The sequence below is a fragment of the Salmo salar genome, chromosome 19, assembly GCF_965601325.2.
Source record: "Salmo salar chromosome 19, fSalSal1, whole genome shotgun sequence".
NCBI lineage: Eukaryota > Metazoa > Chordata > Actinopteri > Salmoniformes > Salmonidae > Salmo > Salmo salar.
In genome coordinates this window covers 28,132,830-28,365,194 of record NC_138309.1, presented here as the reverse complement: position 1 = coordinate 28,365,194, position 232,365 = coordinate 28,132,830, and the positions used below count along the sequence as shown (strand labels likewise).

At 42.5% G+C, this 232,365-nt stretch overlaps 2 protein-coding genes across 22 annotated transcripts; both read right to left on the bottom strand.

Annotated features, from left to right (window-relative positions):
- Nucleotides 1-12,900: 12,900 nt before the first annotated feature.
- Nucleotides 12,901-18,135, bottom strand: LOC106578642 (uracil nucleotide/cysteinyl leukotriene receptor). Its single transcript, XM_014157674.3, has 2 exons — nucleotides 17,738-18,135; nucleotides 12,901-16,463 (listed from the first exon to the last, which is right to left on the bottom strand). Exon 2 carries the CDS (start codon nucleotides 16,439-16,441, stop codon nucleotides 15,482-15,484), a length of 960 nt encoding a protein of 319 aa, XP_014013149.1. The 5' UTR covers nucleotides 16,442-16,463; nucleotides 17,738-18,135; the 3' UTR covers nucleotides 12,901-15,481.
- A 121-nt stretch (nucleotides 18,136-18,256) lies between these two features.
- Nucleotides 18,257-223,011, bottom strand: LOC106578639 (sickle tail protein homolog). 21 transcript variants are annotated; one of them, XM_014157659.3, is made up of 22 exons: nucleotides 221,926-223,011; nucleotides 122,544-122,851; nucleotides 74,498-74,578; nucleotides 73,176-73,368; nucleotides 65,020-65,218; nucleotides 61,807-61,900; nucleotides 43,848-44,650; nucleotides 41,455-41,559; nucleotides 40,776-40,834; nucleotides 36,532-36,692; nucleotides 35,899-36,074; nucleotides 32,742-32,878; nucleotides 32,283-32,430; nucleotides 30,683-31,184; nucleotides 30,267-30,474; nucleotides 29,832-30,097; nucleotides 29,296-29,457; nucleotides 27,165-27,293; nucleotides 25,312-25,395; nucleotides 21,888-23,621; nucleotides 21,184-21,324; nucleotides 18,257-19,584 (listed from the first exon to the last, which is right to left on the bottom strand). In XM_014157659.3, the coding sequence occupies exons 1-22, from the start codon at nucleotides 222,263-222,265 to the stop codon at nucleotides 19,390-19,392; spliced, it is 6,225 nt and encodes a 2,074-aa protein (XP_014013134.3). In that variant the 5' UTR covers nucleotides 222,266-223,011; the 3' UTR covers nucleotides 18,257-19,389. The 21 variants fall into 21 exon arrangements, with proteins under 21 accessions (XP_014013134.3, XP_014013123.3, XP_014013124.3 ...); XM_014157648.3 differs by having other exon boundaries at nucleotides 18,257-19,926; nucleotides 221,926-223,010; XM_014157649.3 differs by having other exon boundaries at nucleotides 18,257-19,926; nucleotides 25,312-25,392; nucleotides 221,926-223,010.
- Between the last annotated feature and the right edge of the window lie 9,354 nt (nucleotides 223,012-232,365).

Genomic DNA, 232,365 nt, shown 5'->3' with positions numbered 1-232,365 from the left:
AGTGATTAAACCTCGTTTTTCAACCACTCCACAAATTTCTTGTTAACAAACTATAGTTTTGGCAAGTCGGTTAGGACATCTACTTTGTGCATGACACAAGTCATTTTTCCAACAATTGTTTACAGACAGATTATTTCACTTATAATTCACTGTATCACAATTCCAGTGGGTCAGAAGTTTACATAAACTAAGTTGACTGTGCCTTTAAACAGCTTGGAAAATTCCAGAAAATGGTGGCTTTAGAAGCTTCTGATAGGCTAATTGACGTCATTTGAGTCAATTGGAGGTGTAACTGTGGATGTATTTCAAGGCGTACCTTCAAACTCAGTGCCTCGTTGCTTGACATCATGGGAAAATCAAAAGAAATCAGTCAAGACCTCAAACGAAATTGTAGACCTCCACAAGTCTAGTTCATCCCTGGAAGAAATTTCAAAACGCCTGAAGGTACCACGTTCATCTGTACAAACAATAGTACACAAGTACAAACACCATGGGACCAAGCAGCCATCATACCGCTCAGGAAGGAGACGTGTTCTGTCTCCTAGAGATGAACGTACTTTGGTGTCGAAAAGTGCAAATCAATCCCAGAATAACAGCAAAGGACCTTGTGAAGATGCTGGAGGAAACAGGTACAAAAGTACCTATATCCACAGTAAAACGAGTGCTATATCGACATAACCTGAAAGGCCGCTCAGCAAGGAAAAAGCCACTGCTCCAAAACCGCCATAAAAAATGCCAGACTATGGTTTGCAACTGCAAATGGGGAGAAAGATCGTACGTTTTTGAGAAATGTCCTCTGGTCTGATGAAACAAAAATAGAACTGTTTGGCCATAATGACCATCGTTATGTTTGGAGAAAAAAGGGGGATGCTTGCAAGCTGAAGAACACCATCCCAACCGTGAAGCATGGGGGTGGCAGCATCATGTTGTGGGGGTGCTTTGCTGCAGGAGGGACTGGTGCACTTCACAAAATAGATGGCATCATGAGGGAGGAAAATTCTGAGGATATATTGAAGCAACATCTCAAGACATCAGTCAGGAAGTTGAAGCTTGGTCACTAATGGGTCTTCCAAATGGACAATGACTCCAAGCATACTTCCAAAGTTGTGGAAAAATGGCTTAAGGACAACAAAGTCAAGGTATTAGAGTGGCCATCACAAAGCCCTGACCTCAATCCTATAGAAAATGTGTGGGCAGAACTGAAAAGCGTGTGAGAGCAAGGAGGCCTACAAACCTGACTCAGTTTCACCAGCTCTGTCAAGAGGAATGAGACAAAATTCACCCAGCTTATTGTCGGAAGTTTGTGGAAGGCTACCCAAAACGTTTGACCCAAGTTAAACAATTTAAAGGCAATGCTACCAAATACTAATTGAGTATGTAAACTTCTGACCCACTAGGAATGTGAGGAAAGAAATAAAAGCTGAAATAAATCATTCTCTCTACTATTATTCTGACATTTCACGTTCTTAAAATAAAGTGGTGATCCTAACTGACCTAAGACAGGGAATTATTACTAGGATTAAATGTCAGGAATTGGGAAAACTGAGTTTAAATGTATTTGGCTAAGGTGTATGTAACCTTCTGACTTCAACTGTACATATTAATGTTAGCTCTCTGTGTACATACAAGGGCCAGCCGTGCTGCCCTTTTCCGAGCCAATTGTAATTTTCCTATGTCCCTCTTTGTGAAACTGTACCGACTGACTCTCTGTACACACTTTGTTTCAATAAAGTATTTTGTTAGCCAGTAGTCCAGGTGCGACAAATCTAGGGCCTGTAGGACCTGCCTTGTTGATAGTGCTGTGAAGAATGCAGAGCAGTGCTTTATTATGGACAGACTTCTCCCCATCCTAGCAACTGTTGTATCAATTTTTTTTGACCATGACAGTTTTCAATACAGGGTTACTCCAAGCAATTTAGTCTCCTCAACTTGCTCAATTACCACTGAATTCATTACAAGATTTAGTTGAGGTTTAGGATTTAGTGAATAATTTGTCCCAAATACAATGCTTTTAGTTTTTGACATATTTAGGACTAACTTATTCCTTGCCACCCATTCTGAAACTAACTACAGCTCTTTGTTAAGTGTTGCAGTCATTTCAGTCGCTGTTGATTCATTCGCATACATAGGCTTTACTCAAAGCCAGTGGCATGTCGTTAGTAAATATTGAAAAAAGTAAGGGGCCTAGACAGCTGACCTGGGGAATTACTGATTTTACCTGGATTTTGTTGGAGAGGCTTCCATTAAAGAACACCCTCTGTAACTCTTTATCCATAATATAGCAGGGGGTGTGAAGCCATAACACATACATTTTTCCAGCAACAGACTATGATCGATAATGTCAAAAGCCGCACTGAAGTCGAACAAACCAGTCCCCACAATCTTTTTATCATCAATTTCTCTCAGCCATTTGTGTAAGTGCTGTGCGTGTTGAATGACCTTCCCTATAAGCGTGCTGAAAGGCTGTTGTCAATTAGTTTACTGTAAAATAACATTGTATCTGGTCAAACACAATTTTTTCCAAAAGTTTCCAAAGGGTTGGTAACAGTCTGATTGGTTGGCTATTTGAGCCAGTAATGGGGCTTTACTATCCTTAGGTAGGGGAATACCTTTTGCTTCCCTCCAGGCCTGAGGGCACACATTTTCTAGTAGGCTTAAATTGAAGATATGGCAAATAGGAGTGGCAATATCGTCCGCTATTATCCTCAGTAATTTTCCATCCAAGTTGTCAGACCCTGGTGGCTTGTCATTGTTGATAGACAACAATACTTTTTTCAACTCTTCCACACTTACTTCATGGAATTCAAAGTTACAATGCTTGTCTTTCATAATTTGGTCAGATATACTTGGATGTGTAGTGCCAGCATCTGTTGCTGGCATGTTAAGCCTAAGTTTTCTAATCTTGCCAATGAAAAAATCATTAAAGTAGTTGCCAATATCAGTGGGTTTTGTGAGGAATGAGCCATCTAATTCAATGAATGATAGAGCGGAATTTGCATTTTTGCCAAAACTTTCATTTAAGATGCTCCTAAGCTTTTTACTATCATTCTTCATCTATCTTTGTTTTATAGTGTAGTTTCTTCCTCTTTTTATTCAGTTTAGTCACATGATTTCTCAATTTGCAATACATTTGCCAATCGGTTGTACATTTCTATTTGCCATTTCTTTTGCATCCTCCCCCTTAACCATACAGTTTTTCAATTACTCATCAATCCACGGGGATTTAACAATTTTTATCAGTCATTTTCTTAATGGGTGCATGCTTATTAGTAACTGGGATAAGCAATTTCATAAATGTGTCAAGTGCAGCGTCTGGCTGCTCTTCAAAACACACCAACAAATATTCTTCACATCAACAACATAGGAATCGCTACAAAACGTATTATATGACCTCTTATACACTATATTAGGCCCAGCCTTTGGAACTTTGGTTTTCCTAGATATGGTTACTATATTGTGATAACTACATCCGATGTATTTGGATACTGCTTTCAAACAAATTAGTAAAATGTGATCAATACATGTTGATGATTTCAGCCCTGTGCTGTTTGTAACTACCCTGGCAGGTTCATTGATAACCTGAACCAGTTACAGTTTGAGTGAGCAGCCTGATGAAAGCCAGTCAATATTTAAATCATCCAGAAAATATACCTCTCTATTGATATCACATACATTATTAAGCATTTCACACGTTATCCAGATACTGACTGTTAGCACTTGGTGGTCTATAGCAGCTTCTGTTAACACCACAACATGATCAAAACCATTTGTAGCAAAGTGAAAAACAGCTAATAATTATGTGGAAAAAACCATTGGTGCCACTTTCCGTGGAGCTTCGGTTTCTGTGTCCTATCCCAGCTAGCACATAACGTTCTGAGAACCACATGTTTCTTAGCTTGGTGAGAGTGTGGTTGTCCTATGGTTATTTTGCATACAACCTTCCCACAGTGTTGTGGGAATGGTGCTGGATACACAGCTAGCACATAACATTCTGAGAACCATATGTTTCTTAGGTGGGAATTTTAGGCTACAGGTTTCCTCATGGTTCCATTTAAAGTAATGTTCTCAAATTATTCTGAGAAAGTAAAGAAACAACGTCCTTCTGTAGGGAACATTTTCCGCAGGTTTCCTCACTGTTCTATCTAAATAATTTTCTCAGAAAATTAAGAAAACCTTCTGTAAAAACTGCAAGAAAACATTATTAACGTTCATATAACATCCTAAGTATGTTATTTAAAAACATATACATTCCGTTCTCAGCATCAACAAAACTCTCTTTATCCTATATCTTGTTAAGTCTTAATCTTAATGGGTGCTTGTTTCCTTTGAAATGGGGTCTGTTTGAATTAATTAAAATGTGACTGACTGGCTCAAATCGGTCTTATGTAGTAACGTTTGAAATTATGTTTTTTACATTTGGTAAAAGTAGAGACTCAGGGCTACAAAATGGTATATCATACACTACATTTGAGGAACAATGGGAAAGTAATTCTGCTTTGAAAGTTGATAAACTTGTAAACTCACTTTTGAGAAAATTGCCTTTGAATGTTTTGGCACTATTATTGTCTACACCCATTCAGCATCTTTCACACCCTCTTAAGCTTTAGCCCCACCCATCTCTTTAAGGATTGATCCGAGTGTTCTGTACTAACAACAGCAGTCAAGCACCCAAGCTAACTTGTTAGCTGCTTCCAGACACAAATGAGAGAACAACTCACAGAACATTACTCGCCCTAGCAGAGCTGGTTAGGCTGTTATGTTATCCAGAGCGTTTTTGACTGCAACTGTGCTGTCCGTTCGCAAATTCAATACATCATTCATGGACGGACACGTCTCCTGTCGGATGCCATGGCGGCCCTTAGTTTGAAGATGTAATCCGGAGACAGGTGTTTTCTCCATCTCCTTAGCTATCATACTCAAATTCCAGAAAGTGGAGAGGAACACTTATGCAGTTTTACTATACAATACATTTTTAAAAAAGCAGCGTTAGACAGGATTACCTAGACATACTGACCAGCTCAAATAGACAGACGCGTGCTATACTCATCTCTCGGCATGTCCAGCCCATTCATTATCTCAGCCAATCATGGCTAGCAGGAAGGTTGCTGACTTCTTCTGTGACTAAACCAACTAGGCTCGTAATTTAACAATTTGATTTGTATTTTCAGATGACATACAAGTTTGTTATTAAGGCGCAGAAAACTTCACATGTTCGAGAAGTCATTTCACATTTCCACAAACTTCAAAGTGTTTCCTTTCAAATGGTATCAAGAATATGCATATCCTTGCTTCAGGTCCTGAGCTACAGGCAGTTAGATTTGGGTATGTCATTTTAGGGGAAAATGGAAAAAATGGTCCAATCTTTAAGAGGTTCAAGGAATTTCCCATACACATTACCCACCCACACCCACACACACTAAAGGCATACTGCAGAAAGAGAGTGGCACAGTGCTCTCATGTGTCCTCACCATATGGCCTTTCTGGCGGGCAGTCTTTTGGCGAATCCTCACTGACCTCTCCTCAGTTTTTTGGCTTGCTCAAACCTGTTAACAGATGACTGACTCATCAATCACAAAGATTTATTTATTATAATACAGCATGCAGATATAACAACTTCACTTGAAACCCATCCACCCACGCACCAGGGTTTCTATTAGCCAGTAATTGTCAGATTTTGTCCCAAAAAATAAATGAAAAGCCGATAAATAAAATGTGTAGTTGGCCAAATTGTCCGGGGCTGCCCTGCTGCTTATGAGAAGTAGAAAGCGAGAGAGGAGCCTTGGCCTAGGCTACTGTTGATTGCGAACATGGAGGCCTTTCACATTTAAGTAAAACGAAAGTGTCTGCCTGCCAGCCTCTGTACCTGTTCCGCTGGGGCCTGCTGCTGTGTCAAGTGAGCCACTCCCTCTCTCCTTTCCCGGGAAAAAAAATGCTCCTGGGGAAAGAAAAGTGTTCTGATTGTATAACATTTGAAAATCTAATTGCTGGGAAAACACAGCTATCCTGTTAGATACATGGAGAGAGGATGTTCTCAGCTTTCTGTAGTTTTTATTGTTCAACCCCCATTTTGAGCTCAATAGCAACTATTTTACAAACAAGATATTTAATATGGCTTTGAATGCAGACTGTAGGCCTAATAAAAAAAGAGACATATATTAAATGTACTATTAGACTAATACATGGCTACTATGAGTGCGTATTATCTTTAGAGTTAGTGATCTAGCTAATGTGTTTTGAGTTTTCACTTCCTCATGTGGTTAATTAGCCCCAAATAAATGTGCCTATGATATTAGTGCACATAAAGAGGTAGGCAAGTTCATCTCCATTGAACAACAAAAATCGGAAAATTCAGGAGCCCTAGTTTAACCGTAAAATATAACAACAATAGCATAATTATCTACCCAAAATGCATGACTGTGACGACCCTCCCACTCTGTCTGCTGTATTCTCTCTCTTTGCTCTTGTTTCCTTATTAGGATGCCGGTGGGCAAAGTTGGGAGGGTCGTCAGCGACATGGGAAACACCTGGGCCAGGGTTTTGCATCTGATAGCAAAGATGTATAAAACCTTGCAGAGAGCATATTGGAACGAAGACTTAAAAATAACTGATGTTAGCACAAGATGGAGGGAATGTTGGAGCACAACTAATGAAATTACAGTTAAAGAAAATTTACGCTTAATCCAGTATAAACTAATATATAGAATGTATTATACAAGAGACAAAATTCACAAATTCTACAGCACAACGGCATGTCTTAAGTGTAAAACTAGCAATGACTCATTAATCCATGCTTTCTAGGAATGCTATAAAGTCCAAAAGTTATGGGTGGACCTAGAAAGTTGTCTGTCAGAAGTATTACAATGTAAACATACTTTGAATCTGTCTGTCTGTATATTTGAAGACATGGCATATGGGGGTGTAGCGATATACCCAATGGGCTGGATGATTCTCTTCTCATCTTGAAAAGATGTATAATAACAACTTGGAAATCAATCAAATCGGCCATCATTAACACAATGGAAAAATCAAATGATTTATGATTTAAATATTGAGATAGCATGGGCGACCAAGAAAAATAAATTGGTACAAAGTGGCAATCAATAATGCAGGCACTAGGGATGGTGGTGTGAGCATGCGGGTCTGGGCAGGGGAGATGTAGTGTTTGTTGGTTTGTATTTGGTGTGGGGAAAAATAATATGCATTCCTTTGGGGTGGGGGGGGGGGGGGTATGTACCTTACTCAAGGTGATTTGGCCTTTTTTTAAACACTGAACCTCCTGTAATAACAATGGAATATCAGTTTGACACCCGCCTGGTATTTAGTGAGTTTGATGTCAGCTGCCAGGCATTCTGTGTTGATGACACTCTTCACCTCTCTGGTGTTCTGAGGGTCCAGGTGGAGGGTGGGCCACAGTCTGGAGAACAACATTCATATCACACAATCACTACATAGGCCACAATACATGGAAATGACATAGGCACTACATATGCCCAAAACACAAACTGTAGATACATATTACTATCAGGTTTGAGGTAAGACCCAAGTGCAGACTGTATTGAAGTATCAATGTTTATTGTAACAACAGGAGCAGTCAAATGACAGGTGAAGGCAGGCAGGGGTTGATAATCCATAGTGGGGCTAAAGTACATGACGGCAGGCAGGCCCAGGATCAGGTCAGGCAGAGGTTGGTAATCCATAGTGGGGCTAAAGTACATGACGGCAGGCAGGCCCAGGATCAGGTCAGGCAGAGGTTGGTAATCCAGAGTAATTTCTCCCATGGGTAAAAAAATTCAAAAGGTGTGATGATATTAATTAACAGTAATTTTGATCCAGATATGCAAATTGTCCAAATAGATCATCAAGGTAGATGGATTATTTTAAATATGTTGTTGGACAATAAACAGATATGGCTTATTAACCTATACGGTACATATAATAATGATGATCCAAGCTTCTTTGAAAATATACACTTGTCACGACTTCCGCCAAAGTCGGTTCCTCTCCTTGTTCGGGTGGCGTTCGGCGTCACCGGTTTTCTAGCCATCGCCGATCCACCTTTCCATTTATCTTGTCTTGTTTTCCTACACACCTTGTTTCAATTCCCTCAGCATTAGACGTGTATATAACCCTCTGTTTGCCCCTTGTCTGTGTGTGGAATTGTTTGTTGTTTTGTGTATGTACATGCTAGACTGGTTTGCGCCGGGTTATGTCAACCCATATTGTGTTTCGTGTTCTTAGCGCCGTGTGTTTTTGTTCGCCAAAATAAAAGGCTCCTTTGGCTACCCAACTTCTGCTCTCCTGCGCCTGACTCCCTTACAGCCTGTTACGCATACCTAAATAACACTACCATTCAAAAGTTTGGGGTCACATAGAAATGTCTTTGGGTCTAATGTTGTAAGTGACTATTGTAGCTGGAAACGGCTGATTGTTTTAATGGAATATCTACATAGGCCCATTATCAGCAACCATCACTCCTGTGTTCCAATGGCAAGTTGTGTTAGCTAATCCAAGTTCATCATTTTAAAAGGCTAATTGATCATTAGAAAACCCTTTTGAAATTATGTTAGCTAAGCTGAAAACTGTTGTCCTGATTAAAGAAGCAATAAAACTGACCTTTAGACTAGTTGAGTATCTGGAGCATCAGCATTTGTGGGTTCGATTACAGGCTCAAAATGGCTAGAAAAAATACTTTCTTCTGAAACTCATCAGTCTATTCTTGTTCTGAGAAATGAAGGCTATTCCATGCGAGAAATTGCCAAGAAACTGAAGTTATCGTACAACGCTGTGTACTACTCCCTTCACAGAACAGCGCAAACTGGCTCTAACCAGAATAGAAAGAGGAGTTGGAGGCCCCGGTGCACAACTGAGCAAGAGGACAAGTACATTAGTGTCTAGTTTGAGAAACAGACACCTCACAAGTCCTCAACTGGCAGCTTCATTAAATAGTACCCGCAAAACACCAGTCTCAACGTCAAGAGTAAAGAGGCGACTCTGGGATGCTGGTCTACATACATAAACACAGACAGACAGACGCACAAACGCACACACTCGGGCAGACACACAAACAAACACACTCTACCAATTACTTTCCAACAAGCTTGCAGCAATTTATCCACAAGGGCTATGGTGTGGGTTAGCGTTCTCTGACATCATAGTCTCTATGATTCTGTACCAGGTGTGTGTGTGGCGTGGCCTAAACAATATCTCTCATCTACTAAAGACAGTACACATGTTCATATACCCAAAACATACTGTACATATAGATTCACAACCAACTGAGACACCAAGGCTCAAGTAAATACACGTGTGATGATCCAACCCATGCTTACCTCTGCTGACTTTGGCAAACTGGCCCTCAACATCGCACAAGCTGTGGGCAAACTCCGGAGCTCTGAAGGGCTACTGCAGTTGCATCATGCTGCCCATAGAGGGCTCAATGCCCAATACTCCACCCCCCCAGTAGTCAAACTGAGTCCCTACAGTTTGAGACAGGCAAAATACAGACAACTGCGTCAGCTTTTTGAGTAACTTACATTCAAGGAATTTAGATGATTGTTAAAGTGTTACTTGGTTGATACTATGACAAGTTTTAAGTAAACTGTTCAGCAATTAGTTTTATTTCTGTCAATTCAGGATTTTTTATAACTTGAATTGCAATATTAGTTTCCCAATTTAACTGCATTGAAATACTGGATAAGGGAATTGCATCACTCATTCCTATGTGGCTCTGCAGGTGTGGAATGATAGGTTGGTCTTAAGGACAATAAACACCATAATTAACGATGGCTGTGTGCATTAGATCACCTGCTGCATGTCGATGAACGGTGGTGAATCAACATGCAGAATTCTCTGGAAATGAACCAAAAATGACACCCGCTGCTTTTTATTTTTACCCTTTTTCATGGTATCCAATTGGCAGTTACAGTCGCTAAAATAGAACTTAGTCCTATTTGTGATGCTTGACGCACTGCAAGTCCCACCTCTCCCATCTCCACATTTGTTTTTAGGAGCATATACCCATGTGGGTGATTGAAAGAGTTGGTAGTGGTAATGCACCTTGAAGTTGGTTGCCAACTGCCATATAAATGCCAAAGAAGAAGAAGACACCTGAAGGAGGAGAGATTACTAGAAACAAAGTCGGTTTAGCCTTTTATCTGTGGATTAATTGTTGGAGTAGAGGAGCCTGTGCAATTCAGGTAAAATAACAACCCAATGTTTGTGTCCCAGGACAAAGTAGCTACCAACAGCAAGCTAGCTAGCTAAATTGCCATAAATATTTAATGCTTTTCGACCTGTCCCCAAATTAATATAGTTGATTCAGAGTTATTTTTTATATTTCAACCTGTGTGTCCTGACTGCGTCTGGTGTGGCTGGAGGAGATCAACATGTGTGCAATGGCGCACGCGAGCGGTCTGGTCAGCATGTAACAGTGCAACAGCTATCAAAAGTATTCAAGAAAAACGTAGAAAGAAAAACACAATCCAAGTACAAAAGAGCATAGAAGGCATGCAGGTAAAAAGTACTGTATATGAAAATGTTTTATATGTGTATACACAGTACTGTAAGTACAGTACTTATTTAAACATATGCGGGGAAGTAGGATAAAGTAGAATAAGTGGACATTTAGAGATTGTTATGGCTTCATAAAGATAAGCCGTAACAGACTTGAGATTTAAAGGTTAATGTCAAGCCCTGCATGTTTTTTTTCAAATGCCTCATGGAATGTAGGCCTATATTGAACACCATACACTGGCAACTAATGTAGGTTAAATGACAACAGCTATTTCCATGTTAAAATGGTATGGGATAGGCCTCTGAAGTGGCGCAGCGGTCTAAGGCACTGCATCGCAGTGCTAGAGGCATCACTACAGATCAGGGTTTGATCCCAGGCTGTGTCGCAGCAGGCCATGACCGGGAGACCCATAAGGCGGCACACAATTGGCCCAGCGTCGTCCGGGTAAGGGGAGGGTTTGGCCGGCTGGGATGTCCTGTAAGGTGTTTCCTCAGACACATTGGTGTGGCTGGCTTCAGGGTTAAGCGGTCAGTGCGGCTTGGTGGGTCATGTTTTTTGGAGGACGCATGGCTCTCGACCTTCGCCTCTCCTGAGTCCGTACAGGAGTTGCAGCATTGGGACTGTAACTACCAATTGGGGGAAAAGTACACCCCACATGTTTTTATGGGATGCATTTTCTCCATTGTTTTTGATGGTAGGTGACTCTGGTAGGCCTACATTATGATCAAATAGCCACAGTAACCTACATGGCCACTTTTAAAACTAACTTAAAGCGGTCACAACCTCAGTGTTCACAGTAAACGCGTGCTAAAAGTTGCAAAGAATTTTCACAATGTCCAAGTTTGCATTTAGCAGACGTGAAATGTTCTCAGTGCCATATGTTTTTTGAAGGAACATTGTTTGTGGGTTTGATTGATTGACTGATATGTGTTGGTTGATTCCCTCTTTTGACCTGCAGGAGTATAAACACAGTGAAAACAAGGTAAGTGAACTGCCTCCTCTCTCTCTCCCTCTCTTCTCTCCCTCCCTCACCTGTGGTTCTGAACCACAGCAGCCGTGACTCCAGAATGTTCTTCCAGTGACCAATGTGCTGCTGTTCCAGATCCAGAGGTGGTCCCGGCAGGGCTGGTTGTGGACAAAGAAGAGCTGGTTGACGAGGCCAAACACCAGGGAAACCTGTGCTTCAGTGTGTGGGGGAAAATGAAGGAGATTGCGACCTATAGTGAGTATCAATTTATAATCTTACTCTGCAAAATGCAGGGTTAACAGATTTAATCATACAACAGAACTGTAGCTTATTCTGTTTGCAGTCTTGCTTACTCCTATGGTCGTTTTCATACGTGACAATGGCGATCGGAGTTGGCAAGACCACACAAACAGATCTGAGACCAGTGGGGTATACTACAGAACGGGTTTGAGGCAATAGAGGAGATAACATTGGTAATCTCTGAGTTCAACTCAGGATACCTGGTCATATGAAAGTGGCTCACCTTTTAGCGAGGGTAATTTTCTATGGAAATGAAACCTTCAGAACTAACCTGCTCCGGGGCAGGCTACCTTCTATTTGTTTTCCATGTTGATTCAACGTCATCACGTAGATCTTTTTGGGTTGAAATGACGTGGAAACAATGTTGATTCAGCCAGTTGTTGCCCAGTGGGAAGTGTCCAAACTATGTTTTTCAAGCTATTGCATTTTGAAATTTGCCCAAGGCAAACCAACCATAGACATATCATCCATACTGTAGATGGCAGTTCCCATTCAAGTCAGGACTGGCAGCCATTGCTAGTGTACCCATGAGTTTAACAGTCAAATTGACAGGTTTACAATTACCCCTCTATGGGTAATATGTCTATGGCCACCACAACGCAAATGTTCCGCATATAGAAGGAGCGATAGGAGTGGGGAAAAAGGTGCTTGTGAATTAATAAGTACACCAAAGACGGTATTAACGATAAGTAATAAAATAAAGATGGCACTTCTTAAAGTTTTTCACACAATAGCCTGCTGATTTTGCAAGATAACTTTCATTTTGATTTTGGCACTGACTTGACCATGGATTGATGTTTTAGCATTGTCTCAATTAATAATTCAGCGTTCGACTAGCCTTGTGCGACATGCATGCGCAGTTACAAGCCTGCTAGAGCTCGAGGCAGGTCGGAAGAACAATATCCGCCGTTGTAGTATGGATGAAGCCTGAGATGGAATGTGAAGCTAATTGAAGCTGGCTAGCTTTATAAAAGCCTGAGTAGATCTAGCTTGCTTCGTAGTATACCACTCAGGCTAGAATTACTCTATTACAATCAAAGGTTCTAACTCAGCATACCCTCTGATATTTTCCCTCAGCTCCTGCGGTTCTGGACTCCAACACTGCCCACCCATTATATTTGGAGTCTGATGTGCCTGGGATTTACTTCTTCAAATACGAGCTGGGCTCAGAGGGCTATGACTCTGGGACACACAACTGGGATGTGGATGTTGGAGGCCAGGAATACTGGAGGCTGGGTTTGACCGACGGAGCAATGGAAGGGCCAGGGGACCAGCCAGACTGCTGTCTTGCACATGCTTTAATGTTGTCAATGCTCAGTTCATGTTAGCAATCAACAAAAAAGATACACAAACTAGCCTTACTAGAGAAAGGGGAAGTAATCATGCCTTTCTAGTTTCTTTATTCAGCTCTGATGATGGGGATACATTTCTTGCATTCTTCTTTGGAGATAATTTTGACCTCCTTTGCATATGGAATACAGTACCGAATGAACGTATGAAGTTAAGACAATAGACAATATTACATTTGACAAAACTATAAACAGACATTTGATTTGAACAACATAGCTCCTGCTAAGTGGCCTAGGCTCTGCTGTTTAAATGACCTTGAGAGAAGTGGCTTGATATGTTTAATCAGGAATTGGGTTTGATATGACCTGATAAATACATTTTTCTTTGTCAATCTTCTTTTTAGTCCTCTCCTGCTCTGTGTTGTTTGAGGGCATTCATTTAAACTAAAAGGAAAGAAGTGCTCACAGGTTGAAGACATTAAGGATACTTTTTGTTTGGAGGAAATATAGATTGTTTTCTGGCATCTTTTTATGGGATACTTATTATACCCACTTTAACTATTTGGGAGAAAGTAATGCCATGAGTTTTTCATTCATTTTGTTGTTACATTTCACTTTTTCCACATTTTGTTATTACAGCCGTATTCTAAAATTGATTCAATACATTTTTACCTCGTCAATCTACACACAAATCTCCATCATGACAAAGTGAAAACAGGTTTTTAGACATTTTGCAAATGTATTAAAAACAAAAACTGTAAGACAAAAGTATTCAGACTCTATGCTATGAGACTCAGGTGAGGTCAGGTGCATCCAGCTTCCATTGACCATCCTTGAGATGTTTGTACAACTTGAATGAAGTCAACCTGTGCTAAATTCAATTTATTGAACATGATTTGGAAAGGCACACACACACACACACCTGTAAATATAAGGTCCCACAGTTGACAGTGCATGTCAAAGCAAAATCTAAGCCATGAGGTCAAAGGAATTGTCCGTAGAGCTCTGAGACAGAATTGTGTCGAGGCGCAGATCTGGGGAAGGGTACCAAAAAAAGTCTGCAGCATTGAAGGTCCCCAAGAACACAGTGGCCTCCATCATACTTAAATGGAAGAAGTTTGGAACCTACCAAGTCTCTACCTAGAGCTGGCCGTCCGGCCAAACTGAGCACTCGGGGAGAAGGGCCTTGGTCAGGGGAGGTGACCAAGAACCCGATGGTTACTATGACAGAGCTTCAGCCATCTCTGCAGCACTCCACCAATCAGGCCTTCATGGTAGAGTGGCCAGACGGAAGCCACTCCTCAGTAAAAAGCACATGACTACCCGCTTGGAGTTTGCCAAAAGGCACCTAAATACTGTCAGACCGTGAGAAACAAGATTCTCTGGTCTGATGAAACCAAGATTGAACACTTTGGTATGAATGCCATGCGTCACGTCTGGAGGAAACCTGGAACCATCCCTACGGTGAAGCATGGTGGTGGCAGCATCACGCTGTGGGGATGTTTTTCAGCAGCAGGGACTAGGAGACTAGTCAGAATCGAGGGAAAGTTGAACAAAGCAAAGTATAGAGAGATCCTTGATGAAAACCTGCTCCAGAGCGCTCAGGACCTCAGACTGGGGCGAAGGTTCACCTTCCAACAGGACAACGACCCTAAGCACACAGCCAAGACAATGCAGGAGTGGGTTTGTGAGAAGTCTCTGAATGTCCTTGAGTGGCCCAGCCAGAGCCCAGACTTGAACCCAATCGAACATCTCTGGAGAGACCTAAAATATATGTACAGCGATGCTCCCCATCCAACCTGACAGAGCTTGAGAGGATCTGCAGACAAGAATGCTAGAATCTCCCCAAATACATGTGCCAAGCTTAAAGCGTCATACCCAAGAAAAATCGAAGCTGTAATCGCTATAATGTGCTTCAACAATGTACTGATTAAAGGGTCTGAATACTTATGTACATTTTATTTTTCAGCTTTTTATAAATTTGGAAAAATGTCTAAAAACCTGTTTTTGCTTTGTCATTATAGGGTATTGTGTGTCGACCGATGAGGGGGGAAAAACTATTTATTCAATTTTTGAATAAGGTAGTAACGTAACAAAATGTGGAAAAAGTCAAGGGGTCTGAATACTTTCCGAATGCACTGTATGCACAGCATTTACAAGAATACCTTGCATACAATAACAGATGGTAAAACAACCTAGAAAGAAACTTTATTTTCATACAGGGCCATAGGCCTGCCAACCATTCTTATGTACTAAAAGCCTGTATTGCTCAACACCACAATGCTATCATACCGTAGGATTCAACACTGAACATTATCACTGTAATATTAAATAGTCATTGAATCACTTCAAGCATACAATTTTTCCAAGTCTCAGAGCAGGAGTGCTGACCTAGGATCTTAATGAATAAGATTATGGACAGGGTGGACCTGACACTAGATCTCCCTTGTCTATACAGTACAGCTGAAGCAGTATACTTTGATAAGTCCTTGCCAGAAAGAAATACATAATAGGATCCAGCACTCCACTCACACAGGTTAGTGCGGAAGTGACTCGATTGGCTAGTGCCAGAGCCTTAATGGACGCAGTTCCTATGTCGCTATGAGTGTGTCTCTCAATGTAGATGGAACGGTTCACGTGATAGGGCACAAAAGCAACCAGGAAGTTCACCATGACGAGTATGATCATCCTGATAGCCTTGTCTCCAACTGGTCTCTCCTGTTGCTTGACGCCCTTCAGTTTCAATAGGATTAGAACATAGGAAACCACTATGGTGACCAGAGGAATAGTAAACGCCACCATGGTTGACACCAATGCTTTGGGAGAAGTATTTTCCAAGTACAGCTGGTTACACATGACCACGGTCGTGTTGTCAACCTGAATGGTCATCGTTTGGTCTTTGGAGAATAGCAAGGGAGTCATAGACACCGTCACTGTGACCCACAGGCTTACCACGACTGCTCTGGCGTATGCGGTCTTCCTCATTGCCCGCGACTTAAGCGGCAGGACCAGGGCCAAGAGGCGGTCCAGGCCGATGCAGGTCATGAAGTAGAGACTGCAGTACATGTTGAGGTAGAATAGAAACCCCACCAGGCGACAGGGGACCTCTCCAAAGGGCCAGTGGCTGTCGGATAAGTGGTAGACCACCCGCATGGGCAGGATCAGCACGTAGGAGACATCTGCTATGGCCAGGTGCCTCAGGAAGAGTTTGGAGGGTGAGGTGACGGCCTGACGACAGAACACCCACAATGCCAAGGTGTTGCCAGGCACGGCGACCACGAATACCAGGATGTAAAAGCTAGCAAAAATGATGTTCTCGCGGTGGGAGGCTTTGGTGTGTAAGCCATGTATCTCCTCCTCAGTGTAGTTCATAATCGTGCAGTGGACTCTTAACCTATAGGACATAACAAAGACACAAAGTCAAGACACTGTAGTCTACAGAGATGTGAGATCTCTGCAGTTGCTACTAGTGAGTTGTGAAGGACTCTGTTGTTACACATCACTGTGGTTTCATTTGTGGGGTCTACATCGTTTCAGCACACATACCTACTGTCTAGAGGATTTTAACAGAATAACCCAAGGCTGTTTCTCAAATGGCACCCTATTGCCTATGTAGTGTACTACTTCTGACCAGAATGGAATAGGGTGCCATTTGGGAACCACCCCATGTGATTTCTATAGCATCAACAAGATGGAACAAGTATTTCAGTAATGGGCGCAATAAGTCCTCAATAAAAGATTGGAATAGTTTAGAAAAATGTATGTTACTTATAGTTGAGTAGCATAAGATTAATTCATCAATCAATGTACATGCAAAAACATAGATATTGAAACAAAACAATTCTAAACCTGCAAGAGAGAACGCTGGGAAATATGATAGTGATGGGCGTGGTTTTGGTTCAACTCTGGTTATTTACGCCAACACTGGGGCTCTTTTACACCATTGAGTGGTAGTTCAAACATTTTACATTTAAGTCATTTAGCAGACGCTCTTATCCAGAGCGACTTACAGTAGAGTGCATACATTTTATTACATTTTTTAAATACTGGTCCCCCGTGGGAATCGAACCAACAACCCTGGCGTTGCAAGCGCCATGCTCTACCAACTGAGCTACAGTGGGACTAAACCTTTACAGTGTTAATTTAATTCCTGAATCAACACTAGAATGTTACATTGGAAAATATACTGTGTTATCTTTCACTTTTCCCAGTTCATTTAAATCAATTTAACGAGGCAATCTGCAGTTCAAACAATAACAAAGTGTCAACCCTGTCACTGATTTGGTAAACAGCTGAGGGCTGGTGAAATGTAACCACTCTCATATTCCTAGACAGAAGCTATGGATGTAAGGACTGACCATCCATGAGATCAAAATGATTGTTAAAACTATGTTTTGAGGCCATACAGTGTTGGTTTACAATTACATTGTTTACACAACGTATATAGTGGGTTCTTGATTGGTTAAGACAGTTGAACTAAGCTCATGAGGCATTTATAAGTTACATTCTTCAAGTATCAATGGGTACACCATTAATTTAAAAGTCCAAAAAATGTATGCGTCAACTGCAGACTGCCCCTTTAAACTTGAAATTCAAATCAAATAAGAAATGATCATATATGAGTAACTGTAAAGAATAGTAAATAACCACTTCTAATGCATAACTTACCAGTAGGCCCTTTTCCTTCAAGGGGTAATGCTGGATATCTCTTTTCAGTGGATTACAGACACATTAAAGTGGTGGTGGTTGTTGCAGACTGGGATGAGAGTCGTTCTGTTGTCTCTACTCTTAGAGATGTAATTCTCATAAGTTAACTTCCTCTTACACAGTTCTCACACCCTCAAAGCACTGGTCACTTTCCAGACTGACCACATTGCAGACGTGGCAATTGCATCAACCAATGGTTACGTGCCACTTCATTGACTGCGTAGTCAAGCATCCGATTGCTATATCATATGATGTGGTTAACTGATACGACAAACACCTTTGCAGGGGTTTTGAGATCTGGCTTGCATCTGCAACTTAGTCAGCCTGGAATGCAGCCATTATGTGGCCTGGACACTCACTGACACCTCCTTGTCAAGTAAATCTAATGAATCAGTTAATACAGAGATCAATTCTGCTTGGTACGTGGTTGAAGCTGTGTACAGAATTGACAGCAGAACAGGAACTAAACGTGACTAGAACTTAAATGCATTACAAGCATGCAGACCTTTATTGTTTTTATTCCAACACAATTCTTTACCACATCGCTTTTTATGTAGTATGGTTTAAAGCTTTACAAAAATGAGAGCAAACCAAATATTTACAAAATCTATCTGTGCAAACTTATTTCTTCTTTTAACATGATCACTCTCCTAAAGTATCTTAAAGGCATGCATACAAATACACTTTGGTATGTTAACAAAGCTACTGAAGTTCTTATTAAAAGCATTTATGTACACTTGCTAGACCATTTTGTGAATTTCTTTTGTTTTTAGTACTGTATACATTTAGACATCAATAAACATTAAGTTAAGAAACATAGACCTCCAGTCAAGCTATTGAAGGTAAAGACTTCAGCCATCACACCTTGAGTGTATGTGTAGAGTTTCCACTTGGTATGTCATGATTACAGTAACACAGTCAGGAAATGACATAACTTTGGCAAGTAGGCACAATAACTACAGAAATAACTGTCATACCTCATAAATCTCCTAAAAATACATTGGCAGTGCATGGATAACTATATGAGAAAATATTCTTAGCAAAATAGAAGTCAAGTCAACGCAATTCCACTTTAAACGTCTGTATACTTACAGTATACATTCATAAAAGGCATTTACAAGGGCTATGCTGAATGAGAACACAAGAAATAATGTAAGATGAAGATATACTATGGTTATCCAGTCTCTGGTTTTCAAAAATAAAACACATTTTTTTACACGGTAATAGTGATTGTACATCAACTGTTTTTTCTTAGATAGTCAGAAAAATCGTCTTTTTTTAAAATCTTTAAAATCATTTCCTCAGTACTCTAATACACCTTTTTAAAATCCAGGATTCAAGTTCAAAGCATCAGCCAAGGGAAAATGCAACTTAAAACGAAGTCAAAGCATCAGTGTGAGAATGCCAGTGAAAAATCTAATTGAAATATGAATGGTTGGGGAAGTGCATCCATTACCCTTTTTACAACAAAATACAAACCAAAACTGAATATATCTAGCTCCAGAGAGAGAGAGAGACAGAGACAGAGACAGAGACAGAGAGAGAGAGAGAGAGAGAGAGAGAGAGAGAGAGAGAGAGAGAGAGAGAGAAGTAACCCAAACGGGGCTACTGTACTAAGTGGAGTCCTTGGCTGCTGTGGCGGTTGGGATGCAGGATTTGCTGCTGCTGCCATTCTGGGGCCTGTAGCTGGTGAAGCTGGGGGTGTGTATGGTACGGATGCTCTTCACACCCGGGCCCAACGGGGTGGGCGACAGAGGGGAGGGGGAGGAGGAGGAGAAGGAAGAGGAGGGTGCTCGGCCGTTTTGAGTCTGCGAGGAAAACGAGAGAGCTTTACCTGTGTGAGAGGGCTTGGGGAGTTTGAGGGAGGAACCGTTAGAGAGGGAGGGGATGTGGGAGGAGGTGGGGAGGGCTGAGCCAGGGTGGCGGGGGGCGTAAGGGGACGGGATGGAGGACTTGGTGGTGTGGGGGAAGGAAGAGGAGGAGTTGGAAGAGGGGAAAAGGTTAATAGGGTTAGTAGCATCTGAGTTTGGAGCAGACTGGGAGGAGCTACCTTTAGCAGAGCTAGGATAAAAAGCAGGAATTTTAGAGGCAGGTATAGTAGGGGAAGTAGTTTTATGACCCTCCCCTGCTCTTTTAGCGCTTCCGTTAGCCTGCAAACAGAGATGCCAGAACAAAGACTGGTTGTCAAAATGGGAACTGGTTATTAAAGTAACAAATGTAAAAAAAAAAGGCAAGACAACATTGACTTAACTAAAGTTATAGACAAGAAACAATCACAAAAACAAACATTGCTACTAAGAGAACTAAAAGACACACAAAAAGGCTCAAACTAGCTACAGTATCTATCTTTACTGGGTTACTTGCGGTAACTGAGAAACACACTGTTAATTAAAAAGGAGAAAAGAAAAGATTGAAAGGATGGAAAGAGGGATGAATGAAGTTTGAGATGGGGGAGGGGGCACTGCTTGGTGATGCCTGTGTGTTAAGAGTGATTGTCAAGCTTTCTGAGAGGTGGAGACAAAAACTGAGGGAAAAACCAGACATACATCTTGGTTGGGGAGGAAAAAGGAGTATGTTAGATAAAAGAGGGGATATTTTTGAGGGTAAGAAAGATAAAAGTGCATATCTGGAGAAGTAAGGGTGAATATTCCACAGACTGGTACTGCAAGTGCAAGGGGGAGAGATGGGTGGTAGAAGATCATCCTTCAGAGAAGGGCCGGAGGCAGCCTGGTGGAACCAGTCTGATCGCTGCATTCACCATTCTGTTTAAGTGGAATATAATGGTGAACGCAGCGATCAGGCTAGTTCCAGCAGGCTGGAAGGGAGGGGTATTAAAGTGTGGTTTAGTAGCTGAGCATTGTGAAAATAAAAGAGTGTATCAGGTAGACTGTTTGGGTTTAATAGATGTGCATTGTGGGTAGGAGGGAGTGTGGCTAATCAGAAATATTGGTTTAGTAAAGCATCCTGAGGTTGGTTGGCAACACTGTTTAGGAACTCAGCTGTGATGGAAACTGGGGATGTGATGGAGAACTCAGTCGATGACAGGATGCATCTGGACTATTTTTCTTTCTCTTTTCTTTTTCTCTTTTTTTCTTTTTTCTCGTAACCAACACAGCAAAAGCCGCCATGAGCAGTGTGGACCATGCAGAAGCATACGGTGATGTTATAAGGGTAACAGTCAAGAGTCAAACATGCCTTTCAGTCAGAGCAGATTGAGAGAACATAAACAGAAGCCAAAATGGCCACCTCAATCCCATTTAAACAAAACACTTGAACTCTCACAGCTTTGGTTGTTTTTATATTTTTTTCCCTTAACACAGGTCTCTTGTTGTCTATACCCTGTTCACTATAAAAGTTTGTTCCCTCTAGTCCCTATGGTCTCTGGTAAGGCCCTATAGTAAAACTACCTGTCGGAACTGCCTCTGAGCGCTGTCCTGTAGCTTTTGCTGTTTTCCTGCTTTGTCAGTGGTAGTCCCTGGCGACTGCCTGGACTTCGCAGACATGGGCACTGGCATCCGACTAGTAGGGGAAGCGACACTGGTTGCGTTCTGCAAGAGGATCCAAATGAAACAAAACAAGAAAATAAAAGAAAGAAAAAAACAGAACACCATATTGGAGGTATGACAAACTGATAGAAGCAAGGCAATGACAGGTCACAAACCTGTTTGTTTAAGATTACCACTAACCGTTGAAAACTTAACACCAGTAAGAGCACATGCACCGCCTGTACCGTAGTAGCCTATACCAAAACGTACAACCCTACAGTTAATGCAGTCCAAGGACAACAGATTCAAGAAACCAAAAGTGTAATCAACATTGAGTGTCATTGTCTGAGTAAAAGTCTGCCACTCGCTGAAACCCCGGTTAGAGTTTGAGCAGCCAATCGAAGTAGAGATATGAGAGACAGGACGGGACCCACTGAAAATGCCACTCCCAAATAATTTTGGACCATGGAGGGAGAAAGCAACAGAGAAGGGCTCTGTCATTTCCAAAACACCTGGGAAGTGATTAATGAGTGTTTGGTTTGTAAACCACGTGGTTAGGATGGAGTGAAGGGAGGAGTAAAAAGGGGACCCAAAGCCTCCAGACGGACAAGAGCTTAGAAAGAGACCTGTTGGCTGGGGGTGATGGTGGCGGTGGGGAGGGCGGCTGGCCTGGGGAGGAGCTGAGGTTTGGTCTTCTTCCTCAGAGAGGAGGGCTTATTGGGCTGGGGGACCTTGGGGAGTGAACTCTTAGAAGGGAGTGATAAGGACCTCTTCAGGCCTCCACTCTCCCCATTCGAGACACACCCAGCCTGGGGCTCCACGCTGGCTGCACTCCTCACTGGTTCCTCCTGGTGGGGCCTTGCGGGGCCCATCTCACTGATGGTGGTCTCTAGCTGCTTGATGGTCTGCTCCAGGCTGTCCAGGGTCTTGTAGGTGCTCTTCCGGATCTCGTCCGTCCTGCCTTGGGAATCTGAATGCTCCCGCTTTACTACAGCTGGAGCCTGGGCCTTGGGTGACATGTCTGGTGGAAGAACAGATTGTTTGGAGCGGCTTTGGATCTCAAACCTCTTGGCCTCCTTGTGCTGTCGGACTGTGCCGTCTGACTCCTCCTCGTCCTCGTACACCACCACCTGCAGCGTCTTCTTACCTGTCTTGGTGCCTGTGCGGATGGCTTGCGACAGAGCGGCCAGCTGCTTCTTGGGAAACTTGAACTTGAACTTCTTCTTCCCGTCTGTCTTGCCTTCGCTGGACGATTCGGTGAGCTCCGCAGACGAGGAGGAAGAGTGCGACAAGCTACTACTGGAAGAGCAAAGAGCGCCGCTGGGGGCCTTGACGGCCATGGGACCAGCCGCCCTCTCTCCCCCCTCGGGCCTGACCTTTACCTGCAGTCCGCCGCTGCTCCCCCATGTCTCTTCCAACTCCTCGTCCTCCTCGTCTATGCGCTCCGCGGCCAGCATGCTCTCCAGCTCCTCCTCACACTCAAACACCGTGGACAGGCGCTTGTAGGCCGAGCGGATGTCCATGGGCTCGTCAAAGATGATGATGACCGGCTTCTTGTTGTTGAAGCTGTCGTCCTGCGACCCCACCGAGCTGCCGCCGTCGCTGCCCGGGGTGGTGTGGGTCATGTCCCGGTTCCCAGGTCCCCCCCCCACAGTCACAGTCTGGATGCCCCGTTTGGCATTGACCAGCTCCTGGTATTCCCCACAGGACAGGGCCTGGACCTTGGTGTTGGTGATCATGAAGGCGATGTTGTCTGGGGGCGGAGGGCCTTCCTCTCCAGGGAGGTCAGGGCTCAGGAAGGCCTCCTCTTCCATTTCCTCATACTTGGGTCTGGGCTGATCTCTGGGTTGATTGGTGGCCTCACTAAGGGCCTTCTCTGTGGGAGACACCACTGCCTTAGGAGCCTCTGTTATGGTGATTGGTGGAGAGACTTTAGGCAATGCAGCGGGCAACACAACACTCTTACTAAGTGAAATGCTGGACTCCTGGACGACTGAAGACTCAAGTCTCTTGACTGTGCTTATCTGAGGCTTATCTACAGTGTTGGCCGTTGGGCGTTTCAGAACCCCTTCTACCATTCCTGGGCTGGTCTTCAACGATTCTGAGCTCACCACCTGTTTCTGAGACAGAGGGCTGGGGCAATTCAAGAACAGAGGCTTGGGAGATATAGGTGGCCCTAACTGCTGGGGTTTCGGTTGCGGCTGCTGTGGCTGCTGGCTTGGAGAATTGTCATTAGCATTCACATTTAACACCTGTGAGGGGGACAGTGTTGGGTTGTCTCTGCATTCAGGAGCCTCCTCCACTGGGGCCAGGGGTGGTGGCTGCTCTTTGGAGATCTGCCCAGTTACGTAGTATATGACCTGCAAATAGCAAAGGAAGGATGAGAGAGTACATGTTAAAAACTACAACACATGACAAGCCTATCAATAAGAGAAAATATATCATGACATGTAAGGCACACGTTTGGCCTTCATACGGCCCATATAACATGCCTTCGTAAGGCCCACATAACCATGCAACATGCCTTCGTAAGGCCCACATAACCATACAACATGCCTTCGTAAGGCCCACATAACCATACAACATGCCTTCGTAAGGCCCACATAACCATACAACATGCCTTCGTAAGGCCCACATAACCATACAACATGACTTCATACGGCTCATATAACCATACAACATGCCTTCATACGGCTCATATAACCATACAACATGACTTCGTAAGACCCATGTAACCATACAACATGACTTCGTAAGACCCATATAACCATACAACATGACTTCGTATGGCCCATATAACCATACAACATGCCTTCATACGGCCCATATGTTGTATGGTTATATGGGCCGTATGAAGGCATGTTGTATGGTTATGACTTCATACGGCTCATATAACCATACAACATGCCTTCATAAGGCCCACATAACCATACAACATGCCTTCATAAGGCCCACATAACCATACAACATGACTTCATACGGCTCATATAACCATACAACATGCCTTCATAAGGCCCATATAACCATACAACATGCCTTCATAAGGCCCATATAACCATACAACATGACTTCGTAAGGCCCATATAACCATACAACATGCCTTCATACGGCTCATATAACCATACAACATGACTTCATAAGACCCATATAACCATACAACATGACTTCATAAGACCCATATAACCATACAACATGACTTCGTAAGACCCATATAACCATACAACATGCCTTTATACGGCCCATATGTTGTATGGTTATATGGGCCGTATGAAGGCATGTTGTATGGTTATGACTTCATACGGCTCATATAACCATACAACATGCCTTCATAAGGCCCACATAACCATACAACATGACTTCGTAAGGCCCATATAACCATACAACATGCCTTCATACGGCTCATATAACCATACAACATGACTTCGTAAGGCCCATATAACCATACAACATGCCTTCATACGGCTCATATAACCATACAACATGACTTCATAAGACCCATATAACCATACAACATGACTTCATAAGACCCATATAACCATACAACATGACTTCGTAAGACCCATATAACCATACAACATGCCTTTATACGGCCCATATGTTGTATGGTTATATGGGCCGTATGAAGGCATGTTGTATGGTTATGACTTCATACGGCTCATATAACCATACAACATGCCTTCATAAGGCCCACATAACCATACAACATGACTTCGTAAGGCCCATATAACCATACAACATGCCTTCATACGGCTCATATAACCATACAACATGACTTCATAAGACCCATATAACCATAGAACATGACTTCATAAGACCCATATAACCATACAACATGACTTCATACGGCTCATATAACCATACAACATGACTTCATAAGGTCCATATAACCATACAAAATTACTTCGTAAGGCCCATATAACCATACAACATGACATTTGTAAACATTTCAAGGCACGTTTGGAACTTTGGATGTCAAGATTAATGTTAGCATCGTAAATGCCCTGAGATTTTGACTATGAAGTTTTAGCGGTGAAAATATGGTACTCGTACCCCAGGGCTCTGACGAAGAGGGGTGGTGTTTCCGTTTTCATCCGTGTTGGGATCTTTGTCCTCACGGGTGTTCTCAGAGCTCTGCTAGGACAGTTTGTGAAGGGACAGCATTATTGTGCAATTGCACTCTATGGGTGAACTCTAACATGGATTCTCTCTACTATGCAACAAAGCATTGGACAACAACCCTCCTATAAGGCATATTTTGATTGAGTTTCAAGATACGTGCTTATAACATATTAGATACCTTATAGGATCATACATGCAGACACAAGTGAATAGTTATGGTATGTTATGGCTATTATGTAAAACCTTTAAAGGGACAATCTGGGATTCAAACAACAAAGCAGTCTATATATCATTGATTTAAAAGTTTAAAAAAAGATCTACCAATCCCAAATTGCCCCTTTTACTAAAGAATTAGTTACCAAACTAATACTCTAATCTGAGGTATAGACTGACACCCATTTTATCAACAGACTAGCTAACATACTACGTTCAGTGTTGCGTCACGTTTTTATATATTCTCAACATTGTTGTTGGTTTAAAAGAATGTTTAATCAATCATTCCCATTTGGTGAGTGGAATGCAATGTTGTATGACTGAAAATGTGTATGTAGGAATAACATGACCAATGCATTGCTGGTGTGTGAGCTGAACATTGTGTTTACCAGGAAAAGATCATATCTGACCCACAGAATAACTGGATCTCTCATACAGTCCATGTACAATATCTTGTGACATGATTTCTGAGCGAGTTAGAGAGGAGCATGAGATAAAGAGTGCATTCAAAATGGCACCCTATTCCCTTTGTAGTGCACTACATGCACTCTTAGAAAAAAGGGTTCTAAAGGAGTTCTCCAGGTGTCCCAGGTAGAACCCTTTTTGGTTCCAGGTAGAACTCCTTTGGGTTCCATGTAGAACCCTTTGGGAAAAGGGTTCTACAGTGCATGGAAACAAATAGGGTTCTACCTGGAACAAAAAATGGTTATTTAAATGGTTCTCCTAGGGGGATAGCCGAAGAACCCATTTAGGTTCTAGAAAGCACCTTATTTTCTAATAGTGTACTTTTCAACAGGGCCAATATGGCTCTGGTCAAAAGTAGTTCACTATATATGGAATAGGGTGCCATATGGGACGAATGCACTGTAGTTCCCTGTTCTCCTGTGGACAACAACCATATTAGGCATCCGTTTGGGTATTAAAATTAATTAGAAGATAGAGTTAAAGTTATATAGAGATTCAGAGATATAGTAAGGTATCATTCCCAAGAAATAAGTCAGGTAAAGAAATTGGTCCCAGTGACCTAAAGTAAACCAGGTCTGCAAAAACAAGTCTGTGACCTAGGTAACAAGTAATAAAACCTCATTCAAAGTACTTTCCTTTGGCAAAGTCTATAAGCAAATTATTATTTGAATAAAGGGCAGTTATTCCCAAGAAACAGACAAGACCATTCGATTAGGTCTGGATGCAAGATAAAGGATTAGTTTATTGATTGGATCAAGCAAGACAAACATAACGCAATCAAAAATCAGTAGCAACAAGACACCATTCATTTGTTGGATACACACAATACACTTTTCCAGACATTTTCTGCAGACTTAGCCAGAGAAAAACAAGTCCAAGCCATGAGTTCCATTGAAATCAAAAAGGGAAAAAGAGAATAAGGCAGAATCAGAAGGGATTTTGGGTAGTGGAGTTGTTACAGTACAGATCTCTTGATGGAGGCAGAAGCAGGGAGGTGTGAAAGGCACAGAGGTAGTTAAGGTACAGCCATCGATCGTTAGCTGGCATCACACAGTGGGCAGAAGCAGACAGTTAGGTGGACGGCTAAACAGCACCACGTCCTTTACCTTTTTCTCTTTGAGGGGCAATAAGGCCTCGGGTCTTAGCTCTCTGATCTGGGGCTCAACTCGAGTAGGGTGTGTCTCTACCACACTACTTTTCACCCCTACATCCTTAACTGTGCACTTCTGGAACACCTGGGGAGTGAAGATATGTTAGGGGATTAGGGTTTAGGGCCCTGAGGGCTAGAACCTAACTATTCCTGCCATTTGTGAGGTGATAGTCTATTAGAAACACCTACAGTCATGGCCAAAAGTTTTGAGAATGACACAAATATTAATTTTCACAAAGTTTGCTGCTTCAGTGTCTTTAGATATTTTTGTCAGATGTTACTATGGAATATTGAAGTATAATTACAAGCATTTCATAAGTGTCAAAGGCTTTTATTGACAATTACATGAAGTTGATGCAAAGAGTCAATATTTGCAGTGTTGACACTTCTTTTTCAAGACCTCTGAAATCTGCCCTGGCATGCTGTCAATTAACTTCTGGGCCACATCCTGACTGATGGCAGCCCATTCTTGCATAATCAATGCTTGGAGATTGTCAGAATTTGTGGGTTTTTGTTTGTCCACCCGCCTCTTGAGGATTGACCACAAGTTCTCAATGGGATTAAGGTCTGGGGAGTTTCCTGGCCATGGACCCAAAATATCGATGTTTTGTTCCCCAAGCCACTTAGTTATCAATTTGCCTTATGGCAAGGTGCTCCATCATGCTGGAAAAGGCATTGTTTGTCACCAAACTGTTCCTGGATGGTTGGGAGAAGTTGCACTCGGAGGATGTGTTGGTACCATTCTTTATTCATGCCTGTGTTCTTAGGCAAAATTGTGAGTGAGCCCTTGGCTGAGAAGCAATCCCACACATGAATGGTCTCAGGATGCTTTACTGTTGGCATGACACAGGACTGATGGTAGCTCTCACCTTGTCTTCTCCGGACAAGCTTTTTTCCAGATGCCCCAAACAATCGGAAAGGGGATTCATCAGAGAAAATGACTTTACCCCAGTCCTCAGCAGTCCAATCTCTGTACCTTTTGCAGAATATCAGTCTGTCCCTGATGTTTTTCCTGCAGAGAAGTGGCTTCTTTGCTGCCCTTCTTGACACCAGGCCATCCTCCAAAAGTCTTCACCTCACTGTGCGTGCAGATGCCCTCACACCTGTCTGCTGCCATTCCTGAGCAAGCTCTGTACTGGTGGTGCCCCGATCCCGCAGCTGAATCAACTTTAGGAGACGGTCCTGGCGCTTGCTGGACTTTCTTGGGCGCCCTGAAGCCTTCTTCACAACAATTGAACCGCTCTCCTTGAAGTTCTTTATGATCCGATAAATGGTTGATTTAGGTGCAATCTTACTGGCAGCAATGTCCTTGCCTGTGAAGCCCTTTTTGTCCAAAGCAATGATGATGGCACGTGTTTCCTTGCAGGTAACCATGGTTGACAGAGGAAGAACAATGATTCCAAGCACCACCCTCCTTTTGAAGCTTCCAGTCTGCTATTTGAACTCAATCAGCATGACAGAGTGATCTCCGAGAGAATCACTGACATGATGTCAGCTGGTCCTTTTGTGGCAGGGCTGAAATGCAGTGTAAATGTTTTTGGGGGATTCAGTTAATTTGCATGGCAAAGAGGGACTTTGCAATTAATTGCAATTCATCTGATCACTCTTCATAACATTCTGGAGTACATGCAAATTGCCATCTTACAAACTGAGGCAGCAGACTTTGTGAAAATGTATATTTGTGTCATTCTCAAAACTTTTGGCCACGACTGTAGAGTACCCAGCAGTTAAGTGGAGAAAATGCTTCTCCTAAAGTCACTGAGCCTGGTGCTGGTTTGATACTGCTCGTATACTATTAACCTAGTGCTGTGGTGGCCGAATGGTTAAACTTTCTAGGGGTAAGACCATGGCTAATTCTGATTTTGTAAAGGACTGCGTCCATCCTCTGCCAAGTGAAGGTAACCCAAGCACCAGGAAAGGAAGGGATAGAGGACCCACTCCCACAGTGAAGGAGAGATACAACAGTCATTAGTGTGGATGTGGATGAATTTCCCAGTGGTCCTATTTGATCAATATAGTATCGTATAGTATGAAGTACGTGTGTGTGGGAGTAAATGTACAGCAGCTGTTGGATGTATGGGTCTTACCTGGAGCTCTGCCATGATTTTGTCCCCCTCGTCGTCCTCCTCCTCCTCCTGGTGGGTGGCTGAGACAGCAACGGGGGCAGGGGTGGAGGGTGTGGTCTCTGGGGGGATCTTGGTGGGTTTGCGCTGGGCAGCTGGGACTGGGACCTCAGCCTCCTCTTCCTCCTGGTTTAGATGGGAATGGGGAAGCGGGTTAATAGCTATATTTAATATGACTCAAATACTAGCATCACTGTTATTTACCACAAGAGTCAGATCAACAGATCAACATTGCCCATTCCAAGGTATATAAATGATATTGCTTTCAAATTGCTTGATAAAACTGTCCTTAAACTGTCCCCTCTCCCCATGTCGCTTATAGGTCAGGTCTGGACCACACAAGTAGAAGCCATGTCTGTGGTTTACCACTCGCTCTGGTCCAGAACGTTACTTGCGGCTTGCTGATGCTGAAGGCTGTGTTAGCAAACCCCACGTGATGCCCTGGACCAGTGCTAGTTGACTGCAGACTTGCCTGCAGCCAGACTACATGGCAGACTGACCTGTCCCGAGGCAGACTCATTCCTGCTGGTGTAGACCACCTCTCCAGACCGAGTGGTGGTCATTCCAGAGCTGGAGGTGGGGAAGGTCTTTCTGGGCGGAGGAGGGGGAGGTGACTTGCTGGCCTCCAAGCTGACTTTTCCCACTTTGTCTGAAGGGGTGGTGGGCTTGGTGGTGGGCTTCTCTACTACCGGCTTGGGGAGTTTCTCAGGACCAGCAGGCTTGGCTATGGCTGGTTTGTCTGAGCTGGGCTCAGGCGGAGTCTCTTCTGTAATAGACAAACACATATCAACAATAAGGCCTACATGAAATTTACAAAGGGTCCTTTTCCTGAAGAACAATTATGTGCTTGCATAAAAAAAGATGTCCAAATGTATTTTTATAGTAGTGGAATATGTTGAGTGTGTCAGGTAGCTTCATAAAATACCCCTCCCTACCTGTGGTTGGCGCCACAGTCTTGGGGGAATCCACTTGGTCCTCCAGGGCAGCAGGGATCACTGTAGAGGCCTCCCCCTCGCTCGGCACCTCCAGACAGGGGATGCCCTTCATCATGTTGGCCTGGGCCTCATCCAGGATCCTCTCAAACTCCCTCCCATCATAGTGGCCCATGTTCTGCCTCCGCTCCTCCCACTCCTTCTCTGCTGCCTGTGGAGGGCAAGAGAGAGGAGGGAAGATTGAGAGAGAGAGAGAGAGAGAGAGAGAGAGAGGAGGGAGAGGGAGAGGGAGAGGGAGAGAGCAGTGGAGGGAAGAGAAACAGTTAGTGCTTTCAATAACCCTTAGGGGAAATCTGATATGAGATGTCATAGATCATAGATTGAAGACTGAAGCACACTATAACTTCCATAGGGCTTACCTTTATAGACATGGCCCTGTTTTTGCTCTTGCTGCTCTTGGTGTGAATCTCCTCGATGAAGAAGTTCCCTGTCCCATTGCTGCTGTTATTGACCGGAGCCTGGGTGAGCAGCTCTTGGTTGGCAGCAGCATTGGCAGCAGGGGTCTTCTTTTGCTGGGCAGGGCTTCCCCCCTGGCTGGAGGGGTTGGAGTTGGAGGACGAGGCGGTGCCTGTGGAGCCCTTGGCTGAGCTTGGGGAGTCCCGGCCCTGGCTGTGGGTGGGGGTTGTGGGGGGACTGGGCTGGACCAGCAGGGCTGCAGACTGCTGGGACTGCTGAATATGGACCGGAGCACTCTGGACGTGGTGGATGACCATGGGGCAGGAGGGCATGACCACCTCGGACCTGATGGAGGAGAGCTGGGGTTTGGGCAGAGCCGAGGGGGAGGCTGAAGGCTCCGCTGGGGGGTCGGGGTCCACCATGGTGGTGGTGGCTGGGCTGCTCTCTATTGGGGTTGTAGCACATCTGTAGGGCAGAGAGGGCAGGATAGACTTAATATTAAGGTTACACAATTCAGGTTACTTTCCCAAAATCCTGGTAGCAGAATTCTGGATTATGTGTTCACTCCTGGAATATTCAAACCAGGATTTTTTTTACATTTCCAAGTAGATTTTCCCCACAGAATTTGGAGAAAGTTTGGGAAGGTATACTGACCACAAACACTAGTTAATCCAAACTGCAACAATTGGTATCCCACTAAGGTAAAACATACCTATGATGACATATTCCATGCTGCCATGAACGAATGCTTCAAATCTCCTAACGTCATAACACAGAACAGTGCATACAGAACTTCAGAGTTTGATAGAACTACTTTACCACCCTGGCTTGTCTAGCCTGAATATACTATAAACCTCAGTGTATTTGGCCCAAATCCAACACCAAAGTGGGTGTAATCATCTCTGACCTGCGGGGAGAGAAGCGCACTAAGGGGACGAGGTAATGTAGATGAGTTTGGCCGCGTGGTGCAGTGTGGTGCTCCCTGGGTAAAACTGATGACGTTTATATTTATATTGAAATGGGATGCTGCAGGGAGTCGCGTTGCGCCCAAATTAATTACACTAATCAGTTCAGAGCTTAATCAAGATGGACGCCACCTCCGTCCATTCCGCATGACCCATCGGATGGGATCGGAGCCAACCCCAGGCCAGCGTAATCAACGGCTAGCGTCTCATACACTATTATCATATGCCCCACTGTCTGACTTCTCTGGAAGCTTCTGTTTTCAATCAACTCTCTCTTAACCGCTCCCCATCACTCCACGGCGTCGGGCCACCAAGTTTTTATTTATTTTCACTTTAATTACTTCGATCTGACCTTTATTTTATTGTTCTGTTTTCATCCAATGTCTGGCTACATTCCGATTCTCTACCCTTCTTTTTTGAAGTGTACACTCCTCCTCGTGGATTTAAAAAGAATGGACTGGTGTGAGGAAAGCTTGCACCAGTACAATGCTTTTAAATGCACGAGCAAGGTATGAACGAGTGCACACTTCAGGTGAAGGGTGGAGGATCGGAAGGCCCCCCCTGCCTCCCTCCCTCTGTCCCGCCCTGGTTCCTGTACCTCCTCAGGCTGCTGAGAGTCTCCGTGAGGCTCTTGACTCTCTTCAGCATGCTGTCCAGTTTGTGGGGCTCCTCCTTGAGGAACTTAACTGCCTCCACCTCCACCCTCAGGACCGAACGCATCCTGGTCTGCAGCGGCGGGAACTCCCCTGAGAAAACATGTAAAAAAATATATATACTAGAAAAATATAGAGATTTTTTTAAATTCCACCCCTTCATTGGAGGACAACTTTATTAATGTGCTGCTTTGGCAGAAAGCAGCACATTATTCAACAAAGGAAAATGCACCTTTTCTAGTTGTAGTATTGTGTTATTCAGTTAGAAATGATATTATCTTACTTATTACTTTACCTGTAACTGAAAACCATAGCACTTGGAAACCTATGGAATCCATGACAATGCACATCATCTAAGATATTGTGTCTTTTTAAAGTAGACTACACTGTACGGGCAGTCTTACCTCTGAGTCCTGCCAGAGATTCTCCCACTCTCCTGAGGCTAACAGCCCCCTCTTCCACATGCTTCAGTGTCACAGCTCTGTGAACCCCCGCCGAGCTGGTCTCCCTCTTCAGAGTGTCCACATAATGTTCCAGTTCCCTACACACACACACCACACACACACACACACACACACGAGAACATTCTAAACACCACTCCTAATTGGTATATCACTCCTCACCTCTCCACTATACTAGCTGATGTGTGGTGAGGTCTGTGGCACAACTGGTTGCCGTGCATCACCCAAGTGGTTGCCGCCCATTGGTGGTGGATGAGGTGAGTTTCCCTCTTACTATGTAAGCGCTTTGAGCATCTGGAAAAGCCCAATCAATCGTTACCCTAATTTCATCTCCACAGCTACCAAATGAGATAAGATGGCACCAACAAATCCCTGACATACTGGTGATGCTAACATATCACTATAATAGACTTGAGATTGCATGCTTGATGGGTCACCTGAAACACTGACTACACACCAACACTAGAGGGCAGACAATACTCATTTAACCTTATTGGCACACAGCGAGCTCTAGTTTGAGCTGAATGACAACTGAAAAGTGAGAGGGCAAACTGATCAAATCCAACAATGTTCATATTCTAAAAACCATCTGGGCCGTAGGGACGTCGGCCCTTTAACCTTAATGACCAAAGCGGATTTTCTCAGTCAGACCACACTGCACGTCCTCTATGTGAGTCCGCTCCGACTGGATTGGGTTACTTCCCAAAACCTCAACTGTGTACACATGGAATCTGGGCTTATTTGTGCAACAACTTTACTACCCTATTGTTTTGAGAACACTGTACTCTGTATTCTGAGCAGTCAACTCCAAGAGGAAATGTGTTGGGTAGATGATAGCATTGTGTGGTGCTCTGAACTGCATGAGAACAAAACATTTAGATTCTTTGTGACCGGATTCCCTTGAGAAGAGTACGTTTTTTTTGTACAGCTGCTGTCAAAAGAGAGAGTTCCACTTATGTGAAGAGCCTCTTCATGATGACTATGGAAAAATTCAACTGAAGAGCCGGCGGGGGGGGGGGGGGGGGGGGGAAGCTACTCTTTCTTCTTAAAAGAACTATACAGGACTTTAGAAAGTAATGTCTATAATGTGAGTCGATGAAATGTTGCAGCATTAAAATACACTTCTAAAGATGGCTTGACAAACATGCAAGATATCCCAGGGATCATCTATTTGAGGAAGCTTAATGGGCACTCAACTCTCTCTCATCTTTCTCTATTGCTCAAGGGTAGTAGAATCACCGGCTGAGTGCTGACAGCTGGTTCAGATCTAGACTCCTTGGCAGGCTAATGATGACTGGTGAACGGAACTGACTGGAAATAAATAGGAATGACTAGGGACAGACTGGGACCAGAAATCCCCCCCCACAATGGGCCCCCCAAACAGGACATTTCCCCCCTTGAGGCCTCCATTATTAGGCAAATAATGATCATTCTGTAAAAAATCCCCACTTGAGACCGGCCCAGCGGGCTAAAGATGGACCAGCACATCTGGCTTTTGCATGAGCCACCCTATGGCCAGTCGGTTTCGAGCCAAGGAATGGGAATGCAGGAAAAGCACGCGTTCAGAACTACGGAAAACCCTATAGGTCTACTGACATTTGTGAAAAGTAACGCAAAACACAACACCTCCACTGTCCTTCCTTTGAAATCCTCCATGTTAGCAGCATCCTCATGTTACAGCCCCTTAGATTTAAAGGGCCTTGTCACAGCAGTGCTAACAATGATAAACAGTCCTATTTGAACCTTGGTCGTTTGTCGCCTCATTTCTTCCCAAAGTATTTTTTTTAGGAGTCCCAGACTCACTCTCCCAGGTCATGTTAAATTGGGTTTTCTCTCCGGAGAAGAAGGCTGCGTCTTTTCTCACCACAGTCCCCCCTCAGCCAAACAGAGCTCATTAGCTAGCCTTATTTAAAACACTACTGCAGGCCTTTGCTGAGTAAGACCTGGCAAAGCACCAAGGAAAACACTGAGCTGAATCCAGCGCTCAACGCCCTACGCATGTCTGATTCCCCAGAAGACCAATGTTCAGGCAACGCTCCTATCGTGATGTAGATCAGGGAATATGTTTACCACTGTCTACCCAGGCAGCACTCTGACCTTGCCTGTTAAACAACGGAATTAAAAGGATTAAATGAATGTTCCCAATTGGCAAGCTGCGATGAGTGAATTAAATTAAGAGAATGCTGTGAATAATTGCCTGCCCAGGCTGCCTGGTCTTATTGTTCAGTGACTGCTGGGCTCCAATGAGAGACAGACATGGCCTGCCTGTTCAAACCTGTGGGCAATTTGGAGGGTGTGTACTTGCAGTTGCCAATAACACCTGGGTTGTATTCACTACACTGTAAAACCCGTAACTTGTTTTTATGGTATCTTACCGGCAGCCAGTTACCTGTAAGTTGCTGTAAAAAAAGTACAGTATGTTACCGTAAATTTCAAATAAACTTTGCTTTAACAATACATTACTGTAAAGAAGAGTCCAAATCCTAAGTGAGGTTGACTCCTAAGTAATCAGCATCATACTGTCCCTTACATCAATAACACCTTATTCCGGCTCTAAAAATAAAGTAACTTTTTGTATATTTACCATATTTTCACTGCAACCAGTAGCCGGGACATTTTTTACAGTGTAATGAAGAACCCTCTGACTGGAACAGTGTAATGAAGAACCAGACAAATGGGTATACAAAGGGTTATTCAAATAACCGATATAAAAAGGTTCTCCACAGCCAAAGAAAGGGTTCTCCTACAGCAGTGTGTCTCAACTCTGGTCCTGGTGACCCAAAGGGGTGCACATTTTTGTTTTTGCCTTAGCAGTACACACCTGATTCAAATCATCAAAGCTTGATGATGAGTTGATACTTTGAATCAGCTGTGTAGTGCTATGGCAAAAACACAAATTCAAACCCCTTTGGGTTCTACAGGGACAACATTAAACTTTTTTATACTAACAAGCACTTTTTTGTTTTAGAGCATATTATCTGCACTACTTAATATAACCCAGTAAACAATTCTAAAGCTGTCGTGTGGTAGTCAGGAAATGGGGTTCTAGAGGCTGGGAATGGTTGATGTGTTTGTTGTTGACCCGCCTCTTCCCCCTTACCCTAGCTGGTTGAATACCCTCTCCTCCAAGCCCAGGTACTTGTGTCTGTCCTCCTCCACCAGGGCTCTCTGTCTCTGGACTGGGTCTTCCAGACGTTTCATTGCCTCCACCAGCTTTACACTGATCTCCTGCTCAGCCCGCTTCAGCTGCACACATAGAGCCTCCTGGTTCTGGAGCTAGGTAACACACACACACACACACACACACACACACACACACACACACACACACACACACACACACACACACACACACACACACACACACACACACACACACACACACACACACACCACACACACGACACATCTCAAGGAGCGAACACCATTCTTTGATTGAATCTGATGGCATAATTCCCTTCCATTGATTAATGAGAAAGAAAGAGTTCTGTTTCTTAACCAATCCAAATAGAGGGGTGGATTGACAGCTGATTGACAGCTGATATCAAATTCACAGCCAATAAAAGTAGATAGGGGCTCCAGAGTGAAGTTTACCCTAGGTACAGATCTAGGATTAGCTTCCCCTATTCCAATCCTAACCTTAACCTTTAGTGGGAAAAATGCAAAATGTACCCAAGATCAGCGTCAAGTAGAAACTTAATCCCACTCCTAGATAGAGCATCACGGCTGTTACCTGCAGCTGTCTCATCTGATGGAGCTGCAGCCGAAGGTCCGAGACATTCTTCTTGAACTGGAACAGGTTGGCCTGAAAGGGGGCAGAGCCTGGTAGTGCAGGGGTGGAGCCACTCTCAGAGGGGAGTGCGGCACTTTTGGGTGCTAGGATAGGGGAACCTCCTGAATGACATCAAATCAAATAGCCACATTTAAAACCCCTACGAGCAAGTCAGTTGAATAACGGTGATAACAAAACTGCAAAGAAAATAGAGTTGGATAGACGGCTCACTTTCCATAAAGATGAGCCCTCTATCCAGATTTATGAAAACTGATTTAGAACAATGGAATCAAAACAATGTGAAAATGCATCCAAACCCATATCATTGAATTATTCATAATGTAGGCTATGCTGTATGCATCCACAAGTACAGTGAGGGGGAAAAAGTATTTGATCCCCTGCTGATTTTTTACATTTGCCCACTGACAAAGAAATGATCAGTCTATAATTTTAATGGTAGGTTTATTTGAACAGTGAGAGACAGAATAACAACAAAAATATCGAGAAAAACGCATGTCAAAAATGTTATAAATTGATTTGCATTTTAATGGACGGAAATAAGTATTTGACCCCTCTGCAAAACATGACTTAGTACTTGGTGGCAAAACCGTTGTTGGCAATCACAGAGGTCAGACATTTCTTGTAGTTGGCCACCAGGTTTGCACACATCTCAGGAGGGATTTTGTCCTACTCCTCTTTGCAGATCTTCTCCAAGTCATTAAGGTTTCGAGACTGACTTTTGGCAACTCGAACCTTCAGCTCCCTCCACAGATTTTCTATGGGATTAAGGTCTGGAGACTGGCTAGGCCACTCCAGGACATTAATGTGCTTCTTCTTGAGCCACTCCTTTGTTTCCTTGGCCGTGTGTTTTGGGTCATTGTCATGCTGGAATACCCATCCACAAACCATTTTCAATGCCCTGGCTGAGGGAAGGAGGTTCTCACCCAAGATTTGACGGTACATGGCCCCGTCCATCGTCCCTTTCATGCGGTGAAGTTGTCCTGTCCCCTTAGCAGAAAAACACCACCAAAGCATAATGTTTCCACCTCCATGTTTGATGGTGGGGATGGTGTTCTTGGGGTCATAGGCAGCATTCCTCCTCCTCCAAACACGGCGAGTTGAGTTGATGCCAAAGAGCTCCATTTTGGTCTCATCTGACCACAACACTTTCACCCAGTTCATTGGCAAACTTCAGACGGGCATGTATATGTGCTTTCTTGAGCAGGGGGACCTTGTGGGCGCTGCAGGATTTCAGTCCTTCACAGCATAGTGTGTTACCAATTGTTTTCTTGCTGACTATGGTCCCAGCTGCCTTGAGATCATTGACAAGATCCTCCCGTGTAGTTCTGGGCTGATTCCTCACCGTTCCCATGATCATTGCAACTCCATGAAGTGAGATCTTGCATGGAGCCCCAGGCCGAGGGAGATTGACAGTTCTTTTGTGTTTCTTCCATTTGCGAATAATCACACCAACTGTTGTCACCTTCTCACCAAGCTGCTTGGCGATGGTCTTGTAGCCCATTCCAGCCTTGTGTAGGTCTACAATCTTGTCCCTGACATCCTTGGAGAGCTCTTTGGTCTTGGCCATGGTGGAGAGTTTGGAATCTGATTGATTGCTTCTGTGGGCAGGTGTCTTTTATACAGGTAACAAGCTGAGATTAGGAGCACTCCCTTTAAGAGTGTGCTCCTAATCTCAGCTCGTTACCTGTATAAAAGACACCTGGGAGCCAGAAATCTTTCTGATTGAGAGGGGGTCAAATACTTATTTCCCTCATTAAAATGCAAATCAATTTATAACATTTTTGACATGCGTTTTTCTCGATATTTTTGTTGTTATTCTGTCTTTCACTGTTCAAATAAACCTACCATTCAAATTATAGACTGATCATTTCTTTGTCAGTGGGCAAACGTACAAAATCAGCAGGGGATCAAATACTTTTTTCCCTCACTGTACATAAATCTCTTTCACAATGTGACGGAAACTTGAGCAACACTGCAGACTTTGGAGGAAATAGGCAATACATTACTCCCTCATTAACTGAAAAGGAAATACCACACAGTCAAAAGTGCACAGGCACGTTAAAATGTAATTCCTCTCCTCCTCTGCGATTGAATGGAGGGAGTAACGGAGTAATGTTTACTCTCCTCCTTTTCACCTTCTGCCTTATGTTTGTCTACGTCCCAAATACCATCCTACTCTCTATGTAGTGCAATACTTTTGACCAGGGCCCATAGGGAAGCAGGTAATACATAGGCGCCCAGGTCAAAGGTAGTGCACTATATAGGGAATAGGGTGTCATTTGAAACGTAACCTCTGTGAGTCATTGGCCTGGCTAGCCCTCGCCTCACACATCTCCGAACACATTCCCCATGCTCACATTGGGTACTGATTTAATATTTCTAATGTTTAGTAATAAGGGCATGTGCTTCCTGTGGCGTCTGCCAACAGAAGCACACGGCCGACCACCAAACTCACCATGTCTACATCCCAAATGGCACCCTATTCCCTATGTAGTCCATTACTTTTGACCTTTTGACTTTAGGGCTCTGGTCAAAAACAGTCCATTGTATTAGGAATAGAGAGGCATTTGGTACGCAGACCATTTCAATCACTGTCAGTAATGGGAGACAGGAGACGGGTTTGCCCGCCGTTGAAAACAACCACCAGTCATGTCCTCTGGCCTCAAGAGGCTGTCAGACTGACAAGATAATTACTCTTTACATGCTATGCCCTCTGCAGCCTGCATTGACGGTAACTCAAGTTGAATAAAATGACGCTGTTCCTCACATTCAGAGTGTAGTAGTACAACCTTTTAATACTGACAGAGGTCAAAGTGTGTCTCTCGGGCGCTTGTTTTGGGAGTGGCACTTTAAGTTCCAATGCTGTGTTGTAAGCCACTAAAGTCCCTTAGCGGAAGTGAAAAGGTCCCTGTCCAGTGTCAGAACAATGAAAAGAGTGGAATGTTGCGAGTGAATGAAAGAGAGAGAGAGAGAAATAGAGAAAGCGCACTCTAAGCTCCCTCCAAACAGAGTAGATCTACATCCCAAATGGCACCCTATTCCCTATATAGTGCAGTACTTCTGACATGGCCCATCAAAAGTAGTGCACTATAAAGGGAATAGGGTGCCATTTACACACATAGTACAGCCCTGCTGTGGGGCTAAAGAACACACTGCTATTGTCACTGTGTAATCCCCCTCCAACATTCACCACAGTCCTCTCATAGTGGATGACACTATCACAGACCTGAAGTGCAGGTTCGGAAGAAAACAGTTCCTGTGTTTTACTGTCTGCGTACCAAGTGGCCCATAGGGCTCTGGTTAAAAGCAGTGCACTTTTTAGGGAATAGGGTGCCATTTAGGATACATGCACTGTTTGGCGACTGAGAGGGTGTTTTTGTGATGAGATTATGAAGTAACAACAAGAGACTCTGAGGAATCAAGAGAAATATGTAAATTCTTCATGTATTTGATACGGGGGAACGATAAACGAAGGGAAATCCTGTGAGACATGAACAGTCTTTTTGGTGTTGTAGAGATTGAAATTCACTCACACACACACACAACGTGACACAGCAGATTATATCAGCGTGGTGTAAGAAGAAGAAGAAGAAGTGTATCGCTAAGATGTAAGGAACTGCTTCAGCAGCAGACAGATAAATACTGCTCTGTTTTCGTTCCGCCGCCCTCGAGATTGCATTTCTTTTATCGAACCCACATCTGCACAGACTGTTAGCCAGACGAGATTGAATCATCTTGGCGGGGATCGAGAAATAATACATCGCTCTTGTTTTTCAGCAGCACATATTAGGTTTGCTGTTTTTGTATGAGAAGAGAGGATTTGAAGGGAATATGAGTTGGCGAAGAGTAAAGAAGCTGGTCTGTGACTGACTCACTGACAGTTTTAGTGGAGCGGTAGGGGAGAGCATATGGCAGACTGTTGAGTGACATTAACATGAGAGACTTGTCTGTCAATGCATCATGGGGAAAATGTGGATATGCAACAGAAAACTGTATTGTGAAATAGATAATGGTTGCATCCCAAATGCCAACCTATTCCCTATATAGTGCACCATTTTTTACCAGGCCCCATAGGAAAGCCCATAGGGCTCAAGTGAAAAAGTAGGGCACTATATAGGGAATAGGGCACTATATAGGGACAGTTCATGATGTGATACATGCAGAAGGGTAATAGTGGTCCTGACCTGCACTGTGTGCACTCTGAACCGGAGACGCTTGTCTTGATGTCTTCATGGGTCGTTCGCTACACACACACACACACACACACACACACACACACACACACACACACACAGAGAGAGATAAGGAGAGAAAGAGACCTATGAATTATGTTGAATCACGATATAAGAGATTAAATAAAAACCTGGGGCACTGTCCTTGAGTTAGGGTTGATACATATTAGTAAAAGCCGTATAGACGTATAGACAGCCATACAGTATGGTTGGGCAGACTGACATAGAGGAACATGTTAACATGATGGCTGTTAGGAGCAGTCTGTTCCCATAGTAAGTCATCCCATGTTCATTCCAGTCATCGTGCATTCATTGAGATGGTTAATTGTAAACTCAAGCAAACACAGTTAGCACAAGATCTCCACAGAGTAGGCTGAAATGCAAAGGTCAACTGCAGCCAAATCAACCTATAGAGGCAGCCATTTTGGAGAATAAATGGAGATAATAACAGACCCCTTGTGCACCCTATTTCCCCCTGACAATGTTCTGTTAACCTAGGCTGGCTCAGATGGCTAAAATTGAGAGCTAGTTTATCTGCTATTATCTTTTTCCACTTTGGCTGGGGCAGCCTGGGCTTATCTCAGAGAACTCAATATCCCAAGCCGCCTCACTTCTTCATCTTCTTGCTTACCTGAGAGCCTCGTTGGTGCCACTAGTGTTTGGGGACTTTAAAAGTGCATGCTGAACAAGACCAGTCAAGCTGGCAATCTGTTGCTCCATAGCCTTCATTCGCTCTCTGCAGGAAACATCAGAAAATCAAGCTTTTAAAAATGGGGCATACTAGGAGGTGGCATTTTTTACATTTAAGTTAAAAAGTATTTTTTAAGTTAGGAGTTACTTCCTAAATACTACCTGCATTGTTTCCATGCCAGATGTGGTTGCTTAGAAATCAAATTAGCGATATAAAATTAAAAACACAAGGAGTAAGTCATGTACTGGATATTGAGAATAAAAGTTAAATTTTATGAATACTTTTATAAATACTTAATTGATTTGTCAAATAGGGGCTTCTGCTATATAAACAACAGTTAAATGCTTTTAAAGCAATATCTGGCCAAAAGTGTTTCAAGCTGTCAAAATACTGTGCTAAGGTAGTGAAGGCTCCATTCAGGCAAAAATAAACTTTATATCACAGCTTATACGGTGTAATAAATACAACCGCTTTAGAATGCCTGTTTTGCCCTCCCGGAGTCTGCCTGGAATAGTCTAGAAAAACAAGAGTGGGCCAGTCTGAATTTATGAATACAAGACATGGCTGTCTAGTAGATTTAGCCCAGCGGTTGAGATGAGTTGGACCTTAGTGGGCACATTGTGGATAAAACAATAGACTGTGTCACTGGTGGCGGGCGCCTGGACGAGAACGAGAAGACAAACTCATCAATTCTCATATTACTCTGGCAGGACCGGCAATGTGAAGAAAACCAAGCACAGGGTTGAATAGGGATCCTTATGCTTTGTGATTGCTTGTTGACCAGTGAGGCTCAGACATAGAGGAGCACTGTCTTTTCACATGTCATCACATATCTAATGGCACGGGAGGGGAGGGGAGGGGAGAGTGCTGGATGGGGCTAGATGAGGACAAGAGAAATGACTGTGATCCTGATAGTGCTGTATATTGCGTCCAGGCAAAGTACTGTAGAGAAACAGACACTTAGCTATGTCTCCCCCGGGGCACTGAAATGCAAAGCCAAAGAGAAAAGTTTCTTGTGCCTATATAGCCATTATAGAGCACTGTGCTTATACGGAATAGTCTTTGTGCATGTAAGTACAACTCATGCTTGAAGGCCACTCTGTAGTTATAGAGTATAAAGTAAGGGAAAAAACGACCCTGTTTGTTATACATGAAGTACCTTTCCACAGAAATTCCTTTACTCCTTTTTCCCAGACCCATTTAAGATGGGAACGTCCCAAATGTATGTTACATTTGAGTCATTTAGCAGACAGTCTTATCCAGAGTGACTTACGGGAGCAATTGGGGTTAAGTGCCTTGATCAAGGGAACATTGACTGATTCTTCACCTAGTCGGCTTGGGTATTCAAACCAGTGACCTTTTGGATACTGGCCCAACGCTCCTAACCACCAGGCTACCTGCCTATGCGGGCCCTGGTCAAAAGTAGTGCACTTTAAAGGGAATAGGGGGCCATTTGGGACACAGCCATGGTGTTTGTGCCATGCAGGTGGTCCTAGTGATCTGTTCCCCCTGATTCGGCTTTCAGGAAGCCCAGGTCTTATTCAACCTGGACAATATTTGCTTTGGTTTTCCTGAGCAGTACACACATAGCCCCCTCACCCCCATAGCCATCCGGTCTAATGCATTCCAATGAAACCACAAATGATTGTATGGCTGGAGTATGTCCCTCACGCCCTCTCCTGTGTTTGTGTGTTCTGTCCTTCAGTGAAACAGAACAAGCCAAGTTGAAATAGCCGCAGAGATAACTGCTGGAGTGCAGGGCTAACAGACGATGAACACAGGCATGCAGACAGAGAGTTATTGATATACAGTCTGGATACGGGGCTTGAAGCGCTATTCCATTACTGCATTGGCCTGGTTTACAGAGTCAACTATGTAGCACTGAGTAAACCAGCCCTCTTTAACTCTTCACTCCAAGGTTTTAGGACTAGGACTAGGAATAAGCTATTCATATCAACAGAGCTGGTCACACACACGGCCCTAATTGATCTAGATGAAAGACAATAACTATATTCATAACCATAATACAGTGTTATAGCCCACTGTGCTAAATGTGATGACCTTGACAGGACGTGCTAAATGTGATGACCTTGACAGGGCAGACCAGACACACAGTGTGTGTGTGTATCTGTGAGACAGGGCAGACAACTGAGATGTCTCTGCCCTGCAGTGGTGATGATGAGACACAGTCTGAGCTAAGATTAAAACAGAGCAGCCCACGGTTACTGTTAGGGTGGTAGAAGGATGCAGTGTTAGTTCATCTATGTCCCCATGCAGTATCATACCCTTTCACTGAGCCCCCGCCCCACCTCAGGTCCCCCGGGTTGGCTTACCGTGTCTGGGGGTCGTTGGCTGGCGGGATAGGGCCGTGACCACCCTGGAGGTCTGGGACAACTGGAGACGCCATGCTGCTTCTGCTTTTCACCACTTCCTCCTTCCTGAAGGACTGGCGAACGGGCGAGGAGCGCTCTTGGGGAATGCCGCTGGGAGGGGGTGGCGCCCCGTGGATGTCAATCATCCTCACCTCTGCCATCCTGTGGGGTGAGGGGGGTGGGGTCTTGGAGCCCAGCGTAGGCAGCTGGCTGTCTCCGTACTTCCTGGACTTCTGGCGGTAGAGTGACGGTTGTTCCATGGCCTCGGTGGGGCTGGGCCCGCTGTAGGAGCCTGTGGAGCGGATAGAGACACGGTGGTATCCAGCCAGGCTGCCATGGTCCACAATGTCCCCAGCAGGAGGGTGCCCTCCATGGGCAAGGCCGTGGCCCATCCTCCCCTCGTTGAGGAGCAAGTATGGGTCGGCATACAGCCCCTCTCCACCCCTCAATAGGCTGGGACTCATAGCACTCAGGTCCTCGTCGGGCTTGACGTCCCGCCTCTCCAGGATGGCGCTGGGGCAGGGGGACTCGGATCGTGCGGGAGGGGTGGCGTTGGAGATGCGCTCCCGTGGCATGGTGGCAGTGCCGGGCATGGACCCCGGGCGCGGGCCGAAGGGGATCCGGGAGGGCGAGGGGGGCAGGGAGTGGGCCGTGGGTGGGGACAGGGAGCCCTGCATGGGGTGGTGTGGAGGGGGGCCCATGGAGAGCTGTCGCATTGGGGGGTGCTGGCCATCTCTGCTGCCATACATCACCTCTCTGTGCATCTGGAGGAAGAGTGGAACCAAAAACACCAAATCACGTTATTACTACGTTACACTTACGTTAGTTGACCATGTTTACCAAACGTTGTCGAGTGTCAGAGCCCTCAGGTAGTCGGCCATGACACCTCCGTCTGAGCGTCTAGAGCTCTGGTCTGTTGTATACCCTGCATCTCTGGAGAGAGGTCACCAAACACACCATGCTTGCATCCCAAATGGCACCCTATTCCTTATGCCCTTCACTAGGGCTCCAGTAAAGGTAGTGGAATAAATAGGAATATGGTGGGTTTGGGATGCAGACCATTATGCTCTAAGCCAGCCAGGATGGTTAGTTTTCATGTCTAGAGAAAAAGAATGTCGCATCAGCACATTCTCAGAGTGAGAAAACATCTTAAATCCTGCTAAGGCCACAGGGATACTTTCCCCCCCATCAATATTTTACTAAGATTTCACAGACACCCCACATTGCCTATACCCTTTGGCTTATAAAATATGATTTGACATGATAACAAGTTTTTTTGGATAAGTGTTTTGGATAAAATTCCCCTCACAAGCAGGATATTCACATTAACTTTAAAGCTAGGTGATTACCTTGATGGTTACGTACGTGTGTATATAGTGTGGCTCAGTTGGTAGAGCACGGTGTTTGCAACGCCAGGGTTGTGGGTTCGATTCCCACGGGGGACCAGTACGGGGAAAAAAAATTATGAAATGTATGCATTCACTACTGTAAGTCGCTCTGGATAAGAACGTCTGCTAAATGACTAAAATGTAAATGTAAATGGTTTCTTTAAGGCTCATACTAGCTTGTGAGCTCAATTGCCACTGGTTTCTGATAACAGTGTGCCTTTTAAAACAACCAGCATGTGAAAACACAGAGAGAATGATTTCAACTATGTGCCTACAGGCAGGAAAGAAGTCTCTGGTAAATTAGCAACAGGTTCCGTCGTCTGACACAAAACAGCAAAACAAGCAGCTGGGACTGCATTGAACCACACATAAAGGACCCCAGAGTACCTGTGGACAAACTATGATATCACTTCATTCAGCTACAGCTGGGTTAAAGGAGAGGCATGACTGGAGCCGATTTAGGGAGTTAAAAGTCAAAACGTGGAGGGCAGAGAGTATGCGGAGATCTTTACACAGAGGAATGCATGGTTAACTCACTGCCAGGTTGTGAGAGTGAGTTTATTTCTTCCCTATGCACTACTTCTACTGTGGTTCAGTGGTTTTTGTGGTCAGCCACCTGCTTTGGTGGAAGTAAAATGTATGGTCTAACCTCAATGTAATTATCTAATCTGTTGCGACCCTGCTATTTGTATACAAGCGTGAAAGTGTTCACAACTACCTGTTTAGTGTGTCAATACCAGCAATCCCAATATTATGCTCTCAGAAGTCATGTTTTGTACACATGGCCGAAATGGTGGCTATTGGAGCTGTTTTGTATCCAGTGCTTTCTTCAACTTGGCTACTACTGTGATCTCACTCGCCGTGTTTTGTTGTTCGTAATCGAATAATCCACTTTCACCCCCCTGTTATCTTTAATTCATTATGAATCCCACTATTTAAATGATTTCATATGGTGACTGTTTGATTCCCCACCTATGACCATAAAGAGTCAGACAGTTCAAATTTGCTCCTGCCAAGGTGGTAGTCATTGTATAAGAGAAAGAGATATTGCCCATAAACCGACATCATAACAATGAAAATCCTTATTATCTCATCCAAGGACTGCAGTGGAGACCAATACAAATACAATAAGTCTCACTACTTCTCCATCAGAACTCCTGATTCATGTGGGTGTGTATCTAGCCTGGTGCTGGACTCTAATAGCCTCATATGAAACTGGATTGAGCTGACTTTATGAGACCCTCCTAGACATACTGTCCTTCTAATGAGAACCTTAAGGAGGCAGTGGAAAGAGAGAGGTCTCGGAGCCAAAAGTCCACATGAGCCAAACTCAAACCAAATGTTCCCCATTTTGCCGCTAGTTCTCCTCACATCTTCAGATGTGTTTGTTTATTTATTAAAAAGGCAATGTTTTATATGTCTGCGGACAAACCTGGACCTCCTGCCTTGTAAAGTCACGCTATTGAAAATGCAATGTGGTCTTTCAAGAGGATGAAAGGAATGCATAGTTTCAGGTATAACATCTGTTTATGATTGACAAGCCATCACAAACAGCATAGAACAGCTGTGCTCAACTTCATACAACTACGTACCTGTTGCTTTTCCTTTGTTAGGACATATATGCAGTACTATGTCCACCTTGTAATAATCCTATCAAACCAAAACAGTTTTAACATTGCGCATTTCCATAAGAGATGTGTGAAAATATTTGACTTCGAAAGTTTTTGAACTCCGTCGCTCGTGCTTTCCATTTCTCTCTATTACATGTTGTGCCACCGCCTTTGAAAAGAAGATTCCCGGCCAGAATTACCTTTAACATATTTATAGAAAGTGTGTTTTCACTAATCAACCAATGAGTTTGTTGGCTGTGGCTCCAGCCCAGTCGGAGTCTTTGTTCAATGATACAGGCTTTTCACCTCTCTCACACACATCAGCTGTCACCCACTCCACTGCTGTTCACATTTAGAAAGAACCATTCACTAAACACTTAAATCGTTTCTGAAACACAAAAACATGATGGTATTTTATACAATATATATTACATTGACAATCTTTAGAATCCCCCTTTGAGATTTAGATCGTTTTTTTCCACAAGCACTGCTTTTGAGGGCCTAGTTTCATCATAATACAATGGCCTGAATGTGTAACCCCTACAGGAATCCAGCCAGAGTTTGGACTTTTTTTGTCACACACAACCTGCTTTCGGAATGACTGCCAGCGTTGAGAAAAGGAAGATATGAGACTACCTTAAACATCTAAAGTGGAACAACCATTTCAGTCACGAGTGCAATAAGTCCAAGTCACAGCAATAGTTTAGAAAAATGTCTATTATTTATATTTGAGAAACATAACATTATTTAATCAATGAATGTACATGCAAAAACATAGATATTGAAACAAACAATTAACCTGTTGGGGCTAGGGGGCAGTATTTGCACGGACGGATAAAAAAACGTACCCGATTTAAACTGGTTACTACTCTTGCCCAGAAATGAGAATATGCATATAATTAGTAGATTTGGATAGAAAACACTCTAAAGTTTCTAAAACTGTTTGAATGGTGTCTGTGAGTATAACAGAACTCATATGGCAGGCCAAAACCTGAGAAGATTCCATACAGGAAGTGCCCTGTCTGACAATTTGTTCTCCTTCTGTGGCATCTCTATCAAAAATACAGCATCTCTGCTGTAACGTGACCTTTTCTAAGGCTTCCATTGGCTCTCAGAAGGCGCCAGAAAGTGGAATGACGTCTCTCCAGTCTCTGGGCGAAAAACAGCAGGAGATTTTGTGAGTGGTCAGGCTGAGAACAGTGACACTGGAGATGCGCGTTCATGTGAATTCTCCATGTTTTTCTTTCCCTCTTTGAATGAATACAATGTCGCCCGGTTGGAATATTATCGCTATTTTCCGAAAAAAAATTGCATAAAAATTTATTTTAAACAGCGTTTGACATGCTTCGAAGTACAGTAATGGAATATTTTGAATTTTTTTGTCACGAAATGCGCTCGTGCGTCACCCTTCGGATACTGACCTGAACGCACAAACAAAACTGAGCTATTTCAATATAACTATGCATTATTTCGAACCAAAACAACATTTGTTGTTGAAGTAGAAGTCCTGGGAGTGCATTCTGACGAAGAACAGCAAAGGTAATCCAATTTTTCTTATAGTAAATCTGAGTTTGGTGAGGGCCAAACTTGGTGGGTGTCAAATTAGCTAGCCGTGATGGCCGGGCTATCTACTCAGAATATTGCAAAATGTGCTTTCACCGAAAAGCTATTTTAAAATCTGACACCGCGATTGCATAAAGGAGTTCTGTATCTATAATTCTTAAAATAATTGTTATGTTTTTTGTGAACGTTAATCGTGAGTAATTTAGTAAATTCACCGGAAGTTTGCGGTGGGTATGCTAGTTCTGAACATCACATGCTAATGTAAAAAGCTGTTTTTTGATATAAATATGAACTTGATTGAACAAAACATGCATGTATTGTATAACATAATGTTCTTGGAGTGTCATCTGATGAAGATCATCAAAGGTTAGTGCTGCATTTAGCTGTGGTTTTGGTTTTTGTGACATATATGGTTGCTTTGAAAATGGCTGTGTGATTATTTTTGGGAGGATACTCTCCTGACATAATCTAATGTTTTGCTTTCGCTGTAAAGCCTTTTTGAAATTAGACAATGTGGTTAGATTAACGAGAGTCTTGTCTTTAAAATGGTGTAAAATAGTCATATGTTTGAGAAATTGAAGTTATAGCATTTTTGAGGTATTTGTATTTCGCGCCACGCGATTCCACTGGCTGTTCCACTGGCTGTTGCAAACGTCCCACCTTGCCCAGGGAGGTTAAAAAACATTTTTTACCTGCAATAGAGCATGCTGGGAAATATGATAATGATGGGTGCGGTTTTGGTTCAACTCTGGTTATTAACACCAACACTGGGGTTCTTTTACATATATTACTGCAACCACCAACCACAGGAGGACTCAGGAGCCCGCTCTCAAGGAGTGTAGACAGCTCTGCTAATCATCAGATGGGGGAGGATAGGATGTAGGGGGCCCACGTGGGTAAATGGTGGGCCCTGCCTTGGGTAACTGATTAATAAAACATTTTAAATACACGTCATAATAAATAAATGTGACTGGTCAATTGTGTGAGTCAGGGCCCAACCACAGTAGCCCGCTCTCAATGTTCAAAAATAATTCAGCCACAGAGGATCAATAGTTTTTAAAAAAGACCTGTGGATGAAGTTTTATCATAAGCACATGCAGGTATCAGGTATCTGCAAAATAACACCAACATAAAGGGTCTTAAAATGGTGTTGGGCCACCACGAGCTGCCAGAACAGCTGCAATGCGCCTTGGCATAGATCCTACAAGTGGAACTAAACCATTCCAGGAAAATGCACACCACACTATAACATACATGTATCCCTCGTTTACTCAAGTGTTTCCTTTATTTTGGCAGTTACTGGTATGCCTACAGTCAGGAAGGCCGCAGTTTGGGCAGTATGCGTTCCAAATGTGCAGCTTGTTATGTTGTGGCCATAGACAGATAACCCATAGAAGGGTTTTGTAACCTCTTAGCCTGGCAATTTGACTGTTAAACTCATGGGTACACTAGCAATGGCTGCCAGTCCTGACTTGAATGGGAACTGCCATCTATGGATTATATTTCTATGGTTGGTTGCGGCTGCCGGTTTGCCTTTAGCAGATTTCAAAATACAAATCGCAGGGAAGACGTAGTTTGGAAAGCAAATGCCTACTGCTGAGAAGAGAAGACTAGTCTGTCTGTAGAACCGATATAAAACATTTTTCTCAACGACTGCCACTTTTTTTGCGAACAGCAGCACTGTTTTTCAAAGTACCTCATCTTGAGATATTGACATACTGTCTCGTAGTGGCAAGCATATCGGCCATCAACGTGAGTAGCCTATGGTTTCATCTTCATCATTAGGTGAGTCAGTGTGCCACTGAAAATTGTATTTAGTAGCCTACTGTAGCCTATGATATACTGCATATGTCCTCCTAATATTGTATATTGTACAATCTGTGTGTCGCTTCATTGGCCTGAGCTATTGTTTGTTTGAATTCAAGACCATATTGATCTCAGTTTGTCAGTCAGAGTAGGCACTAATTTCAGTCTTTTGTGTGGTATTACAAAAGATTCAGATGTCTTCGATCATGTAAATGATGTAGAATTGAATGAAATTCGTTTTTTAAAAAAGGCTGATTTCTGGACCTGTAAAATAAAACTAAGCCCCAGGGCCTATGACTTATTAATCCGGCCCTGTTTACAGTGTTAATTTAACTCTTGAATCAACACAAGAAATGTTACACTGAAAAATCAACACTAGTTAAAACTGGGCAATTTGCTGTGTGTTATGAAATGGGACACATCTGCAGGTTTCCATACATTTCAAGAACCTTTTAGAATTCTGAAGAACTGTAGATGCCACGTCAAGAACCCCACACTTAACTCAAAAGGTTCTTTATCGGGCGAGAGTTCTCCAAGGAACCTTAAGAGCTGAGGAAGAACCATTTAAGAAGCTTTATTTTTTCAATGTAGATAGATGACCCTACGCAGTGTTTTGCTGCTTTCTGACTCTGAACATTACAAACAACACAGAGGATCCTTTGGCCTTGAATAAAACAGTGATGCATAAATAGGCTACTTGACTGTCAGGCATGTGTGGCTTATGTGTAGTGGAAATTATGTGTTTTATTCCAGTCACCTCTGTTACAACTCCCTGATGTAAATGAAGCCTGACTGGATGCAAGCTTACTGATTAACTGTTGCACACACACACTGGGGAAACTGTCATCATATGCGCATGGCTACCGCTAACTTATTAAACCCCAGTGATATATTTTATTTTGATCTCTTTTAGTCGTCATTTGGACTAATCTTCCAAGAGTCCTTAAACATTAAAATACAATTTATAATACGTACACATTCTCACATAACACAATGTTACAAACAGACATAATACACATTGACCTGATAAATACTCAGTCTAAAAAGATATATTGATTCTTTATCTACCATAGTCCAGCACAACTTTCCTATGTATTATATTTAAATGATTTTAAAGTATTGTTTAGATTTATATATTGAAAGGTTTATGGTTTGCTCAGTTAAATTATTCAAATTCTTTATTGCTCTAAATCGAAATGTTCTTTTGCCTATTTCTCTTTTCTGTCTGGATAACGCATAGATGGTGGACAATCTATTCCTAGTATTCACTGAATGTCTGTCTCTTACCAACTGAATACCATTGTGAAGAGAGTTTGGCTGTTTTAAATGGTGTATATAATAAGCATTTTTTTTTTAATGATCTTGTTGATTGATGACCTACCAAGAGCATTGCGCATGACTACAACAGAAGAACCATATCTCCACCTTAAAACAATCCTTGCTGCTTTGTTCTGTGCAATCTGCAGCCTCCTAATTTCACTTGCTGATGCATTTCCCCAGACCACAGAACAGTAATTCACCTGACTATCAATTAATGCTTTAGTTATTTGCTTAAGAATCTTTCCTGGTAAATATTTAGCTATCCTTCTGATCAATCATGCGGTTTTAATATTTATTTTTACATAGATGAGTTATTTGAGACGACCATGATAAGCAGTTGTCTAGCTGCACTCCTAATAGTTTGGTTTCTGACACTTCCTCAATTTGTACTCCTCCCATACTTCATTGTATCCCATGCTGTGTTGGCCTTTTCCTAGTGGAAATGACCAACATACCTTCGGTTTTCTTGGTGTTGAAAACAAGTTTGTTCCCGGCAAACCCATTCCCTGATATTCTCCAAATCTCCTTGTAAAGCTTGCTGTACCTGTTGAACCGATTGTCTTGCTGTATAAATTGTAGTATCATCTGCAAATATAGTAGCTTGAGCTTCATATAAGGTATAAGGAAGGTCATGGTATATAAAGAAGTGGTCCAAGGCAGCTGCCCTGCGATATTACACAGTTTAAAGCATTAGGGGAAGAAAATGAACCATTGATATACAGTTGAAGTCGGAAGTTTACATACACCTTAGCCAAATACATTTAAACGCAGTTTTTCACAATTCCTGACATTTAATCGCAGTACAAATTCCCTGTCTTAGGTCAGTTAGGATCACCACTTTATTTGAAGAATGTGAAATGTCAGAATAATAGTAGATAATGATTTATTTCAGCTTTTATTTCTTTCATCACATTCCCAGTGGGTCAGAAGTTTACATATTCAATTAGTATTTGGTAGCATTGCCTTTAAATTGTTTAACTTGGGTCAAAAGTTTTGGGTAGCCTTCCACAAACTTCCCACAATAAGTTGGGTGAATTTTGGCTCATTCCTCCTGACAGAGCTGGTGTAACTGAGTCAGGTGTGTAGGCCTCCATGCTCGATTCAGTTCTGCCCACAAATTTTCCATAGGATTGAGGTCAGGGCTTTGTGATGGCCACTCCAATACCTTGACTTTGTTGTCCTTAAGCCATTTTGCCACAACTTTGGAAGTATGCTTGGGGTCATTGTCCATTTGGAAGACCCATTTGAGACCAAGCTTTAACTTTGTGACTGATGTCTTGAGATGTTGCTTCAATATATCCACATAATTTTCCTTCCTCATAATTCCATCTATTTTGTGAAGTGCACCAGTCCCTCCTGCAGCAAAGCACCCCACAACATGATGCTGCCACCCCTCTCCTTCACAGTTGGGATGGTGTTCTTTGGCTTGCAAGCCTCCCCCTTTCTCCTCCAAACATAACGATGGTCATTATGACCATTTTTGTTTCATCAGACCAGAGGACATTTCTCCAAAAAGTACACTCTAGTCTGGCTTTTTTAATGGCGGTTTTGGAGCAGTGGCTTCTTCCTTGCTGAGCGGCCTTTCAGGTTATGTCGATATAGGACTCGTTTTACTGTGGATATATACTTTCGTACCTGTTTCCTCCAACATTTTCACAAGGTCCTTTGCTGTTGTTCTGGGATTGATTTGCACTTTTCCAACCAAAGTACGTTCATCTCTAGGAGAAAGAACGTGTCTCCATCCTGAGCGGTATGACGGCTGCGTGGTCCCATGGTGTTTATACTTGCGTACTGTTGTTTGTACAGATGAACGTGGTACCTTCAGGCGTTTGGAAATTGCTCCCAAGGATGAACCAGACTTGGAGTTCTACAAAACAATTTCTGAGGTCTTGGCTGATTTCTTTTGATTTTCCCATGATGTCAAGCAAAGAGGCACTGAGTTTGAAGGTAGGCCTTGAAATACATCCACAGGAACACCTCCAATGGACTCAAATTATGTCAATTAGCCTATCAGAAGCTTCTAAAGCCATGACATCATTTTCTGGAATTTTCCAAGCTATTTAAAGGCACAGTCAACGTTCTCTATGTAAACTTCTGACACACTGGAATTGTGATACAGTGAATTAAAAGTGAAATAATCTGTCTGTAAACAATTGTTGGAAAATTTACTTGTGTCATGCACAAAGTAGATGTCCTAACCGACTTGCCAAAACCATAGTTTGTTAACAATACATTTGTGGAGTGGTTGAAAAACTAGTTTTAAATGACTCCAACCTAAGTGTATGTAAACTTCCAACTTGAACTGTAGGTGAACTGCTTCATGTCAGTTAGATATGACTTTACCCAATTCAATGCTACCTCCTTAAAACCATAATGCATTCATTTTGTCCAAATTATTTCACGATCCACTAAATCAAATGCTGCACTAAAATCTAAAAATAATACACCCACAAACCTGACATTATCCATAGCATTGAGCCACTGGTCAGTCATGTCAACCAATGCAGTGGTAGTGGAATGGTGTTTTCAATAAGCATACTGATTTCTGTAATCAGGTCATTCTTTTCCATGTACTCCCATATTTGTCTCCTCGCAATACCCTCCAATATCTTACTGAGTGAAGGGAGTAGACTAATTGGTCGACTTTCGGCAGGAGTAATGGGTTCTTTGCTGTCTTTCGGAATCGGACACAGTTTAGCATGGTTCAATACATTTGCAAACATCCCCTTTTCCAGTGACCAATTAAATATGTATTTCAGTGGAGCTGCAATCTGAGGAGCAGCATAGCGAAATAAAAAATAGTCCATAAGATCATAACATATAGATTTACCATCGGGTAATGACTTCAATAGGTTTAACACCTCCTCTACTGACACCATTTGTAGACTAAAAGAGTAGGTCTTGTTGCTCATAATATGATCATCAATCCATTGGACAATAGCTTGTTTTGAAGAATGTGTGTTTACATTATTGCTCAGTAAATACATTTTCTTTGTAAAAAAAAAAAGAATACAAAAAAAATAATTTAAATTAAAGAAATAATTAAAATAAAATAAAAATCGGCAATATCAGCTGGTTTTGTGATTTTTCTCCCGTTAACCTCCACACTAGATGGGCATGATGAGATAGATGCACCAAGTAAGCCATTAACTGTATTCCATACCTTTTTACAATCATTTTTACAATCAATAAAAGCGTTGTTGTAAAATAACGTTTTTTTCTTACGATTCAATTTAACTGCATAATTACGTTATGTGGCTCAGTTGGTAGAGCATGGTGTTTGCAACACCAGGGTTGTGGGTTTGATTCCCACGGTGGACCAGTACGGAAAAAAATGTATGAAATGTATGCATTCACTACTGTAAGTCGCTCTGGATAAGAGCGTCTGCTAAATGACTAAAATGTAATGTAAAATGTTCTATAATTCTGTTAATCAATTTCTAGTTCAGATTCGGCTGCTAAGACTTGTGCCAGATTTCTTTGAGGAAAAGCCTCACCCAGTTCAACATCAATCCATGGAGACAGACAAGCCCCAACTGTACTCTTTCTTACTGGGGCATGATGGTCCATTTCCTCAGTGAGCAAATCAATAAAACATTCTGTAGCGTGGTTTAAATCATCCTCTAGATAAATCAGCTCCCAGGGTACAGCAGCCAAAACCTTTTGAAATAGCTCATGATTAAATGTTTTAAAATGTCTCTTGACCACAATCCTTGGGGGTTTCTTTGGAACCTTGGTGTTCATGGTTATGGTCACAATATTATGGTCTGTCCAGCCCACTGGCATTGATCTGGCTTTTAAGCATTGCAAAGGTATATTACAGGAGATCAGATCAATGCACGTGTCTGAACGGTGACCCAACTTTGTTGATGATCAAATAGTATCATTAACCATTTGTTCAAACCACAGTTCTCAGCATATCATTAATTTAGTTCTATTCGAATGATTATGATCCTTCCAATTTATATTAAAATAAAGATAAATACATCTCTGTTGCATCTGTGGCCTGGTCAAACCCAGTGCATAAGTCATCCAGATAGGACACCTTAGAGCTAGGAGGTCTGTACACACATCCTACCATTATAGGTGCCTGGCGAGGCAGATGTACTTGAGCCCATAGTGCCTCTATTTGACATACCTTTTAAGAGGAGGGATGACCTTAATGTATGTGATTCTGAATGTACAGTGCTACACCCCCACCATTCCTATTCCTGTCTCTTCTCAGTAGACTATATCCATGGATGTTCATTTGCCCATCATTTACAGATGCATCTAAATGCGTTTTGGTCAAAGCCAAAATATGAATATTATTTATGTTGACCAAGTTAAAAACCTCATGTATTTTGTTAGGAAGGCTACATACATTAACCTGAGCTATATGCAGCCCTTTCCTTGTCAAGAGGAGATCAATAGAGCATGTATTCGTTGTAGTTGAAGTTGTCATGATACACTACAATACACAAACTCTGATTTGAACGTTGAATTAAAATAGCCAGGGAGTTACTCTAGAGTCCCGATACAGTTGCCCGTTGATGTAAAGTTTATCGATCACCATGGAGACTCGTTGATTCAGGCAACGCTTTTCCTTCATGATGGGATAAAAAAAAAATATCCTTTCATTGATCTTGGTGGGGAAATGATCATTCATTCCTAAATCAGTGTTTCTGAGTTCTCTGCCCCTGCTGTTCGTCATTTCCTTTCGCTTAAATTTGTAAAAACATGCAATAATAGCCCGTGGCCTATTCCCAGAGGCCTTACCTATTCTATGGACTCTGGAGAAAGTGACATTACGCACGACATCAATGGGCAGTTTCAGTTGAGTTGACATAAAGTCTCGGACAGTGTCCTCACAGCCTCTGCTGTTGTCATTCTCCGGTATCCCTGAAAATATTAGATTGTCCCGCATTGATCGACACTGTACATCAAGCAAGGTTTCTTTACATTGTTTGTTCTCCCTTTGAACCACCTCCACCTTGCTATGAATAGAGTCTACAGTACCTGTCAGCTCTGTGTTCTCTTTCCTTAGATCATCAATCTGACGTTAGCTGAATTCTAGACTGGCACATAATGCATTGATGTCCTCTTGTAGTATATCCAAGATATCAAGTTTGGCAAGCCGTTCATTGATGGATTTTAACAAGTCAACATCCAAAAACCTCTCTCCACACGCGCCCTGCCCTCTTGCTTGGGGATGGTTTGGTGCCATCGTTGATACCGCTCGGCCAACTTGGATTTGGTTCGTTTTGTTGATTAGGTTTGTTGTTCTTAACAATGCTTGAATCCTCCGAAACCAGCGACATGTTTCTTTGAGTTAGTAAGTATCTCATGTCAATGAATCGTTCAAGCTCTTCAATGGATTCTGAATCATCCAGCGTGTTAGCCGGCAGAGTAGAAAAACAAAAAAAACAACAACGTTAACTAGTCAGTATCTCCAACTCGATCTCATGGCAGTTTGTTTGTTGCAATGAGACTCGAAACCCTATATTTAACCCCCAAAACATTGGGAAACAATCTCTTAGAGGAGAACAAAACAAAATGGAGACCAATAGCAGAAATGATTTCTCACTGACTTTACTATGGATAGGCATAATCAATGCAGTGTGTGTATCTGATCATTTATTTAGAGAAGACGGGACACTGCTTATCCCTACTGAGGCGTGCAGCAGTGCTCTTCCACTCCAATCAAAACATTTTGTTCGAACAGGTGCACCACTCATTTGGTTATTGTTCTGTATTTGCCCTTTTCCTAGTATGCCAGGTTTTGGTTTCACAGCGAAGAGAAGCTGCTAACGCGAGGAGGCATAAGAAAGGCTCTTTTGTCTCGCAAATGTTCTAGAAAAACATCTGCACTCTCAGCTTCACATCTGTCAGGAATAAAGCCACTGTTTACCTTGCCTGTGTGTGTGCTTCAGTATTAAAATGTATGACTTTGCACAGTCTGCATTTAAAAGGGCAACCTGCCATAAGATAATGGCTCAATGGCATAGAAACAACAGTTAATTCATACAAGCGTACAGTCATTATACAGTAATGGTACAAAATTGCCATGGATCAATGTTGAATGAATTTGATTACTTTGTCAAATTCAGGCAGAAAGTATTTGCACACCAGCCACTACAAATATCCACTTTATTTTTCAGAACACTACAGTGCATTCAGAAAGTATTCAGACCCCTTGACTTTGTGTTACATTACAGCCTTATTCTAAAATTGATTAAATTGTTCCCCCCCCCCCCCCACCTCGTCAATCTACACACAATACCGCATAATGACAAAGCAAAAACTGGTTGTTAGAAATGTATGCAAATAAAAAACAGAAATATCACATTTACATAAGTATTCAGACACTTTACTCAGTACTTTTGTTGAAGCACCTTTGGCATCGATTACAGCCTTGAGTCTTCTTGGGTATGACGCTACAAGCTTGGCACACCTGTATTTGGGGAGTCTCTCCCATTCTTCTCTGCAGATTCTTTCAAGCTCTGTCAGGTTGGATGGGGAGCGTCGCTGCGCAGCTATTTTCAGGTCTCTCCAGAAATGTTCGATCGGGTTCAAGTCCGGTCTCTGGATGAGCCACTCAAGGACATTCAGAGACTTGTCCTGAAGCCACTCCTGTGCTGTCTTGGCTGTGGGCTTAGGGTCGTTGTCCTGTTGGCAGGTGAACCTTCGCCCCAGTCTGAGGTCCCGAGCGCTCTGGAGCAGGTTTCATCAAGGATCTCTCTGAACTTTGCTCTGTTCATCTATCCCTCGATCCTGACTAGTCTCCTAGTCCCTGTCGCTGAAAAACATCCCCACAGCATGATGCTGCCACCACCATGCTTCACCATAGGGATGGTGCCAGGTTTCCTCCAGATATGACGCTTTGCATTCAGTCCAAAGAGTTCAATCTTGGTTTCATCAGGCCAGAGAATCTTGTTTCTCATGGTTAGAGTCCTTTAGGTGCCTTTTGGCAAACTCCAAGCAGGCTGTCATGTGCCTTTTACTGTCATGTGCCACTTTTTAGGAGTGGCTTCCATCTGGCTACTCTACCATAAAGGCCTGATGGGTGGAGTGCTGCAGAGATGGTTATCCTTCTGGAAGGTTCTCCCATCTCCGCAAAGGAACTCTGGAGCTCTGTCAGTGACCATCAGGTTTTTGGTCAACTCCCTGACCAAGGCCCTTCTCCCTGGATGCTCAGATTGGCCGGGCGGCCAGCTCTAGGAAAACTTCTTCCATTTAAGATTGATGGTGGCCACTGTGTTCTTGGGGACCTTCAACGCTCCAGACAGTTTTTGGTACCCTTCCCCAGATATGTGCCTTGACACAATCCTGTCTCAGAGTTCTATGGACAATTCCTTCAACCTCGTGGCTTGGTTTTTGCTCTGACATGCACGTCAACTGTGGGACCTTATATAGACAGGTGTGTATCTTTCCAAATCATGTCCAATCAATTTAATTTACCACAGGTGGACTCCAATCAAGTTGTAGAAATATCTCAAGGATGATCAATGGAAACAGGATGCACCTGAGCTCAATTTTGAGTCTTATAGCAAAGGGTCTGAATACTTATGTAAATAAGGTATGTTTTAAAAAAAAATACATTTGCAAAAATGGAAGAAAAAAAACAGTTTTTGCTTTGTTATTATGCGTGTGTAGATTGATGAGGAAAAACATTCATTTAATACATTTTAGAATAAGGCTGTAAGGTAACAAAATGTGGAAAAAGTCAAGGGGTCTGAATACTTTCCGAATGCCCTGTATGCACTATTATAGCTGTATCACTTCATGAGCATGTATTTAAAGGGGTGATCTGGGATTGGTACATCCATTTTGGGACTTTTAAATCAAAATCAAATCAAATTCTATTGGTCACATACACATGGCTAGCAGATGCTATTGCAAGTGTAGCGAAATGCTTGTGCTTCTAGTTCCGACAGTGCAGCAATATCTAACAATTCCACAACAACTACCTAATACACACAAATCTAAGTAAAGGAATAAGAATATATACATATAAATATATGGATGATCAAATTTAAATGAAATAACAACTTATTGCAAATGTCAAATTTCTGTTACATTTACTTGAAATACGTATTTGAATGACTGAGTATTTTTTTCTTTGAATTACACTGGGCTGAACTACACTCCAATGTATTTTGTATTTTCAAAATACTGTAAGTTGTATACATTTTGTGGCCCTGCTTTTCCCCTGCATTGGTATCAAAAGTATTTTTTTTTGGTAACCGTTACTGAGAATGTTGTTGCTGTTCGGGCCAGCTACCTGCAAATGTATTTTTGTATATTAATTGAATACATTACAAAATACAGCCTAGAGTAATTCAAATGATAGAACACTTGGAAGTAATTAAAATATGTATTTCAAATACAAGTCTTTTGTAGTTTATTTTGATACATTGATCTTTATGGCATTTTGTATTTGTATTTTATAATTGTATTTTGTCATTTTTGCCCATCCCTGGATGAGACCATATGAGTTAGGCTATGGACTTTGGTCTGTTAAAGGGACAATCTGGGATTCAAACATCATCAAAGCGGTCACCGCCTTTTAAAGAGACAGGCGGCTTCAACTCAATCGCACACCAGTGCCTAGGCCAGAACAAATAAACTCAAACCTGTGCGGGTGTGTGTGTGCAACCTGTGCGTGAGTGAGTGTGTGCAACCTGTGCGTGAGTGAGTGTTTGTGTGTGGAAGACAATGCCCATAGGTCTCCTGGAGTAGTCCAGTAGTCTAGAGAGACAGAATGAGTGTGTGAATTGCTCCTGAGGGTTAAACAATGACAGAACTGATAAGACAGCTCATGAGAACTGGGTTGCGTATTCATGCAGTGTGTGTGTGTGTGTATGTGTATGTGGGTGGGTGAGTGTGTTCCCTTTTTACACCACTGCTTCCTGTTAAACAATCAACAGTAGAGCAATCAATGGTTCTTTCTTAAATGTTCTGCCGTGCATGCAGTAGTTGTTATAGAAATGGTGTGTTCGATTCATTTCAGTAAAATACTATACTATACCACACAGTGTATGCTTATACAGTAGGAAATAGAGGCAGACTGAAGCACAGTTTCATAAATAATAGAGAGAATCAATCAAAAGTAGTCCCTAGACTTAAGACTCAATGATACTTTACTCGGCAACTAAAGCAAAACACTACAGAATCTGACAGCACACTCCACTTCCCATAAAGCAAAGCTGCCGTCTCTCTACAAAGACACAATACATGATGCTGGGCTCATTGAAAGGGTTGTTGTGATTGTAATAACGGCAATAATACTCCTGTTTTGCATCCCAAAATGGCACTCTATTCCCTATATAGTGCCCATCTTTTAACCAGGACCCAATAGGGCTCTGGGCAAAAGTACACATGGAGACTCCTCTTGGCTAGATAGATAAAGCATCCAAGAGGACTAGGGAGGATAGGGTTCAGATGATCAGAAAGGATTTGGGGTTAGAACACATGAGGAATGAGGTCTTTGCGCGTTAGTTCCGTTACATCAGCAGGAAACCAACATGAGGAGAGCAGGCAACAGCCTTGTGGGAGAATAGCAGGAGATTTGAAGAAGAATGGGCAAGGAAAAGCCCCATGAATGTAGTTAAATTATTTCCGAAGAACTGCGCTAAAGCACACACAAGGCTCCCTCGATCCCCCCCCCCCAAAATTAGGCACGGAGAACAGAAGACCCCCATGAACAGAAGACCCCCATAAACAGATTAAGGAAGACGGGGAGGTTGGGGGGGGGTCATTCCTCTACGTAGATGCTGAGAGGGAGGGATAATAAGTAGGAGAGAAGTGGGTAGAGGAGGATAGGAGAGGAAGAGGTAGGGCCCCCATAGACGGTGTTATTTATACGTTAGACTGACTAGAATGGCCTATTCCGTACTGGAGCGGTTTCCGTGGGAATGGCTGGCATGTTGCACATAATTATACCCGTCGTAAATACTGTACTTTTATTTTTACAAAAGCACCACAGTAGGGATGGACTTAGAATTAGACCCTCTATATTCCTTTGCTCAGACAGGAATTAAAGATGCACTATGCAGAAATTGCTCCTCCATTTCCTGGTTTCTAAAATTATAATAGTTCGCCTAATTTCAGTTTATGTGACAAAAGAAGCAAGTATAGTGTAGAGAATCATTGTATCATCTAAACCGCTGTGAAATATATTTTCCATAAACAAAAACATTGTATTTGAAGCCGTTTAAAGCTGGTGAACAAAACCGAAAGTAAAGTACTCACCCTGGCATCGCCGTTGGTGGGTCTTGGGCCGTGACTGAAGGCTTGTGCGGGGTCCTTGTGGTACACCTTCAGGCAGGAGTGATCCGTGATATTCCTGTAGAGAGAAACATCCGAAGTTTGACGAGGTGCCCAGATTATATCACTATCGGACAGCGGTCTGTCTCTAGCTGCGAGACTCCTATACCGAGACATTGGTGTGTACTCTGACAAGGCTATGTCATACACAGTCCGTGGTCTGGTGTACTGACCGTACACTGGCTGAGACATCACGGTGCTGTGTCAAAGTGTCCAATTAGTCCAAATTTTCTAGTAGTGTTATGGTAAATAGTTTTCCTCTAATAAATAAAGCTCCTAAGTAAAGCTCTCTCTGTCTAGATGTGTTCTGAGTCAGCTAGTACTCCTGCGCTCTACCGTACCAGTCTGCGAGGAACGAACATGTGATAACTTTTACAGCCCTGATAAAAAAGATGACGGCTAGTCATAAAGTAAACATCCCACCACCGCAAGAACATTACAGATAGAGAACACTTGTTTTTCCATTTGAGCCTACAAAATTGAGTATAATTGCCCAGTGTGCCGAAAGCTTGTACTCTACAGAAATTAAAATATACTAAAATACAATATAGTCACTAAACAGCTTCTGTTTGCACTGTCAAATCATTCCCTGGGCAATCTGTATACAGTGCATTCGGAAAGTATTCAGACCCCTTGACTTTTTCCACATTTTGTTACTTTACAGCCATATTCTAATATGGATTCAATAGTTATTCTTCCCCCTCGTCAATCTACACACAATACCCCATGATGAAAAAGCGCACCCTTTACTCAGTACTTTGTTGAAGCACATTTGGCAGCGATTAGAGCCTTGAGTCTTCTTGGGTATGATGCTACAAGCTTGGCACACCTGTATTTAGGGAGTTTCTCCCATTCTTCTCTGCAGATCCTCTCAAGCTCTATCAGGTTGGATGGGGAGCGTCGCTGCACAGCTGTTTTCAGGTCTCTCCAGAGATGTTCGATTGGGTTCAAGTTCGGGCTCTGGCTGGGCCACTCAAGGACATGCAGATACTTGTCCCGAAGCCATTCTTGCATTGTCTCGGCTGTGTGCATAGGGTTTTTGTCCTGTTGGAAGTTGAACCTCTGCCCCAGTCTGAGGTCCTGAGCGCTCTGGAGCAAGTTTTCATCAAGCATATCTCTGAACTTTGCTCCGTTCATCTTTCCCTCGATCCTGACTAATCTCCCAGTCCCTGCCGCTGAAAAACATCCCCACAGCATGATGCTGCCACCACCATGCTTCATCTTAGGGATAGTGCCAGGTTTCCTACAGACGTGATGCATGACATTCAGGCCAAAGAGTTCAATCTTGGTTTCATCAGGCCAGAGAATCTTGTTTCTCATGGTCAGAGTCCTTTAGGTGCCTTTTGTCAAACTCCAAGCGGACTGTCATGTGCCTTTTACTGAGGAGTGGCTTCTGTCTGGCCACTCTACCATAAAGGCCTGATGGGTGGAGTGCTGCATAGATGGAAGTCCTTCTGGAAGGTTCTCCCATCTCCACAGAGGAACTCTGGAGCTCTGTCAGCGTGACCTTCGGGTTCTTGGTCACCTACCTTGGTCACCTCCCAAGGCCCTTCTCCCCCGAATGCTCAGTTTGGTTTGGCGGCCAGTCTTGGTGGTTCCAAACTTCTTCCATTTCAGAATGATGTAGGTCTCTGTGTTCTTGGGGACCTTCAATGCTGAAGACATTTTTGGTACCCTTCCCCAGATCTGTGCCTCGACCCAATCCTGTCTCGGAAAATTCCTTCGACCTCATGGCTTGGTTTTTGCTCTGACATGCACTGTCAACTGTGGGACCTTATATAGAAAAATGTGCGTCTTTCCAAATCATGTCCAATCAATTGAATTTACCACAGGTGGACTCCAATCAGGTTGTAGAAACATCTCAAGGATGCTCAATGGAAACAGGGTGCACCCAAGCTCAATTTCGAGTCTCGTAACGAAGGGTCTGAATACTTTTATAAATAAGGTACTTTTCGTTTTCTTTTTCGTTTTCATTCACAAAAGTTTCTAAAAACCTGTTTTCGCTTCATTATTATGGGGTATTGTGTGTAGATGAAAAATGTAATTGAATACATTTTAGAATAAGGTTGTAACGTAACAAAATGTGGAAAAAGTCAAGGGGTCTGAATACTTTCCAAATGCCCTGTGTATATATGGTTGGACTTTATGAAGTGTTGTCTCCCATAAACACACCCATAATACCAGGAAGTGGGTGATTGGTGACGTGTGTGTGTGGGGATGACTGTGAGGGCAAGAAACCCTGGTCAGTGTTGTCTTACAGAATCTCACTGGTGTTTGTTTTCCTCTCTGTGTTAAAAGAAAGGCAGGCTAATGCTAATGCTACATGTGCCTATGCAAAGAGACACTTAACATGCGTCCCAAATGGCACCCTATTCCCTACATAGTGTATTACTTTTTACCAGAGTTCCTTTGTGCCCTGGTCAAAAGTAGTGCATCAAATAGGGAATATGGTGCCATTTGGGATGCATAATAAGTGTCTCTCTGCACAGACTGTGGCCACCTTTGATACAGCTCTCTCACTCACTTTAAATCTGTGGCTCTGGAAGAAACAAGACTGTTTATGGGTTCCTGTCCAATCCTTCTGTCCTGCCAACTGAGCAGGAAGGACACGTGTAAAAACACATGAAGTCGCCCACAATAGAACTTTCCACTTTCCATCACGTGGGACAAAATTTGAGAAAGTAGAGGCTCTAAAACTATGCTCACGACCCAAAATGGCACCCTAATGTCTATGTAGTGCACTACGTTTGACCCGGGCCCATAGGCAAACCCAAAGTAGTGCACTAGATAAGGATTAGGGTGTCATTTGGGACTGTGTTGTTTGGGTTTGTTTAGGTGTTGGTGGAACTAAAGCGTCCACTACAGTAGGGCTCCACATCCTGAGGCCTTTTATCCACACAGCTATTGGGTTGACTGGGACGTGGAGAGGGTCACTTCCTGTGTTGCGTAAGTTGAGCTCATTAGACAGGAAGAGCCTAAGGAGGAGAGAGAGGAAGGCTGCTGGGTAACCCTGAGGACCTTACAGGGGTGAGACTGAGACATAGGGAAGAAAGAGCAGGTAATTTGGTGTTATCTAACCCAGTTTGGGAAAATAGAGACATAACACACACACACACACACACACAAACACACATTTACCTGACGTCAGTAAGCTCGTAGTACATGTTCCTCATGTCATCTTTGACATAGACGGCCACACTGGGAGACTCCAACATCTTCATGGTGAGCTGCTGGGGGAAGGCACTCACAAACAGAGCCCTGATGGTGTCGCCACTGGTGATCTCATTGGGCATCCGGATCTGCTTGGTCTCCTCTCCGTACTGCAGGTACAGCACGCCTGGGAAGTAGAGAGGAAGGAGAGAGAGTTACCAAAGAGTTAATGATTGGTTGATGATGATCTGGTGGCTGTTAACCATGTACAGGAACATGACATCAGTCTTACGGGCCACGATTCTAAGTAGTGCACTATATTGTGAATAGGGTGCCATTTGGGATGCATACTTTGTGTACTGTGGGGCCACATGAGTTGTACGCAGTCGGACATACAGCACAAACACTATATCTTCAGTGTATTTCCACTGACTTAAAGACCAGATGGTTCCGGTAGTATAATAAAGATCCTATAGGCTCCATTAAAGAGAGAGAGGATCCAGGAAATAAAGTGCTGAGCCCCTCTAGGGTACATACATCTCCGGCTCTATAGTTAATAGTAGGGGTTCCTTGAACTAACTCGCTCTTTCCCTGGTGTACTGTTATGTTAGCAGTTAGCCACTAGCTTTTCATTATGATGAAAGACCTTGCAGATGATCCTAATGCCACGTGTGTTATTTGATGACTGGTCATGCGACGCAAATGGAACACTATTCCCTTGATAGTGCACTACTTTTGACCAGGGCCTACGGGGAATAGGGTGCCATTTGGGACACACACTGGGCTTCATATTCTATTTCACATGCAGCATTTGTAACATTCCCTAAAAACCAAACTTTATTAGCTCCGGAGACTTTAGACAGCTCCATTCTAAGATAGAGTCGGATTGCAGGACTGTATGTAGTTGCTGATTGTCTGGTTTCACTCTTAAATCAGAACCAAATGGCGTGGCTGCACAGCAAATGGACAGAGAAGAATAGACTTTGTATGTTTGACGAATAGCACACTAGGAACTAAATTTGAGCTAGATTGCTACAGCAGGAAAATAATCCTTCAGCAACAGGAAATGTACATTATTATGTGGATTATAATTAATTGACATTTCTGTAGTGGTTGATACATATTCTGGGAAAATCAAGTCTGGAATTTCAAAGTGAAAATTACAAACTTCAGAAGCCTTTTGAAACCTCAAATACACTACAAGTTTGACATTTTCTGCATTGCAGGAAAGTTCTCTTGCAACAGGGTGATGAAATTAAGACCGTATTCCCAATATAGTGCACTACTCTTGAGCAGAGCCCTATGGACTCCGATGAAAAGTAGCTCACTACATAAGGAATGAGGTGCCATTTGGGATGCAGCCTTAGTTTCTAGAGCTTGCAAGGCTTTACCACAGTCAGATCCTATTCAACACTCTACTCTAACGCTTCTCCAAATGGACCCAAATCACCTTAAATTACATTCACTTCAAATGCAGAATAAAGAGAGTTCTTTAAAATTGCCATGCTCCCTCGCTTCTACAATATAAAACGCAGTACAGCAACAAATATCTAAAAGTTCTTCCAAAACAACTACTACTATACTGTAGTATAAGCACAATGTTGCACTTCTACATATAAAGCTATATGTAACATCGAGAGAATACAGAAACTCACTTGAATAGAGTAATTCCTAATGTAGATGTCAGCGACCATAGCTCCAATGTTATGTTAAGGAGTCCTCTGACTGAAGGCACTACTCCTACTGGCACAGGGCTCTTAAGGAAGACCAGATGTCTCTGGGGACACGACTGTGGGTATGTGTGTGTGGGAGGCTACGGGGTGAAGTTTGCCCTAGGTTCAGATCTAGGATCAGCTTACCCTCGCTCAATTCTAGCCTTAACCATTAGTGGGGAAAATGCCTAACTTGCCTAAGATCAGTGTTTAGGGGCAACTTTCACCCTACTCCGTATGGGACGGCCACCAGAGGAATGCTGGGTAATGTGCCCTTCATCACCCCATAACCCTTGCTGCTAGCATAACGCTTTCTCGTGCGGTGTCCGCAAATGTCTGCATTTCAACCTAAGCAAGAGGCCTCTTTTGGCACAGAACAGCGTGCAAAATGACTTCTATTAATTTTCACGCTGGTCAAAGTGGTGTGGTACCCGAATGTAAACAACACATTCAGAGGCACTCAAAATGAATGAAATGACAAATACTCAACCTAAAGTCACTTCAAACTAAGACGTGTCCTTTGCTTACGTTTTCAAAGAACATTTTAAGAAGCAAAATCCTGAGAGGCTGACTTTGTGATTATGATTGTGATTAGCACTCTCTCGGTTTAGGCCTCCCTGTGGCTCAGTTGGTAGAGCATGGTGTTTGCAATGGTGTTTGCAACGCCAGGGTTGTGGGTTCGATTCCCACGGGGGTCAATATATGAAATGAATTGAAATCTATGCATTCACTACTGTAAGTCACTCTGGATAAGAGCGTCTGCTAAAATGACTAAAATGTTTTTAAAAAAAACAGAAGAAAAAAAAAGAAGGTCAGCAAAGTTAAATGACTGGCTCTTAGAAGAACCACCGTGACATTACTAGAGCTATGCTACAGCCTATTAATGCAACTATTTCCACCCAACTGAAGGCGTTTTTCATACTGATGCAAATTAAGTGCCCTCTGTCTTGATAGCAAAACACCAGTTCTAATCCTGTCAATACCCATACGAAAAAGAAAAATACATTTCATTTTAACGTCACATAAAATTATTTTCTAAAATTCATGTAATGCCTTAAAATGTATTCCAGAGATGCATGTACATACATTTGCATCTTTTCTCAAGTGCATGCAATGCCTGACCAATATTCCAGAAATGCATAGCTATGACATCTACAGGGGGGGGTCAAAGTGAACCTTATTCATTATTTTTACATTTTATTTTACTTTACAGGCCATTTTGAGCCTGTAATTGAACCCACAAATGCTGATGCTCCAGATACTGAACTAGTATAAAGAAGGCCAGTTTTATTGCTTCTTTAATAAACATAACCGTTTTCAGCTGTGCTAACATAAATGCAAAAGGGTTTTCTATAATGATCAATTAGCCTTTTAAAATGATAAACTTGGATTAGCTAACACAACGTGCCATTGGAACACAGGAATGATGGTTGCTGATAATGGGCCTCTGGACGCTTATGTAGATATTCCATAAAAAAATCAGCCGTTTCTAGCTACAATAGTCATTTACAACATTAACAATGTATTTCTGATCAATTTGATGTTATTTTAATAGACAAAAAAAATGTGCTGCTCTTTCAAAAACAAGGGAATTTCTAAGTAACCCCAAACTTTTGAACGGTAGTGTATACTGAACAAAACGCAACATGCAACAATTTCAAACTGAGTTACAGTTCATATAAGGAAATAAGGAAATCAGTCAATTGAAATAAATACATTAGGCCCTAATCTATGGATTTCACATGACTGGACAGGGGTGCAACCACGGGTGGGCTTAGGAGGGCTTATTTTTCACCACAAAAGTGCTTTAAAAAACAGATAGAAATACTCCTTGAGCATCACGTTTTGTTGAAAAATTGATGGTTCAGGAAAGAATCTGTCTTTTTAATGCTGGTAACCCATTGTATAAAAGCAATAATATACTCGAGTCCATGTGTTTTGACATTTTTACCATGGTCTACGCCACTCGGTTTCGCCACTCGTGCTTTTAATATGCCCAATGATTGCTCAACAATTCAAGTGCATAGGCAAAGGTAGACAGGCTTCAGCGTGTCACACTTTATTCATCGTTAGAACCTTCATAGGGCGCATCATTCAATCTCAGAGCTGTTTCCTAAAACCATCGTTATTAACGTTGCACTAGAACATTTGTGTAATCTAACGCCTGCCTCAGACCACTTGTAGAACAGCTAAGTGTGCCCACTTTATACACAGAACATAGAATCACACGGTTTATCCGTCTCTCTGTGACCACCAATAACTTCCGAACAAAGTTGAATTCAAATACAATGTTGCCAACGCCTTTGTAATTGATTTTTTAAAAAGCGACGTATAGGCCTATTTCAATCATATTTAAATATATTTCATGTTCAATCGAGTTGTATTTTGTTGTATTAGGCTGCTGTCTGTAATTTGTCTATATATTTCATGATGTCTAGTCTATCCAGGCTGTATCACTACCGGCCGTGATTGGGAGTCCCATCAATTTGCCCAGCATCGTCCGGGTTTGGCCGGTGTAGGCCGTCATTGTAAATAAGAATTTGTTCTTAACCGACTTGCCTAGTTAAATAAAAAAAATTAAAAAGTGCTCAATGATGTGAAAAAATCAGTGATTTTGTGCATTTTTATTAGGTAAGCATTAGAACAGTTATTCCAAAACCTGGGGTACACGCAATGCCGTCGGGGGTATGCCAAAGAAAAATGCGATTCACATTAAAAAAAAAAGACTAATCATTTTTGTTCACATTTTAAAACAGTGCATTTATATTTTCCAACGGGGCTATACATTTGGGGAGAGTTTTTTTCCCCTCGCCTGAGTAGCCTCGTTTCACTGGCAAAAATGTTATTAAACCATCTAGTTTTGGACTCTACAGTGAAAATGGTTAACTTTGTTAAAGCAAGGCCCCTGAACTCTTGTGTATTTTCTGCACTATGCAATGATATGAGCAGAGACCATGTAACGCTTTTACAACATACAGAAGTGCGCTGGTTATCAAGGGGCAAAGTATTGACATGTTTTTTGAACTGAGAGACCAGCTTAAAGTTCTTCACTGACCATCATTTTCACTTGTCTGACCGCTTGCATGATGACGGTGTTTCTCACACGACTGGCCTATCTGGGTGATGTTTTTTCTTACCTGAATGATCTGAATCTAGGATTACAGGGACACTCCGCATTATATTCAATGTGCGGGACAAAATTGAGGCTATGATTAAGAAGTTGGAGCGCTTCTCTGTCTGCATTAACAAGGACAACACACAGGTCTTTCCATCATTGTATGATTTTTTGTGTGCAAATGAACTCAAGCTTACGGACAATGTCAAATGTGATAGTGCGCAATTACGCAGGTACTTTCCCAAAACGGACGACACAAACAACTGGATTCGTTATCCCTTTCATGCCTTGCATCCAGTCCACTTACCGATATCTGAACAAGAGAGCCTCATCGAAATTGCAACAAGCGGTACTGTGAAAATTTTATTTAATCACTGCCAGATTTCTGGATTGGGCTGCGCTCATAGTATCCTGCCTTGGCAAATCGCGCTGTTAAGACACTGATGCCCTTTGCAACCACACACCAATGTGAGAGTGGATTCTCAGCCCTCACAAGCATGAAAGCTAAATACAAGCACAGACTGCGTGTGGAAAATGATTTAACCTGTTATGGATAAGGGGCAGTATTTTCACGGCCAGATAAAAAAACGTACCCGATTTAATCTGATTATTACTCCTGCCCAGAAACTAGAATATGCATATAATTATTAGCTTTGGATAGAAAACACTCCAAAGTTTCTAAAACTGTTTGAATGGTGTCTGTGAGTATAACAGAACTCATTTGGCAGGCCAAAACCTGAGAAGATTCCAAACAGGAAGCGCCCTCTCTGACCATTTATTGGCCTTCTTGATCATCTCTATCCAAAACAGGGGATCTCTGCTGTAACGTGACACTTCCTACGGCTCCCATAGGCTCTCAGAAGGCGGCAAAAAGCTGAATGGTGGCTTTGCAGGCCCTGGCTGAAAAACATTAGCGCATTTAGATAGTGGTCGATCAGAGAACAGAGACTGGAGGCGCGTGCACAAGGCGACACCATGTTTTTATTCTTTCGTCTTTGAACGAAAACAACGACTCCCGGTCGGAATATTATCGCTTTTTTACGAGAAAAATAGCATAAAAATGTATTTTAAACAGCGGTTGACATGCTTCGAAGTACGGTAATGGAATATTTAGAAATTTTTTGTCACGAAACGCGTCGGGCGCGTAACCCTTCGTCACCCTTGGATAGTGTCTTGAACGCACAAACAAAACGCCGCTATTTGGATATAACTATGGATTATTTTGAACCAAACCAACATTTGTTATTGAAGTAGAAGTCCCGGGAGTGCATTCTGACGAAGAACAACAAAGGTAATCCAATTTTACTCATAGTAAATCTGAGTTTGGTGAGGGTCAAACTTGGTGGGTGTCAAAATAGCTAGCCTGTGATGGCGAGCTATCTACTCAGAATATTGCAAAATGTGCTTTCACCGAAAAGCTATTTTAAAATCGGACACCTCGATTGCATAAAGGAGTTCTGTATCTATAATTCTTAAAATAATTATGTTTTTTGTGAACGTTTATCGTGAGTAATTTAGTAAATTCACCGGAAGTGTTCGGTGGGAATGCTAGTTCTGAACGTCACATGCTAATGTAAAAAGCTGTTTTTTGATATAAATATGAACTTGATTGAACAAAACATGCATGTATTGTATAACATAATGTCCTAGGCGTGTCATCTGATGAAGATCATCAAAGGTTAGTGCTGCATTTAGCTGTGGTTTTGTTTTTTGTGACATTATATGCTAGCTTGAAAAATGGGTGTCTGATTATTTCTGGCTGGGTACTCTGCTGACATAATCTAATGTTTTGCTTTCGCTGTAAAGCCTTTTTGAAATCGGACAGTGTGGTTAGATAAAGGAGAGTCTTGTCTTTAAAATGGTGTAAAATAGTCATATGTTTGAAAAATTGAAGTTTTTGGATTTTTGAGGAATTTGTAATTCGCGCCACGCCTATCATTGGATATTGGAGCAGGTGTTCCGCTAGCGGAATGTCTAGATGTAAGAGGTTTTAAGCCTGAGATTCTCTCCAATACAACCCAACATTGCAGAGTTATGTGCATCCTTTCAAGCACACCCTTCTCATTAACCTGTGGGGAGTTATTCACAATTTTTGATTAACAAATAAGATTTTATATGTTAGATGGTTAAATAAAGAGCATAATTATTGATTTTTATTATATTATTATTTGTGCCCTGGTCCTATAAGAGCTCTTTGTCACTTCCCACGAGCCGAGTTGTGACAAAAATTGTTATGTTTAATAAATGTATCAACATGAGAGTGCGCTGACCCTGGTGCTAGAGGGGGTACGCAGCTGGAGGTTGAATGTTTGAAGGGGTACAGGACTATAAAACGTTTGGGAACCACTGCATTAGAAGAATAAGCCGCCTCAATATTTTCAGTGGTAAATCTCTCGAGGAGCTGATCCGACGTCAGTATTGTTAATTATTTCCCATTTTAAGGAAATATTTTAATGGAGAAAGCTGATCCGAGAGCAGCGCATCCTTTCTTTCGATCTCATCAGTATTGACACATGCTCCAACGACGCGCTTATCTGAGCGGTGTTTTGGGAAACGTATGTTACATCTTCGGCCTTTGTAAGAAATATGCATCGTTAAAAACACCTGTAAGCCTAAGTTCCATCGCTATCAGGAAACCGGGCCCTGATCTGTTGCATCAGCCTCATTGCTTTTTAACGTTTTTTTTTGTTATGTACTGGTTCTATGAATTTGGGATCCATCTTCCCACAACAAGAGTCTGTTTGGAATAGGCTATTTCTTTCTCGCACTAATGACAAGCTGACCAACAGAATAGGTAAACTTTCGTACCATGGGGGATAGTAGAATGACATAGGCTAGTGATCTTGCTGTTCGTTACTCGTCTTGTCTTCTGAGGAAAAGTAAAAAAAATTCTTCAAAGTGCACATTGGAATTCGGTAAGAAGGACGCACGCTGTTGCATCCTCGGGTTGCATGTTCCGGTAAGATGAATAACCATAATCTAAATGTGAATTCTGTCATTCTGAGCACCGTGGGTGGACACCCTAACCAGGTTAAGCACCCTATACATGTGGGTCCATTACATTTCTCAAATGTCTGGTAAATTAAAATGCTGCCGGTCAAATGTTCAGAAACCCTGGTAAGTGTGTGTGTGTGTTTTCTTTCTAAAGAGATCCAGGCTTGGTTATGCAAGCTGTGCCTATCTGTGTGTGTGTGTGTGTGTGTGTGTGTGTGTGTGTGTGTGTGTGTGTGTGTGTGGTGTGTGTGTGTGTGTGTGTGTGTGTGTGTGTGTGTGTGTGTGTGTGTGTGTGTGAAGCAGTTCATGTTGTGGTCCCCTACCTAGCGAGCGGTCCCTGGTCTGGTTGGTGGAGCGCACTACGGGCAGGCTGGCGCGGGAGCGGCTGCCTCTGGTGAAGGTGGTGGGGGCATCAGCCTCTGACATGGTGTCCAGAGACTCCAGGGAGGCCAGGGAGAGGTGCTCAGCCTGGTCCCCTACACTGGAGCTGCTAAGGCCGTGTTTAGGGCTTCTGCTCTAGAGGGGAGAAGAGGAGAAAGAGGTTCAACAAGAGGGGATCACGATACACAGGAGAAGGGCTAAAAAAATTCCGGTAACTTTCCCAAAATGCATTCTGGGAAGGTTACTGGAATTTTGAAACCCTACAAAAGAAGCTTACACAAACTGAAACACAATTTCCCAGTGCCATTATGTGACATTCTAGTCATGCATTCCAGTCTATTTGGGTGTCAATTGTTTGTATCAGTGCAGACACACAGACCGACACTGCCTGTTATAGGTTGTCACACAAGCACACACACACACCATGATTTTCCATGTCACAGTTGCTAAAAATGGAAGAGGGGGCAGTAATTTGGTCATGCTGGGTATCCCCCTCAGTCCATTGACTAATGTGGAGCAGGCAGTGATTTTGGCAGGAGTATACAGATAAGGTGAGGTGAGGCAAACATGACACACCCCACTATATTTCACACAAGCACACACACACTATGATTTTCCATGTCGCAGTTGCAAAAAAAACTAAATGGTCCCTAGGCCTTATCACGAAATAGTAATACGTTTCTCTTTTGACAAGCGTCACACAACTTGAGAAGTGAAGAGTTAAACACACACACAAACACCCATGCTTTTCTCGCTTGTGGTGCAGGTAGTTACAGCCTTCCGGTCAGAGAGATTTTTCAAGCTTTGCACAACAACCAAGGGAAAAGGTGTAGCGAGGCTGATTAAAGCCACTAATGAGTTCACCAGGCAGGCAGTCCTGTGGGCCTGGCAGAGTGTTAAAGGCTGTGGAGCTCATTGAGAAGCCTGGTAGTATTGTAAGGTTATCTGTGCCAGGGTGACAGTTTGACTAACATTGAGAGGTCAGCACACAGAGAGCCCTTTATCAAGCTAACCGTTCCTTCGGACACACCCAGGTGCACACACAATGACAATTTTGACATAAATAGCTTCTCCTTTTCCGTTTATTGAGAAGTCATTGAAAATAGACACCCTTTTTTTTCAATCATTGAATTGGAATTTCAGTTTACTTCCTGAATTGACTGCCTTCAATTCAAATTGATCCCAACCCTGACAGACAGGTTAGCTGGGATGCAGACAGTCACACGCCCAATCATGATGCAGATAAGATAAAAATCAGACTAACTGTGTGGAGAAATTGGATTTTCAGCAAGTACCTCTGAATGTCAAGCTCAGAATGGAGAGAAGACAACATGCCCTGTAAGGACTGATGGAAGAGAGAGAGAGAGAGAAGACGTGGGGAAAGGGAGAGGTGTGACAGATGTCAAGAAACATGTCAAGAAAACAAGACAGCAATTTCAATAGAACTGTGTGAGATAAAAATAAAATAAAATGTTGAGATTATACTGTACTGTACCGTATCTGCTTTCCAATAGATCCAACAAACTATAGTCTACTAATCCTTTGCTATAAATAGCTGTATGATTGTTTTTATAGTCATCGCCCTCCACACCATCGCCCTCATTATTATCCAGACTAGCTCTGTGCCGAGTCATCTCGCATGACATTGTTGAGTGGATGAGACATGTCACCTTCAGTGTCATCACGACAGGAGTGACCCGTCACCTGACATTGTAGCAGCATCCTCTGGGCATAGCTGGGTCTGCATCCCAAATGGCAGCCTATTCCCATACGGCCCTGGTCAAAAGTAGTGCACTATATATGGGAATAGGCAGCCATTTGGGACGCAGGCCTGATGACCCGAGCACTACAACTCTATTGTGTAGAGAGTGGAAAGGTAAGGTCTTTTGTATGCATGGCCCATGATGGGACAGTCACATGGAGGGCCAAGTTCAGTTGATGTGTCATCCGAAACCAAGGAGCCTGTTCGGTAATTTGAACTGAATTGGAATTATTTATGAGTGAAAAGTAATTATTCATGAGTGTAACCAATTATGTTGAGGTAGATACAGTACCAGGCTACTCTGAAAACCTGGCAGTGTTAAATACATAGTCACATGTGGTAGAATACATACTGAGCAAGATGGAGACGCTCGAGACAATCGAGGTTCTTCAGTGTGATTGTATTATGTGGACAAAATGTCAAATAGACCTACCACCTCCCTGCGGATGGTGGTAATAAAGTTTACACATCAACACCAAAAATGAGGTGGTGTCTATTGGATGAGCTTAGCAAGTTATGCTCCTTCTCTCTCTTTCACACATGCGCACACGCATGCACACATACAGACACACACACACCCTCCCTCCCTTTCTCTCTCTCTTTCTCTCTGACAGGCACTCCATTTGGCACCCCTCTATCACATAAAAGCCACTTCCTATCCCCTGAAACCACCTAAATTACACATATCACCCTGTGTGGTTTAGTTAGCTATGACAGTCAATGGTAACTATAGAGCACCTATTATTTCAGCACTGAGTAGGCTATCATATCATTCTATGTAGGTCACTTACAACAGACGTGATGAGTTAACATGTGGCACTGAGAAGTGAACATGTTTGATACAGTTACAGTAAAAGTGATACAAAATAGAAAAAAAACAGCTTGAAGGACTTCAGTACACAAGATGATAATGATTATGACCGTTGAGAACAAATTAATCAAATGCATTCCGTCTGAATGTTACTACTTTATCAAGGTAATTCGATATCGTTCCTAAACGTTAAACTATTTACTATTCCATGAGAACATGTTCTGTTTAAAGTCTTTACAGTATAATAAAAGATCCAGCATGCCTTTCAGTTGCAGTTTCGCCATTGTTCACGTTTAATTTCCAAAATGGTTTCTTTCCAGGGGTGGTGTCCATTCAGAAAGGGGGGGAGGTATCTAGTAAATTGTACAACTAAATGCATTCAACTGAAATGTGTCTTTTGCATTTAACACAACCCCTCTGAATCAGAGAGGTGCGGGGGGCTGCCATTATCGACATCCACGGCGCCCGGGGAACAGTGGGTTAACTGCCTTGCTCAGAGGCAGGATGACAGATTTTTACCTTGTCAGCAAGGGGATTCAATCCAGCAACCTTTTGGTTACTGGCCCAATGCTGGCCCACTAGGCTACTTGCCGCCCCATTGGGTGTTTGATGTCTGTTTTGTTATACTCATTGAATACGTCCCTTAAAATTCCTTTATTATTCTATCTCCGTCAAATGTATGAACGGTTTAGCTGCTATGAGTTTTTATTTAGCAAAAGTAATATTTTGTAGAGTAGCATTTTACTTTGTGTGCTTAACTTTCTGTCCCTCTCCTCGCTCCGACCTGGGCTTGAACCAGGGACCCTCTGAACACATCAACAACTGCCTCCCACGAAGGATTGTTAACCATCGCTCCACAAAAGCTGCAGCCCTTGAAAGGGAAACAACTTCTTCAAGATCTCAGAGCGAGTGATGTCACCGATTGAAGCCCTACTTGCGCGCACCGCTAACTAGCTAGCCATTTCACACTGGTTACGTGTGTGTGTGTGTGTGTCTACTGTCTTTCGTGCCTTGAAAGATTTTCAGGAGTGTCAAATCAGGTTACTTTTGCATACAATTTAGGTACATTTTCTGGATTCACAAATGAGCAGATATTCTTCAAAAACGGATAACATTGTTATCCAACTGAATGTATTCACCTGAAATGTGTCTTCAGCATTTAACCCAACCCCTCTGAATCAGAGAGGCAGGGGGCTGCCATAATCAACATCCACGTCTTCAGCGCACAGTGGGTTAACTGCCTTGCTCAGAACAACAGAGTTTTACCTCGTCAGCTCGGGGATTCGATCCAGCAACCCTCCAGTTGCTGGCCCAACGCTCTAACCACTAGGCTACCTGCCGCCCCATTGTCTAAACAACATGATGGTTGTGGCGTCTTGGTTTCAGACAGATGATCAGAGGTATACTACAGTGCTGAGACATGGTGATTAAATTGAATTATGATATTTAAAAATAATCACTGCTTCTATCAAAAGATAGTGGCAGACATAGAACACTTTATGGAAAATATAGCCATGCCTGCCAGGGGGCTGGGCTTATTTCTGCAAAACAGAAGCAACTTCACAAGTAATGTTTTCTAGTCTTTGTTTAAGAGCGCTTCAAGCTTCAGGTTGTGTAGCACAGAAATAGACAAACTTAAATTGATCTAATGTCAAGGAATTGTTCTCAATTCCTCATTTTAAGAGTTGAATAAGAAGCAAAGACTATTTACTCCGTCTAGTCAGCAACTAGGTCTTTCTCTCGCCAAACATTAAGGAGTGTGGACTTCTGCCAGGAAGCAAAAGCTCATCATGGTTTAGCCCCCACACTGGTGATGTCAGCAAGCCTTTTCACTTAAGATGCTAATTGTGTTGGCTCTCTCTCTCTGTGTGTGTGTGTGTGTGTGTGTGAGTGTGAGTGTGAGAGTGAGTGTGAGAGAGAGAGAGAAGCTACACGGAGTTCCAAATTGAGCAGCAGCTGCTGAAAAAATGAACTCCTACAAATATTGAAATGTACATGTTTTTTAGAGTGAAGTACATCGGAAAAAAGCAAAATAAAACGGCAAGACCGAATAGGAGACAAAACAAGCAACAAACAAAGACGATAGGCTTTTGAAAAAGTAACTATTTTTCATTATCTTAGCTAGCTGAATTGTTTACCAGTTGCTAAGCCGTTGCTAGGGACTCTCCTGGAAGAAGCTAGCTTGCTAACAAAGAACAACAACGAATATCTAGTTAACAGAAGAAAATAAAGACAAAATAAGGACAGAAGAAAAAGGACATCAAAGTGAAACAGTCCTCTAAAGACACAATAGACAATAATACAAGAAACAACGCTTCTATTGCAACATTGTAGCCAACATCACCAGCGTTGCTATGGAAATTGTTTACCCACCAGACATCCAAACAGAGAAAGCAAAGAAAAGTTTCAAAGGTTTGTTGATGGGACAGAACCATGAATGCCTGTTTGCAGATCTTACCAGTTGCAAAACAAGAGCAAATTTTATTTTTAATACCAAACGAGGGCACATATGGAAAAGGGTTATTTCCCTTTCTCAAAAAAGAGGCATCAGCCAAGGATGTCAGATAAGCCTTTTTTTTTAAAGCTGACCAGAGCAACACGTATCAAACAGTAAACTTATATAATAATGGAACTGTATTGATACAAGGCAATGATTCAAACCTCCAGGCTTTGAGAATAGGTTTGCTACCCTAAAAGCAGAAGCTGAAATCATCTCAGAAACTGAGGAAAAAGTCAAGGAGGGAGATGGAGAAAAGCAGGCCAACGGTCTCTGTGACCCAGCAAGAAGTCTCAGTCTGCTCCAAACCAGGTCAGCCAACCAGCCACCCTGTCTGCTCCAGCCCAGGTCAACCTACCAGCCTCTCAGTCTGCTCCAGCCCAGGTCAGAATACCAGCCTCCCAGTCTGCTCCAGCCCAGAATACCAGTCTCCCAGTCTGCTCCAGCCCAGACAATCACCCACAACTGCAATCCTTATTGATTGAAATGGGAAGTTCTTAGTCCAGGAAAGATTATTCCCTAGACACCAGGTGTATAAGTTCTGGTGTCCTACAACTGACAGTGCAATGCAGCTACTCAGTCAGACCAGGATTGACACCCCCGACAACATCATCATCCACACTGGCACAAACCACCTTCATGCCAAAGGTGAATATGTATCTGGGGCAGTGAGAAGAGAGGCACAACGGGCACAGGCTATGTTCCCAACAACCAATATAGTTGTGTCCACTCTCCTACCAAGAAAAGACTTCCCAGGACAGTTGATGGACAATATAAATCAACAGATCACTGTGGACTGTGCCTCACTGCTCAACGTCAGAACGGCTCACCACCCCACTCTGACATGTCAACACTTATACCATAATGTACATCATGATCAGGACAGTATCAGAACCTTTGCCAAGGACCTAAAAGATGGAACACTTGGCAGGGACCCACACACCCATCACCCCAGCAACAGAGGTCCCCCGCCCCACATTCTGAAACAACAGTACCTACACCATCCCCAGGAGAAAAGAGCCAGACACGGCTTATTACAGCACAGCTCTACTAGACCAGGCCCATCACAGCACAGATTTACCAGCCCAGACCCGCCTCAGGACAGCACGACTAGACCCATCCCATCACAACACAGCTCTACTAGACCAGGCCCATCACAACACAGCTCTACTAGACCAGGCCCATCACAACACAGCTCTACCAGACCAGGCCCATCACAACACAGCTCTACCAGACCAGGCCCATCACAACACAGCTCTACCAGACCAGGCCCATCACAACACAGCTCTACTAGACCAGGCCCATCACAACACAGCTCTACTAGACCAGGCCCATCACAACACAGCCCTACTAGACCAGGCCCATCACAACACAGCCATACTAGACCAGGCCCATCACAACACAGCCCTACTAGACCAGGCCCATCACAACACAGCTCTACTAGATCCAGCCCATCACAACACAGCTCTACTAGACCAGGCCCATCACAACACAGATCTACTAGACCAGGCCCATCACAACACAGCTCTACTAGACCAGGCCCATCACAACACAGCTCTACTAGACCCGGCCCATCACAACACAGCTCTACTAGACCAGGCCCATCACAACACAGCTCTACTAGACCAGGCTCATCACAACACAGCTCTACTAGACCAGGCCCATCACAACACAGCTCTACTAGACCAGGCCCATCACAACACAGCTCTACTAGACCAGGCCCATCACAACACAGCCCTACTAGATCCAGCCCATCACAACACAGCTCTACTAGACCAGGCCCATCACAACACAGATCTACTAGACCAGGCCCATCACAACACAGCTCTACTAGATCCAGCCCATCACAACACATCTCTAATGGACCAGGCCCATCACAACACAGCTCTGACCACTACTCCAGGGTCGGACAGAACACTGTCCTTCAGAGTAGTACACCACATGATGCAGTCCATACCATGTATCACTCAGATCATCAGCCTACATATGCTGAGGTAACCTCTGGCAAAAGACACCTAGAACAATCAGAGATTGGAGAGGTACTGCAACTAATATGCAGACTACTGAGCTAGACAGACCCTTTAATTCACACGCACACACAGGGTTGCAGATTGCATTGTACTTATTTTTTGTGCAATCTTATTCCATTCTTATGAATTTGTTTACAACTATTCTTAATTTTATTGGCACCAGGATTATAATAATAATAATTATATAAATGGTGTGTGTTTGCGCGCGTGTGCATGCATGCATGTATATTATTATTATTTTGTTTTTTTTCAATGTACTTTACTCAAACCAGTGAATATCACTTATTATAAATGAGATCCTTAACTATCAGCTCTTGGATTATCCAGGGCCTATACTCTTCACATTTTGGTTATAAAACAACAAATCCAGAATTAATTAAAAACATCAAGGGACAGGACATCATAATCCTACTGGAAACATGGTGTCGTGGAGACATAGATACTCAGTGTCCCTCAGGCTATAGAGGAAGTTTACTACCATCAATCTGTCACGTCCTGAACAGTAATAGGGGTAATTTGTTATTCTAGTTTGGTCAGGACGTGGCAGAGGGTATTTGTTTTATGTGGTTCGGGGTGGTGGTTTGTTTAGTAGGGTATTTGATTTATGTATTCCGGAGGTTTTTGGGCACTGTTATAGGTTAGTGTATTTCTATGTTCTGTCTAGTCTTTTGTATTTCTATGTTTTGTTAATTGGGGTTGGACTCTCAATTGGAGGCAGGTGGTTTCTAGTTGCCTCTGATTGAGAGTCCTATATATATAGGTGTGTGTCTGTTGAGTACTTTGTGGGAGATTGTTCTGTGTATAGCCTTGTGCCTTACCAGCCTGTGAATAGTCGTTGTGTTTTCTTTGTGTACGTGTTTATTTTGGTTCTCCTTCTTGTCCGAATATAATAAAGAAGATGAGTACACATAACCCCGCTGCGTATTGGTCCGACAATGACTTCTCTTTATCCTCAGACGACGAAGAGTGTGACACAATCAAACATAAAAATGTTAAACGGGGCGAGACTCAGGTGGAATCAAGCAGGACTTAGCACTGAATGAAATGAAAAAAGGTACCAGTCACATTTGGCGAAAACTTAACAAAAGGTACAATCTATTGTGACTAGAGGTCGACCGATCATGATTTTTCAACACCGATACCGATTATTGGCGGGCCCAAAAAACCCGATACCGATCAATCGGCCGATTTTTTAAAACTTATTTGTAATAAATGACAATTACAACAATACTGAATGAACACTTATTTTAACTTAATATAATACATCAATAAAATCAATTTAGCCTCAAATAAATAATGAAACATGTTCAATTTGGTTTAAATAATGCAAAAACAAAGTGTTGGAGAAGAAAGTAAAAGTGCTATATGTGCCATGTAAGAAATATAAAATGTAAGTTCCTTGCTCAGAACATGAGAACATATGAAAGCTGGTGGTTCCTTTTAACATGAGTCTTCAATATTCCCAGGTAAGAAGTTTTAGGTTGTAGTTATTAAAGGAATTATAAGACTATTTCTCTCTATACGATTTGTATTTCATATACCTTTGACTATTGGATGTTCTTATAGGCACTTTAGTATTGCCAGTGTAGCAGTATAGCTTCCGTCCCTCTCCTCGCTCCTACCTGGGCTCGAACCATGAACACATCGACAACAGCCACCCTCGAAGCAGCGTTACCCATGCAGAGCAAGGGGAACAACTACTCCAAGTCTCAGAGCGAGTAACGTTTGAAACGCTATTAGTGCGCACCCCGCTAACTAGCTAGCCATTTCACATGGGTTACACCAGCCTAATCTCGGGAGTTGATAGGTTTGAAGTCATAAACAACGCAATGCTTGAAGCATTGCGAAGAGCTGCTGGCAAAACGCACGAAAGTGCTGTTTGAATGAATGCTTACGAGCCTGCTGGTGCCTACCATCACTCAGTCAGACTGCTCTATCAAATCATAGACTTAATTATAACATAATAACACACAGAAATACGAGCCTTAGGTCATTAATATGGTCAAATCCGGAAACTATCACGTTTATTCTTTCAGTGAAATACGGAACCGTTCTCCGTATTTTATCTAACGGGTGGCATTCATAAGTCTAAATATTTCTGTTACATTGCACAACCTTCAATGTTATGTCATAATTACGTAAAATTCTGGTAAATTAGTTTGCAATGAGCCAGGCGGCCCAAACTGTTGCATATACCCTGACTCTGCGTGCAATGAACGCAAGAGAAGTGACACAATTTCACCTGGTTAATATAGCCTGCTAACCTGGATTTCTTTTAGCTAAATATGCAGGTTTAAAAATATATACTTCTGTGTATTGATTTTAAGAAAGGCATTGATGTTTATGGTTAGGTACATTCGTGCAACAATTGTGCTTTTTCGCAAATGCACTTTTGTTAAATCATCCTTTGTTTGGCGAAGTCGGCTGTCTTTGTTAGGAAGAAATAGTGTTCACACAGTTCACAACGAGCCAGGCGGCCCAAACTGCTGCATATACCCTGACTCTGTTGCAAGAGAAGTGACACATTTTCCCTAGTTAAAAGAAATTCATGATAGAAGGCAATATTAACTAAATATGCAGGTTTAAAAATATATACTTGTGTGTTGATTTTAAGAACGCCATTGATGTTTATAGTTAGGTACACGTTGGAGCAATGTGTACCTAAGCGATTATATGCAACGCAGGACAGGCTAGATAAACTAGTAATATCATCAACCATGTGTAGTTAACTAGTGATTATGCTTGATTGATTGTTTTTTATAAGTTCAATGCTAGCTAGCAACTTACCTTGGCTTCTTACTGCATTCGCGTAACAGGCAGGCTCCTCGTGGAGTGCAATGTAAAGCAGGTGGTTAGAGCATTGGACTAGTTAACCGTAAGGTTGCAAGATTGAATCCCCGGGCTGACAAGGTAAAAATCTGTCGTTCTGCCCCTGAACAAGGCAGTTAACCCACCGTTCCTAGGCCGTCATTGAAAATAAGAATGTGTTCTTAAACTGACTTGCCTAGTTAAATAAAGGTGTAAAAAATATTTAAAAAATTATAACAAAAAAATTATAATAATAAAAAATAAAATATATATATTTTTTTAAATAAATAAATAAATAAAAATCCGCCAAATCGGTCGATTTCCGATTGTTCTGAAAACTTGAAATTGGCCCTAATTAAATCGGCCATTCCGATTAATCGGTCGACCTCTAATTGTGACAATGATGTATACATATGTGCAGCTTATGCTCCTCCTTCAGATTCATCATATTATGATGATCAGTTTTTTGACAATCTCCATACAGAAATCATTACATTTCAGGCAGAGGGTAAAGTGCTTCTTTGTGGAGATTTCAATGCAAGAACAGGTTCTGAGCCTGACTACACTGATGCGGGAGGTAACCACCACATATTTGGACACCCCCTCCTTGTACAGCAGTCCTATTATAAATAATAGAAACAGTCCTGACCAAATACTGAACAAAAATGGGAAGAAGTTAGTGCATCTCTGTCGAGCCTTAGGCCTGTACATGCTTAATGGTAGAATCAGAGGGGACTCTTTAGGTCAGTTTACTTACTGCTCAGCTCTTGGGACAAGTGTAGTCGATTATGCCATCACTGACATTGACCCCTCCTCCATTAGTGCATTCACTGTCAGACCACAGTCACCATTGTCAGATCACAGTCAGATCAACGTGTTTCTGAAGAAATGAACCGGCAATACTCATTCAAAAAAACAGCCCAATAAACTCTACAACAAACCAATCATATAGATGGGCTCCAAACAGTGCAGAGAGATTCATTGAAACATTGACCTCAAATGAAATTATGAACTCTATACAATACCAAAACAATAAAGATGGTGTCAATTCGGCTACTCAAAACATCAACTGCATATTCAAAAAGCAGCATCGAAAGCAAATTTGAGAAAACCAAAGAAATGCAATATCAGATACAAAAAACGAAATGTTTCTGACAAATGGTTTGATAATGAATGTAAAACAATTAGAAAACATCTAAGACAAATGTGAAACGAAAAACATAAGCAGCAAAACAACCCAGAGATATGATAGGAATACTTTGAAACTCTGAAACAGTATAAACAAACACTGAAACGCAAGAAATTGAATTATACCAACAAGACACTTGATGAAATTGAAAACGCAATTGACCAAAATCAGCTCTATGACATGTGGAACAATTTAAGCCACAAGAGTTAGCCATACAAGATGTAGGAATTTGGAAAACCTATTTTGATAATCTATACAAAAACATCCCACAAAAAGACTTACAACAGAACCAATTAAAGAAAAATTTAACATCCTTGAATCAGTCATTAAAAACAACCAAAATCCATTAGATTACACAATAACCCAACAAGAACTAAATGAAAAGCCCAAATCTATTAAATCAAAGAAGGCTTGTGGTCTATACATCAGAAATGAAATGCTGTGCTTAAATTGCTCAACATGGTTTTAACTTCTGGCTGCTTCCCTGATGTCTGGAACCAGGGGCTCATCTCCCCTATCCACAAAAGTGGAGACAAATCAGACCCCAATAATTACAGGGGAATTCACGTAAACAGTAACTTGGGAAAGGTTTTCTGTAGCATTTTGAATTCAAGAATTCAAACCTTTCTTCAAGAAAAAAATGTAATAAGTAAATGTCAAATTAGCTTTCTCCCTAACCATCGCACTACTGACCATATATACACCTTACACACACTAATTAATAAACACGTCCACCAAAAAAAAGAGGGTAAAATCTTTGCTTGCTTTATTGACTTTAAAAAAAGCATTTGATTCAATTTGGTACGAAGGGCTATTCTACAAAATTCTCCAAAGTGGGCTTGGTGGTAAGGTGTATGACTTAATAAAATGTATGTACACAGAAAACAAGTGTGCAATAAAAATCAAAAACCAAAGAACAGAATTATTTTCACAACGTCGAGGTGTGAGACAAGTCTGCAGTTTGAGTCCAAATCTTTTCAACATTTATGTCAATGAATTAGCAGACATGTTGGACCATTCTCCAGCCCCAGGACTCACACTATTTGACACAGAGGTGAAATATCTGCTATATGCTGATGACTTGGTACTTCGATCACCAACCAAAGAAGGTCTTCAACAGAACATTAATACTCTAGAGCAATATTGCCATAATTGGGCCCTGGCAGTAAATTTCCAAAAATGAAAATCATGATTTTCAAAAAAACAAAAACAATGTCAGAAACACAAATATAAATTCACCCTGAACAACACCATAATTGAACACACTAAAAATTACACCTACCTTGGTCTGACCATATCTGCATCGGGAAACTTTAATATGGCAGTGAATGCACTCAAAGAAAAAGCCCGCAGAGCATTCATTGTATGCAATAAAAATGAAATTATTCAAAATCAACATCCCAGTTAGAATTTGGACCAAAATATTTGACAGTATAATCCTACCAATAGCTCTTTACAGAAGTGAGGTTTGGGGGCCACTCAATAAACTGGACTTTAAAATGTGGGACAAACATCCAATTGAAGCCCTACATGCAGAATTCTGTCAGAAAATCCTACAAGTCCAGAGAAATACACCAACTAATGCTTGTAGGGCAGAATTGGGATGCTTTCCAGTTATAATGAAAATACAGAAAAGATCATAACATTTTTGGCTACATCTAAATTCAAGTCCGCAATTTAAAGCACTTCAAACCCAAGAGCTGAGCCCAGAAACGAGCCCTCTCAGTCAGCTGGTATTGGACCTCACCAACCAAGCTGACGCCAGCACTGCTTCAAAAGAAAGAATTCAAATAAACAAAATCATGAACCAATCAAAGGACTCATATTTACAACATTGGAAAAACGAAACAAAATCCCAAAGCCGACTAAATTGCTATCTGACCCTAAACAGAGAATATGAATTGGCTGATTATCTCTACTCTGTCAGAGATACGAAGCAGCGACAGATCCTTACCAAGTACAGGCTGAGTGACCATCAATTGGCAATAGAAACCGGCAGACATAAGAAGACATGGCTACCCAAAGAGGAGCGTGTATGTGGTCACTGCACGACAGGGGAGGTAGAGACAGAGATGCACTTTCTTCTTTACTGTGATAAATATTCCTCACAAAGAGATTCATTATTCACAGAAATGACTAAATTTATTCCAAATTCAAACTTATTAAACCCAGAGGAAAAACTAAAAATACTCATGGGCGAAGGAGCAATGGCTCCTCTTGCAGCCAAATATGTATTTGCCTGCCATAGCCTGAGGGACACTGAATAATAAGAAGTAACTTACTTATTATTACTATTATTGTTATTACTATTATTATTGTTGTTTATCATTCTAAATAGTAGTGGTATGGGTGGTATTGGTAATGATAGCAGTTTAATGATGGTGGTAGTAGTAGTGGTAATGATGACAGCAGTTGTAGTACTGATGTAAATGGTGAAGATGACCGTTATTTAGTTATAAGTTAGTTATAGTTTCATTTTCCATATTTAGATTTTTATATTTATTACATTACATTCTACTATTGACTGTTACTATTTTATGGTTATTATTTTTGTATTTAATTTTGTATTATTATTTACTGCCATTTTATATTATTTGTTATTGTTTATAATTTTATTACAATACAATTCGCAATAATGACACAATGTTTTTCATGCCAATAAATCAGCTTGAATTTGAGAGAGCGAGAACCATCCCTCAGCCCCATGTAATTAACTGGCCTGATCTGTATGAGTATCACACATCTGGAGTCCCTTAACCATGTACACTCTGTCTATGTACTGTACTTCTACATGCTGCTAACCCTGTACATCATGGGAAGACAGCAAGACACACTGACGAACCACCCTCTCTAACCCTAACCCGAGCTGTACATCTGTGTGTTAACAGACTGGCTCCTCAGATTGGACAGGGTTATCTGTATGTCTACATGGCCCAGCAACAAAAGGATAGACGTTCAGCTGGATATGGTAAGCCACTTTATGGTCCAAAATTGGGGTCCTGAGTTTTTGCTGAATACCTGACGAGGAAAAATGCAAGATCTGTTACTTTATGGTTCACAACCAAACAGACATGGCATTGGTTTACTACTCTAAAGACCGTGGTTTGAATTCCCAGATCATCTCAGAGATGGCTTCATTTCTGCTCACTGCATTCAGTATCCTCGTGTCCGTCTGTGGGTCTCCAACTCCTCACGGTCTTTTGTATCATCCAGGCTGTGTCCCAAATGGCACCCTATTCCCTAGGTAGTGCCTACAGGGCTCTGGTCAAAAGTAGTGCACTGTGTTGGTAATAGGGTGCCATTGGAACACAACCCCAGTGTTAATGACATTATACACTAGTATCCCCTTGTCATCCATTCCCATTCATTACGGCTGTGTCCCCCTCCCTAACCCCTCTCCTACTACATTCCACCTCTAATCCCCCTCCCTCCAAATCATCACATGACCTTCTACAGACAGACTGCCTGCCTGCCTGGGGCTGGACAGACCGGGCTAATTGGTTCGTTAAAAGGGGTCGACTTTACAGTATCAACAATCAAAGCCAATCACGCGTTCCATGGAGAAGGGCTATAATCTGTGGACTCGAGGCGGTTTGCACTGTGGTTGCACATTACGGCATATCAAATTCATATTTATTCTGTCGGCAATAAATATGTTTTTATTAGGTAATAACTGTAGTCAAAACAGACATATCAGACTTACACTGCGACAGACATATTACGGTATATCAAATTCCTATGCCCTGTCATCAATACATGTATTATTGTTATGTGATTGCTGTATATAAAAGTACCATGTATGTAAAATGTATGTGTATGCAGCAGCAAAGCAAAATGTAAAATATATACAAAAAATAGAAAGTGGATAGGTTAATGAAAAAGGATAGGTTAATGAGAACACATGACAACAGGTCCATTGACCCCAGAACCTACGTTCAATCGGTTTCAGCAACTTTGAAATGTGCACAACTGATTTGGCCCAGCCATTCGATTAAATTCACTCAGGCAGACCTCAATCAGACTCGGACACAGACCTCTGTGTGCCCTGCACTGAGAGAGCCAAAACAAAACATATTACATTTTAGTCATTTTATATTAGCCTGAGCACACAAACATAGAGGGTTCGCCGACAACAAACTCAGACTACTGTACTTTCACTAGCCAAACGTACTCTTACGAGCGATGCAAATGGAAGGTTGGAGACTTACAGAACGTTGACGTCCTGAAAGTCCACATATTACAACGCGCTTTGTGGCAATCAATATAGTGTCGCTCAGAGGTTACTGTTCATCCGACCAACTTACTACAAATACTGAATCAATATGCTCTCAATTTCAACCTGTACATAAGAGGCATACATGCCCAATCATCATAGTCACAATCCTGATCATAAGCAGAATTAAATAGATTTTAAATATTTCCCTCCTAGTTTGAAGACATTTAATAGAATAGAAGATATTTACAGTGAATTACCAGCACGGCGATTATCTCCCTCCTGCAGAGCTTCCCATATCCTAGTCTAGTGGAAACTCCCCTGGTCTGCTGAACACACACATCCTGCTGTTATTCCAGCCCCACTGTTCTGTTCTGTTCTCCCCTAGACTGGATAGAAGGATGGTGGTGACTTCCAGTCCAGCCTGCCCAGGATAAACTCACATCAAAGTTCTATCACCACCACAGTGTCAGGGGAGAGCAGTCAAGGGATGTGGGTGTGTGTGTAGAACCAGGGCATCCACATACGCATGTGGACGCACACACACACACACTCATCAAAATCACACTTTTTTTTAACTTATTTTTTATCTCTAAGTCATGCATTGAAAAAAAAGAGAGAAAATTGTGCACCGAGACAAGATTTATCTGGGAGCAGTAAATCGATTTACAAGTTTGACAGTGTGTTTTAGATAAAATGAATAGCTCTGAAATTTCCCAAATCCCCTTTGGTATTTACAGCCTCCCATCTCATGAGGGCTGGAAGAAGCCAGAAAGATGACACCGGTCCCCAGAACAGATAAGACCTCAGCCTGCTAGGCAAATCCTCACTGGTAATACTGGTAAAACTTAATCAGTGTCTCTGAGAAACAGACTAGCCATAGGGCAGTTCGGGAAAATGCCAGATGGACCAGTCCATCTTTAGCCAAGAGCGACAGTTTAATATATAATTTTTTTGTTGCACAGAATAATCATTTTTTGAATAATAATGGGGGCCTCTAGGGGAAAAAAAATGGCCTGGCATATTAGAAATGCCCTGGCCGATTTCTGGTCCCAGTCAACCCCTGGTCTCTCCCATCGCAGAATGGGTCAGAGACCCTAACGACCACTCAAACGGTCTCTCTCTTCACCATAGTTGTACAACTAAATTGCTAGTATGTCTCTAAATAACAAGTAAAGTGGTATTCCCTTAAGGAAAAAATAATAATAATTCACGTGAAAAATCCCATGAAGTTTCACGTGAAACCATATGGTTTTGGAACACTTTCACATGTGATTATATTTCACATGAAGTTTAACATGTGGATATTTTTCATGAGATTTCACAGGCGATGCCCTACAATTAAAAATGTGTCCTTAAGATGTCATCAACTTACATATCTGATTACATTGTGTAGGCTTATTTATACAGTAATTATTCTTCAACATGTCCTCACGTGGGATTTGAACTCACAACCTCTTGGTTCACAGCATTCCAAACTTCCTGCTATGCCACCATGTCTGTGGCAATAATTGACTTCACCTGTGTACCTACACTTTGGACTTCAAAGTAAATCTTAAAAAATACACTCAAGAAAAAAAATATTGTATTGTATTCATCATGGTGATTCAGGAGTAACATTAAAACTGAATAATACGCCCCACCAACATTAAACTACACAGAAAACCCTAAAATTGCTGAAAATGTAATTAATGATGAGAGAATAGTCAGATTATTTGCTAACTTAAATAGCAGTGCAGATGGCACTATTTTTCTAAGTGCAGAGATGTGTTGTAGGTAATGAATCTGTAGGGGACTTTGGTATTCTACAGACTTTGTGGCCCAAGGTTGTGAGAGATCAAGTCCCAGGTTAGGGCATATTGAAAAGTCAGCACTAAGTGATCATGTGAAATGTAAATCAGATTGATTAAAGATGTTTACAATATTTTAGCTGAACAGCGTACCACTTAACTTTAAAAAAAACATACCATTTCATTACTTCCCGTAAAAATAAAAAAAACACAGGAAATGTGCAATTTCACATGTGAAAACATAAGAGACATGTGAGGTCAGTTGTTCACAGGTTACATTTTGAGTTCACATGTGAGGAGCATTTTCACATGTGAAAATCTAATTCTCACATGTGGAATTGCATTTTCACGTATGAAAAACATTCACGTGAAAATAGAATGTGCAATTTTACATGTGAAAAACTGTTGTCAAGTGTAGTTTCATGCTATCACATGTTGCTTTTACATGAGATCACATGTGAAACACGTGTGATCACGTGAAATTCATGTGCTTTTTCCGTAAGAGTTATGTTGCACGGCATTTAAGTTACAGGTGATTACATCAGAAGATAAATGTTGGAAAAGCAAGAAAAAGGTTGGAAATAATATGAGATTGTTAGCCATGGAATACCTTGCACGCTTGCAGGATCATTTTACTGGTTCTGTTTTGCACTAGTGCCTGTAACTGTCATGCAATTTTGGGATTGAGCAAGCCAGAGTTTAACAGGTCTGGGCTAACCAGGTCTTAACAGATAATTTACCCATTACTGTACTTTCCACACACACACACACACACACACACACACACACACACACACACACACACCACAAAGTATTTGCTGACAGAGCTCTGGCATCACGTCCTGTCTAGACTTGTTCTTTAATGTCATAACATTAGTACTCTGAGTATGATTTATCCCTTCTGACGCTTCCGGCTTTCCCGTAATAACAGCTCTGCTGAGTTTCATTCTAAGGGGATCCATACCCGCACACACACACACACACAGAGAACACACTCTCTTCCAGAGAGTTTGTCCTGGCCCGTATAACCATCAGGTCTAATTTGAGCCTCTCTCTCTGTGTGTGTGTGTGTGTGTGTGTGTGTGTGTGTGTGTGTATCTGGTGACAGTCAGGGAATTCAACTAAGGTATATAAACAACAACATATCAGCCATAGCAAGTACGATTTTTTTGTTACTAAGAATGTGATTGTTGTGAAGGCGTGTAGTTAAATGTATTTTGAACAATAAAAAAAAGTGTTCTGTATTTTATTTTGATCCATTGGTAACATTTTGTAATTGTAACAAGATAGTTTCTTTCCCCATCTTTGTCTGAATACATTAAAGACAGCATAGCAAAGAAACGGGAGAAGGTAAAAAGAAATGTGAGATAAGATATTACTTAAGTAACATGTGGTAAGAAAAGTCTTCTTAGCATCACATCTCCCACATTCTCTCATAATTAAGCTAACGTCTGAGTGTAAGTCACAATGGATGCTCCCGCAAATGGCACCCTACTCCCGATGTGGTGCACTACATTCGACCAGGGCCCAAAGGTCAAAAGTAGTCCACCCATAAAGGGAATAGGGTGCCATTTGGGACAGAGGCAAGGTGTAGTTTCTTCAGAGTGAGGAAGAGTCGCAGGGCCCTGATCTCCATTATGAAAGTGTTATACAGTGAGGCAAAAAAGTATTTGATCCCCTGCTAATTTTGTACGTTTGCCCACCGACAAAGAAATGATCAGTCTATAATTTTAATGGTAGGTTTATTTGAACAGTGAGAGACAGAACAACAACAAAACAATCCAGAAAAACACATGTCAAAAATGTTATAAAATGATTTGCATTTGAATCAGGGAAATAAGTATTTGACCCCTCTGCAAAACATGACTTAGTACTTGGTGGCAAAACCCTTGTTGGCAATCAGAGGTCAGACGTTTCTTGTAGTTGGCCACCAGGTTTGCACACATCTCAGGAGGGATTTTGTCCCACTCCTCTTTGCAGATCTTCTCCAAGTCATTAAGGTTTCGAGGCTGACGTTTGGCAACTCGAACCTTCAGCTCCCTCCACAGATTTTCTATGGGATTAAGGTCTGGAGACTGGCTAGGCCACTCCAGGACCTTAATGTGCTTCTTCTTGAGCCACTCCTTTGTTGCCTTGGCCGTGTGTTTTGGGTCATTGTCATGCTGGAATACCCATTCACGACCCATTTTCAATGCCCTGGCTGAGGGAAGGAGGTTCTCACCCAAGACTTGACGGTACATGGCCCCGTCCATCGTCCCTTTGATGCAGTGAAGTTGTCCTGTCCCCTTAGCAGAAAAACACCCCCAAAGCATAATGTTTCCACCTCCATGTTTGATGGTGGGGATGGTGTTCTTGGGGTCATAGGCAGCATTCGTCCTCCTCCAAACACGGCGAGTTGAGTTGATGCCAAAGAGCTCCATTTTGGTCTCATCTGACCACAACACTTTCACCCAGTTGTCCTCAATCATTCAAATGTTCATTGGCAAACTTCAGACGGGCATGTATATGTGCTTTCTTGAGCAGGGGGACCTTGCGGGTGCTGCAGGACTTCAGTCCTTCACGGCATAGTGTGTTACCAATTGTTTTCTTGCTGACTATGGTCCCAGCTGCCTTGAGATCATTGACAAGATCCTCCCGTGTAGTTACGGCTGATTCCCCACCGATTCCTCACCGTTCTCATGATCATTGCAACTCCACGAGGTGAGATCTTGCATGGAGCCCCAGGCCGAGGGAGATTGACAGTTCTTTTGTGTTTCTTCCATTTGCGAATGATCACACCAACTGTTGTCACCTTCTCACCAAGCTGCTTGGCGATGGTCTTGTAGCCCATTCCAGCCTTGTGTAGGTCTACAATCTTGTCCCTGACATCCTTGGAGAGCTCTTTGGTCTTGGCCATGGTGGAGAGTTTGAAATCTGATTGATTGCTTCTGTGGACAGGTGTCTTTTATACAGGTAACAAGCTGAGATTAGGAGCACTCCCTTTAAGAGTGTGCTCCTAATCTCAGCTCGTTACCTGTATAAAAGACACCTGGGAGCCAGAAATCTTTCTGATTGAAAGGGGGTCAAATACTTATTTCCCTCATTAAAATGAAAATCAATTTATGTAATTTTTGACATGCGTTTTTCTGGATTTTTCTGTTGTTATTCTGTCTCTCACTGTTCAAATAAACCTACCATTAAAATGATAGACTGATCATTTTTTTGTCAGTGGGCAAATGTAAAAAATCAGCAGGGGATCAAATACTTTTTCCCCCTCACTGTACGTGTCTAATGAATGCTTACTGGGGACCACTCACACCCCTTTACTCTACCCACACCAAATGATCCTCTACCTCCCAAAGGAGAGGGAGGGGTGAGCGGGCGACATAGCGGCACAAACAAACACACACATTCGCACAAACACACTCTTAGTCACACACTGAACTTTTCATTAGATTTGACATGACTAAAGCAAATGTTCATCTCTTTCATGTGCGTTTTCACCTCCTCTAATCCCAGCATGCACATACACTCGTGCACTCACACATACACTCACATCAACACACACACGTACATCAACACGAAAGGTTCAGACAATCTTATCAGACCTGGATTTGTTTGATTGACCCATGCAAATAGGGAAAATATTGCTCCTTTCAACTCTACAGTTGCCCATCATCATCATGCGTTCCTATCACTCTCCTCCATCTGTTCCTGTCTTCTTTGACCTTTACGTGTATGCCCTCACACACCATTGAGCCTAGCATTGTTTTTTCTTTGACCTCCTGGATGTGCTTTATCAGTTATATCAGATACTACGCCGCACTACACAACTCCAGCACACACACACACACCACACACACACACACACACACACACACACACACAACCTGCTGGAGAGAGAACCTGTTTGTATGTGGCTGCTATGAAAGTGAACTGTGTTTGTGTGATCAGGGGTGTATTCTTTCCGACGATTCTGTTGAAAAATGTTTCTTAAACGGAAACAAACGGAATGAAATGGGGCCAAACATACCTGAACTTGTCTAATAGAAACTCTTGTTTGCCACTGTTGGACTAATGATTACACCCTAGATCAGCTAAATGCAGGCAAAAGTGTACAAAGCCGTATTGAATGTGTCAATGTCTGTCACATTGATTACTCAAATTTCTCTCAACCTGTGCACCTACGTTGTAAACTTTGATTCATAAGCTAGGTTGTAGCAACCTCGTGATGGGTATAGGGAAAATGTGAGAATTACAAGGTATACTAAACCTATCGATTTTACATTGAGCTGGGTGAATGGAATATGAATGACAGTCATCCAATATGTTGTAATAGAAATAAGGCCATGCTCAGCAAAAAAAGAAAATGCTAATCTTAAACGGTACCGACTGCCACTTGTTTTCACGTCATCTCAAGGGAGGGGTTCGGTATGACATACACTCAATTCTAGATGTGCTGGGTGGTACTAGAGGTCGACCGATTATGATTTCTCAACACCGATACCGATACCGATTATTGGCGGACCAATCGATTATATGCAACGCAGGACACGTTAGATAACTACACATGGTTGATGATATTACTAGTTTAACTAGTGATTATGTTAAGATTGATAGTTTTTTATAAGATAAGTTTAATGCTAGCTAGCAACTTACCTTGGCTTCTTGCTGCCCTCGCGTAACAGGTAGTCAGCCTGCCACGCAGGCTCCTCGTGGAGTGCAATGTAAGGTAGGTGGTTAGAGCGTTGGACTAGTAACCGGAAGGTTGCAAAAACGAATCCCCGAGGTGACAAGGTAAAAATCTGTTGTTCTGCCCCTGAACAAGGCAGTTAACCCCCGTTCCTAGGCCGTCATTGAAAATAAGAATGTGCTTTTAATCTGACTTGCCTAGTTAATGAAAGGCAAATCGGTGTCGAAAAATACTGATTACCGATTGTTATAAAAACTTGAAATCGGCAATAATTAATCAGCCATTCCGATTAATCGGTCGACCTCTAGGTGGTACCATCTCAAGGTTTACTATAAAAGTAGGTGACAGTGTGCCTTATTTGGCAATGGTCTTGGTAAGTGGAGTGTGCCAATATATTTTGCATGCTTCCTTGACTAGACTACTGCTTCTACACAAAATTCAAAAAGGCAGTAAGGCACATTTCCGCATATGACCAAATTCAAAGTTTTTGCTTACAGTTTCAAACACATCTGTGCTTTTATGAAGAAAAAAAACATGTAGGCTATGGGGATTATACATTTATGTTCGTAGCTACATCCATTGTAACAAGAAAAAGATGACAATGGTGGGCATGTCAAAAAAATACTTCCTCAACAGTTACAAACAGAAATACCTTATTTACATAAGTATTCAGACCCTTTGCTCAGGTGCATCCTGTTTCCATTGATCAGCCTTGAGCTGTTTCTAAAACTTGAAAGGAGTCCACCTCTGGTAAATTCAATTGATTAGACATGATTTGGAAAGGCACACACATGCACTGTCCCACAGTTGACAGTGCATGTTAGAGCAAAAACCAAGCCATGAGGTCGAAGGAATTGTCTGTAGAGCTCCAAGACAGAATTTTGTCGAGGCACAGATCTGGGGAAGGGTACCAAAAAAATGTCTGCAGCATTGAAGGTCCCCAAGAACACAGTGGCCTCCATCATGCTTAAATGGAAGAAGTTTGGGACCACCAAGACTCTTTCTAGAGCTTGCCGCCCAGCCAAACTGAGCAATCAGGAGAGAAGGGCTTTTGTGAGGGAGGTGACCAAGAACCTGATGGTCACTCTGACAGAGCTCCAGAGTTCCTCTGCGAAGATGGGAGAACCTTCCAGAAGAACAACCATCTCTGCAGCACTCTATCAAAATCAGGCCTTTATGGTAGAGTGGCCAGACAGAAGCCACTCCTCAGTAAAAGGCACATGACAGCCTGCTTGGAGTTTGCCAAAAGGCACCTTAAGGACTCTCGAACATCTCTGGAGAGACCTGAAAATATCTGTGCAGCAACGCTTCCCATCCAACCTGACAGAGCTTGAGAGGATCTGCAGAGAAGAATGGGAGAAACTCCCCAAATACAGGTGTGCCAAGCTTGTAGCGTCATACCCAAGAAGACTAAAGGCTGTAATCGCTGCCAAAGGGTCTGAATACTTATTTAAATGTGATATTTCAGTTTTTTATATTTAATAAATGTGCAAAAACATCTAAAATCTATTTTAAAATAAGGCTGTAACGTAACAAAATGACTCTGAATACTTTCCGAAGGCACTGTATATACACTTCCTAGTGTTAAAAAAACTGAAGTGTTATTGCATAACACAAAAAGTGTTAATTCCCTAACACTGACAAAGTATAACAGTGTCAGTACTAAGCAGTGTTAATTTAACACTGAAAAGTGTGGACCCATACATTGAACACTGTCAGTGTTGATTCAACACTGAATCATTTCTGTGTACTTTCAAGTGCACACAGAGTAAGACCTTATGCAGGAATTAGTAGAAGCACAGCCATCCTGTCCCTCTGTAGCTTTTAAGACGTAACAAATCATGTCACATCAAAACACTGTCTAATCAAATATATACAGTATATCACCAATGATATCATCCATAAAGCAGTTTAAAACTAACTTCCTTTAAAATACTTTCTCCAAGCTTCCAGGTGTAGCCCCTTTCTTATTCAATGAGAAACGCTTGCTGAAGCGGGCAAGGGGGATTTGGATCAACGGATTTGGATCAACGGGACCAGATGCTCGGAGTAAGAGCTCAGAGTTTGTCAGTGGTGAAATCATCCTGCGTGCTTTGAAGATAGTCAGCCACGTACCTTTGGGCCAAAGTGGAGTCCAGATGTTGGGCTTGATGCATGCGAAGGCATGCCGGGAGAGGATGGAGGTGGTGATTGGTGAACACCCCTCTACTGCTCACTGTATGGATAGAGGTCAGGTACTGTAGTTGAGAACTGGGAAACTCATCAGCTATACACTGACAACACTGTTCCAAGTGTCACCCTATTCCGTATACCTGGTCAAAAGTGGTGCACTTTATAGGGAATAGGGTGCCAGGTGAGACACAGTCCAGGACTAGGACAGCCTCTGGGGTTCTATCAGGATAGGTTAACGGGCAGATACTGTTGATTTGGTTGTTGACCCTCTTATTTACAGGCTGAATTGATCAACATTTGCAACCTGGACTATTTACATTGACAACCCCTTTGTTTTTACACTGCTGCTACTCACTGTTTATCATCTATGCATAGTCATTTTACCCCTACCTACTGTACATGTACAAACTACCTCGATTAACCTGTACCCCCGCACATTGACTCGGTACCGGTACCCCCAGTATATAGTCTCGTTATTATTTTTTTTGTGTTACTTTTTATTTAAAATAATTTAACTTTAGTTTATTTAGTAAATATTTTCTTAACTCTATTTCTTGAACTGCATTGTTGGTTAAGGGCTTGTAAGTATTTACAAATTAAGGGCTTGTAAGTACCTGTTGTATTTGGCGCATGTGACAATTAAAATTGGATTTGATTTGAAGATGAGTTGGGTTGAACCTTTGTAACTCTTGGCAACAAGACAGATTGGCAGCTTAGATGGAATATTACTATTGTAACATAATATTATTAATCATCACTACAGTAAATAGCATTCACATTTAGGTCAATTAAAATATGTCATTATAAACCGTAACCTGTCTCCCCACAGACGCATTGTTGAGTGACAATTTTTATATAACAATAACAAATTCTTATTTACAATGACGGCCTACCCCGGCCAAACACTCCCCTAACCCGGACAATGCTGGGCCAATTGTGCACGACTCCAGATCACGGCCGGTTGTGATACAGCTGGGGATCGAACCCGGTCTGTAGTAACGCCTCTAGCACTATGATGCAGTGCCTTAGAACGCTGCTCCAATCGGTCGGAAATAACAATGCAATTATTTCCTATCCAAACCCATTTGTTAATTTCTGGCTGTGAATATCGATTGCCCTCTTACACATTCCACATAGAGAAATGCTGCAGGAACCTGACCGGAGGTAAAAACACTGAAAAATATTCCTCTGGGGAAGGTTTTGCAGGTTGCGCCTGGCCTGTCAAATAGCCTAATTGTACCCACTGGAATGTATGTGTTTAATATTAAACATGTTTTTTCTCCCATTTCATTGTCATCTCTTTCGCCTAGAAATCTGTTCCTTTTATTCTCTGTCCCTAATGCACTAGACGACCAATTTTGATAGGCTTTAGCCATACCCTCACCCTACTCCTCCTCTGTTCTTCTGGTGATGAGGAGGTTAACCCAAGCCCTGTGTGCCAGGTGCTCTCATTTGTTGACTTCTGTAACCGAAAAAGCCTTGGTTTCATGCATCTTAACATCAGAAGCCTCCTTCCTAAGTATGTTTTACTCACTGCTTTAGCACACCCCGCCAACCCTGATGTCCTTGCCGTGTCTGAATCCTGGCTTAGGAAGACCACCAAAAATTCTGAGATTTCCATCCCCAACTACAACATTTTCCATCAAGATAGAACTGCCAAAGGGGGAGGAGTTGCAATCTACTGCAGAGATAGCCTGCAAAGTTCCGTCATACTTTCCAGGTCTATGCCCAAACAGTTCGAGCTTCGAATTTGAAAAATGAATCGCTCCAGAAATAAGTCTCTCACTGTTGCTGCCTGTTATAGACCCCCCTCAGCTCCAAGCTGTGCCCTGGACACCATATGTGAATTGATTGCCCCCCATTTATCTTCAGATTTCGTTCTGTTAGGTGACCTAAACTGAGATATGCTTAACACCCTGGCAGTCCTACAATCAAAGCTAGATGCCCCCATTCTCACACAAATTATCAAGGAACCTACCAGGTACAACCCCAAATCCGTAAACATGGGCACCCTCATAGATATTATCCTGACCAACTTGCCCTCCAAATACACCTCTGCTGTTTTCAATCAGGATCTCAGCGATCACTGCCTCATTGCCTGCATCCGCTATGGGTCCGCGGTCAAACGACCACCCCTCATCACTGTCAAACGCTCCCTAAAACACTTCTGCGAGCAGGCCTTTCTAATCGACCTGGGCCGGGTATCCTGGAAGGATATTGACCTCATCCTGTCTGTCGAGGATGCCTGGTCATTCTTTAAAAGTAATTTCCTCACCATCTTAAATAAGCATGCCCCTTTCAAAAAATATAGAAATAAGAACAGATATAGCCCTAGGTTCACTCCAGAATTGTCTGCCCTCGACCAGCACAAAACACCCTGTGGCAGACTGCACTAGAATCGAATAGTCCCCGAAGGACTATTCAGGAACCAATACACGCAGTCAGTCAGGAAAGCAAAGGCAAGCTTTTTCAAACAGAAATTTGCATCCTGTAGCTCTAACTCCAAAAAGTTTTGGGACAGTAAAGTCCATGGAGAACAAGAGCACCTCCTCCCAGCAGCCAACTGCACTGAGGCTAGGTAACACTGTCATCACCGATAAATTTCAATAAGCATTTCTCTACGGCTGGCCATGCTTTCCTCCTGGCTACCCCAACTCCGGCCAACAGCTCCGTACCCCCCGCAGCTACTTTCCCAAGCATCCCCAGCTTCTCCTTCTCCCAAATCCAGATAGCAGATGTTCTGAAAGAGCTGCAAAACCTGGACCCGTACAAATCAGCTGGGCTAGACAATCTGGACCCTCTCTTTCTAAATTTATCAGCCGCCATTGTTGCAACCCCTATTACCAGTCTGTTCAAACTCTCATATCGTCTGAGATCCCTAAAGATTTGAAAGCTGCCGCGGTCATCCCCCTCTTCAAAGGGGGTGACACTCTAGACCCAAACTGTTACAGACCTATATCCATCCTGCCCTGCCTTTTTAAAGTCTTCGAAAGCCAAGTTAACCTGTTAGGGCTAGGGGGCAGTATTTGCACGGCTGGATAAAAAAAATGTACCCGATTTAATCTGGTTACTAATCCTACCCAGTAACTAGAATATGCATATACTTATTATATATGGATAGAAAACACTCTAAAGTTTCTAAAACTGTTTGAATGGTGTCTGTGAGTATAACAGAACTCATTTGGCAGGCAAAACCCTGAGACATTTTCTGACAGGAAGTGGATACCTGATGTGTTGTATTACCTTTAAACCTATGCCATTGAAAAACACAGGGGCTGAGGAATATTTTGGCACTTCCTATTGCTTCCACTAGATGTCACCAGCCTTTACAAAGTGTTTTGAGTCTTCTGGAGGGAGATCTGACCGAACAAGAGCCATGGAACGATGATGGCCCATTAGACACCTGGCCCGCGAGTTCATGTTGGGTACCCTCGTTCCAATACGTTATAAAAGAGTATGCATTCGTCCACCTTGAATATTATTCATGTTCTGGTTAAAAAAGGCCCTAATGATTTATGCTATACAACGTTTGACATGTTTGAACGAACGTAAATATATTTTTTCCCCTCGTTCATGAAGTGAAGTCCGGCGGGCTTAGATCATGTGCTAACAAGACGGAGATTTTTGGACATAAATGATGAGCTTTTTTGAACAAAACTACATTCGTTATGGACCTGTGATACCTGGAAGTGACATCTGATGAAGAGAATCAAAGGTAATGGATTATTTACATAGTATTTTCGATTTTAGATCTCCCCAACATGACGACTAGTCTGTATCGCAACGCGTATTTTTCTGGGCGCAGTGCTCAGATTATTGCAAAGTGTAATTTCCCAGTAAGGTTATTTTTAAATCTGGCAAGTTGATTGCGTTCAAGAGATGTAAATCTATAATTCTTTAAATGACAATATAATATTTTACCAATGTTTTCTAATTTTAATTATTTAATTTGTGATGCTGACTTGACTGCCGGTTATTGGAGGGAAACGATTTCCTCAACATCAATGCCATAGTAAAACGCTGTTTTTGGATATAAATATGAACTTGATAGAACTAAAAATGCATGCATTGTCTAACATAATGTCCTAGGAGTGTCATCTGATGGAGATTGTAAAAGGTTAGTGCATCATTTTAGCTGGTTTTATGGTTTTGGTGACCCTGTCTTTGAATTGACAAAACATTACACACAACTCTTGTAAATGTACTGTCCTAACATACTCTAAATTTATGCTTTCGCCGTAAAACCTTTTTGAAATCGTAAAACGTGGTTAGATTAAGGAGATGTTTATCTTTCAAAGGGTGTAAAATAGTTGTATGTTTGAAAAATTTGAATTTTGACATTTATTTGGATTCAAATTTGCCGCTCTTGAAATGCACCTGCTGTTGATGGAGCGCACCACGGGGGGGACGCCTGCGTCCCACCTAGCCCATAGAGGTTAATAAACAGATCACTGACCATTTTGAATCCTGCTGTACCTTCTCCGCTGTGCCATCCGGTTTCCGAGCTAGTCACGGGTGCACCTCAGCCACGCTCAAGGTACTAAACGATATCATAACCGCCATCGATAAAAGACAGTACTGTGCAGCCGTCTTCATCGACTCTGTCAATCACCGTATTCTTAACGGCAGACTCAACAGCCTTGGTTTCTCAAATGACTGCCTCGCCTGGTTCACCAACTAGTTCTCAGATAGAGTTTAGTGTGTCAAATCGGAGGGCCTGTTGTCCGGACCTCTGGCAGTCTCTATGGGGCTACCACAAGGTTCAATTCAAGTGCCGACTCTTTTCTCTGTAAATATCAACGATGTCGCTCTTGCTGTGGGTGATTCCCTGATCCATCTCTACGCAGACGACACCATTATGTATACATCTGGCCCTTCTTTGGACACTGTGTTAACAAACCTCCAAACGGGCTTCAATGCCATACAACACTCCTTCCGTGGCCTCCAACTGCTCTTAAAACGCTAGTAAAACTCAGTGCATGCTTTTCAACCGTTCGCTGCCCGCACCCGCCTGACTAGCATCATTACTCTGGACGGTTCTAACTTAGAATATGTGGACAACTACAAATACCTAGGTGTCTGGCTAGACTGTAAACTCTCCTTCCAGACTCATATTAAACATCTCCAATCCAAAACTAAATCTAGAATCGGCTTCCTATTTCGTAACAAAGCCTCCTTCACTCACGCCGCCAAACATACCTTTGTAAAACTGACTATCCTACTGATCGTAGACTTCGGCGATGTAATTTACAAAATAGCCTCCAACACTCTACTCAGCAAACTGGATGCAGTCTATCACAGTGCCATCTGTTTTGTCATCAAAGCCCCATATACCACCCACCACTGCAACCTGTATGCTCTCATCGGCTGGCCCGGTCATCTATAAGTCTTTGCTAGGTAAAGCTCCGCCTTATCTCAGCTCACTGGTCACGATAACACCCACCCGTAGCACACACTCCAGCAGGTATTTCTCACTGGTCATCCCCAAAGCCAACACCTCCTTTGGCCACCTTTCCTTCCAGTTCTCTGCTGCCAATGACTGGAACGAATTACAAAAATGGCTGAAGCTGGAGACTTATATTTCCCTCACTAACTTTAAACATCAGCTATCTGAGCAGCTAACCGATCGCTGCAGCTGTACATAGCTCATCTGTAAATAGCCCATCCAATCTACCTACCTCATCCCCATATTGTTTTTATTTACTTTTCTGCTCTTTTGCACACCAGTATTTCTACTTGCACATCATCATCTGCACATCTATCACTCCAGTGTTAATTGCTAAATTGTAATTTCTTTGCTACTATGGCCTATTTATTGCCTTACCTCCTCACGCCATTTGCACACACTGTATATAGACTTTATTTTTTTTCTATTGTGTTATAGACTGTACGCTTGTTTATTCCATGTGTAACTGTGTTGTTGTTTGTGTCACACTGCTTTGCCAGGTTGCAGTTGTACATGGAACTTGTTCTCAACTAGCCTACCTGGTTAAATAAAGGTGAAATCAATTTTTTTATAAAAAAATGTCAGTTATGGTGAATCAGCGATTCTGACAGGTTTTTGTTCTGATTCACCTCCCTATCTAATAACAACAATGATCTGTTGACTTCCAGTGTGACTCAGACTTGTGTTCTAAGTAAACTACGCCTCTGCAAACAATGCTGTTGTGTATCATACCGGAGAATCCTGCTACATCAGAAGATTAGCTGGCCAGATTAGCTGAACTAGTCTGATTTCCATGTGTGCATTGTGAGACTTGTGTGTGTAAAGACTGTTGTCTGTCTTGGGGTGTTATCAGGTCTGGTTCTGTCAAAAAGGCTTATTCCACAGCCCTCATCCTGTCTCCCCGTCACCCCCCTTTCCCTCAGGATTAAACCCCAGGCACGGCGCCAATCTATGGGTCACTTGTCCCCTCAGCATCCCATCAACCCCAAACCTCCAGCCCCCACTTTAACACCCTCCACCTCCGGATGGCAGGTCTGCACGTGTCTGTCGTTAACTCCTCAAGCCCTGCGGCTGTCGTTTGTTTCAGTCCGAGGAGTCATTCTGATCTGAAAGCGGCACTTGTGGAGGAGTGGCTGGAGAGGACCTGAGCAGAGACCAATAAATAGCCTCAGCTCCTGCCTCCTGTTCTGACAGCCGTTGAGACTGCTGAGAGGGGCTGATTAAAAACAGATGTCTGGACGGACACCTGCTACACTGAGGTGATTGTGTGAATGGAGACACACAGGAATTAGAGCCGTGACATGTCTCTTTATGGAGGGTTTGGAGGGATAAGAATGTATTGCCTTGTCTCATTCAAAGCTTTGGGGAGAAAGTCAAAATATATATCCAATATGATTGGTTTTAACCAGTCCGTTGACATTTCAGTGTCACAACGAATTTAGCATTACAGCATAGTAGACTTGCAATCGTGTAAGACTTCTGTAAGGGACCTAGATTCCAAACTATTACATCATGTCTGTTGACCGTACATTCACGTTATTAAATATGTTAACACAGCAATAAAACATCTGAAGAACATAGTACACATTCCAACTCTGAAAAACACTGAGTGAATAAAATCACATTTCAACTTTTTCCTGCATGTTGTTCGTGTTAGAGTTGAAGTAAAAAATGCAGAGGAAGCATTTCTTTCGCTTTCAGTGGATGATCGCAAATTCCAGCCAGAGAGAGAGCTGCTTCTCACTGTTATCTAGGTGACCTTGGAGTTAAGGAATAACAGTGTAGCTGGGCCAGAAGCCTGGGGAGAGAGGTATGCAAGGGATCGGCCAAATGTTGCAAACATTGAAGTCTTTCACACAAGTCTCTGAGGGAAGGGAGAAGATATACTCACTGGTATGAGTCACTCAATGAGTTTTATGGATTGTGATTCTGAATGTGACAGGTGGTAACCCACGGAGCTTCCAAAGAAAATATACAGACCCTGGCCTGTGTGGTCTAGTGGTTAGTGCCTTAGACCATGCCACACAAGTCTGCATGGGTTTGAATCCAACCTATGCCCTTTATCAAATACTTTTGTATTATATTTTGGTAAAAATTTGTCATGAACTACTCCAGTAAGCCTACCTGTTGATTACCAAGAGGCTGTCCACAGTGTTTATTTTGCCACCAAAACAATCCAGAAGGAATAGAGAGAGCTACTATCACGTGTCCACCACGCAACTGTTCAAGTCATTTTGTGTCCACCTGTAATGTGACCCCCCGCATCTGCGTCTAAGTCATTTCGTGTCCACCTTGCGACTGTGTCGGAACCATTCAGTGTATCACGTAACGTAGAGTGGCCTGGCTGCGCACACAGCTCCAGACAGCTGTCCTAACATGGCGGCTGTAATCTCTCACACTGAGGACCAGGCCAGCCGTGGCCAGCCATGTCACAGGTCAGCTCCCTCATTGGGAGAAGGGTGTGTGTGTGTGTTTGTCTGCATGAGTGTGTTTGCATGAGAGTGTGTGGGAAGGGAGAGGAGTGGTTAAGCGTGCTCGTCCAACACCCAGAGGAGAGGATGGGGCCGTGGGCAGGCATCTCATCTCCCCTGGATCTAGGTCTTTAAAGTCCGGATGAGTAGAGGAGGAAATTAAACCCCTCAGGTTTTGTTAGGAATCAGAGAGCGAGAGAGAAATTGAGTGCGAGTCATTCGGTACAGGGTTATCCACTTCCACTGTGCACAGAGAGGTATCTTCCTGACCGCTGTTTAACCTTGAAAAAAGCCCTCCTGTGAAATCTCAACCCAAAGTGAGATTACAAAGTATGTGCTTGGCGCTTCGCTATCCCGCACCGTAGCCACGGTTGTTGCTCTTCTTGTCCGGACAACGATGTGACAACAGTAGCGTGGGAGAGAATGGCCTTAGTGGCTTTTCACTCTGCTAGTGATTTTTCTAGTCTGCACTGCTTTTCACAACAACAGTAATGTCGGACTAAGGTAGAGTTATGACGTGATAGTTAATGAATGAGAGGGTTTGTGGTAGGGATGCACGATATAAATCGGTAAGCATATCTGAATTGGACGATATTAGCTAAAAATGCCAACATCGGCCCGATGTCTAGTTTAACGCCGATGTGCAAAACCGATGTCAAAGCTGACGTGCATACCTATATAACGTAGGTATATGACGTAATGACGCCACGAAAAAGACAGTGCAGCACGTGCAACACAGAATTCCTAACCTAGCCCACAATGTCTGCTATGTGGATCTATTTTGAAGTTTCAAAGGAAGATAACAAAAAGGCTATAAGCAACGTTTGTGCTGCTATTACTTCCTGAGGAGGGGAGAAAGTGAAATCTTTCAATCCCACAAACCTAATTACTAATTTGAAAGTGCATCGCCCCCAGACGATCAACGACTACTTAGAACAAAAGCAGTAAAAAAACGAAGTGCACACTTCCAAAAACTAAACAAGTTCAAGTCGAGCAGTCATTTGAAAGAGTAAGAACATTTCAGCGAGACAACTCAAAAGGTGAAATCCATTAACGCCAAGATAATGGATTCATTGCCCTTGACAACCAACCGTTCTCCGTCGTGGATGATGTTGGCTTTCGCCGACTGGTCGAGCACCTCGAGCCCCGGTACACACTACCAAGTAGGAGCAATTTTTCAGATGTTGCCCTACCGGAGTTACACAGTATTGTTGAAACGCACATCCATGAGCTACTTGCTATGGGCGTCACTGCTATTAGCTTCACGACTGACATTTAGGACCAGCAATGTTAGCCCCGTGAGCATGCGGAGTCTGACAGCACAGTGGGTCGACGTGGATTTCGTGCTGAGGAAAGCCGTATTGCGTGCTCAAGAATGTGCTGGTTCTCATACCGCTGCTGCCATTTCAATGGCATTTGAGAAAATGTTTGAAACATGAACACACTCCTAGGTCCATTCGAACAATGGACTTGAGAACTAAGCTCATCAACTGCATCTGCAGAAGATGTGATACCTTCTGTCATGGCATTGAAATGCCTGCTCAACAAAACTGTCGACACAGACCATGGGATTAAAACTTGCAAAAGTACTGTACTAGAGGCTGTGAACAAGCGATTCGGTGACATTCTCTCTGAGCCTCTTTACTGTGTCGCCACCATGCTCAATGCTACTTCGATGCAGACAAGGTTTACGTGAAATGTTACAGACGCAGCTGGACAAGATGGAAACGGACACAGTGATCAGTGCGCACCGTGGAAGAGGACCCACGACAGAAGAGGCCACGGACAGAGCTGGAAGTTCACTGCTTGACATGTATGATGAAATCCTGGTTGAGAATGAAACAACTGAACATATGAATAACGAAACAGCAAGTAAGTGAAAGAAATAGATTATGTTTTAATGGTAATGGAGACATATGTAAATGCCATCAAAACAACTTTGTGGTCAGTATGTGTGTGTGTTTCAACTATTTAACTGTACTAGAATGCTTAAAAGGCCACTAAAATTTTAAATGTTGGTTATCGGTACCAGGTTTTTTGGCAAGGAATTAGATATTAGACAAAAATGGCCTCTTTTAGCGCTAATTAATATGTAGGAGTGGTAGCTCATTAGAATATTTTGGGGCGTGGTTTATGGACAGCTCTTTTTGTGCAACCATGAGGGAGCGTGTCATTCCAGTTTATGTAACCTGTTGTGTTATGCTATTAAATAGTATATATGACTATGGCTAGTGATGGTGATTTGTGAAAGATTAATGTATGGCCTTGTGTTAATTGAGAATAGTTGATTAAGTCAGTAGTTCTTAACTTTCTCCTAAGTGACCCCTGACTGTTCCAGAGGTAACACACCTGATGTAATTAGTTAAACACAATAATAAAGACCTATGGAATTGTATATCATACTACAATACCAAACCCTGTATGGTTCTACCAAGAACCATAAAAAGGGTTCTACATTGCCCCCAAAAAGGTTGTAACCATTTCTTGGTGATATATAGAACCTTTATGGTTCTTTATATAAACATTCAGGTTCCATTTAGAACCTTATAAGCATGGTTCTTAGTAGAAACTTTTAAAAAAAGGGTTCAGCTATGGTTGCAAGCCAAATTACCCTTATTTGGCACTATATGGATCCATTTGATTTTAGAGTGTACTAGTAAGTAGAAACAAACACAACACACATATTTGTTGACTTGTCAAAGTTGTACTGAATCAGTTTGACAGATGCGCAACAGCAAGATTGTAGGGCCACAAGTGCATGAATAATTATTCCAATGGTGTAACAGCCACATTTAACAAGAGTGCACCAAGCTACTCAGCCTGGTCTCATAGACCAGACGTAACACAGTTAATGTAAATCTGGGAAACTTCATATAATGTGTTACATTTGGTATGGTTACATCAGACATATGGTTACTTAAGGCAAAAACAAAAGTAGGGTGGTTAGTCCTGATGGATGTGTGGGCGTATAACGCGAATGTCTAGCAACCCAAAGGTTGTGAGTTTGAATCTCATCACAGACAACTTTTGAATTTTTTATAATTAGCAACTTCAACTACTTACCACTTTTGATCTAAACTCAGCAAAAAAAGAAACATCCCTTTTTCAGGACCCTGTCTTTCAAAGATAATTCGTAAAATTCCAAATAACTTCACAGATCTTCATTGTAAAAGGGTTTGAACACCGTTTACCATGCTTATTCAATGAACCATAAAGAATCAATGAACATGCACCTGTGGAACGGTGCATGTTACAGGCACTAACAGCTTACAAATGGTAGGCAATTAAGGTCACAGTTATGAAAACTTAGGACACTAAAGAGGCCTGACTCTGAAAAACACCAAAAGAAAGATTCCCAGGGTCCCTGCTCATCTGCGTGAATGTACCTTAGGCATGCTGCAAGGAGGCATGAGGACTGCAGATGTGGCCAGAATAAATTGCAATGTCCGTACTGTGAGACGCCTAAGACAGCGCTACAGGGAGACAGGACGGACAGCTGATCCTGGATCTCAATCCCATTGAGCACGTCTGGGACCTGTTGGATCGGAGGGGGAAGGCTAGGGCCATTCCCCCCAGAAATGTCCAGGAACTTGCAGGTGCCTTGGTGGAAGAGTGGGGTAACATCTCACAGCAAGAACTGGCTAATCTGGTGCAGTCCATGAAGAGGAGATGCACTGCAGTACTTAATGCAGCTGGTGGCCACACCAGATACTGACTGTTACTTTGGATTTTGACCCCCCCCCCCGATCAGGGACACATTATTCCCTTTCTGTTAGTCACATGTCTGTGGAACTTGTTCAGTTTATGTCTCAGTTGTTGAATCTTATGTTCATACAAATATTTACACATGTTAAGTTTGCTGAAAATAAAACACAGTTGACAGTGAGAGGATGTCTTTTTTTGCTGAGTTTACTTTGCAACTACTTAGCATGTTAGCTACCCTTCCCCTAACCCTAGCTAACCCTAACCTTAAGGTTCAAACTCACAACCTGTGGGTTGCTAGACGTTCGCGTTATACGCCTACACATCCACACCGAACAACCACCCTACTTTTGATTTTGCCTTAAGTAACCGTACCAAATGTATCATAACATACTAATATCGCTTTTCCAGATATATATATATGTACTATGTTACGTCTAGTCTATGAGACCAGGCTGGGCACCTACTACCATACCCCGTTCAAAAGCACTTAAATATGTTGCCTTGCACATTCACCCGCTGAGGCAAGGCTTAAAAATCATTCTTTAACCGGTCTCCTCCCCTTAATCTACACTGATTTAAGTGGATTTAACTGATGACATCAATAAGGGATCATAGTTTTCACCTGTTCGGTCTGTCATGGAAAGAGTAGGAGTTCCTAATGTTTTGTACACAGTGTTTAGCAATTCAATATCAGCCCGCATGATGACGATCTCACGTCTCTTGCGGTCATAAAGGTATTGAGAATCTCCAGCGCACCACAATATTAATACCGTAGCCTGCATTTGCATGAATATGATTAATACAAAACCAAACTAGAACGTCAGAAAATTGCTTGTTCCAGCTTTATTATAAAACTCAAGTGCCAACTTTTTCCAACATCCGATTCCGCCCCCGTGTGAGCACCTGATAACCCACCATTCCTTGTCTTGGTTCAAGTATGCACCACGGTTCAGATAAAATAACATTAGAATGTTACAAACTATTGCTAAATGAGCGCATTCATAGATTCTACCGTAGTCGCATAACATGCACGTTTCAAAAGGTACAGTGCACGGCCGCATGTTTGAATTGATCTAAGAATGCGAAAAAACGCGCACAAAACATATGAAAGAGAATAAATAGCCTACCTTTGTTCAAACTGCGAAGACGAACGTTTATTGGTGCCTTTGTCAGAATGTGATTATTTGCATTTCCATTAAGAATTCAGATAGGTGAGAAAGAGCCATGATTTCGGACAATCCTCTTCCATGCAACTTCAGTGAGTTCTTACGTTATTGCATTTACATACGAGCTCCACTCTCTGGACTCCAACAGGCACCTACATGAAAACTGAGCCTCTCAAGCTGTAACATCATGAGTCTTCAAAATAATTTTAACTCCACCCATTTCAAAGCTGAATTTACCTGTATGACTGCAATATCTGAAAATGTGTTTCCTTTCCTATTTTAAGTTAATATATATGCAATGTAGGGTTTAATGTAAAAGTTGTAGTGCATTTGAGGTATAAAAAGGTTTCTGAAATTTCCACTTTGACATTTCAGACTTGATTTTCTCTTATGAAAAATGCCCATTAATTATAATTCACATTTCCTGTTGCTGCAGGATTATCTTTCTGTTGTAGCAAACTGGCTCAAATTAAGATCTTACATCTGTAGATAGGCAACTAGCCTCATGTTGCTGAAATATATATTAGGCTTCGCTCTCTCTCTCTCACTCACCCCCTCACTCACTCAATGACACACACACACCTCTCCCAGTATTGTAACATTAACCCTAAAATAAAAACAAAGGCAAACTACTTCTAAAAATAAGCGACTAAAACTAAGTGCTCAGATGCATATGATTTCCAGTGGATCAACATTGCTGCTCAGGGGTTGAGTAGAGCTGAAGATGGGACTAAAAACAAACAAAATATAACTATTGTAAACTATACTGTGTCCGTAAATGTATGTAGTATGGACAGTGCATTCGGAAAGTATTCAGACCCCTTGACTTTTTCCAGCCTTATTCTAAAATTGATTCAATAGTTTTTCCCCCCCCCCCCCCTCTTCAATTTACACACAATACCCCATAATGACAAAGCAAAAACAGGTTGTTAGAAATGTTTGCAAATGTATTAAAAATAAAAAACAGAAATATCACATTTACATAAGTATTCATAGACTTTACTCAGTACTTTGTTGAAGCACCTTTGGCAGTGATTACAGCAGCGAGTCTTCTTGGGTATGATGCTACCAAGCTTGGCACACCTGCATTTGGGGAGTTTCTCCCATTCTTCTCTGCAGATCTTCTCAAGTTCTCTCAGGTTGGATGGGAAGCGTTGCTGCAATGCTATTTTCAGGTCTCTCCAGAGATGTTCAATTGGGTTCAAGTCCGGGGTCTGGCAAGGCCACTCAAGGACATTCAGAGACTTGTTCCGAAGCCACTCCTGCGTTGTCTTAGCTGTTTAACATTTTAGTCATTTAGCAGACGCTCTTATCCAGAGCAACTTACAGTAGTGAATGCATACATCACATTTCTTATTTATTTTATTATTTTTTTGTACTGGCCCCCCGTGGGAATCGAACCCACAACCCTGGCGTTGCACACACCATGCTGGCATTGCAAACACCATGCTTTACCAACTGAGCCACAGGGAAGCTGTGTGCTTAGGGTTGTTGTCCTGTTGGAAGGTGAACCTTCACCCCAGTCTGAGATCCTGAGCGCTCTGGAGCAGGTTTTCATCAAGGATCTCTCTGTACTTTGCTCCGTTCATCTTTCCCTCGATCCTGACTCGTCTCCCAGTCCCAGCCGCTGAAAAACATCCCCACAACAAGATGCTGCCACCACCATACTTCACCGTAGGGATGGCGCAAGGTTTCCTCCAGACGTGACGCTTGGAATTTAGGCCAAAGAGTTCAATCTTGGTTTCATCAGACCAGAGAATCTTGTTTCTCATGGTCTGAGAGTCTTTTGGTGCCTTTTGGCAAACTCCAAGCAGGCTGTCATGTGCCTTTTACTGAGGAGTGGCTTCTGTCTGGCCACTCGACCATAAAGGCCTGATTGGTGGAGTGCTGCAGAGATGGTTGTCCTTCTGGAAATTTCTCCCATCTCCGCAGAGGAACTCTGGAGCTCTGTCAGAGTGACCATCGGTTTCTTGGGCACCTCCCTCACCAAGGCCCTTTTCTCCTGGTTGCTCTGTTTGGCTGGACGGCCAGCTCTAGGAAGAGTCTTGGTGGTTCCAAACTTCTTCCATTTAAGAATGATGGAGGCCACTGTGTTCTTGGGGACCTTCAATGCTGCAGAAATCTTTTAGTACCCGTCCCAAGATCTGTGTCTTGACAAAATCCTGTCTCGGAGCTCTACGAACAATTCCTTCAACCTCATGGCTTGTTTGTTTTGCTCTGACATGCACTGTCAACTGTGGGACCTTATATAGACACGTGTTTGCCTTTCCAAATCATGTCCAATCAATTGAATTTACCACAGGTGGACTCCAATGAAGTTGTAGAAACATCTCAAGGACGATCAATGGAAACAGGATGCACCTGAGCTCAATTTCGAGTCTCATAGCAAAGGGCCGAATACCTATGTAAATAAGGTATTTCTGTTTTTAATATTTTATACATTTTCTAACATTTCTTAAAACCTGTTTTCCCTTTGTCATTATGGGGTATTGTGTGTAGATTGATGAGGAAAAACATGTATTTAATACATTTTAGAATAAGGCTGTAACGTAACAAAATATGGAAAAAGTCAATGGGTCTGAATATTTCCCGAATGCACTGTTTAAGCTGGAAGTAGAAGCCTAAGAGTTGTTGTCCATTAGTTTACTCCAATTAGGGAAGGGATGGTAGCGTTAGGGGAAAATAATAAAGGAAAATATATTTAAAAATATACAGTATATATATTATATATACAGTACCAGTCAAAAGTTTGGACAAACTTACTCATTCAAGTGTTTTTCTTAATATGTATTATTTTTTACATTGTAGAATTATAGTGAAGAAAAACTATGAAATAACACATAAGGAATCATGTAGTAACCAAAAAAGTGTTAAACAAATCAAAATATATTTTCTATTTGAATTTATTCAAAGTAGCCACCCTTTGCCTTGATGACAGCTTTGCACACTCTTGGCATTCTCTCAAACAGCTTTATGAGGTAGTCACCTGGAATGCATTTCAATTAACCTGTTTAGGATAGGGGGCAGTATTGACACGGCTGGATGAAAAACATACCCGATTTAATCTGGTTACCACTCCTACCCAGTAACTAGAATATGCATATACTTATTACATATGGATAGAAAACACCCTAAATTTTCTAAAACTGTTTGAATGGTGTCTGTGAGTATAACAGAACTCAAATGGCAGGTCAAAACCTGAGAGATTCCTTTACAGGAAGTGGCCTGTCTGACCATTTCTTGAACTTGTTTTCCATCTCTATCATTTACTAAGGATCTCTGCTCTAACGTGACACTTCCCACGTCGTCCATGGGCGCTCAGAGCCCGGGAAAAAACAGAATGTCATCATTCCAGCCCCAGGCTGAAACACATTATCGCCTTTCTCAAGTGGCCGATCAAGGGACACTGGCTTATGCGCGTGACCCCGACCGCCCCCGCCTTTGGGATTTTTTCCTCTGTTTGCCGAAAAGGAGATTCCCTGTCGGAATATTATTGCTTTTCTACGAGAAAAATGTCGTAAAAATTGATTTTAAACAGCGGTTGACATGCTTCGAAGTACGGTAATGGAATACTTAGAATTTTATTGTCACGAATTGCGCCATGCGCGCGACACTTCTTTACTATTTCGGATAGTGTCTGGAACGCACGAACAAAACGCCGCTATTCGGATATAACGATGGATTATTTTGGACCAAACCAACATTTGTTATTGAAGTAGCAGTCCTGGGTGTGTATTCTGACGAAGACAACAAAAGGTAATCAAACTTTTAGAATAGTAAATATGATTATGGTGAGTGCTAAACTTGCCGGGTGTCTAAATAGCGAGCCCGTGATGCCTGGGCTATGTACTTAGAATATTGCAAAATGTGCTTTCACCAAAAAGCTATTTTAAAATCGGACATATCGAGTGCATAGAGGAGGTCTGTATCTATAATTCTTAAAATAATTGTTGTGCTTTTTGTGAACGTTTATCGTGAGTAATTTAGTAAAATGTTAGCGAATTCCCCGGAAGTTTGCGGGGGGTATGCTAGTTCTGAACGTCACATGCTAATGTAAAAAGCTGGTTTTTGATATAAATATGAACTTGATTGAACAAAACATGCATGTATTGTATAACATAATGTCCTAGGGTTGTCATCTGATGAAGATCATCAAAGGTGAGTGCTGCATTTAGCTGTCTTTTGGGTTTTGGTGACATTATATGCTGGCTTGAAAAATGGGTGTCTGATTATTTCTGGCTTGGTACTCTGCTGACATAATCTAATGTTTTGCTTTCGTTGTAAAGCCTTTTTGAAATCGGACAGTGTGGTTAGATTAACGAGAGTCTTGTCTTTAAATGGCTGTAAAATAGTCATATGTTTGAGAAATTGAAGTAATAGGATTTTTAAGGTTTTGAAAATCGCGCCACAGGATAGCAGTGGCTGTTACGTAGGTGGGACGAATTCGTCCCGCCTAGCCTAGAGAGGTTAACTAGTATGGGCTATGTGGGACGGTAGCGTCCCACCTGCGGGACACAGCCAGTGAAATAGCAGGGCGGCAAATTCAAAACAGCAAAAATCTCATAATTCAAATTTCTCAAGCATACAACTATTTAACACCATTTTAAAGATACACTTCTTCTTAATCCAACCACATTGTCCAATTTCAAAAAGGCTTTACGGCGAAAGCAAAACATTAGATTAGGTTAGGACAGTGCCTAAAAAATAAAAGCCACACAGCCGTTTTCCAAGCAAGGACAGGCGTCACAAAAAAACAGAAATACAGCTAAAATTAAGCACTAACCTTTGATGATCTTCATAAGATGGCACTCATAGGACTTCATGTTACACAATACATGTATGTTTTGCTCGATAAAGTTCATATTTATATCCAAAAACCCCATTTTACATTGGCCCGTAATGTTCAGAAATGATTTTCCTCCGAAAACTTGCAGTGAATGAGCACATACATTTATAGAAATACTCATCATAAATGTTGAGAAAATATTAAACTGTTATTCAAAGAATTATAGATAAACATCTCCTTAATGCAACCGCTGTGACGTTTCAAAAAAGCTTCACGGGGAAAGCACACTTTGCAATAATCTGAGTACAGCGTTCAAAAAACAACATCAGGCAATACAGACACCCGCCATTTTGGAGTCATCTAAAATCATAAATATCATTATAAATATTCACTTACCTTTGATGATCTTCATCAGAATGCACTCCTAGGAATCCCAGGTCCACAATACATGTTGTTTTGTTCGATAAAGTCAATCATTTATGTCCTTTTTGTTAGCGCGTTCAGTAAGCTACTCCAAATGTAGAAAGCGCGCAGAAAATTCACGACGAAAAGTCCAAAAAAGTTATATTTACGTTCATAGAAACATGTCAAACGATGTATAGCATCAATCTTTAGGGCCTTTTTAACATAAATCTTCAATAACATTCCAACCAGACGATTCAAATGTCTTCAAAAATGTAATGGAACACAGCTACCTCTCACGTGAAAGCGAGCAACTGAGGCCATGTCATTCTCTCGGTCATCAGACTCCAGGAGGTCTTGTTCGCTCTCTGTTCACTGCAAAAGCCTGAAACAACGTTCTAAAGACTGTTGACATCTAGTGGAAGCCTTAGGAAGTGCAAAATGAACCCTAAGTCACTGTATACTGAATAGGCCCAGTCTTGAAAAACTACAAACCACTTCCTGGTTGGATTTTTTCTCAGGTTTTTGCCTGCCATATGAGTTCTGTTATACTCACAGACATCATTCAAACAGTTTTAGAAACTGAGTGTTTTCTATCCAAATCTACTAATAATATGCATATCCTACGTTCTGAGCCGAGTAGTAGGCAGTTTAATTTGGGCACGTCATTCATCCGAATTTCCAAAACTGCCCCCTGTCACTAAAAAGTTAACAACTGTGCCTTTTTAAAAGTTAATTTGTGGAATTTCTTTCCTTCTTAATGTGTTTGGGACAATCAGTTGTGTTGTGACAAGGTAGGGGTGGTATACAGAAGATTTGGTAAAAGACCAAGTCCATATTATGGCAAGAACAGCTCCTGAGTGGCGCAGCGGTCTAAGGCACTGCATCTCAGGTGTCACTACTGGTTCGATTCCAGGCTGTGTCACAACCGGCTGTGACTGGGAGTCCCATAGGGTGGCACACAATTGGTCCAGCATCGTTAGGGTTTGGCCGGGGTAGGCCGTCATTGTAAATAACAGTTTTCTACTTAGTGACTTGCCTAGTTAAATAAAGGTTTAATAAAAAATAAAAAGCAAAGACAAACGACAGTCCATCACTACTTCAAGACATGAAGGTCAGTCAATCCGGAACATTTCAAGAACTTTTAAAATTTCTTCAAGTGCAGTCGCAAAAACCATCAAGCGCTATGATGAAACTGGCTCTCATGAGGACCACCACAGGAAAGGAAGACCCAGAGTTACCTCTACTGTAGAGGATAAGTTCATTAGAGTAATCAGAAATGGCAGCCCAAACAAATGCTTCACAGAGTTCAAGTAACAGACACGTCTCATTATCAACTGTTCAGAGGAGACTGTGTGAATCAGGCCTTCATGGTCGAATTATGGCAAAGAAACCACTACTAAGGGACACCAATAAGAAGAAGAGACTTGCTTGGGCCAAGAAACACGAGAGCAATGGACATTAGACTGGTGGAAATTTGTCCTTTGGTCTGATGAGTCCAAATTTGAGATTTTTGGTTGCAACCGCCATGTCTTTGTGAGACACAGAGTAGGTGAACGGATGATCTCTCTATGTGTGGTTCCAACCGTGAAGCATGGAGGAGGAGGTGTGATGGTCCTTTGCTGGTGACACTGTCAGGGATTTATTTATAATTCAAGGCACACTTAACCAGCATGGCTACCACAGCATTCTGCAGCGATACGCCATCCCATCTGGTTTGCACTTAGTGGGACTATCATTTGTTTTTCAACAGGACAATGACCCAACACACCTCCAGGCTGTGTAAGGGCTATTTGACCAAGAAGGAAAGTGATGGAGTGCTGCATCAAATGACCTGGCCTTCACAATCATCTGACCTCAACCCAATTGAGATGGTTTGGGATGAGTTGAAGCTCAGAGTGAAGGAAATGCAGCCAACAAGTGCTCAGCATATGTGGGAACTCCTTCAAGACGTTTGGAAAAGTATTCCAGGTGATGCTGGTTGAGAGAATGCCAAGAGTGTGCAAAGCTGTCATCAAGGCAAAGGGTGGCTACTTTGAAGAATCTAAAATATATTTTGATTTGTTTAACACTTTTTTGGTTACTACATGATTCCATATGTGTTATTTCATAGTTTTGTCTTCACTATTATTCTACAATGTAGAAAATAGTAAAATTAAAGAAAAACCCTTGAATGAGTAGGTGTGTCCAAACTTTTGACTGGTACTGTATTTACAAAAAAATATATGGGGGACTGGAAATGATGCAGACAACTATATTGATGGAAGCCTCAATCTATCTCCAATATTAATGCTGTTCTCCCCCACCCCCCCAAAAAATTAACATTGCTGCTCAAATTGTTGAGGTTTGTTGTCTTGAATTGCAATGATTGCTGTCTCATAAAATCTTATTCATGGATAATCAATCATAATGGGAAGAAAATGCAGAATGCATACCAACACGCATGCACACACACACACACACGCACGCACAGCCAGTACACCCTTATGACTTAGTGCCCAGCTCACATTTATCTCTATTGTTTTGACTATAAAGCCAGGTGACCACGCCCTTTTGTCTCCTCTGAACCAGAAACAGAGAGGCCAGGTGAACCAAAGGTCTGAGTTTCTACTGATCCTTCCCCCAAACCTTCTGCTCGGCCAAGTTGCCCCAAGGGTGATATGGCAACATACATTCTTCATTGTCTAATGCAGGGATGTCAAACCGCATTCGGTCATCACTGAGGTCTGGAGGGCCGCACTTAAAATGTTATATATTTCCTCGCCGTGAAAAATGTGCAAAACATTTTCCTCTATCCACCGCGTTTGGAATTTTTGATACTATACAGTGCCTTGCCAAAGCATTCAGACTCCTTGGATTTCTTCACATTTCATTACAAACTGTTACAAAGTGGGATTAAAATTGAGTCCATACAGGTTAGAAACACCTTTGGCAGCAATTACAGCTGTTAGTCTTCTTGGGTAAGTCTTTAAGAGCTTTGCCTATTATTCTTTAAAAAACTCTTCAAGCTCTGTCAAGATGTTGGGGATCATAGCTAGACAGCAATATTCAAGTCTTGCCATATATTTTAAGCAGATTTAAGTCAAAAAAGTAACTTGGTAAGGAACATCCACTGTCTTCTTGATAAGCAACTCCAGTGTAGATTTGGCCTTGTGTTTATTGTCCGGCTGAAAGGTGAATTCCTCTGCCAGTGTCTGGTGTAAAGCACACTGATTTTGGTTTTGCTCTAGGATTTTACCTGTGCTTAGCCCTATCCCGTTTCTTTTTTATCCTGAAAAACTCCCCAGTATGTGCCGATGTCAAGCATACCCATTCCATGATGTTTGAAAATTAGGAGGCAGTTACTCAGTCATGTGTTGTGTTGGATTTGCTCCAAACATAGGGCTTTGCATTTAGGCCAAAAAGCACATTCCTTTGCCATGTTTTTCTTTTTCAGTATTACTTTAGTGTCTTGTTGCATACAAGATGCATGGTTTGGAATGTCTTTATTTTGTATATTATTGTTCTTCTTTTCACTCTGTCATTTAGGTCATTATTGTGGAGTGACTACAATGTTGTTGATCCATCCTAAGTTCTCTCCCATCCCAACCATTGAACTCTGTAGCTGTTTTAAAGTCACCAATGGCCTCATGGTAACATTCATTCCTGTGCTGCAACTCAGTTCAGAAGGATAATTGTATCTTTGAGGTGTCTGGGTGGTTTAATACATAACTCACAGCATAATTATTAAGACATTCAATGTCTGATTTGATATTGTTACCAATCTACCAATCACTTCCCTTTTTTATGAGGCTTTCGAAAAGCTCCCTGGTCTTTGTAGCTAAATCTGTGCTTGAAATGAATGCCAACCCCTATTATTTCACACATAGTGAGACCATGTACTTTTTATGTGATTTGTTAAGCCAAATTTTACTCCTGAACTAATTTAGGCTTGCCTAAAAAAAGGAGTTAAATACTTGTGCAATGACTATATTTTAGTTATTTACATTTTTAATAATAAAAAAAAGATCTTCCACTTTGACATTACAGAGTATGTTGTGTATATTGTTGACCAAAAAATTACAATTAAATCCATTTTAATCCCACTTTGTAACACAATAAAATCTGAATACTTTTGAAGGCTGAGAATTGCCAGGGACCTCACGACAATAATGATCACTATACTTTGGTGCTGATACGATATGTATTGCGATTCTCACGAGTCTATACATTATGTATTGCGATTCAATACTGTGATTTTATTGAGATTCCACGGTCCAAACATATTGCTCACCATACAGTATGTCTGTAGCAGAGGGACAAGAGCGAGCCATGAGAAATAAAAGTTCTGAAAACAAATGCACACACAGATGGAGAACAAGCTATGCAGGAAAGATACTCGAGTTTTGGTGCAGGTACAGCCAACTAGCACATAAAATAATATTGTGATATTGTCTAAATGATACAATACAATAGATTGCCAAAAATAATATTCTGATATGTAACTTTAGCAATTTTTCCCCCATCACTAATATATATATACTGTAAACAATTTATTTTTACTCAAACACCCTGCAGGCCATATTGAATGAGCTTGCAGGTAAAATGTTGAACCTTTTACTGCAGTGGGCTGAATCAGGGTCACAGAGTGTTCCTTGGTAGTCTTAAACAAATCTACTTTGAAACAAAAGTATACACCTCACACACATGGTTATGGACTTTAAAAAAGAACACACCTGTACCATATCAGATATAGAGTTGAAATGTATTCAATTTTGAGTTTGCATCCCAATATTACACATTTTTTTATACACATATATATTTATATATATTTATATATATATATATATATTACATTTTTTGTATTTTTTTGTATTTTTTTATTATACATCACAGAAGCCTGAAAAATGAAAAAGAAAATTGACATAGAAAAAAATTGATTTTCGTCATAAAAAAAAGCTCTAATTATGGAATTATGACAAATATTAATAATATTCCACCCATGAGTCTAAAGAGTGTGCTTTTGGTCAATGACAGCAGGAAAGGGCTACCACACCTGGTCTAAAGACTCTCAGTCTGAGTCCCAAAGGGCTACCACACTCTCAGCCGTAGAATAATGCTTATTGAAATTCTCGATTATCGTAGATTTATCGGTGGTGACAGTGGTGACCTAGCCTCAGTGCAGTGGGCAGCTGGGAGGAGGTGCTCCTACTCTCCATGGACTTTACATTGCCCCAAAACTTTTTGGAATTAGTGCTGCAGGATGCTAATTTCTGTTTGAAAATCTAGCCTTTGATTTCCTAACTGACTGTGTGTATTGGTTCCTGACTTCCCTGAAAAGTTGCATATCGCGGGGACTATTCAATGCTAGTGCAGTATGCCACAGGGTGTTTTGGTGCTGGTCAAGGGCAGTCAAGTCTGGAGTGAACCAAGGGCTATATCTGTTCTTAGTTCTACATTTGTTGAAACGGGCATGCTTATTTAAGATGGTGAGGAAAGCACTTTTAAAGAACAACCAGGCATCCTCTACTGACTGGAGGAGGACAATATCCTTCCAGGATACCCGGGCCAGGTCGATTAGAAAGGCCTGCTCGCAGAAGTGTTTAAGGGAGCGTTTGACAGTGATGGGGGGTGGTTGTTTGACCGCGGACCCATAACAGACGCAGGCAATGAGGCAGTGATTGTTGAGATCCTGGTTGAAAACAGCATAGGTGTATTTAGAGGGCAATATGATATTTATGAGGGTGCCCATGTTTACGGATTTGGGGTTGTACCTGGTAGGATCCTTGATAATTTATGTGAGCTTGAGGGCATCTAGCTTAGATTATAGGACGGCCGGGGTGTTAAGCATATCCTAATTTAGGTCACCTAGCAGTACAAACTCTGACGATAGATGGGGGGCAATCAATTCACATATGGTGTCCAGGGCACAGCTGGGAGCTGAAGGGGGTCTATAACAGGCAGCAACAGTGAGGGACTTATTTCTGGTGGTGGCCTTCCTAAGCCAGGATTCAGACACGGCTAGGACATCAGGGTTGGCGGAGTGTGCTAAAGCAGTGAGGATAAAGCAAACTTAGGGAGGAGGCTTCTGATGTTAACTCTGTTGGGAACAGAGAATAAAAGGAGCAGATTTCTGGGCGTGGTAGGATAGATTCAGGGCATAGTGTACAGACAAGGGTATGGTAGGGTGTGAGTACAGTGGGGGTAAACCTAGGCATTGAGTGATGATGAGAGAGGTTGCATCTCTGGAGGCGCAGGTTAAGCTAGGTGCGGTCTCCGTATGTGTGGGGGTGGGACAAGGGGGCTATCTGAGGCATGTTGAGCAGGACTAGGGGCTCTGCAGTAAAATAAAACAACGAGAGCTGCCTAAACAACAGTATACAAGGCATACTGACATAAGAGAGAGGCATAAAGCAATCACAGGTGTTGATTGGGAGAGCTAAGACAACAACGTGTGAGACAACAACGAGTAAATGGCGATGAATGGGCAGAGAGGATCAGTTAGTTACACACAGGGCCTGAGTTCGAGGCTGGGGCCGACAGATAAACAAAATGAAGTACCGTGTTAATGAACAGTCCAGCGGACATCAGTTGTGTCGCCGAGTGATCATAGGGTCCAATGAGCAGCAACAGATGAAACAGGGAGCCGTCTAAAGACTCTCAGTCTGAGTCCCAAAGGTCTACCACACCTGGTCTAAAGACTCTCAGTCTGAGTCCCAAACGGTTACCACACCTGGTCTATCACCCAAATTGTACCCTATTCCTTGTGACCAGGGACCATTTAGCATCACTTTAACTCTATACTTAAATCACTCTGTTTTTGTGTGTGAGCAGAGGATTCTGATGATGAATCTGTGGTTATTTAGCAGTCATTATTAATGAATGACCAACATGCAATAAGTAGCTAATGGTAGATGCAAAGTTTGTAGAGTTCGTGAAATATTGAATGTGAATAGTGGGGGCCAGTTTCCCAGATACAGATTAATTTTAAATTTTGGTGCAGACTAAGGAGAAAAAAAGGTGACAACATGATTTATGGAATGGACATGTGGCAAAACAGGGAGCCTGTGGCAAAACAGGGAGAAATAGTGTTGCAAGTGGACTGTAACCTGACCCAAACAAGACAAATACAAATTACTTGTAACACCCCAGGTATAAAAGAGTAGTCTCACATTCATTGATAATTTGGACCAAAGAAGTTGATTAACTAGGAAAAGTGTCACAATAGATCCCAAGTGAAAGACTGGCAGTAAAGGTAGGTAGAGATGAGAGAGTGTGTGCTAGAATAGCAGTGGGTCGGATTCGGTCCCACGCTTTCACTGGTACATGTATTCTGGTGGCAGTGGCTTAGACCGCCAGTAGGAAACACAAGTAAAAAAATATGTAATGAAATATCTCCACTGTCACTAACCTGTTCGTCACTAACCTGTTCCCGGAGCCTCTCCTGGTGGCCCATGATGGCTGAGGCGTGGTGAGGGTACTTCTGTTTCAGGTGCTCCAGGAAGGCCTCCCTCTTCTTGTCCATGTCCGAGGGCTGCATGGCCAGGATCTCTCGGGAGCTGCGTGCCCCCCCTAACGTGTGCCTGCGGGGGACGTTGCGGCTGCTGTTACCTTTGGGGTCCTGGGCCCGGGTGGGGGTCCCATTCGGGGGGCCCTGCCTCCTGCTCAGGTGCTCGGAGTCCTCCGGGGAGGTCACCTTTAGGTTGCTTTTGGTTTGCTCTGGAGAGAGAGGGAGAGAGGCTGGGTCAACATACAGGTACTGTGGCACTATTCTTACAGTGTGTGGGTGCATGGTTTCTCCTGGGCCAAAAAGGGGCTTAGGATGTGGGTGTGGCAGTGGGCAGGGAAGTGGCGCCCAAGAATGTACTATGCAGGAACAAACAAATGTGTGAGTGTGAGTTTTTATTTTTTTATACATTTGCTAAAATTAAATAAAAAATGTTTTGCTTTGTCATTATGAGGTATTGTGTGTAAATTGATGAGGGGAAAAAAAACAATGTAATACATTTTAGAATAAGGCTGTAACTTAACAAAATGTGGAAAAAGTCAAGGGGTCTGAATACTTTCCGAATGCACTGTACATACTATACGCATTTTACGGACACAGTATAGTTTACAATAGTTATATTTTGTTTGTTTTTAGTCCCATCTTCAGCTCTACTCAACCCCTGAGCAGCAATGTTGATCCACTGGAAATCATATGCATCTGAGCACTTAGTTTTAGTCGCTATTTAGTCGTTTTTAGTAGCTTAGTTTTGGAAGTAGTTTTCCTTTTGTTTTTATTTTATACAAACTGGGACAGTATTATTTTACTGTTTATTCTCACACTGTGTGTGTGTGAGTGTGCATGTCCTTAGGTGCATTGTCAAACCTTTAGGGCATACACATGACTATAAAACTATAGTCTAAGTCAGAGACCTAACCCTAAACACCAGTGGACCAGCCAGACTGGGAGGGGTTCAAACAGCAGAGGTTCAAACTGTAGAACCCAGTTCCTACATTTAAATATAAAAATGGATTTTATCAAACAAAACTATGCTCCATTTTATCTCTGGGGCCCTCAGGATGACAAATCAGAGCAAGATTACTGAATGTAAGTACATTATTTACCTTCAGAGGTGAATGTATCAAACCAGTTGCCGTGATAAACGTTTTTTTTGTTGTGCACTCTGCTCAAACAATAGCATGATATTTTTTCACTGTAATCGCTACTGTAAATTGGACAGTGCAGTCAGATTAAAAATAATGTAAGATTTCTGCCCATATAACACGTCTATGTCCTGGGAAATGTTTTTGTTACTTACAACGTCATGCTAATCACATTCGCACACTAGCTCAACCGTCCCGCGGGGGGGACACCGATCCTGTAGAGGTGAGACCAAAAATGATGTATCTGCAGATCAGACCTGGGTTCAAATACTATTTGAAATTAGGCCAAATGCTTTATCTGCCGTTTGATTGAGCTTGCCTGGGGCAATGGAACAAAATATTGGCAGAATATTCACCCTCGGATGATACATGTCCCGAATGGACATGTACTGACATAGCCAACCGCTCTTGTTTAGTACACACAGTTCCATCTGGGGCTCAAGCTGAAAAGATCATTAGTTCTCTACTCAATGACAGCATCAGCAGAGAACTAAGCATCCAAGAAAATTATGAGAAGCATTTTTCTGTTATATAATCATTTATCTGAGGGGAATTTTCAATAAATCTAGCCATAGGAAACAACCTTCAAGCTTCATTGTATGAATTATCATAAAATCATAAAGTGGCATATTGATATCTTCCAGGATAGGAAGCATCCAGTACTGCAGACTAGTCCCCATGTGTGTCCAAATCACACGCTATTCCCTATATAGTGCCCAACCCTGGTCCAAAGTAGTGCACTATAAAGGGAATAGGATACGATTCAAGATGCACCCCCCCATCTCATCACGTAGTCATGTTGTTGCTTATTTCAGTGATCAGAACTCCAGATTTCATGTGACAGAAACAATATCAGTGATGAAAACATCAAACTGAAGCAGCTGTTCACTTTAAACTCTCCCCACTTTCAAAAGCCTGAGCAAATATTCAAAATATGTCTAGGAGAGAACGTTATCCAGAGAATTGGGAAATGGAATCATCACAGTGAACAGAAGTCGCTGACTACAGATCATTCGTACCTCAAAGTAAATATTTTCAGGAGGAAATGTTATTCCTTCCAGTAGCACATTAGGATGTTTGAAAAAACGGTGGCCATCTTGACTTGGAATAACACCATTCTCTAAAGGGATGTCCTGTCTTCCTCTCAACTGTGAACTTTCATACATCATGAACTTCCAGGAAAAACAGAAACCATATGTCTAGTTAAAAACATAAATATTGAAAACCATTCAACTTCATTTTAACACATCAACATACTGTTAACTACCCAATATATCAACATGACATTCAATCTTAAAGAGGCAGTCCGGGATCTTTACACTTACAAATTCGTAACATATTGTACAAATTTAATTCATAACATATCATAGGAATTGCAATTAAAAAAAAATGCATTGCAAGGATGTTGTAGTATATAATTGTGCACAATTATATACTGGCTGAAATTATACAAAAGCTCTGGAGCATCACTAAAGAGAGAATGAGAAACATTTCCTTTAGTTCAAGCTCTAAACACTCTATTATCTTGTTATAAATCAATCTGTTCCTTGGGACTGGGCCATAACACTACAAATCACTACTGTCAATTACTATTTCACTACTATAGTGTGCTATATAGGGAATATGCCATTTGGGATGCATCCAGTGTGTTTGTGACAGCGAGGAACTTGCTGTGAGACTGAGAGCTATCCCATGGGGCCGTGTGCTGACACAGACTCTTTTTCCCGTGCTGTAATTCTTCCAGGCTGTTGGTTCTGCATAGGGCTGGGGCGTGGAGGATAAGAGAGGACGAGAGGAGCGGTGGAGTGTGAAAACACAGGGCGAGAGTAATAAAGCATGCTGATCTGTTGGCTTGTTTCTCTAGACTGCAGGTACAGCCATAATGTGTACTTTTCAAAGGCTAATGGGGAAACATAAGGGTCTGGCTATGGCTAGGGAGGTTACCTCAGGATTTGTCTCTTTCTAGGTCAAGCACACAGCAGAGGAGATTAGAAAGCGGGCATTTCAACCGATACTTTTCACTGCTTCAGTTTAACGGGGCAATCTGGGATTGGTGCATCAAAATCAAAGTGACAGGATGTTGTTGTTTGAATCCCAGATTGGCCTTCATATGTCTTTTTTTTTTATTATAAAATTCTTAAAAATCATTGTAAAGGGGTGCTTGATCAGCTCAACGGGGAAACAAGCAAAACCATTATTTTCTGTACATCTGTTCACAGAGTCTTGAAATGGGAGATTCCTCAGGCTTTACAGTGAGGCCATACCACGCAGGCATTGAAGAGACGAGGCTTCTCACAAAACACACTGACGGTGGTGACAAAAAGTCATGAATGTCGGGAATGCAAAGAGAAACGTCTACAAGATGCACTCTCCATAACACCAGCTCTCTCCATAACACCAGCTCTCTCCATAACACCAGCTCTCCCCATAACACCAGCTCTCTCCATAACACCAGCTCTCTCATAACACCAGCTTTCCCCATAACACCAGCTCTCTCCATAACACCAGCTCTCCCCATAACACCAGCTCTCTCCATAACACCAGCTCTCTCCATAACACCAGCTCTCCCCATAACACCAGCTCTCTCCATAACACCAGCTCTCTCTCATAACACCAGCTTTCCCCATAACACCAGCTCTCTCCATAACACCAGCTCTCCCCATAACACCAGCTCTCTCCATAACACCAGCTCTCTCCATAACACCAGCTCTCCCCATAACACCAGCTCTCTCCATAACACCAGCTCTCTCCATAACACCTACAGCACCATCTCCAAGCTCAACGGCAGTCATGTGAAAAGCGTCCAGCCACAGTATATCATCATTGCTGTGTTATGTTCCCTCCCTCACCAAACAAAAGCATATGGGTGTAACACGACTTTCGGTTCCAGCATTGTATTTCAGTCGCTCTGCTTTGCTCCCACACAGTAGTGTAACTTATCACATGGTGTTTTGGTCTGTCAATTACTGTCACCCAGTGTGACCACTTACTTCATCAATTGCTAACACACACAATACTATTTCTATGTCTAAAAATACATTAAAGTGTTCTGTTAATAAGTCACCTTACTAAAAGTCACATCCGAATGATGACTCATTGAACTTGAAACTCTTGTTTGAATGAGCAGGAAATACTTTAGTGGAAGGGAAATGGCAATAACTATTTGGACTTGTTTAATTAACATCTGTGATAAAAGATGAAAGAAAACCATTACAGCGGTATTTTGGAGACCTTTTGTATTTCCTTGACAGGATGTCGTCTCGGCGAAGAGATCTAAGAGTTTGACTCTACACACACCCACTCACATACAATCATCATATACGCTGCTGCTACTAAGCATTCAGACCCCTTGACTTCATTTTGTTACGTTACAGCCTTATTCTAAAATTGATTAAATCATGTATTTTTCTCATTAATCTACACACAATACCCCATCATTTGTTCTTTATTTTTTGATCCACTTTAGAAAAAGGCTGTAACGTAACAAAATGTGGAGAAAGTCACCGGGTCTGTATACTTTCCGAATGCACTGTATCTACCTCTATCGATCCAGTATCTCTGCACATTGTAAATATGGTACTGGAATTGACCCGGCTTACTTACTTTATCGCGTTCTTCTTATTTCTTATTTTATATAATGTGTGTTCTATTCTACCTTGCTATTTTTTTGTATTCCTTTGTTATTGATTTCTGTGTTGTTGGGGTTAGAGCTTGCAAGAAAGGCATTTCACCGTACTTGTGACATTCAAACATGAACACCAATAGAACTGGTAACGTGCATTCACATGGATATATCCACCTACACAACTCACAGTAAACTCTGTCTAGATCAGTTAAGCACTGTTAATGGGGGTGTAATGTAGGTAGGAACATACCAGCAAACCATGCCGCGGGACGGGTAATGAAAGATATCCCGCCGCCCTTACCCTTCCTCTAGTTGAGTGTTGCAACATGGCTGACATATTTACAGGCCTATTTTTAACTCCCAAATTACTTAGCTACTGTATCTACACAGAACACTACAAGAAACGTTAAATCAGCCAATTCTATTTCAGTTTCAGGTTCCTTACCTTCCACAAGACTTGAACATTCTAGAATAGAATAGAATACATCCTCCTCTCCTATCTCTTCAAGTCCTCCTCTCCCTTCTTCCATTTTATCAACAACCTGGGAGCGAGGAAAACGGTTCGGGAGAAATAGAAAAACAACACAGGCAACTGTTGACTTCCAAATTGCAGACAGGGCTCACGTGAAAAAGGGCCTAGAGATCCGCCCAGAACCACAGGGGTGACCAGTAGGGATTTAGAAAAACTGCATTCTAGGACACACGAGGGACAGCAAGCACCTCTTCTCTGCCTCAGGCCAACCACTCACTGACTGCTTATTTGTGTAAGGTTGGGTATGTGTGCATGTGTACGTGAGAGGGAGAGAGAGTTTGCATGTGTGTGCAAGTTGCCTCCTCTCTATAGCCATCTAAAATAGGTTACTGGCATCGTTCAGTTAAGAGAGTGGGCCCCAGCCCAACAGGTGTCTGACCCACTCTCTATCACACATACAGGCACGCACACAGACACACACATGGCCCTCTCTGGTCTTTGTCACTACAGTATGTCTTATATGAGCTGACTCCTACTAAGCCATTCCCTCTGATCTCATAGGGAACCTGACAGTGATAGGCTTGTGTCCAAATGGCACCCTAATCCCTTTGTAGTGCACTACTTTTGTCAAAAGAGAGATGTAACCAGGAATGTGTCCTACTTCTGGATTACGGCCAGTTTACATTCATCACACAAGGCTCTCAACTTATCTTTGCTCAGCTGCTTTTTAAGTGATCGGCTGCCATCAAAAGTACAGTCATAAAAATGGTTTTGTAACATATGCCACACATATGCATAACCAAACAACGCTGACCTGCTCAAGCAGTACAATAAGGGTTATGGAAAAAAATCAAAATAATGAATCTCCATATTTAGATTTGTCTAAATGTGTGAGTGTACTGTCGACTTGAAACATATATGTTTGCTATAAAGGACCGCAAACATATACACAACATTTTGGAACTTGTGTGTGTGTGTGTGCATGTGACTGTGTGTGTGTGTCTGAGCACACAAAGCTGAGCCAGATAAAAGATAATGTCAAACAAGTGGAGAGAAGTGGAACTGCCACCCACTTACTCCCAGACAGCCATCAAACCGTTGACCCAGAATCCCTATAGCGTAGTATGGACACTGAGTGTACAAAACATTATGAACACCTTCCTCATATTGAGTTGCATCCCCCCTTTTGCCCTCAGAACAGCCTCAATTTGTCGGGACATGGACTCTACAAGGTGTTGAAAGCGTTCCACAGGAATGCTGGCCCATGTTGACTACAATGCTTCCCACAGTTGTGTCCAGTTGGCTGGGTGTCCTTTGGGTGGTGGACCATTCTTGATACACACTGGAAATTGTTGAGCGTGAAAAACCCAGCAGGGTTGCAGTTCTTGACACAAACCGGTGAGCCTGGCACCTACTACCATACCCTGTTTAAAGGCACTCTAAATCTTTTGTCTTTCCATTCACCCTCTGAATGGCACACATACACAATTCACGTCTCAATTGTCTCAAGGCTTAAAAATCCTACACTGATTTCCTACTCACGCACTCAACCAAACAGACCCTATTGTGAACACCCAAACGGAAAATGACCACGTACTCTGAGAAAGTCTTCAGAGGTGGCAAAAAGTGAAATGTGTCTACAGGCAAGTATCTAAAGAATGCCCTCTCTCCCATTTGCCACTCTTAAGTAAATGATAGACCCGTGCTTTTGTCGTCTCCAGTTGCTCCATGTACATGGTCCCAAATGGCACCATCTACTCCCAATATAGTTAAAAAAAATAGTGCACTACATAGGGAATAGGTTGCCATTCGGGACACATCCCTTAGTCATTTATGGAGGAATGTATCAGGCACTACTCCCACTCTTCTGGTATGACTTATCCATTAACATGGAACAAAGAGCTGCAGTGTGCTACGACAGCAGAGCCCACATAGGGCACTACTATGAATACGACAATCTGTAGTCCCCTGATGATATGGGATACACAATGTCCATTCTTACGTGTTGAAAATGTTGAGCATAAGATCTGGATTATCAGTTGTCGAAACCCAATCCAAAGGTATAAGGATGTTTTTTGCCTGTACCTTCTGGAAGAGAATTCTGTTCAAGACCACTGTCCACATGATCCATATCTCCCTCACCTGCTTGTCGCAATGGACTCACTCTCTTAGCACATGAAGGTTCTTTGTATTCTCGTCAGTCGCCTAGTTTTAGATTGCCTGATTCCTGCCACGTCCTTCACTAGAACTCATTACAGTACCTACCTCCTTCCCATGAGCAGCCTGTCAAAGGGCCACTGCCAGCCCTGCCAGGGTTCTGCCATGCTCTGGACAGGATGGGTAGTGCACAGGCACATCCCAAATCGCACCCTATTCTGATATTGTGCACTACTTTTGACCAGAGCTTTTGATCAGCTATGGGCCCTTTGAGGTCGCCATTTGAGACAGGCACTCTGGAGGTCACCTGCCGCGTCTGACAGTGCACAGAGAGCCTGATTTCTACATTGAGAGGAAGCTGATTGCTGATCTAGCCGACAAGGTCTTTTCCATGCTGGTTCTTTTAGCTCAGTGAAAAGCACCTATTAATGCTCTCACAATGCAGCTCGGTCACATTTTTCACACACACAGGAAACGTTTGAGCCCTCAACTTTTGGCCCCTGAGTGTATCTGCTTCACTTTGTGCACGTTCCTGTCGTAAAAAGATTTCCGTACATGTCGACACTTCCAACTTTCACACACATTCCAGTAACTAGGTCATTTTTGTTACTCTGGAGTATTTGTAGTAGGGCAATAACTAGGACAAAGTCAAACAAAACTATAGGGGAGATAGGATATGTAAACATGTAGAATTGTCATCTCTAGTTTCATCGGCGGTGATCTGCTTTTTGACATAAGATATGAAATACTTTATTAATCCCCATTGCAGCATGTACAGTATACACAGTCATGGGAAAAAAAAGGTATTAAAATAACACCTTAATAGCCAAGATGCTCAGTCACATATAATTTTTCCAAAATATTTAGGTGCTGGAACCTCGTTGGTAAACCTGTCATCCAATCACGTGGGAGCTGACTTTAACTTCTAGTCCTAGACAGACTAACTCACCACTGCTCTGTTTAGATTTGAGAGGGTCCAGGGGTTGGCACCTCCCACTGAGCTCAGTAGAACTGCTATTGATTCATTCACAGACCAACATCCTCCTTGCCCTCCCCACTCTTAAGACTGAAATTAAAAAAACAATCCTAACTTTAAGAATGAAGATTAAAACCCCTCCTAACATTAAGACTGAAGTTAAAACCACTCCTAACTTTAAGACTGAATTTATAATGCTATTACAGCACTGTTACAACATTATATGAGGCTACTGTACAATTGCTCAAGAGCTGATATCGTCCCATGTCGTCTCATGGGGCCTCCCTATACAATCTACTAAGACATCTTGAATAATCAATGGCGCAAGTACCCAGAACTGTTGGGAGGCCAGATTGTTGACATGAATACTATTTCTGCAGATGGCTGTCCTTAAAATACCACTTAACTTGAGTTGCCTCTATCCCCCTGACACCTCTCTGTATCCCACTTCCTCCCTCTCTCTCTTGCTCTTCCTCTGTCCCCAGTGAGTGTTCATGTGACCAATGTCTTTGGTACCCGGTGGACAGTCTGCTCTGCACTGAACAGTGATGGAGGTCTGTATGGAGCCATGGATTTGCCATCTCCCTCTCACTAGCTGTATAATCCCAAACCTCCACTTCACAGATACAGTGAGGGAAAAAAGTATTTGATCCCCTGCTGATTTTGTACATTTGCCCACTGACAAAGAAATGATCAGTCTATCATTTTAATGGTAGGTTTATTTGAACAGTGAGAGACAGAATAACAACAACAAAAATCCTGAAAAACGCATGTCAGAAATGTTATAAAATGATTTGCATTTTAATGAGGGAAATAAGTATTTGACCCCTCTGCAAAACATGACTTAGTACTTGGTGGCAAAACCCTTGTTGGCAATCATAGAGGTCAGACGTTTCTTGTAGTTGGCCACCAGGTTTGCACACATCTCAGGAGGGATTTTGTCCCACTCCTCTTTGCAGATCTTCTCCAAGTCATTAAGGTTTCGAGGCTGATGTTTGGCAACTCGAACCTTCAGCTCCCTCCATGGATTTTCTATGGGATTAAGATCTGGAGACTGGCTAGGCCACTCCAGGACCTTAATGTGCTTCTGCTTGAGCCACTCATTTGTTGCCTTGGCCGTGTGTTTTGGGTCATTGTCATGCTGGAATACCCATCCACGACCCATTTTCAATGCCCTGGCTGAGGGAAGGAGGTTCTCACCCAAGATTTGACGGTACATGGCCCCATCTATTGTCCCTTTGATGCGGTGAAGTTGTCCTGTACCCTTAGCAGAAAAACACCACCAAGGCATAATGTTTCCTCCTCCATGTTTGACGGTGGAGATGGTGTTCTTGGGGTCATAGGCAGCATTCCTCCTCCTCCAAACACGGCGAGTTGAGTTGATGCCAAAGAGCTCCATTTTGGTCTCATCTGACCACAACACTTTCACTCAGTTGTCCTCTGAATCATTCAGATGTTCATTGGCAAACTTCAAACGAGCATGTATATATGTGCTTTCTTGAGCAGGGGGACCTTGCGGGTGCTGCAGGATTTCAGTCCTTCACAGCGTAGTGTGTTACCAATTGTTTTCTTGGTGACTATGGTCCCAGCTGCCTTGAGATCATTGACAAGATCCTCCTGTGTAGTTATGGGCTGAATCCTCACCGTTCTCATGATCATTACAACTCCACGAGGTGAGAATTTGCATGGAGCCCCAGACCGAGGGAGATTGACAGTTCTTTTGTGATTCTGGCTTCCAGTTGAAGCTCGCATCCGCTACAAGACCATGGTGCTTGCCTACGGAGCTGTGAGGGGAACGGCACCTCCATACCTTCAGGCTCTGATCAGGCCCTACACCCAAACAAGGGCACTGCGTTCATCCACCTCTGGCCTGCTCGCCTCCCTACCTCTGAGGAAGTACAGTTCCCGCTCAGCCCAGTCAAAACTGTTCGCTGCTCTGGCACCCCAATGGTGGAACAAGCTCCCTCACGACGCCAGGACAGCGGAGTCAATCACCACCTTCCGGAGACACCTGAAACCCCACCTCTTTAAGGAATACCTAGGATAGGATAAAGTAATCCTTCTAACCTCCCCCCCCCCCTTAAAAGATTTAGATGCACTATTGTAAAGTGGTTGTTCCACTGGATATCATAAGGTGAATGCACCAATTTGTAAGTCGCTCTGGATAAGAGCGTCTGCTAAATGACTTAAATGTAAATGTAATTCTTCCATTTGTGAATAATCGCACCAACTGTTGTCACCTTCTCACCAAGCTGCTTGGCGATGGTCTTGTAGCCCATCCCAGCCTTGTGTAGGTCTACAATCTTGTCCCTGACATCCTTGGAGAGCTCTTTGGTCTTGGCCATGGTGGAGAGTTTGGAATCTGATTGATTGATTGCTTCTGTGGACAAGTGTCTTTTATACAGGTAACAAGCTGAGATTAGGAGCACTCCCTTTAAGAGTGTGCCCCTAATCTCAGCTCGTTACCTGTATAAAAGACACCTGGGAGCTAGAAATCTTTCTGATTGAGAGGGGGTCAAATACTTATTTCTCTCATTAAAATGCAAATCAATTTATAACATATGTTTTTCTGGATTTTTTTGCTGTTATTCAGGGGATCAAATACTTTTTTCCCTCACTGTAACCACATCTCATCTCCTCTCTGACTGTATCTGCTTCCTCTAGGGCTTTTCATTAAAACGTAGTCTCCACCGCCACAACTCAAACTCCATTTACTCTAGCACCCTATTCCCTAATTATTGCACTACTTTAGACCAGGGCCTATAGGGCTCTGGTCAAAATTAGTGCACTAAATACACTGAGTGTACAAAACAACGCCGGTTCTTTCCATGACATAAGACTGACCAGATGAATCCAGGTGAAAGCTATGATCCCTTAATGATGTCACTTGTTAAATCCACTTCAATCCATGTAGATGAAGGGGAGGAGACAGGTTGAATAAGGATTTTTAAGCCTTGAGACAATTGATACATGGATTGTGTATGTGTGCCACTCAGAGGGTGAATGGGAAAGACAAGATGTAAGTGTCTTTAAACGGGGTATTGTAGCAGGTGCCAGGCTCATCGGTTTGTGTCAAGAACTGCAACGCGGCTGGGTTTTTCACGCTCAACAGTTTCCTGTCTGTATCAAGAATGGACACAACTGTGGGAAGCATTGGAGTCAACATGTGCCAGCATTCCTGTGGAACGCTTTTGACACTTTGTAGAGTCCATGCACCGACACATTGAGGCTGTTCTGAGGGCAAAGGGGGGTGTGCAACTCAATATTAGGAAGGTGTTCTTAATGTTTTGTACACTCAGTGTATATCTACACTCAGCCCTTCAATCGAAATGGAAGGCTAATTATGGCAATTCTACATTAAGATGTCTGAGAGAGAGAACGCAAACCTGACTGACCAGAGTTTCCTGTCTTCAATAAGCAGATAGAGACATGTCTGCCAACCTGGATAGGCTGGGTACCAAAAGAGAGGAGCTAGATATGATATGAACCACTGTGATAGCCAGACTGTGTGTGTGTGTGTGTGTGTGTGTGTGTGTGTGTGTGTGTGTGTGTGTGTGTGTGTGTGTGTGTGTGTGTGTGTGTGTGTGTGTGAGTGCATGCATGCACGTGTATGTGAGAGATAGATAGAGAGAGGGAGGCTGAGAGATCAAGAAAACAGAAAGAGATAGATACAAGAGTAGTTGAGGAAAAGTGTAGAACTCATTTGCCTGTAACTCTCTGTAAGTTAAAATGCATATTAACACAATGCTACAACACCAGTGGCCATCATATTCCAGTGAGGTACTTCAACTAAACAAATGATGCATTTTACATGATTTTATTGGTGATTGATGGAATGGAATAGCTCATTTTGAGTTGGTACACCTGTGTGTCTTTAACTCGACCGTAAACTCAATATTCTCCCATTTGGAAAAGGCGGTGAGCTCCAATAAAGTCACACAAACAAATTTTATTTCCTCTTTGAGAGAAGCCCTGCTAGCCAATAAGCCTTATCCTCTGTGCGGCAGAGGCCCTGCTATCCAATAAGCCTGATCCTCGGTGTAGCAGAAGCCCTGCTAGCAAATAAGCCTGTGTCTTTATGAAAACAGATCATACTTTAGATCTGACTCAAAAGAAAATGATTCAGCTAAAAAGAAACAGTCCGTATCACAACAAATTGCTTAGTAGATTTAATTTGTCATGCATTACCCACAACTCCCTCCGTCCGTCTGTCTGTCTGTCCGTCTGTCCGTCTGTCTGTCTGTCTGTCTGTCTGTCTGTCTGTCTGTCTGTCTGTCTGTCTGTCTGTCTGTCTGTCTGTCTGTCTGTCTGTCTGTCTGTCTGTCTGTCTGTCTGTCTGTCTGTCTGTCTGTCTGTCTGTCTGTCTGTCTGTCTGTCTGTCTGTCTCTCTATCCCTCCCTCCTTCTCCCAATCCTCCCTGTTCCTGACAAACAGAGAGTCCAAACAGCTCTGATGTTGGCTCTGTCAGTACTAATGAATGCGTCCCGATGGCTTTGTGGAGGAATAGAACCAACCGACAGCTCTCTCTGTTATTGCCTAGCTCCACAGAACATCATCAACCCACGGTGTTTGTCTGCTGAATGCTGACACAATGTGCTGTTGGAGTACCCAGAGACATCAGTCAACTCCCCTTCTCCCCCCTTACTCCTCCCTACCTCCTTCAGTAAACATCCATCCATCATTCCATTTGTGTGTATGCGAGGTTGACTTAACAGGTGACAAATGCACGGTGAAGTTTCCCCTAGGTGCAGATGATGGATCAGCTTGCCCACCCTCACTCCTAACCTTAACAATTAGTGGTGGGAAATGCTAAACTGACCCAAGATCAGCATCTAGAGGCACTTCACCCTACTCCTGCACATATGAAATTGACATACACTCCCTTGAACACTGGGCAAGTCCATGCACATGAACATGTTCTACAACAGGGGGTGCTGTTTGCTACAATCTAATAATACAGTTAAAGTCATGCAGAAAAATGGGTTAAAACCTGATCAAAATGGGTTAACACCTGACAAAAGTGGAGAGAGAGAGTGTGTATGTGTGTGTGGAGGGCCTGAAATGGGACAAAGTGCTTCTATTGCTCTTCCTCACTCAGTAATAATCTCAGAACACCTATGCGTAAGTCTGAAAACGGGCGCATATGTGCCTGCTTGTGTGCATATTATTACCAACAACCTCCCCATCACTGTTATTCTCTCTGCTCAGCCATGGGTGGACTAACTCAACCCAACCCAAACCTTGCCTCAGGCCCTCCCTAACACAGCCCAGTTCAGACATCTGCTGGTCTCACTCCCTGCTCACCATATATCTCTCATCGGACAGGCCCACAGCATCCTGAGGGGATGAGAGGAGGAGAGGAGGAGCAGAAGAGAAGAGAGGAGGAGGAGAGGGGCATCGCCTGAGATCAGATGTGACTGGGACATCCTGCCAGGAGAGAGAGAGTGGGGAACGCCTCTCACTCTCTTCCCCTGATTTCCTCCCTGACTCTCCCTCTCGTCCCCTTGCTAGTAGAGTTGTTCCTGGGGCTGTGAGTCACTCAAGGCTGGGCCCCGGCCTCCAGACCTCCAGAGCAACCACTAACATAGCAGAGAAGTTGCCTCGCTGGGTGCTACTATATATGAAATGGATATTATCCCCTCCTCTGCATGTATCGCTGAGACTGAGCACTATATATATATCCCATTTAGTGGGATATCTTACCCACTAAATGGACAGATATCAAGATCATGTTCATGACTTCCTCCTGCAAATACAATATGTAGTCATTATAGTTGAACATCATGGTGGGAGGCTTAAAGGTCCAATGCAGCCATTTGTATCTAAAGATCAAATCATTTCTGGGTATCAATTAAGTGCCTTACTGTGATTGTTTTCAATTAAAATGATCAAAAATAAACAAAAATTGCTTCAAAGCAAAGAGCAATTTCTCAAGCAATACTTTTTCTAGGACTGTCTGGGAGTGGTCTGATTGGGGAGGGGAAAACTGAATATTAGCTGTTATTGGCAGAGAGATTTGGAACTCTTTTTTTACTGGCCTATTAACTCATTTAATGTCTGGTGATGTCACCAGCAAGGCCAAAACTCCATCCCACCAAAACAACATTTCAGGCATTTTTTTCAAACAGCTCTTACACTAAAAACCTAATAGTGTGGAAATATATATAAAACATAGAAAAATAACATTTTTGACTGAACTGGGCCTTTAAGACTGTAATAATGAATCCCAAACTAATCAATAACTGCTTACAGTACAGAGAACTGCATGCTCACATACTGTATACACCTCTAGAGAACAAACAGAAAGAGAGTGTATGGCATTGATCTGTCTATCAGTCCATCTAAGTGACAGTTGAGACTTGGTGGTTGGACAGTTGAGGAACCTCAGTAACAGCCTATGATGTCGCCAAATTTAAAATTGAATCCAATGTACTGTATTCCTTGTCCCTGCTGATGCCTGACAAGTAATGCTAGCCTAATATCCCCAGAGAAGCCAATCATTTAGTGAGATCTTGGACCTAAAACACTTCACTAACAAGCCGCCAAGTAGTCCACAGAGGTCCACTGAGGCTGAGCCAGAAGTAGTAAGTCAACAATCATAACAATATAAAAAGGTTTTGTATAGCAGACGTGTTTGTTCTTGGTGATAACATACCTCTTATCTTTTGGCAGGAGGCGCAAGATTACACCCCCCCCTCTCTCTCTCCCTCTCTCCTTCTGTCATACCTATGAGGGTCGTAAAGACAGGAGGCACGTCACAGGGATAAGTTGAATTTCAGGAGCGGGCCCAGTGGACATTAGACTGGATCAGCTGTCCACATAAGAATAAACTTGTGACAAAGACAGGGAAAAGAGAGAGAGAGAGACTCACTCACAAAGACTTAACTTTTCTAATCTATACAGCTGTGGTAGGTGGTGCACAGTTTATGCAGCTTCCATATTGGTTCTGTTTTAGTGTGTCTTTTAATATGACGGTCCTTGCAGTCAAGTTTACTTAAAAGTGATTGTGCTGCAATTGGTACTCTCCATAGTGATGAGCAGCTTAAGGGCCCTGACTTGCCAGCCAGTCAATCACACATTCATTACTTATTTTTCTTTCCTGCACCACACCTACCTCTCTGACTCTCTCCATCTTTCCTTGTCTCTCTCTCTCTCCCTCCCTCCCACCATCTCTCTCTTGCCTCTGGACATGCCAGGCTAGACTTCGATGGCCACAGACCTCATTTGCAACCCCAGGTTCATCTGTAACCCTACAGGTCCAGCAGTGCAGTGCAAATATGAAATAAATCGATGTGGAACTTCCTAGGGTTAACTGCGCTTCCTCCAGTTGCGTCCTCCAGGCTGTCATAGTTCTGTCTGCCTGCCTGCCTGCCTGCCTGCCTGCCTGCCTGTCTGTCTGTCTGTCTGCCTGCCTGCCTGTCTGTCTGAAGAACATTTGAGAACTACCAAAGTGCACATAAACTGCGATTTGCATTACGTATCCCAGTTTATCTTCTGGGACAGTCCATGATATAAACACAGAGAATTGTTGGCACTGTCATCTAGCTAGGTGTGTTGACATGAGGACTAGTTGAGTTGATAAATGATGCAGGTGGCAGAGCGTTGTGAAATACTCCGCGGTGGAGCAAATCACACTGAGAACACTGGAGTGTCTGTCTCAATGTTTTTCTGTGAAACTTGCTGTGTGTGTGCGTGCGTGCGTGCGTGCGTGTGCATGCGTGTACATGGGAGGGAAGGAGGGATTCCTGAGCACCAGCTAGACTATTCAAACATGGAGGGAGGCAGGTCTGTAAATGCACCCCAGTTAACACATTAGACTTCCCCGGATAAGTAAAGGTAAATACAATTCAAATAATTCCCCAACTACCAATGCAATGACTAGAAATGGGATTCAGAATTGTGAAGCAAGAGCGTTAGTAAGTTGAAGGTTCTTCATATGTGTGGATATGTATCCGGAGTAAATCCCCCTCCTGCAGAGACATTGTTCTGTAGCTCGGGGGTGAAAGTCTCCACCAACAACAGCCTGAGGTCAGAGAAACCAACCAGGTGGCAGAGCATTATGAAACACCCTGTGGTGGAACAACACACGAAGAATCCTAGCTTCTGTCTCACTGTTTACTTGTGAAACCTGCTGGGTGTGTGTGTGTGTGTGGGTGTGTGGGTGTGTGTGTGTGTGTGGGTGTGTGTGTGTGTGTGTGTGTGTGACCACCTAGGCATGGGTTGTATTGAGGAGTAAGGGGTTGGGGGTGTGTTTGGTGGCAGGCTGCCCATCTCTAGTGGGAGTGAAGGAGAGATGGAGGGATTCCTGAGCACTGGCCAGACTGTTCAAACATGTTAGGACGTTACATTCCCCAACTATCAATAGACATGGGCTTCAAAAACAAGGGCGTTAGTAGGTTGAAAGTTCTGCATATGTGTGGGCATGCATACTGAGTGAATCCCCCTCCTGCAGAGACATTGTTCTGTAGCTCGGGGGTGAAAGTCTCCACCAACAACGGCCTGAGGTCAGAGAAACCAACCACACCTTGAATAGCTTCCCAAGTTTACACAGCAAGCGTGGGTGAGCTACAATCACAAAACTGGTGTCACTTGTAAAACCCAAAGGTGGCCCATGCAATAACAGTTTACCAACACGAAACAGATACAAGTCCCACTCCCATATAAAACCTCTATGTAAGTGATAGAGGAGGTCTAATGGTGAAGGGAATAAGAAGCTTTGTTCCCACCAGAGAGGGAAAGAGCCACCACAGACTTTAACTGGCTCACCAGAGCGGAGCCAGAGGCTTTGTCCCAAATGACACCCTACTCCCCATTTAGTGCACTACCTTTATTCCATTAAATAGGGAATATGGTGCCATTTGGGATGTAGACAGAATCCACAGTCAAGCAGGAATGAGATCATGTGATGTATGGCGGGAGAGGACTGAGATGGAGTGAATGGCTCAGTGCCTGGCTCTGTCTAACCACACTGCTGCAGTGTCAGTTACTGATGTTACTGCCTGGCTGTGATAGTTACTCCTGTGTGGGTAGCGCCCCCCAGTGTTAGGGACATAGGAGTGTCAGAGAGAGATTTTATATAAACGTTGGTAACAATTTAAAATAAAGGCTACCTTATTGTAAAGTGTTACATAAACGTTTTATATTGTGACCCATCGAAATCCTTCAGAGTTTTCTAGTGATCTACATTGTTGTCTAGGCTCAAGCCACAACCAACAAATTCAAGCCCCCCCATTAGGGAAATGCTGCTTTAAAACATAGCTATAAGACTACCTCAGCTCTTCGTGAAGTTGGTCTGTTTAAATGACATTGCCACCATTGAACGCAACTTATTTATACTATTTTCTACATTGTTGAATAATAGTGAAGACATCAAATGATGAAATAACACATATGGAATCATGTAGTAACCCAAAAAGTGTTGAACAAATCAAAAGATATTTTAGATTTTAGATTCTTCAAAGTAGCCACCAGCTTCATGAGGTAGTCACCTGGAATGCATCTCAATTAACAGGTGTGCCTTGTTAAAAGTTAATTTGTGGAATTTATTTCCTTCTTAATGCATTTAAGCCAATCAGTTGTGTTGTGACAAGGTGGGGGTGATATACAGAAGATAGCACTATTTGGTAAAAGACCAATTCCATATTATGGCAAGAACAGCTCTAATAAGCAAAGAGAAACGGCAGTCCATCATTACTTCAAGACAGGAAGGTCAGTCAATCCTGAAAATGTCAAGAACATTGAAAGTTTATTCAAGAGCAGTAGCAAAAAACATCAAGCGCTACAATGAAACTGGCCCAGAATTACCTCTGCTGCAGAGGATAAGAGTTACCAGCCTCAGAAATTGCAGCCCAAATAAATGACTCACAGAGAAAGAGTAATCGACACATCTCAACATCAACTGTTCAGAGGAGAATACGTGAATCAGGCCTTCATTTTGCTGCAAACAAACCACTACTAAAGGACACCAATAAGAAGAAGATACTTGCTTGGGCCAAGAAACACAGGCAATGGATATTAGACTGGTGGAAATCTGTCCTTTGGTCTGATGAGTCCAAATTTGAGATTTTTGGTTCCAACAACTGAGTCTTTGTGAGATGCAGAGTAGATAAACGGATGATCTCCGCATGTGTGGTTCCCACCGTGAAGCATGGAGGAGGAGGTATGATGGTGTGGGGGTGGTTTGCTCGTGACACTGTCAGTGATTTATTTAGAATTCAAGGCACACAACCAGCATGGCTACCACAGCATTCTTCAGCGATATGCCATCCCATCTGGTTTGCACTTTGTGGGACTGTCATTTGTTTTTCAACAGGACAATGACCCAACACACCTCCATGCGGTGCAAGGGCTATTTTACCAAGAAGGAGAGTGATGGAATGCTGCATCAGATGACCTGGCCTCCACAATCCCCCGACTTCAACCCAGTTAAGATGGTTTGGGATGAGTTGGAGCGCAGTGTGAAGCCAACAAGTGCTCAGCATATGTGGGAACTCCTTCAAAACTGTTGGAAAAGCATTCCAGAGGAAGCTGGTTGAGAGAATGCCAAGAGTGTGCAAAGCTGTCATCAAGGCAAAGGGTGGCTACTTTGAAGTATCTCAGATATAAAATATATTTTGATTTGTTTAACACTTTTTTGGTTACTACATGATTCCATATGTGCTATTTCATAGTTTTGATGTCCTCTATTATTCTATTAATATTCTACAATGTAGAATGTTTTAAGACTAGCTGCTACTCCAATATGTCATCTGTACATTTGAAGTTGATGGGGCGCTATAACAACATTGGAGTTAAATTGGTACAGCATTCTCACTCACGGGTGCAACAAATATAGCCTCTTACAAAGCACACCTCAAAATATGTTAATGAGCCAGAAACAGCAATATCATGCACCCACTAGTGGTCAAAAGGTTTTTGGCGCACCAAAGATATGGTGTGGTACTGTATTCTGTGGGGTGGAAAAATAGCAATTTTCCCACAATGCACCATCATTTACAGTATGCTGTAATAAAATGTTTCAGAGTTTTTTTTTTTTACTGTTGATAATACCTAAAATTACCATATAAATTACCGTTTTTCGTAACAGTGTAGGAATAGAACGACTAACTTAAATTATTTTGGCTTCTCAGCCTTGAACATATAGATATAGAAAGACCCAAACCAAACAAGGTAAAGTTGAGACCTGTTCGGTTGCGCAGAACAACAGATTCTTGCTTTGTGTTAAATTAGCTAAATGCTAATTCTCTTAGCGAACTAGCGTGTAGCGACATATTTACAGCGTTGCATGCTCTGGTGGAGAGAGGAGGCTACAGTTACACTCTTAGCAACGAGCTAGAGGCAGCTAGGGGGTCTAAAATAAGACTACTTGTTTAAACAAAAAAGAGAGAAAAGGCTGTAATTTTAGAGAAGCTTGAGAGAGAGCGAGAGAGAGAGCAAGAAATGGGTGATTCTAACTGTTTCAGAACTCTGGGAACAGTGGCTAGCAGACCTCACGGGATAGGAGCAATCTGATTTGCTCCTGATGACATCATTCAATCACAGGCCCCATCCCAGTTGTGCGATGTCATCAGTGCTGAGGTATGTCAGTGATGTAATGATGGGAAGGGCCGTCACACCACAGACAGTGGGGCTGAGCAGAGCACCCCTCTTCCCCTCTCCTCTCCTCTTTCATTTTCTCCTCCTCTCCTCTCTCTCTCTCTCTCTCTCTCTCTCTCTCTCTCTCATTTCTCTTCCAGACTCTTCTCCTTCAACTCTTTTCCCAGCTCATTGGGTGTTTATTAGTCCTTAAAAATGCAGGACCCAAACTGTACCATTTATCCTCCAGCATATCTCCTTTCATGCCCAGAGAAGGGTGACACAGCAGGGGTGTCAAATCGGTTAAGCCCCCTTCCTGTCCATCTCTTATGGAGGTTTAATTAAAATATGGTTCACAGATCCTAAGTCTCTCCCGCAGGCTGAGGCAGGGAAGAGGAAACCATGGCAACCACAAAGCAATGCTGCTGATTATGTCCCAAGATCAGCTCTCTGGCCTCTACCTCACAGGGCTACAGCAAACACTACACGCTTCACACACGCACGCGCACTCACACACATACTGTGGTCTTCTGAGTAGAGACTCTGGGCAGTGGGCGCTAAGCACTTGAATTTCATTCCAGTTGAATTTATTTACTGAATTTTTGGAGGATGGATAAGCATATCTGATTTTTAATCACACACTTTGTGTGCGGTGTGTGTCTGTGTGTGTGCACGTGTGGGCAACACGTGCATGCATGTGTATGCACCCGGTATGTGTGTGTGTGTGTGTGTGTGTGTGTGTGTGTGTGTGTGTGTGTGTGTGTGTGTGTGTGTGTGTGTGTGTGTGTGTGATTGCGTGTGCGCGCCCAGGGAGGACAGCCTAAGCTCAAGCGGATTAGTGTAGAAACTTTGGCCATAATCAACGAGCGCCACAGCAGCGCTGAGTCCAGATTACCGGCCCATAGATAATACTAAATGACCACATACAGTGAGCTCCAAAAGTATTGGGACAGTGACACATTTTTAGTTGTTTTGTCTCTGTACTCTTGATTTTAAATGATACATTGATGATGAGGTAAAAAGCGCAGACTGTCAGCTTTAATTTGATCCATATCGGGTGAACCATTTAGAAATTACAACACTTTTTGTACATAGTCCCCCCATTTTAGTGAACCAAAAGTATTGGGACAAATTCACTTATACAGTGGCTTGCAAACGTATTTACCCCGCTTGGCATTTTTTCTATTTAGATGCCTTACAACCTGGAATTAAAATAGATGTTTGGGGGGTTTGTATCATTTGATTTACACAACATACCTACCACTTTGAAGATGCAAAATATTTTTTATTGTGAAACAAACAAAAAACAAGACAAAAAAACAGAAAATTTGAGCGTGCATAACTATTCACCCCCCCAAAATCAATACTTTGTAGAGACACCTTTTGCACCAATTACAGCTGCAAGTCTCTTGGGGCATGTATCTATAAGCTTGGCACATCTAGCCACTGGGATTTTTGCCCTTTATTCAAAGCAAAACTGTTCTAGCTTCTTCAAATTGGATGGGTTCCACTGATGTACAGCAACCTTTAAGTCATACCACAGATTCTCAATTGAATTGAGGTCTGGGCTTTGACTAGGCCATTACAAGACATTTACCTTTTCCCCTTAAACCACTCGAGTGTTGCTTTAGCAGTATGCTTAGGGTCATTGCCCTGCTGGAAAGTGAACCTCCGTCCCAGTCTCAAATCTCTGGAAGACTGAAACAGGTTTCCCTCAAGAATTTCCCTGTATTTAGCTCCATCCATCATTCCTTCAATTCTGACCAGTTTCCCAGTCCCTGCCGATGAAAAACATCCCCACAGCATGATGCTGCCAGCACCATGCTTCACGGTGGGGATGGTGCTCTTGGGGTGGTGAGAGGTGTTGGGTTTGCTTCAGACATAGCGTTTTCCTTGATGGCCAAAAAGCTACATTTTAGTCTCATCTGACCAGAATATCTTCTTCCATATGTTTGGGGAGTCTCCCACATGCCTTTTGGCAAACACCAAATGTGTTTGCTTATTTTTTTCTTTAAGCAATGGCTTTTTTTTCTGGACACTCTTCTGTAAAGCCCAGCTCTGTGCAGTGTACGGTTTAAAGTGGTCCTATGGACAGATTCTCCGCTGTGGAGCTTTGCAGCTCCTTCAGGGTTATCTTTGGTCTCTTTGTTGCCTCTCTGATTAATGCCCTCTTTGCCTGGTCCGTGAGTTTTGGTGGGTGGCCTTCTCTTGGCAGGTTTGTTATGGTGCCATAATCTTTCAATTTTTTAATAATGGATTTAATGGTGCTCTGTGGGATGTTCAAAGTTTTGGATATTTTTTCATAACCCAACCCTGATCTGTACTTTTCCACAACTTTGTCCCTGACCTGTTTGGAGAGCTCCTTGATATTCATGGTGCCGCTTGCTTTGTGGTGCCCCTTGCTTAGTGGCGTTGCAGACTCTGGGGCCTTTCAGAACAGGTGTATATATACTGAGATCATGTGACAGATCATGTGACACTTAGATTGCACACAGGTGGACTTTATTTAACTACTTATGTGACTTCTGAAGGTAATTGTTGCACCAGATCTTATTTAGGGGCTTCATAGCAAAGGGGGTGAATACATATGCACGCACCACTTTTCCGTTTTTTTCTTTTAAAATAAAAATTTCATGTCACCAATTTGGACTATTTTGTGTATGTCCATTACATGAAATCCAAATAAAAATCAATTTACATTACAGGTTGTAATGCAACAAAATAGGAAAAACAACAAGGGGGATGAATACTTTTGCAAGGCACTGTATGTGCATTAAAGTAGTGAAAAGTTTAGTATTCGGTCCCATATTCATAGCACGCGACGACTACATCAAGCATGTGACTCTACAAACCTGTTGGATGCATTCGCTGTTTGTTTTGGTTTGCGTTTCAGATTATTTTGTTCCCAATCGAAATTAATGGTAAATAATGTATTGCGTCATTTTGGTGTCACTTTTATTATAAATAATAAACACTTCTACGTTAATGTGGATGCTACCATGATTACGGATAGTCCTAAATGAATCTCAAATAATTTTGAGTGAGAAAGTTACAGATGCACAAATATCATACCCTTCAGACATGATCTCCTCTCACCATTACAATAACAGGGTAGGTTAGCATTTCTGTAGCGGTATGATATTTATGCCTATACACTTTATCCATGGTCTAAATGGTACTTATTACATACATAGCCAAGCTTTTCTCAACTCCACCATGTGCTGTACATCACATCAAAGGAGTTGAGCAGAGACAACTGCGGGTGGAGACGACAGTGGGTGGACTGAACCTCCGACAAATGATCGATAGTCGCTGTCAATCGAACCCTTACCGTGTACCTGTGTTTGTCCTCTGTAGCTGCGGGCCTTTCTTTGTTTGCTGAAATCCATACTTTTTAATAAAACTTTCATCAAATACAACCACCGACTGTTTCCTCGTATCGACTGACAGCGGCTCGATGCAGTTGGAGGTACACTCAGCCTTCAGTCGTTGCAACACAACTCTACCGACGTGTACATATCGTGGAGTTGAGAAACCCAGCTAACATGGACACTGTCAAACAAAACACATGTTATGCTATACTATCTCACACACCAGCTATAGGTTGAATGTTACAAAGAGTGTACAAAACATTATGGACACCTTCTTAATATTAATTTACACCTTCCCCTTTTTGCCCTCAGAACAGCCTGAAATTGTTCGGGCATGGACTCCACAAGGTGTCGAAAGCGTTTGACTGTGATGCTGCACCATGTTGACTCCATTGCTTCCCACAGTTGTGTCAAGTTGGCTGGATGTCCTTTGGGAGGAGGACCATTCTTTATACACACAGGAAACTGTTGAGTGTGGAAAGCCCAGCAGCGTTGTAGTTCTCGACACCTGGCACCTACTACCATACCCCATTCAAGGGCACTTCAATCACACTCTGACTGGCACACATACACAATCCATGTCTCAGTTGTCTCAAGGTTTAAAAAACCTTCTTTAACCTCTTTCCTCCCCTTGATCTATACTGATTGAAGTGGATTTAACAAGTGATCATAGCTTTCACCTGGACAGTCTATGTCATGGAAAGAGCAGTTTGTATACTCAGTGTATTTCTCATCTCATATCCCCCACAACACCTCTCAACACACATAACACTACGTGTGGCTGGTCCCAGCAGGAATTCAACCCACAGTCCTGGCATTGCAAGCACCATGCTCTACCAACTGAGCCACACGGGACCATTTTGACTATAGTGAATGATATGCAGTTATATTGAGTCCATCTAACTGGGGCTCATCAATACTTGGAGGACGACACCCATCCATTATGGATGCAGACAGTCTCTATAAATGTAGATTGAGAAAGTGGCCATAATTAAACTCATTAAGAGCCCTCCATCATGATCCCCATGCTGACAGAGGGTTCGTCCCAAATGGCACCCTATTCCATACATGTGCGGCATAGGGTACCATTTGGCATGCGGTGTCTGAGTCCATCAAAAGCAGAGATGCCGGCCCATGACTGCCATCCATATGTCAGGGGCTAATAGATATTCAGTGGCCACTGGTTAAAAACAAGTGTTCATTTCAAACTGACTTCAAATACCGATTCCTAACTTCACTTATGTTAGAATCGAATGTTAGGATAAGAGTCAGATCGTCGTCGCTTTACATTCAAGCGGTCCTCAGAACCTGTCCGGTTTATTGGGTTGGCGTCTAGTGAATGGACGGACAGTGACGAACTCAGGCCCTAGAGAGTGAGGTTGAGGGTTAAGTAAAAGTTTCATCGGCGCAACCGCCAAAACAGTCCCGACCCCTGGGTGGGTCCACAGTTCAATAGTTCTGATTCAGTGAGGTCATATAGTCAGTGAGATGTCTGGGATATCAGTGTCAGATATCAGGAGTCTTCCTAGGGAAGTCATCTCTCTCCTCACGCAATCAGCTGATTCAGTCCTACAGTTCCCTAGTGTTCAACCTGAGAGAAGTGAGATGGTTATTTGTGGTCCTTTTGTGGTCGGGCTGCGGTCATCCTCATCCTAATGGTTCTAGCATGTGCTCTCCAGTGGTCAAGGACCATGACCGCAGTGGTGAAATTAAGCAGGGTATTGTTGTTGTGCTTCTGGTGGGAAGGACATAGACGTCCTGGAAGGAAAACCAGGGGGAAAGGGAAAGCAACTTTGAACAAAAGCCTTGAAAGGACACGAGAAAAGGAAAGGAGACCTCTCTCTAGCCAAGGAGGGTAGAGCAATGGACCTGAGATTCTCTCTCTCTCTCTCTCTCTCTCTCTCTCTCTCTCTCTCTCTCTCTCTCTCTCCCGATTTTTCAGGAATGTTCTGTGGCCTTGACTTTCAAGGTATAAGCTGATAGGAATATCTTCGGGGGATGGAAAAGGGGGAAATTATGCAGCAGCCTCTCTCAGCAGTCTTTTAACAGGGGAGGCGAGCTCAGAAAGTTAAGGACAAATCTAGCCAAGATTTACAGTTTCAGATTTTTTCAAATGCATTTAAGTCTGCATTTATTTCTTCAGTATCTACAGATGTGCAGACTCTCCGTTAGATATCAAATCTAATGATATTTAATCTAAATAAATGGATTTAATTCAAACCACCTTTTATTATTCTGAGGCCTCAGTGGATATGCTGAGATCCTAAAAGCAACTAAATGAAATATTCAAAATGAGAAACAAAACATTTCCAAATTAAATTCACACAGTGAGCAGAAAGCAGCAGTTCCCATCTTACTTCGCAATGTCTCCTTATAAAGGGTTTTACCACAACCGAAAATCGACAAAACAATGGAAAACCGTTTGAAATGACGAGGGGAAAAATAGGAAGAAAGCACTTTCCACACTTTAAATGTCAAGTTTTACTAGGTGGGGTTTTGTAACTCAGGAGGGAGCTCTGGGTAGAGGAGTACTCCGGGTGTGTGAAGTGCATTGTGGTTATCATCACCTCTTTTCAGGGGGGATGGGTACAAATGTCAACTCTTCCAATCAGATTCTGCAACAGACTAGCGTCCTGTCCAGGGGGTGTACTTGTACATCATGCTGCCTCACACTACAGAAACAGGAGATAGGCTCCTGCCCTATGGGGCGTTCCGGCTCAGACAAGGCTTATAGTACTTTACTTCCTATCACTTTCTCCCTGCCTCGACATCTTTCACCTCTAAAGTATCCCAATTTGAAGAAACCCTTGCAAAAAGTGACTTTCAAACAGGACCTTTAAAAATGTACCTTAATCCCCCTCAAAGTGTGCAACAATTACTCAGAAAAGGATGGATTAAAAGGCATTTACTGTGTATGCAGATTGCCACCTGTAGTCTGGCTTCATAATAATAATAATAAACATATTTTATATAGCGCTTTTTTAATTATACAGATCATATCAAAGTCGCTTAAAAACAAAAGTACATGTGGTTCTTGGGCTGGATAATGGTGTTCAACAATGGCCTTCATAGTTCCTATCCATAATTTTGAGCACACCCCTATAACTTTTCGTATTAAAGTAATGGACTAAATCATATGACAAAACCGATGTCTTCAGCACAGCTGTGGATTCAGAGTTGGGAATTCTGTCACACTCCAACCCAATCCCATGTTACAGGATTGATGCTGTGCCTTCACTGATCCACACAGTACAACATAAATAAAGCTTTAAACATATCACTCTCACTCAAAGTCATCATCTGAAACTATATTTAGGTTTATATGGATGAGACTCAATATTCACATTTTCAGGGAGAGACTATTTATTTTATCAGGTCTGTTTTTGCTCAAGTAAAGTAGTGTGCACCCCAATTGGCACCCTGTTCCCTATGTGGTTAAAAGTAGTGCACTATATAGGGAATAGGGTGCCATTTGTGACGCAGGCCTAGAGTGTTATCATAATAGTTTAACCACCCTAAAGAGAGACAGTGGGCCAGTTTCCTCCAACGCTATATCTGTGTTACTCAGCATTACACTAACATCCTGTGTATTTCATACAACGGCGACGGCAATCTAATCTAACCAGCAAACCCAGGACACGCTTTCAAGAATATGTCCAAAGCGGGGACCTCAAAACATTGTGTTTGCTAACGGAAAGTGTAATATGGGATGCGTCCCAGATGGCACTTTATTCCCTATATAGGGCGACTACTTTTGACCAGGGTCCATAGGTTTCCATTTGGGGTGTTGCCATGGAGTCTGTCAGGCAGGCAAAGGGTAATTATAAATCACATTGTGATAATGAGTCATTAGCTTATGGTCACTGACAAGGATGGAGAAAAACTTGAAAAGAAATCATCCGAGGACGAGGGCCCAAGCTTTTCCAAAAAACGACTTACTGAGGTGGAATTTCATCCATATATCAAATATCGAACTAAAAACGTATCTTAATTAACAACTCTTCATAAGGACGGAGACAGCTTCCCGCTTCTTACCAACACAATGTCTGCATCCTAAATGGCACCCTATTCCCTATATAGTGCACTACTTTTTACCAGGGCTCATGGAGCTCTGGTCTAAAGTAGTGTACGATAAAAGGGAAAAGGCTCCCATATGAGACGGATGCAAATACTCAAAAAAGGATTTAGAGAAGCGAAGGCAAATGGATGTCCAATTAAACCATCCTGATAGGAAAGGCACATCAAGGGCTTATCACAATGTTTCACCCGCTCATCATTTAGCCACTAATTATGATTATCAGGGTGCTCCTCAGGTCGTTTCATCGCTCCGTCCTCCCTCGCTCCTGACTCATTCTTGCTGTTTCATGCTGATATCTTGTTGCTTAAACCCTCACGTGCTGATATCATGCTGGTAAACCCCTTACATAACACTATGGAAGCAAGGAGGAAGAAGACACTATAGGCAGATTGTGATGAAGCTGATCTAAGGTTCAGGTCCATAGCGACAAACGTTGATTTGCCTATGAGCATATAGAGACAAACAAAGGGACGTTACACACAGTATCGTGTTCAGAACGTATGACCTTCCACACACCCGGTCTTGTATCTTTAAAGATGCTGTTTCTGTGGGGGGGGAGACGACAATGTCTGCACAGGAATGTAAACAGTGAGAGGGTTTTCTATGGGAGGAGAGCGGAACGTTTGTCTTACCCCTGCTGGAGGGGGAGGAGATGGGAGAGGGGAGTCAACAAATTACTTCGCAAGTGATGAGGTGGAGTTCATGACTGTCTTTGGTTAAAAAGATGGGGGAATAAGGTTGAGGGATGTGTGTGAGTAGAACGTGTGTGTGTGCATGTGTGTGTTAGACGAGCATGTATTCAAAGACATTGACAATATTGATAAATGATTGTCCAAAAAAGTAATAAATAAAGAATTAAAGCCAAATGGTTGACGCTAGTTCAGTTTGACCCAACTCCAACCCTTTTCTCTGGATAAGCCACATTTACCCTCCCTTTAATAGAGGCTTGCTCCTCACAGCGCAGCCTCCTAAAAACAAATTTCATGTCTTGACAGATTTTCCATAAGCTCAGTGCCCAGCCCACGTCACCATAGGACAGGAAGCACATATTTCATCTATGGATAATCCCTGTGACATCCAGCATATAGGCTCCTATGAACTCCTTTAAATGCTGATGTCATTCTCTACCATGACCTAACAATAGAATGACAAAGAGTATGGAAGCCTGAAGATGTCAAAAAATAAATGATGAAATAAATAAGTGAAATGTTGAAATGTAAAAGAGAGCACAGCATCAGTGAAAGAAGGATTGGCTGTCTTTATGCCAGTCCTGTTTTCTTCATGTGCCTCCCTTCCATCCTATTAAAACGGTTTTGTAACCACAGTAAATTACCATTAGAAAACCCCATTGTGTATCTCATCATGTTTATGTAAGTGTGGACAACATTTCATATAACTGCTTCGGTCAAACAAATGTTCTTTCCAGCATTCAAGGATTATTGTTTTTGTCAGGATGTTGAATTACTAATATACTGTAGGGTTAAGATATAGAGGGAAAATGCTAGAACTACAGTATTATAAATAATTATTAGTTGAATAACTTTGACATTTGGCACCCTACTACACTATTTTCTGCTAGCCTGTCACTTTTCCTGGCACAAGTATTTAAAATGCGGCCATTACAAGCTGACCGAAAGCTTTTTCAACTGCAACCAAGAGCAATACAAACCCATGGTCTATTTGTGAAATGGCAATGGGCCTATCTTTGGTTTGTTTAAAGTGTCGACCGATGCGGTGCTCACTTACATCATGAAATGTTTTCAAAATTCACTCGTCCTGCCACCAAAGAAAGTGTTTTCCCTCCATTTTGCAAAAATACATTTTTTACCTATCCTTCTTCTTTGGGGAGGCAGGTAGCCTAGGGGTTAGAGCGTTGGACTAGTAAATGAAAGGTTGCAAGATCAAATCCCCGAGCTGACAAAGTAAACATTTCTCGTTCTGCCCCTGAACAAGGCAGTTAACCCACTGTTCCTAGGCCATCATTGAAAATAAGAATTTGTTAAATGAAGGTAAAATAAATAAAAAATTAAAGGAAATGATTTGGTTCATGATGAGGTCACTAAACAGTAGGGAGATGTTGATTAATGTAATATGAGATAATCCCTTGTTATCATATCCACCTCAATTATACAAACTCTGTTCTTGCCAAAAAGACACCTCCCATTCTTAACCCCAGATGATGTGTTGATTGATGGTAAACTACCTTGGGAGGCTTCTCTGATATCGAGTTCAGGATGAAAGCCCTAACAATGAAAATGTGGTGGGGCTCACATGACTGCAATGATGGTAACTAAGATAATCGACTATGATCGCTATCTGGTTCCAAGTCACAAAAGAAGCCTTGTGTATGAAGTCAGAATACCCCCATCCCCCCAGTCTTAACCCCAGATGATGTGTTGAAGAAACTCAACTCCAAAATCTTCTCCTTACACGGTATGAATCAGCAACTTACAGTCTCCTAGAAGTGCTTAGCCTTTAGGGCATCATCTTAAGTCTTTGGTGGTGATTAAATGGACAGATGAATTGGTTGATTGATTGATGGTAAACTACCTTGGGATGCTTTGCTGATATCGAGTTCAGGATGAAAGCCCCCCCACACACACTCCACCAAAAACTCCACACACACACCTCCAAGAACCACACACTAACTTCCAATAATTTTATCCAGTGCAGCGTTTCATCTTATTCAACGCTCCGACTCAAAATATGACCTCATATCAGAAGTCCTTTAACAGGGTTTGATCAAGCCACAAACCCCCAATGAGAGCTGACATTACTGACTATGTTGGCTGAGGGCCCAATGAGGACAGACATCGCTGATAGCATTGGTGGGTTAACACCTGGTCAGATCTTACTGGTCCTCATGCCGCTGGGCCAGGTGTGTTAACATAGAGCGTAATCCCTCTAGACAGCCATCCAAATCCATAGCCACAGACCCTCATCAACTGCTAGCTGTGACCCAGTTTGGTGTTTGATCCCAGGCATGGATGTGGAGTGAAGCCCCCACTGGGACTTTCTCTCGATGGAGTGTAGTCACGTGGTCAAGAACTTATTCAGTCAGGAAGGACACTCGCATCACAATATCATAAAGGACAGACATCTGGTGGCGACAATGATTGTGCTTCGGCTTGTTGATGTAGGTTACTGCCAAAATCCCTACCCTTCCATGTGCTAGCACTTAGACAAATAGCTTGATTTGGGTTCAACAGACAGCAAAGCCTTGCGTTACACTTAATAACAGTTTTCCATGCAGTTTTCATTTTAGTAAATTGGTGTCAATCCACAGTATCAGCAAAGAGCGGGCAAGAGAAAACTTGTGAGACGGCGGCCGTTTAGCATTGCCAGGCAGCAAGCGCCGGGCGGGATGAGGGATGGGGTGTGGGGACGAGGTGCGAGCTCATGTGACGAGACGTTCCTCTCCCTACGGGGAGCGGGGCTTAATAAACAAACCGCTGAGAAAGATTCAACAAATCTCAAATTTCACCACAGAGGATGTCTCAGCATATTGAAACGGAACGTGTATGAACTTATTGCTTTTAAGCAGAACTTCAGTTGGTTATTTTGACAAATCTATCAGTATTCTGTCCGAATTCTAAAATCTCAGCTATTGTTTTTATGGTATGAAGCACCTATTTAGCTAATCAATTGACTTGACTAACACATTTTTTTTAGGTTCATTTAAATCTGAATCTATTGCCTCTAAAGCAGTAGCAAGACATTTACTGGAGAGTACTGCAGTAGAAAAACTAGTAGAAAAATGACTGCAGAGAAAGTGCAGAGAAAGCAGTTACCAACTAACCCAGTGGAGTGATGCCCTGCCAATCAGTTATTAGGCTTATTAGAAACATCATGCAAACAGTAGGTCCAGCTTTTAAACACATTATGGTAATTTACGGAAATAGAGAAAAAACTAAGTTTACTGTGTTGACTTTGACGTTGAGTGAGATTCATGTCAAACATTTACATGTGAATGCCTGTTGAAAACGTTGTTATTCCATAAGGGTTCCACTCGGGCAACTGGCCCAACAACTCCAGATGTGAATCTACTTTAACTTGAGGATAACGCTGAAAATGTCCCAGGGTATCATGAAGCCAGCCTGGAAAATAGACTTCTGCTTCTCAAACCCACAGCAAAAATACTGAACATATCACTTCAGTTGCAGTGGATCTTGATATGGGCCTTCATTTCATTTTCATTTTTTTTGCCAGGATAGTACACTCAGCCACTGTTATCTAGGGAGTCTTAGTTTCCATTGGCCTAAAATGTACCGTTTAAAATTGGCATACTTCACCGACCACAACAAACAGACATTTCCTACAGTATATAAAGTATATCAAGCATTACACTGTAGCAGATCAACGTGATGTGAGGCTAGGATAGCTTCTTTTCTACAGTGACACTGATGTTCACTTTGAAAATAAGAATGCATCCCCAAAAGCCTATTCGATCCAGAAAGCAAACAGCATTCATATTTTTTTTAACGAGGCAAGTCATTTAAGAACAAATTCTTATTTACAATGACAGCCTAGCAACAGTGGATTATCTGCCTTGTTCAGGGGTAGAACGACAGATTTTTACCTTGTCAGCTCGAGGATTCGACCTAGCAACCTTTCGGTTACTGGCCCAACACTCTAAACACTAGGCTACCTGCCACCCAAAAATACATGGTCAAATGTAAATAAATCTGATACACAATTATCCATATCTCCCTAATAAGGAATAAGGAATCTCTCTGCTGTGATCTTGAAAAGCAAACTATGACAATACAGAAAGAAGCTGTCCACAACGTTGCCAGATCTGGTTTGATTTCAAAAGAGGGAGGGAGGACACTAGAAATGATAGCGAGTGAGCTTGAGTGTTGATAAAGCAACCATAATGCAACATTGTCTAAACTTCTGTCAATGTCAGTATCTCTTGGTGTATGACCCCAAACAACTCCTTCCCCATTGGTCTCATTAGACACACACAGCTATACACACATGACTCTCCCTCCAACATCCCACCACACACACTGGCTTCGTTCCATACCACCACACAACAGCAACAGACAACAACATCTTGCAGAGAGTTCAACACGTTTATACTTAGCATGCTGAAGGGGTAAGACAGTTGAGGCCTTAATATGTGATATTCTTCAACAATCAATGGCTCAATCAATCATTAGGGTTAAAAGCCCCAAAATGAATATACCAATCCCAGATTGCCCATTTTAAGACCACTTTTAAAGGAATATTTGAAAGTAATCAGGAGGAGTTAAAAACATATCACAATGTGCACAATCCTCTAGAAATGACAATCAGGTAAGCAATAAAGTAGAGAAGTGAAGTCTCACAAGCCCAGACTTGTCATGTTGTCCAGCTCCTACACTGGTCTGTGTGTAAGTGAGTGTGTGTGTGTGTATAAGCAAATGTATGTGTGTGTTTGTGTGTGTGTGAATATTTATGTATGCGCTGTGCGCGCATATAGAGATGCAGTTACTCACCTCTCGGGTGCTCTGTCATTCGTCCGAAATCAAACGGGACAACCGTGTGGGAGCAGTGAAACTCCTACAGAGGGACAGACACTGCAGTAGAAAACTTTCCTTCTCCTTGTCTGTACACATCCACTGTTCCTCCCTCCTTCTGTCTCTCTCCCCTCCCTCATTCCCTCACTTCAACACTTCCTGGGCTGTGTGTTTACGCTGGCTCCAATCAGCCCCTCCAAAGAGGTATGCCCCCCCCTCCCCTCCCCTCCCCCTTACCTCCTCCCTCAGTAAACAGCCATTGTTCAGCTTGTATATGTTCGGATGTGTGTGAGACTGTGTGTGTGTATGTGTGTGTATGTGTGTGTGTGCATGCATAGGTGTGTGTGTTGGTGTGCGTGTGAGTGCCCTCTTGAATAAGGTTTGTGTAACCTCTCGCCACTATCCAGAATTTGGCTCACCTCAATGAAACACTGTAAGTGAGAGGGGGACAGGGCTGGGAAGAGAAAGAGAGTGAGAGAGTGAATGAGTGAGAGTGTGTGAGAGAGAGAGAGAGAGAGAGAGAGAGAGAGAGAGAGAGGCGTTGGAGGCTAAAGGAAAACATGTGGACTTCCTGCTGGGTTGTCCTAGTGAGGCACACATTTTTAGAGTGGAGAGAGGGAGCAAGGGATGAAGGGAGGGGGTCTCAACCAAGGGGTGGGGGTGTGACTGGAACGTTCTCTCTAAATCCAACAGTTAGCTGTTACAAACCGCAGGCTTGGGCCATGCAGGGCTAACTGGGATCCAGTACAAGGCATCTGCTCTGAGGCCTGGCAAAGATTTTCACCACTAATACCCCCCCCCCACCTCTCTATCCCCCTACCCAACCCACAGCCATATCCCACCTCCAACCTAGCCCCTGACAAGCAGGGGAGGGAGAGAGTAAAGGGGTGAGAGATGACGAGGGAGAGGTGAGAGAACACAGGTTGACAGAAGCACTATAAGGAGACCTAGGCTGAATCCTAAATGGCACCATATTTCCCTGTTAGCTTTAGATTTTGAAGAAAATAAAACCGATCCGGTTTACAGCGCTTTGGTCTGCAATGCTTTATGCTAGAAACAAGCTGTAAAATACCCAAGAAAGACGTGACTCCGATGCATATGGGGCTATCTCAGTGTTTAGTTTCTTTGACATTGAGGCTGAGCTACAACCTTCTATAGCCGAGGATAAAAAAATGGGGAAGTAATCTAATTCTGTCACTATCAATTGATTAAGCTATTCATTTTCTGTACAACAGATGTTTATTTTACCAGGCAGGTCAGTTAAGAACAACCCAGACAGCTTTTAGGGAAACCCTTGTGACCTTCTCTCATTGGGTTGAGCCATGGAAGAAGAGTAACCAGCAGTTAAAGCTTTGATTATTCTGCGTCGGTCGGCCAACTCTGTCTGAGGTGGAAAGATGCAGTAGGCCTAACTTTTCAAAGTAGATTACCATGCTCAGATTCCTAATGACGTCTCAGATTTAATTATTTGCAAACAGGGACAGTTTGGTTGCAAACAAGACCTGCAAATACGACGATCGATTAATGCAATGCTTTTACTATAAACGAGATAATTCCACCCCTACTCTTGTCCATGGTGGTCTGTGAACCCACAACCTTCCGGCCCGCAGCCCTGTGTGCTATCAAAATTCCTGAGTTGCCATGTAATGCTTACAATACGATTAAAACAGTTGGTAAAAATACATATCTAAGGCTATGGTCTGTCCAAGAAGTGAGGGTAAACGTGAGGGTAAACGGTAGGCATGTTCTCCACTTTATGTTTTAATTATTATTTTGGGTATAGGGGAGGGTCACTTGTTTTTTTTTTTCAAGCGTTCAGGGAGGATTTAGGTCAAATATATTTTTGCTAAAGGGAGGGCCATCCATTTTCATTTCAGAGAGGTCAGATTTTCTCCATCACAGGAGGTTGGTGGCACGTTAATTGGGGAGAACGGGCTTGTGGTAATGGCTGGAGCGGAATAGTATCAAATGAATGGTACCATTCCCTGACTCCCTTCCAGCCATTATTAAAAGCCCTCAGTAGCCTCCACTGTTCTCCATGTAACCCTTATTATACATAACGTTCAATCCCTTAATTTAAAGCACAAACCAAAAATTCTAATTCCATGGTTTCACGATGGTCCAATGATGAGGCCTAGTACAATATGATACGTTTTCAGATTGTGCTAGAACATGTCTGCATGTCCCCTGTTCTTAATCGGTCACATCCAGACAGTACATCACCCCCCTCTTCCCATCATTCCTTTCCTTTCTTCTCCCTTCCTCAACTCACCTCTGCTCTTCCCTCTTCTCCTGTCATCTACCCACCTCTTCTCTTCCCTCTTCTCCTGTCATCTACCCACCTCTTCTCTTCCCTCTTCTCCTGTCATCTACCCACCTCTCTCTCTCTGGCATGGGAAACATATGTTAACATTGCCAAAGCAAGTGAAGTAGATTCTCTCTCTCTTCTCTTTTGCTCTCCCCTACTCTCCTCTCTTTCTTCTCTTCTCCTCTCTTCTTATCTCATCTCCTCTCCTCAACTCTCCTCTCCTCTCCTCTCTTTCTTCTCATCTCCTCTGCTCTCCTCAACTCGACCCAGCTCCACTACTCTCTCCAGGTCACTCTCAGAGCCATGCTGGATAACCACACAGTCAGATCAGGTTTCCTTCATCATGCCACAGTGACGGCCGGCTCTGGAAACATGAATCATGTTGAGTCTGAGTACAATGTGTTGGAGCTAACTGTGAATGCTAACTTCGATAGCTAACTTAGATCAGCCCCTGTTGAATAAGTATGGTGACAGAAACAACATTGTATGAGTGAATGTGTTTTCATCAGTCCCACTCTAGCTCAGGTGGGGGGAGATGAGAGGGAGTAGTTACCTGGGTGTTTATGTGTCAGTCTTTACCCCACAACCCATGAACATATGAAATGTGAGAAGGGGGTGAGTGGGGGGCGGATTGAGAAATTGATGGAGCTCAGATGTTGACTCTCTGAGCGAGTGATTTATGGAGCTTGGAGCAGGAAGGAAGTTGGATGAATGAGGATGATGCACAGAGTTGGGAGAGGGGGAGAAGACTCTGTGGTTACGTCCCAAAGGGCATCATATTCCCTGTATTGTCCCCTACTTTCGACCAGGGCCCATAGATTCAGCCCATAGGGCTCTGGTCAAAAATAGTGCACTAAATAGGGAAGAAGGTGCCATTTGGGACGCAAAACTCCGACGCCTCATCACGCAGGAAATCCCTTTACCTCACTTGTCTTCTGTACAAACACACAAACAGGCCCCCTCTCATCTGCCTCCCTCGCCAGAGACAAATCCCAGCTGCCAAATCCCTCCACAGTCTTTGCAGAGCCCAAACAAATGGAAAGGAGAAAAGAAGGTGAATGGAGGGAATGGAGAAAGGAGGTGAAGCATACACCTGAAGCTATTCAGACGTTATTTAGTCTGTTCTGAACCGTACACCTGAAGCTATTCAGACATATTATTCAGTCTGTTCTGAAGCTTCTGCTATTCTTCTAGAGAGCTAAGCATTCTGGGATGCTAGTTAAATGATCAATCAAATGTATTTATAAAGCCCTTCTTACATCAGCTGATAGCTCACAGTGCTGTACAGAAACCCAGCCTAAAACCCCAATCAGCAAGCAATGCAGGTGTAGAAGCACGGTGACTAGGAAAAACTCCCTAGAAAGGCCGATGCTAGTTGAATGAGCCACCTGTTTCATGTCACGGACTGCCTGACTGTGTGTGTGACTGCAGCAGCATCATTATATCCCTATAGTTCTGTTTTTAATGACTGTCTGTCCAGCTTTTTTCTCTCTCTCTCTCTCTCTCTCTCTCTCTCTCTCTCTCTCTCTCTCTCTCTCTCTCTCTCTCTCTCTCTCTCTCTCTCTCTCTCTCTCTCTCTCTCTCTCTCTCTCTCTCTCTCTCTCTCTCTCTCTCTCTCTCTCTCTCTCTCTCTCTCTCTCTCTCTCTCTCTCTCGGAGGGCATCATTCCACTTGCTCAAAACAGGGCTAGATTCAGTCCATATCGCGGAAATTCAGCGCAATATCGCAATTTAAAGGTGATTTCTGATTGAGCCGACATACTGTATGCAGTGTTTACTGGGAATGCATTCTCCGCGGGAACATTGCCTTTACATTTCAATCGCGCTATAGCGCTTAACTTTCACAACATGAATTGAGTTTGAGCCCAATGTGTCTAGTAGTGAGACTAGCGATGCATTTCCTGCGCTAGGATAAAGGGCACTGATCACCATAGAAATAGAATAACTACAACAGGTGTCCCCATTCAAGTCGATGGGTCTGTGACGTGTGGACCGTCGGACATTTTCAACGCACAGCCATAGGGCGGCAGGTAGCCTAACGGTTAAGAGCGTTGGGCCAGTAACCAAAAGGTCACTGGTTTAAATCCCTGAGCGGACTAGGTGAAAAATCTGTTGATGTGCCCTTGCGCAAGGCACTTAACCCCAGTTGCATCGCTCTGGATAAGGAGTGTCTGCTAACATGCGAAGCAGATTCTACTTGTGATTCAGCTCAGATCGTGCAGACTTTTACAGTTATTTATTTCAGATCAATCAAAGCCTCACTGGGCTGGTCTCCTTTTTAAAGCCCATTTTATAATCTCAAACGTGAGGCGGCGGTGGGATAATGTTTCTGGTAGTTCTACTGCAGTAACATCAGAGAGAATAAAGGAGACGGCATCGGTCAAAATCGTGATTTATGACCCTATGCGTCTGATTTATGACCCTATGTCCGGCTGGTTCGTACATGCCCAAATAAGGGCATCCGGTCTGGACATCCTGGCGGGAAGGTGTCACGTGGTTAGGGTCATATAGTTCTATCCTGTTCTGTCACGTGTTAGAGTGTGTGTTATATCTATATTGCATCTCTTTGAAGTTGTCATGATGATTGATGTGTAGGGCCCTCATTGAACTGGGGGGGTTGTGTTTGAACATTTCAAAGAGGATGACCCCACACCCCCCTATTTTATTGCTCTTAGGGTTGTTGTCTATGAATTAGGAATGTCCGGGGGGTTATGTGTTGGAGGCAGACGTCTTATAAATACGCCCCAGACACACATGCGGCCCCAGAACACTAAACAAGATTTTAAAAATAAACATGGATTTTGGTAAAGCAGTGATGACCGTAACAACGGAAGCAGGACCTCGGTTGAAACATAGAGAAAAGACCCAGTATAAAGCAACAATATACGACGCGCCAAAAAAGCGGTTTATATGTGTGTGTAGAACCCAAATACCTCCCGCAACTGCACTGAAAGATCAAGTGATGATGTCTAATGGACAGCACTGGGGGTATCAGTTTGATTACCCGGCCCGTAGAGTGAAACTCTATACTGTAGCCGAAGGTGGAGAATATACAGACCAGACTTTAGGAGTGGACTATGGGGTTGAAGACTGGGCGGTTTTTCGCAAGGTTTTGTGTCCCGAACTGAGAGTTATCACCAAGGGGTATAGCTTGTTCACGGGCTACGAGACCCGTTGGGAAGGTACCCCAGACTCCTCAGGAAGAGTATTTCACAGGGTGAAAATACAGAGAAAGAATGGACTTCCATGTGGCTGCGTGGAGTTCTATATCAGCAACGAGGAAACTCGCAACCAAAACATTCGTGATGGTGGCCTGACTGGGGATTTCAGGTTGCGCATGCTTATTCCTTTTAAAAGTTGGGATCTAATGGAATTGAGCATGTTAGAGTTGTTGGACGTTCTTTTTGTACAGAGCCAACAGTGGCAGAGCATTGTTCGGCTAAGGAAGTGCATAATATATACGAATCCTGAGGATTATGATTCAAAGGAATCCCAAGAAGGCTCATCCTCAGAAGGGTCAGCCCCGAAGAAAACTAAGTACGCGGCTGCGTTAACCACGCCCTGACCCCACCCAAAGGCCTGGTTCTACAATAAAAGGAGGTCCGTTAAAGCCTCCACTTCTTCATTTCAGCATATACCATGGATATTCCTACAACATACCTGGACTCTGATACGTCATGGGGGCCAGACCCTAAGGACTGTATGCCTCGCAGCCAACCATTCTACTCCCCCCAGCCAAGACCCTCGACACCCCCTACATGTCCACAGCCTGAGGATGTGTTTGATGGGGTGGTCAGTACTATTTTTGTGGACACCATCAAGGCCTCTGTAGCCACACTTTTAAACGTGGTGATTGGAGAGTATATACGTGAAAAATGCATCGGTTGTGAGATCAATCACCCCAGCCAGCGCCGGCATCCGTGTTTATACGAGCCCCCAAAATACTACTTCTTCAACCATTTTGAGGAGCTGGTGAAAAGACTGTGGTCCTGCAGGTTTATACCTGCGCTGGTCAGAGCCCTGGAGTCTATGGGTCTTGTGCCTTCTATTCCCAGAGTTTACGGGGTAACCGAGGCTTACCTACATGAACTGAAGGAGGCGATCTACATCCACGAGAAACTCAAAGAAATCCGACAAACCCTGGTGGACGACAACAAATACCGGGAAGCTGTGGTGGAGGACGTGATGACTTTCTGGCTCAACAAAACCCCAGAGACCGAGTGACAATACCTATTGGTTATTTAGATGTAAAGCAATGGGGAACTATATACATACGTTGTTAGAGAGAATAAATACGTTTTTTCTTTTGAGAGAACTTACAAATGTGATGCATCAAATTATTGAAAATAAAGTGAACAATGTATCATTCTACACAACCCATAATACCTGGGCTAATGTAGAGCGTGTGCTAAAAATGGAGCAAATCATGAATCATGTACGACATACGGGCGAGAGTATGCAATGGACACAACTGGTCTCCCGTCTTGTGGATGATTCTGAAGAACTAGAAACAAACTTGTCTAAGATTTTAGTTTATTTGTTTGAAACACCGTTTAATTGTAACATGTATCACATGTGTTGTTTATATACTTATATATCTGATGTGTGTGTTTTAAAAATTCAGCGACAAAAGCCTGTAAATCTAAACCAAATATACAGGGTGTTGCATGCTGGGATCATTGAGAAAACGGGGACAAGTATCCTGCAACTAATCCTAAATTGTCTGTATATGTAATACATGATGTTTGCAAAAATAAAAATACATATTTTTTTTTTTTAAATGAAACTGAAATGTTGTCGTTATTTGAAAGTGGCTCAGTAACGTTATTGTACCTCAGAGAGGCAGGAAGGATGGCGGAGCAGATGTTGAAAAAGGTGTATTACACCCCCTCTAACCCTGGGTCTTATGGGGGTAAGGAGCGTTTACAGAGAGCTTTGGCCGAGGGAACAGGTAGCCGGTTAGGCGTTGCTCAAGTGGATGATTGGTTAGCCGCGCAGGATGCTTATACTCTGCATAAACCTGTACGAAAACAATTTCCAAGAAATAGAGTTTTTTTCGACTCATGCCCTGTCCCAGTTTCAGGCGGATCTATGTGACATGCAGGCCCATGCAGATAAAAATGATGGAAATCGATACATGCTAACGGTTATAGATATTTTCTCTAAAATGGCCTTTGTAAGGGTCTTAAGAAATAAGAGTGGGGCAGAGGTGACCAGGGCCTTTGAATCTATCTTGAAGGATGGAGGAGTCCCCAAGAAAGTGCAGACTGATGGCGGAAAATAATTTTTTAATAATACTTTTCAGAAACTCATGAAGAAGCATAATATAGTACATTTTGCTACTGGCTCGGATTTGAAAGCTTCAGTTGTCGAACGCTTTAACCGCACTCTGAAGGAGCGGATGTGGAAATATTTTACAGCTCACAACACGCATAGATATATCGATATAGTTCAAGATTTAGTAAAGAGTTACAACTACAGCTACCATAAGAGTATAAGGATGAAGCCCGCAGAGGTCTCTTCTGAAAACTCTTTTCAAGTCTTTAAAAATCTGTATGGTTTGTTCCCCCTTCGCCGTAAGAAAAAAATTGATTTTAAATTCATAGTGGGGGACATGGTACGTATATCAAAGTTGAGGGGTGTTTTCGACAAGAAATATGAGCAAGGTTATAGTGACGAAGTGTTCACCGTTACCGAATGTCTACCTCGCATACCCCCTGTCTACAAATTAAAAGATTATGACGGGGAGCTTATAGAGGGATCGTTTTACGAGAAGGAGCTACAGAAGGTACAGGTGGTTAAAGACAAAGTCTTTCACGTGGAGGAAATTCTAGATCATAAGAGAGAAAGGGGCAAAAAATGGGTCTTGGTCCGTTGGAAAAACTGGCCCCAAAAGTTTAACAGTTGGGTTTTAGAGCAAGATGTGGTGGAGGCAACGGGGGGTTAACTTAAACCCTCAGGCATGATAAATACATCGTCATTCGCGTGTACACAGGAGTGCATCATGGAACATAGCGGCTTCTACCTGACCCTCCCCAGTAATGCGTCTGCACACATATATAGTAAGAACCAAAGTTCTAATTATACAACCAACTTTCCAAAGCCTATAGAGTTATCCGAGGCCTGGGAAGTAGGTCTCAGCGAGATTACATACCCCCACAGCTGGTATAATATCAAAGAGAAGGACCGGGATTTTTATTGCAAAAGGATATCGGAACCTGTGAAACTTATAAAGATTAAAAAAGGGTTCTATAGAACCGTCGACAGGATCGTCTCAGAGTTGAATGAACTCCTAACCCAGAACAATACGGAAATACTCTTGAGCTACAACATTATTCATAAACGTGTACAAATCTCAGGGACTGCGGATAGGGGTATAAAGACCACCGGTAATTTAGCCTACATGTTGGGGCTGGTTCCCAATAAATGGACGTATGTGAAAGATAAATTAACCCCATTCCCTGCGGATATACATGCAGGGTTTTACAACATATTTGTGTATACCGACATCATATCATATCAGAGGGTAGGAGACAGTTGTGTGCCCCTCCTGAGAACAGTTCATATAGAGGGAAAGGATGGAGGGATAGTCACTGTCATCTACGACAAGCCACACTACGTACCTGTAAGCAAGAAATATATTGAGAACATTTTGGTTGAGCTTAAAACGGATCAGAACGAAAACATCGAATTTACTTATGGTAAAACGATTGTAAAACTCCACTTTAGGCCCTCCAAAGCCTCTCTACATATATAATATCTTATGCTTTCACCAAAAAGCTATTTTGCAATATTCTAAGTACATAGCCCAGGCATCACGGGCTAGCTATTTAGACACCCGGCAAGTTTAGCACTCACCATAATCATATTTACTATTATAAAAGTTTGATTACCTTTTGTTGTCTTCGTCAGAATGCACTCCCAGGACTACTACTTCAATAACAAATGTTGGTTTGGTCCAAAATAATCCATCGTTATATCCGAATAGCGGCGTTTTGTTCGTGCGTTCCAGACACTATCCGAAATGGTAAAGAAGGGTCGCACGCATGGCGCAATTCGTGACAAAAAAATTCTAAATATTCCATTACCGTACTTCGAAGCATGTCAACCTCTGTTTAAAATCAATTTTTATGCCATTTTTCTAGTAGAACAGCGATAATATTCCGACCGGGAATCTCCTTTTCGGCAAACAGAGGAAAAAATCACAAAGACGGGGGCGGTCAGGTCACGCGCCTAAGCCCAGAGTCCCTTGATCGGCCACTTGAGAAAGGCAATAATGTGTTTCAGCCTGGGGCTGGGATGACGACATTCAGGTTTTTCCCGGGCTCTGAGCGCCTATGGACGACGTAGGAAGTGTCACGTTAGAGCAGAGATCCTTAGTAAAAGATAGAGATGGCAAAGAAGTTCCAGAAATGGTCAGACAGGCCACTTCCTGTAAAGGAATCTCTCAGGTTTTGACCTGCCATTTGAGTTCTGTTATACTCACAGACACCATTCAAACAGTTTTAGAAACTTTAGGGTGTTTTCTATCCATATGTAATAAGTATATGCATATTCTAGTTACTGGGTAGGAGTGGTAACCAGATTAAATCGGGTACGTTTTTTATCCAGCCGTGTCAATACTGCCCCCTAGCCCTAACAGGTTAAATTGCGGTTGGAAAGCCTTAGCAGGGACCTGACGTCCGTCCTGACAGAGAGCTACATACTCTGCATTGAAGTGTTGAAAATTAAATGGGTTTTTATGTAAGCTGCCCGTATTAGAGGCGTGATCAACCAAACCTATAACCACATAGCGGGGTAAAGGGCCTAGAAAAAGGTTTTCCTGACTGCAGATTCTACTGCCCACAGGTATGCTAAAGGTTTTCATGGTAATTCTTTGGAGAGGGTATAGGGCATTTCCTTTCATCAAAGCCTGTGTCTGACCCAGACGAACTGCCGGAGATAGACACTTTTTTAATAAAAAGCGTTGCCCCCAACACTTTTAAACTAAAGTCCCCGTCTTGGGCAGACATCAGACAAAACTCCTCCTTGGCCCTGGTTAATTTGAGTCTTAAATCAACCGAATTTAAGAGTATAGTTCTTGAAAGAAAATGTCAGAGTGTATAGGCCCTAGCAGATGAAACTCTCGAGATTCGACACAGTAGCGAGCGCGTGCCTCCAGTCCTTTGTTTGCACCGGTGGAAGGGTCTATCGATTCCATAGAGACTCCTGCAGTATCCTTGCTAAACAGCCCGGCGCTGAATTGTGTCTTGAGAGTGTCTTCGGAGTAGTTGAGTAAACACTCCATGATGGCCCTATAGGGGTATGTGGCACTGCTTTGACTGATTAGACGTTCACCCAAAGTCACATCCACTTGGGAGAAGATGGTGGCCAAGGGGTAATTAATGAGACTCACTTTGGCATCGTTTGCAATATTAGTACCATCTCTTTTGGTCACTTTTAGACGTAAATGCACCAAGGTGTTGTTGAGGTCCAGATAGTTGTCACCATGGCCTGGTATGAAAAATTCTATAGGACAGTTGTCAGTAATGGCAGAGAGTGGGGCTATCTCCACATAACTGGACCTATCTATTGAATGTTGGGTTAAGGGGGCCGTGAAAAGATCGAGCTCTGTCTTTATAGCTTCAGAGGACATGCGGTGTAAAAGAGCCATGTTTCTTGGTTCTTTTAGAAAATACTTCCGAGTATTCTTTTTGTCGTTTTAGGTCCAGACCTCCTCACTTTACCACGTCTTTGACTTACTGAGTTTCTTTTAACGGTTAACCTCTGCTTTTTAGGGGCAGGCCTGCGCCTTATACCTGGAGGTCTCTTTTTTGGTCTTCGAGACAACATCATAAGCCCCGAGCCTTCTTGATGCTCGGCATCTGGTGACGCCCTTCGGTTCATAGCATTGGCTACAACCTGACTTACTATATTTTTAGCCGCTAATTTTAAATGCGGTTTGGCTATGCTGAGGCCTCTCTTCATAAACGGTAAAACCATCCTAAAGAGGTTACGAAATATACCGCCAATCCCCGAACCGTACATGGTCGGGGATCCATGATAGCCGGGTAACCCATTACCCACTTGACCAACATAGTATGAGACGTAGCGGTTAGGGTCGAGATGGTGGTTTTGTTCCATAACCATTTTTAATTTATTTTGTATTATGTTTATAATTTTTTTTTTAAAACTATATAAAAATTATAATATATAATACTAATAAGATATTATATATGTAGAGAGGCTTTGGAGGGCCTAAAGTGGAGTTTTACAATCGTTTTACCATAAGTAAATTCGATGTTTTCGTTCTGATCCGTTTTAAGCTCAACCAAAATGTTCTCAATATATTTCTTGCTTACAGGTACGTAGTGTGGCTTGTCGTAGATGACAGTGACTATCCCTCCATCCTTTCCCTCTATATGAACTGTTCTCAGGAGGGGCACACAACTGTCTCCTACCCTCTGATATGATATGATGTCGGTATACACAAATATGTTGTAAAACCCTGCATGTATATCCGCAGGGAATGGGGTTAATTTATCTTTCACATACGTCCATTTATTGGGAACCAGCCCCAACATGTAGGCTAAATTACCGGTGGTCTTTATACCCCTATCCGCAGTCCCTGAGATTTGTACACGTTTATGAATAATGTTGTAGCTCAAGAGTATTTCCGTATTGTTCTGGGTTAGGAGTTCATTCAACTCTGAGACGATCCTGTCGACGGTTCTATAGAACCCTTTTTTAATCTTTATAAGTTTCACAGGTTCCGATATCCTTTTGCAATAAAAATCCCGGTCCTTCTCTTTGATATTATACCAGCTGTGGGGGTATGTAATCTCGCTGAGACCTACTTCCCAGGCCTCGGATAACTCTATAGGCTTTGGAAAGTTGGTTGTATAATTAGAACTTTGGTTCTTACTATATATGTGTGCAGACGCATTACTGGGGAGGGTCAGGTAGAAGCCGCTATGTTCCATGATGCACTCCTGTGTACACGCGAATGACGATGTATTTATCATGCCTGAGGGTTTAAGTTAACCCCCCGTTGCCTCCACCACATCTTGCTCTAAAACCCAACTGTTAAACTTTTGGGGCCAGTTTTTCCAACGGACCAAGACCCATTTTTTGCCCCTTTCTCTCTTATGATCTAGAATTTCCTCCACGTGAAAGACTTTGTCTTTAACCACCTGTACCTTCTGTAGCTCCTTCTCGTAAAACGATCCCTCTATAAGCTCCCCGTCATAATCTTTTAATTTGTAGACAGGGGGTATGCGAGGTAGACATTCGGTAACGGTGAACACTTCGTCACTATAACCTTGCTCATATTTCTTGTCGAAAACACCCCTCAACTTTGATATACGTACCATGTCCCCCACTATGAATTTAAAATCAATTTTTTTCTTACGGCGAAGGGGGAACAAACCATACAGATTTTTAAAGACTTGAAAAGAGTTTTCAGAAGAGACCTCTGCGGGCTTCATCCTTATACTCTTATGGTAGCTGTAGTTGTAACTCTTTACTAAATCTTGAACTATATCGATATATCTATGCGTGTTGTGAGCTGTAAAATATTTCCACATCCGCTCCTTCAGAGTGCGGTTAAAGCGTTCGACAACTGAAGCTTTCAAATCCGAGCCAGTAGCAAAATGTACTATATTATGCTTCTTCATGAGTTTCTGAAAAGTATTATTAAAAAATTATTTTCCGCCATCAGTCTGCACTTTCTTGGGGACTCCTCCATCCTTCAAGATAGATTCAAAGGCCCTGGTCACCTCTGCCCCACTCTTATTTCTTAAGACCCTTACAAAGGCCATTTTAGAGAAAATATCTATAACCGTTAGCATGTATCGATTTCCATCATTTTTATCTGCATGGGCCTGCATGTCACATAGATCCGCCTGAAACTGGGACAGGGCATGAGTCGAAAAAAACTCTATTTCTTGGAAATTGTTTTCGTACAGGTTTATGCAGAGTATAAGCATCCTGCGCGGCTAACCAATCATCCACTTGAGCAACGCCTAACCGGCTACCTGTTCCCTCGGCCAAAGCTCTCTGTAAACGCTCCTTACCCCCATAAGACCCAGGGTTAGAGGGGGTGTAATACACCTTTTTCAACATCTGCTCCGCCATCCTTCCTGCCTCTCTGAGGTACAATAACGTTACTGAGCCACTTTCAAATAACGACAACATTTCAGTTTCATTTAAAAAAAAAAAATATGTATTTTTATTTTTGCAAACATCATGTATTACATATACAGACAATTTAGGATTAGTTGCAGGATACTTGTCCCCGTTTTCTCAATGATCCCAGCATGCAACACCCTGTATATTTGGTTTAGATTTACAGGCTTTTGTCGCTGAATTTTTAAAACACACACATCAGATATATAAGTATATAAACAACACATGTGATACATGTTACAATTAAACGGTGTTTCAAACAAATAAACTAAAATCTTAGACAAGTTTGTTTCTAGTTCTTCAGAATCATCCACAAGACGGGAGACCAGTTGTGTCCATTGCATACTCTCGCCCGTATGTCGTACATGATTCATGATTTGCTCCATTTTTAGCACACGCTCTACATTAGCCCAGGTATTATGGGTTGTGTAGAATGATACATTGTTCACTTTATTTTCAATAATTTGATGCATCACATTTGTAAGTTCTCTCAAAAGAAAAAACGTATTTATTCTCTCTAACAACGTATGTATATAGTTCCCCATTGCTTTACATCTAAATAACCAATAGGTATTGTCACTCGGTCTCTGGGGTTTTGTTGAGCCAGAAAGTCATCACGTCCTCCACCACAGCTTCCCGGTATTTGTTGTCGTCCACCAGGGTTTGTCGGATTTCTTTGAGTTTCTCGTGGATGTAGATCGCCTCCTTCAGTTCATGTAGGTAAGCCTCGGTTACCCCGTAAACTCTGGGAATAGAAGGCACAAGACCCATAGACTCCAGGGCTCTGACCAGCGCAGGTATAAACCTGCAGGACCACAGTCTTTTCACCAGCTCCTCAAAATGGTTGAAGAAGTAGTATTTTGGGGGCTCGTATAAACACGGATGCCGGCGCTGGCTGGGGTGATTGATCTCACAACCGATGCATTTTTCACGTATATACTCTCCAATCACCACGTTTAAAAGTGTGGCTACAGAGGCCTTGATGGTGTCCACAAAAATAGTACTGACCACCCCATCAAACACATCCTCAGGCTGTGGACATGTAGGGGGTGTCGAGGGTCTTGGCTGGGGGGAGTAGAATGGTTGGCTGCGAGGCATACAGTCCTTAGGGTCTGGCCCCCATGACGTATCAGAGTCCAGGTATGTTGTAGGAATATCCATGGTATATGCTGAAATGAAGAAGTGGAGGCTTTAACGGACCTCCTTTTATTGTAGAACCAGGCCTTTGGGTGGGGTCAGGGCGTGGTTAACGCAGCCGCGTACTTAGTTTTCTTCGGGGCTGACCCTTCTGAGGATGAGCCTTCTTGGGATTCCTTTGAATCATAATCCTCAGGATTCGTATATATTATGCACTTCCTTAGCCGAACAATGCTCTGCCACTGTTGGCTCTGTACAAAAAGAACGTCCAACAACTCTAACATGCTCAATTCCATTAGATCCCAACTTTTAAAAGGAATAAGCATGCGCAACCTGAAATCCCCAGTCAGGCCACCATCACGAATGTTTTGGTTGCGAGTTTCCTCGTTGCTGATATAGAACTCCACGCAGCCACATGGAAGTCCATTCTTTCTCTGTATTTTCACCCTGTGAAATACTCTTCCTGAGGAGTCTGGCGTACCTTCCCAACGGGTCTCGTAGCCCGTGAACAAGCTATACCCCTTGGTGATAACTCTCAGTTCGGGACACAAAACCTTGCGAAAAACCGCCCAGTCTTCAACCCCATAGTCCACTCCTAAAGTCTGGTCTGTATATTCTCCACCTTCGGCTACAGTATAGAGTTTCACTCTACGGGCCGGGTAATCAAACTGATACCCCCAGTGCTGTCCATTAGACATCATCACTTGATCTTTCAGTGCAGTTGCGGGAGGTATTTGGGTTCTACACACACATATAAACCGCTTTTTTGGCGCGTCGTATATTGTTGCTTTATACTGGGTCTTTTCTCTATGTTTCAACCGAGGTCCTGCTTCCGTTGTTACGGTCATCACTGCTTTACCAAAATCCATGTTTATTTTTAAAATCTTGTTTAGTGTTCTGGGGCACTAACATCTAATCAAATGGCTACCCAGACTATTTGCATTTCCCCCACCCACCCCTCTCCCCCTCTTTTACACCACTGCTACTCTCTGTTGTTATCATCTATGCATAGTCACTTTAATAACTCTACCTACATGTACATATTACCTCAACTAACAGGTGCCCCCGCACATTGACTCTGTACCGGTACCCCCTGTATATAGTCTCGACATTTTTATTTTACTGCTGCTCTTTAATTACTTGTTACTTTTATTTCTTATTCTAATCCATATATTTGTTTAACTGCTTTGTTGGTTAGGGGCTCGTAAGTAAGCATTTCACTGTAAGGTTTACACCCGTTGTATTTGGCTCATGTGACTAATAACATTTTATTTTATTTTTGATTTGATGATTCCTTTGGAAGGCAGGAAGGTTTCTTTGGAAGTCATGAAAGGCTCGACATAGAACCATATATCATATTTCCCAGCATGCACCCAGCAGTGAGATGTTCAGATTTGTTTGTTTTACTGTAATATCTGTGTTTTGCATGTAAATTGATTGCTTAATATATTTTATGCTACACAAAATTAAATAACATACAGTTTTCTAAACTAATCTAATATTTTGGATTTATTGCACCCATTACTCAGATGGTTGTTCTGGTTTAAATGATTGAGGTAATCCCACTAATTAATCTTCTCTACCCTGGCAGTCATTCTGAATGGAGGTTGCTGGTGACTGACAATGCCTCTGGTTGGATACCCTAACTCCAGATTGATTCCAATAGGAATTACACATCACTTTGCCAGCCAGCATAATGTGACTTGCAGGCCTGATGTGGTGTGTAAACCAGGAGAGTCCTGACATCACAGTGTTAGGATATAATTAGGTATTCAAAAGAAAGGACTTATGACATAAACAATATATACAAAAGTATGTGGACACCCCTTCAAATTAGTGGATTTGGCTATTTCAGCCACACCTTTTGCTGACAGTTGTATAACATTGAGCACACAGTCATGCAATCTCCATAGACAAACATTGGCAGTAGAATGGCCTTTACTGAAAAGCTCAGTGACTTTCCACGTGGCACCATCATAGGATGCCACCTTTCCATCAAGTCAGTTCATCAAATGTCTGCCCTGCTAGAACCAGCCTTGTGCCATCCCGGGATTGTCGGTAATACCGGCACTGAACATGAGGGGTGCTGTATTCAAACCACATTGAGCCTCTGTAATCTGAAAGTTAGTAATGCTAACAAGTATTTGAAAAATCCCATAGCGAATGATAGCTAAATGCTAATGTACACGTGCCAACAGTCTCTGACATAAACTAATTGCAGGACAGACATCCCAGCTCATAAAGTTCTAAAAGTAACAAAAAAATGCTACTCACAGCTTGATGCAGGCACAAAACAAATATTAGACAGCAAGGCTCTTGATTCAGGAGGGGATTATCTGCTGTTAACAAGAGAAGCTTGATTTAGCAAGAAGCTAACCACGCTTAGCTAGCTAGATAACTAACCAAATGCACAACTGCAGAGCATTTAGCACTATTAAACTGTCATTTAGACGGTTTACTTAATAGTTCTAAGATATCTAGCTGGCAAACAGTTGTGAAATCCATACTGTAAGTACATCACCTGGTGCATTCTGCGAGTGACTCACAAGGCTCCGGTCTCTTATCGTTGTGTGACTGGAGACTACTGGTAAGCTTCATAATGAAAAATAATGTTACAGGTGAAATGAAGAATGCAATCTGCTTCATCACCTAACATATTGAACAAGTTGACTGCAGGAATTTACTTAAAAGGTAGCTGCAAATATTCAAATGTATTAAATAACTTCAAAGAAATATTTTCAGGCCTAGCGACTCCTGTGGCGGGCTGGGTGCATGCACGCTGACACGGTCGCCAGGTGTACGGTGTTTCCTCCGACACATCGGTGTGGCTGGCTGCAGCGGGCATTGCGTCGAGAAGCAGTGCGGCTTGGCGGGGTTGTGTTTCGGAGGACGCACGGCTCTCGACCATCGCCTCTCCCGAGTCCGTAAGGGAGTTGCAGCGATGGGACAAGACTAACTACCAATTGGATATGACGAAAAATGGGGTAAAACACAGTATTGAAAAACCATCCCATGGCTATTTACAAATACCCGGTATAAGGTATACCGCCCCCAGCCTACATCATATCCTGTATTTTGACCTTTGACACAATAACGCCAACAGCTAGTTCGTTATACAGTGATACTGCACATGTTTACGAACACATCTAGACAAGCAGATTGGATGTGTGTGTGCGTGCATGTTCATTTGTCTGTATGGAAAATGTCACGGCCGTCGTTGAAGAGAGAAGGGGACCAAGGCGCAGCGTGCTCATCATTATTTTATTTAATTAAAGTGAACATGAAAACAAGACATGACAGATCGACAGTTTCACAGGCTAATATAACAGCAGTGCAAAAATACAACTACCCACAATGAGACAGGTGAAAACAAGCTCCCAAAGTATGACTCCCAATCAGGAACAACAATGTACAGCTGTTCCTGATTGAGAGCCACACCAGGCCAACAAAGAAATACAAAACCTAGAAAACCTAGAAACCCAAAACAAGAACATACACCAAAAACCCCGGGACACATAAATACAATACCCCTCTACATACACATAACCCCCAAACCATATAAAACAAATACCCTCTGCCACGACGTGACAGAAAACAAAAACAGATACAATTACATAATATAACTTCTATTTAATTGCTACACTTTCTTCACAGAACGTCCATGGTTAACGCACTAGACTTAATTATCTTGGTATATAATGATGCAACGATCGTTGTTTCTAACTGCATGGTCTGCTTTGTATCTATCTGCACTACACAATCCATTGCTTCTGGATCTAATTCTGCGATCAGGGGGATGTTACATACGATGCTCTACACTCTTAGAAAAAAAGGGTTCCAAAAGGGTTCTTTGCAGAGGGATAGGGCAGAGGGACAGGGTTCTACCAAGAACCATTTTCATTTGAAGAATCCTTTTTGGAAGACAAAGGTTCTTTCTAAGTCATAGGGTTCCACCTAGAACCTTTCTCATCCTAAGAACCGTTTTTGGGAGAGAGGGTTCTTTGAGGATTCTTTGGAAGGCAAGAAGGATTCTTTGGAAGGCAAGAATGGTTCTACATAGAACCCTTCTGAATCTGAATAAGCTTTTCTATTGTATTTTTCTATTTCTTTAAAATAGTGTATATTAGTGTTTAGTGTATATTAGTGTTTACCTCAGTGTTTAAATTATACATTTTAACCATACAGTTTAAAGGATGGGTGTGAGAATGTTTTAAACTGTACCTACAGGAAATGTACAGTACAAGTCAATAGTTTGGACACACCTACTCATTCAAGGTTTTTTTTTTTTTTTACTAATTTCTATATTGTAAAATAATAGTGAAGACATCTAAACTATGAAATAACACATATGGAATCATGTATTAACCAAGAAAGTGTTAAACAAATCAAAATAGATTTTATATTTGAGATTCATCAAAGTAGCCACCCTTTGACTTGATTACAGCTTTGCACACTATTCTCTCAACCAGCTTCATTAGGTAGTCATCTGGAATGCATCTCAATTAACAGGTGTGCCTTGTTAAAAGTTAATTAGGGGAATTTATTTCCTTCTTAATGCGTTTGAGCCAATCAGTTGTGTTGTGACAAGGTAGGGGTGGTATACAGAGATAGCCTTACTTGGTAAAAGACCAAGATCATATTATGGCAAGAACAGCTCAAATAAGCAAAGAGAAACGACAGTCCATCATTACTTTAAGACATGAAGGTCAGTCAATCCGGAAAATTTCAAGAACTTTCTTCAAGTGCAGTTGCAAAAACCATCAAGTGCTATGATGAAACTGACTCTCATGAGGACCGCCACAGGAAAGGAAGACCCAGAGTTACCTCTGCTGCAGAGCATAAGTTCATTAGAGTTACCAGCCTCAGATTGCAGCCCAAATAAATGCTTCACAGAGTTCAAGTAACAGACACATCTCAACATTAACTGTTCAGAGGAAACTGCGTGAATCAGGCCTTCATGGTCGAATTGCTGCAAAGTAACCACTACTAAAGGACACCAAGAAGAAGAGACTTGCTTGGGCCAAGAAACACGAGCAATGGACATTAGACTAGTGGAAATCTGTCCTTTGGTCTGATGAGTCCAAATTTTAGATTTTTGGTTCCAACCACCATGTCTTTGTGAGACGCAGAGTTGGTGAACGGATGATCTCCGCATGTGTGGTTCCCACCGTGATGCATGGAGGAGGAGGTGTGATGGTGCTTTGCTGGTGACACTGAGTAGGTGTGTCCAAACTTTTGACTGGTACTGTATATGGGAATATGTGTACACAGCAAATTGGTCAGTGTTACGTAGTTTAGATTTGTCAGTGTAATATTTCTAGAGATGATTCAGGAGTTAAATTAACTCTGTAAAGAGGTCAGTTAACACTCAGAAGTGTTAAAGAACCCAAGTGTTAATACTTGAGGTGAGTGTGATTGTTTCATTTTTCCTCTGTGCAGAATAAAACACTCAAAACCACACCCATCATTATCATATTTCCTAGCATGTTGATTTTTAGAAAAGTTTGTTTCAATATCTGTGCATTTACAGTACATCTGCATTGATTGATTGATCTTATGCTACAAAAACATAAATAACATAGATTTTCTAAACCAATTGAATCTGTTAGTAGTTGGATTTGTTGCACCCGTTACTGAAATGATTGTTCCAGTTTAGATTATTTAGGTCAAATCAAAATCAAATCAAATTTAATTAGTCACATGCACCGAATACAACAGGTACAACAACCTTACAGTGAAATGCATACTTACGAGCCCCTAACCGACTGTGCAGTTTCAAAAAATACAGATAAGAATAAGAGATAAAAGTAACAAGTAATTAAAGAGTAGCCGTAAAAAATAACAATATATACAGGGGGGTGCAGGTACAGAGTCAATGTGCGGGGGCACCGGTTAGTTGAGGTAGTATGTACATGTAGGTAGAGTTACTTAAAGTGACTATGCATAGATGACAATAGAGACTGGCAGTGGTGTGGAGAGGGGGGGGGGGGGGGGGGCAATGTGAATAGTCTGGGTAGCCATTTGATTAGATGTTCAGGAGTCTTATGGCTTGGGGGTAGAAGCTGTTTAGAAGCCTCTTGGACCTAGACATGGCGCTCCGCTACCGCTTGCCGTGTGGTAGCAGAGAGAACAGTTTATGACTAGGGTGGCTGGGGTCTTTGACAATTTTCAGGGCCTTCCTCTGACACCGCCTGGTATAGAGGTCCTGGATGGCAGGAAGCTTGGCCCCAGTGATGTACTGGCCTGTCCGCACTACCCTCTGTAGTGCCTTGCGATTGGAGGCCGAGCTGTTGCCATACCAGGCAGTGATGCAAACAGTCGTGATGCTCTCGATGGTGCAGCTGTAGAACCTTTTGAGGATCTTAGGACCCATGCCAAATCTTTTCAGTCTCCTGAGGGGGAATAGGTTTTGTTGTGCCCACTTCACGACTGTCATGGTGTGCTTGGACCATGTTAGTTTGTCGGTGATGTGGACACCAAGGAACTTGAAGCTCTCAACCTGCTCCACTGCAGCCCCATCATTAAGAATGGGGGCATGCTCGGTCTTCTTTTTACTGTAGTCCACAATCATCTCCTTTGTCTTGATCACGTTGAGGGAGAGGCTGTTCTCCTGGCACCACACGGCCAGGTCTCTGACCTCCTCCCTATAGGCTGTCTCATTGTTGTCGGTGATCAGGCTTACCACTGTTGTGTCATCGGCAAATTTAATGATGGTGTTGGAGTCGTGCCTGGCTGTGCAGTCATGTGTGCACAGGGAGTACAGGAGGGAGCTGAGCAGCCACCACTGTGGGAGCCCTGTATTGAGGATCAGCGTGGCGGATGTGTTGTTACCTACCCTTACCACCTGGGGGCGGCCCGTCAGGAAGTCCAGGATCCAAACTACCTGCCCTGCAGGACACCTACTCCACCCGATGTCACAAAAAGGCCAAAAAGATAACCAAGGACAACAACCACCCGAGCCACTGCCTGTTCACCCCGCTATCATCCAGAAGGCGAGGTCAGTACAGGTTAGAGGTTGACCGATTATGATTTTTCAACGCCGATACCGATTATTGGAGGGGCCCAAAAAATCGGATACCGATTAATCGGCCGATTTAAAAAAATATATATTTGTAATAATGACAATTACAACAATACTGAATGAACACTTACTTTAACTTAATATAATACATCAATAAAATCAATTTAGACTCAAATAAATAATTAAACATGTTCAATTTGGTTTAAATAATGCAAAAACAAAGTGTTGGAGAAGAAAGTAAAAGTGCAATATGTGCCATGTAAGAAAGCTAGCGTTTAAGTGCCTTGCTCAGAACATGAGAACATATGAAAGCTGGTGGTTCCTTTTAACATGAGTCTTCAATATTCCCAGTTAAGAAGTTTTAGGTTGTAGTTATTATAGGAATTATAGGACTATTTCTCTCTATACGATTTGTATTTCATATAGCTTTGACTATTGGATGTTCTTATAGGCACTTTAGTGTTGCCAGTGTAACAGTATAGCTTCCGTCCCTCTCCTCGCTCCTACCTGGGCTCGAACCAGGAACACATTGACAACAGCCACCCTCGAAGCAGCGTTACCCATGCAGAGCAAGGGGAACAACTACTCCAAGTCTCAGAGCGAGTGATGTTTGAAATGCTATTAGCGCGCACCCCGCTAACTAGCTAGCCATTTCACATCGGTTACACCAGCCTAATCTTGGGAGTTGATAGGCTTGAAGTCGTAAACAGCGCAATGCTTGAAACATTGTGAAGAGCTGCTGGCAAAATGCACGAAAGTGCTGTTTGAATGAATGCTTACGAGCCTGCTGGTGCCTACCACCGCTCAGTCAGACTGCTCTATCATATCATAGACTTAATTATAATATAATAAACACACAGAAGTACAAGCCTTAGGTCATTAATATGGTCGAATCCGGAAACTATCATCTCGAAAACAAAACATTTTTTCTTTCAGTGAAACCGTTCCGTATTTTATCTAACGGGTGGCATCCCTAAGTCTAAATATTCCTGTTACATTGCACAACCTTCAATGTTATGTCATAATTACGTAAAATTCTGGCAAATTAGTTCGGAACGAGCCAGGCGGCCCAAACTGTTGCATATACCCTGACTCTGCGTGCAATGAACGCAAGAGAAGTGACACAATTTCACCTGGTTAATATAGCCTGCTAACCTGGATTTCATTTAGCTAAATATGCAGGTTTAAAAATATATACTTGTGTATTGATTTTAAGAAAGACATTGATGTTTATGGTTAGGTACACGTTGGAGCAATGACAGTTCTTTTTCGCGAATGCGCAGCGCATCGATTATATGCAACGCAGGACAGGCTAGATAAACTAGTAATATCATCAACCATGTGTAGTTAACTAGTGATTATGATTGATTGATTGATTGATTGTTTTTTATAAGATACGTTTAATGCTAGCTAGCAACTTACCTTGGCTTCTTACTGCATTTGCGTAACAGGCAGGCTCCTTGTGGAGTGCAATGTAAAGCAGGTAGTTAGAGCGTTGGACTAGTTAACCGGAAGGTTGCAAGATTGAATCCTCGAGCTGACAAGGTAAAAATCTGTCGTTCTGCCCCTGAACAAGGCAGTTAACCCACCGTTCCTAGGCCGTCATTGAAAATAAGAATGTGTTCTTAACTGAATTGCCTAGTTAAATAAAGGTGTAAAAAAAAAAGAAAAAAGGTGTCTAAAAAAAACGATTACCGATTGTTATGAAAACTTGAAATCGGCCCTAATTAATCGGCCATTCCGATTAATCGGTCGACCTCTAGTACAGGTGCATCAAAGCTGGGACCGAGAGACTGAAAAACAGCTTCTATCTCAAGGCCATCAGACTGTTAAACAACCATCACTAACATTAAGTGGCTGCTGCCAACATACTGACTCAAATCTCTAGCCACTTTAATAATAAAAAATAGTATGTAATAAATGTATCACTAGTCACTTTAAACAATGCCACTTTATATAATGTTTACATACCCTACATTACTCATCTCATATGTACTCTATACCATCTACTGCATCTTGCCTATGCCGTTCGTGTTCTTGGGCACAGGCACTATGGTGGTCTGCTTAAAGCATGTTGGTATTACACTCGGACTGGGAGAGATTAAAAATGTCAGTGAAGACACTTGCTAGTTGGTCAGCGCATGCTCGCAGTACACGTCCTGGTAATCCGTCTGGCCCTGCGGCCTTATGAATGTTGACCTGTCTAAACATCTTACTCACATCTGCTGCGGAGAGCGTGATCACACAGTCTTCTGGTACAGCTGGTGCTCTCATGCATGTTTCAGTGTTATTTGCCTCGAAGCGAGCATAGAAGTAGTTTAGCTCGTCCGGTAGGCTCGTGTCACCGGGCAGCTCTCGGCTGTGCTTCTCTTTGTAGTCTGTAGTGGTTTGCAGGCCCTGCCACACTCGACGAGCGTCAGAGCCAGTGTAGTACGACTCGATCTTCGTCTTAGTCAATCTGTTTGATGGTTCATCGGAGGGCATAACGGGATTTCTTATAAACTTCCGGGTTTGAGTCCCGCTCCTTGAAAGCGGCAGCTCTAGCCTTTAACTAAGTGCGGATGCTGCCTGTAATCCATGGTTTCTGGTTGGGGTATGTATGTACGGTCACTGTGGGGATAACGTCATCGATGCACTTATTGATGAAGCCAATGACAGATGTGGTGTACTTCTCAATGCCATTGGAGGAATCCTGGAAAATATTCCAGTCTGTGCTAGCAAAACAGTCCTGTAGCTTAGCTGTAACGGTTGTCGTCGGGGATAGAGGACCAAAACGCAGCAGGAATGTGGATGCTCATCTTGATATTTTATTTTAAATCAAGAGAACACCAAAATAACATAACAGTCTTGTCAGGCTCACACAGGCAAAACAAGAAACAATCTCCCACCAACACTTAACCAAACACATACCCATATATAGGACTCTCAATCAGAGGCAACTAGAAAACACCTGCCTCCAATTGAGAGTCCAACCCCAATAAACTAGACAAAGAAATACAAAAGACTAGAGACCACATAGAAATACAAACCTAGAACATAACCCCAAAAACCCGGAAATAATAAATCAAACACCCTACTACATAAAACACCACCCCGAACCACATAAACAAAATACCCTCTGCCACGTCCTGACCAAACTACAATAACAAATAACTCTTATACTGGTCAGGACGTGACATTAGCATCTGCTTCATCTGACCACTTTTTAATTGATCTAGTCAATAGTGCTTCCTGCTTTAATTTTTGTTTGTAAGCAGGAATCAGGAGGATAGAATTATGGTCAGATTTGTCAAATGGAGGGCGAGGGAGAGCTTTGTATTCATCGCTGTGTGTGGACTATAGGTGGTCCAGAGTTATTTTCCCTCTGGTTGCACATTTAGCATGTTGATAGAAATGAGGTAAAACTGATTTAAGTTTCCCTACCTTAAAGTCCCCGGCTGCTAGGAGCACCGCCTCTGGTTGAGTATTATCTTGTTTGGTTATGGTGGAATATAGCTCATTCAATGCTATCTTGGTGCCTGCCTCTGACTGTGGTGGTATGTAAACAGCTACAAAGAATATAGATGAGAACTCTCTCGGTAGGTAATGTGGTCTGCAGCTTATCATGAGAAACTCTACCTCAGGCGAGCGATGGCTCGAGACTTCCTTAGATATCGTGCACTAGCTGTTGTTTACAAAAATACACAGACCGCCGCCCCTTGTCTTAACAGATGCTGCTGTTCTATCCTGCCGGTACATCGTATAACCAGCCAGTTGTATGTTGATCTTGTCGTTGTTCAGCCACGACACCGTGAAGCATAGGATGTTACAGTTTTTAATGTCCCTTTGGTAGTTTAATCTTCCCAATAACTCGTCCATTTTTTTGTCCAGAGATTACATGTTTGCGAGCAGAATTGAGGGGAGTGGGGGTTTGTTCGATCTCCGCCTACTCATCAGAAGGCAGCCTACCCTCCGGCCTCTCTTTCTCCGCCTCCTCTTCATGCAGATCACTGGGGTCGGGGCCTGTTCCCGAGGGAGCCGTATGTCCTTCGCGTTGGGCTCGTCAGAGTCGTGAATCAAGAAAAAGGATTCTGCTAGTCCGTGGTGAGTAATCACAGTCCTGATGTCTAGAAGTTATTTTCAGTCATAAGAGACGGTAGCGGCAACATTATGTACAAAAATGTTTTTAAATAAGTTACAAACCATGTAGATAAATGAACAAAAAACACAATCGGTTGGGGGCACGTAAAATGTCTGCTTTCTGCGCCGGCGCCATTTTAACAGGTAGTCTCAAATATTACTTTCCCTACATTGGCAGTCATTCTGAAAGCAGGTTTTGAGTGATTAAAAGTTCCAATAGTGGATATTCTCAATCGGGCTGGATTCTAATAGGAATTATCAGGGAAGAATGACTGCCCCCTCTCATTGAGGCCACAAAAATCAAGCCCGACCACAGTACTGCAGGCATTGTTTGCAGAAAACAGGATCCACTCATTATAGTGAAGGTGAAAATGGCAATGTTCATGTAAATAAATAAAACATTCTAAGACAATCATGGTACCAATAATTACTTCTAATACACCAGATGTATGTCCTTGAACTGATTAGTTTAAAATCACACACAGAATAAGTTATAAGGATAATTGAGTAGCTAATGGCAGGCTGCAGTACCCTGGTTGGCCTTCAGCTTGATATACTCAATGAGAGGAGGCAACACTGAGCTAGCCTCCAATGGCACTTTCTGGAGTAGCTAAAACTGCGCATGTTATGTCTACATAAATCTCCCACATAAAACACCATCTTAACCAACTTCCTGGGCTTCAAATGTGCATTTGAATCTTCACATAGGAATGAATGTTGTCATGTGTCGATGGCTTTGTACATTCATATTCATTGGAAATTACAAGTCACTTTGCGAACCAGTATAATGTGACTTGCAGGGCTGAGGTGGCCTGTTAAACAGGAATGTTCTAAAACCACTGTGTTAGGGTAAAACTAAACCGCTCAAATAAAGACCTTATGAGATATGTAATGTACAGTATTGTCATAAAGATTTTCATTTTAAAGGCTAAAAAGGCTGGTGGAACTGTTCATAGAGGGTTCTAAGAAGAACCCTTCAAAGATAAAAGGGTTATTGGTAGAACCCTTAATCGAGGGTTCTAGATAGACCCATATACAGGGGGATCTATGAAGAACCCCACATAGAGGGTTATAGGTACAACCCTCTGCAAAGGGTTTTACTTAGCACCAAAAAGGGTTCCACTATGGGGACAACTACTTAGTTCTACTTAGCATCTTTTTTTCAAAGAGTGTAGAGATGGAGATGTGTTTTGAATGGCATCATCTGCAAAGTTCTTATCTAATGTCAGCCTTACATAATGGGAATGTATGATTTCATAAGGCCAGACAGAACGTGGAGGAGGACTAACTGAGATACAGAGGCTGACGAACCACAGACCCATAACATAAAGCAGGGGAATCAGGGTCAACTTTGATAAATGAAATGGTTGAAGGGAAGATAGGGCTTCACCATGGAGGCCTGCATTATATTGTCCCAAATGGCACCCTGTTCCCTACATAGTGCACTAATTTTAACCAGAGCCCTATGAGGCTCATTACTGAGCCAATAGGCACTGAAAGAGTACAATACAACTAAATGTTGTATTGTTTAATGTATTTGATCGATCCATTAGACTAAAATGTATTTTAATAATGTTGTTACGTGTCTGTGTGTGTGTGTGTGTGTGTGTGTGTGTGTGTGTGTGTGTGTGTGTGTGTGTGTGTGTGTGTGTGTGTGTGTGGTGTGAGAGAGATTATGTCCCTTAGGGAAGATGTAGTCTTGTTATCAGGGGCATGTAAAACAGCTGCTGTGGTGAGTGATAGGGATGACATCTACAGCTCTCTAAAGACTTTCTCATCCCTGGTGCGATACAACCCCTTAACACCCTGGGCTGTCTGTCATCACCCTGTTGGTCAGTCAGTCACTCACTGTCCCTCTTCACTGACCCTCCTAAAGCCCCACAGCCATCTCATGCCCCCTCTCTCTGAAAGACTGGAGCTGCGTGGTCACCCTATTCCCTATATAGTGCACTATATAGTGCACTACTTTTGACCAGAGCCCAATTTGGGATGCAGTGTGGACCCTACACTCTTAGAAAAAATAGTTATTCGGCTGTCCCCATAGGAGAACCCTTTTTGGTTCCAGGTAGAACCCTTTTGGGTTCCATGTTGAACTCTTTCTACAGAGGGTTCTACATGGAACGCAAAAGGGTTCTGCCTGCAACCCCCCAAAAAATATTCAAAGGGTTCTCCTATCGGGACAGCCAAAGAACCCTTTATGGTTCTAGATCACACCTTTTATCTCAGTGTATAGCAGTGTCTTCTTGATCATATTGTAGCTCAAAGTGTATCAGCTGAGATGTGTACTCGAGGCACTCTGGGGACAGAATTGTTTTAGAACAGCTACAGTACCATAGTGTGGCCATGTACATTGTCAACAGAATGTGATCAATGTAGTTGTTGTGTAATAGAGTAATCTGCTGAATCTTTGTCCTATTCATATGTAACGGTAAGAGAAACAAATGTACTTTCCCCTGGTAACTAGATATTGAGCTTGAGGAACTGTGTTCGTTAATGGACAGTTTGTTTAACCAGTCAAGAGTTCTAAAAGCTTTGGTGTTAGCCAGTAGTATTGTGAAATGGGAGAAGAGGGGCGTAGCGTGGGAGGAGAGAAAAAATTGTGGAATGCGATGGTGCTGATGTGAATATGCTTGACACAGAAGACAACGAAAATGTTTAATAAATCCTGCCAGTACACACACTGATACACTTCAGGTCGTCATCGTTATAGTGAAAAATCCTGAAGCTCACCTCACTGCATCCAGTCGGGTAATACAGAATAGGAGCAGAGGTGAATTGTTTTGGGGACAGAGACCAAGATCTTTCTGTTATCTCAGCCATCCAGGGCAATAAAATGTTGAGTAAAACCCCTACCTAGGCGGACTAGTGTACCCATCATCACACATAGAAATCTACTAAGGAAATATAATTTTTTGAGTCCACACTGATGCTCTAATTTAGAATTTTAACTTAAGGATTTAGTGACTTTTTAATGATGAGCCTCGAGTCGACTAATTAGCAGGGAAAGGAGATGAAACACTGTGGTGTTTTGGTCATTAAATGATCTACAGAATTTAATTGAGGGAAGGTCACAATGCCCATGAACCCGTAGGCTGTGGATGAATTAACATTCCAAATAGCTAGCCCGTTACTCAGCCATAATAAAGTCATTGATCATATTAACATGTTTATACTCCCGGGACACATAATTCCCAACTCTGACCTAATGTCAGTAGTCCAATATAAGTCAAAAATAATCACCTTTAGAGGAATCAATCCAAACTTTTAGTTTTTACTCCTTACTTTGCTCTCTCTCTCTCTCTCTGCATGCTGGGAGTGTTGGTGCATGCTGGGAATTGTATGAGCGAGTGTGAGTGGTGTCTGGAGTTAGATCGCCTGTGTTTTCTTTTTTGTTTCCTTTTCTTGGGAGTTTTCCTTTTTCTATGCATGATAAATATTATTTTTTTTTGTGGTAGAATTAGGTATATTGTATTTCTTGTTGGAATTGCCCTGTGGGTCGCCATCCCTGTCACCTCAGTACAGCTTCAGGTGTGTTACTGAAGCTACTGTCACTGTGGAGGAGTTTCTGGTCGCCGTAACAGAGAAGGTAGGCTATGAAAATAAAGCGATGAATAAAGCGATGGTGGTTTTTGTTTAAAGAAGGGTGTCTTGTCGATCGGATGGTTAACAATGGCGTACTTCTGAAAGGTATGTTTATTCAAGTTACGCTGCTTTTTTCTCCGAAAACAAGGGTTTCAATGTCGGATGCACCGCCTTTTATTCCCAATGAGCTATTGAAGCGCTAGTTATTGCGGTTTTGAAAGTTTGCAAATTCAATGAAATCTTGCTGGGTTGCACACACCTGCCTCTGAAACAGGTTATGTATTTTTGGCAACGGGTGTTTATGTTTTTGGATTCACTGGAGCAGACTTTGGAATATAGTTTAAAATCAAGTATGACAACAGACTGTGTATGGCTTGTACGAGTACGGGTAGTCAACAGTGTTTTGAGTGTGGGGATGTTGGCCATAAGTGACATGCTTGCCCGAAAAGGGAGAACGTGGAGGGTGGGACGCAGGTGGTCCTTGTAACGCCTGGGCCCACTGATGTAAGGAGTGGTGGGCCGACAGTGGTAGAGCAGCCACAAGCACCTGTTGCTGAGGAACAAGTTGTTTGTGTTGATGGTGCTGAGTTGCAGCTTGTACCAGTGGGGAGCATAGCATCTGATGTGCAGCAGAAAAATATTGTTGTAGGAGGTAATGATGGATCTGGGGAGCCATTTCACCAGACTGGTGAGGAGATGCCCAGTACAAGTGATGGGGTATAGGAGGGGATTCAGGTGGGTCTAGTCTCCCAGGTAGTGGAGGAGATGTCCATTACGAGTAATTGGGTACAGGAGGGGGTTCAGGTGGGTCTAGTCTCCCAGGCAGTGAAGATGCCTGGTACGAGTGACGGGGTGCAAGTGGTGAGTGTTGAGAGGAATGTGGTGGAGGGGAGTCAGGGGTCTGTGGCCTCAGTTGAGGAGGATCAGGAGAAGGATATGGACATTTCTGATATCCCTGTTGATATGATAGCAGCTTGCGACGACTCAATTTACAATCTAGATGAGGTACATTGGTTCCTGGATCAGACTTCTGGGAAATTTGTTGATTTGGCAGATTTGTTTGATGTTGATAAGTTTGTGAGGTCAGCTGTGGTGTTACAGAAGACGGTGGGGTTAGACCAGTTGAGTGTGAAGAAGCATTTCCGCTTGAGGAAATGTGTTACTGCTGTCACGGCAGTAAAAGTTAGTGGGAATCGTGGCAAATTAAAATGCCTCATAGGGTGTTTTTTTTTCTCTGTCTGGTTTCTTTGTGGTTTTTTATGTTTTTCCTTTCTCTTTTCTATATGGAGGTACTAAGGGTAGGTTCTCTGGTCTATGAACTGAGTTTGAGCCTTCTGATGTGGACATGCAAAAGTTAGGCAGTACACATGGCTAAAAGTTAATGAAGGTCACGTCAGTGCAGCAAGGTTAGACAGGTTGTATGCATCTGAGCACAACTGTGGGTTTTTCTGATCACCATATGTGACATTACTCCTGTGGGTTTTTCTGATCACCATATGTGACATTACTCCTGTGGGTTTTTCTGATCACCATATGTGACATTATTCCTGTGGGTTTTTCTGATCACCATATGTGACATTACTCCTGTGAGTTTTTCTGATCACCATATGTGACATTATTCCTGTGGGTTTTTCTGATCACCATATGTGACATTATTCCTGTGGGTTTTTCTGATCACCATATGTGACATTATTCCTGTGGGTTTTTCTGATCACCATATGTGACATTATTCCTGTGGGTTTTTCTGATCACCATATGTGACATTACTCCTGTGGGTTTTTCTGATCACCATATGTGACATTACTCCTGTGGGTTTTTCTGATCACCATATTGTTACTGTTAATATTCACTTGTCCTGTACACGAAGGTCATCACCTTATTGATATTTTAATGACAAATTTTTACATGATGCCATGTTTTGTGAAAAGTTTTTGTTGTTTTGGGACAAATGGAGGGTTATTAAATGGAATTTGGAGTCCTTGAAACAATGGTGGGAGTTTGGGAAGGGCCAGTACACTGTTCGGTCTAGTATTGAAGTTAAAGAGACTATCAGGGCCCTTGAACAGGACATCAACTTGAATTGAAGTTGCTCACTCAGAATGACCCCAGACTAGTCATGAACTTACAGGACAAGAGACATGAACTGAGGTCGCTTTTACATGAAATAGTGAATGGTGCCTTGACTAGGTCTCGCTTTGCTACCCTGAAGGATATGGATGCTCCTAGCGGTTTTTTAACTTTAAACCTAGGGCAGTCGACAATGCAACGCAAACAGATGATCTGCCTTCGTCTCCCTGATGAGGTGACCACGGATGACAGTGAGATGTGCCAATATGCCTTGGATTTCTACTCTGCACTCTATAAGGCGGAGGATTAAATACTTCTGTGTGCTGAACAGTTGTTACATGGACTTCCTCAATTGGGGCCTGAGCAGAGAGCTGCTTCTGACATCACTCTGCAGGAGCTGTCCACCGCAGTTATCCTCTTGACGGTCGCCTAGGATAGGGGGCGCTACAGCGATTTTTGAACAAGATTTGTGCCCATTTTAAACAGCCTCCTACTCAAACTCAGAAGCTAGGATATGCATATAATTAATACTTGTGGATAGAAAACACCCTAAAGTTTCTAAAACTGTTTGAATGGTGTCTGTGAGTATAACAGAACTCATATGGCAGTCAAAACCCCGAGACAGATCGTAACAGGATGTGGAATTCTGAATTGCGGACTCAACTTCATCACTTTGCCTATAAATCATACCGTGAGCTATGGTTCATTGAGCACTTCCTATTGCTTCCACTAGATGTCCCCAGTCTTTACAAAGTCGTTTGAGCCTTCTACTGTGAAAACTGACAGAATGAGAGTCTGTGGAACGTGGTCACAGGGGAAGGGCCATCAACATTATGACGCCGGCGCCCCTGGCTACCCTCCACTTTCGAAACGTTTCGAAAGACAATGCAATCATCCCCCTTGAATGTTATTGGAGCTCTGGTTGAAAAAGGCCCTAAAGATTTATGTTATACAACGTTTGACATGTTTGAATGAACTTAAATTTAAAAAAAATCAATTTTGGTAAGAGAGGAGTCCCACGCACGATGGTACTTTTGGTGCAGCCTTCAGAACGCGCTAACAAGAAGACATAAAGGATTAACTTTTTCGAACGAAAATACATTTGTTGTGGACCTGGGATTCCTGGAAGTGCCTTCTGATGAAGATAATCAAAGGTAAGGGATTATTGACAATAGTATACAAGACTAGATTTGATATGCGATTGTTCCAAGATGGCGCTGACCTGTATTGCTAGCCTATTTTTTTCTGAGTATCGCATCCCCTTTTATCGCAAAGTGTGATTACCCAGTAAAGTTATTTTTAAATCTGGCATTGCAGGTGCTTTCAAGAAATGCTAATCTATAAATCTTAGAATGACAATATTACATTTTAAAAATGTTTTCGAATAGTAATTTAGTAAATTGTAGCGCTGTTTCACCGGACGCATTTGAGGGAAAATAGTTAGTCAACGTCACGCACCGATGTAAAATGCTGTTTTTATATATAAATATGAACTTTATCGAACAAAAGAATGCATGTATTGTGTAACATGATGTCCTAGGAGTGTCATCTGATGAAGATTGTCAAAGGTTAGTGCTGCATTTAGCTGTTTTTTGGTTATTTGTGATGCATGTGGTTGGTCGGAAAATGGCTATGTGGCTACTTTTACGATATACTCCTCTAACATAATCTAATGTTTTGCTTTTGCTGTAAAGCCTTTTTGAAATCAGACAACGTGGTTCGATTCAGGAGAGGTGTATCTATAAAACGATATAAAATAGTCCTATATTTGAAAAAATATATATATTACATTTTGTTATGCTAATGGCGATAGGATTTTTCGCTGGATGTCAGCCCGTCCAGAGGTTAAGCAGCTCTCATGAAGCCGAGCCCCTGGCATCGATGGTTTACCATCTGATTTCTATAAGCACTTTTGGGGGTCTATTGGGGGGGATTTTGGTGTGTGAATTTGTGGTGTGTGAATTTGTTCATGAGGGTTCTCTTACTGTATCCTGTCAATGTACTGTACTTTCATTGTTGCTAAAAGGGGGATTTGGCTCTTTTAAAAAACTGGCAACCTGTTGCATTGCTGTGTGCAGAATATAAAATTATATCTAAGTGTCTCTCAAACAGTAAAAATAATATCTGGAGCTGTTGGTCCACAAAGACCAGTCTTACTGTGTTCCTGACCGCTCTATTTGATGACTTGTTTCTAATAAGAGATGTTATAGACATTTGTAAACTGTCTTATGTGAATGTGGTTTGGCTTTCTTTGGATCAGGAGAAGGCTTTTGACCGTGTGGACCAACAGTACTTGTTCAAAACAATGAAAGCCTTTGGGTTTGGGGATGTTTTTTTGTCTTGGATGAGTTTACTGTATGCTGGGTCCTCATGTATGGTGAAGGTGGGCGGTGGTTTGAGCTGCCCCATCCCCATCCATAGGGGTATTAGGCAGGGATGCCCAATTTCAGGACAGTTATTTTGTCTGGAAATGTAACCAATGCTTTGTTTTTTAAGAGCGAGGCTTACTGTTTTCTCTGTGCCAGGGGTTATGAAGGGACCTACGATAGCACTGTCTGTGTATGCAGATGACGTGACAGTTTTTATTACAGGGAGTGAGGATGTTAAGGCTCTCTAAAACGCTCTAAAGGTGTATGAGGGGGTCTCCTCAGATAGAGATAATTGTGGGAAAAGAGTGAATCGATGTGGACAGGTCAGCTTCAGATAGGGTCCGCTCCACGGTTACCAGGGGGGCTTCAGATAGGGTCCGCTCCACGGTTACCAGGGGGGCTTCAGATAGGGTCCGCTCCACGGTTACCAGGGGGGCTTCAGTGGAGCAGAGATGGGATGAAGACTTTGTGGGTTTTTCTAGGCTTCGATGTCTTTCAAAAAAAAGAACTGGGAGGGTGTAGTGGAGAAGGTGTGTGCCAGATTGTCTAGGTGGAAATGGGTGCTACCCCAGCTGTCTTTTAAAGGGGAAGGGTGCTGGTAGCCAATAACCTAGCCGCCTCTACCCTGTGGCACAGACTAATGAGTTTACAGCCACCGGGTGGCCTAATACAAGCGCTTCAGAGGACCCTTGTCAATTTCTTCTGTTCTGGACAACATTGGATTCAAGCTGCAGCCTTGTAACTGCCACTGCACGATGGTGGGCAAGGCATGGTTAACATTTCTTCTAGGATCATGGCTTTCCGGCATCAAGCAGCCCAGAGACTGTTGTACAGTGACGGTTCTAGCTGGGTTGACACAGCACACACATTGATGAGGAGAGTGGGCTGGTTGGGCTTAGACAAGCACCTTTTCCTCTTAAAGCTAGAGGGGGGTGATTTATCTGGCCTGACTACATTCTATGAGTCTGTCACGCAGGCTTGGAGAGTTTTCGACATATCCTGTAAGGCCGGCACGCCACCAGGGAGGTGGCTTTTTGAAGAGCCTCTTTTTTATAACACTGTCACCCAGTCCCGTGCTCTGGGTTCAGCCAGACTACGTTCATGCCTGTTAGGTGTGTTAGGTGTGGGATGTACCAAGCTGGGTCAGCTGATGCAGCGTTCTCTTACTTAACTTTGTGTCAAAGGCTGCTAAATTAGCAATTTGGAAGACACGAAAGAAGAGTATTTGGGACAGGAGTCTGTGGACGTGGTGGGCATGTTGGAGGGGATGTTGGCAGCGAGACTGAGGGTTGAATTTCCCTGTTACAAACTGGTTAGTAACATTGGGCTGTTTATGAGCATATGGGGTGTTTAGAGGTTGTGTTTAGTTACTGTGGAGGAATATTTGGTGTTGCGTTTCTAACTGATGTGCAACCATGTTTTTGTTTGTTTGAGTGTTTATTGTGTTGTGGGTTCCCAGACCCAATAAAGTTTTTTTTAAACTCAAACTCAAACTCTCTTACCCCCCTCCCTCTCTCTCTCTTTGCCAGGAAATTAGTTGTCATTGTGCATATAAGTGCTTCTCCATAATGCATATTTCATGAAAAAAGGTGTTGGTTTTTGTTTGATTCTTATAAATACAATCCTGACAGACAGCTACATTGTTTTATATTCGTAAGAGAAAATGCTCTGGAACGTTCAAGGTTGTTTGAGCTGCCAGACAGCTGCCAGTTTATCTAGTGTTTTGCATTCTCACTTAGCATCTGCAACTACAATCAATTATTCATTGGTTATACCACTGTGGGAGATTGCCTCTGAAAACCTTAAATCACGTGTCAAACTCATTCCACGGAGGGCCGAGTGTCTGCGGTTTTCGCTCCTCCCTTGTAATTGATTGATGAATTAAGGTCACTAATTAGTAAGGAACTCCCCTCACCTGGTTGTCTAGGTCTTCATTGAAAGGAACAACAACAAAAAACAGCAGACACTAGGCCCTCCATGGAATGAGTTTGTCACCCCTGCCTTATGTTCAGCATCTCTCCAAGGTAAACTTTTTGAAATAAAACTATTTGTTCCTGAAGTAAAGCCCAATTCCCCCCCGCTGGGATTAACAAAGTACATGAATTAATATTTTATAACTATCTTGTTTCCTGAATATTCAAAGAATTTTTGTCTCGGGCCCCTGAACATAATTATGTCATAATATTCCTATATTACCTCAGGAGACAGGAAAGTTGAGCCAAATGAATGTACCAACAACAGTGGAGGAGGGTGGGGTGATTCCATGTGTTAAACACTTACTGTACACCATCTGAACTCACAACACAGTGGAGGAGGGTGGGGTGATTCCATGTGTTAAACACTTACTGTACACCATCTGAACTCACAACACAGTGGAGGAGGGTGGGGTGATTCCATGTGTTAAACACTTACTGTACACCATCTGAACTCACAACACAGTTGGGGGGGCGGCAGGTAGCCGAGTGTTTAGAGAGTTGGGCCAGTAAACTAAAGGTTGCTGGATTGAATCCCTGAGCTGGCAAGGTCTGTCGTTCTGCCTCTGAGTAAGGCAGTTATTAACCCACTGTTCCCCGGGCGCCGAAGAAGTGGATATTAATTATGGCAGCCCCCCACACCTCTCTGATTCAGAGGTGTTGGGTTAAATGCAAAAAACACATTTCAGTTGAATGCATTCTGTTGTACGACTGACTAGGCATCCCCTTTCCCAACTCCAGTCACTGAAAGAGAGATCATGTCTGATTCTCCAGTCAGGGCTCTGTATGTGTTGTGTCATTGGCTTTACTCTCATTATATCTCATTTGAAGATAAGAGAACAGTTGCATCTCAAATGGCACTCAATTATCTATATATTGCACTACTTTTGACCAGGGTCCATAGAGCACCATGGGCCCTGGGTTTGCCATTTGGGACTCAGCCTATGACTAGCAGTGTTACTGATCTCCTGCGTGAGGCGGTGACACCCAGGCAGTGACTGTCATATGAGAGAGAGAGAGAATGGAGACAGACGGAGAGAGAGGGATGAAGACAGAGAGAGAGAGAGAGAGAGAGAGAGAGAGCAGGTGGTGGAGGAGAGAACCCTTCCTATACTTTCTCTCCAGGGCACTCATGGGTAACCAGGTGGCGCGTGACATGTTCACCGCCCGAGCCAGCTGCGAGCTATAGGCTTTTCACCCTCCTCTCATCCCTCATCTTTCTATTCTTCAACTTCTTCTCTCTCTCTCTTTCACTCTCGCCCAGTCTCTCTACCTTGCTACTGTCTCTCTCTCTCTCTCTCTCTCTCTCTCTCTCTTCCTCTCTGCTGTCTCTCTCTCTACAGCTGTCTTCCTATACCTTCTCTCTATTCCCTTTCCGTCCCTCTCTATCCTCCTCCCATCTTGACATTGAGCCTTCTGGCAGGTACAGAGTCACTGTAGTTTAGTTTCTGATGTTCAGTCAGATAGGAACTCCTGTGGTTCTATCAGAAAGCTAGTGTAGACGACGATTGGACTGCAGTGTGACACCTAGCGTTTGCATCAACTTCACTCTGAATAAAAATGCAATTACCAGACAAAGGCCAACGAGTTCACTAAACCTGAGTTCATTCACGTGACTGAAAATGGGTGATGAGCTGTCATAAGATAAACACAGAGAATTAGAGGGAGTTATTTGTCAGGGTCTTGTGATGTAGGAACAGTGTGGGTGTCTCCCTTTATAGTACACTACATAGGGAATAGGGTGCCATCTGGGACGTTGACTGTCATGCCCTGATCTGTTTCGCCTGTCTTTGTGATTGTCTCCACCCACCTCCCAGGTGTCACCCGTTTTCCCCATTTAGTACCTGGGTATTTATTCCGGTGTTCGCTGTTTGTCTGTTGCCAGTTCGTATTGTCAAGTCAACCAGTGTGTTTTTCCATGCACCTGCTTTTTCTTATCTCTCTTTTGCTAGTCCTCCTGGTTTTGACCCTTTCCTGCCTTGACTCTGAACCCGCCAGCCTGACCATACCGCCTGACCTGACCTCAAGCCTGCCTGCAACTCTGTACCTCCTGGACTGTGACCTTGTTTATGATCTTTTGCCTGTCCACGACCATTCTCTTGCCTGCCCCTTGGATTATAATAAATATCAGAGATTCCAACCATCTGCCTCCCGTGTCTGCATCTGGGTCTCACCCTGTGCCCTTATAGTAGACAGTGAGAAGCAGAACCATGAGTGGTAGAATCCCCTCAGGCACAGACAACATGAAGCAAATCAATCAGGCCAGCTTTGTATCACTCTGGGACAACTTTCAACCAGGGCCTCTTCCTGCACTCCAAACTGGGCCTCAAACAGAGTCTTTATCATTAGGGCACACCGTCGCAAAACCTTTTGCAACAACAATCATAAACAAGCATTTGTAATTGGACAAATTGAGGTAGTCCCTCCATATTTCAGTCTGCTATCTTCCGTTTGTTTGGTGCCTACACAGCAAATTCCACAGTGTTAAATTAACACTGAAAGTGTGGACCTGTATTGACACTGAACAGTGTTGAATTAACACACTGCATAGTGTAAAGCTTTATTTGCATACCTGCATTTTCCAGAATGCCTTGCCTTTCGAGTAAATTGTAGAGTTACAACCCATGACTGAATTTGTTAGAGACATGATTGTTGCATACATACATTTTCAGTCCTCTGGACTTCACCAAGTGATATCCTAAGTGAATATGTTATCATTACAATTACATTATTTAACACAGTACAAGGCCTTATTTTGAGAGTTACACGTAAGGTTTGTTTAGCTGATACAACTGTTGGGTTAGATTAAATTTAAATTTGATACCGGAGCTTGTAGTCATGCGTCAAAATCACCAAGCAACTTCAACTGTGCCGACGCGTGTATCACTTTATCATAAGTACGTCAAAAATGACGTAAGAAGCTTTGTTTGATCACAAGCTTTTTCAAATCGTGTGTTGCAAGAGCTCACTGATTTCGCTGTGGTTCCGGTGCTTTCTTCGACTGGAAAACTGCTTTCAAACACCGACCTCTACTGGACACCGCACTTACAAATATAGCTTGGATTTTCTGTATGTAGTTTCACCTGACCGGTAGCTTAGCAGGTGGAGTAGGAAACTATGGAGTCGAATCCCATTGAAGGCACAGTATTTCGATTTTTTTTAAATGTGAAACCATACTTCCTGCACTGTTGTTCAAATCATTTGTTTTATTTTATTCATTCTTAAGCATCCTAAATAATGCCACAGATTCCGTTTTTGAAAAATAGCAAACTTGAAGTAAAAAAACAAAAGCATTATGCAAGATGCTAACCTTGTATTTCAACTGATTATAGGATACTAAAGCCAAGTTTTGACAAACAGTGGAGAACGAAAACAGTGGCGAAAGAAAACCTCTGACAATCGCATGCTGCTATTTATTGCTGTTGTTTTATTGCCCTAGCACTACACAGCTGATTCAAATAATCAACTAATCATCAAGCTTTGATCATTTCAACCAGCTGTGTGTGTTAGGGCAAAAAACAAAACGTGCATCCCTTGCAGTTTGGGAAATGTTGTATTAACCCAACGCACATGAATAGTCTTAGATCAATATTCGTTCGTGCGCACACACACACACACACACACACACACACCTTCCAATAAAATTGTTTTGTGTGTGTGTAGTCATAGAGAGAACATGTGCCCATTTACTGTAAAACAAAACAAACACTGAGGGCTTTTGAAGAACACACTTCAGTTATTCAATGTCTTTTTATTTATTTATTTATTTTATTTTTATTTCACCTTTATTTAACCAGGTAGGCCAGTTGAGAACAAGTTCTCATTTACAACTGCAACCTGGCCAAGATAAAGCAAAGCAGTGTGACAAAAAACAACACAGTTACACCTGGGATAAACAAAAGTACAGTCAATAACACAATAGAAAAATCTATATACAGTGTGGGCAAATGGAGTAGGGAGGTAAGGCAATAAATAGGCCATAGTAGTGAAGTAATTACAATTTAGAAAATGAACACTGGAGTGATAGAAGTGCAGATAGTGCAAGTAGAAATTCTGGTGTGCAAAAGAGCAAAATAAAGTAAATAAAAACAATATGGGGATCAGGTAGGTAATTGGATGGGCTATTTACAGATGGGCTGTGTACAGCTGCAGCAATGGGTAAGCTGCTCAGATAGCTGATGCTTAAAGTTAGTGAGGGAGATCTAAGTCTCCAACTTCAGCGATTTTTGCAATTCGTTCCAGTCATTGGCAGCAGAGAACTGGAAGGAAAGGCGGCCAAAGGAGGTGTTGGCTTTGGGGACGACCAGTGAGATATACCTGCTGGAGCATGTGCTACGGGTGGGTGTTGCTATGGTGACCAGTGAGATGAGATAAGGCGGAGCTTTACCTAGCAAAGACTTATAGATGCCTTGGAGCCAGTGGGTTTGGCGACAAATATGTAGCGAGGGCCAGCCGACGAGAGCCTATAGATCACAGTGGTGGCTGGTATATGGGGCTTTGGTGACAAAACGGATGGCACTGTGATAGACAGCATCCAGTTTGCTGAGTAGAGTGTTGGAGGCTATTTTGTAAATGACATCGCCGAAGTCGAGGATCGGTAGGAGAGTCAGTTTTACGAGGTTATGTTTGGCAGCATGAGTGAAGGAGGCTTTGTTGCGAAAAAGGAAGCTGATTCTAGATAAAATTTTGTATTGGAGATGTTTAATATGAGTCTGGAAGGAGAGTTTACAGTCTAGCCAGACACCTAGGTATTTGTAGTTGTCGACATATTCTAAGTTAGGACCGTCCAGAGTAGTGATGCTAGTCGGGCGGGCGGGTGTGGGCAGTGATCGGTTTAAGAGCATGCATTTAGTTTTACTAGCGTTTAAGAGCAGTTGGAGGCCACGGAAGGAGTGTTGTATGGCATTGAAGCTCGTTTGGAGGTTTGTTAACAGTGTCCAAAGAATGGCCAGATGTATACAGAATGGTGTCGTCTGCGTAGAGGTGGATCAAGGAATCACCCGCAGCAAGAGCGACATCGTTGATATATACAGAGAAAAGAGTCGACCCGAGAATTGAACTGCCAGAGGTCCGGACAACAGGCCCTCCAATTTGACACACTAAACTCTATCTGAGAAGTAGTTGGTGAACCAGGCGAGGCAGTCATTTGAGAAACCAAGGCTGTTGAGTCTGCCGATAAGAATACGGTGATTGACAGAGTTGAAAGCCTTGGCCAGGTCGATGAAGACGGCTGTACAGTACTGTCTTTTATCGATGGCGGTTATGATATCATTTAGTACCTTGTGCGTGGCTGACGTGCACCCGTGACAAGCTCGGAAACCGGATTGCACAGCGGAGAAGGTACGGTGGGATTCGAAAATGGTCAGTGATCTGTTTGTTAACTAGGCTTTCGAAGACTTTAGAATGGCAGGGCAGGATGGATATAGGTCTGTAACAGTTTGGGTCTAGAGCGTCACCCCCTTTGAAGAGGGGGATGACCGCGGCAGCTTTCCAATCTTTAGGAATCTCGGACAATAAGAAAGAGAGGTTGAACAGACTAGGAATAGGGGTTGCAACAATGGCGGCGGATAATTTTCGAAAGAGAGGGTCCAGATTGTCTAGTCCAGCTGATTTGTACGGGTCCAGGTTTTGCAGCTCTTTCAGAACATGAGCTATCTGAATTTGAGTGGAGAAGCTGAGGAGGCTTGGGCAAGTAGCTGCGGGGGGTGCGGAGCTGTGCATGAGGGGTAGCCAGGGGTAGCCAGGAGGAAAGCATGGCCACCCGTAGAGAAATGCTTATTGAAATTCTCGACTTCGTGGATTTATCGGTGGTGACAGTGTTTCCTAGCCTCAGTGCAGTGGGCAGCTGGGAGGAGGTGCTCTTATTCTCCATGGACTTTACAGTGTCCCAAAACTTTTTGGAGTTAGAGCTACAGAATGAAAATTTCTTTTGAAAAAGCTAGCCTTTTTCAGTCAGTTAGCTAGCCTAACTGACTGTGTGTATTGGTTCCTGACTTCCCTGAAAAGTTGCATATCGCGGGGACTATTCGATGCTAGTGCAGTATGCCACAGAAAATAACGGTTCTATTTAGTGTTAAACCCAGTGTGCTTACATGAGTTGAGTTGAAATCCCCTTATTCTCTCAGGATCTGTCCCAATTGGCACCATCCTATCTTTATAGCAGGGGTCGTAAACGGTTCAGGGAACAGAACCGTCATTTTTCATGGAACGGAACCAGACCTGGGAACGAAAGTGATCTCTAATGTTCTGGAACAGAACCGTTATTTTCTTTTTAGTTCCAAAAATATTTTTCCGGTGGAGTTATAATACTAGAAGTAGCCTAAACACATTCCAATTCACGTCAGGTCATGATGCTCAGGGCTTCAAGCCAAGTCCCCTCCAACCCACCCCTCTCTCTTGGGTTCTCCACACACGTGAAATGTCAGTCGCCAATCAAACATGTAAACAACTATTCTACTGTATCCTACAGCTTTCTGCTCTACCAGAAAGCTGCTCAAATGAGCTAAATGTAAAGACAATGCTGATTTCACTGGTTACAAAAGGAACAAAAAGGAACTAACGTTATATGAACCGTTACTTTTTGGGGGTTTCGAACCGGTTCAGAACTTAATTTTCTGGTCGGGAACATTGGAACAGAACGAAAAAAAAGGGGTTCTGCTCAAAACAGAACGATTGGAAAATGATTTCGGCTCCAACCCCTGCTTTATAGTGCACTACTTTTGACCAGGGGGCATAGGGTGCCATTTTGGACACATCCTCTCTACTCAGTGAGAGCCCTGGCGAAACGTTGTGTCAGTTGAATGATGGCTTTAGCCTCACCGCCTGGCTTCAAACATACATCTCTGAGGGGTGTCTTCACATTGCATTAAAACCATATTATTGCTCCTTTCCAAAATCCCCTGAATTATGAGGTGGCGGAATTTGATCCTGTGTTCCATGGTGTGTGTGTTCCCTGGTGTGTGTGTGTGTGGTCATGTGTATTATATTATTCTGGGTTTCCCACAGTCCCAGTCTGAGAGGAGCAAAAGCTTCTCTCCATAATGTTTAAGGAGATGAGCTGACAGTGAGCTGGGTTTTAGCTGAGTCTTAATTAAACCCGTAGGTCTCTCTAGAGGATAAAGAGAAGCACATCAGACACTTACACAACGAGCTGGCCATACGGGAATCATTTTAGGGTCTCTGAAGAACCAGAAATGGAATGGTTATTTGAAGAACCATACAAAATCCAAAACCAGAAATGTTTTGGCCATCCAGGACCAGAATTGAATAGTCCTGCTGTAAGGTTTTAAGCTTTATTTGCATATTTCCCAGAATTCCTTTCGAGTGAATTTTAGAGTTATCAGTACCACCCATGATTTCGTTTGCCAGTGACAAAGAAATATTTGCTGGAGTCATACATGTTCAGTCCTGTGGCATTCACCAAATAAGATCCTAAATGAATATGTTGTCATTGAAGTATTATTTAAGACAATACATATGTCATTAGGCCTTCTTTTGAGCACCTAGTTTAACTTGAATACAGTGGCCTTAAACACATTATGCTGGTTTCAGAAGTGACGTGTAATTCCTACTGAGACTCAGCCAGAGTGGGAATATCCAACATTGGGAAAAAAAATCCCCGGCATTCAAAACGACTGCCAGAGTTGGGGAAATAAAGATATGAGACTACATTAAACATCTAAACTGGAACAACCATTTCAGTAACAGGTGCAATAAATCCACGTAACAGATTGGAATAGTATGTTATTTGTATTTCAGTAACATAAGATGAATTAATCAATCAATCAAACAATGTACATGCAAAAACATAGACAGTGAAAGAAACAATGAAAAAAATCTACATGCTATAGAGTATGCTGGGAAATATGATAATGATGGTTGTGGTTTTGGTTCAACTATGGTTATTAACCCCAACACTGGGGTTCTTTTACACAAATGTAACTATTCACAGTGTTAATTAACTATTGAATCAACACTATAAATGTTACACTGAAAAAGCAACCCTAGTTAACACTGGGCAATTTGCTGTGTGCTATGAAAGGGGACGCATCTGCAGGTTTCCATAGACTTCAAGAACCTTTTATAATTCTGAAGAACCGTCGATGCCACGTCAAGAACCCCACACTTAACTCAGGTTCTTTATCAGGCAAGAGTTCACCAAGGAACCTTAAGAGTTGAGGAAGAACCATTTAATAACTTTTATTTTGTTCAGTGTACAGTATGAGGGAGGTGTATTTCCCCGTAGTTTCTCTACCTGGCCTGCTGGGGACACTCTAACTCACCTATAACGATATACACTATGAGTCTTTAGAGAACTGATAAACACATACAGTATCTGTCAAAAGTTTTGACACACCTACTCATTCAAGGTTATTATTATAATAATTGTTTTACTATTTTCTACATTGTAGAATAATAGCGAAGACATCAAAACTATGAAATAACACATATGGAATCATGTAATAACCAAGAAAGTGTTAAACAAATCAAAATAGATAGAATTGAGATTCTTCAAAGTAGCCACCCTTTGCCTTGATGACAGCTTTGCACACGCTTGGCATTGCGCATTTAGCAGATGACCACGCTTAAAGTGAAGTAGATTCATGTAGATTCATCTAATTAGTTTGGTATTGACGGGCCTCAGGTTGCATCCCAAATGCCCTATAACGTGCACTACTTTTCACCAGAGCCCTATGGGCCCAGGTCAAAAGTAGTACACTAAAATGGGGAATGGGTGCCATTTGGGACGCACATTGAGAGAGGATTAGATTAGAACTCACTGTCAAAGATTAGGTTAGAACTCGCTGTCAACATGGGTAAATAAATTTTTCCAGGTTTACCTTTGATTGCATCTATACTTACTGTAGATCACATACAGTAGGTTACATATTGCCCTTCCAATGTAAATGCCCCTTGTCCAATCTGTTTAATTTCACATATACACATGAGCCACTGTGCATTTAGAGGATAGAAAAAAGATATACGTTTGGCATCCGCCACTACAATTATCTCAGAAAAAATAGTAGTCAGGATAGTTTTTTCATGTTATGTTTTCTATGAGGCAAGAATAGTAAAAAAATTATCATTCATCACAGAGACGTGGCTCCAAGGGCCACAGTGACTAGCAGGAAGGAACCCATTGTAGCAGGGATCTAATTGGCTCATCCATTACACCAGTTGTCACCAACAGGTCGATCGTGATAGACTGGTCGATCTCCAAAGCATTCCTAGTCGATCACCAAACATTTCTGTTAAAAAAACAACGATAAAGCCTTGCGTTACTATTTTTAAACATTTGTTTCGCCCTGTTGGCGGTAGGTGCACCAAAGTGTTCCCATTTTGAACCATTTCATGCGTCTGAAGGTAGAACTCCACATATCCGGCAGGCCCAACGCTGGCCAATCAGATAGCTTAGATCACGGTGTCTGCACAGTTTCCTCAAGCTGTAAAAATACGCCTCGGACACACAGCAAAGTTGATACTGTGATATTTAAAAACTTTTAAAACCATGACTAGAGAGAGACTCAACGAATGCAGCAAAAAGCTGCTGTTTTTATCAGTAACTTCATGTTTAAGTTGTTATTCAGCACTGTCAACACATTGTTCAACACTTTTATAAGCTATAAAATGAGCGTTCTCCCTACTTCCACTGACACTACAACCAGCACTGCAGCTGCAATGAGTATAGCAAAGTGTTAAGCGTTGAGTATAAGCTTGCTTTGTTATTATTAGTGGCTCGTGTCTTTTTTTAATATCGAGGAATATTTCACCTTCTCTGGTCATAGGAGTAACAACATTAATTGGTGCATGAGGCAGAAATAATGCAGTGTGACTTGAGTTTCGCTATCAGCTGGAAGACTTTCCCCTTTTCTCTGCGAATGGAGAGCGGAGGGACGGTGAGTGGGGTGAGAGGCAGCCTCACCGCTGCTCCCTCCCAAACCCTCAGACTGACCATCAAATGCAGGTGATCAGTTCAGAAAATAAAAATACAAATGATGCTCACTCAGCGGGGCCCACAAGTAATACAACAAATTATATATTACCAGTGTGGTCATATAGCTACATTTCTTAAGATAGAATTTCAAAATGGTTTGAGAAGAACAACATTGGTAGGGCAAGCATAGCCAGTATGCAGTGATAATGTATTGGGCATATAGCCTACTGCACAAACCTCATTGCTACAGATCTGTTTTTAATTGGTAAATATTGCAAGGTCTTGTGTTTTTTAAGTCATGTAGATCATGTGGATCTCGGCATGCATTTTGACTCAGAAAGTGATCTTGACTCAGAAAAGGTTGGTGACCACTGCATTACACTCTCTTAGACGCAATCCTTTCTGCTGCTTAACAATGTGCTCACTCAAAGGGATGCTAGCATACCAGTATTCTAGGCCCAAAATAGAACATTCCTGTTAATGAACAATTTTCAGGATGATATTGTTGTAAATGTACCACAGTTTCTTTTATATACATTTTTGGAAGCTTTGTTTATATAATATAATAACATGCCATTTAACACTTTTAAGCTTTGCCATCAGCGTGGCGTCAATGTGACGTCCTACCTGCTACAGAGAGCACGTTGTTTTGAGAGCGGAAAGGAGCAGAGGGGAAGAGTGTCTTTAGACCTATTTAAACCTACTGTACCATATTCATCGACGATGCGTAAGTACAATAGCTTTGTTCCACTTTTTTTTCGCATGTTCTCATTAGTTGCTTATATTTACATTGTGAACATAAATGTAGCTACGGTAGCTAGTAGCTTCCTGACCGCATAAGTCTTTGTACAACCAGTGGTGTGTAGTTGAGGCCACATGCAACCAAAATCGATGTTTATTTCTCATGATTTAAATTCACATGATAGAATGAACATGGGCGTCAGCCATCGAGAATTGAACCTCAGCGATTCTTGAGTTTGGATGCTGCCAACAGTATAACAGCTTTCATAGGAAGCAGGTCCTCAATGGCAATGCAGGACGCCCGATAGCTATAGTGTAGCAGGGCTGTTACTTTTTCTGTTTATTTTTTATTTAACCTTTATTTAACTAGGCAAGTCAGTTAAGAACAAATTCTTATGTACAATGACGGCCTACCAGAAGGCAAAAGGCCTCCTGCGGGGACGGGGGCTGGGATTCAAAATATAGGACAAAACACACATCACGACAAGAGAGACACCACAACACTACATAAAGAGAGACCTAAGACGACAGCATAGTATGGCAGCAACACATGAAAACACAGCATGGTAGCGACACAACATGACAACAACATGGTAGAAACACGGCAGCAGCACAACATGGTAGCGGTACAAAACATGGTACAAACATTATTGGGCACAGACAACAGCACAAACGGTAAGAAGGTAGAGACAACAATACATCACGCGAAGCAGCCACAACTGTCAGTAAGAGTGTCCATGATTGAGATGGAGATAAAACGGTCCAGTTTGAGTGTTTTTTCCAGCTCGTTCCAGTCGCTAGCTGCAGTGAAAATGAAAAGAGGAGCGACCCAGGGATGTGTGTGCTTTGGGGACCTTTAACAGAATGTGACTGGCAGAATGGCTGTTGTATGTGGAGGATGAAGGCTCCAGTAGGTATCTCAGATAGTGGGGAGTGAGGCCTAAGAGGGTACCAACCCCTATAAAGATGTCAATTCATTATAATCCACATAATAATTCACATTTCCTGTTGCTGCAGGATTATTTTCCTGCTGTAGAAAACTGGCTCAAAGTATTTCGGGTTTTCATGGTCTTCACTCACTCACTGAGTCATGCATGCATACATTTTTTTTACACATGGTCGGTTCCAGGAATTTGAACCACTATCCTGCTGTTGCAACCGTCATGCTCTACCAACTGAGCTACATTAACTTTGATGGGTTAATGAGATACTTCTCAAAAAGTACATGCAGGGACAGACCAGGACCATAAATCGGCCCAGGCATCAAACGTCACGTTCAAGTGATGTGCGCGCATCCCAACATCAAAAATCTCTGTACTAGAATAGCTAACGCTGATGTTGGGACCTTGAGAAACTTGCAGTGAGTGAGTGAAGACCATGAAAACACAAAATACTTTACATTTGAGCCAGTTTGCTACAGCAGGAAAATAATCCTGCAGCAACAGGAAATGTGAATTATAATGTGGATTATAGGGGTTGATACATTTTCATAAAGGAAATTCAAGTCTGAAATTTCAAAATGGAAATGACAAAACTTCAGAAGCCTTTTAAAACCTCAAATACACAACAAGTTTAAAATGTCCTGAATTGCAGGAAAGTTCTCCTGCAACAGGTTGATCAAATTAAGATCCTACATCTGTAGCTATGTACAACCAGTATATTATTCTTCTGGCTTTATCTAGCCCTATTTGTGATATTTTACCTTGCCAAGAGTGTGCAAAGCTGTCATGAAGGCAAAGGTTGGCTACTTTGAAGAATCTCAAATATAAAATATATTTTGATTTGTTTAACACTTCTTTGGTTACTACATAATTCCACGTGTTATTACATAGTTTTGATGTCTTCACTATTATTCTACTGTAGAAAATAGTAAAAATAAAGAAAAACCCTGGAATGAGTAGGTGTGTTTTTGACCTGTACTGTATATACAAAAAAGTACCCTAAAATGTGCCAAACAGTACCATGTGAGATCACTATGTGTACATTATGTGTATTTAGAACTTTTTGTACCCCAGGGAACAATACCGTACCCTTAATTCTAAGAGTGTGCAGAAAGTCTGTCTGAGTTGATTCTCTGATTCTCTCTCTGTATTCTAAATATTTCATGGTGTCACAATGCACTTTGTCATGTCATTTGAACAGTGCGTCGGTCAACATGATGCATTCTTAATTTCAATTTGGAAGGAATAGGCGTGACTCTCACTCACAAATCAAAACTTGATGTCACGTCCTGACCAGTAAAGGGCTTATTTGTTATTGTAGTTTGGTCAGGACGTGGCAGGGGGTATTTGTTTAGAGTGTTTAGGGGTTTGTTATATTATGTGTTTATGTAGAAGGGGTATTTGTTTAGAGTGTTTCGGGGTTTTTTGGGCTATGTGTTTATGTAGAGGGGTGTTGGTTTAGAGTGTACCGGGGTTTTAGGTTTAGGTTCTAGGTTAGTGTATTCTATGTTAGTTCTATGTTGTTTACGTCTATGTTCAGTTTATTGATTTGACCTTCAATTGGAGGCAGCTGTTTCTCGTTGCCTCTGATTGAAGGTCCTATGTATAGGGGTTGTTTTGTATGGGGTATTGTGGGTAGTTGTAGTTGCATAGCTTTGTGTTTAGCCTGCATCCTGTTCGTTCGTACGGTTTCTTGTTTTGGTGTTCAATAAAAGTGAAATATGAGCACTCAACCCGCTGCGCCTTGGTCCAATACCTACGAAAGACGTGACACTTGATGTGGGCCATTAATATTCTCTAAGTCTAGGCCTGCTGTATAGTACACAAATCAACACTGTTTTAAGAGCAACAAAATTAATATATAGGCAACAGTATAGCCAACCGCAGCCAGGTCTGGGACCGTATACCAAGCGTCTCAGAGTATGACTGCTGATCTAGGATCAGGTCTTCCCTGTCAATGTAATATTATTAAATATGATCTAAAAGGCACAACTGATCCTAAATCATCACTCCTACTTCGAGATGCATACATCCTCTGTATTTTAATTGGATTATACTACAGTGAAATGTTCCTATGAGAACCTTTCCTCCTGAAACGTAGGATGAACATACGGTGCATTGGGAAAGTATTCAGACCCCTTCCCTTTTTCCACGTTTTGTTACGTTACAGCCTTATTCCAAAATGGATTAAATAAAAAATTGTCCTCATCAACCTACACACAATAACCAATAATGACAAAGCGAAAACAGGTTTTTAGACATTTTAGCAAATTTGTAAAAACAAACAACAGAAATACCTTATTTACAGTAAGTATTCAGACCCTTTGCTATGAGACTCGAAATTGAGCTCAGGTGCATCCTGTTTCCGTTGATCATCATTGAGATGTTTCTACAACTTGATTGGAGTCCACCTGTGGTAAATTCAATTGATTGGACATGATTTGGAAAGGCACACACCTGTCTATATAAGGTCCCACAGTTGACAGGGCATGTCAGAGCAAAAACCAAGCCATGAGGTCAAAGGAATTGTCCTTAGAGCTCCGAGACAGGATTGTGTCGAGGCACAGATCTAGGGAAGGGTACCAAACAATGTCTGTAGCATTGAAGGTCCTCCATCATTCTTAAATGTAAGATGTTTGGAACCAACAAGACTCTTCCTAGAGCTGGCCGCACAGCCAAACTGAGCAATCGGAGGAGAAGGGCCTTGGTCAGGGAGGTGACCAAGAACCCGATGGTCACTTTGACAAAGCTCAGGAGTTCCTCTGTGGAGATGGGAGAACCTTCCAGAAGAACAACCGCAGCACTCCACTAATCAGGCCTTTATGGTAGAGTGGCTAGACAGAAGCCACTCATCAGTAAAAGGCACATGACAGCCCGCTTGGAGTTTGCCAAAAGGTTTGCCAAAAGGTACCTCTCCTCTCAGATCATGAGAAACAAGATACTCTTGTCTGATGAAACCAAGATTGAACTCTTTGGCCTGAATGCCAAGGGTCACTTCTGGAGGATACCTGGCACCATCCCTACGGTGACCACATGGTGGTGGCAGCATCATGCTGTGGGGATGTTTTTCAGCGGCAGGGACTGGGAGACTAGTAAGGATTGAGGGAAAGATGAACTGAGCAAAGTACAGAGATATCCTTGATGAAAACCTGCTCCAGAGCACTCAGGACCTCAGACTGAGGCGAAGGTTCACCTTCCAACAGGACAACAACCCTAAGCACACAGCCAAGACAATGCAGAAGTGGCTTCGGGACAAGTCTCTGAATGTCCTTGAGTGGCCCAGCCAGAGCCCGGACATGAACCCGATCGAACATCTCTGGAGAGACCTGAAAATAGCTGTGCAGTGCACTCCCCATCCAACCTGACAGATTTTGAGAGGATCTGCAGAGAAGAATGGGAGAAACTCTGCAAATACAGGTGTGCCAAGCTTGTAGCTTGTAACGTCATACCCAAGAAGACTGAAGGCTGTAATTGCTGTCAAAGGTGCTTCAACAAAGTACTGAGTAAAGGGTCTGAATACTTATGTAAATGTGATATTTTAGTAAAAAAATGTATATACTGTACATTTGCAACAATTTCTAAAAACCTGTTTTGCTTTGTCGTTATGGGGTATTGTGTGTAGATTGATTAGAAGAAAAAAAACATTTAATACATTTTAGAATAAGACTGTAACGTAACACAATGTTGAAAAAGTCAAGGGGTCTGAATACTTTCCGAATGCCCTGCAGGATAAAGCTAAGATGAAAGTTTCTCTCAGCTTGAGCTGCATAACCGTTACACCATCAGAATCAGAGGAAAAACATTCTTCGGAGGCAGACTACTGGAAACTGGGACAGAACAGGGGAGTTTCACCCATCAGAGTGACATGCCTGTTATAATAGTTGGGCAGTTAGATGTACTGCTACAATACATTGTAAGATGTACACTTATGCAAGGCAATTTATTTGGGGAGGCAGGTAGCCTAGTGTTTAGAGCTTTGGGCCGGTAACCGAAAGGTTGCTAGATTGAATCCCCGAGCTCATAAGGTAAACATCTGTTGTTCTGCCCCTGAACAAGGCAGTTAACCCACTGTTCCCCAGTCGGCAGTCATTGTAAATAATTGTTCTTAACTGACTTGCCTAATTAAATAAAAAAATTCACCACACCCAATGTTGGTTGTTGCTGTAATTTTCTTACAATATCCTTGCACAAACCAAATCTCATTTAACAGCACCTTGCATTGTTGTTGCTGTTTACACAACTTTCTGAATGAAAGATAACTGTTATTAATATATCCTCACGGTAAGATGAGATCGCCAATTCATATTATTCAATGAATGGGAATTCAAGTCTGATGACCACTGTTATTTGGGTAACATTAACAGTCTCTTCAGGTCAGATGATGACCTGTCAATAAACTTGCAGAGTGCCCCAAGTTAGCATTTTTCTGGACAAAAAGGAATGCTTTTAAGAGCTCTGTTTTATGGACTAGTGAAGAGCTAGCTCCGCATTCTTAGAGTGCATGTGTGCATTCAGTCTGCTTTTATCAGGCATGACTAGTGTCTCTAATCATTCGAATTGGACCATTACCATCCAGCGATGGCAGCGCACGGTGGGTTAACGGTTTATGCGTTAAAGGTGGTAAAGCTATTATCTATCTGAATCAAAAGGCTATCCGATCATAAATGGTCCTGGAATAACAGCACCACTCCTCCTCTTACTCCTCAAAATAAATCTGGAGTTGAGTGGTTTGGGATTTTGATTTATTTGACTTTTGGATCCTGGATTTTGATTTATCAACGGGTATTTATTTACAACAGCAAATATGGGCCAGTAAGAGGCCAAGAGGATGAGCTCTCTCTCTGCCAAACAGGGCTTTAGAGATTTACAGATAACGGCTAGCTGTAATAACCACGATGTAGTGTACAGGCAGAACTGATTCAAGTCATACTGTACATGCACAGTAGGATGTGTGTCCCAAATGGCACCCTATTCCCTATACGGTTTATTAATGCAGTCAGCGAGTCAGGGGCTACCTCTGTGGGCCCTGGTTAAAAGTGGTGCCCTACTGTATATAGGGAAGAGGGTGCCATTTGGGACCAGTAATACAAAGAGCAGGCATGCCTCTTCATGGTGATAAACAAGACAGCTAAATACGTTGGAAAACAACGTGTCGTCTAGCGTCCAGGAAACGTTACAATAATAGGAAGGAAATTCTATTAATTTCTGGAATGGTGGCTCACATATGTAGTTTAGTCCTAAGAATAGATTCAATGGTACTAGTTTTCAAAGAATCCATTTTACCCCTCTTGAACTTAGGGCCTACAAATCCTGATTATGCAGGGCTGGAATTTCCTGGTCTTTGCTAATAAAACAATATAATAATATATGCCATTTAGCTGATGCTTTTATCCAAAGCAACTTACAGTCATGCATGCATCCATTTTTTGTATGGGCGGCACAGCGACCAAACACACAGCCCAATGTACTGTATATAGTACAACTGCAGTTTGTCTACAGTAAATCTTTTGTTTTACTGTATCAGTTATACCCTCAGTGGTATTGTAGCTAAGCCGTCTCACAAGACAGGGTCATCTGTCAGTGTGGACCAGCCTTTCCATCACTGAACATGATGCAGCTAATTCCAAGGGAATAAAGAGAGGGGAGATAGTTGCCTGAGCTGGAATCCCTCTTTAGATTACCATAGACTCTGGTCAAAGGTACTGCACTATAAGGTGCCAATTGGGACACAGCCCCCATGATGCTGACATACAAACATCACTGTCATAACCTTACGCTAGTACTTTTCCACTCAATAATGACAGATGTTGAAATACGACTGAAAAGCAACATCAAAATGAATGAATGAAAAGATTGATTTAAAACGTATATCAATAAACTCAAACTTTGTGAATTTCCTCCACAGGAGCGCAGCCTGAATACCATACTGTAATAGCAACTGAACATGATCACAGAATTAAAATATTCATGAAAATCAACATCAGAAGGTTATTCCTTTTTCAGGAATAAAGTCTAAATATCAGAGCGTTATATAGACTGAATATTCAGTGCTAAGTTATGGAATACAGAGATCCATAACAACATGGAGAGAGAGCACTAGGTTACACACAAGTATTTATGTAGCCCCAGTTTTAATGAATCAGCGTGGTTTGAATGGAGGCAGAGGCGTATTGATTTCTCTGTCTGCTCTATCAGAGAAAATGCCTGGGGGAGAGCTAGCATCCACTGATATCTGCTCATAACCTCCAGTCAAGTGAATTAGCCATGATCGCTAAAAGCTAACAACATAGTCCATACATAAGATTGGGGAAAAACTAAAGTCTGCATAGGGCTCTGGTCAAAAGTAGGGCACTATGTAGGGAAAAGAGTTCCATTTGGGATGCAGACACATGCAGTATGTGCTCAGTGCAGGATCTACAGGTTTCTGTTGGCGAGATTACAAGTTGCCGTAATTAGCTTTGGAGAAGGGCATAGATGGGGTACAAAGACGAGGGCTTAATAGCAACATCAATTAGTGTACACACTGTAACGGAAAACTGTGAATTATGTAGCAATTTGGGGTATTATCAACAGTAAAATGTATTGTGGGAAAATGTTGTGGGCGGAGCAAAGAATTGTTGTATTTCGAATGGTACTGTAATTCCACCCCACAGAATACAGGCTAGCCAAAAAACTTTTGACCACTAGTGGGTGCATGGTATTGCTCATTAACATATTTTGAGATGTGCCTTGTAAGAGTCTATATTTGTTGAACCCATGAGAATGCTGTACCAATTTAACTCCTATGTGGTTATAGTGCCCCATGAATTTGTTTAGGAAACAGATTGGAGTGGCAGCAAGTCTTGAATTTGAAATGGTTGTGCATTTTGCCATGTCCTTTTGGTCTGTTTGCCCTGTAGTCACTGCCAGTTTGCAAGCCTTTGTAAAGCAAAGCTCAAAGTTCCATCATATGATGATTGACAGCTGTTGAGTTCAGCTACTTTCTGGTAGCACTGTGACATGTTCAGCATTCGAAGTAGGCTTTGTATGTATGTACAGTTGAAGTCGTAAGTTTACATACACCTTAGCCAAATACATTTAAACTCTGTTTTTCACAATTCCTGACATTTAATCCAAGTAGAAATTCCCTGTTTTAGGTCAGTTAGGATCACCACTTTATTTTAAGAATGTGAAATGTCAGAATAATAGTAGAGAGAATGATTTATTTCAGCTTTTATTTCTTTGATCACATTCCCAGTGGGTCAGAGGTTTACATACACTCAATTAGTATTTGGTAGCATTGCCTTTAAATTGTTTAACTTGGGTCAAACGTTTCAGGTAGCCTTCCACAAGCTTCCCACAATAAGTTGGGTGAATTTTGGCCCATTCCTCCTGACAGAGATGGTGTAACTGAGTCAGGTTTGTAGGCCTCCTTGCTCGAACACGCTTTTTCAGTTCTGCCCACAAATTTTCTATGGGATTGAGGTCAGGTCTTTGTGATGGCCACTCCAATACCTTGACTTTGTTGTCCTTAGCCATCTTGCCACAACTTTGGAAGTATGCTTGGGGTCATTGTCCATTTGGAAGACCCATTTGCGACCAAGCTTTAACTTCCTGATGTCTTGAGATGTTGCTTTAATATATCCACATCCTTTTCCTCCCTTATGATGCCATCTATTTTGTGAAGTGCACCAGTCCCTCCTGCAGCAAAGCACCCCTACAACATGATGCTGCCACCCCCGTGCTTCACGGTTGGGATGGTGTTCTTCGGCTTGCAAGCCTCCCCCTTTTTCCTCCAAACATAACGATGGTCATTATGGCCAAACAGCTAAATTTTTGTTTCATCAGACCAGAGGACATTTCTCCGAAAAGTACGATTTTTGTCCCCATGTGCAGTTGCAAACCGTAGTCGGCTTTTTTATGGCGGTTTTGGAGCAGTGGCTTCTTCCTTGCTGCCTTTGCTGTGGATATAGATACTTTTGTACCGGTTTCCTCCAGCATCTTCACAAGATCCTTTGCTGTTGTTCTGGGATTGATTTGCAATTTTCGCACCAAAGTACGTTCATCTCTAGGAGACAGAACGCTTCTCCTTCCTGAGCGGTATGACAGCTGCGTGGTCCCATGGTGTTTATACTTGCGTACTATTGTTTGTACAGATGAACGTTTGGAAAATTCTCTCAAGGATGAACCAGACTTGTGGAGGTCTACAATTTTTCTCTGAGGTCTTGGCTGATTTCCCCATGACGTCAAGCAAAGACGCACTGAGTTTGAAGGTAGGCCTTGAAATACATCCACAGGTACACCTCCAATTGACTCAAATTATGTCAATTAGCCTATCAGGAGCTTCTAAAGCCATGACATCATTTTCTGGAATTTTCCAAGCTGTTTAAAAGTACAGTCAACATAGCGTATGTAAACTTCTAGCCCACTAGAACAGTGAATTAAAAGTGAAATAATCTGTCTGTAAACAATTGTTGGAAAAACTACTTGTGTCATGCACAAAGTAGATGTCCTAACCGACTTGCCAAAACTATAGTTTGTTAACAAGAAATGTGTGGGGTGGTTGAAAAACGAGTTTTAATGACTCCAACCTAAGTGTATGTAAACTGCCGACTTCAACTGTATGTGCAGCTCGGTGGCAAATAAAATTCTGTATTTCATATTACACTAAGTACTGTTTAATGACATGTGTGACATCATTGTCCCCAGCACAAGGTGCATCTGTGTAATGATCATGCTATTTAATCAGCTTCTTGATATGCCACACCTGTCAGGTGGATGAATTATCTTGGCAGGAGAAATGCTCACTAACAGGGATCTAAACAAATGTTGCACCAAATCTGAGAGAAATAAGTGTTTTGTGCGCATTTCAGCTCATGAAACATGGGACCGACACTCTACATGTTGCGTTTCTAGTTTTGTTCACTATAATACACTGCCTCAAGCTAGAGCTTGAATGAAGTCCCACTAGACCAAACAAAGTATCCCACCCAGTCTCTCTGAAACACTCACACACTTCTTGCTCAGTGACCTGATTCTAGTCTGTTTGGATTGAAGGATGACACATAGGCATCCAGTCATTAGCGAACAACAGCAGAGCATGTCTCCTAGAGTTAAGAAGCAGGGCATGATGATGATCTCACACCATCCTACATTCTGAGAGCCTTGGGCCAGTCAGGGACAGTTCTTCAGTCCACATGACTAAGGTAGACAGTGTGTTTTTTATTTGTAGTTAACTTAACTCAGTTAAGAGCAAATTCTTATTTACAATGACGGCCTACCAAGAGGCCAAAGGCCTCCTGCGGGGACGGGGGCTGGGATTAAAAATAAAAATGTTGGACAAAACACAGATCACGACAAAAGAGACACCACAACACGACATAGAGAGAACTAAGACAACAAAACAGTATGGTAGCAACACATGACAACAAAGCATGGCAGCAACACATGACAACACAGCATGGTAGCAACACAACATGGCACAACAGGTGACTGCCAACTGATGGATCGACAAATTACCTACAAATCCCCTTGCGTCAAAACTAACTACACATTCTTATTTGTAGATCCGTTAGTCACAACTTACCGAAAATGCATCACATATTTGATTCTCTCAAACATTGCTTGTCTTTCCAGGTTGTCAACCTGGAAGCCATTTTCCCTGCTGCCATGGCGACCATGCAACCTCTTCTTCCCACAATCCACCATAAATGGAGGTCTTTGACTTCTAAATTGGCTGAGCTTGTCTGACTGAGATTATTCGTGTCTGGTGTCTATCTATATCTCCTCCTGTGCCAAAGTCTGACAATTATCTCAATCCTTTAGCACAGGCTTTTTTCATAACCTTCTTCGCATTCCAAATAGCACCCTATTCCCTATGTATCGCACTACTTTTGACCAGGATCAATAGGGCTCTGGTCAAAAGAAGTGCACTTTATAGGGAATAGGGTGCCATTTGGAACACTAATAATATATAATAATAGTTTTTCTCTCTGCATTACTTTATCTTGGCCAGGTCGCAGTTGCAAATGAGAACTTGTTCTCAACTAGCCTACCTGGTTAAATAAAGGTGAAATTAAAAAAATTATTTAAAAAAAAAACAAATTTCACAGCTAGTCTACAGCTGTTGTTTACGGCGCATGTGACAAATACAATTTGATATAGTATTGTCTGTGACTCCCCTCCCTATGTAATTCTCCTTTGGCAGACCGTTGTGTAAATATGTCCAAGCCACCGCTCAGTCAATGGAGCTAAGAAGTTCTATATTTATACAAACTCTGAAGCAAATTAAATTTCAAAACCCAGTGTAGTGAGAAATGTGTAATGAAAGATGTGGACCACAAATGAATAATCTTTGAAGGCTGTTTGATCTGGGCCAGTGTGTTACGATGGTCTGTAATAACACTTATAGTCTTGTCAAAGTTTGTCAAGGTCGCCAATAGATAAACCAGAGGGCTTTATGGGTAATGTTAGGCATTAATTAATCTAATCCTTTCTCGATTTTGAGGAAATTGATCTTATCTCACGCTTAAAAAAAGTCATCACAATTAGATTGAGCTTGTTTTAGCTCATTTAACCATAGTGCTTTTTCCACCCAAAATCAGAAAGCGTCAGTCGAGAACAAATTAACAAGGAACATGTGTGGAATGGCTCAGCTTGTAAGGTTCAAGCCTGGAATAACCTGGTGCCAACTGTCATGGCACCATATTCTGTCACGCATGCTCCTGTGCCATCTGCCAGAAGTAATGTAACAAAATCTCGATCAGAAAAACAAGTATTTCACAGACCACTGAGAAAGTAGACACACACACACACAGTCTCAAAGTGCATCCTTATTGTGATCTCTGATGATTCACAGGAAACTGAAGTGAGTACCCTCACATTCATGTACAGACAAATCCCCTTACTAAACTCTCCTGTCTGTCTGCATGCCATACTGACACCACACAAGAACAACACAAGATGACTCCTTATAATGTGCAATGACCTGGATGACTAAGGATAACTGGAGACATTTGGGCTTTAGCGCATCCCCCGTGCTGCTCTTGTCTCACCCACCTTTACTTTACAAAACGACTGACAATGTTTACATTACCTATACACTAGTACAGCTGAGAGAGAGAGAGAGAGAGAGAGAGAGAGAGAGAGAGAGAGAGAGAGAGAGAGAGAGAGAGAAGAAAAGAGGCTGTTTTGGCAATGTTAACATATGTTTCCAATGCCAATAAAGCCCTTAAATTGAATTGGTGAGATAAGAGTGCGTGGGTGCTTGGAGATAGACTAGCTGATGGTTGATAATGCAGCCTAGCAGTCTGTCTCTCTCCCTCCCTCTCTTCTTATCAATGCGTGTCTCAGACTTAGTCTTAAACCTGCCAGATGTGTCATTAAAGAGGCCAGCTTAGACCACTGGCCTCTGGCACACTGCATGGTCCACACCATTGTCTCCTCTGATGAAAAACTGATTTCCACAGCAGCCAAGTGGGACCACAGTAGAAAGTGGACACTGGGATTGAACCCCGGTCTCCAGTGGGGAGCAGTAAGAACATGATTTGTCGGGTGTGTTACCGCTAGACCAGGTTACAGCAGCCAGGACATCAGCTGACATCTTTAAGGGCAAATCAGAGCTTTTATTTCAGCTTCAGTCAAAGTCCTGGCCCTGTGGCTTATGTCAACACTGAAGACTTAACAGATGCTGGAAATGTCTCCTGTCACACACGCTTATCATCCGGCCCCAGTCACGCAACTTCAGCGCTAGACCGACCTCCGTGCCCCGGCTGCAGCCATGGGCTGTGTCCCAAATGGCACCATATTCCCTATATAATGCACTACTTTTGACCAGGGCACTATAAAGGCGACAGGGTGCCATTGGGGATGCACTTTGGTCATGGCCCATGCCTGGCCTTAGATGCCATAGCTTGACCTATTAAACCAGCACAAAATGGGACCTGAACTTGATCTATGAACCTGTATTGGTAATCTCTGTTCATAAAGGTGAGGTGAAACACATAAGGTTATGATGATAAATTAGCCTTATCCGAGCCAGAATGGCCCATAGGGCAGAAGCCTATTTCCTATTTTCCTATAAAGATTTAAATTAAGTGAAAAATATGAGGTTACGGTGATGCCAGTAAAATCAAATCAAAGTTTATTTGTCACATGTGCCGAATACAACAGGTGTACACCTTAAAGTGAAATGCTTACTTACAGGCTCTAACCAATAGTGCGGAAAGAAAGGTATATGTGTGTGTGTGTGTGTGAAATAAAACAACAGTAAAAATACATTTTAAAATAAGAGTAGCAAGGCTATATACAGACACCGGTTAGTCAGGCTTATTGAGGTAGTGCGACTAGTTATTTGTTTAAAGAAAATTGCGGAATCATTAAAGTAACTTCCAAATAAAGACAGACAGATAGTGAATGAGGGCTCTCGACAAACAACAAAATCACCCAAAATAGCTCTACAAATTGAATATCTACAGCGTTTGTATGTGGAGCTGCTTCGAAGATTCAGGCCTCAGCAGGAAATGTGGAGAAAGTCCTGTTTTTGTCATCATCACTCCGACTCACATAGAGAAACATTGAGTCCTCCAAGCCTCCATCTGCCACAATACACAGATCATGTATTCTGTTTGAAAGTCTTTTGAGAGAGAGTGTATGTGTGTGGGGCGGTGGCATGGCGCAAAGTAATTCTTCAGTTAAGAATAGCAGTGGGTAGAAACTCTGTACATACTGCGGTAGAAACGTGAAAGTATGGTATAGAAAGAAAGAGGGGGAAGCAAGAGAGAAAGATAGAGACAGAGAGAGAGACATAAAGAGAGAGATAGACAGAGACAGGGATAGACAGAGACAGATGAAGAGAGGAAGATACAGAGAAATATATAAGTAAAGAGAGAGAAAAAGACACAGAGACAGAGAAGATGTGTGTGTGTGTGTGTGCATAGGAGGGGCAGGAGTCCTCCTGGCCAGTGGTCTGTTTGTGTGAAGAGGTTGGAGGGAGCACACAGAGCCACAGACTGGGAGACATCTGGTTTCCAGTACAGACCTGCCCCTCATAACCCACAACAATACTTTTTACTGCAGGTAAGAACAACTGACACACACACACACACACACACACACACACACACACACACACACACACACACACACACACACACACACACACACACACACACACACACACACACACACACACACACATACACGGCTCCAGACCTGCAGACTTCCCAGCATACCCTGCTCACATTCCTGACCTCCTTCTGTCACCCGAAAGATTGACTCACGCCCACAGCTCACCTCTCTCCTCCCACCGTCCTTCCCCCTGCCATAACGCTGTCTGTCTCCCCTGTCTCTTCCCCTGTCTCCCCTCCCCCAACTGACTGTCTCTGAGTTAGACAAGAAACACATAACTCAGACCTGACACTAGGATGAATGGTATCCACCTCGACGGGGCTGTAGTGGAGTGGATCGAAAGCTTCAAGTTCCTCTGTGTCCACATCACTAAGGAATTAACATGGTCCACACACACCAACACAGTCATGAAGAAGGCACGACAACGCCTCTTCCCCCTCAGGAGGCTGAAAAGATTTGGCACGGGGCTGCAGATCCTCAAAAAGTTCAACAGCTGTACCATTGAGAGCATCTTGACTGTCTGCATCACCGCTTGGTATGGTAACTGCTTGGCATCCGACTGGAAGGCGCTACAGAGGGTAGTGCGTACGGCCCCGTACATCACTGGGGCCGAGCTTCCTGCCATCCAGGACCTCTTCACCAGGCGGGGTCAGAGGAAGGTCCTAAAAACTGTCAGACTCCAGCCACCCAAGTCATAGACCTGCATGGCAAATGGTACCGATGCACCAAGCCTGGAACCCCGTGTATATAACCAAGTGATCGTTACTCATTGTGTATTTATACCTTGTGTAATTATCTTTCTATAATTGTTTTTCTGTTTGCATTATTGGGAAGGGCCGGTAAGTAAGCATTTCACTATTAGTGTACACCTGTTGTTTACAAAGCATGTGACAAAACATTTAATTTGACACCCCCCCGAACATGTGTGTGTGTGTCTGTGTGTGTGTGTGTATGTGCGTGCGTGCGTGTAGGTGTGTGTGTGTGTACTTGGCAGGGAACATCTTGATTGACAGAGGGGATAGATAGTTTAAAGGGATAGTTCGGGATTGTGGCAATGAGGCTCTTTATCTACTTCCCCAGAGTTATTATTAACTCAAGGATACAATTTCTTTAGAGGTAGTTTCACGAGCAAGTGCGAACAGTTACCATAGACTTCCAGTCTTTGTGCTAATGCTAGTTAGCAATTGCACAAACGCCAGTTAGCAACTTCCTTCAAGCTGCACCCAGAGATGTAAAAATGGTTATCCACGAGTTCATCTGACACTGGGAATGTAGATAACTGTGTTTACTGTGTTACTGTGTTTAATCTAAGCTAACTAGGGTGAGGGAATGTGATGATGGGGCCAAAAGTGAGTGATCAGACCCCCTACACCCTTCCATAATCCGCACCCCACGGAGATGGGATTGGAAAAACATCAACGTGACATGGGATCCAAGCATGTGATCAGGTGAGGAATGCCTTCGACTCCGAGGCACGGAAGCAGAGCGCTGATAGGACGATCTAATGCTGGACTAGGGTTGTCAATCACAATACCAGTATCACAATCCTACAATACTCAATTCTCCAATGGCAACAAGGGAAATACTAAGCCGTTTAAATTCTTTAAAAACCTGCTAAAATTGTGGGTGCTAAAGTTAGAAACACATTTTGTCATGTTTGTTTATTTTTCTATGTTTCCAACATTAGGACTGTTTCCTCAAGAAACAAGAAATTAAGTCTGCTTCATGTTTTGTTTGCTTGTCATGACACTTCTGAGTATTGGAATACTGATATCACAACAACAACCCTATCGTGAACCATACACAACACAACGCAAAAGTCTGACTGATGAACAGGACAGGAAGCGGAGCCCGGAGATCTAATCCCACAACAAGCCGGTTTGACCGATACACACAAAACAGACAGATAACACACTGATCCCCTAGCCGACCACACACATGGCAAAACAAACCTGTAAACTGAGTAGCGTGGGAGTAAGGAAAATGGCTTGGTGGCTAACATGGGACTAGTGAAACAAGTCTACCACCCATACACTGTAACTACTACAATTACTATACTACTATTACACAGTGGTGTAAAGTACTTAAGTAGTACTTTAAAGTATTTTTACTTAAGTTGTTTTTTGGGGTATCTGTACTTTACTTTAATATTTATATTTTTGCCAACTTTTACTTTTACTATACTACATTCCTAAAGAAAATAATATAATTTTTACTCCATACATTTCCCCTGACACCCAAAAGAGCTTGTTACATTTCGACAGGTAAAATGTCCCAATTCACACACTTATCAAGAGAACATCCCTGGTCATCCCTACTGCCTCTGATCTGAAGGACTCAATAAACACAAATGCTTTGTTTGTAAATTATGTCTTAGTGTTGGAGTGAGCCCCTGGCTGTCCGTCAATAAAAAAAACACAAGAACATTGTGCTGTCTGGTTTGCTTAATATAAGGAATTTTAAATGGTTTATATTTTTACTTTTACTTTTGATACTTAAGTACATTTTAGCAATTCCATTTACTTTTGATACATTTAAAACCAAATACTTTTAGACTTTTACTCAAGTAGTATTTTACTGGCTGACTTTCACTTTTACTTGAGTCATTTTCTATTAAGGTAGCTTTACTTTTAACCAAGTAGGACAATTGAGTATTTTTTCCGTCACTGCTACTACACAAACCACATAGTATCTAATGACACTACAGCACAGGAGGTTGGTGGCCCCAATTGAAGAGGACAGGCTCACGGTAATGTCTGGAATGGTGGAATGGTATCAAATACATCAAACACATGGTTTCCAGGTGTTTGATTCCATTCCATTCGCTCCAATCCAGCCATTATTATGAGCAGTCCTCCAATCAGCAGCCTCCTGTGCACTACAGTACAAGAGTTACTACCAAAAAAACTCCACAGAATAGCAGAGATGCTTCACCATGGAAAGGTAAATACCTGTCTATTTGTGGAAAAATCACCCTGATTAACTCTTTAGTCATATCTAGGTTTACCTATTTGCTTATGGTCTTACCTACACCTAGCGAACAGTTTTTTTTTAATTATATTTATTATTTGGAAAGGCAAGCCAGAAAAAATGTATATAATAAATATGAATTCGGATGGCAGAAATGATTAAATATTTAAGCATTAGACCTCTCACTAAAGGCTTCAATCATACAAAAGTTAAACTTAAATCCGAACTGGTTCTCTAGCAAATGAGTAAGAATGTCTCACCCTATGTTCAAGAATGGCCTTTTTCCTGTTACTTTATTCAGACCTCTCACTTTCAGTTACTTGAAAAGGAAATCATCTCCCAAGTATCGCTATTTTTAAAACAAGCCATAGAAAGTTGGTTGCAATTTTATCATTTTTGGAACCTTTACTTAACTAGGCAAGTCAGTTAAGAACAAACTCTTATTTACAATGACGGCCTACCCCGGCCAAACCCTAATGACACTGGGCCAGTTGTGCGCCGCCCTATGGGACTCCAAATCATGGCCGGTTGTGACACAGCCTGGAAATGAACCAGGGTCTGTAGTGATGACTCTAGTACTGAGATGCAGTGCCTTAGACCATGGCGCCACTCGGGAGCCCCATAAAATACCGAACAAATAATACAACAAATATTGTGGTTAAACTCAAATGCTCTTCCCAAAATGACAACCAACTAATTGCAGCATTACCGCAAAAATGGAAGACGAACGTGGAAGGGGGAAAAAGTAAGGAACTTGACTGTCGGCCATTTTGAGCCTGCAATCGAACCCACAAATGCTGATGCTCCAGATACTGAACTAGTCTAAAGAAGGCCAGTTTTATTGCTTCTTTAATCAGAACAACAGTTTTCGGCTGTGCTAACATAATTGCAAAAGGGTTTTCTAATGATCAATTAGCCTTTTAAAATGATAAACTTGGATTAGTTTATACAACTTGCCATTACATTTACGCCATTTTGCAGACACTCTTATCCAGAGCAATTTACAGTAGTGAATGCATACATTTCATAATTTTTTTAAATTTTATTTTGTACTGGCCCCCCGTGGGAATCGAACCCACAACCCTAGCGTTGCACACACCATGCTGGCGTTGCAAACACCATGCTCTACCAACTGAGCCACAGGGAACACAGGAGTGATGGTTGCTAATAATGGACCTCTGTACGCCAATGTAGATATTCCATTAAAAAAATTGGCCATTTCCAGCTACAATAGTCATTTACAATATTAACATTGTCTACACTGTATTTCTGATCAATTTAATGTTATTTTAATGGACAAAAAAACGTGCTTTTCTTTCAAAATCAAGGACATTTCTAAGTGACCCCAAACTTTTGAACGGTAGTGTATATATATATATATAAGTGACCCGTTTCAGGAAACTAGCCATATGTCACGGGTCACTACTTCACATGAGAGCCATTTCAACGTAATCTTTTTTTTAATGAAAATGCGTTTTTTGGGCAGAAATGCCTTTTGGAACATGTGAACTTTCATGTACCTTAATAACAAACTTGTATGCCATCTGTAAATATGAATACATTGCTAAATTATGATCCTAGTTGGTTAAGCCACAGAAAAAGTGAGCAACCTTCCCGCTAGCCATGATTGGCTGAGATAATGGGTGGGCTGGACATGCCGAGAGATAAATTCGGATTGGTCTGCCATATAGCACGCTTCTGTCTATTTGAGCTGGTTAGTATGTGTAGGTAATCCTGTCTAACGCGGCTTTAAAAAAATATATATTGCTTAGTAGATCTGTATAAGTGTTGCTCTCCGCTTTCTGGAGGACCGAGTTCTGAACTCAGTGGAATTAGATTATGATAGCTAAGGAGATGGAGAAAACACCTGTCTCCGGATTACATCTTCAAACTAAGGGCAACCATGGTATCCGTGACAGGGCGAAGCGTCCAACCATGATCTATACGGGTAAGATACGGTTAAGATAGTCTAGACGCCACTATGCAAGTAGCCATTTCAATACAATGTCACTGCGACAACTGTTGATAGACGTAGCTGGTAAATTCGCTCTGGCTATCTACTCCAATTTCAGACCACGGTTAAGATAGTCTAGCTAGCTACAATTTCAGATATTACACGTTTCTAATTTTGACAAAATCTTTTAATTTCAAGTTAAAGTGTACTGTTAGCTAGCCAACGTTAGCTGGCTGGCTTGCTAGCTAACATTACGTGTATTATTCATATCTCAGAGCCATTTGCATTGCTTGTTATAGCCTAATGTTAGCTAGCTAACATTGAACCTGGTTGGTTAACTATCTGCATATTCATGCAGGGTAGTAACGTCATGAGTTGTGATTATGGTTAATTGTTTAGCACGCTAGCTAGCTACATGTCTCAACAAAAGACTCCACTATGCAAGTGTCCATTTTAATAGAATGTCATTGCGACAACTGTTAGCCAGGTAGCTTGGGTGCTTGACTGCTGTTGTCAGGACAGAACGCTCGGATCAACCCTTAAAGAGATTTGTGGAGCTAAAGTTTAAGAAGGTGTGAACAATGCTCAATGGGTGTAGACAAAGAAGAGTTCTCCAGTAGATACCAAAACATTTAAAGGCCATTTTCTCAAAAGTGAGGTTACAAGCTTATCAACTTTCAAAGCAGAATTACTTTCCCATTGTTCCTCAAATGCAGTGTATGATATACCATTTTGTAGCTCTGTGTCTCTGCTTTTATCCAATGTAAAAAACACAATTTCAAATGTTGCTACATAAGACCGAATCAAGGCGGTCGGTGAAATATTTGCAAAAAACATATATGGGGGATTGGAAGTGATGCAGACATTTGCATTGATGGAAGCTACAATCTATCTGCAATATTAAAGCTAATCTACCCCCTAAAAAATAAAAGATGCTCATAAACACATGGCCACCGGTGTCACAGTGGAAAAGCAGCATGACTGTAGTCCAGTACTCACTGTGCATAGAGCCCTGTGGAAGGGCTGAGGCTTTAGGTGGGCTGATTCTGCTCTTGGGTTGGGCCACCATGTCCATAGTCTGTGCCTGGCTTTGGGACTGGGTCTGAGTCTGAGACTGCATCTGGGGCTGCTGTTTGTCCGCCTGTTGCAGTGCAGGTGGGGCGGCTGCAGCCAGGGCCCTCTGCTTGGTCAGGGTCCCGTCGCTGCCGGCCCTCATCAGCTTCTCCCCTACACTCACCACCCGGGCTCGGGCCCCACCAGGAGCCTCCTTACGGGAGGACGACAGCTTGGAGCCAGCCCCGGCGGAGGATGGTCGAGCCAGCCGTGAAGCTTTAGACATCCTGCTGGAAGTCAGTGGAAGGCTGGGTGTCTGGGACTCTCAGTCTATCTGTCTCTCTTAGATTCTGTTAGTGCCAGGTCCGTGGTAAACAGTAGAGTATTCCGGCTTCTCGGTGTGTGTGTGTGTCTCCCACTGGGCTCTGCGAGTCCTGACTGGAGCAGGTAGGCTGGGTTGGGCAGCCAGAGGGAGGAGGGTACATTTGAGAAGGCAGAAGGGGAGAAGGAGGAGAGAGAGAGAGGGGGGCGGGAAAAGTTAACAGCTCCCTGGAAGGTGTACTCTTCTCCTGACAGGGCCTCCTGGGCTTATCCTCCAAAGCAAACAGAGCTGTGTGTGTGTGTGTGTGTGTGTGTGTGTGTTTGTGTGTGTGTGTGCTCAAACCTGTGGCTCGGCAGAAGGTGCTGGGCCAAACGCATATATAAACAACCAGGTCCTTAATGTCAGCGCATTCCAGCTCTATAACCCACTGTTTCCCTCTCTATCCCCCACTCTCATACTCTTCTCATCCCCTCCTCCTTTCCTTTAATCTGCTGTACTCCCTCTCTCATTGACTCTCTGTCATATACAGACAGTCCCGCACTCCCTCTCTGTCATACAGAGACAGTCCCGTACTCCCTCTCTGTCATATACAGACAGTCCTGTACTCCCTCTCTCATTGACTCTCTGTCATATGCAAACAGTTCCGTACTCCCGTTTTCTCTGCTCTTCTCTTCCTTTTCGGTTTCCTCTTCCACTGCTTTGCTGATGCTCAGTGTAAAACTGTTGCAGTGCTCTGGCGAGCACAGACAAAACACGAGAGAGGTAGAGAGAGAGAGAGAGCGCGAGTGAGTGAGTGAGTGAGTGAGTGAGTGAGTGAGTGAGTGAGTGAGTGAGTGAGTGAGAGGAAAAAAAGAGCATGAGAGAGAGAGCGGGAGAGAGAGAGAGAGCGGATGATTTGTGATCCCTCCTCCTCAGGTGCAGCTGCTGAAGCCGTTCCAGATGTGTCAGTTGCTTCATGTCACCGCTCAGCTGCCCAACACACACACAGCCACTCGCATTCCTGCTCACCACTCCATCGACGGATTCACCTCAAACTCCCAATCCTCTCTCTCCTTCTATCACTCTTCCTCTCTCTCCTTCCCTCATTCACACTGTCTCCTCATGCGTGTGAAAAGATGTTGTCCTGATACTGGAAGCAGCCGGAAGTAACAAACACACACATTCTCTCAGACACACACACACAGCGACCCCTTCACCGGAAGAATTTACAGAGACTTAAAGAGCACAGAGGAAAGAAGGATTACTGTAGAACGCAGCATGCTTCTCTGGACAGTGAGTGTGTGTTTGTGTGTGTGTGTGGGTGGCCCTGATTGGCTGCCACACTGAGCTTTAGATGAAAGAAAGAGAAAGAGAGAGGAGAGAGGAGAGAGAGAGAGAGAGATAAAGAGAGAGAGATAAAGAGAGAGAGCAAAAGAGTGAAAACTGCAGCTTGAAGGTGAGAGAAAAATGGAAAAAGACGAAAGGAGTTCATTTGTGTATCAGAGAGCTACAGAGAGGCATTCTCCTACCTCTCTCCTCTCCACCCTCTCTCCTCTGAGCCTAAACAGAATGTTCTGTACATCTGTACACACAGCTCATCCTCACACTCAGCACATCCTCCTCTCCTGAGGTAAGATAGGCTGCATCCCAAATGACACCCTATTCCCTATATAGTGTACTTCTTTTGAGCAAGGTCCATAAAGCTCTGGTCAAAATTAGTGCACTATATACACTCTTAGAAAAAAAAAGTTACAAAACGGTTCTTTGGCTGTCCCCATGGAGAACCCTTTTTGGTTCCAGGTAAAACCCTTTTTGGTTCCATGTAGAACCCTTTCTACAGAGGATTCAAAGGGTTCGCCTATGGGGACAGCCGATGAACCCTTTAAGATTCTAGATAGCACCTTTTTTTCTAAGAATGCAGGGAATAGCGTGCGATTTGGGACAGAACCATAACAATCATCTCAGACTTCAATATGGGTATGAAACAAAGATGCTGACAGACCCAAGGTCAAGTTGTCCTCATTCCAAAGACATTATCTCCAAAAGAAGGAACAAAATAACTGATCTGGAGTAGCAAAACAAAGACTAAGTTAACTATGGATGTGGCAAATGACAGAGAGTAACAGAATCCCTGAGGGAGATTTATTTTTTTAAGGGTTAACAGTGAGGCTGATCATTTTCAGGCAGGTTACACACATACGGTGTGACTCACATATGACTACGAACCGATGTCATGCCACAATACGTGTATTAGCTGGTGACATACAACACAGTTTACAGGCTACCCACCATAGATGTTTTATGATACATGTGCTCAGTTTCATTATGTGGCATGTGGCTGGCATGTGAAGTAGAAGCGTGTCAGCTATGTACAGTATGCACTTTGTTCAGTGCTGAGAGATTTAACACCACACAGAGGATTATGGTTAGCGCAGGATCAACAAACTTTGAGAAAAGTAAAGAGCAGCCAACCAAGCCAATGGACTATAGCACAGGAGGGGGGGGGGGGGGGGGGGACCACCACATACAAAAAATACAAAAAATACAACAGAAAACTTCACCAATTGCTTAATCAGTGTTATCTGTGAGTTGGGTGGAATTCAGAAGGAAAAGAAATTGAGCTAATGTGTGAAAGTTTGTTCACTCAGACTTTGCTTATAGTGAGCTGAATGCATAAAAACATGGTTTTGCCTCCAGCATTTTAAGCCTAACCCAAACCTTAACCCTTTCATTAACCATTTGGAGTTAATGCCCAACCTTAAGAATTTGGAAGTTAATGCCTAACATTAAACCTTTATCACTTCAAAACTTGAGTTGAATTACAAATGCCTTTGGAGCTCCCAAAAAGGGTTGCTTTTGGAGCTCCCGAGTGGCGCAGCGGTCTAAGGCACTGCATCGCAGTACAAGAGGAATCACTACAGTCCCTGGTTTGAATCCAGGCTGTATCACATCCGGCTGTGATTGGACTCCCATAGCGCGGCGCGCAATTGGCCCAGCGTTGTCTGGGATAGGCCGTCATTTTAAATAAGAATTTGTTCTTAACTGACTCGCCTAGATAAATAAAGGTTAAATAAATTAAAAAGCCAACACTGTACAGTATGTTGGATCAGCTATCTACAAGCTCTCACAGTCTCAGGTCAGAATTAGTTCATCCATGTTTCTCAAAAGTCAAATTTCTAAATTGTTCCAAACGTCAAGTGTGTGGTAAAATGGTGGGTGTTGGGTTGTAGGGCACACAGAGACGGGGAGGTTCTAGTCAGAAAACACAACTTTAGTAGGCAACAAAAAAGAAACGTAACAACAAATTATCTTAGGGTTGGTCCTTCTTCTAATATTCAGCTCCATGTGCTTCGTTCCCCTCTCTCGGCTCACTCCTTGCCTCTCCCTTTTTGTCTCGCGATGTGCCACAGTGCTCCATTTATGTGGCCTGCACGGGTGGTTGGCACTCTCCCATAATTACCCCTAATTGATGCCATCAACACCGTGGTGCCCAGCCCTGGTACTCCCAGCAGAGGGAGCCAACTTCGCGGCACATACCTCCCCTCTATCGCCAACCCCCGGGGTAGACCTCCCGGGATACCACAAGTGTTTCAGGTTTAAGTTTAACTCCAAATTCTTAAGGTTAGGTATTAACTCCGAATGGATAAGGTAAGGATAGGCTTAAAATGCTGTATTTGAACATGCAACCTTTGGATTCAGAGGCAGATGCATACACCCATCGACCATCCCTGTTCACAATGCCCTAGCAAAACCAAAACCTACAGTACTTAAAGGTAACAGTGCTCACTTTTGCCCCTAGTGGCAGGTTTCCACGTCATCTCCCAACATCCTCAGACATGGATGGACGTCAAATACTGACTTGTATCGCAGGTGACCTGGTTGCAGCTATATGTTGAGCAAACTCACAATCCTATTGCAGCTGATTTCCAGGGGGGTGGAGGGGTGGGGGGGGGACCTGATGGTTGGTTTACTGGTAAAAACGAAGACTGTGAAAAACATAATGGAAATCAATCAATAATATGCTTGTATAATGCAATACTGTTACAGACATTTTTATAAAAATATTGGAGGAGATGTGCACACACACACACACACACACACACACACACACACACACACACACACACACACACACGCACACACTCACACATACGCACAGATGCGACATAGTATTCAGTCGCCATGCGGTTTGTAATTACTCCCCTATCCCAACCGCCACCCCGGTCCTCCATTACAAGACTTCTAGGCCATCTGGACCTGACAGACCAATCAACTTATAGATATGAAATAATCATATCAACACATATCAGTGGAATGGGTTTAGAGCAGAAGGAAAGCAGATTGACCTATATAATGTCCAGGTCCCTAAAGCTCATGGCTAAGAACCTCTAGGATCCCCTTTGTGTGTCTTGGTGTGTGTGTCCCAAATAGCACACCATTCCCTAAAGAGTGTACTACTTTTGACCAGGGGCCATAGGGAAACCTATAGGGCTATTGTTGAAAAGCAATGCACTAAATAGGGAATAGGGTGCTGTTTGGGATGCAAACCTAACCTTCCATATGTGAATGTGAGGAGAAAAACTGACATTTCACTGTGAATAAAGGGGAGTAATCGCAGAAACGTCAGATTATATTGTAGAATTCAAGTGTTATGAAGGAAATAATGTATACAAAAGCAGTATCATGCCTTTGGCTAAGACGTAGTACACAAACTCTGACACACACATACACACACCATTCTGTAAATATAAGAACAAACATAAACACAGACTCACTTATATGAGCTGCAGTGAACCAATGCCCAAAGCAGTTATAGTGCATTCAGAAGGTATCCACACCTATTTACTTTTTCCATTTTGGTGTGTGATACAGCCTGAATTTAAAATGAATTCAATTAAGATTTTAAGACCTTACAGATAATTATATTTGTGGGGTACATGCAACTTATTATGTGTTGTTAAGCACATTTTTACTCCTGAACTTATTTAGCCTTGCCATAAAAAAGGGGTTAAACACTTTCATTTTGTATTATTTTGTAAAAATGGCAAAAAACATCATTCCACTTTGACATTATGGGGTATTGTGTGCCCATAGGGAATAGGGTCCCATTTGGGACACTGCCTTGGATACAGAATGGCAATCCAGAATTGGGTCACATTCACAGCACTACAGTAACAGAGATGTCAATGTCTCTCACCATATGTCTGCCTGTATGTGTGATCAACTGTGGGAGTAATTTCTTGACAGGAACAGGGTTGGAGCCAGGGATATAGGGGATAGAAAGTAGAGAACGAGGGGGGGGGCTACAGAGGTACGCAAAGCTCAAAATCACTCATGTGAGGAAGGAGTACGAGGTTACTCAGAGGTTTTAGTAAGAGAGGAGGTGGAGGGAGAGGGGGTTGTTAAGGCGGGTCTGAGTGCTTCTGTGGTATTTGTGTAATTAAGTAGTAATTCCCTCGCTAGAGTGTTATTAGGAGCAGGACAGGGGCACCTGAATAATAACTGCCTCTATATGGGATGGGCACAATGCCAGACTGGGCTCTTTTACTGTTCTACTCAGAGATGGGCAGGAACATTTCATCAGTTCTAAGGGGAATCCATTTCTTTGAGGGAGTATTGATACAAAGGCCTACTACAGTATTATTGTGAAGTTCAGAAATATGTGAAAAACCTGAATGTTGAATCATTTAAATGTTATTGGGCTATACAGCATACCACAACAAAAAAACAGACTACACAGCCCTCCCATCACACAAATCTTGAAGTTGGCTTTAAGCCAGGTGAAATGAACTCATCAAGCAAGTCATTTATTAACTTGGTCTAAGTGGTCAATGAAGATTACGGCTAATTTGTGAGGCATTTCCAGTCAGATCCATCATGAAATCTAAATGGGGGATTTCCAAATACACACAGGTGTACTTAAACTTTTACACTGCACTTTTAAAATATCATTCCTGACCATTTCCCAAGAGAGTCATAACAGGATGAACCAGAGAAAGACTGGAGGACATTGCCCTTCCAAGCGATCTGGTTTAAGGCACTGGGGGGAGGACAGGGGGTGTGTGTGTGTGTGTGTGTGTGCGTGCGTGCATGCATGCGTGCGTGCTTAAGTGTGTGTGTAAGTGTGTGTGTGTGTAAGTGTGTGTTTAAATATGTGTGTGTAAGGGGCAGGGAGATAAAGCTAGCCAGGGTCTTGTGTGTTTTCACTTGCCTGATGACTCAAACTGAATTCTTCAGCTGCTCTGTGTTCTCTACATACCTCCGTCTGAGACTGCCATCGTTGAAGCGGTTTGTGGTTATGTCAAAACGAGGGGTGTTATACAAAACAAAGTCATCAGTGATTGGATTATCTCTAACCAATCAGAGTATCAAAGCCAATGACGAATTTTGAAAACGTCGCTTTACCCACGTGTGTTCAGGCTCTGTCCCAACCCATCGGATTCTGGGACCAATCAGAACGGTTAGAATGTGTTTGTGGTCTAACGAATGTCCGTGGGCGTGGCGTAGCGTTTGGCCGGAGCAAGGAGTTTGGGTAGCCCTAGAGGGTACTTTCTCTCACATTCCAGCCCAGAGTTACCCCAGCCCAGACTGACAAAACCACGAGTCATGATGGATGACAATACAGCTCCCCCTTCAGGCACAAAGAAAACATATGCACACAAACAAACATGTTTCCTAGGTTTTGCCTGGATTATAAAGAGTTCTGTCATATAGAATAGATTAGGTTTTTTCAGTTGCTCAGCTTTCTACAGTTGAAGTCGGAAGTTTACATACACCTTAGCCAAATACTTTTAAATTCAGTTTTTCACAAGTCCTGACATTTAACCCTAGTAAAAATTCTCTGTCTTAGGTCAGTTAGAATCCCCACTTTATTTTAAGAATGTGAAATGGCAGAATAATAATAGAGAGAATGATTTATTTTAGCTTTTATTTCTTTCATCACATTCCCAGTGGGTCAGAAGTTTACATACACTCAATTAGTATTTGGTAGCATTGCCTTTAAATTGTTTAACTTGGGTCAAACATTTCGGATAGCCTTCCACTAGCTTTCCACAGTAAGTTGGGTGAATTTTGGCCCATTCCTCCTGACAGAGATGGAAAAGCACACGCTTCTGCCCACACATTTTCTATTGGATTGAGGTCAGGGCTTTGTGATGGTCACTCCAATACCTTGACTTTGTTGTCCTTAGCCATTTTGTCACAACTTTGGAAGTATGCTTGGGGTCATTGTCCACTTGGAAGATGCATTTGCGACGAAGATTTAACTTCCTGACTGATGTATTGAGATGTTGCTTCAATATATGTACATCATTTTCCTCCCTCATGATGCCATCTATTTTGTGAAGTGCACCAGTCCCTCTTGCAGCAAAGCACCCCCACAGCATGATGCTGTGTTTATACTTGTGTACTATTCTTTGTACAGATGAACGTGGTACCTTCAGGCAATTGGAAATTGCTCCCAAGGATGAACCAGACTTGTGGAGGTCTATAATTTTTTTTCTGAGGTCTTGGCTGATTTCTTTTGATTTTCCCATGATGTCAAGCAAAGAGGCACTGAGTTTGAAGGTAGGCCTTGAAATATATCCACAGGTACACCTCCAATTGACTCAAATGATGTCAATTAGCCTATCAGAAGCTTCTAAAGCCATGACATCATGTTCTGGAATTTTCCTAGCTGTTTAAAGGCACAGTCAACTTAGTGTATGTAAACTTCTGACCCACTGGAATTGTGATACAGTGAATTATAAGTGAAATGATCTGTCCGTAAACAATTGTTGGAAAAGTGACTTGTGTCATGCACAAAGTAGATGTCCTAACTGACTTGCCAAAACTATAGTTTGTTAACAAGAAATGTGTGGAGTGGTTGAAAAACAAGTTTTAATGACTCCAACCTAAGTGTATGTAAACTTCCAACTTCAACTGTATGTGGCTTCTGCATGCCCTGGGGCTATAGTACAAGTTTAATCTTCATCGCAACAGTCATACTACCCAGAAAATTATCTATATTTCATTACAGACTTCAAGAGTAGAAAAAATAAATATTAAAAGCCATGTTGCAAGTAAAATTTGCCAATAAAAATAGAATCTACACTACTTGTAGATGGCAATACCAAAAAAATATGTTTATCCCCTTATGCGAGGGGAGACTATCCATCTGATTGATTAATTCAATTTAAAAAATGTGCTACTGTAGCTAGCTAGATTGAAACTGCTGGGGGAAAGCTAGCTAACATTACCTAACTTACACGACCAGTCTCTGAGTTTACCTTAGCTAGCTAGAGTACAGTAGCTAAGTGAACTGTATCAAGGTTTCTAGAAAATAACAACTACTGTAAATTGCAAATCTAAAAGGGTGAATGAGAATATGTACATGTAAGTATATGAATGAGTGATGGACGAGCGGCATAGGCAAGTTGCAATAGATGGTATAAAATACAGTATATACATGTGATATGAGTAATGTAAGATATGTAAACATTATTAAAGGGCATTATTTAGAGTGCATTGTATAAAGTGACTAGTGATCAATTTATTAAAGTGGCCAGTGATTGGGTCTCAATGTAGGCAGCAGCCTCTCTGAGTTGATGGCCTTGAGAAAGAAGCTGTTTTTCGTCCCAGCTTTGATGCACCAGTACTGACCTCGCCTTCTGGATGGTAGCGGTGTGAACAGGCAGTGGCTCGGGTGGTTGATGTCCTTGGTGATCTTTTTGGCCTTCCTGTGACATTGGGTGCTGTAGGTGTCACGGAGGGCAGGTAGTTTGCCCCCAGTGATGCGTTGTGCAGACTGCACCACCCTCTGGAGAGCCTTGCGGTTGAGAGTGGTGCAGTTGCCATACCAGGCTGTGATACAGCCCAACAGGATGCTCTCGATTGTGCATCTGTAAAAGTTTGTCAAGGTTTTGGGTGACAAGCTAAATTTCTTCAGCCTCCTGAGGTTGAATAGGCGCTGTTGCGCCTTCTTCACTACACTGTCTGTGTGAGTGGACCATTTCAGTTTGTCTGTGATGTGTATGCCGAGGAATGTAAAACTTTCTGCCTTATCCACTGCTGTCCCTTCTATGTGGATAGGGGGGAGCGCCCTCTGCTGCTTTCTGAAGTCCAAGATCATCGCCTTTCTTTTGTTGACGTTGAGTGAGAGATTGTTTTCCTGACACCACACTCCGAGTGCCCTCACTTCCTCCATGTAGGCTGTTTCGTCATTGTTGGTAATCAAACACACTACTGTTGTGTCGTCTGCAAACTTAATGATTGAGTTGGAGGCGTGCATGGCCACGCAGTCGTGGGTGAACAGGGACAAGGCATTCCGCTTGTTTGATTGTCTTGCGGAGAGAATATCTACGCTGTTAATATTTAGACATATTCCCAGTCATCTTTCCATGGTTAAATGCGGTGGATCACGCTTTCAGTTTCGAGCGAATGCCGCCCTCCATCCACGGTTTCTGGTTAGTGTAGGTTTTAATAGTCACAGTGGGTACAACATCTCCAATGCACTTCTTTATAAACACACTCACCGAGTCAGCGTATAGGTCGATGTTGTTCTCTAAGGCTGACCGGAACATATTCCAATCCGCGTAATCAAAACAATCTTGAAGCATGGCTGCCGATTGGTCGGACCAGCGTTGAATGGTTCTCGTCACTGGTACATCCTGTTTGAGTTTCTGCCTATAAGACGGAAGGAACAAGATGGCGTCGTGGTCGGAATTGCTGAAGGGAGGGCGGAGGAGGGCTTTGTATGCATCGCGGAAGTTAGAGTAGCAGTGGTCGAGGGTATTGCGCATGGGCGTAGCGCAATCATTATGCTGGTAGAATTTAGGTAGACTTGTTCTCAAATTTGCTTTGTTAAAATGTGAAAACCCAGGTGCCAAATGTTATTTTGAATATTTTACTTTGAAAAGCATAATTCATCAGATTTCCAACCAACCTTTTTATGCGAGTAAAGTACATGTCAGATAAGAAATGTCTTGACAAAACTGCTGGAGACAGAATATTTGTTGGTAAACTTTCCAAATGTTGACAAAACAAAATATGCTAGAAAAGGTGAGATATTTTTATGTCGGTAAAATGTATGAAATCAAATCAAATTA

What these genes read in the sequence shown, in the direction of transcription:
- LOC106578642 (XM_014157674.3), bottom strand. Translation starts at nt 16,441, where the DNA reads ATGAACTACACTGAGGAGGAGATACATGGCTTACACACCAAAGCCTCC.
- LOC106578639 (XM_014157648.3), bottom strand. Translation starts at nt 222,265, where the DNA reads ATGTCTAAAGCTTCACGGCTGGCTCGACCATCCTCCGCCGGGGCTGGC. An exon ending in TACGAGCTTACTGACGTCAG is followed by an intron (nt 61,901 to 65,019) that starts GTAAATGTGTGT and finishes TTCTCTCTACAG; the next exon opens with GAATATCACGGATCACTCCT. An exon ending in CCATCACCCCCAGCCAACAG is followed by an intron (nt 21,325 to 21,887) that starts GTCTCTTTCTAA and finishes ATCCTCTTGCAG; the next exon opens with AACGCAACCAGTGTCGCTTC.